This window comes from Mobula birostris, chromosome 5 (genome assembly GCF_030028105.1).
Source record: "Mobula birostris isolate sMobBir1 chromosome 5, sMobBir1.hap1, whole genome shotgun sequence".
Classification (NCBI taxonomy): Eukaryota; Metazoa; Chordata; class Chondrichthyes; order Myliobatiformes; family Myliobatidae; genus Mobula; species Mobula birostris.
Genome location: NC_092374.1, coordinates 184445492 through 184674650, shown reverse-complemented (window position 1 = coordinate 184674650; position 229159 = coordinate 184445492). Strand labels below are relative to the sequence as shown.

At 44.2% G+C, this 229159-nt stretch overlaps 2 protein-coding genes, 1 long non-coding RNA gene and 1 other non-coding gene across 17 annotated transcripts in view; 1 reads left to right on the top strand and 3 right to left on the bottom strand.

Moving 5' to 3' along the window:
• Positions 1-9481: 9481 nt before the first annotated feature.
• On the bottom strand, positions 9482-65564 carry LOC140198122 (uncharacterized). 9 transcript variants are annotated; one of them, XM_072259061.1, is made up of 13 exons: positions 65050-65559; positions 63143-63173; positions 54202-54522; positions 53679-53791; positions 50698-51030; positions 35062-35322; positions 31607-31723; positions 24126-24233; positions 22846-22944; positions 22671-22751; positions 15349-15447; positions 12979-13013; positions 9482-11639 (listed from the first exon to the last, which is right to left on the bottom strand). In XM_072259061.1, the coding sequence occupies exons 4-13, from the start codon at positions 53728-53730 to the stop codon at positions 11565-11567; spliced, it is 1260 nt and encodes a 419-aa protein (XP_072115162.1). In that variant the 5' UTR covers positions 53731-53791; positions 54202-54522; positions 63143-63173; positions 65050-65559; the 3' UTR covers positions 9482-11564. The 9 variants fall into 9 exon arrangements, with proteins under 9 accessions (XP_072115162.1, XP_072115158.1, XP_072115164.1 ...); XM_072259062.1 differs by lacking the exon at positions 63143-63173 and adding an exon at positions 13981-14094 and having other exon boundaries at positions 11602-11639; positions 65050-65564; XM_072259057.1 differs by lacking the exon at positions 63143-63173.
• On the bottom strand, positions 21389-21552 carry LOC140198517 (U1 spliceosomal RNA). The gene has a single exon (XR_011886185.1). It is a non-coding gene; the product is annotated as a U1 spliceosomal RNA (small nuclear RNA).
• On the top strand, positions 64423-192139 carry LOC140198120 (uncharacterized). 6 transcript variants are annotated; one of them, XM_072259053.1, is made up of 13 exons: positions 64423-65209; positions 139218-139272; positions 147323-147384; positions 149694-149810; positions 151177-151329; positions 162625-162951; positions 172144-172401; positions 175004-175120; positions 177386-177490; positions 184062-184187; positions 184273-184368; positions 186013-186111; positions 189822-190126. In XM_072259053.1, the coding sequence occupies exons 5-13, from the start codon at positions 151275-151277 to the stop codon at positions 189995-189997; spliced, it is 1359 nt and encodes a 452-aa protein (XP_072115154.1). In that variant the 5' UTR covers positions 64423-65209; positions 139218-139272; positions 147323-147384; positions 149694-149810; positions 151177-151274; the 3' UTR covers positions 189998-190126. The 6 variants fall into 6 exon arrangements, with proteins under 6 accessions (XP_072115154.1, XP_072115156.1, XP_072115153.1 ...); XM_072259055.1 differs by lacking the exon at positions 149694-149810; XM_072259052.1 differs by lacking the exons at positions 64423-65209; positions 139218-139272 and adding an exon at positions 146294-146380.
• A 36631-nt stretch (positions 192140-228770) lies between these two features.
• The window catches only part of LOC140197393 (uncharacterized), a 3476-nt gene continuing 3087 nt past the window's right edge, over positions 228771-229159 (bottom strand). The window contains exon 4 of the long non-coding RNA XR_011885945.1: positions 228771-229159. This exon is cut by the window's right edge and continues 983 nt beyond it. This is a non-coding gene — a long non-coding RNA (uncharacterized lncRNA).

Sequence of the window (229159 nt, the reverse complement as noted above, 5' to 3'; positions counted from 1 at the left end):
TTTGTCAGGGGCTTTTTCCCAGGGCTGAAATGGTTAACATGAGGGGGCATAGTTTTAAGGTGTTTGGAAATAGGTACCAAGGGGATGACGGGGTTAAGTTTTTCACACAGAGAGTGGTGGTTGTGTGGAATGCACTGCCGGTGGCGGTGGTGCAAGTGGATACAATAGGGTCTTTTACGAGCCACTTAGATAGGTACATGGAGCTTAGAAAAATAGTGGGCTATGCGCTAGGGAAATTCTAGGGAGTGTCTAGAGTAGGTTACATGGTCGCACAACATTGTGGGCTGAAGGGCCTGTAATGTGCTGTAGATTTCGATGTTCTGTGTCACAATGTACTACCTTGAGATTCATTTCCTTCCGGGTATTCACAGTAGATACAAAGAAACACAATAGAATCAATGAGAAACAAAGATGGGCAACTTTATGGTACACTCACTGTTGGAAACATCTGATTTCCCTTTTGTGATGACCATGTCAATTCTGCTTATTTTCCAACAAAATAATATTGTGTACATAATGTATCCCAACATTTTTCCAAATACTGATGTCAAGTTCACAAGTCAGGACTTCCTTACTTTCTATCTCTCTTAAATAGGTCATGTTTGTTTCTATCCAGTCTGCAGGAGCCTTTCTGGAATATGTAATATCTTGAAGATGATACCCAGTGTATGTACATATATATAAAATATCAACTCCTTGGGTTTTAATAATTTCCTGCACCAAACTCCTCTGTGTCCTTCAGTAGTGGTGGGTCCTTTCGAGGTTGGACATTTCTGTACCTTATATGTACCATAAAATACATCCTCCAACCACTTTCCTGACTTCTGTGACAGCATCCGGAAACAAAATATCCAGGCCAGAATAATGACAATCCCTGCCTTATTCTGAGCTGAGGTACAGGCTCACATCTCCCCCAGGTTGTGAATTCCCTGCAGAGAAGCTGAGAGGAGACCAAGCTGGTTCATCACCGTCGCTTTTATCTGTTTCTGGTTTGTGTTGGTGCTCTCCATGTCAGACTGGTTTAAGTGAATGGCTGGTGGTCAACATGGACTCGGTGTCATCAAACATAGAACAGTGGCGCACAGGAACAGGCCCTTCAGCCCACCATATTTGTGCTAACCATGATACCAATCCAAATTAATTTTACTTGTCTGCCAGTGGCCCATATACCTCTATTCTCTGCCTGTCCAATGCTTGTTTATTATTGTTGAATATACCAAGATGTGTTACACATGTGTGTATAATTTACACCTCTAAGTTCATGTTGAAGTATGTTTGTCATGTCTGTACTGTGGATGTATAACTCTGATAATAAACTTAAAGGTCAAGATGGGGTCAGTGAACTATGATTCCTTGGGTGACGTCTTTCAGTTAGTCCACAAGACTGTTTATTTCACTTCTTGTACATCTTCCTTTATCTTTAATGTGTTTCTGGAACAGTTAGAGTCTGTGATTTACAGTTTGGAGATCGGTTGAATGCTCTACCACTCTGCTGTCTCCAAGAACATACCAAGAGACGAGTGAGGTCAGCCTCATGGTGAAGTTTTGAGACGAGGTGAGTCCATGATAGACCCCATTTCCCCAATTAAAGCATTGAGAACGATTGGGACATCAAAGCGAATGCAGAAAGTCAGCAAGTGATCAGCGCCTTTTGCTGCTGCCAAATAAAGTGTCTGTGGGTGACCGCCAGTCGCTTGTTTCTGCCGGATAAGGTGTCCATGGTGATGCTCTTGTTGCTGTAACACAATTTCATTTGGGGTGATTTGTAAGGTTTTTTTGTGTGGGGGAGGTGATGTTTTTCTTTGAATAACTTCCATGGTTTGCGTTGTTTCATGACTATCTGGAGAAGACAGATCTGAGAGTTGATAATAAATGAACCTTTGAAGCATCTGTAAACATCTTTTATCTCCATTACTCACCACACCCCATCCCGCACATCACCCGTGTCTCTTCCCTCCAACACACACACATAAAATAAAACATTGTGGAAGTGCCCGAACTAGACCACACACAATGCCTGCGACTCCATTCTGTGCTGGGACTCTTGATTAAACCTGTGCCATTGTCCATATGTCCTGCAACAGGCACACAACACAGGATCAGCAGCAGAAAACAGCAAAACTCCTGCCATGTAACAGGACAAGAGGTTTCCCTTCAACTGGGGTGAAATTTGCAGAGCCTTCGGCTCCCTGGACATGAAGCACACTGCCTGCTGCTGACCACGGCCATCTATGCACAGAAACATTGTCGGAGACCCAGGTTTAACATCCCATAGCACTCAGCTCCGTGTCACAGCGAATGGAACAGAAAACATGGCGGGGTCCTATCTTGGTGGGAAGCCCAGCATGTGCCATGGGTACGGTCTTAGTTTTAATCAGGCAGGTGACGGGTCAGTCTCAGTGTGAAGCAGAGCACGTGACTGGTTCCGCTTCAGTGGGGAACTGAATACTTACATGGAGTTAGTTTCAGTGTGGAACTTTACATGGGGTTGGCTTGTTTCTCAGCATGGAACTGAGCACAGGGAGAGTTTTTTAGATACCACTTTTTTTCACGTATACAAACATGAAGAGCCTGGATTCTCATCCATCGCTGTAGGGGCTAGATGGAGTTATTCAACAAGTCAGATTCAGATTCACTTCTTTATCACGTATACATGAAAGCACACTGAAATGCATCATTTGCATTAATAGCCAACAACCTAAGGATGTGCTAGGGGAAACCCACAATTTGCTACACATTCCAATGCCAACATAGCATTCCCACAATCATTGTTCCCTCTAAGGTGTGCAGGTGTGCACACACATCTTTTGCTACCCACACACAAAGGAATTTAAACTGCACAAAAGGTGGTCACCCTAAATCATTGGCATGTTAAGTATATTTCACGATTATACACAATTACATTTCCTTTTCTAGTTTCTGATGTGGACAGTGTTGACAGTGTGGAGTTTGCAATGATTTGCAGATTTTAGAACTGGCTTATTCATACTGTTTTATTGAAGAAATTATTCAGTGTGCACATGTCACTGGACAAAAAATATTGCACAGCACAAGATTTTTGCGCACAATGGTCATTACAAATTACAGGGAACATTGCCCACAATATTCAGCAAGAGAACGTATGAGTGGGCCAGTGTCAGAGTGGGGAGTTGAGGCTTTGGCAAAAGGCAGAGGTTCCAAATTTTTTTTTTTTGTTATTTATTCTTTCATTACTTCTTATTGCACATTTAGAGCAGTGGGGATGCCAGGCAGCATTATGGAATGCTTCTTTACAGGATGTGGGAAGGTACGGAATCCTCCAGTATCCCTGATGACTTCATCTGCAAGAAGTCTTCCAGCTGCAGCTGCTGACAGTTTTAAGGAGTTGGAGGTGGAACTGGATGAAATCTGGATCATTTGGGAATCTGAGGCACACTTTCCTCTAGGATGCACAGCAGCACAGTGACTGAAATGCTCCCATGAACACAGCCTTTGTTGCCACACAGCTGAAATAAAGACGGAAGAGAAAAAGTTTACAAAATATGAAATATTTTCTTTCTTGTACTATATCGCGTTTTATTAATTTCATTTCAATTAATAAATAGTATGTAATCTTTCAATTTTCATTCTAAATATTCATAGTATACATATTACAAAAACTGTGCAGTTTTCAGGCCACGTAAAAAAAATTTCCTTTTTAGAGCAATGCTTGGTCTGAACAGCTGTAAAAAGAAAAATTAGAGGGACCATTGCTGAGGGATTGATAGATGGGACAAACGGGGAGGTATATACTGCCAAGGTGCAGGACACAGGTAACTGGGTGACACATCAGGAGGGAGAAAGGGGACAGGCAGTACCCCAATGGCCGTTCCTTCACCTATGGGAATACCACTTTGGATACTATTGGGAGTTAAATGTTAAGTTAAAGGACAGGACCTCCATGGATGTGATCGCAGGATTGCTACTCATGCCATTTGCTAAAGAGGCCAGAAATAGGAAGATCATACAGTTTAACACATGGCTGAGGAGTTGGTGCAGTAGGGAGGGCTTCAGGTTTTTGGATCATTGGACTGTCTTCTAGAGAAGGTTGGACCTGAACAGAAGGGATGGTTTGCACCTGAAGTGGAGGGGACCAATTTCCCAGCGGGAAGGTTTGCTTCTGCTGCACAGTGGGGAGTTTAAAGTAGAGCTTCAGAGAATGGGAACCACAGTGACAGAACAGACAGTGGAGTGGTTGTGGAGAAAGATATTAAGCCTACATACAAAGTCAGGAATCAAACGGTTGAGTGTGGTGAGACAAATGTTCTGAATTGTGTTTATTTCGATACAAGGGGTATTGTAGGAAAGGCAGGTGAGCTTAGGGCATGACTCGGCATGTGGAATTATGACATTGTAGCCATTCGTGAGACTTGGTTGTAGGAGGGGCAGGACTGGTAGCTCAATGTTCCGGGGAGACGTAATTTTAGATATGATAGGGAGGAGGGGTTAAAAGAGGAAGGGTGGCATGACTTGTCACAGAAAATGTCATGGCAGTGCTCTGTCAGAACAGACTGGTGAGCTCATTTTGTGTGGAAATGTCATCGAGATATGGGGAGATTTTAAATGGATTTTTTGCATCTGCATTTACTCGGGAGATGGACACAGATAGTATCTGAGGCCCTCCAGTGGCCACTGTCAACCATGGATATTGCATCCCAGCTGTCTACTTGGTACGCAAGGTGGTGTGATATGGAGAGCAAGCCCATTCTCCACGGAGCAGATGAGTCCAAAGGAAAGACAGAGACCCATACAGTTTGGTACCAGTGGCATCGCAGGAGATGCCATTCAGCGTGGAACTCAATGCAGGACTGCCTTAGGGACTCCAGCTCCGGACCTTTCTATGAAGTTTACTCTTGAAGCCTTCCCCATGAGTGGGTATAGCAACAAAGAAGCAAGGATTTGAGATCAATGTTTTCCTCAGTGAGCTGCCAACCACAGCTGACTGCCCCATCTGCCTGAAGCAACTAGTTTTAAGACACCAGTAACCTGCCTTTGCTCCTTCTCCTGTCAGTAGAACCAGTTCTGCTGGGCTTAGTAGCTAAGCCACGCATGAAGGCCAACAGCTGGACTTGTTTCAGAGGCTATTTAATGAATAGGTATCCAGGGCATTGATGCTGCGTCGGACCTGTGCAGGCTAGTGCAGAAATTGCAGAGATATTTAAAACATCTTCATCTACGGTTGGAGTGCTGGGGGATTGGAGTATGACTGATGTTTGTTTGTTTAAGAAAGACTCCAAGAATAAGTCAGGAAATTATAGGCTGGTGAATCTAGCATCAGTATTGGGAAAGTATTTGGAAGGTACAAGGGGTGATTGATAAGTTTATGGCCTAAGGCAGAAGGAGATGAGTTATACAGCTCTCGTTACATGCACATGCAGTTCAACTCTTTGAGTGATTATGCAGAAAGATTGAAGTGAATAACTTTTGTGGTGTTTCTATTTCAGATAATTGAAAATTCAAGTAAGCACTGTCTGAGAAAATGGACCTTAGGCCACGAACTTATCAATCACCCCTCGTATTTCGAAGGGCAGGATAGGAGTATAAGTATTTGTATAGATAAAGGACTGATAGGAAATAGTCACCATGGCTTTGTGCATGGTAGTAATGTCTAACTAATCACATGGCTTTGTGCATGGCAGTCATGTCTAACCAATCACATGGCTTTGTGCATGGCAGTCATGTCTAACCAATCACATGGCTTTGTGCATGGTAGTCATGTCTAACCAATCACAGAGCTTTTTGAGAAAGATACCAGAAAAATTGATGAAGAGAATGTTGTCTACATGGACTTTAGTAAGGCATTTGACGAGGTCCTAAATGGGCGTTGGTCAAGAAAGGTTCAGTCGCTTGGCATTTGTGATAAGGTAGTATATTGGATTAGTCATTGGCTTTGCAGGAGAAGCTAAGAGAATGGTTGGATGATGGTTGCCTTTGACTGTGACTAGTGGAGTGCCACAGGGATTGGAGCTGGGTCCATCATTGTTTGTCATCTATATCAACAATCTGGCTAATAATGTGGTAAACTGGATCAGCAAATTTGCATATGACACCAAGATTAGGGTATAGTGGACAGCAAGGAAGATTATCAAAACTTGCAGCAGGATCTGGACCAGTTGGAAAATAGGCTGAAAAATAGGAGATAGAATATAATGGAGACAAATGTGAGGTGTTGCACTTTGGGAAGACTGACCAGGGTAGGTCTTATATGGTGAGCAGGAGGGCACTGAGGAATGCAATAGAAAAGAGGGATCTATGAATATGGGTCCATAATACCTTGAAAGTGGTGTTACAGGCAGATAGGCTCATAAATAAAGCTTTTGGCACATTGGCCTTCATAAGTCAATGTATTGAGTACAGAAGATGGGATGTTATGTTGAAATTGTATAAGACATTGGTGAGGCTTAATTTGAAGTATTGTGTGCAATTTTGGTTACCTCCCTACAGGAAAGATAGAGCATAGAAATCTACAGTAAATTACAGGCCCTTCGGCCCACAATGTTGTGCCAACTATGTAATAAGATTGAAAGAGTACAGAGAAAATTTACAAGGATGTCGCTAGGACTTGAGGACCTGAGTAATAGGAAAAGGTTGAATAGGTTAGGACTTTAGATCGGGTAAATGCAAGCAGGCTTCTTCCACTTAGACTACAGCTAGAAGTCATAGGTTAAGGGTGAAAGGTGAAATGTTTAAGGCGAACAGGAGGGGGAGCTTCTGCACTCAAGAGGATGGTGAGAGTGTAGAACGAGCTGCCAGCACAAGTGGTGGATGTGGTTTTGATTTCAACATTTAAGAAAGATTTGGATAGGTACATAGAAAGGCCATGATCCGAGAGCAGGTCGATGGGACGAGGCAGATTCATGGTCTTGCATGGACTGAATGGGCTGAAGGGCCGGTTTCGGTGCTGTAATGTTCTATGACTAACACAAGCAACAACAGAACAACAGCAACAAAACAAACCAACAACAGCAAATTAAGCTCCTTTCTTCCCTCAGTGATACAGATCAGATGAGGCTCCAGTTTCCTGTGGCTCAATGGGCAGCACACTCATCTCTCAGTCAGAGCGTCGTGAATTTGAGACCCAGTCCAGAGATTTATTTATTTAGTGACACAGCACGGAACAGGCCTTTCCAGCCTCGCTGACCCAGAAACCACTGACAACTCCAATTTAAACCTGACCTGATCACAGGAGAATTTACAATGACCAGTTAACCTATCCGTATGTCTTTGTACTGTGGGAGGAAACTGGAGCACCCGGGGAAAACCCAGGTATTCCACAGGCTCTTTACAGATGATGCCGGAATTGACTTCTGAACTCCCACGTCCCAACCTGTAATAACGTTACTGTGAGCACGAAGTCCAGGTTGTGGCTCTGTTGATCTTTCAAGTTGATGACTCAGAAGAAAATAGGAGCAGGAGTCGGCCCTTCAGCCCATCTACCCTGCCCCGGCGTTCAGTATGATTGGTGTATCTCAGGTCTCCGCTTCTTTGACAGTTTTACATCGCCATAAATTCTCTGATCTTTCAAAAAAATTAACTACTTCCTCCTTGAATACCCCCAGTGATCGAGTCTCCATAACCCTCTTGGGTAGTGAATTCCAGTGACTCACCATCCTCTCCAAGAAGAAACCCCTAACACCTCCGATGGTTGATTTATTTATTGAGATACCGCGTGGAGTAGACCCTTCTGGCCCTCCGAGACGCGCCGCCCAGCAATCCCATGATTTAATTCCAGCGCAATCACAGCACAATTTACAATGACCAATTAACCTACCAACCAGTATGTCTTTGGACTGTGGGAGAAAATTAGAGCATTTAGAGGACACCCACACGGTCATGGGGAGAACATACAAACTCTTTACAGACAGGGTCAGGAATTGAACCCTGGTCACTGGCACAGTAGAAAGTTGTGCTAACCACTACATTACCATACCATTTCCTTACAACTATCCCCTTCATTCAGAGTGAAAATTTTTACACAAAGCATGTAAAAAGTTTTTCACTTTTTTTTCTTATTGTATATGTATTGTTATGAATAAAACTTGTTTCTGAAATAAAAGATCACTGTGTGTCTTATTAAGGCGCTCCCATTGGTGGAAACATCTCACCATTACCCTGCTGTACATCCTTGGACCATAGGACCTAGAGAAGAATTAGGCCATTCCGCCCATCAAGCCTGCTCCACCATTCGATCATTTTCCCTCTCAAATGAATCCTCCTGCCGTCCTCCCCTCCCCCGCCTCCCTGCAACCTTTGATGTCCTTACTGAACAAGAGCCTATCAACCTCCGCTTTAAATATAACCGACGACTTGGCCTCTTCACGATGAATTCCACAGATTTGCCTCCCTCTGGCTAAAGAAATTAGGAAATAAAAAAATTAGGATCCTATACAAGATCACCCTACATTCTTCTAAACACCAAACAACACAGATCCAATTTACTTAGACATTTATGGTAGGACAACACTCTCATCCTAGGAAGTAGTCTTGTGAATATCTTCTACCTCATTCTAACACAAGTATATCTTTTTTTTTAAATAATGGAGGCACCATACTCTAGGTGTTGTCTCTCTAACATTCTCTAATATGATGTAAGTACTGCCTCAGTGAAGAGATGGGAGATTCAAACTTTAACCCTGTATGAACTCCACCAAAGCAGGTAAAGAATGGACATGAGCAGGATGTTTCCATCAGTGGGAGAGTTAAGGATCTGAAGGCACAGGCCCAGAATAAAGGGACACCCCTTTAAAACTGAGACCAGGAGGAAGATCTTCAGCCAGAAGGCAGTGAATCTGTGGAATTCATTGTCACGGAGGAGTCCATCAAACTTTAGATATCTGTATGTCTGCTCCCCTATCTCCTCCCGTTCCCACTTACTTCCTTACAACCTATTCCCTCTCCAATTCAGTCAACTCCCCTCCCAAACTTCCTACCAATCAGCTCATCGAGATCGTGGACCCAGCAAAGATTCAGCTGCTGAAGTATGTGCGGAAGAAAAGGGCCGATCGATATTTTGAGTCATGAACCTGCTTCAGTCCTGGTGATTTTCTGCTCCAGATTATAGTATCACTTGTGTCTCCTGGATCTGGCACCATGACATCACCTTGTCAACCTGACTGAAGAATTATCACACACACAAAAGCAAGATACTTATTCAAATTAAATTATACAGGGATGAAATGTCTAATGCCACAAGGTGTGCATTGAAGGTGAGAGGGGGTATGTTCAAGGGGGATGTGAGGGTAAGTGTTTTGCTCAAAGAGTGGTGGATTCTTGGAATGTGCTGCCTGGGATGGTGGTAGAGGCATATATGTTAAAGGCTTTTAAGAGACGTTTGGATAGGCAGATGGATGTAAGGAAGATGGAGAGATATGGACATTGTGTAGTTAGGAGGAGTTAGTTGTTGAATCTCTGTTTAATTTCTTATGCTAAGAGTTCTTCCAGGAGTTAAGATTGGCGAGCAGTCTGAATTCCAAAGGTTTAATTTATTTTAAAGTACAAATAAACATACAGATAAAAACAAACTAAATAAAGAGCTGAGAAACAATGCTGAGAGGGGAATTAACGCTAAGGGGTGTAAGACAAAGGAAGAAAGATATAAAAGAAATGGTACTTCTGAACAATCTATCATTTAAAAATAAGTGTAAGGTTTTTTTCTTTTATGTTACTGCTAAGGCTAATGAAAGTGGCTTCTTTGTTATGTTAGAATAAAATGGCTTCTTTGTTATGTTAACTGCTGAGAAAGTGCTTCTCTTTCACAGCTTGTTTGGGTTATATTATTGATAAGAGGTAAAATGAACCAACTGGCATAGATGTTATTCTTTCTTGTGTGTCTATAAGCTATTGTTTTTTGTGGGCTTTGAGGCCGAAGACGCGATAGCCTGTCTGAATGGTGCGACGTGGTTTAATGTGCTGGATCTGAGGAATGGATGTTGCCAGATCCTGATGAGTGAGGCCGACAAGGAGAAGACGGCCGTTATAGGTCCCCTAGGCTTCCTACAATCTGTTCTGGATCGATATCTTGAGTTTCTGCTGATCCTTTCGGAGGTTGGTCATTGTTTCATCTCTCTGGATTAATTCATCAGTAAATGACCACAGTTTCAGATCGGAATTACGTTTCCCCATCTCCACTTTGATGAGCATGAAATCCAATTCTTCAATGGCTGTCCAGGGCTCCGCCACTTGCCTCACATCATAGTCCCCCAAGGTGAATCCAGACCCTAGGATCCTTCTGATCTGAAAAGATGCCACAGGGCATATCCGGAGCCCCTGCAACCTTCCCGCGGGGCATGGGGAAGACCATGGGGGATGTGGAGGTGTTTGGAGTTTTGGCATAAGTGGATGATTGCCTTGGGGGACTATGATGTGATGTGTGTGCCGGAAAAATTATTAGTCTTCATCTGTGCTTTAACGGCAAATCAAAGATTTTGAAAATAATTCAGAAAAGGTCCCCACGACGTTTAGATTAGATTAGATTATGAGGACACGCAGTACTGTTTTATTGTCACTTAGTACTGCATGCATTAAGAAATGATACAATGTTCCTCTGTTATCATACCACAGAAACACAAGACAAACCAAGACTAAAAAAAACTGACAAAAACCACATAATTATATAGTTACAACAGTGCAAAGCAATACCGTAATTTGATGAAGAACAGACCACAAGCACGGTAAAAAAAAGTCTCAAAGTCTCTCGAAAGTCCCATCATCTCACGCAGACGGTAGAAGGAAGAAAAAAACTTCCCCCTGCCATGAACTTACAGCGCCGCAAACTTGCCGATGCAGCACCCTGGAAGCACCCGACCCACAGCCAACTCTTGAGTCCGTCTGAAAACTTCAAGCCTCCAACCAGCCCTCCGACACCGAGCACCATTTCTTCCGAGCGCTTCGACCCAAGCCCCGGCAACAGGCAATAGGAAAAGCTGAGGATTTGGGGCCTTCCCCTCCGGAGATTCTTGATCGCACAGTAGCGGCGGCAGCGAAGCGGGGATTTCAGAAGTTTCTCCAGATGTTCCTCCGTGCTTCTCACATCTGTCTCCATCAAATCAGGATTGTGCACGGTACCTACGTAACAAATACCGATATCATTCTGGAGCGGCCACGCACGCTGCGTCACGCTACCACCTTCTCCTCTCCTCGTGATGTTAAAGTCTTGGCTAGGTTCAGAGATTGAACATAGAATCTTCTCTAAATTTAAACATGACATCACATCATGTAATCATTGGGCGTGAATAGGAGGGGCCGCATCTTTCCATTTAAGCAAGAGCGTCCTTCTGACCATCAGAGACATAGAAGCCAAAATGTGCAATCAGATGACTACAAAATAACATCCTTTCCTCCAACAATACCAAATAAAGCATCAAAGGATTAGGCTTAAACTTTAACAAGTGTCAAGAAAGTTTGAAATACTTCTTTCCAATATTTTCCAAGACTCGGACATGTCCAAAACATATAACGTTGAGCATTTCAAGCTTGAGTCAATAGCAGGAAGACAGAGAATGTGACCGTCTCAGTAGGATCAGCAGGCGAAGACTGTTGTGTCCATTCTAAACAATCTGAGCATTCTTGGATTCAGCTTCATGACTTGATTCAGCTTTCAGATCACGCATTTCCCCAATCAGCTGGAATAGACAAATTGTAATTGTTACCATAAGACCGTAAGACATAGGGGCAAAATAAAGCCTCCATTCATTATCCCTCTCAACCCCATTCTCCTGCCTTCTCCTCATAACCTTTGATACCCTTACTAATCTAGAACCTATCAACTTCTGCTTTAAATTTACCCAACTGTCTGCAGCAATGAATACCACAGATTCCCTACCCTTAGACTAAAGAAATCCCTCCTCTTCTCTGTTCTAAAGGGACATCCTTGTATTATGATACTGTGCCCCCTGGTCTTATTTTCTCTCACTGGAGAAACATCCTCTCCACATCCACTCTATCTTTGTCTTTTAACATTCTATAACTTTCAACAAGACCCCCCTCAATCTTCTAAGCTCCAGCGAGTACAAGTCAAGAGCCATCAAATGCTCTTCAGTTGTTAACCCTTTCATTTCCGGGATTATTCTTTTAAACCTCCTCTGGACCCTTTCCACTGTCAGCACATCCTTTCTCAGATGAGGGGCCCAAAACTCTTCACCCAATATTCCAAATGTGGTCCGACCAATGCCTCTTAAAGCCTCAGAGTTACAATCTTATTTTTATATTCTCGTCCTCTCGAAATGAATGCTATCATTGCATTTACCTCCTCACCACCCACTCAACCTGAAAGTTATCCATAGGAACTCCTGCACAAGGACTCCCGAGTGCTTTTGCATCTTCTATTTTTGAATTTTCCACCCATTTAGAAAATAGTCTACATCTGTATTTCTTCCGCCAAAGTGCATGACCATACACTTCCCAAGGCTGTGTCCCTTCTTTGCCCACTCTCCCAATCTGTCCAAGTCCTCTGCAGACACCCTGCTTCCTCAATACTACCTGCTCCTCTATCCCAATATTGTCCTCAGTGAGGGGGCAGATTACCTGATGATGACCCTTCAGACTCAAACCATGGTGACACAGACCACAGAGGCAGCAAGTTGGACTGAACAAATGATGCAAAAGGAGGACCCCAAACCAGCCACACTCTGCAACTCCAGACTGAGGGGGTAGGGGTGGGGCTGGGGTTTGGTAAGGATAATAAATGTCCATAATTTACGTGGAGAATATGCCTGGACATGGAGGCAATGTAATAGGAAGAGAAATTATGATTATGTAAGTTCCAACCACATCTTGCACAATTGCCGAAAATGGCCCCAAAGTTGTCCTCTGGGTGCAACAGTGTGTAGGAGACAGCAAGAGGATTTTATGGGCAGTGTGAACATGTGAGAGTAAGAGAGGGAGAGGGTATCAGTGAATTTATCCAGCCATACTTGGAACCCAACACTATAAAGCAGGAGAAATTATTATTATAAAAATTACCTGTTTATTGTCACCTGCCTGTGCCTTGTTTTGACCTATAATTAACAAAATATCCTTTATAAATTTTAAATAAACAATATTGTCAGATTATTTACACTTTAATTCCAGCCTCAATAAAATAATGTTTAACTCCTGTTTGCTCTTATTTCAGTCTATTTTGGTGGAGCTTCTCCTCATGGCTGGGTTTGAACACTGAGTGCTGATGAGACCCCTGGATTACAGACTGGGGAAGGTCCCAGGACAGATAGCAGGAAAAGTTAAACTATCACTGGAAGAGCCATGTTACCCACAGTAACTGCCCGAGGTGTCTCCCACAGAGCAAATCAGGAAATTCTGCTCCCTAGTACTGTGATTTTTACTGATTGGATCCCCTGTGCTCGGAGGGCATGGAATCAGGATATAGGCTCCCGACCTGCACTGGGAGCTGCCTTCGCCTTACTGATCTTCGGAAACCGAGGCTTTCCGCAGGTCTGTTATCTCATTCCCACTTACTGTCATTCCCTGGATCTGCACTGCCGGCAGATCTGCAACAATCAGTCCTTCCACACATGATCCACAATGTCCCAAACGTTTAAAATGAACAGACAGAGAAATGGGTATGGATTCTTAACATTACCCATCCTATATCCTACTCTCCCTCCACCTCTCTCCCATTTCCCACACCTCTCTTCTCCTTCCTCAATCTCTCACCTTCCCAGCCTTCTACCCACCCCTTCCCTCTCTCCACATCTGCCCTCCAGTCTTCCCTCACCACTCTCCGTGACACCGTGACAACCTGGAATTCAAAATGTTCAGTGTGATTCCACTGAGCAAATTCACAGAGTATCGAATGAAAGAAACCGAGAGACATGCTGTATGTGCTGGAAATCCAAAGTAACCACCTTCCCTCTCCACATATGCTGTCTGACCCACTGAGTAAGTATATGCAGTACTTTCTGATTTGAAGCAGCTAACCTTCGCCCCAACCCTGACAGCCATACAGTGTGTTTTCTAATGACTCACTTTATTATTTTTGTATTTGCATAGTTTGTCTTCGTTTGCACATTAGCTGGTTGTCCATCTCTGTATGTAGTTTTTCATTGACTCTGTTGTATTTGTTTGTTTTACAGAGAATACCTGCAAGAAAATGAAACTGAAGGTCGTATATGGTGACCTGTACATACTTTGATAAGAATTGGCTTTGTACTGTGAGTTTTTTAAACTCTTGAGTGAGCTGGAGGCTCCTACACCAGGGATCTTAGGGTGCATCTCCCAGCCGGGGAGTCCAGGGCAGTTTCAGCTCCGTCATGGGTTCCACCTGGAGACTAGCGACAACAGTGAGCTACCTAATGCGTTCCACCATGGGCCTGGTGACGTGAGGCAGAGGGTAGTGGTGTAAGGATATTTTCCTGTTCAGGTTTTGGTGACTACACATGTATATCTGTGTTGTGGCATCTCTGTGTGGAAGATACCAAGGCCTGAGCAGATGTACAACAAAGCTGAAGGACAGCTTCTATCCCTGCTGTCATCAGACTATTGAATGGTTCCCTAGTACAATATGATTCTTGACCTCATAATCCACTTTGTTTTGACCGTGCACCTTACAGTCTACCTGCGCTGCAGTTTCTCTGAAACTGATGCACTTTACTCTGCATTCTGCTATTGTTCTACCCCAATCCACTGTGGCCCAAAAGATCATTGGCGACCCAAGAAACTCCAACCTCAAACTGTTCCAGCTGCTACCATCCGGGAAACGTACCGACGTTAAAGCCAGTACCAACAGGCTCCGGGACAGCTTCTTCCACCAGGCCATCAGACTGGTTAATTGATGCTGATACAATTGCATTTCTATGCTATATTGACTGTCCTGTTGTACATATTATTTATTACAAATTAATATAAATTGCACATTTAGACAGAGACCTAATGTAAAGATTTTTACTGCTCATGCATGTGAATGATGCAAGAAATAAAGTTAATTAATGATAATAACATGATCTGAATGAAAAGTCTGCAGGGCAGGTTTTTCACTCTCAGTACATGCGACAACAATAAACCGATTGCTATTCCAGCAGAACCCCACAGATCTGGGTGAAAGTACTTCCTGAATGAAAGGGAATGCCAGAAAGGAGGTAGAGAGGGGTGGAAATGAGTGAGCAAGTGAGAAACAGAGAGCCAGAGAGAATGGAGAGAGACAGACAGTGAGACTGAGCAAGAGAGACAGAGTAAAGAAGAGAGAGACAGACGGAGAAACGTGTTGGAGATTTCACCATGACTCTTTCCCTTTCAGAAGCTGAAGTGTCGGTGAGAAACTGCGGTAAGTTTTCACCGTGACTGAGATCCTTAGACTGTGATCAAACCGTTGAAAGCTTTGGTGCATTTGATACTCACAGTAACACATCAGTAAGTACACGGAGTGGATCACTGCAATCGCAACTGTTGATTTCAGGAACGTGCCCCAGGTCAGAGTGCGGCTGTGACAACCTTTATCTGAAAGTGCAGAAGAGTGGGTTCACTGAGTGGGTTCATGCCAAGTATCCCCAAAGGAACTCCCAATTTTAACATCAGCTTTAATACCACGAAATATACAAATATACTACAGAACTAAAGTTAGCAGAAGGAAATATACACAATTAACATGCACAGAAAACCCAGTTGGAAATCAATATGTTAACATTTGTAACGCATTAATTGTGTGCATGGAAAAAAATAATGATGAAGGAGAGATATGGGTAGGGAGGTGGCTGCAGGGGAGGGAGGAGGGCAGAGGAGCAGGGGAAACTGGGAGAGAAGGAATCGGAAAAAAGGAGAGCAAGTGGGATGTGCAGGTGGGGAAGGGTACAGAGGACAAAGGGATACTGGGGAAGGAGTTGGGGATTGTTTGGGGCAGAGAGTGGGACATGGAGCACGGGGAGAGGTGGAGTTTTGGGGTCAAGGAAAGGTGAGAGACAAGCGAGAAGAGGGAGAGAGAGAGATGGGCTGAGGGTTTGACTGAAAGGGTGAGGGGAAAGGAAATTGGGCCGGGGCAGTGATGCAGTGAGGAGGAGGAGACACAGAGCAGAGAGAGAACAGGAAATGGATTTGAGGGAGAAAGGGAAACCTAAAGGGGTATGGGCAGAGCAGGAGAGAGATGGGGATGAGTGTGGCAGTGGGTGAATCTGGCACAGGGGCCAATAATTATCATTATCTCTCTCTCTCTCTCTCTCTCTCTCTCTCTCTCTCTCATATTTCCACCTCATCCCCCTTCCCTTCCTCCCACCATCTACAGTTCTCTCTTCTTTATGTCTGGACCAGGCCAGAGACAGAGCACTCCACCGTCAAACCAAACCTGCATCCATCACTTCCTTAGTGATGAGGCTAACCAAGCTGGTGGGTCCAGATTCATGTTGTGCCAGACCGTAAGAGATACGAGTGTAACTAGGCCATCTGGCCCACCGATCAGGAAGTTAAGGCACATCCAGCAGGATCTGCAGAAAGTTGGCAAACTGGATCCAGCATTGGCTTGGTAACAGGAGGCAGGAGACGCTGGTGGAAAGACATTCTTCTGATTGGAAGACTGTGACAAGTGGTGCACACAGGAATGTATTTGAGATACTGGGCTTTATCAATATAGATAGAGAGTACAGGAAAAGGGACACTTAATGAGCATTTAGGAAACACTGGCTTGACTACAACTGGGCGATGGGTGCAGATTTCAGCAATGATGGCAGGGCTTTGGGAGGGGAGCAGTTGGCATTCAGTAAAATGACTGCGGGGCGAGATTGGTTATGTTAGTAAAGTGGTGAAGGTGAGGTTGCTTTCCTCAGAGCAGAGGAGATTGCAGGGGTACTTAGATCAGGATTGGTGTCAGCCTTTGGTGAATCAGCATTCATGTATTAAATGGTTGAGTACAGCAGTTGTATAAAACGCTGGTGAAGCCTACCTAATTTGGAGTATTGTGTGCAGTTCCGGTCACCTACCCATAAGAGGGACTGAAAGAGTGCCAAGAAAATTTACAAGTACATTGCCGGGACTTGTGGGCCCGAGTTATAGGTTAGGACTTTCTTCCCTGCAGTGTAGGAGAGTGAGGGGAGATTCGACAGAGGTACACAAAATAATGAGGGAGAGTGAAGTTCAAGCTGGAGGTCACAGGTTAAGGGTGAGAGGTGAAATGTTTAAAGGGAACCTGAGGAGGAACATCTTCAGTCAGAGGGTGGTGAGGGAGTGGGAGGAGCTACCAGAGGAAGTGATGGGTGCACGTTCAGTTTCAACATTTACGAGAAGTTTGAGTAAGAACATGGATATGATCGAGGTGCAGGTTGATGAGGCAGAATAACAGTTTAGCAGGGACTAGACAGGCTGAACAGCCTGTTCCTGTACTGCAGTGTTCTGTGATCCCAGAGGAAATGAAGAAAAAGTGTTCTATTGCCTTTACCTAAGTCGGGAGATCGTAGCATTGGATGTGATCTAATTGGAGGCAGATTAATTCCTGGGATGAGAGTATTGTCCTGTCAGGAGGGGCTAAATCATGTGTGTCTGGCAGAATGGTTCTCTGCCTGGCCTCAGCAAGCACCAACACCTCATTTGGCTGGTAGTGCAAGGAGTCTCTCCCTATCGGATCCTGTCTGCACTGTTGGATTCTCATTCCAATCCCTCAGGATTGTGATGAGGGTGAGGCAATCACCCATCTCTGTGTGGGCTGTGCTTTTGCAAAGAAGTTCTGGAAAAGGATGCTAGGTTGAACCCTGTCAAAGTTAAGTGAGCTTGATAGTTAGCCTGACCTCAGTGGTTGGAAAGATGTTGGAGTCAATTGTTAAGGATGATGTTATGGAGTACTTGGTGGCACAGGACAAGATAGGACAAAATCAGCAAGGTTTCCTTAAGGGGAAATCTTGCCTGATAGACCTGTTGGAATTCTTTGAGGAGGTTACAAGCAGGATAGATAAAGGGGATGCACTGGATGTTGTATATTAAGACTTTAAGAAAGCCTTTGACAAGGTGCCACACATGAGGCTGCTTACCAAGTTAAGAGCTCATGGTATTACAGGAAAGTTACTGGCATGGTTAGAGTGTTGGCTGATTGGTAGGAGGCAGGAAGTGGGAAGAAAAGATGCTTTTTTGGTTGGCTGCCAGTGATGATGAGTGGTGTTCCGCAAGGGTCAATGTTGGGATCGCTTCTTTTTATGCTGTATATCAATGATTTAAATGATGGCTTTGTTGCCAAGCTTGCAGATGATACGAAGATTGGTGGAGGGGCAGGTAGTGTTGAGGAAACAGGTAGGCTGCAGAAGGACTTAGATCAGGAGAATGGGCGAGAAAGTGACAAATGAAATACAATGTTGGAAAATGCATGGTCATTCACTTTGGTAGTAGAAATAAATGTGCAGATTTAAAAATCAGAGATGCAAAGGGACTTGGGAGTCTTTGTGCAGGACACCCTAAAGGTAAACTTGCAGGTAGGGTCTGTGGTGAGGAAGGTAAATGCAATGTTAGCATTCATTTCAAGAGATCTAGAATACAAGAGCAGCGATGTGATGCTGAGGCTTTATAAGGCACTGGTGAGGCCTCACCTTGAGTTTTGTGAACAGTTTTGGGCTCCTTATTTCAGAAAAGATGAGCTGGCATTTGGAGAGGGTTCGGAGGAGGTTCACAAGGATGATTCTGGGAATGAAAGGGTTACATACGAAGAATGTTTGATAGCTCTGGGTCTGTACTAGCTGGAATTTAGAAGGTTGAAGGGGGATCTCACTGAAACCTTTGTTGAAAGGCCTAAAGAGAGTAGATGCGGAAAGCATGTTTCCAATGGTGGGGGAGTCTAGGTCGAGAGGACACAGACTCTGGATAAAGGGGTGTCCATTTACAGAGATGTGGAGAAATTTCTTTTGCCAGAGGACAGTAGATTTGTGGAATTTGTTACCACGGGCAGCTGTAGAGGCCAGGTCATTGGGTGTACAGTATTTAAGGTGGGGCTTGATAGGTTCTTGATTGGACACGGCATCAAATGTTACAGGGAGAAGGCCGGGGATTGAGGCTGAGGAAGGGAAAAAAGGACCTGCCATGATTGAATGGCAGAGCAGACTCGATGCGCCAAATGGCCTAATTCTGCTCCTATGTCTTATTGTCTTATTGAGAAAGTAAGGAAGCATGGGATCCAAGTGGACATTGCTTTGTGGATCCAGAACTGACTTGCCCACAGAAGGCAAAGAGTGTTTGTAGACGAATCATATTCTGCATGGAGGTTGGTGACCAGTGATGTGCCTCAGGGATCTGTTCTAGGACCTCTACTCTTTGTGATTTTTATAAATGACCTGGATGAGGAAGTGGAGGGATGGGTTAGTAAATTTGCTGATGTCACAAAGGTTGGGGGTGTTGTGGATAGTGTGCATGGCTGTCAGAGGTTACAACGGGACATTGATAGGATGCAAAACTGGGCAGAGAAGTGGCAGATGGAGTTCAACCCAAATAGGTGTGAGGTGTAAACAGGAGAAAATCTGCATATGCTAGAAATTCAAGTACACAACACTAAATTGCTGGTGGAATTTAGTATTCGAGATGAAGTCACATTCAGGTTGGAGGAACAACACCTTATATTCTGTCTAGGTAGCCTCCAACCTGATGGCATGAACATTGATTTCTCTAACTTCTGTTAATCCCCCTCCTCCCCTTTTTACCTCAGGCCTTCCGTCCTATGATACTCCCCCTTCTCCAGCCTTGTATCCCTTTTCCCAATTAACTTCCCAGCTCTTAGCTTCATCCCTCCCCCTCCTGTCTTCTCCTATCATTTCGGGTCTCCCCCTCCCCCTCCCACTTTCAAATCTCTTACTAGCTGTTTTCCGTTAGTCCTGATGAAGCGTCTCGACCCAAAACGTTAACTGTACTTCTTCTTCTTGTAGTTCCAACAGCAATTTAGTGTTGTGTAAGCATGAGGTGATTCATTTTGGTAGGTCAAATATGATGGCAGAATATAGTATTAATGGTAAGACTCTTGGCAGTGTGGAGGATCAGAGGGATCTTGGGGTCCGAGTCCATAAGACACTCAAAGCTGATACGCAGGTTGACTCTGTGGTGCCGAGAGGTAACGTTGCAGCTATATGGGACCCTGGTCAGACCCCACTTGGAGTACTGTGCTCAATTCTGGTCGCCTCACTACAGGAAGGACAAGGAAACCATAGAAAAGGTGCAGAGGAGATTTATAAGGATGCTGCCTAGATTGGGGAGCATGCCTTATGAGAACAGGTTGAGTGAACTCGGCCTTTTTTCCTTGGAGCGACGGAGGATGAGAGGTGACCTGATAGAAGTGTACAAGATGATGAGAGGCATTGATCATGTGGATAGTCAGAGGCTTTTTCCCCCAGGGCTGAAATGGCTAGCATGAGGGGGCATAGTTTTAAGATGCTTGGAAGTAGGTACAGAGGAAAAGTCAGGGGTAAGCTTTTTACTTAGAGAATGGTGAGTGTGTGGAATGGGCTGCCAGCGGCAGTGGTGGAGGGGGGAACGATAGGGCCTTTAGGAGACTCCTGGATAGATACATGGAGTTTAGAAAAATAGAAGACTATGGGTAAGCCTAGGTAGTTCTAAGGTCAGGGCATGTTTAGCACAGCTTTGTGGGCTGAAGGGCCTGTATTGTGCTTTAGGTTTTCTACGTTTCTATGATACATTCTTAATTAGGCACTGTGTTAAAGGTCACAGGGAGAAGGCTGGAGAATGAGGTTGCAAGGGAGAAGTTATCATCATCATCATGGTGCATGTCATATGATGTGTATGATGATGGGCTTCCATTAATACCTGCCTCACACTGATGTTTTTTATTCTTTTCTCCATTCATCACCATAATTGTTCTTGGGAAATTTTTCTAGAGAAGTGGTTTGCCATTGCCTTCTGCTGGTTGGTGGAAAAGACAGAGGAATCCAGCCAAGATTTTAAAAAAATAATAATAATCTAGTGCTTTCCCAGCCTATATGACAAATAAACTTGTTTCAGGCCTCCAGCCAGCTTCTGAGATTGCCTGCCTGGTATCAGTGGTTGCAAAACCAGGACTTGTGATACGGAGTCCTGCTGAAGGGGCTTGGCCCAAAACATTGACTGTACTCTTTTCCATAGATGCTGCCTGGTCTGCTGAGTTCCCCCAGCATTTTGTGTGCATTGCTTGTGATATGCACAGCTGCTGCCAAGGCTCAACGGGCTGAATGGCCTAAATCTTGCTCTGATGGTCTTTGTAACCTTGATCAGGGTGGAGGTTGGGAAGGCTAAGCGGGTGCCATACCTTGCCCAAGCGTGCAAGCAGGCTAGCAGAGGGAATTATACCTCCGATGGGCCAAATGGCCTATTACGCTCTTACCTGTAGCGGCGGCAGCGTAAATTCGGGAACGAGTACAACTAACCGACACTGAAGCACAACTTCTTAAAACAGCAGTAAAAATCAAAGCAATAATACTGTTTTTACATTGATCATCCGGGGAAAGCGCGAACGCAGTCCCCCACGACCACAAATTATACAGTCCAGTATCCCGCATTTGGGGATATCGCAGGCGTCAGCACACCCGAAGTGCAATGGGATAGCCTCGTCCTGGAACCTCGGCCCTCCTGATCACCAGCGGTTCCCTGTCAGGTAAGTATGTTCTAATACCCTCCCGCACAGTGAGCCAGCCACACACACCACGCCTTAACATCAATACGAGTCACAATTGCAAACCGTACTTTGTTTCATCTTAACCACAGATGGCCGAGAAGGACAATATAGCTTCACATTTTGCCTTTCCTCTCTTTCTTAACCAGTGTTATTTTTCAACATTTCTCGTCTTCATTACGCTCTTATCTGCATATCTTCCTAAAATGGAAGTCGCCTCGCCGTTCCAAAGCTGCCCGCCAGATGGCGGGGTCCCATTCACAATAGCTAACACAGGGTATTCTGCAGAGGCTGAAAAGCTGAGCGGCGCACACAAAATGCTGGAGGAACTCAGCTGATCTAACATCTATGCACGGGAATAAACAGTGGACATTTCGGCCCGGGACCCCTCAGAAATCCTGCATGTAGTCCCCTCCGTAGATAATGGCCGGCTGGCCGAGTTCCAACAGCTCCCGTCCGCTCGCAGCCTCTGCAGCCCCACCATGTCCTGTTTGGCTGGAGGCCAGTGGCATCTCTCATTCCGAGCTCAGCTCACACAGAGCCAGGGTTTAGGAGGGCATCCTCTAAGCAAGGCCTTGGGGAGTGTGCGTCTGAACTCTCTTGTGAAGACAGCCTGTTGAAGTTTCATTCAGGAAATGGACTATTTTATACTTGCTGTTCTGGGATCCATGCATAGTTACACCCAGAACTGACATTTTTTTTAAAAAACTTCCAAGATGATTCTATTACAGCTAAAACTGGGGCCTTAAATCTCAGTAAAATCTGATTTGACTGTGGCAGAGGAGAAGGGAGGGATAAAGTGATGAATCAACTAGCAATTCCCAAGTCATTCACCTTGCTCTTGGACTGGGAGCCTGTGACTGATGGCCTGCTGCAGGGATTGGGGATGGGGTCCCAACTCTTCAATCCAAATCTATGACTCGGTATGAGGGGATCTCTGAGCCCGGTGGTGAACTAAAGCTCGCAGTCCACGCGGGGACAAATAATATGCAGAGAACTGGTAGGTCAAAGAACACCCACCGGATCCCTATTTCCCGCATTACCCCAAATACTCAGAAGTGAATGCCATGGTTTCCATCAGTAGGAATGGTAATGAGGGTGAACTTACTCAACTGGTGAAACTTTTCCTTCAGGATGTAATTGGATAAACAGATCACAAGAAATCCACTCATCGGTACAGCCACGGAAACTGTCAAGAACAGACGGTGCAGTGACTTAGAGGATTTTGTTTCATTGCTGACACTTTTTTTTTGTTTTAGCACAATAAATAATCTGCTGCTTACCACAACGTTCCAGGCCGCTGTTAATCTTTGCCAGTGCAGGCATGGACAACAGTAGCAGAGACGCAGAGAATAAAACAATTATTGTTATAGTGACAATACCTGGAGAGAGATGTAACAACTGTTAGGCGGGAGATCTCATGGTACTTAACAGAATAAGATACAGGAAGGACAAGATGACCTCCCGAACTAACTTGTTATGACCTTGCACCTTATTGTCTACCTTCTCTTCTTGTGGCATTTTATTCTGCATTCTGTTTTTTTTAACCTTGTTCTGCTCAATGCGTAATGATCTGATTTGTGTGAACAGATTCAGGGCAGGCTTTGCTTTTCACCGTCCCTCAGCTTGTGATTCATTCCTATGTTCCCTTCGCTTTTCCCTGAAGAACATTTGAGCCACTCACCATAAACAGCTTTCCTGCTCTTATGTTTTGCTCACCCACCTTCTCCAACTCACTCCTAATCCAGTTATTTACCAGGCCCTGATTTTTCCTGAAACTCTCTTCACCAATCCATCATTTCAATCAACCAAAATCAACCTAACTCCGAAGAAGGATCTCAGCCTGACATATCGTCTCTTTTTCCTTTCCATCAGCAGTTCCTGAGCTGCTGAGTTCCTCCAGCATTTTGTGTGCGCTACTCTGGATTTCCCGTAACTGCAGAATTGGCTCACTAAGTTGCCCACCATTTCCTGGCCCTTGTGATAACAGTGTCAACCCTTTCGGATGGGGCAGGAGTCCGGATGGAACCCTTCCCTCCCCCCCCCCCAGGTTCCACATGCACTGTTCTGTATCCCGTGAAGTGGAGCCTCGTTTTCTAAAACCCATCCTTCTGTCACGTATCCCTCACCATTCCCGGTAAAGTAAACCAACCGGATCTCCATTCCCTCTAGTTCCATTGGATGCCCATTATCCATGTCTGCTCCAAATCCACAGCAATCCTGTTCCACCCCGCCTCATTTCTTGAAGCGCACCCTCCCCAGATCTTTGATTACCACGTTTCCTCTAAACCAGGAGTTCCCAATCTTTTTGATGCCGTGGACCCCTACCATTAACCGAGAGGTCAGTGGAGCCCAGGTTGGGAACCCCTGCCCTAAATCTACCAGATTTCAGATCACCTCATTCCCTCTAAAATCACTGGATCCCTATTTCCCACATTTCCTTCACACTCACTGGGGCCCTGATCTCTGTCTTTCATCTAAGCCCACCAGCCCCCTCCCTTGAACTTCCATACACCCATCAGGAACCCATTGTCGTGTTTCTCATCAAGAGCCATGCACCTACCTTTAACAATACACCAGGAAATGAGCGCCAACTGAATGGCAACGAGAGACGGAGTGTGCCAGGAAGTCATCCACAGTAAGAAGAGATATAGTTTCCCTTGAAATTCTGCTGAGGAATGAACACATGAATTAAATCTGCAGGGCTCTTCCCCATAACAGGTCTACAGGACGCATGGCAGGTACAGTTCAGGTGATCCAGTGCTGATCGGGCTGGGGGTGAGGCTGTGTTCCCACCCGATTCAGAAATGTTTGGACACTGGACCACTGATCAGGAGCAAGTCACACTCCACAGAGAGTCCAGAGCGTTGGCCCAAGGTGGGGAGGAACGTGGAAATCCTCTACAATAGTGCCAAAATACTCAGTGCCCACTGTCCAATGTAAAATCAGCTCTACTTTCAGGAGCTCACAACCTGACCTTTAAAGAATTATTAGACATAGGAGCAGAATTAGGCCATTTGGCCTATCGGGTCTGTACTTCTATTCATCCATGCCTGATTTATTTTGCCTCTCAGCCCCATTCTCCTGCCTTTGATCCCCTTACTAATCAAGAACCCATCAGCCTCTGCTTTAATTATACCCAACAACTTGGCCTCTAGCGCTATCTGTGGCAACGAATTCCACAGATTCACCACACTCTGGCTAAAGATATTCCTCCTCAGCTCTGTTCTAAAGGGATGACCCTCTACTCTGAGGCTGAGCCTGCTGATGCTAGACTGCCCCACCATGGGAAGCATCCTCTCCATGTCCACTCTATCTAGGCCTTTCAATAATCGATAGGTTTCAGTAAGATTTTCCCTCCACCATTCTTCCAAACCCCAGTGAGTACAGGCCCAGAGCCATCAAATGCTCCTCATACATTAACCCTTTCATTCAGGAGGTCATTCTGCTGTACCTCCTCTGGAGCCTTTCTGATGCCAGTACAACTGCTCTGCTAGCAGAGCACCGTGGTAGTGGAATGGTTAGCAAGACACTATTAAAGTTGGAGTTCAGAGTTCAATTCTGATGACATCCGTAATGAGTCTGCAAGTCTTCCCCATGGAATGTGAGGGTTTTCTCTGGGTGCTCCAGAGTCACCTCACAGTCCAGACATACTGGTTAGCAGGTTAATTGGTTATTGTAAATTGATAAGGCTAGGGTGAAACCTTGTGTCGCTGGACAGTGTGGCTTGAAGGGCCAGAAGGACTTATTCTGTGCTGAATCTCTAAATAAATAACATCCTTTCTCAGTTTAGGGCCTAAAACTGCTGACAAGTGCTTGAAAACCAATACCTTATAGAGCCTTAGAAATCCACCTCTGCTTTTATATTCTAGATCTCTCACAATGAATGCTAACATTTCACTTGCCTTCCTTACTAAGAGGATATCTCATTTGAGAGCGGCTGACAATTACACTGAGCCTAGTCTGCAGTACTTGGTAATTGAAATCTGTCTGAAATCTGGGATTACAACATCACCGTGCTGATGAGAATCATTTATTTTATTGGAGATACAGAGTGGAATGGTGCTTCCAGCCCTCTGAGCCGTGCCGCCAGCAACCCGCAATTTACCCTTTGAAACGTGCCAACAGTGACCCGAAATTTACCCTTTGAAACTTGCCAACAGCGACCTGCAGTTTAGCCCTAGCCTAGTCACAGGACAATTTGCAATGACCCATTAACCTAACCCGTACATCTTTGGGAAACAGGAGCACCCAGAGGAAATCCACACATTCCATGGGAAGCACGTACAACCTCCTTAAAGAGGACGCCAGAAGTGAACTCTGAACACAGACTCCTTGATCTGTAATAGCATCACAATAACCACTACCTTACTGAGGCACCCAAATATTGGGTATATTCAGGTACTGTGTACAAGCCTCTGGGGATACAGATTGAACAGTCCAAATCACTCGGGCCAAAGTCAAATGTAGAGGATGGGAGATGATGTCTGAGCCCATATGGTAGATTGTCAACAGGTAAGGGATGCAGATCCTTCACCAGATCTCGTTCCTCATTCATTTCTCCCTCTAACTGCTGTCCACCTTTCATTCTCCTTGGGACTGTGTGGCTAAGTACAGCTCCAACACCATATACAGGTCTGCTGATGACACCACTGTTGTGGGGCCAAATCAAATGTGATGGTGGATCAGCATACAGGAGGGATACTGAAAATCTGGCTGAGCGGAGTCAAAACAACATCTCACTCAATGTCGGCAAGACGAAGGGACTGATTGTGTACATCAGGAGAGGGAAACCAGGGGCCCATGAGTCAGCACTCATCAGAGGATCAGAGGTGGAGACGGACAATAACTTTAAATTCCTGGGTGTAACTATCTCAGAGGATCTGTCCTGCACACATCATATAAATGTAATTGCAAAGAAAGCACGACAGTGCCTCTACTTCCTTAGGAACCTGCGAAGATTTGGCATGTCACCAAAAACATTGGCAAACTTCTATAGACGCGAGGCTGCATTTTGCCTGGTATGGGCACACAAGTGCCTTTGAGCAGAATATCAGCCCAATACATCATGGGTAAAACCCTCCCAACCATTGAGCCCATTGTTGGCTAAAGAAACTACAGTCTACAATCAGTGGATTTGATGAAACAAGAACAGAGGCACGAGAGAGGAGATTGCCCAGGTGGATTGGAGGAGGATACTGTCAGGGGTGATGGCAGAGCAGAGGTGGCTGAAGTTTCTGGGATTAGCTCACAAGGCACGAGATAGATATGTCCTGCGGAAGAAATCCTCAAATGGCAGGGGTAGCAACCGTGTCTGACAAGGGAAGTCAAGGACTGTATAAAAGCCAAGGAAAGGCCATGTAAGGTAGAAAAAGTGAATGGCAAGTTGGATGGCTGGGAAGCTTTTAAAATCCAACAATAGACAACTAAAAAAGCTGCAAGAAGGGAAAAGATGCAATATAAAGGCAATATGAAGCAGGATACTATTTTTTTTCAGTTATATAAAGAGTAAAATGGAGGTGAGAGTTGATATTGGACCACTGAAAAATTATGTTGGTGAGGTAGTAATTGGGGATAAAGAAATGGCAAATGAACTTAATGGGTACTTTGCATCCGCCTTCACTGTGGAAGACACGAGCAGTGTGCCAGAGGTCCGTGAGTGTCAGGGAGCAGGAGTGAGTGCCATCACTATTACAAAGGAAAAAGGGCTAAGCAGACTCAAAGATCTTAATGTGAGAGGATGCTGAAGAGATAACAGATGCGTTGGTCATGATCTTTCAAGAATCACTTGATTCTGGTATGGTCCTGGAGGTCTGAAAATTGCAAATGTCACTCCATTCTTTAAGAAGGGAGGAAGGCAAAAGAAAGGTCAGTTAGCCTAACTGCAGTGGTTGGGAAAGTGTTGGAGTCTATTGTTTCGGGGTACGTGGAAACTGATAGTAAAATAAGTCAAAGTCAGCATGGTTTCTGTGAAGGGAAATCTTGCCTGACAACTCAATTGGAATTCTTCGAGGAGATAACAAGCAGGGTGAACAAAGGGGAGGCAGTGGATGTAACTTACTTGGATTTTCAGAAGACATTCAATAAGGTGCCACACATGGGGCTGCTTAACAAGATAAAATCCTATGGTGTTCCAGGAAAGATACTGGCATGGATAGAGGAATAACTGACAGGCAGGAGACAGTGAGTGGCAATAAAGATGACCTTTTCTGGTTCGCTGCCAGTGACTAGTGGTGTTCCTCAGGAGTTAGTATTGGGACCACTACCTTTCACATTGTTTGTTAATGATCTGGGTAATGGAATTGGTGGCTTTGTGGCAAAGTTTGTGGATGATATGAAGGTAGGTGAAGGGGTAGGTAGTGCTGGGGAAGCAATGCGATTGCAGCAGGACTTAGACAAATTGGAAGAATGGGCAAAAATGTGACAGGTGGAATACAGTGTTGGGAAATGTACGAGGGAATTCATTTTGGTAAGGTAACAATAGTGGGACTATTATCTAAACAGGGAGAATGTTCAAACATCAGAGGTGCAGAGGGACTTAGGAGTCCTTGTGTAAGACTCCCAGAACATTAATTTACAGTTTGAGCCTGTGGTAAATACAGCAAATGCAATGGTGGCATTTATTCCAAGGGGAATAGAATAATAAGGAGATAATGCTGAGGCTTTAGAAGACATCAGTTAGGCCGCACTTGGAGTATTGTCAACAGTCTTTGGCCCCATATCTTAGAAAGGATGTGTTGTCATTGGGGAGAGTCCAGAGGAGGTTCATGAGGATGATTCTGGGAATGAAGGGGTTAACCTGAGGAGCGTTTGGCAGCCTTGGGCCTGTACTCACTGGAATTTGGAAGAATGCGGGGAGATCTCATTGAAACCTACTGACTGTTGAAAGGACTAGATAGGGTGGATGTGGAGAGGATATTTCCTATGTTTGGGCTATCCAGAATTAGAGGGCACAGCCTCAGAACTGAGGGGCGACCTTTCAGAACAGAGGTAAGGAGGAATTTTTTTTTTATTCAGAGAGCAGTGAATCTGTGGAATGTTCTAACTCAGACCACGGTGCAGGCCAAGTCCATGGGTGTATTTAAGACGGAAGTTGATAGTTTCCTGATCGGTCAGGGCATCAAAGGATATGGCGGGAAGCCAGTTGTATTGTGTTGAGTAGGATCCAGGGTGAGCCATGATGGAATGGTGGAGCAGTGTCGATGGGCTGAATGGCCTAATTCTGCTCCTACATCTTATGGTTTTATGGTCTTATGGACAGGAGATGCAGACAAACCAATTGTCTTTGTTCCCTCCTCCACCACCCACCCGCAATTTGTGGACCCTGAACTTCAAGATAATCTAATCAGAGCAATTGAATGTGGACACAAGGAGCTTCAGGTAATGACCTGCTAAACCTGAGACCATTCTCAGATGAGTAGCTACTTATTTTGTAAGATGCCAGACCTACCAAAGAAGCTATCTGTAATCTCGTTTAGACTGACTGGGTTGCCTCATTTAACTGGACCAGTCAGAGTGTAAAGACACAAAGGCACAAGGCTGGGGTAGGCAGAACCATGAAACAATGTTGTCTGTAGCCCTGAACTAGAACTATTAAAAAGGTGACCCAGGTAGGACAGGTGACATTGAGCCAATGAGATGGAGATCCACCAGTTCAACTGATAAGGAACACTATAAGGGTCAGGAGCTCCAAATATGCGGGCGATAACTCTCCAGCAACCCGAGACCAACCATCACCGATGAGGAGAACCCCATGGACATGTGGAGATCAGAACCAGGAGGAATGCCAGGCCAGCGTAGGCTCCTTTCCTCAGTAATCATGTTCTCTTCATTAACTGTTCATGGAGGGTGTGGTATTCTAGTGGGGTGCATACAGCTAGTTAGTTTGTGAACCCCCATGCTTTTGTTAGTTGAGACATTAAAAGTTACTTGTTGGTAAATACGGATTCTCAGTGCCTCACTGAATGTTATTACAAGGGATGATCCTTGTAACAACATCTGCATGAAGCGTTGCTGTAGAAAAGCAGTATTCATCTTCAGAGATCCTCACCATCCAGGCCATTCTCTTTCCTCGCTGCTGCCATCAGGTAGGTGGTACAGGTGGCTCAGGACTCACACCACCAGGTTCAAGAGCAGTTACTACTTCTCAACCATCAAGTTCATGAACAAAAGAGGGTAAGAATACTCATTCTATTTCTTGTGTTCCCACAGCCAATGACTCTTGTTATTTCATGCTCTCGTTGTTGCCGTTTATTTATATACATTTGCATTTGTACAATTTGTTGTTTATTGATCCTGTTTACAGTTACTGTTCTATAGATTTGATGAGTATGCCCACAGGTAAAACATCTCACGGCTGTACGTGGTGACATGCGTGTTCTCTGAGAATAACTTTTACTTTGAACTTTGAATGGTGCTGAATTGCCTCCACTTTTTACTCTTCAATTCCTCGAAACTCCACTCCTTTTATTGCCCAACACCTCCTCCAAAATAAGCAACAGGGTGGTTAAGAAAGGTGGATGGTGCGTTGCCTTTGTTGGAAGGGGGTAGGAGTTCAAGAGGTGTGAGATAACAGAGCAGCTCTATAAAACACTTGTTAGACCACACTTGGAAATTGTGTTCAGTTCTCGTCATCTCATTATAGGAGGGATATGGAAGCTTTAGAGAGGATTCAGAGGAGATTTACCAGGATGTCGTTTGGATTTGGGGACACATCATAAGAGTAAGCTAGGGCTTCTTTCTTCGGATGACAGGAGACTTGGCAGAAGTGTATAAGATGATAAGAGGGGTAGACAGAGTGGACAACAAACACCTTTTTTCCTAGGGTGGCACTGCCTAATATGAGAGGACATACTTTTAATGTGATTGACATGGTAGTCGAGCAGTTAGCGTGATACCCATTACTGTGCCAGTGACTCAGTCTGTACGGAGTTTGTATGTTCTCCCCATGGTTGCCTGGGTGTCCTTCGGATGCTCCAGCTGCCTCTCACATTCCAAAGGCCTAGGGGTTAACTGGCCACATGTGTGTAATTGGGTGGCACGGGATTATTGAGCTGGAAGGGTTACTCTGTTGTTTCTCTACATAAAGATTGGAAGAAAGTATGGTTGGGATGCCAGAGGTAGTTAGTTAGTTTTTCTTTTACACAGAGTGGTGAGTGCATGAAACACACTGCCAGAGATGGTGGTGGAGGCAGTTACATTAAAAATGGAGGGTTGTGCAGGAGGGAAGAGTTAGATTGATCTAGGGGTAGGTTAAAAAGTCGGTACAACATCTTGTGCTGAAGGGTTTGTACTGTGCTGTGTTGTTCTATGTTCTACTCTTCCTCACCGCAAGTACAAATTCAGCTCTGCAGTTCCTGCTTTGAGTACTAATTCACACCCTCTTCAGGTGTGATGATCCCCATTGAAACCATTACCACCCTCTAACATGGCTGCTCCCCATGGTAAACCTCAACTATGTTCCCTGGGACCCAAAATGAGCAAGTCGAAAAATCTCATTGCAGTTCCAGCAAACTGACTGAAGACCCTGCTTCCTGTCTGGGTCAATGTTGCTCCATTTTGCCAATGATTTTACGATGGTTATGTCCCCTTCTACTTTCCAGTCTGTTAGCATCGCCCTTTCTGCCTAACCTCCACATACTGAGCTTTGATCACGAGCAAACTTCACAACAGCACAGGAAGGTAGAGCAGTTAAAAGACACAATACCAAAAGATATAGGAAAAGAATTAAACCAATTGGCCCATTGAGTCTGCTCCAAGTTCCCTGCATGGCTGATTCATTATCCCTGTTAACCCCATTCTCTTCCACTCTGCCGTAACCGTAATAATCAATAGCCTATCAGCCTCCACTTTAAAAATACCTAATGACTTGGCCTCCATAGCCATCTGTGGCAATGGATTCCACAGGGACAAGGGAGAAGGTGAGGCTGAATTGTCCATTTGCCAAATCATTTGCTTTTCCTATAAGGTTGACATCAATAAGCCAAACCTTACAGAGGTACTACGAGTTTACATTTTAAACTGGATTTGAACATTGCCACATACCTTGCACCGAGATGTGCTCAAATACTAGGAACGCAGCTGACCCAAGAACATTCACTCCAAAGAAAACCAGGCCTGCAGTCCCAAGCATAATGACCATAATCTGTTCTGGGGGAATACCTGCAAGTTAAAAAAATAAGTCTTAACACATGCATTTAAAAACTTAATTAATTAAACAAGACCACAGTCTGCATCTATGGAAAAGAGTAAACAGTTGACTTTTTGGGCACTCCTTCCTCTGCTAGCCTGCAGGTCACCCTGGGCAAGGTGTAGCACTTGCTTAGCCCCCATTCAGGGTCACGTGAAACCATGGGGGCAGGTGGTGGGTGATCTTATGAGCAGCTAGTGGATGTCACAAGTCCTAGTTATGCGACCACTAACACCGGGCAAGAGATCTCTGGAGAGTATTGATAACAGCTGGGGTCACCAGTCCTGTAAAGACACTGCCCAGAAGAAGGCGATTGAAAACCACTTCTGCAGAAAAAATTGCCAAGAGCGATCATGGTCATGGAAAGACCACGATCACCCACATCGTACGACACACCACATAACGAACAAATGAAATTACCAATATTCTGATTAATTACAAAAACAAGAAAATCTGTAGATGCTGGAAATCTAAAGTTCTACTCTCTTCAGGCCTTTCATGTCAGGTTGGTTTCAATGAGAACTCCCCTCATTCTTCTGAACTCTATCAAGAAGAGGCCCAGAAACATCAAATGCTTTCTCCAGAAACTCAACTTCATCCAGAAATATGGTTGAAGTGAACACAATAGACAAAATATCTCAAGAAAGCAGCATCCATCATTAGGGACCTTCACCATCCAGGACATGATCCCTTGTCATTACTTCCTTTGGGTAGGAGATATAGAAGCCTGAAGTCCCTCACTTGATGTTTTGGGAACAGTTTCTTCTCCTCCACCACCAGATCTCTGAAGGTCCATGAACCCATGAACACTACCATCGCTACTCCTCCCTCACAATATTTAGTTATTTATTTATTGTAACTTGGAGTTTTTTTTTAATGTCTTGCACTGTACTGCTGCCACAATACAACAAAACTCACAACATACGTCAGTGTTCAGAGACCGGATTCTGATCTTGTTGGCAGTGGAGGAGGGAGCAAGGTTTGATGGAGCACCATTCAAGAACCATGGTCAGCATGGACAAGATGGGCAGAAGGACAGAAGCGTGTAGCAGCCAGAGAGATTCAGGGTTCAAGAGAATAATCTGCTTCCCGTTAAGAACCCTAGAGCAAAGGGTCCTAGTGAAGGTCGGTCGGGCTGACACCTGGTCACCCTCAGGTGAAGAACAGAATCGAGATCCTGCGGACTCTCCCATGGTCACCACTCCACTGTGAGCTCTCAGGAAGACAGGACAAGCAGATGGGGATGTTTGGGACCTGATATCTTATGGAAAAGACCTATTTGATGAATTACAAATCTAAATACACTCTCTGATAAAGGCAATAAGTAATCAATATTTGGGAATATTTGAAGAAATGTATAAAATGGTGCCCTATGAGTTGCCCAGCAGCGATAACCTTGGAGGTGAACTACTGGGAATACTCTGAGTCAGGGAGTCAGAGAAACACTCACCTAGGTTCACCAAGAGTGGGTAATATCAGAGTATAGCTTGTGGGCTTTGAAAGCACACTAAGGAGTTATGAAAATAAAGATAAGCAGAGAAATTCTGTAGATGATGGAAATCCATAGTAACACACTCAAGATGCTGGAGGAACTGAGCAGATTCGACAGAGGGGAGAAAGCAGTTGTTGTTGCGGAGTGAGACCCTTCCTCAGCACTGGAATGGAAGGGGCAGAAGCTAGAATCACCGCCTGGTAAGGCAGGGGATGGTTGGGTAGGCACCGCACAGGATCGGAATAAGCTGCAGAAAACAGTCAGCTCCATCGGGCACACTAGCCTCCCCAGCATCCAGGACGTCTTCAATGCCTCAGAAAGGCGGCACCATTATTAAGGATCCCCATCACCCAGGTCATGCCTTGTTTTCATTGCTACCATCAGGAAGGAGGTACAGAAGCCTAAAGGCACACACTCAATGACTCAGGAACAGCTTCTTCCTCCCGGCCATCCAATTTCTGAATGGACATTGAACTGATGAATACTACCTCACTACCTTTTTCCCCTCTCTTTTTGCACCATTTACTATGAACATCGGAGGACATCACGTTTACTCTCAAAATGTCAGTCACAAGTCAAACTCACCATAAATAGTTACTGTAATTTACAGTTTTTTTATGTATTGCAATGTACTGCTGCCGTAAAACAACAAGTTTCATGACACATGGGAGTGATATGAAACCTGATTTTGATTCTCACAAGACAGTGGGGGGAGAAAGAAGAATAAGAAGGGAGAGGAAGAAATAATGGGAAGTTGGAGAAATAAATGTTCATACCCTCAGGTTGCAGACTACTTGGACATAATTTGAGGTGTTGCTCCTTCAGTCTCATCACGCCAGTAGAGGAGGCCATGGACAGACATGTCAGAATGGGAATGGGAAGTCAAATTGAAGTGGGTGGTCACCAAGGGATCCTGCCTTTTACAGCAGACAGAGCATAGGTCTTTCATAATATAGACAAAACTTGTGAAACTAAAGGGTTAACAAGTCTTACCTGAAACCATGAAGTGAAACTTCCAGTTATAAGTAATTCTGGTCTCCTACCCTCAGGAAAGATAATATTAAGATTGAAAGAGTACAGAGAAAATTTACAAAGCTGTGTCATTTCTTGAAACCCTGAGTTATAGAAAAAGACTGAATAGCTTAGGACATTATTCCCCAGAGCACAAGAGAATGAGGGGGGATTTGATAGGGGTATACAAAATTTTGAGGGATATCAATCGGATAAATGCAAGGAGGCTTTTTCCCTGAGATTGGGTGAGATTAGAACTGGAGCTCATGGGATAAGGGTGAAAGGTGAAATGTTTAAGGAGAGCTTGAGTGGGAACTTCTTCACACAGCGGGTGGAGAGAGTGTGGAACAGGCTGCTGATGGAATTGGTGAATGGAGGGCAAGGGTTGATTTCAAAATGTAAGAGAAGTTTGGGTAAGTGGATGGCTATAGTCCAGGTTCAGGTCAATGGGTCTTGGCAGAATAAGTTTGCATGAACAGAACGGGCTGTGCTGTAGTGCTTAATGACTCTGATAAAGAAGATGAATTGTTAGACCTTGTCACAGCTGGTGTACTATTCTCAGGTGTTGCATTGACCAAAAGAACCTCTAATGGCCTAGGAGGCAGGGTATGCCCAGACTGATCTTTACGCTCCCCAAAGGACTGCCTTTGGTTAACAGTTGTTCCCCAATGACATCCCAGCCAAAGGAAGGCACCTTTCCTCCTTCACTCTGTCAATGCTTTCAATTTAAACTCCAGTTCTGCCTTGCAATGGCTGGGTGCCAATGTCATGTTTACTCTGAAAATGTCAGTCACAAGTCAAACTCACCATAAACAGTCAGGGTGTAATTTATCTGGACAGAGCTGACAGGATTCATTGCAATACAGGTGTACATTCCACAGTCAGCACTCGAGGCCCCTGGGATGATGAGGACACTGTTCCCATTCACTAGCTGGTGACGTGGGCCGATCCCCCCTCCATCTTTCCGCCACTGATACCAATGAGGATATCCACTGATGGTACAGTTGAGCTGGATGGGATCACCCAGGGAGCTGGAGTTACTCCGCAATGAAACTGCTGACAGCTTATCTAATGGGAAAAAATACAGACAAGTCAGTTAAAATGTCTCAATGTTTATCAGTAATTTCGGGCAGATGGGGCTTATCAGCCACGGCTGGCAACTCAACTAGGAGAACGAAAACTCTGATCTCAAACTTCAGCCACCTTGCGGCTATACCCACTCACGGGGAAGGCTTCAGGAGTAAACCCAGATGAAAAATCTGGAGCCAGAGTCCCTAAGGCGGCGGGTTCAATGCTGACTGGCAACTCTGTGATGTCGCTGGTGCCAACTGTATCGGTCTCCGCTCTTCCATATCGTACTGGCCTGGCTTGCATGTCATGCAGATAGCCGCCACACAACATCCATGGTTGACCCCGACAAATACATGAGTAATGAAATCTCACCATTTGACTCTGCAGTGAAGAAAGTACTCTAACAATGATCAATACACTGGGCTGGGTAGAGCGGCTGAGGGATGGGTGGGGACAGGATGGCTGACTCATAGAAAACAGAAGCAGTAATGAGGAAGAGCAGGCAGGGACAGCAAGGGAAACACGAAAGGGCTGGTAGGTTCAGCGTCTACTTTAAATGCAAGGGCCCTCACGAGTAAGATGGATGGGCTGAGAGTATGTTTCAGCATATGGGATTCTGATATTATTGCAATCGTGGGAACACAGTTGCAATTCCCACTGCTGCCTGTAAGGAGTTTGTACGTTCTCCCTGTGACCGTGTGGGTCTCCTCCAGGTGCTCCGGTTTCCTCCCACTGTTCAAAGATGTACCAACCGGTTGGTTAACTGGTCATTGTAAACTGTCCCGTGATTGGAGGTTGCTAGGCGGCACGGCTCAAAGGGCTGGGAAGGGACAGTTCTGCGCTGTATCTGAGGGATTGGTACAGGGGGCAGGTTTTCAGATTTCTGGATCACTGGGATATCTTTGGGGAAATGTATGACTTATCCAAAAAGGACAGGTTACACCTGAACCTGAGGGGGACCTATGCCCTTGTAGAACTGTTGGGGATAATTTGGCAGGGGAATGGGAACTAGAGTGATAGAGCTGTTGGTATACAAGTATTTTATTTATTTATTGAAATACAGCTTGGAATAGGGCCTTACGGTTTTCGAATCATGCTGCCCAAAAAACCCAATTTTAATCCTAGCCTAATCATGGGACAATTGACAATGACAAATTAACCTGCCAAGCGGTACATCTTTGGACTGTGGGAGGAAACTGGAGCACCCAGTGGAAACCTACAGGTCACAGGAAGAACATACAAACTCCTTACACAGAGTAGCAGGAATTGAAGCAAGGTCACCTGACGCAGTCTAGTGGACTGGGAGGAAGGACAAGCAGATGATAAGTCAAAATTTCAGTCAGTGGGATGAGTTGAAGTTTAACAAAGGGGCAAAATCAAAAAGGACTGAAGGTGTTATATTTGAATACGCACTGTATACGGAACATGGCAGATGATCTTGTAGCCCAGTTAGAGATTGGCAGGATTGATGGTGTAGGCATCACTGAGTTATGGTGTGGAAGAAGATCACAGTTGGGCATTTAATACCTAAGGATGCACATTGCATCAAAAGGACAGGCAGGAAGGCAAAGGGGGCAGGGTGGTTCTTTTGATAAAAAATGAAATCAAATCCTTAGAAAGTGACATAAAACTGAAAAATGTAGAATCTTTGTGCATAGTCTTAAGAAGTGTTGGCGTGTGGCCAAGTGGTTAAGGTGTTCGTCTAGTGATCTGAAGGTCTCTAGTTCGAGACATGGCTGAGGCAGCATGTTGTGTCCTTGAGAAAGTCATTTAACCACACATTGCTCTGCGATGACACCGGTGCCAAGCTGTATGGGTCCTAATGCCCTTCTCTTGGACAACATCAGTGGCGTGGAGAGGGGAGTCTTGCAGCATGGGCAACTGCTGGTCTTCCATACAACCTTGCCCCGGTAACGTCCCAAGGCACAACTCCATGATCTTATGAGACTAACGGATGCCTATATCAGTTAAGAAACTGCAAGGGCAAAAAGAACCTGTGGGAGTTATATTCAGGTCTCTGAACAGTAGCCAGAATGCAGGAAACAAATTACAATGAGAGATAGAAAAGGCATGCAAAAAGGCTGATGTGGAGGATTTCATTATGCAGGAAGATTTGGAAAATCAGGTTGGTGCTAGATCCTAAGAGAGGGAATTTATCAAAAGTCTATGAGATGGTTTTTCAGGGCAGCTTGTGGTTGTACCCACTAGGGGAAAGGCAATGCTGATTGGGTGTTGTGCAATGAACCAGATTTGATTAGGGACCTTAAGGTAAAGGAACCTTTAGGAAGTAGTGATCATAATGTAATATAATTCACCCTGTAGTTTGAGTTGGAGAAGGTAAAGTTAGATATATCAGTTTTACAGTGGCGTAATTCGAATGACAGCAGCACAACAGTGGCTGCAATTTTGAGGGCAATCCAGAAGGCGCAGGATAGATACACCCTAAAGATGAAGAATTATTCTAGTGGGAGGATGAGGCAACCATGGCAGACAACGGATGTCAAAGACAGCATAAACACAAAAGAAAGGGCATATAACATATTAAAATTAGTGTGAAGTTAGAGTATTGGGAAGCTTTTCATATCCAACAGAAGGCAACTAAAAAAACAGAAAAGATGAAATATTAAGGTAAGCTAGCCAATAATTTAAAAGAGGGTACCATTTTTTTCCTGGATATATAAAGAGTAAAAGAGAGGCTAGAGTGGATATCAGGCCACTGGAAAATGATTCTGGTGAGGTAGTAATGGGGAAGAAAGAAATTGTGAACAAACTTAATAAATATTTTGCATCGGCCTTCGCTTTTGTAGACATGAACAGTATGACAGAAATTTGAGAGTGTCACAGAGTTGAGTGAGTAAAATTGTTATTATGAAGGAGATGATCCTTGGGAAGCTGAAAGGTCTGAAGGTAGAGAAGTCATCTGGACCAGATGGTGTACATCACAGGGTAGAGGTAGCTGAAGAGATTTTGAAGGCACTAGTATCGATCTTTCAAGAATCAGTAAATTCTGGAATGGTTCCAGAGACTGGAAAATTGCAAATGTCACTCCACTCTTCAAGGAGGGAAGGATGCAGAAGAACGGTAATTATAGGACAGTTGCCCTGACTTCAGTGGTTGGAAAGATGTTGGATACCATCGTTAAGGATGTGGTTTCAGGGTATGTGGAGGCGCATGATTAGTAGGCCAAAGTCAGCACGGGTTTTTTTAAGGGGAATCTTGTGTGACAAAACCGTTGGGAGTTTTTTAAGGAATTAACAGGCAGGAGAGTCAGTCGATGTTGTTTATTTGATTTTCAGAAGGCCTTTGATGAACTGCTGCATATGGGCTGCGTAACAAGATAAGAGCCCATAGTATTTCAGGAAAGATACGAGCATAGATAGAAGATTGGTTGACTAGCAGGAGCTAAAGAATGGGAATAAAGAGGGTCTACCCTTGTTGGTTGCTGGTTTCATTTCATGTTATATGTCAATGGTTTGGATGATGGAATTGATGGCTTTATTGCCAGATTTGCAGATGATACAAAGCTAGGCAGGTAGTGTTGAAGAAGCAGGGATTCTGCAGTAGGACTTAGACAGATTGGGAGAATGGGTAAAGAAGTGGCAGATAGAATATAGTGCAGAGAAGGATGTGGTCATGCATTTTTGTAGAAGAAATAAAGGGATGGTCAATTTTCTAAATGGAGAAAAACATTCAGAAATCAGAGGTGCAAAAGGATATAGGAGTCCTTATGCAGGATTCCCTAAAGGTTGACTTGTAGGTTGAGTCAGTAGTAAGGAAAGGAAGAGCAATGTTAACACTCATTTTCACTGGATTGGAATACGAGGGCAAGGATGCAAACCTGAGGCTTTATAAGTCATTGTTAAGACAGTTCTTTGAGTACTGTGAACAGTTTTGGGCCCCTTATTTAAGAAAAGATGTGCTAGCATTGGAGAGGGTCCAGAAGAGGATCATGAGAATGAAGGGGGAATGTTTAATAGCTCTGGGCCTGTAATTGCTGGAGTTTAGAAGAATGTAGGGGAATCTCATTTAAACCTATTGAATCTTGAAAGGCTTGGATAGAGTAGATGTAGGGAGGAGGTTTCCTAGAGTGGGTGATTCTAGGACCAGAGGGTGCAGCTTGAAAATAGAGGGATGTCCATTTAGAAAAGAGATGCAGAGGAATGTCTTTAACCAGAGGGCAGTGAATCTGTGGAATTCATTTGCACAAATATCTGTAGGCTATATTTAAAGCAGAAGTTGACAGGCTTTTGATTAATTATGGCTAATTAGTGAAAGGGCACAGGGGGAAGGCAGGAGAATGGAGTTGAGAGGATTAATAAATCAGCCATGGTGGAATGGGAGAGCCGATTCAAGGGCCGAATGGCCTAATTCTGCTCCTCTGTCTTATGATCTTATGGCCATTAAGGACATCTTCAAGGGATGGTGCATCAGGAAGACAACATCCATCAATAAGGATATTACCATTAAGGAGAAGGTACAGGGTCCTGAAGGTCCACACTAAATGATTCAGAAACAACTATTTCCTTCCTCCCCCTTTCCCTCTCATAATCAAATTTCTAACTGGTCCATGAACACTTTATGACATATATTATAACCCATTATAACTTTACTTTGCACTGTTTATTTATTGTTAAAATCTATAGTAATTTATGCCTTTGTTCTTTACTGCTACCATAGAACAACAAATTTTCCATCATAAGTCAGTGACAGCAAGTCCGATTCGGACTCTGGTGATTAGGGAATGCCAGGCCGGGTGGTTTGATGGTACACAGAAACATAGAAAATAGGTGCAGGAGTAGGCCATTCGGCCCTTCAAGCCTGCAGCGCCATTCAGTATGATCATGGCTGATCATCCAACTCAGAACCCTGTACCTGCCTTCCCTCCATACCCCCAATCCCTTTAGTCACAAGGGCCATATCTAACTCCCTCTTAAATATAGCCAATGAACTGGCCTCAACTGTTTCCTGTGGCAGAGAATTCCACAGATTCACCACTCTCTGTGTCAAGAAGTTTTTCCTAATCTCGGTCCTAAAAGGCTTCCTCTTTATCCTCAAACTGTGACCCCTCGTTCTGGACTTCCCCAACATCGGGAACAATCTTCCTGCATCTAGCCTGTCCAATCCCTTTAGGATTTTATACGTTTCAGTAAGATCCCCCCTCAATCTTCTAAATTCCAATGAGTATAAGCGTAGTCGATCCAGTCTTTCATCATATGAAAGTCCTGCCTCCCAGGAATCAATCTGGTGAACCTTCTATGTACTCCCTCTTCCCTCAGATTAGGGGACCAAAACTGCAAACAATACTCCAGGTGTGGTCTCACCAAGGCCTTGCACAACTGCAGTAGTACCTCCCTGCTCCTGTACTCAAATCCTCTTGCTATGAACGCCAGCATACCATTCGCCTTTTTCACCTCCTGCTGTACCTGCATGCCCACTTTCAATGACTGGTGTATAATGACACCCAGGTCTTGTTGCACCTCCCCTTTTCATAATCGGCCACCATTTAGATAATAATCTGTTTTCCTGTTCTTGCCACCGAAGTGGATAATCTCACATTTATCCACATTAAATTGCATCTGCCATGAAGTTGCCCACTCACCTAACCTATTCAAGTCACCATGCATCCTCTTAGCATCCTCCTCACAGCTAACACTGCCGCCCAGCTTCGTGTCATCCGCAAACTTGGAGATGCTGCATTTAATTCCCTCATCTAAGTCATTAATATATATCGTAAACAACTGGGGTCCCAGCACCGAGCCTTGCGGTACCCCACTAGTCACTGCCTGCCATTCTGAAAAGGTCCCATTTATTCCTACTCTTTGCTTCCTGTCTGCCAACCAATTCTCTATCCACATCAATACCTTAGCCCCAATACCGTGTGCTTTAAGTTTGCACACTAATCTCCTGTGTGGGACCTTGTCAAAAGCCTTTTGAAGATCCAAATATACCACATCCACTCGTTCTCCCCTATCCACTCTACTAGTTACATCCTCAAAAAATTCTATGAGATTCGTCAGACATGATTTTCCTTTCACAAATCCATGCTGACTTTGTCCGATGATTTCACCACTTCCCAAATGTGCTGTTATCACATCTTTGATAACTGACTCTAGCATTTTCCCCACCACCGATGTTAGGCTAACCCGTCTATAATTCCCCGGTTTCTCTCCCCCTCCTTTTTTAAAAAGTGGGGTTACATTAGCCACCCTCCAATCCTCAGGAACTAGTCCAGAATCTAAAGAGTTTTGAAAAATTACCACTAATGCATCCACTATTTCTTGGGCTACTTCCTTAAGCACTCTGGGATGCAGACCATCTGGCCCTGGGGATTTATCTGCCTTTAATCCTTTCAATTTACCTAACACCACTTCCCTACTAACATGTATTTCCCTCAGTTCCTCCATCTCACTGGACCCTCTGTCCCCTGCTATTCCAGGAAGATTATTTATGTCCTCCTTAGTGAAGACAGAACCAAAGTAGTTATTCAATTGGTCTGCCATGTCCTTGCTCCCCATAATCAATTCACCTGTTTCTGTCTGTAGGGGACCTACATTTGTCTTAACCAATCTTTTTCTTTTCACATATCTATAAAAGCTTTTACAGTCAGTTTTTATGTTCCCTGCCAGTTTTCTCTCAATCATTTTTCCATTTCCTAATTAAGCCCTTTCTCCTCTTCTGCTGGACTCTGAATTTCTCCCAGTCCTCAGGTGAGCCACTTTTTCTGGCTAATTTGTATGCTTCTTTGGAATTGATACTATCCCTAATTTCCCTTGTCAGCCACGGGTGCACTACCTTCCTTGATTTATTCTTTTGCCAAACTGGGATGAACAATTGTTGTAGATTATCCATGTAAGCTTTAAATGCTTGCCATTGCATATCCACCGTCAACCCTTTAAGTGTCATTTGCCAGTCTATCATAGCTAATTCACGTCTCATACCTTCAAAGTTACCCTTTATTAAGTTCAGAACCTTTGTTTCTGAATTAACTATGTCACTCTCCATCTTAATGAAGAATTTCACTATATTATGGTCACTCTTACCCAAGGGGCCTCTCACGACAAGATTGCTAATTAACCCTTCTTCATTGCTCAATACCCAGTCTAGAATAGCCTGCTCTCTAGTTGGCTCCTTGACATGTTGGTTCAAAAAACCATCCCGCACACATTCCAAGAAATTCCAAGAAATGTTGCAGGTTACAAGAATGTGCAGATGTGTCAGAGGGGGTGTTGCACTGCTGATCAGAAAGAGTGTTTAAGACACGTGCAGCACTGTAATGTGGCATCCCTGAGGGAGCCTATGGCATATCCTCCCTTGGGGATGATGAAGGATATCCCAGAGGGATCGGGCAATGCAGTTGTCTGAATCGAATTTAGGATTGAGAAAAGAGCAGCTACCTAATTCTTTTGCGTTGCATTTTCAGCCGGTGGCCTCCCTTGATATTTGACTCAAAGTCATCAGAAGATTACAGGTTTGAGTAATGCCATGATCATTTTGTCACCTGATGTTTCGGTTCTCACTCTCTTCACCACAGAGGTCTAATCTGAATCAGATGCACGCATTTATATGCACTGGTTTCAAACAGGATCACACACTGCGCAACTCGGTCACTGTGTCCTCACTTTGATCAACATACTGTATGCTGTGGGCTTCTCAGTAGTCAGTGGGAATTAGAAGAGCAGATCATGAAAGGATGTAAATGCAGAAGGAATTGGAATTAGAATTAGAATCAGGTTATGGGTTTGAGGGGGAAAATAAATCAGCCATGGTAAAACAGCAGAGCAACTGATGGGGCGAATGACCTACCTAATTCTGCCCCTATGTCTTATGGTTTCATGATTGAATGGTGAAGCAGACTTGATGAGCTGAATGGTCTAGTTCTGCTCCTACGTCTTATGGTCTTACTATCAGCCAAAAGACATTGACCGTATGTAGGATTTTAACTTTCCCAGCATTGACTGGGATTGCCTTAGTGGAATAGTCTAAGATAGGGTAGAATTTGTAAAAGATTTATGTATGGTTTTTCGTGGATTCTACTGTACTTATTTACTTTTCCTGTAAATGCCTGCAAGAAAATAAATCTCAAGGTCGTACATGGTACTTTGTTAATACTTTGCTTTACTTTATTGTCGCCAAACAATTGATACCAGAGGGTACAATCATCACAGTGATATTTGATTATGCGCTTCGTGCTCCCTGGATTACAAATCGATAGTGAATATTAAAAATTTAGATTATAAATCATAAATAGAAAACAGAAAAGAGGAAAGTAAGGTAGTGCAAAAAAACTGAGAGGCAGGTCCGGATATTTGGAGGGTACGGCCCAGATCCAGGTCAGGATCCATTCAGCAGTCTTATCACAGTTGGAAAGAAGCTGTTCCCAAATCTGGCCGTACGAGTCTTCATGCTCCTGAGCCTTATCCCAGAGGGAAGAGGGACGAAAAGTTTGTTGGCTGGGTGGGTCGTGTCCTTGATTATCCTGGCAGCACTGCTCCGACAGCGTGCGGTGTAAAGTGAGTCCAAGGACAGAAGATTGGTTTGCGTGATGTGCTGGGCTGTGTTCACGATCTCCTGCAGCCTCTTCCGGTCTTAGACAGGACAACTTCCATACCAGGTTGTGATGCACCCTAGAAGAACACTTTCTCGGTGCATCTATAAAAATTAGTGAGGGTTTTAGGGGACAGGCCAAATTTCCTTAGCTTTCTCAGGAAGTAAAGGCACTGGTGGGCCTTCTTGGCAGTGAACTCTGCTTGGTTGGACGAAGTCAGGTCATTTGTGATATTGACCCCAACGAACTTAAAGCTTTTGACCTGTTCCACTTGCGCACCACCGATGTAAATTGGGTCGTGCGGTCCGCTGCCCCTTCTGAAGTCAACAACCAATTCCTTCATCTTGCTGATGTTGAGGGATAGGTTATTGTCCTCGCACCATGCCACCAGATTCTTAATTTCCTCTCTGTACTCAAACTCATCATTACCCGAGGTACGGCCTACAATTGTTAATATAGCAAGCTTACTTTGAACTTCATAGAGGTCTTTGAAGCAGTGTGTAGAGAGTTCTGCTAAAGAGGGTCTGTACTTGACTTTTCAAAGGGAACAAGGATGGGGAAGTGGTAGAACCATCTGTGAAGGAAATCTTTGGGAACACCGTAGTTCGGTGAATTCATGGGAAAAGATAAAGTTGGTCCTCTCGAGTTAGGGTGAAAAACTTGGAGAAGGGGGATTTCAATAGTGTAAGGAGAGGTGCTGGGACATTTCCAGTCAATGTTTCTGACCAAGATCCTTCATCAATTACTCTGGATTTCCAGCATCCGCAGAATCTCTTGTGTTTCAAAACATGACTGTTTTGAAATCGCTGCAATGATTAATCTGTAGAAGTGGCTTTTGGAGCATGAGAACAATATTGTCCACAAGATGTTGAAATGCTCTGCTCTCTGTAAAACATGACCAGGTCTTTCATCCCCAGTTGGAACAATGGAGCAACTTGGAGAGGTAACTTGAAAAAATTTACCCTGACACCGCAGCAGTGCCCCACCCAGCCAGATCATCACACGGGGTGTCCGTGTCTTGGCATTCATTGCAAGAGGATTAGAATAGAAAAGCAAGGATGTAATTGCTTTGATGCTGAGGCATTGCAATAATTAAAGTGGAGGTTGTTAGGTTCTCGATTAGTAAGGCCCTCAAAGTTTATGGGGAGAAATAAGGAGAATGGGGCTCTGAGGGATAAGAAATTAGCTGTGATAGAATGACAGAGCAGACTCGATGGGCAAAATGGCATAATTCTGCTCTTATGTCTATGGTCCTATGGCCTTTGAATGAATTAACTTTTAAGGAATTTTTGCACGTACTAATTTCACACTAGGATTAAACAATTATGTTTCCTGAAAGTTAATAATTTCACTGATTTCATTCTGACTTATTAACACATGATACCATTGAAACTCTAGCACATCAGAGCATCATAAGTTATCACAGATCTCACTAACGTTTTCAAAACTTGTCAGTTGCACCCAGCTGGCTCAGTATACAGAAGCAAGATTACACTGACTTTCCCTTAACTCATCATCATTATGTATGACGTGGGCAATCATGGCCTTCCAACAATCATAATTGTTTTTGGCAATTTTTTTTTCTACGGAAGTGGCTCGCCATTGCCTTCTTCTGAGCAGTGTCTTTACAGGATGAGTGACCCCAGCCATGATCAATACTCTTCAGACATCGTCTGCCTGGACTCAGTGGACGTGATGTATACCCGCTGCTCATACGACCATCGACCACCTGCTCTCGTGGCTTCATGTGATCCTGATCCCGGGTGGGCGGTGCACGAAGCGAGTGCCACACCTTGCCCAAAGGTGACCTGCAGGCTAGCAGAGGGAAGAAGTGCCCTTACCCCTCTTTGGGTAGAAACGCATCCCCACCCTGCCACCCCCGAAACTTGAATGGTTACTTCTAAAATCTATCTACTGGTCATAATAGATTGGTAATAAGCTGTGGTGGGCTGGTTATCTCAAGAAAACACAACTCTCCCAGAGGGAATGTGTGGAAAAGACGTTTGATTATTGTGGGAATTTGAATATTGTGTTCCATTCTGGTCACTTTCTTATAGGACAGCTCTGGGTGCAGAGGAGATTTGCCAGATGCTGCCTGCATTAGAGAACATGTCTTAGAGGACTTTTCTCTTGGGAGTGAAGGAGGATGTGTGGTGACTTGATAAGAGCCGTGTAAGATGATAACAGGCATAAACAGAAAGGACAGCCAGAGATATTTTTCCCAGGGTGGAAATTGCTTATATAAAGGGGGGTATAATATGAGGGGGGTGTTTGGAGGAAAGTTAGCAGATGCCAGAGGTAGGATTTTTTTTTACACAAAGTGGTAGCTGAGTGGAACATGAAGACAGGGGTGGCAGTAGAGGCTGATATATTAGGGACAGTGAAAGAGACTATTAAATAAACACTCGGATGAATGAAGAATGGAGGTCTATGTCAGGGGGAAGGGTCAGCTTGATACTAGAGTAGGTTAAAGTGCCAGCAGAACATTCTGAGCCAAAGGACCTTTACAATGTTCTGTAAACAATGCAATACTAACAAAATTAAGTAAGTATTGTGTAGTTCTGCAAAATGAGTCCCTGCAGCAAAAGGGGAAATTGCAACATTGAAAATCCCCCATTGACTGACAACACATCAGTGGGTAAAAATGTCAATCAACAGAGCAAGGCAAAATAACTCGCATCAGAAACTATGTTATCGACTCAAGCAACACACGTAAAAGTTGCTGGTGAACGCAGCAGACCAGGCATCATCTCTAGGAAGAGGTACAGTCGACGTTTTGGGCCGAGACCCTTCAACTCAGTCTGATTTCAACGCAGGCACTTGAAGACGCTGAACAACATTCAGGACAAAGAAGTGCACTTAATCAGCAGCCCAGCTTCACCCTGGACATTCACGGCATCCACCACCAGTGCACAGGGGCTACAGTGTGCACTGTCTAAAAATAATGCATTATCCTTCATCCCAGCTAACCCAGCAACACCTCCCAAAACATATTCAGGCTGTATGTATGGCTCTCATCATTTTATAAACTTAGATCAGCCTCTCATTCACATTCTCGAGAGCAAACAGTCCATATTTGTCCAGCCTTCCCTTATAGGTCAAGCCTTCTAACCCAGGCAGCATTCTGGTAAACATTTTCTACACTGGCTCTAACATACCACAACTTCCTGCAATAGATGAACAGAATTACACAAGTAAAGTTATTTTTGTGAAGAGATTTCCTGATTCTCACGCTCAGTGCCCTAACCAATGAAAGCAAGCATGCAGTATGTCTCCTTTATCACCCTGTCTAATTATGTGGCCACTCTTAGGGACCTGTCATCCCTCAGTACAACACAAGTAAACTTCATAGGATTTTAAAGTAAAATACACACAGTAGGCACTTTATTAGGGTCAGGAGTTGAACCCAGTGTGGCCTTCTGCTGCTGTAGGCCATCTGCTTCAAGGTTCAAGGCATTCTGCATTCAGAGATGCTCTTCTGCAAACCACTGTTGGAACATGTAGTTACTTGTGTTACTGCTGTTTCTAGTCAGCTTATAACCACATAACCATACAACAATTACAGCACAGAAACGTGCCGAACACTTACTCCCACCTAGCTCGAACCAGTCTGGCCATTCTCCCCAGTCCTCTCTCAAGAACAAGATGTTTGCACCCACAGAACTGCTGCCTACCGGATTTTATTTATTGGGGGGTTTTTTGCACCACTCTCTGTAAACTCTAGAGACTTTTGTTTATGAAAATCCCAGGAGATCATCAATTTCTGAACTACTCTAACTGCCTCATCTGGCAACTACAATCATTCCACGGTCAAGGTCTCTCAGATCATATTTCTTCCTCATTCTGATGTTTGGACTCAACAACCTCTTGACCATGTCTGCATGCTTTTATGCTTTGAGTTGCTGTGATATGATTGGCTAATTAGATATTTGCATTAACGAGCAAGCGTACAGGTGGCAACAGTGGCAACAGAGTGTATGCTAATAACTTATGAAAAACTTAGTCTAGTTCACAAACTCGTGCCCCCATTTGTGGCAGCCCTAACTTTCCATTAAAACCAGAAGGCAATGTCAACTTGTGACTCAACCCAAGTCCTAGATTTCCTTGTACCTATTGCTAAACAAAATACTGCTAATGTTGGAAATCAGAAATAAAACTGAAAGAGCTGGAAATATCCAGCAGATTAAACAACACCCATGGAGAGAGAAAGAGAGCTAGAATTTCAGCTCCACGAGGGGATAACCTGAAACATTAACACAGGTGCCCCTCCCCATTGAAGCTACTTTTTGTAAAAGGTCTCAGCCCAAAACGTCGATGGTTATTTCCTCTCCTTACATGCTACCTGACCTACTGAGTTCCTCCAGCATTTTGCGTGCGTTACTTTGGATTTCTAGCATCTGCAGAATCTCTTGTGTTTTGGATAAATCATGCTTTTTCCCTGTGACATTTGTGACCTGGCCCATGAAGCTGCTGCAAGTAAACATTTCATGGCTTCCGTATCTAGAGAGGTCAGACACAACATCCGTGGTCGACCCCAACCAACGGAGCCCTAGTCAGGGACAAAAATCACTGCTTTTTGAACACAAGCACACACAATTGATGCTATTCAAAAATTGTTCATTCTAAGCATGGTGTAGTGTCTAACAGCTACACGTGTGCACACATCTAATGCCAGTTAGAAACTGTTCGACCACAGTCTCCTGTCCCAATTAAACAGCATAGTGCCCCAAATCAATGATGGGAATCTCGGCTACTTTCTCAGTTAGTTTTTGTTCTTTAGGAGTTGTCTCAAAGAAGCAGCTATCCCAATTACCGATGGCCCAATTATCCGAAATCCACAATATATATTATCATGATGAATAAATTCTATTTTTGAAATTAAAAAAAGTTATAATAACTCACACAACCTGTGTTCTTGGGAAGCCACATGGAGAATTGGTTTGGACCATAAGACATTGGAGCCGAATTAAGCCATTCAGCCCATCAAGTCTGTTCCACCATGCCATCATGGCTGATTTACTTCTCCTCCTCAACCCCATTCTCCTGCCATCTCCCCACAACAATAGACAATAGACAATAGGTGCAGGAGTAGGCCATTTGGCCCTTTGAGCCAGCACCGCCATTCACTGTGATCATGGCTGATCATCCACAATCAGTGCCCTTTTCCTGCCTTCTCCCCATACCCCTTCACTCTGCTATCTTTAAGAGCTCTATCTAACTCTTTTTTGAAAGAATCCAGTGAATTGGCCTCCACTGCCTTCTGAGGCATAGCATTCCACAGAAACACAACCCTCTGTGTGAAAAAGTTTTTCCTCAACTCAGTTCTAAATTGTCTACCCCTTTTTCTTAAACTGTGGCCTCTGGTTCTGGACTTCCCCAACATCAGGAATATGTTTCCTGCCTCTAGCGTGTCCAATCCCTTAATAATCTTATATGTTTCAATCAGATCCCCTATCATCCTTCTAAATTCCAGTGTATACAACCCCAAACGCTCCAATCTTTCAACATATGACAGTCCCGCCATCCCGGGAATTAACCTCGTGAACCTACGCTGCACTCCCTCAATAGGTAGAATGTCCTTCCTCAAATTTGGAGACCAAAACGGTACACAATATTCCAGGTGTAGTCTCACCAGGGCCCTGAACAACTGCAGAAGGACTCTTTGCTCCTATACTCAATTCCCCTTGTTATGAAGGCCAACATGCCATTAGCTTTCTTCACTGCTTGCTGTACCTGCATGCTTACTTTCAGTGACTGATGAACAAGGACACCTAGATCTCATTGTGCTTCCCCTTTTCCTAACTTGACACCATTCAGTTAGTAATCTACCTTCCTGTTCTTGCCACCAAAGTGGATAACCTCACATTTATCCACATTAAACCGCATCTGCCCACTCACCCAACCTGTCCAAGTCACCCTGCATTCTCATAACATCCTCCTCACATTTCACACTGCCACCCAGCTTTGTGTCATCTGCAAATTTGCTAATGTTACTTTTAATCCCTTCATCTAAATCATTAATGTATATTGTAAATAGCTGCGGTCCCAGCACCGAGCCTTGCAGTACCCCACAAGTCACTGCCTGCCATTCTGAAAAGGACCCATTAATCCCTACTCTTCATTTCCTGTCTGCCAACCAATTTTCTATCCATGTCAGTACCCTAACCCCAATACCATTTGCTCTAATCTTGGACACTAACCTCCTATGTGGGACCTTATCAAAGGCTTTCTGAAAGTTCAGGTACACTACATCCACTGGCTTTCCCATGTCCATTTTCATAGCTACATTCTCAAAGAATTCCAGAAGATTAGTCAAGCATGATTTCCCTTTCGTAAATCCATGCTGACTCGGACCTATCCTGCCACTGCCATCCAAATATGCCGCTATTACACCTTTTATAATTGATTCCAGCATCTTCCCCACCACTGGTCAGACTAACTGGTCTATAATTGCCTGTTTTCTCTTTCCCTCCTTTCTTAAAAAGTGAAATAATATTAGCTACCCTCCAATCCGCAGGAACTGATCCTGAGTCTATAGAACATTGGAAAATGATTACCAATACATCCATGATTTCTAGAGCCACCTCCTTAAGTACCCTGGGATGCAGACCATCAGGCCCTGGTGATTTATCAACCTTCAGTCCCATCAGTATACCCAAAACCAGTTTGTGCCTGATGCGAATTTCCAAAGGGATTTCCCTTTGGGAGATTCCACAGCTGCTGCTTTTGCAGTAATTATTTGTTTAAACCACTAAAGACGTCACCACCAAAACATGAATGTCTGTAAAAGCAATGCATTGTTGCTGTAAACAGTTCAGCGAACATACCTACTACTCTCATCCAAACCGTCCACACCGCAACTCTTCGCAGGTTGGTGAAGAGCTGATAAAGACCTTCATCTTCATGTGTTATGTTATGAATGGCAAATGACCCATTAAACGCGGAGAAGATGATGCGCCCGCTGTAATTTTGAATCAAGGCAGGCTCCTCGCTACTCTTGTGAAACTGCAGAATCGGCTTCATCAATTGTTCCTTCGTATCGTTCCTGCTGCTGGCCTTCTTCCATTGGAACACCCTAATCGGGCTCCTTTGATCCACATTCACACCAGGAAACCAAACCGAGTCCCCAGGTGCTGAGACAAGCTCGATCTTTTCCTCCCCTGTATACAACATTAAGGACAAAAGTTAAACCCAGGTGATCCTGCAGATGCTGGAAATTCAGAGCAACATGCAAGAGATTTACACGAGGACAATAGTTAACTCTGCCACCTCAGGCAAGTGTCTTGTGTTGTTCTGTGCACCAAGGGCAGGCCTCCCTCACACAAAACACCACCGTCCCCCTTGTAATTACACAGCTAAAGAACCCATTACTCTACCTCACTGTATCTTTTCTCTTGCACAATTGATGTACACTGAGTGGCCACTTTATTAGGTATACCTACTTGTTAATGCAAATATCTAATCAGCCAATTATATAGCAGCAGCTCAAGGTATAAAAGCATGCAGGCATGGTCAAAAGGGTTCAGTTGTTGTTCAGAGCAAACATCAAAATGGAGAAAAAATGCAAACTAAGTGGCTTTGGCCATGGAATGATGGTTGGTGCCAGATGGGGTAGTTTGAGTATCTCAGAAACTGCTGATCTCCTAAGATTTTCATGTACAATAGTCTCTGGAGTTTACAGAGAATAGTACGACAAACAAAAAAAAAAATGGGTGAGCACAAGTTCTGCGGGCAAAAGTGCTTTCTTAATGAATGACCACATTGATTCAAACTGACAAGAAGGCAAAAATAATTCAAATAACCACATCTTACAATAGTGGTGTGTAGAAGATCATCTCTGATGTCACAACACATCAAACCTTAAAGTGGATGGGCTACGTCAGCAGAAGACCACACACAGACACTCACTGGCCACTTTAATAGAGCAGGTACTAATAATGTGGCCACTGGGTGTATTATTTTACGTCTTCGCACTGTACTGCCGTCACTAAACGACAAATTTCATGTCATTTAAGTCAGTGATAATAAGACTGATCCTGAAGAATGTGGAAAGAGTTACTGGTTGCAGTTTGAGCAGGGTACAATGTATACTTGCACCCTTTGCATTGCCTCGGGTTACATTGTTGCCAGGGTTATCACACCTCATTCCAGGCTGCAGGAGAATGCACTGAAGGACTGACTGAAGCTCTGTGCAAACAACCCAAAAGCTCTTTGTGGGGAAAGACTGCAGTCTAAGATCCTACCGTCACTAGTCACTGAGGGGACAGGGGACCATCGTCATACCATTTGAAAGTCTACTGCTTGAAGAGGAAATAGGAGTCACAGAAAGTACCTTGTGGTTGTGTAGCTGGTATTGGCTTGATAGTACAATGAATTTCTTGATTTATTTGTTTTTGAAGTTTCAAAATATTATCTGTAAAAAAATGTCCGGAGAAGGATCCAATAGTTCTTTTCTCATTTCATTCCCAGCAGCTGTGTCAATGAAGGAATCTTATCTACAGGGCCCTTCCCAGGGGCACACACTGAGACAGACATCAGGCGCTGGTGGATGATCATTAACGTGACTTGTGACTCTGCCTGTGACTTGTTCATCTTTCATCAGCACAAGCTATCTGTGAAGGCATATTCCAAGCTGCAGGAGGATGTGCTGAGGATTGCACTGTAGCTGAGCGTAGCCAATGCAAAGGCTCAGTTGGGAAGGACCGCAGACCAGGGCTCTGCACCACTGATCACTGAGCGACTGGGTCCTGTGTAAGAGCCTCTCGGGCAATTCATTGGTCCATTGTTTATGTGGCACTGACACTTCATAAGGGAATGTTACTGGACTGATAGTGGAGTGAACTCTTCACAACTGGGCCTGTACTCACTGGAGTTTAGAAGAACGAACGGGGGATCTCGTTGAAACCTATCAAATACAGAAAGGCCTAGATAGAGTGGATATGGAGAGGACGTTTCCTATAATGGGGGACACGCCTCAGAATAGTAGGATGTCCCCTCAGGACAGCGATGAGGAGGAATTTATTTAGCCAGAGGGTGGTGAACCTGTGGAATTCATTACCGCAGACATCTGTGAAGGTCAAGTCATTGGATATATTTTAAAGCTCATAACTAGCATCAAAGGTTACCGGGAGAAGGTGGAAGGATAGGCTTCGGAGGGATAATAAATCAGCCATGATTGAATGGCAGAGCAGACCCTGATGCAGCTCCTACATGTTATGGAACCATGTTCTCAATACTACTTTTATTTAGAGAGTTTGCCTTCTTTTGCATATTGGTTGTTTGTCAGTCTGTGTTTGTTTATGTATGATTTTTCATAAAATTCCATTCCAGTTCTTTTTTCCTGTAACAGCCTGCAAGAAAATAAATCTTCTTTTCACACATACTTTTTTAAATTTAAATTGAATGTAGCAATTGTGCATCATGAACAAAGTAAGGTTTTGGGGTTAAAAAAGGGCAGGGGATTTGGAAAATCCCAGTGCAGAGCAGCTTACAAAATTCCCTACTGATCACCACTATCGACGTGACTCTCTCTGCAGTGTAAATATCTGAACATTTATCACATCAAGCACCTTCAGGAGCTTGTATGATTCAATAAGATCACCCCTTGATCTTCTAAACTCCAAGTTGTCTAGTCTCTTTTAACAACCCTATCATCCCATGAATCAGCCTCATGCATCTCCTTTGGGCTGCCTTCAGTCTTAATCTGAATGGCCTGGTTCTGTGCTGTCTCTGTCCATGACTGCTGGCCTAACATTCAGCAGGAAGCAACAGTACCATCAAGTTTCAAGCGCTCATCACCATTACTCACACGTGATCTTTGTAGAGGCAGCCCACACCAGCAGTAGAAAAGCACTGTTCATGTCTGTGAACTGCCGTCAGGCGAGGCACAACCAACCTCGTAGACCTGCTGTGCTCTGGACACTGTGGGCAGAATCACGAGAGAGAGGATATGAGAGGCAATGGTGGACCAGGCTTCAGCAGCAGAAACGGGGGAGCTGAGGAAGGCTGGCCTGCAGCAATGTAGTAGGAGATGGTGAAGGATGGTAGGGCTTGCGGACGCACGCACAGCTGTGGATCTAGCAGGATGTGTCAGAATATATGAAAAGGATGCAGGTATGCAGGCTTGTTATTTGGATAATTATTATTGTCAGATTAGCCGACATACAGCGAAAACCTGTGATGGTGCACCACTAGACAGATCATTCCATACACAAGTACACTGAGGTCGTACAAACAGAGAACAGAATCCAGAATAACAGAAAAAGTGCAGTGCGGGTAGACAATAAGGTTCAAGGGACACGATAAGGTAAATTGTGAGGGCAGGAGATTACCTCTATAGTACAAGACGTCCTTTGAGGAGCTTTATCACAGCAGGATAGAAGCTTCCTTTGATCCTGGTGGGGCACCTTCTCATGCGTTTGTATGTTCTGCCCGATGGGAGTGGACGAAGACAGAGTGACCGAGATGTACGTGGTGATGTCGGCTCATGGTCATGTGGTTCAGTTGCTCTTCAGACCAAACCATCAGCACAGTGTGGTGAAGAAATGTGATCCAAGTGACTTTGACCATGGAGTGACTGATGGTGCCAGACGGGGTGGCTTGAGTATCTCAAAAACCGCTGATCCCTCTGAGATTTTCACGCAGAACAGTCTCTAGAGTCAAAAAAGAATGGTGCAATAAACAAAAGCCATCCAATGAGCAGCTGCTCTGTGGGTAAACATGCCTTGTTAATGAGAGTGGTGAGAGGAGAATGGTCGGACAGGTATAAGCAGACAGTAATTCAAATAACCACGCGTAATGACAGTGCTGTACAGAACACACAACCTGTCGAACCTTGCAGAAGATAGGCTACAGCACAAGTCCACAACCATATACTAAGTGGACACTTCATTAGGTACAGTAGGAGCCTAATAAAGTGGCACTGAGTACCAGTAATCCCATCTGTTTGTAGTCATACGCTGATGAATGATGGCTGGCTAAACTAATCCTATCCGCATGTATATGATCTATATTTCTTCATTCCCTACCTATTCATGTGCCTGTCCAAGTGTCTCTAATCGTTGCTACCCTATCTGCTTCTGTCACCTCCCCTAGCAGCCCATTCAAGGCTAAATTTACAACCTAAATGTGTGCACCAGATAACTTTTCTCTTATACAAAGTGACTTTGATTAATGGCCAGGGTGGCAGAACCTTCTGACCTTCAGACTGGGGCCAGAGGAGCACTGCAGCCAGCTCTGTGGGCAGGTGAGGCCTCGGTTTTAAGTCTCCTCTGGAGAGTAACTGACAGTGCTGCACTCCCGCTGCCCTGAAAAGTAACGGTCACGTCTTGGTTTGTCAAACTGGAACCTGTGGTCACTGCAGGAATTTTTACTTACTGAGCACACACACACCCCACACAGATAACGAAAGTAAGTTTTATTTGTCACATAAGGTGAAAATTATGCTGTGGACAGCCTACCAGTGTTGCCACACTTATGGAGCCAGTTTAGCATGTCAACTGCTCACAGACAGACACACACACATACACACACACACACACACACACACACCCCCAAACATAAAAACAGACACACAAAAACACGACACACGCGGGCACAGAAATGCTCACATCCATACAGACATGAATACGCACAAACTCACACACAAGTGCACACACCCAGATACACAAACGCATAAACACAGATGCATACACAAACATGTGCACGCACAACACACAGAAGTGCAAACACAAAAATGCACCTGCAAAGCCACACACACACACACACAGAATGCACATACATCCATACATAAATAGAGACACATCCCCATACAAAATCAAAAACAAAGACACAAACTCACAAACACAAACTAAAACAGAGATGCAAACCCACAAATTAAAACACAAACACACACGTATGCAAGATTGAACAATCTGTCACACTGACACCTAAGCACCGAAGTAAGGTACAATTTTAAGACCAGCACCCTTTTTGGACTTTTCCTGCCACTTGTACAATTCAGTTATTGGTTTACTGTTTCCTTGGTGAACGAGGAAGTTGCAGCTACACATAAAACAGGATGTTTACTGTATGTGTATAAGTGTTTGAAAGAGACACCATAAATTCAGTTTATTCTAAAGTGTAACTTCATAAATAGAGTCATAAATTGTGATAGCAAGGAGGTTCCTCTAAACTTAAACACATCAACCACTCACCCACTCAATTCTCAACACTACATCGCAGGAACAATGTTACTACTTTGAAGATAGTGCAGGAGAGAGACTGGAAAAGATCCTACCTGGACTGAGGTTCAGCAATTGTGTATGGGTGCAGCACAATGGGAGATCTTACAGAAGAGGAGAGTAGGCAAAGAATGAAAGTGAAACTTTGTTTCGTTCGGTTAGATGTGGCAATCCACAGAAATAAGTCACTGACATGGCTCTATACACGCCAATTTTCCAACCTGTGAGATAATCCCTTTACACAGCTCTTCCCAGATTTAAAATAAGTTCCGTCCATTTGATTGCTCAAATGCCCTTTTAAAAAGTTGTAAGATGATGAATATTGTGGTCTGAATGGGTTCATCGCTTCTCTCTTCCTCCAGCTCTCAATTTCCTGTAACATTCACTCCACTACTGGGGAGGAATCAGTCAGGCAGGGATACTCTCAAACAACAAAATGGTCTATCAACCCAAGGGCCACATGAATGGCAAGGGTGCTATGGTCAAAAAAAAATGTTAACTTGTTTCAATGCATTGAAACAGGTCAATAGAATAACTAAATGGCATTAAAATTGCAGAGAGTTGACCACAATGTTCTTCATTGTGATGTATATATACTTTTTATAAATAAGGTTTTATTTTGAAATAAAATAAATAGTCTCTCCACAGATGCCTCCTGATATACTGTATTGCTCAAATGATTTGCCTATTACTCCAGAATATCACACATCTTGGAAGGTACTCACTTATTGTTATTTACATAATGTGTCTTCTTTTGCACTTCAGTTGTTTGCCAGACTTTATATACAGTTTCTCATAAATTCTATTGCATTCCTTTATTTTCCCATAAATGCCTACAAGAAAATGAATCTCAGGGTTGTATATGGTGACATATACTTTGATAATAAATTTACATCGACTTTGAGGTAGCAAACTGACTTGAACGTGGACTCCCTTAGAGGCATTCAAAGAGACTGAGTAAGCCTCAGCCTTCCAGATCCTTCAAATTCTGCCAGAGGGAGTGATTGAAGCAGGTGACAACGTCACCTCCTTGCTGACACACCTCAAGAATGCATGCTTAGTCCACTGCTCTACTCTCGTTACACCCATGACTGTGGGGCCAGGCACAGCTCAAATGCTGTTCATAAATTTGCTGATGTTACCACTGTTGACAGAACTGCAGATAGTGACAAGATGATGTACAGGAGTTAGACCAGCTGGTTGAGTGCTTTTGCAACATCAAACTTGCACTCAACGCCAATAAGACCAAAGAATTGATTGTGAACTTCAGGAAGCGGAAATTGGGAGAACACCAACTTCTCAATGAGGAGTCAGTTCCTGGTTGTTAATCTTAGAGGATCTATCCCAACATATTGATGTAATCAAGAAGGTATGCCAGCAGCTATACTTCATTAGGCGTTTAAGGGGAGTCAGTATCTCAAAGAATTCAGCAAATTTCTACAGATGTGTTCTAACTGGATTTGAAGCCTCCAATGCACAGGATTGAAAGGGTGGAGGTTTAGCCAGCTTCATCACGGGGATGAGCTCCACACTATCAAGAACATTGTCAAAAGGTGACATACATCTTTAAAGACCCCCATGACCCAGGACATGCTCTCTTCCTATTGCTACCATCAGGGAGGAGATACAGCAACCCAAAGACAGACACACACACTCAATATTTCAGGAACAGCTTCTTCCCTTCCACCATCAGATTTCTTAAAGGACAATGAACACTATTATAATATATATAATTTATAGTTATTATGTATTGCAATGTACTGCTGATACAAAACAACAAATTTTACTACATATGCCAGTGATATTAAACCTGATTCTGATTCCCATTCTGATTCATGAAGGGAAAATCCATCATATTGTCACAATATGAGTCTTGAGGCTTGGAGCCGCCGGGGCCAGGACTTGAGGCTCGGAGCCTCAAGAACCAAGACCCCAGCCACGTCCTGTCCTGTAGCCATGTCATGTCCTTGCCTGGTTCTGGGGTCTGAGCCCAAGGCAAGACCCAGGTTCTGGGTCCTTGTCCAGTCTCTGGCTTGGACTCCAAGCACAGGCTCCCAGTTTATAGTTGCTTGTCCGGGTTCCCTGTCTAGTCCATGCCCTGGCCCTAGTCTGCGTTCTTGTCCCTGCTTCTTGTCTGTATCCTCTCATGTCCCTACTCTAGTCAAGTCAAGTCCTGTTCCTAGTACTTCAGTGTCAGTGTCTCACATTTGGGTCCATTACCAGCACCCCCATTGTGACAGCACAAACCAGCCACTCATACATAACCCCAAGGCTGCTTATATTCCAAGTTTCAAGATGGGAATCAGGTGCCTATGATTAACTCAATCAAAACAAGGGACAGCTGGAAGACCTGGAGTCCTGAGTCCACGGACCGGACTGTGAACCGGAATGTGGACTTTACGGACTGGACCATGACACATATGGGACTCCCACCAACCAGGCATACCCTCTTCTCAGTATTACCTTCAGGGAGGAGGTACAGAAGCCTGAAGGTAGTAATGAGGTGAGGGGGCCAATAGACAATAGGTGCAGGAGTAGGCCATTCAGCCCTTCGAGCCAGTACTGCCATTCACTGTGATCATGGCTGATCATCCACAATCAGTACCATGCCCTTAGGAACTGCTTTTTCAACTACACCACCACCTTTCTAAATGGTCTACGAACACATGAACACTACCTCGTCATTCCTATTTTGCACAATTTATTTATTTTATTTCTTATTGTAATACTTTATTTGGGCTGGCCGGTGGTGTAGTGGTACCTGCACTGGACTTTGAGGGGGATCGTCCCAAGTTCAAACCTGGCCAGGTCCCAACGTGGGCAACAGCAGTATCTCAACAGAAGAAGGGCCTGGCAACCTACTTCAATATCTTGCCACAGATCCCTATGGACAACTACACTATCCACAGGGCCACCAGACATCAACAGCAATCAAGCATAACAGTTGAGTAATCTTTTGTATCTTTCACTGCAGCTGCGAAACAACAAATTTCACAATGTCCTACAGTACTCAATGTACTTATGATGTGTTTAGATATGGCATGCAAATAAAGGTTTTCACTGCATCTTGGCAGATACAATGTTCACCCATCCACATCCTTGACCTGTACAGTACTGTGCAAATGCCTGAGGCGTATATAAAGGGGGCAAGGAGAGAGGAATCATGGTTGGGAAAAGGAGAAGAGAGAGAAGCGAGTGCGAAGCACTGGAGAGACATTTTGTAATGATCAACGAACTGAATGTTTGGAATCAAATGACCTTGCCTGGTGCCTCGGAGCTGGGTGCATCTACACCCACGCCTAACTCACCCTGCCCCAGCACTCCTCTATCTCCCCTCCCACAGCGCTCCATCCTCGCCATTCCCAACATCCTTTTTCTCCTGCCAGATTTACAAACTCGCTCTCCGCTCCATGTTGACAAATACTGCACTGCTCAAAAGGTTGTAGGCACCCTAGCTATGTGCATGTGTGCCCCAGACTTTTGCACAGTACTGTATTCTGTCACAACCCAGCTACATCCACAGGCATGCATGGGCCCATAACCCGGGGCTTCCCTCGCCATCTCCAGTCACACTGCTGCAGTCCATTCTCCCACAGTCCCCCCTTCTCTCCTGCCCCCCACCATAACTACCTCACAGACTCATGGCTATGTTCTTTCTTTTCAAATCTTTTTATGGTTATACTATACAGAAAAATTAACATGAGTACATTGAAGTAACAACAAGTGGTGTTAGGTAAATTGAAGAGATTAAAGGCAGGTAAATCCCCAGGGCCAGATGGTCTGCATCCCAGAGTGCTTAAGGAAGTAGCTCAAGAAATAATGGATGCATTAGTGATAATTTTTCAAAACTCTTTAGATTCTGGACTAGTTCCTGAGGATTGGAGGGTGGCTAATGTAACCCCGCTTTTTAAAAAAGGAGGGAGAGAGAAACCGGGGAATTATAGACGGGTTACCCTAACATCGGTGGTGGGGAAAATGCTAGAGTCAGTTCTCAAAGATGTGATAACAACACATTTGGAAAGTGGTGAAATCATCGGACAAAGTCAGCATGGATTTGTGAAAGGAAAATCATGTCTGACAAATCTCATAGAATTTTTTGGGGATGTAACTAGTAGAGTGGATAGGGGAGACCGAGTGGATGTGGTATATTTGGATTTTCAAAAGGCTTTTGACAAGGTCCCACACAGGAGATTAGTGTGCAAACTTAAAGCACACGGTATTGGGGGTAAGGTATTGATTTGGATAGAGAATTGGTTGGCAGACAGGAAGCAAAGAGTGGGAATAAACGGAACCTTTTCAGAATGGCAGGCAGTGACTAGTGGGGTACCGCAAGGCTCAGTGCTGGGACCCCAGTTGTTTACAATATATATTAATGACTTAGACGAGGGAATTAAATGCAGTATTTCCAAGTTTGCGGATGACACGAAGCTGGGCGGCAGTGTTAGCTGTGAGGAGGGTGCTAAGAAGATGCATGGTGACTTGGATAGGTTGGGTGAGTGGGCAAATTCATGGCAGATGCAATTTAATGTGGATAAATGTGAGGTTATCACTTTGGTGGCAAGAACAGGAAAACAGATTATTATCTGAATGGTGGCCGATTAGGAAAAGGGGAGGTGCAACGAGACCTGGGTGTCATTATACACCAGTCATTGAAAGTGAGCATGCAGGTACAGCAGGCGGTGAAAAAGGCGAATGGTACGCTGGCATTCATAGCAAGAGGATTTGAGTACAGGAGCAAGGAGGTTCTACTGCATTTGTACAAGGCCTTGGTGAGACCACACCTGGAGTTTTGGAGTGTGCAGTTTTGGTCCCCTAATCTGAGGAAAGACATTCTTGCCATAAAGCGAGTACAAAGAAGGTTCACCAGATTGATTCCTGGGATGGCAGGACTTTCATATGATGAAAGACTGGATCGACTAGGCTTATACTTGCTGGAATTTAAAAGATTGAGGGGGGATCTGATTGAAACATATAAAATTCTAAAGGGATTGGACAGGCTAGATGCAGGAAGATTGTTCCCGATGTTGGGGAAGTCCAGAACGTGGGGTCACTGTTTAAGGATAAAGGGGAAGCCTTTTAGGACCGAGATGAGGAAAAACTACTTCACACAGAGAGTGGTGATTCTGTGGAATTCTCTGCCACAGGAAGCAGTTGAGGCCAGTTCATTGGCTATATTTAAGAGGGAGTTAGATATGGCCCTTGTGGCTAAAGGGATTGGGAGTGTGGAGAGAAGGCAGGTACAGGGTTCTGAGTTGGAAGATCAGTCATGATCATACTGAATGGCGGTGCAGACTCGAAGGGCTGAATGGCCTACTCTTGCACCTATTTTCTATGTTTCTATGTTTCTATTTATCACACACTAATCTAAAGATGGAAGCAGAAGGTGAAATGCATCATTTGCATCAACTACCAAAGGCATTTAAGAATGAGCCGTGCAGCCCGCGGTTGTTGCCACACTTCTGCCAACAACAAAGCACGGCCACAGCTCACCAACCCCCACCCATACATCTTTGGAATGTCTGTTGGTGGGGGCAAACCACAGCACCCTGAGGAAACCCACGTGGTCACGGGGAGAACACTGACTGTTGACTGCTAGCGTTGTAAATTATGTCGCTCTTTTCCAGGAAATCGAAAGAAAGAGTGCGGACTTCGAAAACAGGAAATAATCAAAGCAAGCAGCAGAAGCCACAGTCTCCACCCAGAGGAAATCAAAGTTATTTTTGTGCCAGTGAGAAAGCTGAGTATGATTGTTCGCCCAGTGCGAAGTCAATATCAAGTTTATTCTCATACACAGAAGTACATGTATGCACAGCTGTCATGAAAACTGACTGAGCAGCGTCACAGGCTTGCAGCATCACACAAATCGTATTTTGTGGGCAAGGGGTAGAATGTTGGAGGATTTGATCGGACTATAGGAAGATGAACTGAGATTGGTGTACATAGGTGGTTAGCGGTCAGCACTAATACATGGAGCCAAAGAGCTTGTTCCGTGCAGAAGGGTATATCTCCAAAATGACAAGTCGCTTTTACAAGTTTTACTGATTTACCTCAGAATGGTACAGTACAACACAGAACAATACAGTCAAGGTGTTGTGCTTTGTCACATGGTGTGAGCAGAATTATCTGCAGTTTAATGTGAAAAAGACTAAGGAGCTGGTGGTAGACCTGAGGAGAGCTAAGGCACTGGTGACCCATTTCCATCCAGGGGGTCAGTGTGGACATGGTGGAGGATTACAAATACCTGGGGATACGAATTGACAATAAACTGGACTGGTCAAAGAACACTGAGGCTGTCTACAAGAAGGGTCAGAGCCGTCTCTATTTCCTGAGGAGACTGAGGTCCTTTAACATCTGTCAGACAATGCTGAGGATGTTCTACGAGTCAGTGGTGGCCAGTGCTATCATGTTTGCTGTTGTGTGCTGGGGCAGCAGGCTGAGGGTAGCAGACACCAACAGAATCAACAAACTCGTTCGTAAGGCCAGTGATGTTGTGGGGATGGAACTGGACTCTCTGACGGTGGTATCTGAAAAGAGGATGCTGTCCAAGTTGCATGCCATCTTGGTCAATGTCTCCCATCCACTACATAATGTACTGGTTGGGCACAGGAGTACATTCAGCCAGAGACTCATTCCACCGAGATGCAGCACAGAGCATCATAGGAAGTCATTCCTGCCTGTGGCCATCAAACTTTACAACTCCTCCCTTGGAGGGTCAGACACCCTGAGCCGATAGGCTGGTCCTGGACTTATTTCATAATTTACTGGCATCATTTACATATTACTATTTAACTATTTATGGTTCTATTATTATTTATTATTTATGGTGCAACTGTAACCAATTTCCCCCTGGGATCAATAAAGTATGACTATGACTACTATTAATACTAATAAAACTAGCAGTAAAAGTATTTCAATTAAAGTAACTTAACTAATTAAACTTAAGCAAGTTGATTATTGACTGCAGGAGGAAGAAGCCGGAGGTCCATGAGCCCGTCCTCATTAGGGGATCAGGGGTGGAGAGGGTCAGTAACTTTCAATTCCTTGCCATTACCATATCAGGGGATCCAACATGAGACCAGTATCTAAGTGCAATCACAAAGAAGGTATGATACTTTCTTAGAAGTTTCAGCAAGTCATCTAAAACTTTGTCATAATGCTACCGATGCACAGTGGTGAATATTCTGGCTGGTTGTATCGTGGCCTGGTGTGGAAACAGCAATGTCCAGCAAAGGGAAATTCAACATGAAATGGTGGATGCAGTCCAGTCCGTCACAGGCAAAAGCACTCCACACTGTTGGGCATGCGTATGAGGAGCACTACCACGAGGGAGCAGCATCCACCACCCAGGACCTCAACCAACTAGACCATGCTCCCTTCTCACTACCACAATCGGACAAGAGCTAGAGCGGCCTTTGGTCCCACACCGCCAGGTTCAGGAACAGTTATTACCCAACTACCATCAGGCGCCTGAACCAGTGTGGATGACTTCACTCGCCTCTGACACATTCCACAACCTACAGAGTCACTCTCAAGGACTCTGCACTCATTATTTTTCTTTGCACAGTTTGTCTTATTTTGCACTTTGGTTGTTTGTCAGTCTTTGTTTATGTATAGTTTTTCATAAATTATATTGTATTTCTTTATTTTCCTGTAAATGCCCGTAAGAAAAATAAATCTAAAGGTAGTATATGGTGACATATTGGTAACTTGATAATAAATTTTCTTTGAACTGAAAACCTGTGCACATATGTGATCTGATCTGCTAGGAGGTCGTCGTAGATCTCTACTAAACCCATTTGTCTCTCTTTTTTAAAACCTTGTGAATGAAGGTTTCAGCGAATCGGATGTGACAGGTCGGCAGCTCACATGAATTGCACCCCAAATTGCCAGCCTCGCTAGTCCGCTTGTAACCTGAACCGGAACCGACAGCTGTCTGTAACAAAACAGAAACTGGCTGAGAAAAGACGCAACTTTACAGCATGGATCCCGTCGCATCTCCTTGGGGCCCTCACCACCACTCGATTCATGAAGTGCACAGAACTCGCACGGCAGTCTCGGGGGCGGGTGATCGATCTATGCATCCGCCATCCGGGTGTTGGTGGTAGGGTTAAATTCCAGTACGGGCAGGTGGAATCTGCCTTACTTTAATCTGCCGCTGTGCAACCCGTTTTCGCCAGAGCATTGCCCACTTAATTCATACGTTTCTGCTTTTGGCAGAGATCTTTACAGAAATTGATTCCCCAGGGGAGATGGTAAACCAAACTGAGTCATTCTACAAACAACATCTCTCTACCCGCAGGGAACTCAGGAGAAATCGTATTGAAAAAAAAAAAAAAATATATATATATATATATATATATTCACACCACTTTTATTTAAATATTTTAAACAAAACGTTACCGAGTTCGCCCAAAGTGCACCCACACTCACCCCACACCCATGTCAAAAGAGATCTATTTACACTATTTCCACCAGATTATTTGCAAATATTTTCATCGGAGGGCAATTAAAACATTATCCTCCTTATTGAGGGCGCACCGCAGCCGGTCGCACCGCCATCCCCCGAGGCAAGTGGACACGGATGGGAGGGGGCCGAACGCGGAGAATAGCTTGGATGGGGCCGAAGAGCTTGAGTCCGTGTTGTATTGAGACCATTCGGCCCCTCGGGTCTGCTCCTGCATACTCCGTGACACCGTGAGCTCCCTCTCGATGAAGTCCCGGGCACGGGCCAGTGAAGGACCACCTTGGCCAGGACCGGGAGCAAACAGTCCGGGAGGTTCTCCTTCACGAACAGACTCACCTTCCTTCCGCACCGGGAGCCCAAAGATCACGAGAGGGCTGAACTACAACCAAGGCATGGGGCACACAGAAACTTGTGTCTGCGCCTGTACGAGATACACCACCCGTAACACTTCACAACAGCATTCCAGGACGGGGAATAGCTGCTGACGGACTTACCGGCGGCAAGCGTGAGATAGTGCCGTGGGAGCAGAAATGAGTGGCGAGAACTGGGCGTCCTGACCAATAAAAAGTTTTCTTCGATGCTGTCCTCAGCTTTCGCGTTTGTGTGAAACGTGTCCCGTGCTGGGAACTCTGTGGCGCTCGGAGGAAATGCACGGTAGGATGTTTAAATCCCAATAAATACAGTTAGCAGCTGTCGTTTGTTGTACTACGTTGTGAAGTATCTGGGATTTCCCACAACGTTCTTATGTCTGAGAGGCTGCAGTCTGCGCACAACACTGATGTAGGGGGGCAGGGCTTCCGATTCCAGGATCACTGGGGCCTCTTCTGGGGAAGCACGACCCCTACAAAAAGCACGGACCCAAAGGGATCCAGTATCCGAACAGGCAGGTTTCATAGAGCTTTTACAGAGGATTTTAACTAATTTGGCAGGGGGATTGGAACCGGAGTGATAGGGCTGAGGAAGAGGAAAACAGAAATAGATCATAGCATGCAACAGAGATGATAGAAAGGACAGGCAGGAGATGAGGCATGAATTACTTGGCAATAGATGCGTGGTGCAGTTAAAACAGAAAGCAACAAATACTGAACAAAGTGTTATATCTGAATACACGCACAAGAAATAAAATGGACGATCTTGAAATTCAGCTACAGATTGGCAACTATGACGTTGTGGCCATCTCTGAAACTTGGCTAAAGGATGGCTGCCATTGGGAGCTGAATGTCCAAGGATATACGGTGTATCGGAAAGATAGGTTAGTAGGCAGGGGTTGGTGTGGCCCTGTGTATAAGAAATAATATAAAATCATTAGAAAGGGATGACATAGGATTGGAAGGTGTAGAGTCTTTATGGATTGAGTTAAGAAACGGCAAGGGTAAAAGGACTCTAATGGCAGTTGTATACGGGGCTCCAAACAGCAGCCAGGATGTGGATAACAAATTACAGCAGGAGATAGAAAAGGCATGTCAGAAGGACAATGTCATGATGATAGTTGAGGATTTTAACATGAAAGTGGATGGGAAACCTAGGTCAGTACTAGACCTCAAGAGAAAATTTGTAGAATGTCTAAGAGATTGCATTTTAGAACAGCTTGTTGTTGAGCCCACTAGGGGATCAGATGTGTTGGATTGAGTGTTGTGCAATGATCCAGAGGGCTGATAAGAGAGCTTAAGAGAATATAAGAGCAGAGATGTGATGTTGAGGCTCAAAAAGGCACTCATGGGACCACACTTAGAGTATTGTGTGCAGATTTGGGTTCGTTATTTTAGAAAGGATATACTGACATTAGAGGGGGTTCAGAGAAGATTCACGAGAATGATTCCAGGAATGAAAGGGTTACCTTATAAAGAATGTCTGGCAACTTTTGGGGTGTATTCTCTGGAGTTCAGGAGAATGAGGTGGAATCTCATACAAACAATCCGAATGTTAAAAGACCTGAACAGATTAGATATGGCAAAGTTATTTCCCATGGTAGGGGATTCTATGACAAGAGGCCACAACTTCAGGGTTGAAGGATGTCCATTTAGAACACAGATGTGGAGAAATTACTTTAATCAGAGAATGGTAAATCTGTGGAACTTGTTGCCACCAGCGGTTGTGGAGGCCAAGTCATTGGGTGCATTTAAGGCAGAGATAAATAGGTTCTTGATTAGCCAGGGCATCAAAGGGTATGGGGTGAAAGAGGGGAAGTGGGGGATGACCGGAAGAATTGGATCAGCCCAAGAGTGAATAGTGGAGCAGACTCGATGGGCTGAATGGCCTACTTCTGCTCCTATAACCTATGGTCTTATAACACATGCACAAAATGCTGGAGCACCTTCAGAGCAAAATACACAGTCAACGTCTCTAGCGAAGATCCTTCATCGGGACTTTCCTCTCCATTATGTGTCTCCATACATTTGCATTTGCTTACTTACATCCAGAGATGCTGCCTGACTTGAGTTTCTCCAACACTTTTAGCATCTGCAGAATCCCTTGTGTACTAGATGCAATAATTTGTCTTTCTACTTTCGAATCGTAGAAAAACACAGCACAGGACAAATTGCATCACGTCTTAAACTGCCAGTCATTTTCATTGTATCTCTGTATCTTCACCATGATAGAAGTCGTCTTTTTTTTTTGACTCAGCTTGGAAGCAAACCACAACACATCTCCAACACCCACTCATTCTCATTATATTTATGTGAGAGAACAGGTTGGCAATGCTAACCTTGCCTTTTTGCCCAGATAGTCACTCCTCCTCGTTCTGTCCCTGGTCTAGTTTCCCCAGTTGTTCACACTCTTTACCCTCTTGTTGAGTAGTTCTTGGGAGTTCACCAAGCAGTAAAACAATTGATAGCTTGGCTAATCAAAACAATCTGTTCAGTTCCCCAGCAGCTTACCCACATCTGACAGCGAGGTGTGACAACGTCTGGTTTTGCCGCCATGTGTTAATGAGGCCAGAAATAGAGAGATTATACGGTTTAACACATGTCTAAGGAGTTGGTGTAGGAGGGAGGGCATCAGATTTTTGGATCATTGGAGTCATTCCAGGGAAGGTGGAACACCTACAGAAGAGAAGGTTTGCAGCTGACTTGGAAGGGACTAATATCTTAGCTGGAAGCTTTGCTCGTGCTGCACGGGGGTGGTTAGACTAGATTTGCAGGGGTGGGGACAAATGTGATATTTATGGAGTATAAGAAATGCAAGCGAACATTTAAGAAAGAAATGAGAAGGCATGAGGTTGCCCCAGCAGACAAGATGAGGAAGTATCCTAAGGAACTCTACAGATATCTTCAGAGCAAAAGGATTGCAAGGGACAAAATTGCTCCTCTGGAAGATCAGAATAGTAATCCATGTGTGGAGCCAAAAGAGATCAAGGAGATCCTAAATGGATTCTTTGCATCTGTATTTAATCTGGGGACAGACACAGAGTCTACAGAGGAGAGGCAAAGCAGCATCAACTTCATGGACCCTGTACAGATTAAAGAGGAGGAGATCAAAATAAGAGACAATCTGCAGGTGCTGGAAATCCAAGCAACATGCACAAACTGCTGGAGGAGCACCTATGGAACAAAAGTACAGTCGACATCTTGGCCTGAAGTGTTGACTGTAGTTTTTTCCATAGAGGCTACCTGGCCTGCTGAGTTCCTCCACTATCTTGTATGTGAAAGGGGAGGAGGTGTTTGATATCTTCAGGAAATTAGGATGGAAATAGCCCCCAAGACCTGACAAGGTGTTCCCTCAGACCTTGTGGGATGCAAGTGGAGAAATAGCAGGGGCCCTAGCAGAGATATTTAAATCACCCTTAGCGACAGGTAATGTACCAGAGAATTGGAGGAAAGCCAATTTGTTGTTCTTCTGTTTCAGAAAGGCTTTAAAATTAACCAGGAAATTATAGGCCAGTGAGCCTATTGGAAAATATTTTTAGGGACAGGATATATCAGTATTTGGACTGATTTAAAATAGTCAGCATGGCTTTATGCATGGTAGGCTACGTCTAACTAATCTTATCGAGTTTTTCAATGAAGTTACTGGGAAAGTTGATGAAGGCAAGGCGGTGAATGTTGTCTGCGTGGCATTTGTGAAGTATATATACGACCTGATAGAAGTGTGTAAGATGATAAAAGGCATTGATCATCGATGGCTGGAGGCTTTTTCTTGGTGCTGAAATGGCTAACATGAGGGGACATAGTTTTAAGGTGCTTGGAAGCAGGTACAGAGGGGGTGTCAGGGGTACTATTTTTACACAGATAGTGGTGGGTGCATGGAATGCACTGCCGGTGGCAGTGGTAGAGGCCGATACAATCTGGTCTTTTAAAAGACTCTCAGATCGGTTATATGGCGCTTAGAAAAATAGAGGGCCATGGTGGAGAGTAATTCTCAGCAATTTCTGGAGTAGGTTACATGGTCGGCACAACATTATGCGCCGAAGGGCCTGTAATGTGCTGTAGATTTCTACTTTCTATGTTCTAAAGCCCAGCACTGCACCAGCAAAAGTAACTTTCATTGTTTTTAGGATGGTAGTGAACTTAAAATAGTGAACATGAAGGGGATATCCAATAGATTAGGCAATTCAGATAATGTGGAACCATTTACTAAGTTTAAGGTGCAAGGAACGTGGATCTTGTAGGCTACAGCCAGTTCTGTTGAGGTCCATCCCTTTCACAATGATGAAACCTGATGGTTCAGATCTTACTCCAGTACCACAGGAAACCTAAACACTACTACGCTGCTGTTCATGAGCTACTCCTTAACCTGTCTCATTACACAACTCCAGAGATTACAATCCTTCTATTTATATTTGTTGTGTTTTTTATTATTGTGTCCTGTATCTAATTGAGTTTTTATTTTTGCTGCATTGGATCCAAAGTAACAATTATTTCATTTTTTTCTACACTTGTGTACTGGAAATGACATTATACAATCTCGAGTCTTTGAGATTGCACCACACGATCAGAGTCCAGGGCAGAAATGTCAAATACTAGAGGACATAGCCGTAAGGTAGGAGGGGGGAAAGTTTAAGGGAGATGTGCAGGTCAGGATTTTCTATATATAGAGTGTGGTAGGTGCCTGCCAGGGAAGGGGAGAGAAGCAGAGACAACAGCAACATTCAAGACAATGTTAGACAGGTTTATAAACAGGCAGGGGAAGGAAGGACTTGAATCATCAGTAAGGACGATGGGATGAACTTAGGTTGGCATTATGGTCAGCATAGGGATTGTGGAGTGAAGGGTCTGTCCCTGTGCTCTGCTGTTCTATGTTATATGTTCTATGTTCCATTTGCATGTTCAATGTTCCATGTAATGTATTCCATGTTTCTCTAGAACTCCTGAAGGACCAGAATCAAGAGTATTCAATACGATCATGGCCTCACTTCCCACATTGTTTGCAAATACTCTGATCTCTTTAGCATTAAGAAATATAAACCCCCCCCCCCCCCCCCCCCGGCTGACCACCCTCACTCTCCGCTACCAAATACAGTGACCACTGCTTGGTCACCAGTGCTATCTGCGATAGAGAACTGTGCAGGCTCACCGCCTGAAGAAGATTCTCCCGATGCTTGTTCCAAATGACGTTCTCCAAATCCTGAGACTGCTGGAGTGGAATTTATGAGTCTGATTTCAGCAAGGCTGATCTTCAGTTTTGTGGTGAAACTGGTGAACCAGGGGTTAACTTCAAAAGTGCAGGGTGGTTTTCAATATCATGTGCAGATGATTCTGATAAAGTGGAAATTGTGCCGGAAAGGGCGAGTAACTACATTCATTTATTGGCTTGTTTGTTTACGTGTATGAAACTTCCTTTGGGGACATGCTTGGTGTGACACAGCAGGGCCAATGATTCGGGTTCAGTTTTGCCGTACTCTGTATGGAGTTTGTACGCTCTCCCTATGTCCACACGGGTTTCTCCACGTGCTCTGGTTTACTCTCACCTCCCAAGACGTACACATTAGTGGGCTAATTAGTCACACGGGTATAAATGTGCAGTTGGTGCTTATTGGTTTTGAAGGGCCTCTTCTGCAGTACCTCTAAATCTCAAGATACCCAGTACCAATGACAAGTTCAAGTTTATTGTCATTCAACCGTACATATGTCTACTGCCAAATGACACAACATTCCTCTGGACCTAGGTACACAACACAGTACATACTATGTAACTCATACACATGAAGTAATGTTACCACGAATAAATTAACAAATGACAAGGTGCATATATGGTACAAGTAAAAAAGTAAACAGCGTAATACGACTGGCACTTCATACATGATGAGATCTGGGCAGTGGCAGGAAGTTCAATGGTTTACAACCTGGAGGAAGAAACTGTTTCCTATTCTAACAGTTCTTCTCCTAAGGCTACTTTTGAATTTCTAAACTGTGATCACTGCTGTCATGGTGTGTGCTGTCAGTCTACTGAACCCAGATGAGGAGGAGTGAAAGACTCCCCTGCAGGGACAGAAACAGGAATGTATTCATAGGAATTCCGAAAAAAAACGTCAGTGGTTTCTCTGAGCAACACCGCGAGATGAATCCTTCTCGAAACATAAGGACCCTGTATCAAATGCTAACTGGGAGTCCATTCTCAGAGTACGCTGAAAACCCATGCTAGTCCAAATAATCTTGACAAGATTAAACAGAAAGCACAAGGGCTTAATGATTCTACACAGAACGATGAACAAATACAGGGGCACAGCTCTGCAGGGATCATGACCAGAAGACTATAAGATATTAGGGCAGAATTAGGCCATTTTACCCATTGAGTCTGCTCCACCATTTCAACATGGCTGATCCAATTTTCCTCTCAGCCCCAATCTCCTGCCTTCTCCCTGTATCTCTTCATGCCCTGACCAATCAAGAATCTATCCATCTCTGCCTTAAATGTGCATAAGGACTTGACCTCCACAGCTGCCTGTAGCAAAGAATTCCACAGATTCACCACTCCCTGGCTAAAGAAATTCCTCCTCATCTCTGTTCTAAGAGGATGCCCCTCTATTCTGAGACTGTGTTCACTGGTCTTGGACTCTCCCACCATAGGAAACATTCTCTTCACATCCACTCTATCAAGGGCTTTCACCATTTGATGTGTTTGATTGAGGTCACCCCTCATTCTTCTGAATTCTAGTGGGAAGCCATTTAATCCTGGGTTCATTTTTGTGACTTCCGTTCAACCATCTCCAGTTTCAACACATACTTTCTAAGATAAGGGGCCCAAAACCGCTCACAATACTCCAAGAGACACCTCACCAGTGCTTTATAAAGTCTCAACATTACATCCTTGCTTTTATATTCTCATCCTCTTGAGATGAATGCTAATATTGCATTTGCACTCCTCACCACAGACTGAACATGCAAATTAACTTTTAGGGAATCTTGCACAAGGACTCCCAAGTCCCCTTACACCTCAGCTTTTCGTATTTTCTCTCTATTTAGAAAACAGACAACTAATTCATCTACCAAAGCTCATGTTCAAACACTTCCCATCGCTGTTTTCCATTTGCCATTACTTTGCCCATTCTCCTAATCTGTGTTTGTCCTTCAGTAGCCTTTCAACTTCCTCAAAACTACCTACCCCTCCACCTAATTTTATCTCATCTGTAAACTTTGCAACAAAGCCATCAATTCCATCATCCAAATCATTGACATATAAAGTAAAAAGAATCGATCCCAACACAGATCTCTGTGGAACACTAGTCACCGGCAGTCAGCCAGAAAAGGCTCCCTTACTCTGCCTCCTGCCAATCAGCCACTGCTTTATCCATGCAAGAATCTTTCCTGTATTACCATGGGATTGTAGCTTGTTAAACGGCCTTATGTGTGGCACCTTGCCAAAGGCATTCTGAAAATCCAAGTACACAGCATCAACTGATTCTCCTTTGTTTATCCTGCTTGTTATTTCTTAGAATAGAATAGAATAGAATATCTTTATTGTCATTGTTGTGGAGCAATGAAACACAGTTTAGCAGCTCAACGTTTTGCAGCATGACAAAGAATATATACATAAAATAATCTCTAAAACCTCAGGAGTGCAGTCCAAAATTAATAATATATGGATGGAGGGGTAGGACTATTGTACACCTGCCATTCCTGGAAGTGTGATGCATTTAGCTGCTGCCGTCTTAGGAGGGGGGCAGGAGAAGGGAAGGGGGTGTTATACATTTCACTGCTTGTGGGTAGAAGCTGTTAAGGAGTCTCTTTGTTTTCATCCTTAATGCTCTGTATCTCTTCCCAGAAGATAGAGGGGAAAACAGGTGATGTCCAGGATGAGTAGGGTCCTTTGAAATACAAGTAGCCTTCTTTTGAAGTCTGCCAGTATAAATGTCTCTGAGGGAGGGTAATGTTGTGCCAATAACCCGCTCTGCTACCCTCACCACCCGCTGCAAGTCCTTCCTGTTCTGTTCCGTGCAGCTGGCAAACCACACTGCATAGCAATACGTCAGGAGGCTCTCTATAGTTGTCCGATAGAAGTTGATCAGCAGCTGATGAGGGAGGAGAGCGTGCTTTAGCTTCCTTAGGAAGTAGAGCCTCTGTTGGGCCTTCCCCACCTGATAAGAGATATGGGCAGTCCAGGTGAGGTCAGCCGAGATGTGGACGCCAAGGAACTTGAAACTCTTTACTCTGTCCACCTCTTTCCCGTATATGTGCAGAGCAGAGTGCTCGACGCGTTTTGATTTCCTGAAGTCTACCATCAGCTCCTTGGTTTTTGTGATGTTCAAGTCCAGGTTATTATGACAACACCATTCTGTCAAATGCTGTACCTCCTCCCTATAGGCTGTCTCATCACAGTCTGATATGATACCTATTAGGGTGGTATCGTCAGCAAATTTGACAATGGTGTTGGTGGAGTGAATGGTAGAGCAGTCATGGGTGAAAAGAGAATAGAGGATGGGGCTGAGAACACACCCCTGTGGTGTACCGGTGTTCAGGATGAGAGTAGATGATGTGTGTTCTCCCATCCTGACACTTTGGGGTCTGTTACTCAGAAAATCCAGTATCCATGAGCACAGTGAACTGCCAAGGCCCAGGTTGCTCAATTTCTGCACCAGTTTATAGGGGATGACTGTATTAAAAGCTGAGCTGTAGTCCACAAACAGCATTCTTACATAGGTGTTATCCTGATCCAGGTTTGTAAGGGCTGTGTGGAGAGCTGTGACGACTGCATCCTCTGTCGATCTGTTTGCACGATACACAAACTGGTATTTATCAAGGTCAGCAGGTATGGCAGACTTAATATAAGACAGTATGAGTCTCTCAAAACATTTCATGATGATAGGAGTTAGGGCAACTGGGTGATAGTCATTAGGGCTGTTCACTGTACTTTTCTTTGGAATGAGTATTATTGTGGCGACTTAAGGCAGGTGGGGACTACAGACTGTAGTAGCGAGAGATTGAAGATGGTAGTAAATACTCCCGCTAGTTGATCTGCACAGTCCTTAAGAATCCTTCCGGTGACTCCATTTGGGCCAGCTGCTTTCCTCACATTGACTCCGCGCAGGGCAGATCTGACCTGGTGTTGGTGTAATTGTATAGGGTCATCCTTCTCTATTTGTGCTGACTGGATGCCAACTTCTCCACTCTGACTGTCAAAGCGAGAAAAGAACTGGTTCAGAGTGTCTGGCAGTGTCCTATCTGAGGAGTTTGTGACTGTCTAGCTGTCCTTGCAGCCAGTAAGAGTCTTTATCTCCTGCCACATACATCTGGAGTTGTTATTGATAAAGTGCTCCTCCATACGCTGTTTATATCTGCGCTTGGCCTTTCTGATGCCGCTTTTCAGAGCTCTTCTTGCCTGCCCATAGGCCTGTAGATCCCCAGATTTAAAAGCAGCATCCCGTGTTCTGAGCAAGATCCTCACCATGCTATTAAACCAAGGTTTTTGGTTGGGGAACAGCTTAACAGACTTTGTGTCCATGACATTCTCAGCACAAAAGTTTATATATGAAAGAACAGCTGATGTGTGCCCTTCCAGATCTCCCCCTTCATCAAAAACTTCCCAGTCTGTGTTATCGAAGCAGTCTTGTAGGGCAGAGGTAGCCTCCTTAGTCCATACTTTGACTGTCTTCATATATGGTCTTTGTCTACAGCTGAGTGGTTTATATGCCGGGGTCAGGGACAGAGTCAGATGGTCTGAGAGCCCCAAATGTGGCTGAGGGCTGGGTTTATATACATAAGAAATAAGGAATATTGCAGTGGACTTGATCCAAGGTGTTCTTTTCTCTTGTCGGGAAGTTCACATACTGATGGAATTTAGGTAAAACAGACTTCAAGTTGGTATGATTGAAGTCCCCAGCTGCTATAACAATGCTGTCTGGTTGTGCTGATAGACACTGGCTAATGGAGTGATGTAACTTCTCCATAGCTAGCTTAGCATTAACCTGCGGTGGTATGTAAACAGCTGCTATAACAACCGATGTAAACTCTCTCGGCAAGTAAAAAGGTCTGCACTGCAACATCAGGTATTCAGTGTCCGGGGAACAGTGAGTATCTATAACTGTAACTTCTGTACACCAACTGTTATGTATATAAATACAAAGTTCCCCTCCTCGGATCTTGCCGGAGTGACTAGTCCTGTCTGCCCTGAAAATGGCGCGGCCCGCCAACTTGAAACCCGCATCCGGAATATACCAGTCGAGCCACGTCTCCGTTATTATCATCGCACAATGATTCAAACTGTGCAAAGTAATCCGCAGTCGCAGCTCATCCATCTTATTATTTAGTGACTGGGTGTTGGTGGGAAAAAGGCTTGGGATGGCCGGTTTATAGAGGTTAGCTTTTAGCCTAGCCTGTAGGCCTCCTCTCTTACCCCTTTTCTGCCTCCTGTGTCGCCACCGTCTGCGCCATCTCAGTGGGGGGGGGATATTGATTCCTTCGCTCGTGGGGTAGCGCCGTATCTCCGGAGGAATAAAGCTCCAGCAGTTAAAGTCAGGAGCGCAGTAATCCGCCATCGCTAGAATCTCGGCCCTACTGCAATGTACATGTGCTACTACACAAATAAAAACACATAGAAATCCTATGAAAATAAAATAGCTGCCAAAACTCGAAGAGCGCTGGGCCGCTGCATCTAGGCGCGCCGCCATCTTCCCGCCTTCTTCATAGCATTCCAACAGATTTGTCAGGCTAGATTTTCCTTTGAGGAAACCATGCTGACTATGACCTATTTTATCATGTGCCTCTAAGTACTCCGAGACTTCATCCTTAAAAATTGACTCCAACATCTTTCCAACCACCGAGGTCAGGTTTAACTGGCCTATAGTTTCCTTTCTTCTACCTGTAAGGGGTTTCTTCTTTTCTGTTACTGCAAAGGCTAACAAAATGGCTTCTTTGTTATGTTATAATAAAAATGGCTTTTCTGTAATAATAACTGCGATGTAAAGAGTTCTCTCTCTCTCTGTTTGTTTGGGTTATATTATTGATAAGAGAAAGAACGAACCAATTGGGCGATGCTGTAAGCTGGGTGATGGGACGGACCCCGACTGGGAGTCCAAGGCCCAGGGTTTTCGGGAGGAGACGGAGACAGACTCGTGTGCAGCGTCTGGTTGACCACCGTGGTTGATCCCAGGTGGCGGGTCGAGGAGGTCGGAGGGGATCGGATGGTGGAAAGAAGGCTCCGTTACTTGAGCTCCAACTGTTGTGTACAAAGTGGTTGAACTTTGATAAGTTTGGCAACTTTCACTTTCCTTTTCTATTTTATCTCTATTAATTACATAGTTCCAGTAAAATCTATAAAGTGTAATCATTTAATTGCATATGGTGTATCATCAGTTATCACATCACACAGCAGCTACACAAACTTGTTTACCCAGTTTGGCGGGGCCGAAGGCTGCTCCCCCTAGACGAAAGTGAGCTGAGCGAGCCTGAGGCTTACCAGGGGGCTACACTTGGGGGCTTGTCCGGGATTTGATCCAGTGGGGTGCTGTGTGATTGCCCAGTTTAAATCAGCACTGCTTTCTCTCTGTGGGATTGCGGTTAGTAATGTGTGTCTCTGTGGGATTGCCAGTTGTTACTGCATGCGTGTTGGGTGGGGTGGCTGTTGGTACCTCGGAGGACTTTGTTCGAGTTCAGACTAACTCTGACGAGTAGGTGGTGGGACTGCTAGTGTCTATTGGTGCCCCAGGTGAGGCGGGGCCATGTGCTGTCCATACTGTTAGGAGAGACAGGAAAGAGTGGTCTGATTCGGAGGTAGTGTCTGCGAATAAATGTTCCAGCTATGGCAGGCTCCGCCTGGTTTCTGGGATATTGTCCACCCCTAAAGGGGTGGAGGCATACGAGACGTAGGCGGAGCGGATCTCTCAGTTGTCAGATGAATGGCAGTGCTTGGTTGAGGGAGAGCAACAGGGATTGGTTGAAAGTTTGAGTAGGCGGGCTGGTGACGGTGTTAGAGCTGTCAGGTTCAGTTACCCCGTAGTGACAGCTGTCAGTTATCTGAAAGCGGGGGAAGCGCATCTGGTTCGACTGGAAGTAAAATGCAGTACCTGGGGGGCTTTCCATACCTGTGTCAGGAGATTGGGGAAAAGCTTTCAGTGTATCTTCTCTGGCTAGGGGGGGCAGCTAAATTGCTTGCAGTGCCAGGGGGATCATTTAAGGGGATCAGCCCCTCCCTCAGTTGTTCAGCTGATCAGAGAGGTGTCGGGAGACTTAGTGGAGGCCTAGTGGGGGAACGCCCTGGGGTCCCTGGGGGAGCACGTTCCCAGCAATGTACCAAGGAACTTCCGAAAGGAAAAGACCCTATTCCTGAAGGCTTATACGGGTCATGCTCCAGTGTGTTGTTACAGATAGATGGAAGCTATGATAAAACCATCCTCCACATCGGGGCGCAGGCCAAGTTGTTGTACAGTTCATTTTACAAACAGTTTCTGAAACATTTGCCCTTGACAACATTAAGGGCACTGGAGATTTTGGATACCAGTGCCAGTGATTATCCAGAAGACAATTATTGGTCAGTGAAACTGAAGTTCATGGGGGCATTGTCTGTGCACCCAGAGATTTGAGCTGCTTGTGAGGATGTGTGTAACAGCTTTGGGCCGGTACCGAATTTAAACGAGATCCGATTGTGGTACAGCCTGGGGGAAGTATTTAAGGGTGAGACCCTCTTAGTAAACGCTCCGTAATACCACGAGGGAGGGGAGTTGTCCGCTGAAGACACCTTGGTGAGATAGAGGTCATGGTGACTGGACCCTGTAGCCGTGGAAGACGTAGGCAGCATGTGTGTGGATTATAGGACTCTGAACAGGCGCACTGTCATTGACAAGAATACGGCCCTGAGAATACAGACCAAGAATACGCTATGGTCTGTTTGTGTGGTGCGACGTAGTTTAATGTGCTGGATCTGAGGAATAGATGTTGCCAGATCCCGATGAGTGAGGCCAACAAGGAGAAGACGGCCGTTATAGGTCCCCTGGGATCCTTCCGATCTGAAAAGATGCCACAGGGCATATCTGGAGCCCCTGAAGACCGTGGGGGATGTGGAGATGTTTGCAGTTTTGGCGTATGTGGATGATCGCCTAGGCTTTGGATTCGCCTTGGGGGACGATGATGTGAGGCGAGTGCCGGAATCCCGGACAACCATCGAAGAATTGGAGTTCATGCTCGTCAAAGTGGAGATGGGGAAACGGAATTCTGAGCCGAAACTGCGGTCATTTACTGAAGAATTAATCCTGAGACGAAACCATGACCAACCTTCGAAAGGATCAGCAGAAACTCAAGAAACCGATCCAGAACAGATTGGAAGAAGCTGGTGGTGTAATTGCGTCCCAGATGGAGATGGACATGAAGCGTGGGTCAGAACTGCTGAGACTGGGGCGAGAGTTGGAGGAGTCAGAGAAGAAGCTGTTGTCTCGAATACAGGAGGCTGAAGAGGCTGCAGAGGCAGCCCAGGCTAAGTGCTTCAGTTTGGAGAAAATCAAACAGCAGCTACCGATCGAGGAAATGAGGAAGAATACGGATTGGAAGGATGATTGTGCTGGAATTGTGGGACATGCTGCCTTTTGCTGACATCCCCTTGATTGAGGAAGAGACTTTTGGCCCTTCTCCCACTGAGTCAGGTGTAATGGGGAGGGCTAGCTGTGGGCAGCCTGGGTTACAGCAGTACCCTGAAGGAAAAGAAGTGGGGCCCTGGACACGGGACATAGGGCTCCAAGTTGCAGTGGGGGCACGAGTGAGAGATTGAGAGAGGAGTTGGCAAGCAGACCCAAAGTATCCCTAGTAGTGCCTGAGCGTGAAGGGTTTAGGTGAAGGGGTACGGAAGTCTCGGAGGATTAGGAAACTCCCAGATAGATTGGCCTATGTAGTGCCTGAGGAACAGGGCGTAAGGTCCACTGTTTGGTGAGCAATGTCACTGTTTGTACCTGGATTGGGTTTTTGTGTCTGCAGGAAGGGTTGGCGAATTATTTAGAAGTCATGAGGACATGACTTTATTTGGTGGGGGGAGAGTGTAAGGGGTTTCTTCTTTTATGTTACTGCAAAGGCTAATGAAATGGCTTCTTTGTTATGTTACAATAAAAATGGCTTTTCTGTAATAATAATTGTGATGTAAGGAGTTCTCTCTCTCTCTGCTTGTTTGGGTTATATTATTAATAAGAGAAGGAATGAACTAATTGGGGTAGATGTTATTCTTTCTTGTGTGTCTGTAAGCTATTGTTTTTTGCGGGCTTTGGGTCAGAAGGCGGATGGAGACAGAGACGGGAGACGCGATGCTGTAAGCTGAGCAACCGAATGGACCCCGAGCGGGACTCCGAGGCCCAGGGTCTTCAGCGAGGAGAGGAGACAGACTCGTGTGGAATGTCTGGGCGACCACCGTGGTTGGTCCCAGGCGACGGGTCGAGGAGGTCGGAGGGGATTGAAAGAAGGCTCCGTTACTTGAGCTCCAACTGTCGTGCATGAAGTGGTTGAACTTTGATAAATTTGGCAACTTTCACTTTCCTTTTCTATTTTATCTCTATTAATTACGTAATTCCAGTAAGATCTATAAAGTGTAATCATTTAATCGCATATAGTGTATTGTCGGGGTGGGGTACAGCACACAACATCCACACAAAATTGATTATCCAGTTTGGCGGGGCCAAAGGCTGCTCTCCCTAGACGAAAGTGAGCTGAGCAAGCCTGAGGCTTACCTTTCTCCCTTCTTGAAGAGTGGAGTAACTTTGGCAATTTTCCAGTCTTCCAGAATCTAGAGATTCTTGAAAGATCATTACTAATGCCTCCACCTTCTCTTCAGCCACCTCTTTCAGAACCCTAAGGTGTACTCCAACTAGTCCAGGTGACATATCTACCTTCAGGTCTTTCAGTTTTCCAAGAATCTTCTCTCTGGTTATGGCAACTTCACACACTTCATGACCCCTGATAGCTGGATCTTCTACCATACTGCTAATGTCTTCCACAGGGAAGGCTGATGCAAAATACTTATTCAGGTCATTTTCCAGGGGTCTAATATGCACTCTTGTCTCTCTCTCACACTTTATGTATCTGAAGAAACTTTTTGGTATCCTCTTTAATAATACTGGCTAGGGTAATTTTGAAATCCATCTTTACTTGCTTGATGACTTTTTTAGTTGCCTTCTGTTGGTTTTGAAAATCTTCCCAGTCCTCTAACTTCCCCCCAATTTTTTCTCTATTAGTACATAGCATGGGTAGCAATCCTGAGATCACAACCCTGGAGGCCTGGCCTTTAACATAGCACCTATCTCCCTGAACTCTCTATGCAGAACCTTGTCACTTGTCCTACCCTTGTCATTAGTCCCCACATGGACCACAACTTCTGATTGTTCACCCTCCCACTTAACGACGCTGAGATATCCTGGACACTGGCACCCAGCTGGCAACATACCATATGGGAACCTCATTCTTGCCCACAGAACCTCCTGTCCATTTCCCTAACTAACAAATCCCCTATCACCACCATGTGACTTTTCTCCCCTCTTCCCTTCTGAGACACAGAGCCAGACTCAGTTCTAGAGACCCAACCACTGTGACTTTCCTCAGTTAAGTCAACAACCCCCCTCCCCCAACAGTATCCAAAGAGATATACCCATTGCTGAGTGGGATAGCCACAGGGGTACTCTGCACTGGCTCCTTAACCCCTTTCCCCTTCCTGACTGTCACCTAGTTTCCTGTGCTCTGCACCTGGGGAGTAACTACCTCCCTATGTATCCTATCTATCACCCCCTCAGTCTACTGAATGAACCAGAGTTCATCCAGTTCCAGCTCCAACTCCTTAATGTGAATTGTTTGCAGCTGCACCCTGGATACATTTCTCGCAGTTGTAGACATCAAGGACACTGGCGGTCTCCCTGCCCTTCCGCATCCTACAAGAGGAGCATTCTGCTATCTTATCTGGCATCTCTACTGTCCTAGCTGCTCAGATATAAAGAAGGGAAGAGGGCAGAAACTTAATTTTGACCTTTTCTTTCCTTTGCTTTCTCTGACTGAAGCCTCAAAGAGCTAAAGCCTCAAGATCACCACTCCGATTTATTGACTCAGACGACGGCTGATGCACTTGTTCCTGCTGTCCTTTAATTGCTAATCAATTCCTAAATGCTAATTGGTCACAAAGCTCTTCTTCACTGTAACGACTCACTGCTGGCTTTTCTACTCTGAGTGAAATCCCTTCCTCTCAAAATTTCTGATGTCCAGATTGGTCGCTGGTCAAAGCTCGTTTTCACTGTAATGACCCGCTGCTGACTTTTCTGCTTAGTAGTATCAGTTCTCTAAGGTTGGCGCCTGACTGTCCAGAGAGCCTTGGGGAACTCGAGACAGGACTGGTAAACTCTAGACAGACCTGATGCTCTCGAGACAGGGCTGGTAAGCTTGGGAACATTGGCCATGGAAAGCCCAGAACAACTCGACAGCCTAGAACATGGACTTGAGAAGCTCAGAATGTGATCTTGAGAAACTCGGAATGTAGCCTCAGGACAAGCACTGAGAAAAGAAGACACCTTCACCTCCAGCTAACCAATGACCAAGGCTCTGTGGAACGTCTGCTGTGTCCACTTAAGGCAGGGTTCTACTCTCAGTGTATATGCTTTCTTTCTTTCTTTCTTTCTTTATTAATCTTTTTATTGATTTACAAAGAGCATATATACAAACAAGAGCAGAATTATCTCAAGTATATATATCAATAACAATATAAACAGAAAGTGAAATAGGCATTATCAAAATCATACATAGTATTAAGTGAATATATAATATATAACAAAAATGAAAGACAACTAATTCTCCTCTTATCAATTCATACAGAGAGAAAAAAAACTTTACACTTTTAATATGAGAAGAGAGGAAAAAACCACTACACTATAAGAAAAAAAGGAAAAAAAAGGGGACTGGGCAGTCCATTCTGACTTTCTGATCAAATCTAAAACTTCGAAAAGAAATAATTGGAGGAGTAATAAATCAAATCAAATGAAAATATTGAATAAAAGGTCACCAGATTTGCTCAAATGTAAAGGATATATCAAATGTCCGACTTCTTATTTCCTCTAAACTTAAACAGGACATAATAGGGGAAAGCCAAAATAAGCCAGTAGGTGGATTAGAATCCTTCCACTTCAATAAAATGGGTCTCCTAGCTAATACAGTTGGAAACAATATGTGCTGATAAACAACTGAACCAATGTGTGAAGGAAGGACAGACTCCCAGAGGCAGAGACAAGAGTTTATTCATAGGAATTCCAACAGAACGTCGGTGGCTTCACTGAACGACACTGCAAGATGAATCATTCTTGAAACACAAGGACCCTGCAATAAGCGTTAATTACAGAAAAGAGGAAGCCCATCTCATCTAAATAAACTTAACAAGATTAAACAGGAAGTATAAAGGTTCAATGACTCTAGATGAAACAACAGTTAATAAAGAAAGGTACAGAGGCCCATGGGGCTTAAGACAGCTGCAGTCAGCAGCCTGTAATTTCCCTTTGAAAGATGCATTTTTGAACGAACCATAGAACGTGTTGCTGTTATGATCTTCTGGGGGATTTGACGAACTCGACTCTTGAGACTGCAGGTACATCCAGGGTCACTATCGCTGTGGGTGGGTGCTGTGACAAGGCCTGATTGTAGGAAGTAAAGTAAGAAGTAAGTTTATTATCACCTCCTTTTAGACTGTTTGAGAGAATTTATTTTTTATTCTTTCGTACTTCTCTTCTAATATTTGTATATCTGTGCACTTGTAATGCTAGTGGAATCAATAAAGTATCTATGTACATATTTGTTACAATATAAAACCCTGAGCTTCATTTCCTTACACTCATACACAGTAAATCCAAGAAACGCAATAGAATCAATGAAAGACCACACCCAACACAATGGACAAAAAGCAATGTGAAAAAAAAGATGGCAAACCGTGCAAATACAAAAGAATAATAATCAATAAATAAATAATAAGTATAGAGAATATAAGATGAACAGTCCTTGAAAGTGAGTCCATAGGATATAGGAACAGCTCAGTGATTGCGCAAGTGAAGTTGAATGGAGTTATCCCCTCTAGTTCAAGACCCGGATGGTTGAGGGTTAATAACTATTCCTGAACCTGCTGGTGTGGGTCTTGAGGCTTCTGTACATTCTTCCTGATGGCAGCAGGAAGAAGGGAACATGGCCTGGGCTGTGGGGAACCTTCATGATGGATGCTGCTTTCCTAGGATGTGGTTCATGTAGATGTGCTCAGTTGTGGGAGGGCTTTACCTGTGATGGACTGGGCCTTACCCACTACTCTTTTTCTAGGGTGCTCCACTCAAGGGCATTGCTGTTTCCATGCCAGGCCGTGAACCAGCCAGTCAATGTACTCCCTACCACACATCTGTAGGAGTTTGCCAGTTTTAAATGTCATGCAGAATTTTTGCGATCTGCTAAGGAAGTACAGGTCCTACCAAGCTCTTTTCGGAATAGCATCTCTGTGCCAGGCCCAGGACTGATAATCTGAAATGCTAAGACATAGGAACTTAAGGTTGCTGATTCCACGATGAGCTTCGGATCATGGACATCTGGTTTCCTCCTCCTGAAGTCAATAATCAGCTCCTTGGTCTTGCTGACACTGAGTATTTTGGCAACCACTCACTCAAGAAGATCCGGTAGTCGGCTCCATTATTCCGTACTGATTAAACCATCGAGCAAGGTTAAAATCATCGAAGATGAGAGCAGAGAACGAACAGGTGGGTGTTCGGCGCTGTCTCCCTGTGTCTTGCTACTACCATCAGACAGGAGGTGCAGGAGTTTTGGGTCCGGTGCTGCCAGGTTCGGGAGCAGCTCTCGCCCTGCAGCCTTCGGGCTTCACTCACATCCGTGCTGAACGGGCGCTGCAGCTCCGCCCTCACTTTCAGGGACTCAGCAATTCACGTTTCATGAGTTTTTAAACTTCGAACTAACGCTATGATACCTCCCGCTTGATGGTAAGGGGCCAAAGAGATTGTTGGGTGGATGTGAGGGATTGCTGGCAATGCGTGTACAGAGCTCCTGATATATATCCATGAGCATGGAAGAGAGACCCCAGTGATCCGCTCAGCAGTCCTCGCAATCCTATTCAGGGACTTGCATTGAGATGAGTTGCAGTTCCCATACCAGACAATGATGCAGCTGGTTCGGGCTCCCTTCATGGTGCTCCTGTAAAGATTGGTTAAAATTGAATGGTGGGGGATACTCACACAATAGACAATAGACAATAGGTGCAGGTATAGGCCATTTGGCCCTTCGAGCCAGCACCACCATTCACTGTGATCATGGCTGATCATCCACAATCAGTATCCAGTTCCTGCCTTATCCCTATAATCTTTGATTCCGCTATCTTTAAGAGCTCTATCCATCTCTTTGTTGAAAGCATCCAGAGACTTGGCCTCCACTGCCTTCTGGGGCAGAGCATTCCACCTATCCACCACTCCCTGGGTGAAAAAGCTTTTCCTCAACTCCATTCTAAATGGTCTACCCCTAATTCTTAAACTGTGGCCTCTGATATTGGACTCATCCATCAGCAGGAACATGCTTCCTGCCTCCAGCGTGTCCAATCCCTTAATAATCTTATATGTTTCAACCAGATCGCCTTTCATCCTTCTAAATTCCAGTGTATACAAGCCCAATCGCTCCAATCTTTCAACATATGACAGTCCTGCCATCCCGGGAATTAACCTCGTGAACCTACGCTGCACCCCCTCAATAGAAAGAATGTCCTTCCTCAAATTCGGAGACCAAAACTACACACAATACTCCAGGTGTGGTCTCACTAGGGCCCTGTACAGCTGCAGAAGGACCTCTTTGCTCCTATACTCAATTCCCCTTGTTATGAAGGCCAGCATGCCATTAGCTTTCTTCACTGCCTGCTGTACCTGCATGCTTGCCTTCAGTGACTGATGTACAAGAACAACTAGATCTCATTGTACTTCCCCTTTTCCTAACTTGACTCCATTTAGGTAATAATCTGCCTTCCTGTTCTTACCACCAAAGTGGATAACCTCACATTTATCCACATTAAACTGCATCTGCCATGCATCCGCCCACTCACCCAGCCTGTCCAAGTCATCCTGCATTCTCATTACATCCTCCTCACATTTCACACTGCCACCCAGCTTTGTTTCATCTGCAAATTTACTAATGTTACTTTTAATCCCTTCATCTAAATCATTAATGTATATTGTAAACAGCTGCGGTCCCAGCACTGAACCCTGCAGTACCCCACTGGTCACTGCCTGCCATTCCGAAAGGGACCCGTTAATCGTTATTCCTTGTTTCCTGTCAGCAAGCCAATTTTCAATCCATGTCAGTACTCTGCCCCCAATACCATGTGCCCTAATTTTGCCCACTAATCTCCTGTGTGGGACTTTATCAAAGGCTTTCTGAAAGTCCATAGTTACATCCTCAAAAAATTCCAGAAGATTAGTCAAGCATGATTTCCCCTTCGTAAATCCATGCTGACTCGGACCTATCCTGTTACTGCCATCCAAATGTGTCGTAATTTCATCCTTTATAATTGACTCCAGCATCTTTCCCACCACTGACGTCAGGCTAACCGGTCTATAATTCGCTGTTTTCTCTCTCCCTCCTTTCTTGAAAAGTGGGACGACATTAGCCACCCTCCAATGCACAGGAACTAATACTGCATCTATAGAATATTGGAAAATGATTACCAATGCGTTCACGATTTCTAAAGCTACCTCCTTAAGTACCCTGAGATGCAGACCATCAGGTCCTGGGGACTCATCAGCCTTCAGCCCCAACAGTGTATCCAAAACCATCTAATATAAATTTCCTTCAGTTCATCCATTTCCCTAGGTCCTTTGACCACTATTATATCTGGGAGATTGTTTGTGTCTTCCCTAGTGAAGACAGATCCAAAGTACCTGTTCAACTCATCTGCCATTTCCTTGTTCCCCATAATAAATTCACCGGCTTCTGTCTTCAAGGGCCCAATTTTGGTCTTAACTATTTTTTTCCTTTTCACATACCTAAAGAAGCTTTTACTATCCTCCTTTATATTCTTGGCTAGTTTACCTTCGTACCTCTTTTTTTCTGCATGTATTACCTTTATAGTTATCTTCTGTTGCCCTTTAAGTCACACTGTAATCTCCTCAGGAGGTGGAGATATTGCTGTGTTTTTTTTGACCAAAGAGGTGGTGTTGCGGGTCTGGATGAGACTGTCGGTTATGTGCTTTCCCAGAACAAAAATTATATATAACTTAAAGGTGCATGAAATATTAGGAAAATCAGTGGAACGATATTAGTGAAGGTAGAGCTAGAGAGATGTAGAGAGAGGGAAAGAAAGTAAAAGAGAGAGAGAGAAAGAAATAGTCTGAGACAGTGTTAGGGTTTTTCAGGTCAGTTCAAGAACCTGACGGCAGTGGGGAAGGGAGTCAACAATTTTTTAAGTTTACGTAAATGTCGGTCTGGCAGTTTGTGGTTTCACAGGTATTTACCGCACTTAGACCATTCTGTTTGATTCTCTGATGTCAGCAAAAGGGCAGGGAGAAGCATTCAGTTACATGAGTGAAAATGCGAAGCATGTGCAACAAAGCTATTGGGGTAAAAAATCTCCAAAGCAGGCCCTCCAGCCTAACTTATCCCTGTTAACCATGGTACCCACCAAGGTAGTCTCATTGCTCTTTTTTGCCCCGATCTCTGCAAATCCCTCTAATCCATGTACTTTGTCATTTAACCACATCTTCTGGAAGCTCCATAAGACGATAACATAGAGGGGCAGAATTAGACCATTTGGCCCATCGAGACTGCTCCGCCATTTCATCATGGCTGATCCAATATTCTTCTCAGCCCCAAACTCCTGCCTTCTCCCTGTAGCAACTCACGCCCTAACCAATCAAGAATCTATCAACCTCTGCCTTAAATATACATAAATACGGCCTCCACACATGATTGTGCAAAGAATTCCACAGATTCACCACTCTCTGGCTGAAGAAGTTCCTCCTCATCATTCTAAGAAGATGTCCCTCTATTCTGAGGCTGCGTCTTCTGGTCTTAGACTCTCTCATCATAGGAAACATCCTTTCCACATCCACTCGATCAGGGCTTTTCACCATTTGATCAGTTTCAATGAAGTCACTCCTCATTCTTCTGAATTCTAGTGAATACAGGCCCAGAGCCATCAAACGCTCTTCATATGACAAGCCATTCAATCCTGGTATCATTTTCGTAAATCTCCTTTGAGCCCTCTCCAGTTTCAGCACATCCTTTTTAAGATAAGGGGCTCAAAACTGCTCAGAATACTCCAAGTGAGGCCTCACCAGTGCTTTCTGAAGTTTCAGCATTACATCCTTGCTTTTATATTCTAGTCCTCTTGAAATGAATGTTAACATTGCATTTGCCTTCCTCACCACAGTCTTAACCTGCAAATTAACCTTTAGGGAATCCTGCACAAGGACTCCCAAGTCCCTTTGCACCTCAGTGTTCTGTATTTTCATTTTTTCAACCCTTTCATTTTTTTCTACCAAAGTGCATGACCACACTGTATTCCATCTGCCATTTCTTTGCCCATTCTCCTATTCTAAGTCCTTCTGTAGCCTCTCTACTTCCTCAAAGCTACCTGCCCTTCCACCCATCTTCATATCGTCTGCAAACTTTGCAACAAAACCATCAATTCCACCATCAATATCATTGACATATAATGTAAAGAGAATCGGTCCCAACACTGACCCCTGTGGAACACCACCGGTCACTGGCAGCCAACCAGAAAAGGCTCCCTTTGTTCCCCACTCTTTGCCTCCTGCCAATTTCTTATCCATGCAAGAAATTTTTCTGTAATACCATGGGCTCATTGTTTGTTAAGCAGCCTCACATTTGGCAACTTGTCAAAGGTCTTCTGAAAATCCAAGTACACAACACCGACCAATTATCCTTTGTCTTTCTGCTTGTTATTTCTTCAAAGCATTCCAACAAATTTGACAGGAAAGATTTTCCCTTGAGGAAACCATGCTGACTATGCCTATATTATCATCTACCTCCAAGTACCCTGAGATCTCATCCTTAAAAATTGACTCCAACATCTTCCCAACCACTAAGGTCAGACTAACTGGCCTATAGTTTCTTTGGTTCTGCCTCCCTCCCTTCTTGAAGAGTGTAGTGACATTTGCAATTTTCCAGTATTCTGGAACCATTCCAGAATCTAGTAATTTTTGAAAGATCATTAATAATGCTGCCACAATCTCTTTAGCCACCTCTTTCAGAACACTGGGGTGTACACCATCTGGTCCAGGTGGACTTATCTACCTTCAGGTCTTTCAGTTTCCCAAGAACATTCTCTCTATGGCAACTTTACACACTTCATGACCCCTGACACCTGGCTCTTGCACCATACTTCATCGTCTTCATCAACTTTGCCTCCAACTTCCAACCTCCCCTTAAATTTACCTGGTCTATTTCCGACACCTCCCTCCTCTTTCTCAATCTCTCTGTCTCTCTCTCTGGAGAGAGCTTATCTACTTATGTCTGTTATAAACCTGTGGACTCTCACAGCTACCTAGACTATATCTCTTCCCACCCTGTTACTTGTAAAAACACCATCTCCTTCTCTTAATTCCTCCATTTCTATCACATCTGCTCTCAGGATGAGGCTTTTCATTCCAGAATGAAGGTGTCTTCCTTCTTCAAAGAAAGGGGCTTTCCTTCCTCCACCACCAAAACTGCCCTCAACCACATCTCTTCCATTTCGCGCTTATCAGCCCTCATCCGATCCTCCTGCCATTCCACCCAGGATAGGGTTCCTCTTAACTTCACCTACCACCCTGCCAGCCTCCATATCCCACACATAATTCTCTGTAACTTCCTCCATTTCCAATGGGATCCCACCACCAAGCACATCTTCTCCTCCCCTCCCTCAACTTTCTGCTTTCCGCAGGGATTGCACGCTATGTGACTCCTTGTCCATTCATCCCTCCCCACTGATCTCCCTCCTGTTACTTATCCTTGTAGCAGAACAAGTGCTACACCTGCCCCTGGACCTCCTCCCTCACTACCATTCAGCGCCCCAACCAGTCCTTCCAGGTGAGGCGACACTTCACCTGTGAGTCTGTTGGTGTCACCTACTGTATCCAGTGCTCCTGATGTGGCTTCCTGTATATCGGTGAGACCTGACGTAGATTGGGAGACCGCTTCGCCGAGCACCTACTCTCCATCCACCAGAAAAAGCAGGATCTCTGAGTGGCCACTCATTTTAATTACACTTACTATTCCCATTCTGACATATCAATCCATGGCCTTATCCACTGTCCACACCCAGGTTGGAGGAACAACACCTTATCTTCTGTTTGGGTAGTCTCCAACCTGATGGCATAAACATCGATTTCTCAAACTTCTGATAATGCCACCCCCACTTCACCACTTCCCATTCCCCTTTCCCTCTCTTGCCTTATCTCCTTACCCGCTCATCACTTCCCTCTGGTGATCCATACCCTTTTCTTTCTTTCATGGCCTTATGTCCTCTCCTATTAGAGTCCCCCTTCTCCAGCCCTGTATCACTTTCACCAATCAACTTACACAGCTCTTTACTTCACCCCTGCCCCCTTACAGTTTCTTCCTCCCCTCCCACAACCTTCAAACTCTGACTCGTCATCTTTTTTTCTCCAGTCCTGAGGAAGGGTCTCAGTCCAAAAAGTCTTCAGTACTCCTTTCCATAGATGCTGCCTAGCCTGCTGAGTTCCTCCAGCATTTTGTGTGTGCTACTGCTTTATCCATGCTAGATACTGTCCTGTAATTCCATGGGGTTGCAGCTTGTTAAGCAGCCTCATGTGTGCCACCTCAACAAAGGCCATCTGAAAACACAGGTACACAGCAATGCAAGAGAACAATTATGAATTAAATCCGGAGGGCTAAAGGAAGGCATGAGGTTGCCCTAGCAGACAAGGTGAAGGAGAATCCCTAAGGGATTCTACAGATATGTTAACAGACATCCCACCTCTCCCAGAAGTTCTGGGGGTCTCCCACATTTTAATAGTGGCTCCCTGATGCCCGCAAATTATATACAATATCACAGAAATCAATTTTTTGAGAGTGAGAGAGCGAGAGCGCACCATGGCAGAGTGTTCCAAAAAATATAAAACGTACGTCACCCCAGACTACACTAAAATGTACCCCTGCCTAATAGGGGTCAAAAATAAAGACAGTGTTGCTCGCTGGGCTGTTTGCAACAGTGACTTTTCTATTGCCCATTGTGGGTTAAAATGTAAAAGACATGTTGAGGTGAGCTTAACAGATGTCATTCATTCATTAGCATAGCTAACGTTATTTAAACTAGCTGACTAGCTGCTCAGGAGCTACTCTATTGCAGACATCCACCCTCTCCCGGAAGTTCCGGGAGTCTCCCGCAAATTGATGGTGCTACCTCCCTGAAATGAGTTTTTGCAGGGTGGGAAGTCTGTGTTAAGAGCAAAAGGATAGCAAGAACAAAATTGGTACTCTAGAAGGCCAAAATGATAATCTATGCGTAGAGGCAGAAGTGATGGGGGAACCCTACGTCAATCTTTTGCATCTGTATTTATTTGAGACATGGACATGGAGTCTATCGAAGTGAGCCAAAGCACCTGTAAGGTCATAGACTCTATGCAGATTATAGAGGAATAAGTGTTTGCTCTTTTGAGGGAAATTAGGGTGGATAAACCTGACAAACTGTTCCCTCTGACCCTGTGGAAGACGTGCAGAAATTGCAGGGGCCCTAGCAGAGATACTTAAATCATCCTTAGTGACAACTGAAGTACCTAGTTGTCACTTGGGAGGATTTAAATATCTCTGATAGTGCCCCTGCAATTTCTGCACTTGTCTGCGTAGGGTCTATGACCTTACTGCTACTTTGCCCAATCAACTTCCCAGACCCATTCCCAGCTCAAAAAAGAATGGCAACACAATCATCAACCTTGAATCCTCCCTCTGCCCACATAAAACACAACAAGAACGTCGACTCTCAGAGAAGTTGATGAAGGCAAGGCAGTGGATGTTGTCTACATGGACTTTAGCAAGGCATTTGACAGGGTCCCATATGGGAGGTTAGTCAGGACTGTTTAGTTGACTGGCATTCAAGGTGAGGTAGTAATTAGGATTGGACATTGGCTTTGTGGGAAAAACCTGAGAGTGGTAGTAGATGATTGCCTCTCTGATTGGAGGCCTGTGACTAGTGGAGCACCACAGGGATTTTTGCTGGCTCCATTGTTGTTTCCCATCTGGATGATCATGTGGTTAACTAGATCAGCAAATTTGCGGATGACATCAAAATTGGGGACGTAGTGGAGAGCGTGGAAGACTATTAGAGCTTGCAGTTGGATCCGGATCAGTTGAAAAAATTGGCTGAAAAAATGGCAGATTGAATTGAATGCAGACAAGTGCAAGGTTGGCACTTCAGTCAGACCAACCAGGGTAGGTCTTACACAGTAAACAGTAGGGCACTGAGGAGTGCTGGAGAACAAAGGGATTTGGGAATGCAGGTCCATAATTCATTGAAAGTGGCATCTCAGTTAGATAAGGTCGTAAAAAAGCTTTCGGCACATTGGCCTCCATACATCAAAGTATTAAATACAGGAGATGGGATGTTATATTGAAGTTGTATAAGACATTGGTGAGGCCTGATTTGGAGTATTGTTCGCAGTTTTGTCACCTACCTTCAGGAATGATGTAAATAAGGTTGAAAGAGTACAGAGAAAATTTGCAAGCATGTTGCCTGGTCTGGAGGACCTGTGTGATCAGGAAAGACTGAATAGGTTAAGACTTTATTCTTTGGAACGTAGAAGACTGAGGGGAGATTTGATGGAGATGTACAAAATTTTGAGGAGTATAGGTAGGGTAAGTGCAAGCAGGCTTTTTCCACTGAGGTTGGGTGGGACTATAACTAGAGGTCATGGGTTAAGGGTGAAGGGTGAAAAGTTTAAGGAGAACACGAGGGGAACTTCCTCACTAAGAGGGCTGTGAGAGTGTGAAATGAGCTGCCAGTGCAAGTGATGCATGCAAACTTGATTTCAACGCTGAAGAGACGTTTAGATAGGTAGGTGGAAGGCAGGGGTGTGGAGTTGCTATTGTCCCGGTGCAGGTGGATGGGAATAGGCAGTTCAAATGGTTTGGTACAGACTAGATGGGCCAAAGGGCATCTACTATACTTTTCTATGATTCTGTAACTCTAGTTTTTAAGTTCCTCTATGCTGGGCAAAAAAGTATCTGTTTCACCTTGTTAATGCCCCTGAAGATTTTATACAGCACTAAATCTTACATTTCAAGAAACAAAATGCAATCCTGTCAAACTCTCCCTATAACTCAGAATGTAACTACACATGTCATAAATGCATCTTCTGTGGTCAAGTGTTTATAGATATCCACGTGAAAGAATCACGCCCAAGCAAGGATGTAGAGACATCGACTCATAGAGTACTACAGCACAGAGAAAGGCCCATCAACCCATCTCGTCTGTGCTGAACTGATCTTCTGCTTCGTCCCAATGACTTGCGCCTCAACAATAGCCCATTCATCCATGTACTTTTTCAAACTTCTCTTGAACTTTACAACTGAAACCTGCATCCACCACTTCTGCTGGCAGCTCACTCCACACTTACACAACCCTCTCAGTGGATAAGTTATTCCTCAGTATTCCTTTAAATATTTCCTCTTTCACACTGAATCTGCTATCACTAGTTTTAAAGATAAAAAAGGCTGCATGCATTCACCCTATCTATAACTCTATCCATAATCTTTGTGTCATCAGCAAACCTACTAACCCATCTTTCTACTTCTTCATCCAGGTCACTTATAAAAGTCACAAAGAGGAAGGGTCCCAGAACAGATCCCTGTGGAACACTACTGGTCACAGATCTCCATGCAGAATATGAACTATTTACAACCACCCTTTGCCTTCTGTGGGCAACCCAATTCTGGATCCACAAAGCAAGGTCTCCTTGGATTCCATGCCTCATTATTTTCTGAATGAGACTTGCATGGGGAGCCTTATCAAATGCCCTAATGAAATCCATATACATTAAATCCACTGCTCTACCTTCATCAATGTGTTTTGTTACATCCTCAAAGAATTCATTTAGGATCATAAGACATGGCCTGCCCTTGACAAAGCCATGCTAACTATCCCTAATCAGATTACTCTCTCCAAATGTTCATAAATCCTGCCTCCAAAGATCTTCTCTACCAACTTGAGCACCACTGAAGTAAGACCCACTGGTCTATAATTTCCTGGGTTACCTCTCCTCCCTTTCTTGAACAAGGGAACAACATTTGCAAACTTCCAATCCTTTGGTACTTCTCCAGTCCCTATTGATGAGGCAAAGATGATCGCCAGAGGCTCAGCAATCTCCTCCCTTGCTGCCTACAATAGTCTGGGGTATATCTTGTCTGGTCCCGGCGACTTATCTAACGTAATACCTTTCAACAGCTCCAACTCATCCTCTTTCTTAATGTCTATATGCTCAAGCATTTCACTCCAGTATAAGTCATCCCCACAGTTGCCAAGGTCTTTTTCCCTGGTGAATACTGAAGCAATGTATTCATTAAGTACCTCTGCTACCTCCTCCGACTCCATGCACACATTGCCACTATCGCACCTGATTGGTCCTATTCTTACACGGCTCATCCTCTTGATCTTCACAGACTTGTAGAATGCCTTGGGGTTTTCCCTAATCCCGCTCGCTAAGGCCTTCTCATGGCCCCTTCTAGCTCTCCTAATTTCATTCTTGAGCTCCTTCCTGGCACCCTTGTAATTTGCTAGAGATCTAACAGTATCTAGTTTCTTGAACCTTTCGTAAGCTTTCCTTTTCTTCTTAACTAGATTTTCTACATCATCGAAACGACGACAAAACAGAAGAAAAAACCCGAAAGAATGAATGACGGGAAAACATTAGAACCCCATAGCCACCTCCCCCTCCCACAAACAAGGAACAGCAAAGCATCAACACCCACCCCCATCCAGCGGATGGCATCAGACCCACCTAGCACGCAAGCAATTGCAAAGCCCCCAAAGGGACCATGTTCTGGAGTCCATCAACAGTCTGACATTCGACAGGCTCCCTCTATCTGACACGCAAGGGAGAGAGAAACATCACTCCTTCCACAGTGAGATGGGAGACCAACAGCTCGCTGTTTTCTTGTTACAGTCTGCAGCATTACCTCTATTTCGAGAAGGGAGAAGTGAGAAGTGAAAAGTGAGAACAGAGAAGGGGAGAAAGGGAGGCGTGAGGAGTGAGAAAGGAGAAGTGAGAAGGGAGAAGGGGAGAAAGGGAGGAGTGAGGAGTGAGAAGGGAGAAGGGGAGAAAGGGAGAAGTGAGGAGTGAGAAGTGAGAAGGGAGAAGGGGAGAAAGGGAGAAGTGAGGAGTGAGAAGTGAGAAGGGAGAAGGAGAGGAAGGGAGAAAGAGCCAGGAGCAGAACAGATGCAAAAGGGAGTAGATGAACATTTTGGTTCACATCATCAAGTTTGGCCGAAGGGCCTGTTTTCGTGCTGTTTGACTCTGACTCCTTCAAATTTGGGACAAAACCAGCAGGTGGCGGTGTTACCCCATGCTGCCTTTGTCCTCATAATACACACAAAATGCTGGAGGAACTCAGCAGGTCAGGCAACAGACGATGTTTCAGGCAGAGGCCCGAACAGGACTGGAAAAAATAGATTAGAAGAAGGTGGGGGAGGAGAGGAAGAAGTTCTAGGTAGTAGGTGATGGGTGAAACCGGGAGAGGAGGACGGGTGAAATAAAGAGCTGGGAAGTTGATTGGTGAAAGAGATGAAGGGCTGGAGAAGGGGGAATCTGATAAGTGAGGCCAGAAGGCCATTGAAGAAGGGGAAGGAGGAGGAGCACCAGGGGGAGGTGGTGGGCAGGTAAAGAAAGGAACCGTATCCCTGTGGGATGATAGGGGATGGGGTGAGTGCAGAGATATGTGAAATGGAAGAGATGCGGGTGAGGGCAGTGTTGATGGTGGAGGAAAGAAAGCCCCTTTCTTGAAAGAAGGAGGACATCTAATTAATTCTGGAATGGTAAGTCTCATCATGACAGCAGATGTGGCAGAGGTGGAGAAATTGAGAGAAGGGTGTGACAGGTCACAAGTCACAGGGTAGGAAGAGGTATAGTCCAGGTAGCTGTGAGAATCAATGCGTTTATGAAAGATATCAGTGGCTAAGCTGTCTCTAGAGATAAAGGCAGAGAGATTGAGAAAAGAGAGGGAGGTGTTGGAAATGGACTAGGGTGGAAGTTAGAAGCAAAGTTGATTAAGTCCATGAACTCAGCATGCGTGCAATTTTCTTCAAAAGTGTTGCTTCCTTAGAAATTTTTTGTTTATGATAGACCGCTTGAAGCAGGAGGGAAATATAATTTCAGACTACCTGTATCATGTAGGAATTTGGAGAAACAAAAAATCAACTTTAATTGAATCTGTTACCTAATGGTGCTGATGCTTTGCAAAAGTTCAACTAAACTAGAATGTTTTTGTTGATGATTTTTATTTGTACTGGCTACCTGAGGCTTCTCCCTTAAGTGTCCTACAATAATTGATGAGAGCATTGATGGATTCCAGATGCCCTGATACCATTTCTCCATGACTGCAATGTCCTGGTGAAACTTTTCACCATGTTTGTCACAGGCAGCACCAAGATTTGTAGGGAAGAAGTCTAAATGGGAATGTAGAAAATGAATCTTCAGTGACATGTTGTACTTCATGGTTCTGTATGCTTGAAGCATGTTGTCAACCAGCTGCACGTAGCTTAATCAACACACATAAAAGTTGCTGGTGAACGCAGCAGGCCAGGCAGCATCTCTAGGAAGAGGTGCAGTCGACGTTTCAGGCTGCGCCTCGGCCTGAAACGTCGACTGCACCTCTTCCTAGAGATGCTGCCTGGCCTGCTGCGTTCACCAGCAACTTTTATGTGTGTTGCTTGAATTTCCAGCATCTGCAGAATTCCTGTTGCTGTGCACATAGATTAATGCTCTGTAGTTGCCAAGGAACCTTTCAACAACATCCTTGAATACCTTCCATGCGATTTTCCCCAGTCCCACTAGTTTCTTCGTATTGCCTGTCACTAATGACCTGCTTGATTTGTGGACCAGCTGAAATGCCTTCCTTAACCTTGGCATCAGTTATTTTAACTTGAATTATCTGACTCAAAATCTGTGTTAGAAAATGAGGACAAATGTAAGTTAACATAGACTAGAATTGATATAAAATATTATTTCTCAGAAGCACGCTGAGTTATCAGATGAGGCCTACTTGGCGTAAAGGGATCAAAATCTGTGTTAGTATCAGTGTCATTTTCCATTCCTGGCTCATACATCATGACATCTTCATCTGCCTCCTCTAGACTCCATGTCTCTAGTGGCTTTGGCATTGGAAGACTATCATCATGTGTTACAAGTCTCATGGCTGAAGGGAGATTGCGGTGTTCAATGAATTTCTTCTTTTTAGCAGAGAAACCAGACACACTGGTTGGACAGAAGTAGCTCTTGCCATACCATTGGGACAGCGAACGGCATTGACTCCTGAGTAGCTATGAGCCAAGAGCTAAGATCAACAGCACATGTTACGCAATGAATATGAGGAACCCAGGCTTTGTCTTGGTCACCAATTTTACTTTAAAGTAGAGCTGGTGGGCCTTCTTAATAAGAGGAGTCATGCTCAGTCTTTGAGATTTAAGTGTATACTCAACACATATGTAACAAGAAGTTTTGCATCTTTTGCAACATTGGTGAGATGTTTTGCTATTATTACTCCTGAAAATACAATTACTTTATTATAATCAGTACACACAATGTGCGATACATGTAGAGCAAGTGCGTCAATGTGATTGCAGATTGATATACATGTAAACCCAATGCATAGATGTCAGTACCTCCAGTTGAAATCTGTCTTTTTGTGTGTTTTCCCTCTAGCCGTCATTCTGTGGTTTTGCATTGCCATGGGCTCTTGTTTGTTTTCATGCCCCATGTGCTCCTGACCCGCTCCTGCTCTACTCCGGACCCTGTATTACTGAGTACTCCGTCTCTCACCTGTTTCTCATTATTACCTGTTTTGCTGCCACTTCTGTCTCATTGTGCTCCACCTATCATCTGCCTCTCTGTTTATTGCTCAGTGTATTTCAGTCCTGTGTTTTCACCTGTTTGTTGCCAGATTGTGCTAGTGAGTTTTCCTGAGCCAGCGTTTGTATCTGAACTCTGTCCATCCGATATTGACTCTGCCTGTTTCCTGATTCTGTTTTTTTTTAAATTTCTCTGGAATTTTTGATCTCTGCCTGAACTTTGACGCCAGCTTGTTGCTCCTCTGGATTTGCTACTCAGTAAATATCACGGTGCGCACAGTATTTAGTCTGCAATTGGGTCCCTGCTTCAGCGTTCTGATAATAGAACAACAAGTGACTGATATCTTTGTAGCCTTTTTAAAACACTGCCTAAGCATGCATAGGGTGTGTCTGGACAAAAGAGAAATCTTCTCAACTTACTTTGTGGGCAACATTTCAATTGACCTGAATAATGAATTGAAATAACAAATACAGGCAATTTTAAAAAAATGGTGTGTGATAGGGAAATTTCATGGCGATTTTCATCCTTAGCAGCCCAAAATCCACAAGATACACCCAAAAGTATTCAGGAAGAAAAATCTTTGTTTTCCAGTGTATATTGGAAGTCCTAGATAGAGTGAAGCACCCTTCTGCTCCAGGAGACTGAGAGCAGCATGATGCCCAATTAATGTCAGCTCTGGGAAACGGGGAGCTGCACGAGCCACCAGCCCCCAGCTCTGGGAGTCGGGGAGTAACCTGCATCTGGCAGACCACAGCCCAGAGAGGACGGGGTGCTGGTCAGGCAGTGCAGGAAACAGAAGACCTGTTGAGCAACACCCCCTGATCACACCATCATACGTGGGGGAGGATTATCCTCAGTCCCTGAGCCCACAAAAGATGCAACAGTTCACAAAAACTGTGGGAATGGTGGTCTTGTCTCCCTTTCTCTTCACCATTTACACCTCGGACTTCAACTACTACACAGAGTCTTGTCATCTTCAGAAGTCTTTGGATGACTCTGCCATAGTTGGATGCATCAGCAAGGGAGATGAGGCTGAGTATAGGGCTACGGTAGGAAACTTTGTCATATGGTGTGAGCAGAATTATCTACAGCTTTATGTGAAAAAGACTAAGGAGCTGGTGGTAGACCTGAGGAGAGCTAAGGTACCGGTGACCTCTGTTTCCATCCAGGGGGTCAGCGTGGACATGGTGGAGGATTACAAATACCTGGGGATACAAATTGACAATAAATTGGACTGGTCTAAGAACACTGAGGCTGTCTACAAGAAGGGTCAGAGCCGTCTCTATTTCCTGAGGAGACTGAGGTCCTTTAACATCTGCCGGATGATGCTGAAGATGTTCTACTAGTCTGTGGTGGTCAGTGCTATCATGTTTGCTGTTGTGTGCTGGGGCAGCAGGCTGAGGGCAGCAGACACCAACAGAATCAACAAACTCATTCGTAAGGCCAGTGATGTTGTGGGGATGGAACTGGACTCTCTCACGGTGGTGTCTGAAAAGAGGATGCTGTCTAAGTTGCATGCCATCTTGGTCAATGTCTCCCATTCACTACATAATGTGCTGGATGGGCACAGGAGTACATTCAGCTAGAGACTCATTCCTCCGAGATGCAGCACAGAGCATCATAGGAAGTCATTCCTGTCTGCGGCCATCAAACTTTACAACTCCTCCCTTGGAGGGTCAGACACCCTGAGCCGATAGGCTGGTCCTGGACTTATTTCATAATTTACTGGCATAATTTACATATTACTATTTAACTACTTATGGTTCTATTACTATTTATTATTTATGGTGCAACTGTAACGAAAACCATTTTCCCCTGGGATCAATAAAGTATGACTCTGACTATGACTCAGGCTGACTGACCGGTTAAGAAATGTGCCTCAACAACAAATGATGGATTTAAATCTGGCATCTTTGAATGTGCGCAGTGTAAAGCAAACTGGCCGACGTGTCAGTGCCTTACATTACCTGGCCAAGGTCAATGCTGATGTGACCTTCTTACGGGAGTGTGGGTTACCACATCTCTGCCACGCCTGGAGATGGTCGCGATGGTGGCCCCATGGTTTGCCTGTGTGGTCGGGGTGGGGGGGTGGGCAATCATTGTCCCACTTCCGGTCTGGGGATTCTGCTGTGGAGAGGCAACTTCTCATCACTCAAATTAAAGAGGTTGGGGAGATGGGATGCCTCCTGGCGGCGGATGTAAAATACAGAAACGCTCCGCTCCAGCTTATCAATGCGTACGCCTTCCCCGTGCAGAGCGAGCGTCTGGCCGTCCTCCAGCAGCTCCTGCCACTAATGGTAACGTCTTGTCCTTTAACTTGGCGCCTAACTCCCTAAACTCACCTTTCAGGACCTCCTCACTCTTCCTACCAATGTCATTGGTCCCTATATGGACCACGACATCCGGCTGCTCACCCTCCCTCTTGAGAATACTGAGAACTCGATCAGAGATATCGTGGACCCTGCCACCAGGGAGGTAACAGCCCATCCGGGATTCTCAATCTCTTCCACAGAAACTCTTATGTGTCCTCCTAACTATCAAATCCCCTATCACTGCTGCTCTCCTCTTTTCCCTCCTTCCCTTCTGAGCTGAGGGTCCAGTCTCGGTACCAGAGACGCAACCACTACAACTTGTCTCTGGTAGGTCGTCCCCACCAATAGTATCCAAAACGGTGTACTTATTATTTGATACAGAGAGTGCCCTGGAAGTTTACATTGGGAGTTCGCACTGTATTCCCAATGTGGATATAAAGCTCTCAAAGCTATCTGAAATGCTCCTTGTGTTAAACACCTTGGAGTTCCCATTAGTTTAGCTGATGTTATACTTTTTCAATAAGGCTTTGAGAAATCCTCTGATCCTATCCTCTGTACAGCTGGCAATCTCAAACCATCATTACTTTTTGCTTTCTTAACACCTTGCCCTCAAACTTTTCCCACCCCTGCTTACAATCTCCAGTATTTCCATTCCTCCAGTACGCACCATTTCCACAGTTCCTTATGTAAGGGGGTTTCGATTTTTATGTTACTGCGAAGGCTAATTAAAATGGCGTCTTTGTTATGTTAATCTGGGGATTGCGGCTTTGTTGTGTTAAACGTTGAGAAAGTTTGCGCTAGCAGGTTGTTGTGGGTTATTTGCTGGTGATTGCTGTATGCGTGGTGGGTGAGGTCTTTGTCCGGGTTCAGACTAGCATTGATGAGTTGGAGGTGCAGTAGGGGCTGTCCATGCGGTTGGGAGAGAGAGGAAAGAGTGGTCTGATTTGGAGGTAGAGTCTGCGAATAAATGTTGTAGCTCTGGCAGGCTCTGCCTGGCACTGGGGATAGTGTCCACCCCAAGAGGGGCGGAGTCGTGCGAGACGTGGGCGGAGCGGATCTCTCAGTTGTTAAGTGAGTGGCAACGCTCGGTTGAGGGAGAGCGACAGGGATTGGTTGAAAGTTTGAGTAGGCGGGCTGGTGACGGTGTTAGAGCTGTCAGGTTCACTTACACTGTAGTGACAGCTGTCAGTTATTTGAAAGGGGGCGGGGCAGTTTTCAGTGTGTCTTCTCTGGCTAGGAGGGCGGTTAAATTGCTTGCAGTGCCAGGGGGATCATTTCAGGGGATCAGCCCCTCCTTCAGTTGTTCGGCTGATCAGAGAGGTGTCGGGAAACTTAGTGGAGGCCAGTGGGGGAACGGCTTGGGTTCTCTGAGGAAGCACGTTTCCAGCAATGTACCGATGAACTTCCAAAAGAAAAAGACCCTATTCCTGAAGGCTTAGAGGGACCATGCCCCAGGATGTCGCTATGGATAGAGGGAAGCGATGCTAAAGCTATCCTCGACCCCGGGGCACAGATCAAGTTGTTGTACAGTTCGTTTTACAACCGGTGTCTGAAGCATTTACCCTTGACAACCGCAAGGGCACCGGAGACTTTGGGTACTAGTGGCAGTAGTTATCCAGAAGACGATGATTGGTTAATGACCCTGGAGTTCATGGAGGCATTTTCTGGGCACCCAGCGTGTCGAGTTGCTTCTGAGGACGAGGTGCTGTGAGTCTGCTAACGGGGTCGGATCCCAAGAGACGGAGACGGACTCGTGTGGAGCGTCTGGTCGACCACCGTTGTTGGTCCCAGGCGGCCGGTCGAGGTGGTCCGAGGGGGTCGCAGGGTGAAGAAGAAGATCCTTGAGCTCCAACGGTTTTTGTGCACGAAGTGATTGAACTTTGATAAGTGTGGCGCCTTTTATTTTCCTTTTATATTTTATTCTCTTTTAATTATATAGTTCCAGTAATATCTATAAACTGTAAATCATTTAATTGCATCTGGTGTATTGTCTGTTATTTGGGCGGGGTGGGGTACCTCACACAGCATCCACACAAACGAATTATCCAGTTTGGCGGGGCTGGGGCTGTTTCCCTAGACGACAGCGAGCCGAGCGACCCTGAGGGTGGCCAGAGGGGCTACACTTACAACACAGAACAAGGCCATTTAGCCCGTCATCTATGCCAGCTCACAGAGGAATCCCATTCCCCACCACATTTCCTATTAGCTATTCTGGCATTTCTCTCTATATTACCATCCAAACTGCACTGCAGACTATTTACACTCTTCACTAACCTACCAGTCTCATGTTGTTGGGACGTTGGAGGAAACCAGAGTACCCAGAGAAAATCCACACTGTCACAGGGCAAATGTGCAAACTTGAGATAATGCCAGAGCTCAGGATTCAAGCTAGATTACTGGAGCTGTGAGACTGAGTGCCAATGTGCTGCATCCTGAGTATCCTATAGTACATCCACCAGCATTCCGCCTCTTCCAGCACACCCCCACCCATTGTCAGAGACTCAGCATACAATTGTGTTGAATATGGATCTCAAATACTCCAAATGTACTCAATTTATGAGGATCAGAAATTACCTGAAACCCGCTAAAGGAGACGTATAAAGACATTGGTTAAGGAGTGTGATAAAACCCAGAGTCAAGACAAATGAAGTTTATTGTCATTTCCACAAGTGTGGTGAGGTACTGATGTGATGGAAGACTTGCTTGCATCAACATTATGGACATGTAGGTTCAGAGATCACACAGCTTAAATTACACCAGACAGTGAAGAAATAAAGATGTTGGTGGAAAACAAAACTACAAATCCATGGTTGTGCAAGATCTTTCTTTGCTGAGGTTGTGCAGATTGGTTCAAGGACCTGATGGTTGTAGGAAAGTAGCTCTTCCTGTGGAACTTCAGACTTCTGAACCTCTCGTCTGACGATAGGAATGGGACCCTTGTGGTGGGGTCCTTGATGGTTGCCTTGAATTGCCCAATTACACAATTCCTGATAACACTTACTCACATTCCCATAGCACTCCTAATAACTGGTTCTGGATAAACATATACCCACATTCCCATTACAATCTTAGAAACACATCCTTCCTGTGCTCTGGATTGTAGCTCCAATTTCATACCTGATCTCAGCTCCATCTTCCCATCCTTGTATTCTGAGGCTGTGCCCTCTTAAGGCTACCCCACCATTGGAAATATCTTCACTACATCTTCTCCATCTAGACTTTTCAATATTCAATACATTTCAATGCACCTTCCCCCCCCCCCATTTTTCTAAACAGCACAAACCCACAGCTGTCAAACACTCCTCAAATGCTAACCCTTTTCATTCCTGAGGTCATTCTTGTTGACCTCCTTTAGTGCCTCTCCAAGACCAACATATCCTTCCTTAGATAAGGGGCCCAAAACTGTTCACCGTATTCCAAGTTTTGTCCAACCAATCTGTTATTAATTCTCAGAATTATTTCCTTGTATTTATATTCTAGTCCTCTCAATATGTACGCTAATGTTGCATTTATCTTGCTTACCACTGACTGAACCTGCAAGTTAATTTTGAGGGTATCCTCCACTAGGTTTGCACCTTTCATTTTTGAATTTGATCCCTGTTTAGAAAATTATCTACATCATTATTCTTTCTGCCAAAGTGTGTAACTATACACTTCCCTGCACTGTATTCGACCTGCCACTTCCTTGTTCAGTGTCCTAATCTGTCAGTCCTTTTGCAGACTCCCTACTTCCTCAGCTGCACATTTAACCACATCTGCATGTTTTTACACATTGAGTTGCTGTCTCATGTTTGGCTGATCAGATATTTGCACGACCAAGCAGGTTTACCGGATAAGGTGGCTAAGACAAAGGTATAGAGTTCCAAAAAGGGAAAGAATGAACCTTGTGAAGATAAGAGCCATGTGGAAAAAGGCAGCAAAATTAATGAAATTTTGAGTTCTATTTTGATTCTCGGACACAGAATCAGTACAGTCATTGTCAGAATCAAGTTTATTAAGACATAAAATTTGTTGTTTCACAACAAAGACATAACATTTCTATAAATTACAAAATAAATAAAAAGTGCAAAAATGAAGTAAAAATAAGGCAGAGTTCACGTGTTCATGAACTGTTTCTAAATATGTTGGTGGAGGGAAGAATCTGTAACTAAATCATTGAGTGTGGGTCTTCAGCATGAAGAGGGCATGCCCCAAATGTTGTGGGCACTTGGTGATCAACGCCCAAAGGGGTCCAATATCCTCGTGGGCAGGTATAATAGAGCTGTTAGGGAGGGTTTACTCTGATTTGGCATGGGAATGGGAGTGATAGGGCTGAAGAAGAAAAACAGAAATAAATCAAAGATAGTGGGCAACAGAGATGATAGAAAGGACAGGCAGGAGATGAGGCATAATCACAGCCAGTGGAATGAGTTATGGGGCAACAGAGGTGTGGTGCAATTAAAACAGAAAGCAACAAATACTGGACTGAAAGTGTTATATTTGAATGCACACAGAATAAGAAATAAAATAGATGATCTTGAAATTCAGCTACAGATTGGCAAGTATGACGTTGTGGCCATCTCTGAAACTTGGCTAAAGGATGGCTGCCATTGGGAGCTGAATGTCCACGGGATATACAGCATATTGGAAAGATAGGTTAGTTGGCAGAGGGGGTGATGTGGCCCTGCGTATAAGAAATAATATTAAATCATTAGAAAGGGATGACATAGGATTGGAAGGTGTAGTGCCTCTATGGATTGAGTTAAGAAATGACAAGGTTAAAAGGACCCTAATGGCAGTCGTACACAGGCCTCCAGATAGCAGCCGGGATGTGGATTACAATTTACAGCAGGAGACAGAAAAGGCATGTCAGAAGGGCAATGTCATGATGATCATTGGGGATTTTAACATGAAAGTGGATTTGGAAAACTAGGCCAGTATTGCACCTCAAGAGAGAGGATTTGTAGAATGTCTAAGGGATGGCTTTTTAGAACAGCTTGTTTTTGAGCCCACTAAGGGATCGGCTGTGCTGGATTCGGTGTTGTGCAATGATCCAGAGGTGATAAGAGAGCTTAATGTTAAGGAACCCTTAGGGAACAGTGCTCACAATATGATCGAGTTTACTTTGAAATTTGAGAAGGTGAAACTAAATTCTAATGTCAGTATTTCAGTGGAATAAAGGAAATGACAATGGCATGAGAGAGGAACTGGCCAAAGTTCACTGGAAAGGGACGCTAGCAGGAAGAACAGCAGAACAGCAATGACTGGAGTTTCTGTGAAAAATGAGAGAAGTGCAAGACAACTATATCACACAAGACCACAAGACAAAGGAGCAGAAGTACGCCATTTGGCCCATCGAGTCTGCTCCGCAGCTCCCCCATGAGCTAAACTATTCACCCAACTAGTTCCAATTTCTGGCTTTTCCCCCATATCCTTTGATACCCTGACTAATTAGATACCTGTCAACCTCCTCCTTAAACACCCTCAATGGTCGGGCCTCCACAGCTGTATGTGGCAACAAATTCCACAAATCCACGACCCTCTGGCTAAAAAAAATTCTCCTCATCTCTCTTTTAACTGGGTACCCTCTAATTCTAAGACAATGGCCTCTTGTCCTGGACTCACCCACCAAGGGAAACAACCTTTCCAAATCTACAGGAAGAGGTGCAGTCGACGTTTCAGGCCGAGACCCTTCGTCAGGACCCTTCGTCCTGATGAAGGGTCTCGGCCTGAAACGTCGACTGCACCTCTTCCTACAGATGCTGCCTGGCCTGCTGCGTTCACCAGCAACTTTGATGTGTGTTGCTTGAATTTCCAGCATCTGCAGAATTCCTGTTGTTTCCAAATCTACTCTGTCCAACCCTTTCAACATTCGAAATGTTTCTATGAGATCCCCTCTCGTTCTTCTATACTCTAATGAATACAGTCCAAATAAGAAGAAATTTTCAAATGGAAGGACACTACCGTGGCTGAGAAGTGAAGTCAGAGCCAAAGTAAAAGCAAAAGAGAGTGCATACAAGGAAGCCAAAGCTAGTGGGAAGATAGAAGATTGGGAAGCTTTTAATAACTTGCCAAAGGAAACTAAGAAGTTCTTTGGAAAGAAAAGATGAATTATGAAAGGAAGCTGGCATCTAATATGAAAGAAGATACTAAAAGCTTTTTTTATGTATATAAAGTGTAAAAGAGAGTCGAGGGTTAGATATAGAACCAATAGAAATGATGCTGGAGGTGTTGTAATGAGGTGCACAGAGATGGCAGAGAACTGAATGCATATTTTGCATCAGTCTTCACCATGGAAGACATCTGCAGTATACCGGACATTCAGGGGTGTCAGAGAAGTGAAGTATGTGCAGTAAAAATTATGACTGAGAAGGTGTTCAGGAAGCTTAATGGTCTGAGGGTGGACCTGATGGAATGCACCCTTGGGTTCTGAAGGAAGTAGCTGGAGAGATTGCGGAGACATTAACAATGATCTTTTAAGAAGCTATAGATTCTCTCATTGTACCTGATGACAGGAAAATTGCAAATGTTACTCAGCTATTTAAGAAGCGTGGGAGGCAGCAGAAAGGAAACTGCAGTCTTTTAGCCTGACATCAGTGGTTGGGAAGTTGTTGGAATCAATTGTTAGGGGTGAGATCACGGAGTACCTGGAGGCACAAGACAAGATAGGCCAAAGCCAGCATGGTTTCCTGAAAGTAAAATCCTGCCTGACAAACCTGCTGCAATTCTTTGAGGAAATTACAAGTAGGATAGACAAAGAAGATGCAGTAGACGTGGTGTACTTGGAATTTCAGAAAACCTTTGACAAGGTGCTGCACATGAGGCTACTTAGTAAGATAAGAACCAATGGAATTATAGGGAAGTTATTAGCATGGGTGGAGCATTGGCCGGTCAGCAGAAAACAGTGGGAATAAAAGGATCCTATTCTGGCTGGCTGCCAGTTACCAGTGCAGTTCCACAGAGGTCAGTGTTGGGACCACTACTTTTTACGAAGTATGTCAATGATTTGGACTATAGAATTAATTGATTTATGACTAAATTTGCTGATGATGCAAAGATTGGTGGAGGAGTGGGTAGTGTTGAGGAAACAGAGAGCCTGCAGAGAGACTTAGATAGTTTATGGGAATGGGCAAAGAAGTGGCAAACAGAAACATAGAAAACCTACAGCACAATACAGTCCCTTCAGCCCACAAAGTTGTACTGAACATGTCCCTACCTTGGAAATTACTAGGCTTACCTATAGCCCTCTATTTTTCTAAGCTTCATGTACCTATCCAGAAGGCCCTTAAAATACCCTATCGTATCCACCTCCACCACCGTTGCCAGCAGCCTATTCCACGCACTCACCACTCTTTACGTAAAAAACTTACCCCTGACATCTCCTTTGTACCTACGCCCCAGCACCTTAAACCTGTATCCTCTTGTGGCAACCATTTCAGCCCTGGGAAAAAGCCTCTGACTATCCACATGATCAATGCCTCTCAACGTCCTATACACCTCTATCAGGTCACCTCTCATTCTCCATTGCTCCAAGGAGAAAAGGCTGAGTTCACTCAACAGGCGGAAATGAAATACCATGTTAGAAAGTGTATGGTCATGCACTTTGGTGGAAGAAATAAAAGGGCAGACTATCATTTGGATGGGGAGAGAATTCAAAATGCAGAGATGCAAAGAGACTTGGGAGTCCTTGTGCAAGATACCCTAAAGGTTAACCTCCAGATTGAGTCAGTTGTGAAGAACACGAATGCAATGTTGGCATTCATTTCTAGAGGTACAGAATATAAGAGCATGGATGTGATGTTGAGGCTCTATAAGGAACTCGTGAGACCACACGGAGTATTGTGTGCAGTTTTGGGCTCCTTACTTTAGAAAGGATATACAGATGTTGGAGAGGGTTCAGAGAAGATTCATGAGAATGATTCCAGGAATGAGAGGGTTACTGTATGAGGAACATCTGTCAGCTCTTGCGGTGTATTCCCTGGAGTTCGGGAGAATGAGGAGGGATCTCATAGAAACATTTCGAATGTTAAAAGGCCTGAACAGATTAGGTATGGCAAAGTTATTTCCCATGGTAGAGGATTCTAGGACAAGAGGGTACAATTTCAGAATTGAAGGACATCCTTTAGAACTGAGATACAGAGAAATTACTCTAGTCAGAGGATGGTAAATCTGTGGAATTTGTTGCCACGAGCGGCTGTGGAGGCCAAGTCATTAGGTGTATTTAAGGCAGAGATGGATAGGTTCTTGATTAGCCAGGGCATCAAGGAGTATGGGGAGAAAGCAGGGAATTGGGGATGACTGGAAGAACTGGATCAGCCCATGATTGAATGGCAGAGCAGACTCGATGGGCTGAATGGCCTACTTCTGCTCCTATATCTTATGGTCTTATAGACATATTGAGGATCTGTAGGTCCTTGTAAGCTCATCTGTGCAACAAAAAGGATACAGACACAACAACCTCCCAGAACTCCCTGTCATCTATCATGCAAGTGTTAGACGACAGTGAGCGGTAGAGATTTGACCAGCCACTGACCCTGGAGGAGCTGACTGGCTCCATCCATTCCTTTGACACAAGTAAAGCTCCCAGAGGCAATGGCTTACCAGCCGAGCTGTCTACTGGAAGTGTATGCTTCTATCTGGCAGAATGTCAGACTCCATGAGGAAGGGCATCATTACCGTTATCTACAAGCTGGAGGAGAAAAGGCATGACATCAAGAATTGGAGACCTACTTCACTCTTCAATGTGGACTATAAGATCCCATCCAAGGCCTTCACCAACAGGGTCAAATCTGTTCTGGGACAGGTAATTCACCTGGCCTAAGCCTGTACTGTATCTGGCAGGAAGATCTCTGATAGACTTGTGCTGCTGAGGGATGTCATTGCATACTTGCAGGACAAGGGAATGGATGTCCTCCTGGTCAGTTTAGACCAGGAAAAAGCCTTTGATAGGATATCACACATGTTTGTGATGGACATACTCTCCGAAAACGGGATTTGGAGAAGGAATCAGGAATTGGATCCATCTGCTCTATATGACACCTGTGTAGAACAGAACAAATCAATGGGTGGGAAACAGATAACTTCCCCTTCAAGTCTGGAGTCGGGCAGGGTTGCCCTCTCTCCTGTCTTGTTTATGTGCTGTACAGACCCCTTTGAGGAAGCCATCAGCAAGGATGAGAGCATAACGACATTGATGCGGCCAGGACAGAGCCAAGTGAAAACCTCCAAGTCTCTGGATGAAGTCACGGTCTTCTGCTCTGATCCAAGCTCAGCTCACAGTTTGATCGGCATCTCTACCTGTTTTAAGTTGGCATCAGGGGTCAGGGCTCACCGCATGAAGGAGGAGTCCATGCTCTTTGGCAACTGGCTCGACTGATCCAGTGACCCATTCACCATTATGTGAAGGTGCTGGGGATCTGGTTTGAGGGGCCAAGGGATGCAACAAGAATCGGCTGGAATGGACTATAAAGGTGAAGCAGAAATTAGGACTGTGGGGAGGGTGCCTCCTATTGATAACTGGGAAGAACCTAGTCATCTGGTGTGAGGTGCTCTCAGGGCTGATGTACTCGGCACAGGTATGGTTCATCCCCTGTTCCTCCAGCTTAGAAATCACCAGAGTTGTCTTTGAGTTCATCTGGGGTCCAACATGGAGTGGGTCAGACAGGTCATGATGCACAAGTTAATGGGGGCAGAAACGTCCCTGATGTTGCCCTCATCCTGATGACCACCTTTGTGTGTGGCTACATCAGGCTGTGCGTGCAACCTAAATACGTAGGCAGTAAGTACCAGTATGTGCCAATGTTCTACCTGTTCCCAGTGTTGCAAAGGATTGGACCGTTCCCATTGCCACTCAACGTCCCCGTCAGCTGGACAGTGCCACACCATCTGACCTTCATAAAAGAAGTTCTTCCAGTCCAACACCTTTGACCACAAGGCCATCAGGCAGTGGTCAGCACGGAACGTCCTGCAGACACTGCAGGAGAAGTACTCGATGGGCACAGTGAGGTAGTTCCCCAAGCAGACTGTCCAGACCAGCTGGCAGAATGCCTCATCGTCAGGCCTCACCTACAGGCACCATGACCTCACCTGGCTGGCGGTAAGAAGGGATCTCCGAATCAGATCCTCCCTGCATGCCCGGAGCATCATCCCCACAACCTGCTGCCCGCCGGATAAGTGTACTGGGGAAGAGACAGTAGCTCACCTCTTTGCAGACTGTGTGTTTGCGAAGAAGGTGTGGAGGAAGGTGAAAGAGCCAGTGTCACATTTCCTCTCAGCTGTGCGACAGATGACTCTCTGATCTACGGGCTGTTCCCAGTGACACACACGGAGCCAAACACCACGAGCTGCTGGCAGATCATCAACTCAGTGAAAGACTTTCTTTGGTCTGCCAGCACATCGTGATTTCCCTGGGGGAATGCTGCTGACTGGCACATTTCAGGCTGCAGGGGGTATGTGCAGAGGAAACACTGAAGCTTGGTGCAGCCATTGCAGCAGCTTGGTGGGGCAGGACCACGGTGTAGGGTTCTTCTCCTACGGGAGAGGGTGGACTGAGACCAAGTGGGGGATGAATCTCTTCAAATATTGTAGTTTTTAATATAAAACCCAGAGTGCAAATTGAGTGGCAGCAGCATTAGTGCTGTATGGAAAGCAGAGACCTGTACAGGTCTGTAAAGAATGAAAAGGAATGAAACTGTTTATTATTGTAAATAACTTAAGTTCATTTTTTTTTAAAAAAATGTGATGACTCTAGGTCTGGATTGCTGGACTGTAGAAGAGCAAAGGCAGATCTCATTGAAACTTTTTGAATGTTGAAAGGCCTAGATAGAGTTGACGTGGAGAGGATGTTTCCAATAGTGGAGGAGTCTAGGACAGGAGGGTGCAGCTTCAGAATAGAAGGGTGTCCCTTTAGGTTATGGGGTGAAGGCTAGAGAATGGGGTGGAGTGGGATGGTAGGGGAGTCATGGTGGAATGGGAGAGCAGTCTCGATGGGTCAAATGGCCTCATCCTGATCGTATGCCTTATGGTCTTATGTACATACCCGCTGATCTAATATGTTCAGAGATTGCTAAAGCCAGTAACTACCGCCCAACTCCACACCCAGTAAGGGTCCCAGTACCAAGTTATCAATACCCAAGTGCACTGTAGGAGTTCTAGTTACCGGCACCCATCCTGGTCCAAGTTGAGAGGGTAGCTCAAATGGCCCGGGTGTGAGGTTGTATCGCTCTGGGCACTGAGCTGATCTGAAGAGCCTGAGAGCATCTTCCGGCTGAGTGATGGAATCTGCACCCAGAGTGAGTTGCTAGGTGGCGTGGTCTAAGCCCCGAGCCCTTTGCTGCAGCTGCGTCCTAGTGTAAGGTACAGTGCGCTGTTTAGACAATTTAAATCCTGGCTCAGATCGGAGGCAAGAGCCGATTCCGCTCGCTCTCTGTGATCTTCACTCCCCTCTCCATGGCGCCGAGGCTATGATGACTGCCCTAGCCACTGTGCCCTGTGCCCACTAACATGATGAACTGGTAAGTAAGTCTTTGGGCCTACTCCGGGCTGCTCCAGGGTTCGGACCTGAGGACTCAATTTTGGTTCAGTATGCTGTTGTTGTTCGCTTCAATTGTATCTTTTTTCTTTCTTTTGTGCAGCAAGTGTTGGCCTTTTATTTTTTATTTTTATTCTATTTTTCTTTAATTGGGTTATTTCGGGTTTCTTGCTTTGTGGCTACCTGCGAGCAAGCAAACTTCAAGGTTGTATAATTTATACATTCTTTGATAATAAATGAATCTTGAATCTTGTAAACCGGGTGAAGTTAGCTCCTCTGGACCACATAATCTGCCCTTCACTCACCAGACTGTACTACTGACCAGTTAGATTCTTCACGGTGGAGCATTGACCTTTCTTCCAGCACTCTCAGATTTTTCAGATAGGAGTTTAAAAGAATGAGGGGTGGATCTCATTAAAACTTATCAAACATGGAAAGGCCTAGACAGGATGGATATGGAGAGGATGTTTCCTGTAGTGGGGGAGTCTAGAACTAGGGGGCACAGTCTCAGAATAGGACGTCTCTTTTGAACAGAGATGAGGAGGAATTTGTTTAGCCGGAGAGTAGTGAATCTGTGAAATTCATTGCCACAGATGGCTGTGGAGACCAAGTCATTGGGTATATTTAAACCAGAGTTTGATAGATTCTTGGTTAGTAAGGGCATCACAGGTCATGGGGAGAAGGCAGGAGAATGGGGTTGAGAGGGATAATGAATCAGGTATGATGGAATGGTAGAGCAGACCCGATGGGCCAAATGGCCTAATTCTGCTCCTATGTCATGGGCTCAGCTTCCTATTAATTATCTCCCCACTCACCTTAAACATATTGAATATCCTCTAATTTGTGATACCCCAACCCTGGGAAAAAGGATTGTGTGCATTTGTTATGATTTTATTGACACGTTTAAGATCACCTCTCAGTTTCCTATGCTCCAAGGAAAAGAGTGCCCTGACAGCCTCTGCTGTGACTGAATAGACCAAGCCATAACTGTGAGCTAAAGACTCTTTATTCAATTTTGTAGATCTTCAGTCCTGCTTCTGACACAAAATTTTGTACTTTTTAAACATAATAAATGATTAAGTGTCCAGGATAAAGAATTGGACAGGAGAAATCAATGCAGACACAATCCACCCAGCAAACTGACTTTTCCAAAAGCTCCCATCCGGAAAGCACTCTAGTGCTATTATAACATAAACATCATGCCATCTTGAAAGTTTCTTCCCCTGGCAGTTAAACAAGATTAAAGATTTCCATTCTTCAGTACTCAAGTGTAAAGGAGATCAAAATGATTGTTACTTGAGGTCTGATATAGCATTAAAAAACTCACAATATGCATAAAGAACACAAAGAAACAAAAACACAACATGAATATAAAAGCAATTCTACAAAACACAGTGTACACTGAACAAAGCAACTCACAGAGAATGCTGGAGCAACTCGGTAAGTCAGGCAGCATCTATGGAAAAGAGTAAACACAAAATACTCTGCAGATGCTGGGGTCAAAGCAACACTCACAACCGCTGGAGGAACTCAGCAGGTCAGGCAGCATCCATGGAAAAGATCGGTCGATGTTTCGGGCCGGAACCCTTCGGTAGGACTGTAGGGGTCGCCCGACCTGCTGAGTTCCTCCAGCGGTTGTGAGTGTTGCTATGGAAAAGAGTAAACAGTTGATGTTTTGGGCTGAGACCCTTCATCTGGACCTGGTGACTGAGGACCTGGCATTTTGATGAAGGGTCTCGGCCTGAAACGTCGACTGTTTACACTTTTCCACAGATGCTACCTGGCCTGCTGAGTTCGTGTGTGTGTGTGTGTGTGTGTGTGTGTGTGTGTGTGTGTGTGTGTGTGTGTGTGTGTGTGTGTGTGTGTGTGTGTGTGTGTGTGCTGCTATTGATTTCCAGCATCTGCAGATTTTCTCACACGTGTTAAATACATAGACTGATTCTATATATGCAAAGTGACACCAGGTGATGTGTATATAGTTGTACTGTGGTGAGGTGGGGTGCATTGCTGATCAATCTGATGGCTTGGGGGAAGTAATGGATACTACGGAGCCTCTTCTCTGATGGGAGTGGGACAAACAATTTTTTGAGCAGGATGGGTGAGAGGCTTCATGATATAAGCAGCTGCACAGGTAGACTCTGTGGTTAAGAAGATGTACAGTGTATTGGCCTTCATCAATCATGGAATTAAATTTCGGAGCTGAGAGGTAATGTTGCAGCTATGTAGGACGTTGGTCAGACCCCACTTGGAGTACTGTGCTCAGTTCTTGTCGCCTCACTACAGGAAGGATGTGGAAGCCATAGAAAGGGTGCAGAGGAGATTTAAGTGGATGTTGCCTGGATTAGGGAGCATACCTTATGAGAATAGGTTGAGTGAACTCGGCCTTTTCTCCTTGCAGTGATGGAGGATGAGATGTGACCTGATAGAGGTGTATAAGATGATGAGAGGCATTGAGTTTTTTTCTTTCTTTTTCAATATTTTTATTATTAATTTCTACATAAAGAATATGGAGTACAAGAAGTATATATTATACTGTGTGTCAAGAAAGATAAAGTAATACCAATACATATTTGAATCACTCTTGCAATCTTATTGCTCTATATCATGTAAATTAAATTAAATCATAATATTGAAATATGGTTATTTTATTATTATACAGAAAAAAATCTAAACCCACTACCAAGATCGAAGCTACTTGGTAAAGAAAGAAAGAAGGAAAAAAAATCCTTATCATATAGTGAAATAAGTTATTAGCCAACATCTGCACTTTAACAACAAATCAAAGATTTTGAAAATATTTCAAAAATTGTCCCTACAATGTATGAAAGTCTTGGCTAGATTCAGAAATTGAACAACGAATCTTTTCTAAATTTAAACATGATATAACACCATTGAGCGTGAGTAGGCGGAACGACATCCCTCCATTTAAGCAAGGATCTCTTAGCTATAAGGGAAATAAAAGCCAAAATGAGCAAATCAGATGTCTCCAGAGTAATAGATTTTTCTCCAACAATACCATATAAAGCAGTCAAAGGGTTAGGCTTAAAATGTACTTTGAAAAGTACAGAGAAAGCTTGAAATATTTCCTTCCAGTATTTCCCAAAACTTGGACATGTCCAAAACATATGAATTAGTGAAGCTTCTCCATTATTACATCTATCACAAAAGGGAAATACAAACGTTTGTATATCCGAATAAAAACAAAATAGCTTATCCTTGTTCACGTGGGCCCTATGGACCACTTTAAATTGTAAGAGGGAGTGGCGGGCACATAACGATAAAGTGTTAATCAATTTAAAAATTTCATTCCAAGTTCCCTCAGAAATTGAAGTCTGTAAATTTTGTTCCCAAAGATTTTTAATTTTGACTAAAGGAGTATTTCTCATGCCCAGCAACATACCGTAAATATTAGATATTGAACTATTATGAAAAGGTTTCAAATTAAAAATTACATCTAATAAGTTCTTATTGGGACTTTTAGGAAATGTATATAATTGAGATCGCAGAAAGTCTCTAATTTGTAGATATTGAAAAAAGTGGGTTTTTGGTAAGCTATACTTTAGCTGACAATTGCTCAAGTGAAAAGAGACTTCCTCCATCAAACAAATCCTGGAAGCATTTAATACCCAATCTATCCCATTCTTTAAAAACTAGATCAGTCATAGAGGGTTTAAAAAAAAATTAGAAAAAGTGGGACTAGAAAGAGAAAATCTCAATAAACCAAAATATTTTCTAAATTGATGGAGGCAGACGTGACAGCATGGAGGAACATCTGGTGAAACTTCTGAAATGCCTGTTTCGTTGCCACCGCTACTGTGTGATCCGAAATCTCCGGAGGGGAAGGCCCCGAATCCTCGGCTTTGCTTGTTGCTCGGTGGCCGGGGGCAGGGTCAAAGCACTTGGCAGAGATGGTGCTCGGTGCCCGGTGTCGGGGGGCTGGTCGGAGGCTCAAAGTTTTCGGATGGACTCAGAGTCGGACTGTGGTTGGGTGCTTCCAGGATGCTGCATCAGCAAGTTTGTGGCACTGGAAGCTCAAGGCAGGGAGAGTTTCTCCCTTCTACCATCGGGACTTTGAGATTCTTATCAAATTAGATTACGAAGACACGTAGTCCCATTTATTTTCATTTGGTAATGCATGCATTAAGAAATGATACATTATTTCCTCCGATGTGATATCACAAAACACAGGACAAACCAAGACTGACAAAACCACATAATTACAACATATATTTACAACAGTGCACAATACCATAACTTGATGAAGAAAGTCCGTGAGCACAGTAAGGTTCAAAGTTTCTCAAATGTCCCACATCTCATGCAGACGCGACAGGGAAGAAAAGCTCTCCCTGCCATGCTGACCACAATCCGACTCTGAGTCATCCGAAAACTTCGAGCTCTGATCGGCTCTCCGACACCGAGTACTGAGCGCCATCTCTGTCCGAGTGATTCGACCTCTTTCTCGGTCGCCAAAAGCAGGCAAGGCCGGGGATTTTGAGGCCTACCCTCCGAAAGATTCCCGACCACACAGTAACGATGGCAGCAAACAGGCGTTTCAGAAATTTCTCCAGGTGTTCCTCTGTGGTTTCACGTCCATTCTCCATCAAATCAGAATTGTCCACGGCCCCTATTTAACAGATACAATATAAATTACGGTATTGCTTTGCACTGTTGTAACTCCATGCTATAATTATGTGGTTTTTGTCAGTTTTAGTTTTGGTCTGTCTTGTGTTTCTGTGATATTATACTGGAGGAACATTGTATCATTTTTAATGCATGCATTTCTAAATGACAATAAACGAGGACTGAGTGTCCTCATAATCTAATAATCTAATAAAATTGTACCCAGATCCTCAAAGTATATTTAACTACCAAATTGTCAGTTAGTTTACTTAAAGATAAAGGAAGTGAGGATCCAAGAAGAGAAATGATAGAAAATTTATTAACAGAGTTAGCTTCTAAAGAGACCCATACCGGACAGTCCTCATGGTTGATATAATATGACCAAAAAGTAAAGTTTCATCTATTGACTGCCCAATAAAACCTAAAATTGGGTAAAGGTAAACTTCCATTATTTTTAGCTTTTTGAAGGTGAACTTTATTTAATCGAGAATGTTTATTTTTCCATATTTAAGAACAGTGGTCCCAACCATTGGGCCGCAGACCGGTACCGCACCGCAAAGCATGTGCTACCAGGCCGCAGGCCGCGAGGAAACAATGATTTGGCGATATGAAATGATATGAGTCAGCTGCACCTTTTGTCATTCCCTGTCACATCCACTGTTGAACTTCAATGCACATGAGGTCATCAGTGACTCAAGACGCAAATGACCCAAGACGTGAAAAGGAATGGGTCCGTGACCCATTTGTGAATGTTTCTGGTGAATCTTCCATGTCAGAGCCTTAAAAAGATCAACTCCTCGAGCTTGCAAATGACAACGGGCTGAAAAGTATGTTTGACATAACATCTCTGCCGGTATTCTGGATCAAAAGTCAAGTCTGAATATCCTGAGATAGCCACGAAGGCACTGAAAATGTTGCTTCCACTTCCAACATCATATCGCTGCGAAGCGGAGTTTTCTGCAATGAATGCAATGAAAACTAAGTTGCGAAATAGACTGGACATAAGGAACCCCCTTCGAGTATCGCTGTCTCCCGTCATCCCTCGATAGGACCGTCTTGTTGCAGGAAAACAAGCCCAGGGCTACCACTGATTCAGCGATATTAGTGTGTTGCAATGATTTTATATGTTCATACGAGGAAAATATACGCTGTGTGTTTAATATCCAAACATTACTTTAGATGTTTTGATGCTATTGACTTATAAGTGACTTATAATTCAGTGGTCCCCAACCTCCGGGCCGCGAAGAATGCAGTGGTACAGCGGTGGCCAGAACGCACCCGGCACATCTTTAAGAAAAAAGCTGAAATAAAAAAGCTGATTGAATAGGTTCCACGTGGCACGTATATGTCGGCCCAGATCAGAGGCAATTTTTGATTGCGTTGCTTCTGATCTGCGCTGACAAAGATGTGCTGGGTGTGTTCCAACCACCGCTGTACTGCTGCATTCTTCCCGGCAATATATTGGTCTGTGGCCTGGAGGTTTGGGACCACTGTTATAATTGACTTATCACTACATACATGCGAGGAAAATATGCGATGTGTGTTTAATATTAAATTCATTAGATAAACCCCATTAGAAACGAAATTGAGTGTATTAGCCACTGATAAGTGACTTATAGTTGACTTATCACCTATATTCCGGTTGTGATTAACACCACCCCGCCGCCACCCCCCACCCCCCCCCCCCGCCGTCAGCTGGTCCGCAAGAATATTGTCAATATTAAACCAGTCCGCGGTGCAAAAAATGTTGGGGACCCCTGTGTAAGAAGATAGAATAGAATCAAGAGAATCAAAAAAAGACTTAGGAATGAAAACCAGTAAGGCCTGGAAAACATATATAAATTTAGGTAAGATATTCATTTTAATAGAATTAATTTGGCCAACCAACAATTTTTAAAGGAAGGTTAGTATTAATTGATACCAAATTATTCAAAGGAAAAAGTTCACTCTTATGTAAATTCGGCTTATATCCTGAAAATTGAGTAAAACAAGAGAGCAAGGAAAGCACAGGAGGTAACAAAGTCTCAACATTAGAAATAAGGAGTAATAGGTCATCAGCATAGAGCAAAACTTTGTGGGTAGTACCTCTTCTTAAGATACCAGTAATATCATTAGATTCTCGAAAAGCAATGGCTAAGGGTTCTAAAGCCAGATCAGAGAGCAAAGGGCTCAGGGGACAACCTTGTCTAGTTCCACATTGAAGTTGAAATGGTTTGGGATTCTGGAAATTAGTAAGAACCCGAGCAGAGGGAGATAGAAAAAGTAATTTAATCCATTGAATGAAATTGGGCCCAAAATTAAATTTTTCTAAGGTTCTAAATAAATAATTCCATTCAACCCGATCGAAAGCTGTCTCAGCGGTCTAAGGATATCTCCTTAGAAGGAGAATAATTAACATTTAATAAATAATGAATATTAAAGTGGGAATATCGATTTTTAATAAATCCAGTCTGAGCATCAGAAATGATAGATGGTAAAATATTTTCAATCCTACGAGCCAGAACTTTGGATAGGATTTTAGTATCAACATTAAGTAAGGAGATTGGTCTATATGAAGAACATTCAATTGGGTTCTTATTCTTCTTAAGAATAAGCAAAATAGAAGTTTCATAAAAAGATTGTGGCAACCTACCCAACTTAAAGGAATCCGAAAAGACTGAACATAAATGAGGTATGAGCAGTGAGGAAAAAGCCTTATGAAATTCTCCAGAAAATCCATCAGGACCCGGAGCCTTCCCCAAGTGTAATGAACGTACAGCCTTGGCAACTTCCTCATAAGAAATAGGTTGATCCAACTGTTTTCGGTTATCAACAGAAAGTGTAGGAATGTTTAATTGGTCTAAAAAATCATTCATTGCAGTAATATCTTTATGAGGGTTGGAACTATAAAGGTTAGAATAAAATTTTCTCAAGATATCATTAATTTCTAAATAACACACATCAAAGTTGCTGGTGAATGCAGCAGGCCAGGCAGCAGCTCTAGGAAGAGGTACAGTCGACGTTTTGGGCCGAGACCCTTTGTCAGGACTAATTGAAGGAAGAGCTAGTAAGAGATTTGAAAGTGGGAGGGGGGAGGGGGAGATCCAAAATGATAGGAGAAGACGGGATGGGGAGGGATGGAGCCAAGAGCTGGACAGGTGATAGGCAAAAGGGATATGAGAGGATCATGGGACAGGAGGCCCACGGAGAAGGAAAAGGGGGAGGGGGGGAAAACCCAGAGAATGGGCAAGGGGTATAGTCAGAGGGACAGGGGAGAAAAAGGAGAGAGAGAGAAAGAATGTGTGTATATAAATAAATAACAGATGGGGTACAGGGGGAGGCGGGGCATTAGCGGAAGTTAGAGAAGTCAATGTTCATGCCATCAGGTTGGAGGCTACCCAGACGGAATATAAGGTGTTGTTCCTCCAACCTGAGTGTGGCTTCATCTTTACAGTAGAGGAGGCCATGGATAGACATATCAGAATGGGAATGGGATGTGGAATTAAAATGTGTGGCCACTGGGAGATCCTGCTTTCTCTATTAATTATTACAGTTTCAAAATGAAAAAATGAAAAATACCTATACTAAGCCTTATTGATAGAGAAAAACCTCCAGAAAAATAAGTATAATATAAAATAATAAAAAATCTTTCAAAATTCAAAACACATGAACACACAAGCTGTTAGCTCATTAGAATTTATTCTCTAAATAAAGCATTAAAGGATTCTAAAAGAGAGTTAGCTGCAAAGGTTTACCAAAAGTAAAAGAAGCAATTATTATGTAGAAAGATACTGAACAGTTAATCTTCTGATTTTAAAAATTCTTGAGCCTTTTCACTGGAATGGAACCATTCCTTAGGGCCATCTCTCAGTATAATTCTGAGCCGAGCAGGATAACGAAGAGAAGGCTTGAAACCTTTGTTAAAAAGTTCTGATGTAACCTTTTTGAACTTAGCACATTCATTCATGATCTTGGGTGAGAAATCCTCAATGATTCTAATCTTCTGCCCATTATAATCAATCATTCCTCTTCGACAGGGTTCACAAATTAGAAGTTCCTTTGTTTGAAATTCATGAAAACAGATTATTACTGATCTGGGTCTTGCTCCTGGAGCTGGTCTAGGCACAGGCAATCTATGAGCTCGGTCACTCATAGGTAAAGACGTTAAAGTTTTAAGAAATAATTGTGCCAAAAAGCTTGCAAAGAATTCTAAAGGCTTATCACCTTCCGTTGACTCTTCAAGGCCCAGAATTCGTAGGTTATTTCTTCTGCTTCTATTTTCTAAATTGATAATCTTCTGTCTTAATTTTTCATTAGACTTGGATTGTTTTTCACAAAACTTTTGCAGGTCATCAATTCTCACATCCAAAATTGTCAGAGTTGCTTCATTCTCTTCTATTTGTTTATCATGTTCAATTAAGGTTTTTTAAATAGAATCCAATCTTGTATCTATTTTTTATAATTTCAGAGCTGAGTTGCTGGAACTCCTCAGAAGATTCTTTTCTGTGTTTTCGAAGCAATTCCATAATAGATTCCAAAGTTGCGAGAGGCTGTTCTTCTTTTATAGTACCTTTGGCACCCCTTGTAGCCATAGTAAAACAAAATCACATTTAAAAGTAAGGTTTCAGAGCAGGTTGGAAACAGTAAGGTAAGTAAAACAGGAGCCACTGTAGAAAGCTGCTAATCCATCAACGAGGTCAGTAGGAATCTCCATGAGAGGCATTGATCATGTGGATAGTCAGAGACTTTTTCCCAGGGCTAAAATGATTGCCACAAGAAGACACAGGTTTAAGGTGCTGGGGAGCAGGTACAGAGGAGATGTTAGGGGTAGGTTTTTTACTCAGAGAGTGGTGAGTGCGTGGAATGGGCTGCCAGCAATGGTGGTGGAGGCTGATACGATAGGGTCTTTTAAGAAACTTTTGGATAGGTACATGGAGCTTAGAAAAATAGAGGGCTGTAGGTAACCCCACCAAGCGGTTAGGGTGTTGGGCTCACGATCTGAAGGTCATGGGTTCAAGTCTCGGCCAAGGCAGCATGTTGTGTCTTTGAGCAAGGCACTTAACCACACACTGCTCCAGTCCACCCAGCTGAAAATGGGTACCGGCAAATGCTGGTGGTTAACCTCACGATAGACTGGCATGCTATATGGGGGGGGGCGCTTGGGAGTCTCATACTCTCAGTCGCTTCACGCCACAGAAACCAGCATAAGCACTGGCCTGATGGGCCACAAGGCTCAGGACAGACTTTAAATAAGTAAGCCTAGTAATCTCTAAGGTAGGGACATGTTCGGCACAATTTAGTGGGCCAAAGGGCCTGTATTGTGCTGTAGGTTTTCTATGTTTCTATGTCTCAGGCACCCTGGTGATATATGTGTACCTAAGTCTTTTGCATAGTACTGTACATGTTGAATTCTCCAATCAGCTAAACCCCTTTTGTATATTTAAACGCTCGTGACATGTCCAAGAGCTTCTGAGCACAAAGTCCAGAGATAAGAAAGACTGCAGATGCTGGAAATATGGAGCAAAGTGCAAAGTTCTGGAACAGCTCAGCAAATCAGGCAGCGTCGATAGCTTCCCGAATGTGCAGCTAGCCAGAATATTAAATGGCAGAAACAGACCTGTGCTGAACAGTGTACTGTGTTGTGCATCTCGGTCCTGAGGAACGTTGTTTCATTTAGCAGTATACATGTATACAGTTGAAATGACAATAAACTTGAACTTAATGTCACATAACTCATCCTGAGGAATTCAATGATTACCAACCTACAGGAACATTCATCTAATCTCTTCCCCTGGTACAGATTTGGAATGTCCCACGTCAACAATGGGCTTCAGTAATTTTGAAGTATCAGTTAGAGTTAAATTTTCTCCAGTGTTCTAATTTAATTAATATTTGATATCCATAATTCATGACACCTGAAAAATGACTATCACCCTCTCCCTACAAAACAACAAATTTCACAATGTATTTCAGTGATAATAGAGCTGATTCTGATTCCAAACCTCAGTCCCTCAGCTCCTGGCAACATTCTTGTAAATCTGTTACACGCTCTTCCCAGTGGAATAGACTCAAGAAATTCTGTTGATGCTGGAAATCCAGAGTAACACACATAACATTCTGGAGGAACTCAGCAGGTCAGGACGCATCTATGGAAAGGAATAAAGATTTCAACATTTGAGGCTGAGACCCTTCATCAGGACAGAATCAGGACTCCCCGTTGAATGGCATCTGTCTTATAGCAAGGTGGTGAAACCTGCTCGGATCAAAACACAACTGAACCAAGTGTGGCATCAGCACTGAGTAGTACTGCTGCAAATCATACCGAGTGTATGTTCATGGTCTTCTGCTGCTGTAGCCCATCCACTTCAAGGTTAAACGTTGTGTGCATTCAGACATGCTCTTCTGCACATCACTGTTGTGCCACACAGTTTTTGAGTTACTGTTGCCATCCTGTCAGCTTGTACATGTCTGGCCATTCTTTTCTAACCTCTCTCATTAATAAACTGCAGCTCACTGCATAATGATCTGCAGCTCACTAGATTTTTTTTTTTGGGTGGGGAGTGGTTTTGCACCATTCTCTGTAAACTCTAGAGACCATTTCCTGTTTCCTGGTAACTGTTTACCCATGTTGTGAGCTACGTGCATTTTCAATTATATTTTATTAACTTATTTGTGGTAATATTTTGTTTTAGGTGTGATATGTGTGATATATGTTTTGTGGGCGCACCGTGATCTGGGGACAACATTGCTTTATTTGGTTGTATATATGTACAGGCAGATGACAATAAACTAGTGCTTGAACTTGTTGTGAGTGAAAATCACAGAAGATCAGCAATTTCTGAGATACTCAAACCACTCCATCAACATCATTTCATGGTCAATGTCACTGAGATCACGTTTCTTCCCCGTTCTGATGTCTGGTCTTGACCATGTCTGCAAGCTTCTATGCATTGGCCGATTAGGTATTTGCATTAACAAGCAGGTGTACGGGTATACCTAATAAAGTGGTAATAAAGTGCAGATTGTGTTGAGCATAACTCTCATCCACAGGTGACCACTTGCATGCCTATGACCTTCTTGTTACACAACTTGAGTGAGAACCGAGCTTCTCTAAGGAACCCCTCTGACAGTTAACATTAACTGGAATCCCCATTTTCACCATGGCAGTTATTACTGGAATTGCAGGAGAGGCTTGCAAATGCTTTAGAAATGCAGAAGTGAGGGGAAATTGACTCTGATTTTCAAAGCTCCTCAGTTGTTCCAGACTTCCTTATACTTGTGTGTGTAATCTTGCCCTTTTTGACGTGTTTAATTTCTGACATGTTTCTTCTTCCTACCTGATTTGCTGCTTTGAGATTCTTCATATACATAGCTGATCTCCATTCCTGGCCAATGAAATCACCTCTCTTAATGATTTTAATGGCTGCTACAAGAAAGCAGAATCCATCATCAAAAGTTGTCTCCATCCAGGCAATGCAATCATCTCACTGCTTCCATTGCGAAGGAGGTACAATAGCTTTAGATCCCACCCCACCAGCTTCAGGAACAGTTATTACACTCCAACCATCAGTTATTTGTTACCAATATTATCCTTTTGTAATTGTACACTTTATCTTTGAATGGGCAGCTTGGTACACCCATTTTTGTCTGTAGTTTATTATTGATTCTATTGTGTTTCTTTATATCTACCGTGAATGCCAGCAAGAAAATAAATTACAGGATAGTATTTGGTGACAGGTACATATTTTGAGAATTGATTTACTTCGACCTTTGAACCTTGATTTCCTGCCAAAGTTACCAGAGGAGAATCCTCACGAAAAAACTTCAATACAGTTACCAAATCACAATCACTACAATGGAAAGAGGTTTTCCTTGGAGGGGAACAGGAATCCAGCGCTTAGAGTCCTGGGAGTGAATTGGAATTTCCAAGCATTTTACTTAACTTTAGTTGAACTAAAGTATAAAAATATCTGAATTTAAGTAAGTGGACATGAAATGGTGATCAGCTGTGATCTATTGGAATGCTGACAAACTTATCAGGATCCAGTGATCCTAGCTGACCACCTACATTATCTTTCAGAAAAATTACGAGCATCTCAGTTTTCTCCATTCTTAATTTTTTATTGGATTCTTCTAAAAGATTTTGCTTGAATCAATTTGGTTATTGCTGAAGTGATACAGTACGTGCTGATTTGCCAAGTGTCTGTATGACAAGAAAAGTGATAGTCCTAGTTTACAGTGTAATCTGAGGAAAACTGAGGTTCAAGATTATCATAGACTTCGTCATGCACACATTCTCTGTAAACTCTTGAGCACAGGTTCCCAGCCTGGTGTCCACAGTTAATTATAAGGCTCCAGGGCATAACAAGTGTAGGGGAGACTGCTGTAGAGACTGTTGTGCGTGGAATTCTCAGGTGCTGTGTCCCACTCGTCCTGCACTCTCATCCTCATCGACTTCAGCCTCAGTCAGAGAGAATCAATGGAGTTGATCATAAGGCCTCTGGGCTGCACACTCCACACCGAACCTCACTGAACTCCCTCCGAGACAGCAAAGTACTAGATCACTCCATTGGCCCAAAACACACCATCATAATGTAGATCACAGTTTCCAATCGCACACAGATTAGTAGCATAATCATATCTGAAGGAAGGAGAAGTAAATGAAGTAGCTTTGTGAACTGTCGGCAGGACAGTTGTTTGCTGCGCTATCTTGCCTAGGTAGATTGCCTAGTCGTACTGTCCAACTTGTTGCCTAGTGGCACAGTACGATTCAAGATGAGCTCAAGCATATGTCAACATTAATTCAGTGAGCATATTAGGAGTGTGCATTTGTGGTCTTTTGCTGCCGTAGTCCAAACAATTCAAGATTCGACATGTGGAACATCAGAGATTCTCTTCTATGAACCACAGTTGTAATGCATGATTATTGGAGTTACTGTCACCTTCTTGTCAAGTTGAACCAGTCTGGCCATTCTCCTTTCTCACGAACAACGCATCTTCACCAGAAAACTGCCGCTAACTAGATGATTTTTATATTTTGCAACATATATTCCTGTGAATTTTAAAGACAGCTGTGAGTGAAAATCCCCTTAGATCAGCAGTTTCTGAAATACTCAAACAACCATATCTGGCAATGACAATCAGCCCATGGTCAAAGTCAGCTAAATCTCGGTTCCTCCCCATTCTGATGTTTGGGCTGAACAACAACTGAACCTTGAACATGCCTACATGCTTTTATACCTCGAGTTGCTGCCTCATGATTGGCTGATTAGATATTTACATTAACGGGCAGGTATACGGGTGTACCCAGTAACGTGGCCACTGAGAGTACAGATTGCTCTCACACCTCTCATCCACATGTGACCAATTGCCTGCCTTTGGCCTTCTTGCTTCTCAGCTGGAGTGGAAACCAAGCTTCACTAGGGCACTTTATAGAGATGCTGAGATTTAACTTTAATCAGAGTCCCCATTTTCACCATGGCAGTAATTGCTGGAAGTGCAGGAAAGGTTTGCAAATGCACAGAGACAGATGCGATGACAGATAGTTTTTCTGTTTGAAACAAATTTGATGTACATTTATTATAGAAGTACGTATACGCAATTTAACTCTGAGATTTGCTCTGCCACAGGCAGCCATGAGTTGGAAAAAAACCATGGAACCCGTTCAAGAAAACATCAAACACACAAAAAAAAACTAAATTGTACAAATGACAAAAAGCAAGCATCACACCAGGAGCCCAGTAACTTTTAGTTTATTTCAGTTCAGCGCCATGTCACTATGTCTGGTCCGGTCCATGAAGTCTGCATTCCGGTTCACGGTCCGGTCCATCAACCCTTGCTCCAGGTTTTCTGGTCTACCCTGTTTCTGTTCCTGTTGAGCACTAATTGAGGCAGCTGGTTCTCATTGGGGCTGGCTGCATAAATACCTCCAGAGAGCAGGGCGTGGCTGCTGGATTGTTCTTGTCCTTAATCCTTGTATCCCTTCCCCTGCCTTCTGTTTCTTCACCTGAAGCCTTGCCTTGTCTTGCTGGTAAGTCTCACCTCGCCTGAAGTTCTTGTCTCCCCTTGCATTGCCTGAAGCCTTGCCTTGTCTTGCTGGTAACTCTCACCTCGTCTCACCTGAAGTCTTGTCCTGGAGCCACCCTGTACCTAGCTCCCTTCCTGTCCATTGCCTCCGCCAGGTAAGTCAGGCCGTCTTGCCGTTACCCTGCATTTGGCTCTAATCCTTCCTGTCCCTTGCCTCCGTTGGGTAAGTCAGGCCATCTTGCCATTACCGTACAGTTGGTTCTGTCCCTTCCTGTCCCTTGCCTCCATCGGGTAAGCCAGGCCGTATTGCCGTTACCCTGCTGTTGGTTCTGTCCCTTCCTGTCTCTTGCCTCCGTCGGATGGAGATCCGCGCCCTGCCCAGGAGTACCGCGCCCTGCTCAGTAGGAGCTTCAAGACCCCATGCCTTGAGCCTCACTTCAAGCCAAGCTTCAAGACCCCAAGCCACAAACCTGCAGTCTCAAGCCTTGCCTCAAGTCTCAAGACTCCAGCCTCATCCTGCCTGCCAGCCAAATCATGTCCTTGCCTAGTTCTGGGGTCTGAGCCAGAGGCAAGACCTGAGTTCTGGGTCCTTGTCCAGTCTCTGGCTCGGAGTCCAAGCCCTGGCTCCTAGCTTTCTTGTCCAGTCCTGTTCCGGGTTACTGGTTTTCATGTCCATGTCCTAGCCCTCGCCCTGTATCCTAGTCCTGTCCGTAGTACTTCAGTGTCTGTGTCTTGTACTTGGGTCCATTTCCAGCCACCCCCTTATAACACACTAGCCAATATAGGCCACTGGGCTATTCTTCACCCAAGTGCCTGAGTCCACATTGACCACCCTGATCAAACTGCTCAAAACCAGCAAAAATAAGAGTAACTAGAATTCATGCACCAGGAACCTCAAGGTGCCCCAAAATGAGTCTACAGCCTCGCCTATCAATCCTGGTATGAGGACACTAAGACTCCTGCACTTTCCTCTCACAGCAGCTATTGGAAGGGAGAGGAAGACTGGTCAAAAGCAGGCACACGGCACCAAGCAGCCACCCGTCCCCGTCAACTTCAACCTTGCTCAACGCCTCAATCAGAGAGAAGCAATGGAGTTGATTATGGGCTCACCCCCTATCTCCAGGCTTCCACTCTGCACACTCTGCACCAAACCTCAGAAATAGTAAAGCCCAAAACATACTGTCATAACGTACATCACAGGTTCCAATTGCTCACAGCTTGATTGCACAATTGTATTTGGAAGAAGAAGAAAAAGAAATAGCTTTGTGAACTTTCAGCTGGATATCACCATTGTTCGCTGGCACTAAATTGCCTTGTTATGTTACCTGGTCTTTCTGTCCCAACTTGTTGCATATTTGCACAGCGCGTTTCAAGATGAGGCCAAGCATAAGTCACCATAAACTGTGTGGGAACTTTATTCGGTGCCTCCTGTATAGAATAAAGTGGCCACCGAGTATATATTTATGGATCGCTGTTGAGCATAGCTCTCATCCACATGCTCCCAGTGGCACACATTTTAATTCATAGTCATAGTCATACTTTATTGATCCCGGGGGAAATTGGTTTTCATTACAGTTGCATCATAAATAATTAAATAGTAATAAAACCATATATAATTAAATACTAATATGTAAATTATGCCAGGAAATAAGTCCAGAACCAGCCTATTGGCTCAGGGTGTCTGACCCTCCAGGGGAGGAGTTGTAAAGTTTGACGGCCACAGGCAGGAATGACTTCCTATGACGCTCAGTGTTGCATCTCGGTGGAATGAGTCTCTGGCTGAATGTACTCCTGTGCCCAACCAGTACATTATGTAGTGGATGGGAGACATTGTCCAAGATGGCATGCAATGCCCCATTCCCAATCTGATATGTCTGTCCATGGCCTCCTCTACTGTCAAGATGAAGCCACACTCAAGTTGGAGGAACAACACCTTAAATTCCGTCTGGGTAGCCTCCGACCTGTTGGCATGAATATTGACTTCTCTAACTTCTGTTAATGCCCTTCCTCCCCTTCTTACCCCATCCTTATTTATTTATTTGTTTGTTTGTTTGTTTGTTTTTTCCTTCTCTCTCTCTCTCTCTCTCTCTCTCTCTCTCTCACAATAACTCCTTGCCTGCTCTCCATCTTCCTCAGGTGCTCCCCTCCCCCTTTCTTTCTCCCTGGGCCTCCTGTCCCATGATCCTCTCCCTTCTCCAGCCTTGTATCCCTTTTGCCAATCAACTTTCCAGCTCTTAGCTTCATCCCTCCACTCCTGTCTTCTCCTATCATTTCGGATCTCTCCCTCCTCCTCCCACTCCCACTTTCAAATCTCTTACTACTTTTTCTTTCAGTTAGTCCTGACGAAGGGTCTCGGCCTGAAACGTCAACTATGCTTCTTCCTATGGATGCTGTCTGGCCTGCTGCATTCCACCAGCATTTTGTGTGTGTTGCTTGAATTTCCAGCAGCTGCAAATTTCCTGGTGTTTGTGTTGCTTCTGTTAAATACTGACTTGAAGGGGGAAGTCACTTCTCTGCTGCTACAAGAAAGCAGAGTCCATCATCGAAGGCCCCACCATCCAGGCAATGCAATCATCTCATTCCTGCTATCAGGAAGGAGCTACAATAGCTTTAGATCCCACACCACCAGCTACACTTCAACCATCAGGCTCCTGAACCAGTGTGGACCTCACTCACCTCAACTCTGAATTGTTCCATAAACCATGTACTCACTAACAATGAGCCTACAACTTCAGTTCTCAATATTATTTAATATTTATGTATTTGTTACCATCATTATCCTTTTGTAATTGCACATGTTATCCTTGAATGAACATTGGTTTTCTGTCCGTCTCTGTTTGTCTGTGGTTTATCGTTGATTCTATTGTGTTTCTTTGTATCTACCGTGAATCCCCACAAGAAAGGGAATCTCAGGGTATTATATGGAGACATACATGTATTTTGAGAATTGATGTACTTTGAACCTCGATCTCCTACCACAGTTACCAGAGGAGAATCCTCATGAAATTTCAGTTCAATTACCAAGTCACGACCACTACAATGGGAAGTTCTACTTGGAGGAGAACAGAAATCCAGCACCTAGAGCTCTGGGAGTGAATTGGAATTTCCAAGAATTTTACTTAACTTTAGTTGAACTAAAGTATAAAAATATCTGAATTTAAGTAAGTCGACTTGAAATGGTGAACAGCTATGATATATTGGAATGCTGATAAACGATAAACTTATCAGGATCCAGTGATCCTATCTAACAACCTATATTATCTTTCAGAAAAAGTTATAAGCATCTCTGTTTTCTTCTTTCCTCATTTGCTTTTTACTGGATTCATTTAAAAGATTTTGCCTGAATCAGTTTGGTCATTTCTCAAGTGATACAGTACGTGATGTTTTGCCATGACAAGAAAAGTAATAGGAAACATAGTCATAGTCATACTTTATTGATCTCCGGGGAAATTGGTTTTCATTACTGTTGCACCATAAATAAAAAATAGCAATAGAATTATGTCCTGATTTACAATATAATCTGAGCAAACCTGAGGTTCAAGATTATCTTTGCCTTTGTCATGCACATGCAGGATATAAGTAAACCGGCAATTAGTTTTGCTTTTTGGCGCAAAGCCAAAATCAACTTCGAAGTACATTTATTATCAAAGAATGTATACAGAATAAAACACTGGGATACACCCTTTCACAGGCAGCCACAAAACAAAGAAACACCATGAAAGTTGTTCAAGAAACCATCAAAAACTCAACTCACACAAAACAATGTGCAACTAGCAGAAAGCAAGTCAACAACACATAGAATATCAAGCACCACACCAGGAGTATTCAGTTTATTTCAGTTCAGTGCCGCACCAGTAGCCAATGCAGGCTGCAGATCCATTCTTCACCGAAGTGCCTGAGTCCACATAGATCACCCTGATCAAACTGCTCAAAACCAGCAAAAAAAGAGTAACCAGAATCCAGAAAAACATGCACCAGGAACCTCAAAGACCCCAAAATGAGTCCACAGCTTTGCCGATCGATCCTGGTAACGTGGACACCAAGAGTCCTGCACTTTCCTCTCACAGCAGCTATTGGAAGGGAGAGGAAGACTGGTCAAAAGCAGGCACACGGCACCAAGCAGCCACCCGTCCCCGTCAACTTCAACCTTGCTCAACGCCTCAATCAGAGAGAAGCAATGGAGTTGATTATGGGCTCGCACCCCGTCTCCAGGCTTCCAGGCTGCAGACTCCACACCAAACCTCTGCGAACCCCTCGGAGACAGCAAAGCGCCAGGCAACACAATCAGCCCAAAACACACGCTCATAGTGTACGTCACAGGTTCCAATTGCCCACAGCTTGATCGTACAATCGTATTCAGAAGAAGAAGAAAATGAAAGTAGTAGAACTTTCAGCAGGACATCACCATTGTTCACTGACACTAAATTGCCTTGTTATGTTACCTGATCTTTCTGTCCCAACTTGTTGCCTACTTGCACAGCGCGTTTCAAGATGAAGCCAAGCATAATCACCATAAACTGTGTGGGAACTTTATTTGGTGCCTGCTGTATAGAATAAAGTGGCCACTGAGTATTGTGACGCCAAACCAAGTTATCAGACGATTGATGCCACGCGACAGTGATAGTAGGAATGCGATGAGGTGGAGGATGAGGAGGAGATGCGTGGCTGAGGGATTGGAGCAGGAGGGAGGGATTCAAGTTTTTGGATCATTGGGACCTCTTTTGGCGCAGGCGTGACCTGTACAAAAAGGACGGGTTACACTTGAATCCTAGGGGGACCAATATCCTGGCAGGGAGATTAGCGAGGGCTACTGAGGTGACCTTAAACTAGAATGGTTGGGGGGTGGGAATCAAATTAAAGAGGCTAGGCGAGAGGAGGTTAGTTCACAACAGGGGGATGGGAACCAGTGCAGAGAGACAGGGGGGTGTAAAGTGAGGGTAGAAACAAAAAGTAGTAAGGTGAAAAGTAAAAGTGGCAGGCCGACAAATCCAGGGCAAGCATCAAAAAGGGCCACTTTTCAACATAATTGTATAAGGGCTAAGAGAGTTGTAAAAGAGCACCTGAAGGCTTTGTGTGTCAATGCAAGGAGCATTCATAACAAGGTGGATGAATTGAAAGTGCAGATTGTTATTAATGACTATGACATAGTTGGGATCACAGAGACATGGCTCCAGGGTGACCAAGGATGGGAGCTCAACATTCAGGGATATTCAATATTCAGGAGGGATAGACATGAAAGAAAAGGAGGTGGGGTGGCGTTGCCGGTTAAAGATGAGATTAGCGCAATAGAAAGGAAGGACATAAGCCGGGAAGATGTGAAATCAATATGGGTAGAGCTGCATAACACTAAGGGGCAGAAAACGCTGGTGGGAGTTGTGTACAGGCCACCTAACAGTAGTAGTGAGGTCGGAGATGGTATTAAACAGGAAATTAGAAATGTGTGCAATAAAGGAACAGCAGTTATAATGGGTGACTTCAATCCACATGTAGATTGGGTGAACCAAATTGGTAAAGGTGCTGAGGAAGAGGATTTCTTGGAATGTATGCGGGATGGTTTTTTGAACCAACATGTCGAGGAACCAACTAGAGAGCAGGCTATTCTAGACTGGGTTTTGAGCAATGAGGAAGGGTTAATTAGCAATCTTGTCGTGAGAGGCCCCTTGAGTAAGAGTGACCATAATATGGTGGAATTCTTCATTAAGATGGAGAGTGACATAGTTAATTCAGAAACAAAGGTTCTGACCTTAAAGAGGGGTAACTTTGAAGGTATGAGTCGTGATTTAGCAAAAATAGACTGGCAAATGACACTTAAAGGATTGACGGTGGATATGCAATGGCAAGCATTTAAAGATTACATGGATGAACTACAACAATTGTTCATCCCAGTTTGGCAAAAGAATAAATCAAGGAAGGTAGTGCACCTGTGGCTGACAAGAGAAATTAGGGATAGTATCAATTCCAAAGAAGAAGCATACAAATTAGCCAGAAAAAGTGGCTCACCTGAGGACTGGGAGAAATTCAGAGTTCAGCAGAGGAGGACAAAGGGCTTAATTAGGAAGGGGAAAAAAGATAATGAGAGAAAACTGGCAGGGAACATAAAAACTGACTGTAAAAGCTTTTATAGATATGTAAAAAGGAAAAGACTGGTAAAGACAAATGTAGGTCCCCTACAGACAGAAACAGGTGAATTGATTATGGGGAGCAAGGACATGGCAGACCAATTGAATAATTACTTTGGTTTTGTCTTCACTAAGGAGGACATAAATAATCTTCCAGAAATAGTAGGGGACAGAGGGTCCAGTGAGATGGAGGAACTGAGCGAAATACATGTTAGTAGGGAAGTGGTGTTAGGTAAATTGAAGGGATTAAAGGCAGATAAATCCCCAGGGCCAGATGGTCTGCATCCCAGAGTGCTTAAGGAAGTAGCCCAAGAAATAGTGGATGCATTAGTGATAATTTTTCAAAACTCGTTAGATTCTGGACTAGTTCCTGAGGATTGGAGGGTGGCTAATGTAACCCCACTTTTTAAAAAAGGAAGGAGAGAGAAACCGGGGAATTATAGACCGGTTAGCCTAACGTCGGTGGTGGGGAAACTGCTGGAGTCAGTTATCAAAGATGTGATAACTGCACATTTGGAAAGCGGTGAAATCATCGGACAAAGTCAGCATGGATTTGTGAAAGGAAAATGATGTCTGACGAATCTCATAGAATTTTTTGAGGATGTAACTAGTAGAGTGGATAGGGGAGAACCAGTGGATGTGGTATATTTGGATTTTCAAAAGGCTTTTGACAAGGTCCCACACAGGAGATTAGTGTGCAAACTTGAAGCACACAGTATTGGGGGTAAGGTATTGATGTGGATAGAGAATTGGTTAGCAGACAGGAAGCAAAGAGTGGGAATAAATGGGACCTTTTCAGAATGGCAGGCAGTGACTAGTGGGGTACCGCAAGGCTCAGTGCTGGGACCCCAGTTGTTTACAATATATATTAATGACTTGGATGAGGGAATTAAATGCAGCATCTCCAAGTTTGCGGATGACACGAAGCTGGGTGGCCGTGATAGCTGTGAGGAGGATGCTAAGAGCATGCAGGGTGACTTGGATAGGTTGGGTGAGTGGGCAAATTCATGGCAGATGCAATTTAATGTGGATAAATGTGAGATTATCCACTTTGGTGGCAAAAATAGGAAAACAGATTATTATCTGAATGGTGGCCAATTAGGAAAAGGGGAGGTGGAACAAGATCTGGGTGTCATTATACACCAGTCATTGAAATTGGGCATGCAGGTACAGCAGGCGGTGAAAAAGGTGAATGGTATGCTGGCATTTATAGCGAGAGGATTCGAGTACAGGAGCAGGGAGGTACTACTGCAGTTGTACAAGGCCTTGGTGAGACCACACCTGGAGTATTGTGTGCAGTTTTGGTCCCCTAATCTGAGAAAAGATATCCTTGCCATAGAGGGAGTACAAAGAAGGTTCACCAGATTGATTCCTGGGATGGCAGGACTTTCATATGAAGAAAGACTGGATGAACTAGGCTTGTACTCATTGGAATTTAGAAGATTGAGGGGGGATCTTATTGAAACGTATAAAATCCTAAAGGGATTGGACAGGCTAGATGCAGGAAGATTGTTCCCGATGTTGGGGAAGTCCAGAACGAGGGGTCATAGTTTGAGGATAAGGGGGAAGCCTTTTAGGACTGAGATTAGGAAAAACTTCTTCACACAGAGAGTGGTGAATCTGTGGAATTCTCTGCCACAGGAAACAGTTGAGGCCAGTTCATTGGCTATATTTAAGAGGGAGTTAGATATGGCCCTTGTGGCGACGGGGGTCAGGGGGTATGGACGGAAGGCTGGTGCAGGGTTCTGAGTTGGATGATCAGCCATGATCATAATAAATGGCGGTGCAGGCTCGAAGGGCCGAATGGCCTACTCTTGCAGCTATTTTCTATGTTTCTATGATGCTAATGAGAGAGATAAGGGAGACAATGGAGAAACGTTCAAAATGTTAATAAGAGAGGAGAGAGGGATTAATGGAAAAGAAACACAATTCAGAATATTGACAGACCAGTTGCTTTGAACCTGAACTGTTTGAAGTTTGATGGACAGGCGATACCCCAGCAGGGGGATAAAAAGAACAGGTTCGCTAAGGCACGGGACACCACGAGATCACGAGATAACGAGACCCTGGAAGAGCAGTGTGCCCCCACAAGTTGGTGCGAGTTTGGAGGTCCAGTTCGTGGGAACCAACCGTAGACTCACAGGGTGTAAAGGTATGATCGGTGGGAACCTGGTGTGTGTGTCTGCCCTTGCCTGGGTGCCGGGTTCACCGCGGAAGAACGGTCGTGTCCGGAATGGAGGGGTCACATCGGTAACCACAGCGTGATAGAAGACATCAAAGGGTCTGCCGGAAACCAACTGCGAAGACATCCAAAAGGTTTGCCTGAAACTAAATTTCATTTCTCTCTCTCCAATGGCACAACAGCGATCACTGCGAACTGCACTAAGCTGAACTGAACTCTGCGTCACTTAAGACCGATCATTTTACTCCTAGACTGCGATAGAGCTTGGTTGATTCCTAGCTCTGTGTACATGTGTGTTTTATCATTGCTAACCTGTTGCATTTATATCCTTATGATTAGAGTACTGTGTTACTTATTTCTTTAATAAAACTTTATTAGTTCCTAGTAATCCAGACTCCAACGAGTGGTCCATTTCTGCTGGATTGGCAACCCAGTTACGGGGTACGTAATAAATGGGACCTTTTCAGAATGGCAGGCAGTGACTAGTGGGGTACCGCAAGGCTCAGTGCTGGGACCCCAGTTGTTTACAATATATATTAATGACTTAGATGAGGGAATTAAATGCAGCATCTCCAAGTTTGCGGATGACACGAAGCTGGGCGGCAGTGTTAGCTGTGAGGAGGATGCTAAGAGGATGCAGGGCAACTTGGACAGGTTGGGTGAGTGGGCAAATTCATGGCAGATGCAATTTAATGTGGATAAGTGTGAGGTTCTCCACTTTGGTGGCAAAAACAGGAAAACACATTATTATCTGAATGGTGGCCGATTAGGAAATGGGGAGGTGCAACGAGACCTGGGTGTCATTGTACACCAGTCATTGAAAATGGGCATGCAGGTACAGCAGGCAGTGAAAAAGGCGAATGGTATGCTGGCATTCATAGCAAGAGAATTCGAGTACAAGAGCAGGGAGGTACCACTGCAGTTGTACAAGGCCTTGGTGTGACCACACCTGGAGGATTGTGTGCAGTTTTGGTCCCCTAATTTGAGGAAAGACATCCTTGCAATAGAGGGAGTACAAAGAAGGTTCACCAGATTGATTCCTGGGATGGCAGGACTTTCATATGTTGAAAGACTGGATCGACTAGGCTTATACTCGTTGGAATTTAGAAGATTGAGGGGTATCTTACTGAGACATATAAAATCCTAAAGGGATTGGACAGGCTAGATGCAGGAAGATTGTTCCCGATGTTGGGGAAGTCCAGAACAAGGGGTCACAGTTTGAGGATAAAGGGGAAGCCTTTTAGGACCGAGATTAGGAAAAAATTCTTCACACAGAGAGTGGTGAATCTGTGGAATTCTCTGCCACAGGAAACAGTTGAGGCCAGTTCATTGGCTATATTTAAGAGGGAGTAAGATATGGCCCTTTTGGCTAAAGGGATCAAGGGGTATGGAGGGAAGGCTGGTACAGGGTTCTGAGTTGGATGATCCGCCATGATCATACTGAATGGCGGTGCAGGCTTGAAGGGCCGAATGGCCCACTCCTGCACATATTTTCTATGTTTCTATATGTGGGCGCTCGTCTGGGATTTTGAATGCCAAATTTGGGACTGGGTAAATTGATTGGGTTAAAATTCCTGAAAGAAAGAAAGGGCAAACAGCAGAAACAGAGATTGAGGAATTTCTAAAGGCACCAACCTTGGAGGCATCAGAGGATGCCAGGAAATCAGAATTGGCGACTGTTGCCAAACGGTTGAATCTTTTTAAGGGGAAGTTGACAATGAGGAGAGTGGAGATGCACAGAGCTATCACTGAGCATTATGTATCTAAAGGTGTGTTTCCTCAAGGGGAGCTGGAGGTGGTATCTATAGGCAAACCTGGTGGAGAGGTGGCGCAGCTGCAGATGGAAAAATTGAGACTGGAGCACGAGTTCCGGCTAAGGCAGCTAGAACAAGAAGAGAGGCAGTTGGAATGACAAGAGAGAGAGAAGCAGAAGGAAAGGGAATTTGAGCTGGAGAAGTTAAGGATGATGCTAGCGCAGGGCCCCATGCCGAACCAAGGTGGAGGGGTTCAGGGCAACCCAAGAGGTTAGGCTGGTTGCCCCATTTGAGGAGGCCGATGTTGATCAGTACTTTCTACATTTTGAAAAAGTCGCTGCAAGTCAGGACTGGCCGAGGGATAAGTGGGCTGTTTTGCTTCAGAGTATACTTAAAGGGAAAGCGCAGCAAGCTTACTCAGCATTGTCCGCAGAAGATGCCCAGAGGTATGATGTGGTGAAAGAGGCTATACTCAGGATTTGTGATTTGGTCCCAGAGGCATACCGGCAGAGGTTCCGGAATGTGAGGAAATAGTGGGGCCGCACGTATTTAGAGTTTGCCCGTGAGATGCAGATGTATTGTGAGCATTGGTGTACCTCGAAAGGGGTCAATGGGGATTATGACAGACTGCTGCAGCTCATACTGATTGAGCAGTTTAAAGGTTGTGTCCCTGAAGGTATGAGGCCCTATCTAGATGAGAAAGAGGCAGAAACTTTAGCCGCAACTGCTAAGTTAGCGGATGAGTATGCATTAACACACAAAGCGAAGTATACCCCGTGTAAAAGTTACCAGAAGGGTACTCGAGAGGGCGGAGAGAGTGCGCCGGAAAAGCCAGAAAGTAAGCCGGGGACTAGTGAGAAGGATGAGGAAGACAGGAAGCAGTTTGGTAGGAAGTCTCCTGGGGTCGTATGCTATAATTGTGGGAAAGATGGTCACTTTGCGTCCAGGTGCTTTGCCCCAAAGAAGGAGACGGGGAAAGAAAAAACGACAACTCCGACTGGCTGTATTGAGCTGGCAAGCAAACTGCTAGGGGAGAAGAGGTCTGATAGAGTTCAGGAAGGGCGCGAGAAGTTTATTTCGGCTGGATTGGTGTCGGTGAAGGAGAGATCAAACCCTGTTCCAGTACGGATCTGGAGAGACACTGGAGCTTGTCAGTCACTGATCTTAAGGAGTGTTTTAGACTTTAGTTTAGAGACCGAGACTGGGGAGGTCAGTGTGATAAAAGGCATTGGGAAAGGGACTGAAGCAGTACTTTTGCACCAGATACACCTAAAAAGCGACTTGGTCTCCGGACTGGTCACGATAGGGGTGAGGCCCGAATTACCGATGGAAGACGTGGAGGTCTCACTCGGCAATGACCTCGCCGGCGGAGAGGTGTACCCAGCAGTAAAACTGACAAGCCAGCCTGCCAGGATTGAGGCCCCGCCCATGGACTCACATGTTTATCCCATTTGCGCAGTGACTCAGCGCATGTCCAGAAAGGCTGCCAAAGCGAATGTAGATTTACCTGAGACGTTTTTACCAGCCTTGTACCAGGAGGGGTTAGAAAGTGGGAAGAAGGAGCATAGTAGAGCGGAAGGAAGTGAGGGAGTTGAGGTAGACTTATCATTAGAAAGGAAGGAATTTATACAGGCACAGGAATGAGACAAGGAGCCAAAGGTTTTGACGGAGACAGCTCTCTCCGAAGCAGAATTAAAAAGGGAGCCAGTGGGCTATTATGTGAAGGAGGGAGTACTAATGAGGAAATGGAGACCAAGTACTGTGCCCGCAGATGAGGAATGGGGGGTGGTGCACCAGGTGGAAGTGCTGAAAATTTATAGGGGCGAGATTTTTAACTTGCCCCACAAGATACCCCTCGGTGGACATTTTGGGGTGAGGAAGACAGTCGATAGAATTATGAAAGAGTTTTAATGGCCGAGCATGAGGGAGGATATTATTGAGTATTGTAGACGTGAGCCGACACAGTTACAGTCTATTGATATGTTAACAGTTTGCCACGATAAGCGAGCAGACCTAGTCGGTGTTATCATGAAAATGAATGAGGCTAGGGTGCCATCCGATAAGGGGAAAACCCATTTTGAAGAGATAAGTATGGTGCCGATCAGATGGGAGAACTCTATTGTTTTGGCCAACTTTGCTGATAAGGTCCCTCCCTTAACCCCTGAACAGAGCGAGCCGCTGAGAAAGCTAATTAACCGGCACGCAGATGTATGTCCGGATGTTCCGAGGCGAGGCAAGGGGACGGTACATGGTGTTGTTGTCACATCAGGTCAGCCTAGTAAGCAACACCCCTATAGGATGATTAATTCAGTGACATAAGGGCTAAAGAACGCAGAAGCGTATATTGACGATTTAGTGGTCTGGAGTGACACATGGGAGGAGCACATTGTGGCAGTAGAGGAACTGTTTAAACGGCTGTTTGAAGCCAGCCTGACAGTGAACCTCGCAAAAAGTGAATTTGGCCACGGAAAGATCACTTATCTGGGATTTGTGGTAGGACAGGGGCAGCTGGCACCGATACAGGCTAAGGTGCGGGCTATCTTGGGGATGGTGGGGTACTATCAGAAGTTTTGCAAAAACTTTGCGGATATTACACTCCCTCTTACTAAGCTCTTGCCAAAGAATGCAAAGTTTGTGTGGGATGACCTTTGTTATATTTGTCCAGCACAGAAACCACTGATAATTTACACTGATCACAACTCATTAGTGTTTCTGGCCACTATGAAGGATAAAAACCAAAGGTTACTAAGTTGGAGCCTGGTCTTACAGGAATTTGATATTAAAATAAAACATATAAAAGGAACGGACAATGTGATTGCTGACTGTCTGTCAAGGTGTTGAAAACTTAAAGTTCTCTGTATTAGCCGAATATCTGATGACCCTGTATATTAGTGTGTATCTAATAATGTATTCATGCCCATAATTTTTACCCCGATAAAAATCCTTTGAAGGGTAGGGGTGTGACACCAATCCAAGTTATCAGACGATTGATGCTAATGAGAGAGATAAGGGAGATAATGGAGAAATGTTCAAAATGTTAATGAAAGAGGAGAGAGATTAATGGAAAAGAAACATAATTCAGAATATTGACAGACCGGCTGCTTCGAACCTGAGCTGTTTGAAGATTGATGGACAGGCGATACCCCAGCAGGGGGATAAAAAGAACAGGTTCACTGAGGCACGGGACACCACGAGATCACGAGATAACGAGACCCTGGAAGAGTGGTGTGCCCCCACAAGTTGGTGAGAGTTTGGAGGTCCGGTTTGCGGGAATTGACCATAGACTCACAGGGTGTAAAGGTACGATCAGTGGGAACCTGGTGTGTGTGTCCGCCCTTGCCTGGGTGCCGGGTTCACCATGGAAGAACGATTGTATCCGGAATGGAGGGGTCACAGTCGGTGACCACAGCGGGATAGAAGACATCAAAGTGTCTGCCCGAAACCAACTGCGAAGACATCCAAAAGGTCTGCCTGAAACTAAATCACATCTCTCTCTCTCTCTCTCTCTCCCCCCAACGGCACAACAGCGATCACTGCGAACTGTACTAAGCTGAACTGAACTCTGCGTTACTTAAGACTGATCATTTTACCCCTAGACTGCGACAGAGCTTGGTTTGATTCCTATTACCCTAGTTCTGTGTACATGTGTGTATTATCTTTGCTAACCCGTTGCATTTATATCCTTACGATAAGACTACTGTGTTACTTATTTCTTTAATAAAACTTTTTTATTTCCTAGTAATCCAGACTCCAACGAGTGGTCCATTCCTGCTTGTTTGGCAACCCAGTTACAGGTATGTAACAGTATATATTTACGGATCGCTGTTGAGCATAGCTCTCATCCACATGCTACCATTTACAAGCCTTTGGCCTTCTTGTTATATAGCTTGAGCTTCTCTAGGACAATTTGTAGCCCCTTTGACATTTAACATTAGCTGGAGTCCCCATTTTCACCATGGTGGTCATTACTGGAAATGCAGGAAAGGTTTGCAAATAGTTTAGAACAGGCAGGAGAAGTGAGGGGAAATTGACTTCGATTTTCAAAGCACCTCAGCTGTTCCAGTCTTCCTGATCCCTGTGTGTGTAAACTTGCCCTGTTTGATGTGATTCAATGATCTCTTCTGATCTTCATTTTTGGCCAATGAAATCACTTTTCTGCTGCTACAAGAAAACAGAATCCTTCATTGAAGATCCCCACTGAACAGATAGGAACAGCAGGGCTCACACAGCTAACGGTATGAGCTAACGGTTTAAAAAGTTAATCTGTTTGGCGAGGTAAGTGGGTGAGTAGACTTATTTTTCCTCTTTCATTCCTGTAGAATTAGATAGCATGCCTGCAGGGTTAGTACTTTGTTCAAGGTGTCAGATGTGGGAATCCTGGGAGAACTCCAGCTTCCCTGATGGCCACGTCTGCGCCAGGTGCACCGAGATGTGGCTCCTCAGAGGCCGTGTTAGGGATCTGGAGCTGCAGCTTGATGACCTACTGCTTATCAGGGAAAGTGAAGAGGTGATAGACAGGAGCTACAGGGAGGTAGTCATCCTTACGCTACAAGGGTCAGAAAACTAGGTCACTGTCAAGAGAGGGAAGGGAAATGCCCGGATAGTGGAGAGCACACCTGTGGCTGTCCCCCTCAGCAACAAATATCTTGTTCTGGATGCTGTTGAAGGGGGTGACCTGACAGGGGACGCCCACGGTGACCGGGTCTCTGGCACTGAGCCTGGCGCTGTTGTGCAGGAGAGAAGAAGGGAGAAGAGGAATACGGTAGTCATAGGGGATTCCATAGTCAGGGGAACGGACAGGAGATTCTGTGAGCCTGATAGAGATACCCGCATGGTGTGTTGCCTCCCAGGTGCCAGGGTATGGGATGTCTCGGATCAGGTCCTGAATAATCTGAAGGGGGAGGGTGAGCAGCCAGTTGTCTTGGTACATGTTGGTATAAATGACATAGATAGGACAAAGGAGGAGGTCCTGAAGAGAGATTTCCTGGAGTTAGGAAGGAAGCTGAGAAGCAGGACCTCCAGGGTAGTAATCTTGGGATTGCTACCTGTGCCACATGCTAGCGAGGGCAAGAATAGATGGATCAGGCAGATAAATGCGTGGCTGAGAGACCGGTGTAGGGAGCAGGGCTTCAGATTCTTGGATAATTAGGATCTTTTCTGGGGGAAGTATGACCTGTTCAAAAAGGACAGGTTACACCTGAACCCGAAGGGGACCAATATCCTGGCGGGAAGGTTTAATAGAGCTGTTAGGGAGGGTTTAAACTAATTTGACAGGGGGATGGGAACTAGAATGACAGAGCGGAGGAAGGGGAAAACAGAAATAAATCTAAGATAGTGAGCAGTAAAGATGTCAGGAAAGACAGGCAGGTGATGGGGCAAATTTGTAGCCATTGGGATGAGTTGCAGTGCAATAAAGTTGCAGTGAAATCAAAGCGAAAAGTACCAAATACTGGACTTAAGGTGTTGTACTTAAATGCACGCAGCATAAGGAATAAGGTGGATGATCTTGTCGTACAGCTACAGATTGGCAGGTATGATATTGTGGCCATCACTGAGACCTGGCTAAAGGATGCCTGTCTCTGGGAGCTGAATGTCCAAGGATACATGGTGTATCAGAAGGATAGGAAGGTAGGCAGAGGGGGAGGCGTGCCTTTATTGGTAAGAAATGATATTAAATCATTAGAAAGTGGTGATATAGGATCGGAAGGTGCAGAATCTTTATGGGTTGAGCTAAGAAATCGCAGGGGTAAAAGGACCCTGATGACAGTTATATACAGGTCTCCAAACAGCTGCAGGGATGTGGACTACAAATTACAACAGCAAATAGAAAAGGCTTGTCAGAAGGGCAGTGTTATGATAATTGTGGGGGATTTTAACATGCGAGTGGATTGGGAAAATCAGGTCGGCACTGGATCTCAAGAGAGAGAATTTGTAGAATGTCTGCGAGATGGCTTTCTAGAACAGCTTGTTGTTGAGCCCACTAGGGGATCGGCTGTACTGGATTGGGTATTGTGTAATGAACCGGAGTTGATTAGAGAGATTGAGGTGAAGGAACCCTTAGGAGACAGTGATCATAACATGATTGAGTTCACTGTGAAATTTGAAAAAGAGAAGCCGAAATCTGATGTATCAGTATTTCGGTGGAGTAAAGGAAATTATAGTGTCATGAGAGAGGAACTGGTCAAAGTTGACTGGAAAGGGACACTGGTGGGAAGGACGGCAGAGCAGCAGTGGCTGGAGTTTATGCGAGAAGTGAGGAAGGTGCAAGACAGGTATGTTCCAAAAAAGAAGAAATTTTCAAATGGAAAAAGGATGCAACGTGGCTGACAAGAGAAGTCAAAGCCAAAGTTAAAGCAAAGGAGAGGGCATACAAGGAAACAGAAATTAGTGGGAAGACAGAGGACTGGGAAGCTTTTAGAAGCTTACAAATGGAAACCAAGAAGGTCATTAAGAGGGAAAAGATTAACTATGAAAGGAAGCGAGCAAATAATATCAAAGAGGATACTAAAAGCTTTTTCAAGTGTATAAAGAATAAAAGGCAGGTGAGAGTAGATATAGGACCAATAGAAAATGATGCTGGAGAAATTGTAATGGGAAATAGGGAGATAAGGAGATGGCGGAGGAACTGAACGAGTATTTTGCATCAGTCTTCACCGAGGAAGACATCGGCAGTATACCGGACACCCAAGGGTGGCAGGGAAGAGAAGTGTGTGCAGTCACAATTACGACAGAGAAAGTACTCAGGAAGCTGAATAGTCTAAAGGTAGATAAATCTCCTGGACCAGATGGAATGCACCCTCGTGTTCTGAAGGAAGTAGCCGTGGAGATTGCGGAGGCATTAGCGATGATCTTTCAAAACTCGATAGATTCTGGCATGGTTCCAGAGGACTGGAAGATTGCAAATGTCACTCCGCTATTTAAGAAGGGGGGCAAAGAAGCAAAAGGGAAATTATAGACCTGTTAGCTTGACGTTGGTGGTTGGGAAGTTGTTGGAGTCGATTGACAAGGATGAGGTTACAGAGTACCTGGAGGCATATGACAAGATATGCAGAACTCAGCCTGGATTCCTTAAAGGAAAATCCTGCCTGACAAATCTATTACAATTTTTTGAGGAAATTACAAGTAGGCTAGACAAGAGAGATGCAGTGGATGTTGTATATTTGGATTTCAGAAGGCCTTTGACAAGGTGCCAAACATGAGGCTACTTTACAAGATAAGAGCCCATGGAATTACAGGAAAGTTACATACATGGATAGAGCGTTGGCTAATTGGCAGGAAACAGAGAGTGGGAATAAAGGGATCCTATTCTGGTTGGCTGCCGGTTACCAGTGGTGTTCCACAGGGGTCCTTGTTGGGGCCACTTCTTTTTACATTGTACATCAATGATTTGGATTATGGAATAGATGGCTTTGTGGCTAAGTTTGCTGATGATACAAAGATAGGTGGAGGGGCCGATAGTGCTGAGGGAACAGACGGTCTACAGAGAGACTTGGATAGATTGGAAGAATGGGCAAAGAAGAGGCAAATGAAGTACAATGTTGGAAAGTGTATGGTTATGCACTTTGATAGAAGTAATAAATGGGCAGACTATTATTTAAATGGAGAAAGAATTCAAAGTTCTGTGATGCAACGGGACTTGGGAGTCCTCGTACAGGATACTCTTAAGGTTAACCTCCAGGTTGAGTTGGTGGTGAAGAAGGCGAATACAATGTTGGCATTCATTTCTAGAGGAGTAGAATATAGGAGCAGGGATGTGATGCTGAGGCTGTATAAGGCATTGGTGAGACCTCATCTGGAGTACTGTGGGTAGTTTTGGTCTCCTTATTTAAGAAAGGATGTGCTGATGTTGTAGAGGGTACAGAGAAGATTCACTAGAATGATTCCGGGAATGAGAGGGTTTACATATGAGGAACGTTTGTCTGCACTTGGACTGTATTCCCTGGAGTCTGGAAGAATCAGGGGAGACCTCATAGAAACATTTTGAATGTTGAAAGGCATGGACAGAGTGGATGTGGCAAAGTTGTTTCCCATGATGGGGGAGTCTAGTACGAGAGGGCATGACTTAAGGATTGCAGGGCGCCCATTCAGAACAGAGATGCAAAGAAATTATTTTAGCCAGAGGGTGGTGAATCTATGGATTTTGTTGCCACGGGCGGCAGTGGAGGCCAAGTCATTGGGTGTATTTAAGGCAGAGATTGATAGGTATCTGAGTAGCCAGGGCATCAAAGGTTATGGTGAGAAGGCTGGGGAGTGGAACAAAATGGGAGAATGGATCAGCTCATGATAAAATGGCGGAGCAGACTCGATGGTCTGAATGGCTGACTTCTGCTCCTTTGTCTTATGCTCTTATGGTCTCATACAGGCATTGCAATCATTTCACTTCTGCCTTCAGGAAGGAGGTACAATAGCTTTAGATCCCACGCCAACCAGCTTCAGGAACAATTATTACACTCCAACCATCAGGCTCCTGAACCAATGTGGACAACTTCACTCACTTCAATTCTGGACTGTTCCATATCCCATGTACTCACTCACAATGACTCTACAACTTCAGTTCTCAATATTAGTTAATATTTATGCATTTGTTACCATCATTATCTTTTTGTAATTGCACACGTTATCTTTGAATGAACATGGGTTATGTGTCTGTCTTTGTCTGTGGTTTTTCATTGATTCTATTGTGTTTCTTTGCACCTACTGTGAATCCCCGCAAGAAAGGGAATCTCGGGGTAGTATGTAGTGATATCCACATATTTTGAGAATTGATGTACTTTGACCTTTGAACCTTGATCTTCTACCACAGTTACCAGAGGAGAATCCTCATGAAATTGCAGTTCAATTACCAAATCACAACTGCTACAATGGGAAGAAGTTTTGCTCAGAGGGGAAGAGCAATCCGGGTCCTGGGAGTGAATTGGAATTTCCAAGAATTTTACTTAACTTTAGTTGAACTAAACTATAAAAATATCTGAATTTAAGTAAGTTCAAATTGAAATGGTGATCAGTTTTGATCTATTGGAATGCTGACAAACATGATCATCTTATCAAGATACAATGATCCTATCTAACCACCTACGTTACCTTTCTGAAAGATTACAAGCATCTCAATTTTCTTCTTTCCTCAATATTTTTTTAAATTGGATTCTTTTAAAAGATTTTGCTTAAATCAGTTTGGTCATTGCTGACATGATACAGTACATGATGTTTTCCCAGCATGTGTCTGTATAGCAAGAAAAGTGATAGGAAACTATGTCCTGATTTACAATGTAAGGCTGAGGAATCCTGAGGTTCAAGGTTATTGTTGCTTTCATCATAAACACAGAAATAACCTGGTAATTAGTTTTGCTTTTCGAAACAAAGTCAAAATCAACTGCAAAGTACATTCATTATCAAAGAATGTATACGGAATACAACTCTGGGATTCACCTTTCCACAGGCAGCTACGAAACAAAGAAAAAAACACGGGGAAGCCGTTCAAGGAAGACCATCAAAAACTCAACTTCAAGCCGTTCAAGAAACCATCAAAAACTCAACTCACTCAAAACAATGTGCAACTCGCAGAAAGCAAGTGAACACACATAGAATATCAAGCACCACACCAGGAGTCCAGGAGTATTCAGTTTATTTCGGTTCAGCAGAGCGCCATTAGCCAATGTAGGCTTCAGCGCTATTCTTCACCGAAGTGCCCCAGTCTGCATCGATCACCCCGATCAAACCACTCAAAAACAGCAAAAATAAAAGAGTAACCGGAATCCAGGGACACATGCACCATGAACCTCAAAGTCCCTAAAATGAGTCCACAGCTCGCCAATCAATCCTGGTAATGTGGATCCCAAACATCAAGATAGTTTTGTGCCTCTGAAGGAGACACACTTTACAAGAACTGTGGGTGTGTCTGTCTCCATTAATTCCCTTGTTTCTACTTTTTTTTCAAACAATGAAGGGGTTGCAGAAACTGGAATTAGAAAGACAAGGTCAAACTGCTTAAGGAACTCGATGGGTCAGGCAGCTCACCTGTGAGGGGGGAAATGGACAGTGGATGTTTTCAAATCGAGACGCTTAATCTGGAGAAAGATAGAGCGGAAACAGCCAGTGTAAAGAGAGATGGAGGAAGCGCTGGTGGGTGATAGGCAGATGGAGAAGGGAGTGTGGAAATAACACCAAAAGCTGGGAGGTGATTGGTGGAGTAGAGCCTTGGCTGCAGATGCTAGCATCTGATAGGAGAGGAAGGTGGAGCACGGAACCAAGTGAGAGAGGTGAGGAGGGCTGGTGGGAGCAATGAATGGAAGGGGGCACAGTTGGTGGGTGGTGCCGGTGGTGGGTACATGGAGTGGATGGAGGTTTTAGCGACAGGTGGGAGGCAAATTCAGTGTTTATACCATTGGGTTGTAGACTCTCCAGGCAGAATATGATGTGATGCTCCTCTAGTTTGTGTTTGGGCTCACCCTAGTAATGGAGTCGGACAGATCGGCGTGGGAACGCGGAGGAATATTTACGTTACTAGCAATTGGGAATTCCGGAAGGCCATGAAAGACAGATTGCAGGTGCTCAGCGAAGCAGTCACCTAGTCTGGCCAATGTAGAGGACATATCGGCATCTCCGAATTAAGTCGATCAAGTTGAAGGAGGTGCACGTGAAACCCCGACTAAGCCGGAAGGGCTAGTGACCTACCAGGACGGAGGGGAAGGGGAGAAGTGGAGGAGCAGGTGTTGTGCCTCCTCGCGGACGGGTGAGCGGATATGAGAGAATGTTCGTTGCGGAAAGCAGAAACGGATGGAGAGGTTGGTGGGAGGTGGGATCTCATTGAAACCGGTAGAAGTTGTGCTGAATGATGGAGAGGTTGGTGGGGTGAAAGATAACTCCGAGGGACTGGTCTGTCTCTGTTCTGCCCGCGGAGTGAGGGTAGGAAATGGATTAGATGTGGGGAAGGGATTCGGCAACAATGTTTTGTAAGGGGTGGGGCGGACTAACCTTTCCATTTAAGGTAAAAGTCTCCAGACCATCGGTGGCGAGGATTGAACTGCTTCTACTTCTGCTTTTTCCCGCGCAAGCACTGCCGGACGGCTGTTATAACGCGTAGTCGGTGGGAGTTAAATTGTAAAAGAAGCTTTTTTGACTAGATCCCCTAAATCGATTTGATTGAGTCTATCTTTAAAAATATTAATGTCAGAAATACTGCGCAGGTCTGGCGGCAGAATATTCTACTCTATTGTTGATCTTGGGTAGTAGCAAATCTTATTGAATGAAGGAATTTCCAATCGGGAGGAGCTTACTTACGTATGACCAATTCCACCAGGTTGTTCTCAAATTGACACACTTATCTCGCAGCCTCGCAGGATCACAGCGCTAGATGGCAGTCAGGACTTCAAATGAACTTCGTACCAATAGGCTCAAGAACGGCTCATTAAAACCGTTTGAATGGTTGGTTCCCTAGTCTGATAAATTGGTGTGGGCTCTATCCACTACGTAACTGTGGAGGCGGGAGGAGGAGACAGCGGTGCTGCACTTGTCTTCATTAATAGAGGTGTGGCGGAATCTGGAAAGAGCCCAGTTGTGATCATGGTGAAAATAGGGCGCGATTCTACTCTTACAGCAGTATATTTAAAATGAATGGATATTAACCACGGCGGGGCGCACGATGTCGCATCTCAGGATGTGCAGCCCCTGACTGCTGCTGTGACTCAGCTGAACGGTTCATTTAGAGTTGGACCATGCAATCGGTCAGAGCTTCAGTATCGTTCAGTGGAGGGACTGCTATGTAATTTTGGGAGGGCTGCACTCCGTTCAAAAGTCATTCCGAAAGCGTGGGACATAACTAAAGTTATTTCACTCTGGTTCTTGCAGAGTTCCGGCAGCTGCAGCAAATCAGTCTGAAGAGTGCGAACTGCATCGTCCGTAAAGCAAAGGTAAAGTCATTTAGTTCTTGCTGAAAGCGATCTCTCTTTTACGTAAACACGAGGAATTCTGTAGATGCCGGAAATTCAAGCAACGCACATCAAAAATGCTGGTGAACACAGCAGGCCAGGCAGCATCTCTAGAAAGAAGTACGGTCGACGTTTCGGGCCGAGACCCTTGGACGGCGTCCTGACGAAGGGTCTCGGCCCGAAACGTCGTCTGTACCTCTTCCTAGAGATGCTGACTGGCCTGCTGCTTTCACCAACAACGTTGATGTGTGTTGCTTTCTTTTACGTTTTCAGTACAGATGAAGTGTCTCTTCCCCGCCCCCACCCCCGCCTCCCGAAACATCATCCTTCCACCCCTTCACAGATCCTGCGTGGCCCGCTAGTATCCCACCCCGTGCAAGAAAAATCCCGCTAACGCTAAGAATCTGACTTCCGGGAATCTTGACTCTGCGGGATCGGGTGCTCGAATTTTATGCTATACAGGGTGTGTCATCTGAAACATCAATTCATTCGTTATCGACAAGTTTAAAATCATTAGAGATAAGTGTCCCCGTTAAATAGAGTACAGCACAGGGTCCTCGGCCCACCTTGTCCTGCTGACCATGATGTCTTCTGCCCGCACATGATCCAGTTTTTCCATACCCAACATATTCATGTATCTATCTACAAACATCTTGTAATCTTTTACAGTGTCTGTATTGTACATAATCAGAAAACGCACGGTACTAACTGTCCATCCTCAAAGACCTCCACCATCCACTTCTTTGCTGCAGCCATCGGGTGGGAGGTTCAGGAGCATTAAGTCACACATCCCCAGCTTCAGGAAGAGTTATTACCATTCAACCATCAGGCTCCTGAACCAGCGTGAATAACTTCACTCACCTCCACACTGAACTGATTCCGCAACCTTTGGACTCACTTTCTAGGACTCTGCAACTCATATTTATTTACACAGATGCTGCCTTTTGCTCAATTGTTGTCTTTCAGTCTTTTGGTATACTTTTTCATTGATTCTATTGTATTTCTATTGTGTTCGGCCGTAGATGCCCGAAGGAAAATGACTATCAGAGTACATAAAGTGACATACACTGTACATACTCTGATAACAATTTACTTTCAACTTTGAAGACTAACAGACCAATAGGCAAACACTGTCCAAAAAGACTTCTCCTTGAATACTCACCGAATATCCTATTATTCACGATTCATTCATATGTATGTACCTAAAATGTCAGAGTAGATGAGTGATAGTTGGGCAGGTACTTGCCAGGAAAGGTTCAGAAGGTTATGCGCCAAACACTGTCAAATGGGACTAACTGGTTGGGCTAAAGAGACTTTCAGCACTGTATGACTCTATATTCTCGGTATTAACATTTCATAAACATAGAACATAGAAATCTACAGCACATTACAGGCCCTTCAGCCCACAATGTTGTGTTGACCATGTAACCTACTCTAGAAACTGCCTAGAATTTCCCTAATGCATAGCCCTCTGTTTTTCTGAGCTCTATGTACCTACCTAAGAGGCTCTTAACAGTCTCTATTGTATCCACTTCCACCACTGCCACTGATAGTGCATTCCACACACCTACCAACCTCTGTGTGAAAAACTTACCCCTGACATCCCCTCAGTACTTATTTCCAAGCACCTTAAAACTATGCCCTCTTGTGTTAGCCATTTCAGCCCTGGGAAAAAGCCTCTGACTATCCACATGGTCAATGCCCCTCATCATCTTATACACCTCTATCAGGTTATCTCTCATCCTCCATCACATCAAGGACGCTCAACCTATTCTCATAAGGTACACACTCCAATCCAGGCAACATCCTCGTAAATCTCCTCTACACTCTCTCTATAGTATCCACATCCTTCCTGTAGTGAGGTGACCAGAACAGAATACAGTACTCCAAGTGGGGTCTGACCAAGGTCTTATATAGCTTTAACATTACCTCATGGCTCCTGAACTCAGTACCATGGTTGATGAAGGCCAACACACCATATGCTTTCTTAACAACACTGTCAACCTGCGCAGCAGCTTTGAGTGTCTTTTGGACATGGACCCCAAGATTTCTCAGATCCTCCACACTACGAAGAGTCTTACCATTAATATTATATTCTGCCTTCAAATTTGACCTACTAAAATGAACTTCACACATATCTGGTTGAAGTCCGTCTGCCACGTCCCAGTCCAGTTCTGCACCCTATCAATGTCCCGCTGTAATCTCTGACAATAGTCCAGACTATCCACAAAACTGCCAACCTTTGTGCCATCAGCAAACTTACTAGCCCACCCTTCTACTTCTTCATCCAGGTCATTTATAAAAATCACAAAGAGGAAGGTCACAGAACAGATCCCTGCAGAACACCACTGGTCGCTGATCTCCGTGCAGAATACGAACCATCTACAACCACCCTTTGCTTTCCATGGGTAAGCCAATTCTGGATCCACAAAGCAAGGTCTCCTTGGATCTCATGCCTCCTTACTTTCTGAAGGAGCTTTGCATGGGGAAGCTTATCAAATGCCTTATTGAAATCCATATACACTACGTCCACTGCTCTACCTTCATCAATGTGTTTAGTTACATCCTCAAAGAATACAGTCAGGCTTGTAACACATGACCTGCCCTTGACAAGCTATACTGACTATCCCTAATCAGATTCTATCACTCCAAATGTTCATAAATCCTGCCTGTCAGAATCTTCTCCAACAACTTGTTCACCACAGAAGTTACACTCAGTGGTCTATAATTTCCTGGGTTATCTCTACTCCCTTTCTTATACAAGGGAACAACATTTGCAACCCTCCAATCCTCTGGTACTTCTCCGGTCCCTGTTGATGATCCAATGCAGTCGTTGATGTAGTGTAAGAATAGTGCAGGGCGTCCCATGCTGAACTCATCAATTTCATCCACTTTGCCTCCAACTTCCACCCTGTCCTCAAATTTAGCTGGTCCATTTTGGACACTTCCTTTCCTTATCTCGATCTCACTGTCTCAATCTCTGGAGACAACTTATCCACCAATATCCATTATAAACCAACGGATTCTCACAGCTACCTGGACTATACCTCGTCCCACCTGCTACTTGTAAAAATGCCATCCTCTTCTCTCAATTCCTCCGTCTCTGGCGCATCTGCTCTCAGGAAGAAATTTTTCATTCTAGAGTGAAGGAGATGTCCTCCTTTTTCAAAGAAAGGGGCTTCCCTTCCTCTATCATCAACGCTGCCCTCAACTGCATCCTTTCCATTTCACGCATGTCTGCTCTTACCCCATCCTCCCACTACCCTACCAGAGATAGGGTTCCTTTTGATTTCACCTACCACCCTACCAGCCATCTGTCCAGCACATCATTATCCAAAACTTCTGCCACCCCCAACTGGATCCCACCAACAAACACATCTTTCTCTCCCCCCACTTTCTGCTTTCCGCAGGGATTGCTCTCTACGCGACTCCCTTGTCCATTTGTCCCTCCCCACTGATCTCCCTCCTGGCACTTATCCTTGCAGGCAGAAGAAGTTCTACCCCTGCCCCTACACCTCCTCCCTCGCTACCAAACAGCCCTTCCAGGTGAGGAGACACTTGACCTGTGACTATGTGTAATTATTAATAGCATATACAGTTACATTCATATAGCTGGCTGTGGGATCTTGCTGTGCAAAAGTTGCTTGCCAAATTCCTTGCAGTACTGTGGTAGCTCTGCTTCCAGAACACCTTTATTGGATGTTACATGCTCTAGAGATTCTGAGCTGTGAGATCTATTAAATACAAGGTTCTTTCACTCCTATCTCTCCATAGTTGTCAATGCATTAACTTCTAAACCCCTGCAAAAAGAGGAAGTGTTGTGCAGTGGCTGACCCTTCAGAAAATAACAACTGCTGTAACCAGTGGGAAACATGTACTGTTTTATTCGTTTGATCATCTTGGTGAATTGTATCACTTCAATACAGGGTAAGTTGCGGTTTTTCTGTGGAACTATCCAAATATCACTAAAATATTGTTTTCTTCACCAGTTCAGCACATTTTTTTAAATGGGTGTCTAGAATGCTCTGTCTGAAGTGGTGGTTGAGGCAGTTACGATAGAGGTATTTAGATTTTTTTGGAAAGGCGCATGAATGTGCACAGAACAGAGAGATATGGACCATGTGCAGACTGAATGGATTAGGTTTCATTAGCATAGTTAGTTAGGAAAACATTGTGGGTCTGTTTTGTTGTATGTTAACCATACAATTTTGAAAAGTTTCAAGCTTTTAGCAGCTTGCAATCGATTTCATTTTCATTTAAAAAATCTTTTTATTGATATATAATCTTCTAGAGCTATAAAGTACAGAAGTTCAACAAATTAGTATATATATAATTAATAAAGCTGAAGGAAAAAACTTATATATGTTAATGAAAAAAAAAATTTTATTAGAAGGAAAAGAAGGGAAAAAGAGAACCCCAACTAACTTAAAAAAAAAAACCCACTAACCACAAAACAAAGAAAAAGAGGGAAGAGAAAACATTAGGAACCAATTCCCGGAGCAATACGTCTTACAATCATTTATATATAAAAGAAGGAAAAGAAAACAACAACCACCAAATCACATATATATATAACATAAAATTGGAAGGAAACCATGTAAATTAATTCAAATTAAATGATACTATTTAGCAAAAGAGCCTCACCTTCTCTCAAAATCAAATCAGGGATTAAAAGTTCTACTTCTAATTTTTTCCAAACTAAGACATAACATTACTTGGGAAAACCATTGAATTAGTGTAGGAGCAGAGATATCTTTCCACTTCAATAAAATAGCCCTTCTTGCCAACAATGTAACAAATGCAATTCCATGTTGGTTTGAAAATGAAATACTCTGAATATGATGTGGAACTATTCCAAATAGAACAGTCAATGTATTAGGTTGTAAATTAATTTTCAGAGCTTTAGAAATTGTAGAAAATAAGGATTTCCAAAAAGATTTCAATGAGGGACATGACCAGAACATATGTGACAAAGTAGCTACTTCATTTTTGCACCTATCACAATAATTATCTATATTATGAAATATTTTGGATAGCCTCTCCTTTGTTAAATAATAATGGTGAACAATTTTAAACTGAATTAAACATTGATTGGCACATATTGAAGAAGAACTAACCATTTTCAGAACTTGCAACCAATCTTCATTAACAAAAATCATAATTAAGTTTTCTCTCCCAATCTTATTTAATCTTTAGTGAGAGGTTATCTTTCTGCAGTAAAAAGAAATTATAAATTCTACCATTGGAGCCTCTCACTAAGGGATTCATATTCAAAATAGTGTCCAACAAATCAGATTCTTGCATATATGGAAACGTAGAAACATTTTTTTGTAAAAAATGTCTAACCTGAAAATATTGCAAGAAATGTGTATGAGAGAGAGAATATTTTCTAATGATGCCTTTGGTTTCAGTTCCACAACTCTTAATTTTAAACAATTTAAACTTTCTAGTCCTGTATTTCGAAATTTGCTATTTAAACCTTCAATTATTAATCCTATTTTTCTTTTATGGAGAAATAAGGGGATTCGTTCTTTTGCAGATTTATTTAGTGATGGTCGATCGTTGTCTTTTGAAGAGTTAATTAGCAATCGATTTAGAGAAGAACAGGCTGGTGGCGCCTGCATAACATAAGTGCTGTTGAGGCAGTGGCGTGAGTCACCACTGTGCTCTTGTGGGCTGTATACATTGTCACTGCACTATACCAGCAAAGAGTATTCAGGGAGGTTATGAGGAAGAGCACTGTTTGTGAACTATTGTACACAATAGTGATAAACAGCCCAACACGTCACTGGCAACAGCCTTCCAGCTATCATACTAAAAGGTGCTGGAAAAAGGCCATGAAGGATCCCACCCACCCTCTTTATGATCTTGGGGGGGGGAGTTGTCCCACTCCCATCAGGGAAGAGGTTACACAGCATCCACACCAGGACAAGTAGACACAAAATCAGTCACCTACCGCAAGCCAACGAGCTGATCAGGACTTGCACCCATTAACCCAGCCCTCCTATCACCTAAAATCACTTTATGTACATCCAATCAGTCTGTGTGTAAAACTTGTACATTGTGGTTTAGAGGATTGCTTTTATATTCACATTTATTGTGATTTTCTTGTATTAATTATTTTAATGCTGCGTCAGATGCCGAGTTCTCCTTGCACTTGTGCACTAAAGAATGACAATAAACAAACTTTGCAAGTACATGCTTGTTCATGGTTTAAGATCTCAAGAAATAAGCATTGATTCCTTCCACTGGTGATCAGCTCAGAAAGCCCTTGCAGCCTTGGCAGCGCAGGGTGACGGTGGGGCACTGCGTGAGTTATAGGCACTGGAGATGGATTGTGAGGATGGGAGGTGAGTTTCAGTTTGACACTGCCTCAGATATTTGACAGACAGAGAGATGGACAGCATTGGGATAGATCCTTAGTGCAGTTGAGTTCCTGCTAATCATCAGCCACCAACTTACACTAATGCTATGTCAATCCCATTTTTTAATATTCTCTCGACACTTGCATTAAGGTCTCCCCAGTTCACCCACACACTTGGGGCAGTTTACCTCCTCCTGCACATCTTTGTACTGTGGGAGGGAACCAGAGCTGATGCTTCCTGCTAGAACAAGTGGAGTGAGGATCGATGCTTTGTTGCTGCTTGTGCGTGGGGGGTGGGGGGGGGATGGGTGCTTTGGGTTCTAACTTTTTTTTATTTCTGACATTCATTCTTTGGGGTGTTCTGTTTTGTGGAGGCTTGCAAAGAGTAAGAATTTCAGGTTATTTACTGTATGTACAATCTCTGATATTAAGTGGAACCATTGAACCACTGAAACTGAGAGGATCCCAAACACGAGGAAATCTGCAGATACTGGAAATTGTGGGCAACCCAGACAAAATGCTGGAGGAATCCTGCAGGCCAGCCAGCATCTATAGAAATGAGTAAACCCTGGTGCCACGTGTTTGACTCAGATAAAAGGAATGAGATATAATGAACCTAGGTGAGATCGTTTTGTGCTTTTAAGACTGAATTGTCAAAGGTCTGAGTAAATTTGTTATCAAAGTATCTGCATGTTATTACATAGAAACCTGAGTTTCATTTTCTTGTGGGCATACTCAATAAATCCATAGAATAATAACCATAACAGAATCACTGAAAGACCACACCTACTTGGGCATTCACCCAGTGTGCAGAAGACACGCTGCACAAATACAAAAAGAAAGAAATATTAATAATAAATAAATAAATAAGCAACAAATATTGAGAACATGAGATGGAGGGTCCTTGAAAGTGAGTCCATAGGTTGTGGGAACATTTCAGTGATGGGGCAAGTTAAGCTGAGTGAAGATATCCCCTTTGGTTCAAGAGCCCGATGGTTGAGGGTTTCCTGAACCGGTGGTGTGAGCTCTGAGGCCCCTGTACCTTTGTCCTGATGGCAGCATCGAGCAGACAGCGTGTCCTGGGTAATCAGGCATCCCTGATGATGGATACTGCTTTCCTGTGACAGTGTTTCATGTCGATATGTTCAATGGTGGGAAGGGCTTTCCCTGTGTTGGACCGGGTCATATCCACTACTAGTCAGGACCTAATAAGACGTTATGCTCGCAGTGCAAAATAGGGGTTAAATTTTGTGTTGGTGCCCCTGCTGCAGTGTGTTACACAGGTCCCTGACCCCACACAGGCGAGTCTTGCAGGGAGTGAAGAACGGGCTTTCCAGAATATCTCCAGCATTCCGGTATCTTCGATAAAACGGAGAAACTGAAAAACAGTTAAACAGATATAAGCAAAGTCAAAGTACATTTACTATTAAAGTACATACTTTGTACATCACTGTGTATTACCTTGACATTCATCATCTTGCAGGAAAATAAAGAAATATAATAGAATTTATGAAAACTATACATAGACAAAGACGGACAGTCAATGTGAAAAGAAGAGAAAATGTGTAAATATAAGTAAATGAATAGGCAGATAATAAAGGTATAAGTGAGCAAGCAAATAAGAAATAAATGGGCAAATAAATAGGTAGATAGATAGATAAATAAAACTGAGAACATGAGCAGCACAGTTCTTGTCAGACTGTGGATTGTGGAATCAGTTCGGAATTGAAGTGAATGAAGTTATCTATATTAGTTCAGCCACCTGATGATTATAGGATAAAAACTGTTCCCAAAACTGATGATGACTCCTGTACTTCCTGCCTGATGGTAGTAGTGAAAAGAGTGTGTGGTCTGAATGAGGGGGTCACCTCACCTTGGATACTCTGACCAGTTTACAGGGTGGTCTGGATCTGGGCAGAAAGTACCTCCTTGGCATTGCAGGATTGGATTGAAAGCACAGATTGGAGCATATTCAGGGAGGGGGCTACTTGCAATCTTCATGTCAACATTAATGAATATTCCGGAATGGTGGCCTGCTGCAATGGAAAATGCATGGAGGACATTACTATGATTAAATGTTATACTGCCAGGGCAAATGGGAAACCGTAGCTGACTGCAGAAGTTTGTGCACAGCTTAAGGCTCGGGTTACTGCCTTCAGATCGGAATGTCCCTAAGGTCAGCAGGAAGGCAAGGCTTGAGTACACACAGAAAATTCACAGATAACTCTGTGAAACAAGGGACACGTGGCACATGTGGCAAGGTATTCAAGTCATAACTGATTACAAGTCAATGACAGCAATGCGTCCCTTCCTGATGGGCTGAATGCACTACTTGAGTATATTGAATGATGTGACGTTGCAGAAAGCTTCCTCTCCCCTTGAGCAACAGGTACCCTGTCTGGCTGCAGCCAAGTTAAGAAGGACCCTAGCCAGGGTAAACCCACACAAAGTTGCAGCAGAGAGAAAAAGTACCTGGCCGGGTGCTGAGGGACTCTGTGGATCAGCTAACAGAGATCTTAACGGACATCTTTAATATCTGTCTGAAACAGTCCATTGATCTTGTTGGCTTCAGGGCAGCCGCCATCATTCCGGTGCCCAAGAAAGCAACGGTACCTGGGCTAAACAATTACTGCCCATTGGCACTGACTTCAACAATCATGAAGTGCTTTAAATGGCTGGTAATTGATCATACAAAATGCACCTTCCAGCTACGTTGGACCCTTTCCCGCTCACCCACTGCTCAAACTGGTGCACTGATGACGCCATAGACTTGCACACCACCCCCTCACTCTTTTACTGTCCCAACTAGATAGTGATGCCTCATACGCCAGAATGCTGTCCATCAATTTCAGCTTGGTGTTTATCACTATCATCCCTCTGGGTCTGGTGGGTAAACTATCCTCGTTGGGACTCAACACCCCTCTCTGTAACTGGAACTTGGTCTTCTTGATGGAAAGGCTCCAGTCAGTCCGAATTGACAGCAACATCTAAAGCTTCACCATGTTGAGCACTGGTACTCCCCAGGGCTGTGTACTCGGTCTGCTGTTGACTCACGACTGCATGGCCAGATCCAGTTCTATCCACATCATCAAGTTCACTGATGATACAACAGTGGTTGGCCTCATCAACAACAATGATGAACTGGCATGCAGAGAGGAGGTTGAGAGGCGTGGCAATTGGTGTGGGAACAACAATCTGAGTCTCAACATTGACAAGAAAAAAAGAGATAAGATGGTGGACTTCAGGAAGGCACAGGCTGACCACTCTCCATTGCACATCAATACACTTTGCCATGGAGAGAGTCAAGAGCACAAAGTTCCTTGGTGTGCAAACAATGGATGTTCTCTTTCAATATTTTTATTAGTTTCTATATAGAAGAATACAGAGTACAAGAAAGTGTAAATAAAAGGTCAAAAACGATAAGGAAAAAACTACCAATTACATTGTATCTATTCATAATAACAATCTTATTACCCTGTATTCATGTAGGTTAGTCAATATTTATACTGAAATATACTAGTTTATTACAAAAAAGAGTCTAACCCCTACCAAGACTGAGGCTGTTTATTAAGGGAAAAAAAGGCAAAATACCTTCTCGTATAATAAAAATTAATAATAGCCAACATCTAAATTTAAACAACAAATTGAGGGTTTTGAAAGTTTTGAAAATAATTCAGAAAGGGTCCCCACAATGTTTGAAAGTCTTGACGAGATTCAGAAATTGAACAACGAATCTTCCGTAAAGCTAAGCATGACATAATGTCGCATAACCATTGAGCATGAGTAGGAAGAAAAACATCAATCCATTTAAACAAAAGTGCCCTCCTAGCTATAAGAGAGCTAAAGGCCAAAATATATAAATCAGATGTCTTCAGCTTGATACATTGTCCTGCAATAATACCGAATTAGGATTAGGCTTAAAATTGACTTTGAAAAGTAAAGAAAAAGTTTAAAAAACTTTCTTCCAATATTTTTCAAGACATGGACAAGTCCAAAACATATGAATTAATGAAACTTCTCCATTATTACATCTGTCACAGGAGGGAGATATATCTGAACAAAAACAAGATAGCTTATCTTTAGTCATATGGGCTCTGTGTACCACCTTAAATTGTATGAGCGAATGGCGAGCACATAGCGATTAAGTATTAACCAGCTTAAAAATCTCATTCCAAGTTTCCTCAGATATTGATGTCTATAAATCTTGTTCTCAGAGATTCTTAATTTTGTCTAAAGGAACATTCCTCGTCTCCAGTAACGTACCATAAATATTAGATATTGAACCTTTATGAAAAGGTGTCAAATTAAAAAAATTACATCTGGTAAGTTCTTATCTGAGCTTACAGAAAATGTGCATAATTGAGATCTTAGAAAGTCTCTGATTTGTAGATTTCTAAAAAAGAGAGTTCTGAGTAAGCTATATTTAGCTGACAATTGCTCAGATGAAAAAAGATTTCCTCCAACAAACAGATCATACCCAACATTTAATACCCAACCTGTCCCATTCTTTAAAAACTGAATCAGTCACGGAGGGTTTAAAAAACATTAGAATAAATGGGACTAGAAAGGAAAAATCTCAATGAACGAAAATGTTTTCTAAATTGTATCCGGATCCTCAGAGTATGTTTAGCTACTAAATTATCATTTAGTTTACTTACAAATAAAGGAAGTGAGGATCCAAGAAGAGAGAAAATAGAAAATTTATTAACAGAGTTAGCTTCTAAAGAAACCCATACTGAACAATCTACACGATTAATATAATATAGTGTTACACCCAAATAAGTAAATTGATTCCTTACAATTTTAAAAGGGAGTTTAGTATTAGTTAATACCAAGTTATTTAAAGGAATTAATTCACTCTTATGTAGGTTCAATTAATATCCTAAAAACTGGCTAAAACGGGAGAGTAAAGAAAGTACGCAAGGTAACGAGGTCTCAACATTAGAGATAAAAAGCGATATATCATCAGCATAAAGCGAGATTTTGTGTGTGATTCCTCTCAAAATATCACAGATATCATTAGATTCTTGAAAAGCAATGGCAAGTGGTTCTAAAGCTAGATCAAAAATCAAAAGACTCAATGGACATCCTTGTCGAGTTCTGCGGTGAAGTTTAAATGGTTTGGAATTTTGAAAATTACTAAGAACCTGAGCAGAAGGAGATAAATAAAGTAATTTAATCCATTGAATAAAATCCGGTCCAAAATTAAATTTTCTAAGGTTTTAAATAAATAATTCCATTCAACCTGATCGAAGGTCTTCTCAGCATCTAAGGATATCACACATTCTGATATCTCCTGAGAAGGAGAGTAAATAACATTTAATACACGGCGTATATTAAAATGTAAAAATCGGTTTTTAATAAATCCGGTCTGATCAGAAATAATAGAAGGTAAAATATTTTCAATCCTACGAGCCAGATCTTTAGAAAGAATTTTAGTATCAACATTGAGTAATGAAATTGGCCCATATGAAGAGCATTCAGTTAGGTCCTCCTTTTTTAGAATAAGCGAAATAGAAGCTTCATAAAAAGACTGAAGCAAACTACCCAATTTGAAAGAATCCAAAAAGACTAAGTGTAACTGCTGTATAATTAAGGAAGAAAAAATCTTATAAAATTCTCCAGAAAGTCCATCTGGACCCGGAGCCTTCCCCAAGTGTAATGAACATATAGCCTTTGCGATGTCCTCATAAGAAAGGGTTGATCCATCTGTTTCCAATTATCTGCAGAAAGTACAGGGATATTTAACTGATCTAGAAAATTATTCATTACAGTATTACCTTTAGGGGAATCAGAACTATAAAGTTTAGAATAGAATTCTCTAAAGGTATCACTTATTTCAGAGTAATCAGTTGTTCTATCACCATTAGTTTTGCAAATTTCTTCAATTTGTTGTTTAACTACGGAAGTTTTTAATTGGTTGGCCAATACTTTGCCTGATTTATCTCCGTGAGTGTAAAATTGAGTTTTATCTTTAAGGAGTTGAGTTTCAATTGGATATGTTAACAGAAGATCATATTTAATTTTAATTTCAACAGGCCTTTTATATAAAACAGGATCTGGAGCTATAGGATATTTTTGATCTAATTGTTTCAATTGATTGGCTAATTCAATTCTTTCTTTATTAGCTTTACTTCTTAACACTCACAGTATAAGAAATAATTTGTCCTCAAATATAGGCCTTGAAAGTATCCCATACAATAAGATTAGAAGTCTCTTCCTTTTTACTCTCTTCAAAAAACAAAATAATATGCTTCTCTAGAAATTTAAAAAATTCCTTATCAGATAACAAAGTTGTATTAAAATGCCAAAATCTGTTGGTTTGAAGAAGACCAAGGAGTTTTAAAGATAGAAATATAGGAGCATGATCTGAAACAGCAATCTCTTCATATTCACAGGCACGAACTAAGGAAATCATTTGACTATCAATTAAAAAAAATCTGTCCTGGAATATGTATGATGAACATGGGAAAAATACGAATACTCCCTATCTAAAGGATATAAAAAACACCAAACATCAACTGTACCACACTTCAATAAAAAGAATTGAATAAACAAAGCTGATTTATTAAGAGATGCTGGTCTAGAATATGATTGGTCTAAAATTGGGTCTAGCCAACAGTTAAAATCTCCTCCCATCACCAAAGAATAAAGATTCAGATCTGGTTAAAAACGAAAAAAGATGCTCAAAAAATCCTGGATCATTTACATTTGGGGCATACACATTCGCAAATACTATTAATTTATTATCTAGTTTTCCTGAAACTATAACAAAATGTCCATTAGTATCAGACACTGCTTTATGTTGGACAAAGGAAAATGTAATATCTATAAGAATCAAAACTCCTCCTAGATTTGGCCTGAAAAGAAGAGTGAAAACAAAGTCCATTTCAACGGCGAAAATCCATCCCTCCCCCTCCTGTCTTCTCCTATCATTTTGGATCTCCCCCTCCCCCTCCCTCTTTCAAATCTCATACTAGCTCTTCCTTCAGTTAGTCCTGACGAAGGGTCTCGGCCTGAAACATCAACTGTAGCTCTTCCTAGAGATGCTGCCTGGCCTGCTGCTTTCACCAGCAACTTTGATGTGTGTTGCTTCCCCAGATATGTTGTGTCACTGTCAGTCAACCAGAATAAGCAGAATCAGCCCCCTTTGTTCACACTCTTTTCCTCCTGCCAGTCAGCCAATCTTCTATCCATACCTTTCCTGTAATGCTATAGGTTCTTAACTTGTTAAGCAGCCTCCGTAGCAACTTGTCAAAGGCCTTCTGAAAATCCACGCAAACTACATCCATTAACTCTCCGTTGTCTATTTTGCCTGTAATTTCCTCAAAGAATTCCAACAGATTCTTCAGGCACAATTTCCCCTTAGGAAAATCCTGCTGACTTTGCCTTATTTTGCCATGTGCCTTCAAGCATCTCAAAACATCATCCTTAATAATAGAATCCAATGTCTTCCCAACCACTGAGGTCAGACTAGCTGGCCTATAATTTCCTTTCTTCTGCTTCCCTCCCTTCTTAAAGTGTGGAGGAATATTTGCAATTTTCCAGTCCTCTGGATTCATTCCTGAATCTATTGATTCTCAAAAAGATCATTCTTAATGCCTCCACAATCATTTCAGCTACAACTTTCAGAACCTTGTGGCGTAGTCAATCTGGTCCAGGTGACTCTGAGACCAAACACTGCTGATCCAATCCTTCTATCATATGAGGAATCACAATTCCATGCAAACACCATAACTATGGCCCTGTGCTCCAGACATCATCCCGGTGAATCTCCTCTGCACTATCTCTATTGCTACCACATCCTCCCTGCAGTCTACTATCTAGATCAGTACACAGTACTCCAAGTGTTTTGCTTTCCTGTGGCAAGGAGCTTTCTTCTCACTGTGGCCATGAGGAAGGAGGTACAGGAATCTGAGGTCCCACATCACCAGGTTCAGGAACAGTTATTACCCCACAACTATTGGAGTCCTGAACCAGAATGGATAATGAATAAACTCTTCCCGAGCATCCAGCCAGGTACAATTATTGATTATAACCAAATTTTTGATGACAAACTCTGCCATCTTCATCAAGGATAACTTCATGTACCTCAACACTGATTTGATTTATCAACCTATGGACTCTCTTTCAAGGACTCTAAAACTAATGTTGTCAATATTTATTTATTTTTATTATTTTGCTTTTTTTTCCTTTCTGTATTTGACCAATGTGTCCTTTGCACATTGTTTGTGGGCAGCTTTTCACTGATTCTATTGTGTTTCTTTGTATTTCCTGTGAATGCCCACAGGAAACAAATCTCAGGGCAGTGTATGCTGACATATACTCTTTATACTTTGATAATAAGTTTGCTTTGAACTTTGAAGCTTTGCAGAAAGTGCAGAAAAGGTTTACCAGGATGCTGCCTGGTTTAGAGGGCATGTGCTATCATGGGAGATTGGATAAACTTGTATTTCCTGGAACAGTGATGGCTGGGGGGCGGAAGGGGTGATCTGATATTGGTTTATAAGATTATGAGAGGCATGGGTAAGCTAGACAGGGAGTACTTGCCTCATAGAGTTGAAATATCTAATACCAGAGGGCATGCATTGAAGGTGAGAGGGGTGAGCTTTTTACTCAGAGTACACTAAATGGTATGGTGGTAGAGGCAGATGCATCAGAGGCTTTTAGGAGACTTTTGGATAGGCACATGGATGTCAGGAAGATGGAGGGATGTGGACAGGAGGGATGAGTGTCGAGGTGTTTTTGATTTGCTCTTCAGCTGGTTTGGCAGAACACTGTGGGCTGAATGCCCTGTTCCTGTGCTCTACTGTTTTATGTTCTGAGAGTAGTCTCACCAATGTATTTGTATTTGACAGGGGCAAATGTAACACGTAATGCTTCACCAGGCAGTTCGGTGACATTTCCTGGAATGGATGAGAAAGAAATGAGAATTACTCAAGTTATGCATTGGGAAAAAGTGCCAGAACACCCCGGGAAAGTGACCTCCATGGATCCATTTCTCCAGTTTCATGTGGGAGCAAAGGAACCTGCCTTAATAAAAAAATACTTGGGACGCATCGACTTTTCCCCATCCAATGGATCACTTGTATTCAGGAATCTGACTTACGCAGATGCTGGTTGTTATAGACTTTCCATCAATCTACGAACAAGTACTATTCACTATGTTTGCTTGAATATAATAGGTATGTTTAAAATAAACTTGTTTTTATCTCCACATCCTGCTGTAGTTTAAAAGGTTAAGCCTTCAGAGCACAATAGTGGAATTTCCCAAAACGCATTCCTGATCAGATCCCAAAGAGGAACTGCTGCCCATGGAATGGTTTAGAGGAATATGGGCCAAACATGGGCACATGGGACAGCTTAGATGGGCAACTTGGTCAGCATTGCTGAGGTGTGCTGAAGGGCTTGTTTCCCTGATGCAAAACTCTGCAACTTTGACTTTATGAACATTTATCAGGTATCGATGTCCACATCGAAAAAAGATGAACCCATATCTCTCCTTCACCCAGTGTCACGTTAGAACTTGATGTGATGTGCAAAGCAAATGCACTTCAACCTGAACGCTACAGAAAGTAATGTATAACATAGAAACATAGAAACATAGAAAATAGGTGCAGGAGTAGGCCATTCGGCCCTTCAAGCCTGCACCGCCATTTATTATGATCATGGCTGATCATCCAACTCAGAACCCCGCCCCAGCCTTCCCTCCATACCCCCTGATCCCCGTAGCCACAAGGGCCATATCTAACTCCCTCTTAAATATAGCCAATGAACTGGCCTCAACTGTTTCCCGTGGCAGAGAATTCCACAGATTCACCACTCTCTGTGTGAAGAAGTTTTTCCTAATCTCGGTCCTAAAAGGCTTCCCCTTTATCCTCAAACTGTGACCCCTCGTTCTGGACTTCCCCAACATCAGGAACAATCTTCCTGCATCTAGCCTGTCCAATCCCTTTAGGATTTTATACGTTTCAATCAGATCCCCCCTCAATCTTCTAAATTCCAACGAGTACAAGCCCAGTTCATCCAGTCTTTCTTCATATGAAAGTCCTGCCATCCCAGGAATCAATCTGGTGAACCTTCTTTGTACTCCCTCTATGGCAAGGATGTCTTTCCTCAGATTAGGGGACCAAAACTGCACACAATACTCCAGGTGTGGTCTCACCAAGGCCTTGTACAACTGCAGTAGTACCTCCCTGCCCCTGTACTCGAATCCTCTCGCTATAAATGCCAGCATACCATTCGCCTTTTTCACCGCCTGCTGTACCTGCATGCCCACTTTCAATGACTGGTGTATAATGACACCCAGGTCTCGTTGCACCTCCCCTTTTCCTAATCGGCCACCATTCAGATAATAATCTGTTTTCCTATTTTTGCCACCAAAGTGGATAACTTCACATTTATCCACATCAAATTGCATCTGCCATGAATTTGCCCACTCACCCAACCTATCCAAGTCACTCTGCATCCTCTTAGCATCCTCCTCACAGCTAACACTGCCACCCAGCTTCGTGTCATCCGCAAACTTGGAGATGCTGCATTTAATTCCCTCATCCAAGTCATTAATATATATTGTAAACAACTGGGGTCCCAGCACTGAGCCTTGCGGTACCCCACTAGTCACCGCCTGCCATTCTGAAAAGGTCCCATTTATTCCCACTCTTTGCTTCCTGTCTGCTAACCAATTCTCCATCCATATCAATACCTTACCCCCAATACCGTGTGCTTTAAGTTTGCACACTAATCTCCTGTGTGGGACCTTGTCAAAAGCCTTTTGAAAATCCAAATCTACCACATCCACTGGTTCTCCCCTATCCACTCTACTAGTTACATCCTCAAAAAATTCTATGAGAGTCGTCAGACATGATTTTCCTTTCACAAATCCATGCTGACTTTGTCCGATGATTTCACCGCTTTCCAAATGTGCTGTTATCACATCTTTGATAACTGACTCCAGCAGTTTCCCCACCACCGACGTTAGGCTAATCGGTCTATAATTCCCGGTTTCTCTCTCCCTCCTTTTTTAAAAAGTGGGGTTACATTAGCCACCCTCCAATCCTCAGGAACTAGTCCAGAATCTAACGAGTTTTGAAAAATTATCACTAATGCATCCACTATTTCTTGGGCTACTTCCTTAAGCACTCTAGGATGCAGACCATCTGGCCCTGGGATTTATCTGCCTTCAATCCCTTCAATTTACCTAACACCACTTCCCTACTAACATGTATTTCGCTCAGTTCCTCCATCTCACTGGACCCTCTGTCCCCTACTATTTCTGGAAGATCATTTATGTCCTCCTTAGTGAAGACAGAACCAAAGTAATTATTCAATTGGTCTGCCATGTCCTTGCTCCCCATAATCAATTCACCTGTTTCTGTCTGTAGGGGACCTACATTTGTCTTTACCAGTCTTTTCCTTTTTACATATTTATAAAAGCTTTTACAGTCAGTTTTTTTGTTCCCTGCCAGTTTTCTCTCATAATCTTTTTTCCCCTTCCTAATTAAGCCCTTTGTCCTCCTCTGCTGAACTCTGAATTTCTCCCAGTCCTCAGGTGAGCCACTTTCTCTGGCTAATTTGTATGCTTCTTCTTTGGAATTGATACTATCCCTAATTTCCCTTGTCAGCCACGGGTGCACTACCTTCCTTGATTTATTCTTTTGCCAAACTGGGATGAACAATTGTTTTAGTTCATCCATGCAACCTTTAAATGCTTGCCATTGCATATCCACCATCAATCCTTTAAGTGTCATTTGCCAGTCTATCTTAGCTAATTCACGTCTCATACCTTCAAAGTTACCCCTCTTTAAGTTCAGAACCTTTGTTTCTGAATTAACTATGTCACTCTCATAATGTGCTTTCCATTTTTTAAATCTATATTGGCCTCTATGTGTGTTGTGGATAACCACTTCACTTGAGCATTTGCTACCATTGCATTGGGTATCTTGAATTCTAGCCACACCCCATTCTTGTTTTCCCATGCTTACATGAACACCTGAAGGGATGGATTAAAGAATGGATGTGATGTCCCTGACACTTGTTCCCCTGATCATTGGCAGATGTCCTCACTGTCACCACTGCCGGCAGCCTCTAACCACAGTGATTCACAAGTAGCTCCCAATCTCTGATCAGAACCAGCAGCCAACTCAACCTGTTATAGAGACATAGAGTACGACAGCCCAGAAATCATCCTTTGTCCCACCTGGTCCATGTCGACCTGATGCTCTGCCTGGTTCTGTCTACCTCCACCCAGACCATCCATGTACCTATCAGAACTTCTCTTAAATGTTACAACTGAGCCTGTATACACCACTTCTGCTGGCAGCTTGTTCCACATTCACGGCACCCTCCGAGAGAAGAAGTTCTCTGTCAGGTTCCCCTTAAATAAGACCATAAGAGATGAGCAGAATTAGTCTATCTGACCCATCGGGCCTGCTCTGCCATTCCATCATGGCTGATTCATTTCACCTTTCACCCTTAACATATGACCTCCGGTTCTAGTCTCACCCAACCTGAGGAGGAGAAAGCCTGCACACATACACTTTGTCTATAACTCTCATATTGTATACCTCTATAAAATCCCCCCTTGTTCTCCAGGGAGTGAAGTCCTATCCTATTCAATCTTCCCCTAAAACTCAGGTGCTCAAGTCCCAGTAAATTTAGTCTGGCTGTATCCCATGCTCTCTTCACAAACTCATGATAACATCTGAAGGAGAAATTGAAGAATCAGTGTGACATCGGTGATGCTTGTACCCCACGTCCCATTCCACCGCTCTCTGAGATCATGGCAGATGTGTGACCGAACCCCACGTCCCCACTGCAGGCAGCCTCTAACCACAGAGATTCACAAGTGGCTCTCAGTCTCTGATCAGAAGCAGCAACTGACTCAATCTGTTGTGCAGAAGAGCACTACGAATTTCTGCCGAGTTTTCAGCTGGGGCAGACTCAATGGGCTGAATAGCCTAATTCTGCTTCTATGTCCAATGGAATCGCTTCATTATCTTCTAATTTTTAGGTTATGTCAAGTCCAAAAGAGTATTTGATAAATCTAGAGATCTGCTGGTTCCTGGTCAGTAGTTACAGGCATTAGTCTGATTTCAGTCACTGCACATTGATTCCACACTAAATCAATCTCTGATTTAAATGGGCAGTTTCCCTCTTTAAAATATACTGAGCATGTTTTTACTGGCCCCTTTATTAAAGTGGTAGAAGAATTGTTGTTGATCAAGATAGATCAGAAGACCCAGCAGCTCATTGTTAGGCTGTGGAACCCATTTTACTTCCTTGAGGTTCTGTTTCTTTTACCTGTTCCATAAAGATTCAAAGTACGTTTATTACCAAAGTGTGTATAAATTATACAATTTTGAGATTCATCTCCTTACAGGTAGCCAAAAGACAAGAAACCTGAAAGAACCCATTTAAAAAAGACTAATAAACACTCAAATGTGCAGAGCAATGGCATTCAGAATGAAAGTCAGTCCACAGGCACAGCCTCAGCCTCGGTTCGTAACACAGGAGAGCAAAACGGAGCTTGTAGACATGAAGCGAAGAGCTGCCAGAGCAGATCACAGCCTGAGCACCGGCTTGACCCTTGCCTCCAGTCCTGACACCCTGCCTTTTCAATCCATCCAGCCTGGCGTTTAAATTGCCCAAACGCTGGGCCGTCCCTTGCTCTAGGACCTGGGCCTTATTGCTTCAGTATGCTCCGGGCCTGGGCCTGGACCTGGACCAGTCCAGCATGTTCTGGCCTGGCACTTCCAACCTCGCTTTCGGTTTAGGTGGATAGGCTCCAAAACTCCTCTGCTCCTCCCGTTACATGTTGGGGAAAGGTGACAAGTCAACAGGTCACTGATCCCAAACCACATACTAAATGCTGGAGGAACTCAGCAGGTCAGACAGCATTTACAGCAAGGAATAGAGAGTTATCGTTTTGGGCCGAGACCCTCCATCAGCACTCTCTGTGAACACATGGTCAAAGAGTTGGAAATAAGCAGAGATCGGGGGGGGGGGGGGACAGTGAGAGAGTGTCTCACTGAATTCCCCTCAAAGGGAGGATTTGAACTTCTTCAGGGTAGTCATACCTCGAAGAGGTTTTGCAGAGATTCTGCAGGAGTTGGAAATCCAGTGCAAGACCTGCAAAATGCTGGAGGAAAGGAATAAGTAGTCCATGTTTACTATGTTTAGGGCCAAGACATGAGGACCCTTCATATTCCTGAGAGATTGATGGTAAATTCCTCAGTTATCACAATACAATCAGTCTTAAAAAATGAGCATATTGAGATCAAAATCCTTAGGATGTTCGTCAACATATAAAGCATATTGCAAGCACATGTTTTGACAAAAGACTGATGAATTCAATAAAGAATTCAATAACTGCACCAACTGGTTAGGCAGGACCAGAACTGGGGATTATTATGGAGGTGGGGAAGGGTGTGGAATTTCACACTAGAGTCAGGATCAAATATGTCATGGAGGCAAGGTCTGTATCACAGTCTTGTTCCAAACATAGAGAAAAAAATAATTGCAGATTGACGTAGGTAGTATATTCTGCAAAAGAGTGACTAATGTCACCTAGAACATTCTAAGGATTTAAGCTGTCTATTTAAATCAGACTGATTTTTTAAAAAAACAAAGTTCAAAGTAAATTTTATTATTGAAGTATAAATGTCACCTAATACTACCTTGTGATTCATTTTTTTGCAAGAATTCATTGTAGACAGTAAAACAAGTACATAGAATCAATGAAAAAAATTACACACAAAGACTGACAAATTGTTCAAATACAGAAAGAAACTAGTAGTAGTAGTAATAATAATAATACAAGGTTATGTAAATACACAGAACTGAAAATAAGAGTTGTCGAGTCCTCAATGTAATATCAGGTTAATGGCTACAATTATTGACTGCAGACTGATATGAATACCAATTTCAGTCTGTTATAAGTAATTGCTGCATGTTATCAAATACTGCTTTTAATATATTGTCAGTGGATCAAATTGATTCAATAATCAGGACCACAAAGGTAGAAATCTCGTGATTACTGTCTGTGCCGCGCGACAGAGAGAATAGGAATAGAATGAGGTGGAGGATAAATGCGTGACTGAGGGATGGGAGCAGGGGGTAGGGATTCAGATTTCTGGATCATTGGGACCTCTTTTGGGACAGGTGTGACCTGTTCAAAAAGGATGTTTTCCACTTGAATCCCAGGGGGACCAATATCCTGGCGGGAAGGATTGCTAAGGCTACTGGGGAGAGTTTAAACTAGAATTGTTGGGGGGTGGGAACCGAACTGAAGAAACTGGGGAAGAAGAGCTTGGCTCACAAATAGAGAAAGCTTGTAGACAGTGCAAGAGGGAGGATAGGCAGGTGATAGAGAAGGGTTGCGCTCAGATCGAAGGTTTGAGATGTGTCTATTTTAATGCAAGGAGTGTTGTGAACAACGTGCTGGGTTTTTGGTGTTTCAGAAAGGACAGGGAGGGAGGCAAAAGAGGTGGGGATGTGACACTGTTTATTAGAGATAGTGTCACAGCTGCAGAAAAGGTGGATGCCATGGAGGGATTGTCTATGGAGTCTCTGTGGGTGGAGGTTAGGAACAGGAAGGGTTCAATAACTTTACTGGGTGATTTTTATACACCGCCCAATAGTAACAGAGATATCGAGGAGCAGATAAGGAAACAGATCCTGGAAAGATATAATAATAACAGAGTTGTCATGATGGGAGAATTTAATTTCCCAAATATCGTTTGGCATCTCCCTGGAGCAAGGGGTTTAGATGGGGTGGAGTTTGTTAGATGTGCTCAGGAAGGTTTCTTGACACAATATGTAGACAAGTCTACAAGAGGAGAGGCTGTACTTGATTTCATATTGGGAAATGAACCTGGTCAGTTGTCAGATCTCCCAGTGGGAGAGCATTTTGGAGATAGTGATCATAATTCTATCTCCTTTACAATAGCATTGGAGAGAGATAGGATCAGACAAGTTAGAAAAGCATTTAATTGGAGTAAGGGGAATTATGAGGCTATCAGGCAGGAAATTGGAGGCTTAAATTAGAAACAGATGTTCTTAGGGAAAAGTACGGATGAAATGTGGTAAATATTCAGGGGATATTTGTGTGGAGTTCTGCGTAGGTACGTTCCAATGAGACAGGGAAGTTACGGTAGGGTACAAGAACCGTGGTGTGCAAAGGCTGTAATAAATCTAGTCAAGAAGAAAAAAAAAGCTTACAAAATGTTCAGAGAGCTAGGTAATGTTAGAGATCTAGAAGATTATAAGGCTAATAGGAAGGAGCTTAAGAAGGAAATTAGGAGAGCCAGAAGGGGCCATGAGAAGGCCTTGGCAGGCTGGAATAAGGAAAACCCCAAGGAATTCCACAAATATATGAAGAGTAAAAGGATAAAATGTGAAAGAATAGGACCTATGAAATGTGACAGTGGGAAAGTGTGTATGGAACTGGAAGAAATAGCAGAGGTACTTAATGAATACATTACTTCAGTATTCACTATGGAAAAGGATCTTGGTGATTGTAGTGATGACTTGCAGCAGACAGAAACGCTTGAGCATGTAGATATTAAGAAAGGGGATGTGCTGGAGCGTTTGGAAAGCATCAAATTAGATAAGTCACCGGATAGGATGAGATGTACCCCAGGCTACTGTGGGAGGCGAGGAAGGAGATTGCTGAGCCTCTGGTGATGATCTTTGCATCATCAATGGGGACGGGAGAGGTTCCCGAGGATTGGGGGGGGGGGGGTTGCAGACGTTGTTCCTTTGTTCAAGAAAGGGAGTAGAGATAGTCCAGGAAATTATAGACCAGTGAGCCTTACCTCAGTGGTTGGTAAATTGATGGAGAAGATCCTGAGAGACAGGATTTATGAAGATTTGGAGAGATATAATATGATTAGGAGTAGTCAGCATGACTTTGTTAAGGGCAGGTCATGCCTTACGAGCTTGACTGATTTTTTTGAAGGTGTGACTAATCACATTGATGAAGGAAGAGCAGTAGATGTAGTGTATATGGATTTCAGCAAGGCATTTGATAAGGTACCCCATGCAAGGCTTATTGAGAAAGTAAGGGGGTATGGGATGCAAGGGAACATTGCTTTGTGGATCCAGAACTGGCTTGCCCACAGAAGGCAAAGAGTGGGTCTAGGCGGGTCATATTCTGCATGGAGGTCAGTCACCAGTGAAGTGCCTCAGGGATCTGTTCTGGGACCCTTACTCTTCGTGATTTTTATAAATAACTTGGATGAGGAAGTGGAGGGATGGATTAGTAAGTTTGCTGATGGCACAAAGGTTAGAGGTGTTGTGGATAGTGTGGAGGGCTGTCAGAGGTTACAGCGGGACACAGATAGAATGCAAAACTGGGCTGAGAAGTGGCAGATGGAGTTGAACCCTGATAAGTGTGAAGTGGTTCATTTTGGTAGGTCAAATATGAATATAGTATTAATGGTAAGGCTCTTGGCAGTGTGGAGGATCAGAGGGATCTTGGGTCCAAGTCCATAGGATACTCAAAGCAGCTGCACAGGTAGACTCTCTGGTTAAGAAGGCATATGGTGTATTGGCCTTTATCAATCGTGGAATTGAATTTAGAAGCCGAGAGGTAATGTTGCAGCTATATAGGACCCTAGTCAGACCCCACTTGGAGTACTGTGCTCAGTTCTGGTTGCCTCACTACAGGAAGAATGTGAAAGCCATAGAAGGGTGCAGAGGAGATTTAAAAGGATGTTGCCTGGATTGGGGAGCATGCCTTATGAGAACAGGTTGAGTGAACTCGGCCTTTTCTCCTTGGAGCGATGGAAGATGAGAGGTGACCTGATAGGGCTGTATAAGATGATGAGAGGCATTGATCGTGTGGATAGTCAGAGGCTTTTTCCCAGGGCTGAAATGGTTGCCACAAGAGGACACAGGTTTAAGGTGCTGGGGTGTAGGTACAGAGGAGATGTCAGGGGTAAGTGTTTTACTCAGAGAGTGGTGAGTGCATTGAATGGGCTGCTGGCAACGGTGGTGGAGGGGGATATGATAAAGTCTTTTAAGGGACTTTAAAATAGGTACATGGCACTTAGTAAAATAGAGGGCTTTAGTAAGCCTAGTAACTTCTAAGGTAGGGATATGTTTGGCACAACTCCGTGGGCCGAAGTGCCTGTATTGTGCTGTAGGTTTTTTGTTTCTATATTTCTATGTTTCTAGTATGAAAATGGTGGAAATACTCAGCAGGCCAAGAAATATGAAGTTACCTTTCGAGTTGACTTTGTGTTGGATCTGAGACATTTCTCCTTCCACGGCAGCTGACAGACTCATTGGTTTATCACACACTGGTCTCTTTGTCATAGTGAGAGAGCTCATTGCTAACATTGCATCTCATTAATCAGTAGTTTCTCCTTTAGATGAACTGTCCAAACCTTCCATCTGGATCAACAGCAGCTCTCTGCATTCCCCCATCCAGCTCAGCTGTAATGTCGATGGAGATTCTCTGAGCTACCAATGGTGGAAAGATGGAAGGGAGGTCTCCCAGGATCAGCTGATGGACGGTAACAAAAGCCTTGTTATCCGGAGTGCTTCCAGAAGTGACTGTGGAACTTACACCTGCAATGTCACCAACCCAATCAACTCTGTCCAGGCAAACTACTTGCTAACGATTCACGGTAAGCTTGTTTATTTATGACATCACGAGGGTACAGTTCATTATCATCTGCTGTTGGTGGGCTTTTGAACACAGTCTGTGCAAATCCATAGTGGAGCAGAGAGAGAGAGTAAAGATTAATCTGAAGTGTTTTAAATATAAATTGTAATCAGTCTGATAAAGGGGAACAGTGCATCACAACATAAAGCAGACCTGACATCTCCTTTTACCATTTCAATGTTCTGTCAAGGAGGTTGACTCCAGGTTAGGGAACTGCACAGACAGAGTCAGAATTGGCTTTACTGTCTCTGTCCCGTAAGATGTGAAATACAGATGTAGAACATTATAACACAGTCCAGGTCCTTCAGCCCACAATGTTGCGTTGCTCCAATCCTTTAACCTTCTCCAAGATTAATCTAACTCCTCCCTCCCACATAGACTTCCATTTTTCTGTCATCGAAGTGTCCCTTATGTATCTGCCTCTACCACGAACTCTGGCAGCAGGTTCCATGCACTTCCAGCTCTCTGTGTTTAAAATAGAACAGCTTCTGACATTCTCCTTGTATTCTCCCAGTACCTTAAAGTTAAGCTCCCCTGTACGAGCTATTTCCACCCTGGGAAAATGTCTGGCTCTCCAGTCGACCTCTGCCCCTCATCCCTCTGTACACCTCTGTCACGTCACCGTTCAGCCTCCTTCTCTCCCAAGAGAGAAGCCGTGGCTCATTCAGCCTGTTGAGCAGGTTCAGTTTGTTTGGTTTGTGGTAGCTATGTGTTGTTATGTCTGGTAGCTGAACTTTGCAAAGGCATAAAATTACCTCGCATGGCGGTGGATATTGGTAGCTCGGGTTGAGGTGTCTGACGTTGTGGTGTTCACCAAGTTCCACAATTAGCTTGCACACATTTCCTCAACAGTCAAGGTGACATCCTCAGTGCGTAGTTGTTGGTGTCTCTCTCTGGGAGTGCTCACATTTGTACAGCAACCTGCCCCTCGGTCCTGATTAGCTACTCCCTTCAGATGCCCTTTGAATTTTATTGGTTCACGTTTTTTTGGCTCTTAGAGGTTCGCCTAGTTCAATATGTTTGTTTACGGAGTTATCAGGAGAGAACCAAGCTTCTAAATATTGTCCTGCCTGCTTTGTGTTTGTCTGCACCAGAACCTTCACGGTTCCCCAGTTAAAGTGGTGTCCTTCTTGGTCTTCATGTACCGAGATCAGCGACAGTGAATCATGTCTCCGTACTGCCAGTGGTTGTTCCCGTAAACAAGTTGAGAGTTCCTGTCAAGAACTACGTCGGCCAGACAGGATGTAAACCATCCATGAGGACTGGGATCGGAACTGGTTTATTACTGTCACGTGTGCTGAGATAAGGTGAATAGCTCATCTTGCGTACTGCTCTCACAGATCATTCATTACACAGTACATTGAGATAATACAGGGTAAAGCAATAACGAAATGCAGAAAAAAGCGTAACCATTCCAGCGAAGTAAAAATATCCCAGTGCAAGATCATAACAATATAGATTGTGAATTAAAGAGTCCATCTTACTGTACTAGGGAACCATTCAATTGTGTTATAATAACAGGGTAGAAGCTGTCTTGGAGCTTGGTGGTATGTGCTTTCAGGCTTTTGTATCTTCTACCTGACTGGTACCCTTCCTAATCTCTCCTTCCTGAAGTCCACAACAAATTCCTTGGTTTTGCTAATGTTGAGTGCGAGGTTGTTTTCCTGACACAGGCCGTTGATGCAGAGAGACTGCAGAGTGTATCACCCTTAAAGAAGCACTGCAGTTACTTACCCAGGCGACCCACACAGCCCCTCATCAACCCTGACCTCTGCCACCAAGGGAAGTCAGTGTATCGGACACCACTACCAATAGGTTCTCCTCCAGGTTGCAGCCAATCCTGACTTGGAAATCTAATCCCAAGAAAAGGCTGGGGAAAGCTTGCATCATTTTCTCTGGAGAGTGAGGGGAGACCTGTTTATAAGATCATGTGAGGCAAAGATGGAGCAGCGAGTTATCTTTTCCCAGGGTCAAAATCTCAAATACTAGATGACATGCAGGGGAGGGGTTTTTTCTAAATACAGCCTGGAATACACTGCCGGAGGTGGTGGCAGAGGCAGATACGATAAGTGTGTTCTTTTTGAAACTCTTAGATAGGCAAATGTATTGTATTGAGAATTGAAGGATATGGACATTATGCAGGTAGAAGGAATTAGTTTAGTTAGGTGTTATAGTATATGATAGTTTAATTAGTTCAACAAAACATTAAGTTCTGAAGGGCCTGTCCCTGTGTTGTACTGTTCTATGTTCTATCTTGCCCTTCGGTGCTTCTTGACCGATGTCTTGGCACTGTGGGCACAGAACACTGCAGTGTTTCACCATGGCAGATCACCGCCATATTCTAAAAGGTAATCGGGAGGGGAGGGGGAATGAATTCTTGCCAGGTATATGCTCAGATCTCAAATAAGCAGAAACAGAAGGTGTAACCTTCATGTCCTATGTTGGCTTGACCTAATAGGTGGAACATTGAGGGACTTCAACCAAGCAAACAGGTCGTTGCAATGATTGGTCATTTGCTCTGAGAATCCCTTTGCTATTCTAATGTGGAACCTTTCTGTTGGCAGGTCTTCCTCTGGTGGAGACTATCATTGTGGCCACATCAATTATCGGAATAATATTTTCTGCTGCGGCATTTCTTGGTTTGCTGCTACTGTGTTGCTTTAGGAGAGAAATGAGAAGAGGTGGGTGTCAAATCTCTGCTCTTATAAACCCATGGCTACCCAGTTAAATTAATCTGACTAATTTGAAAACTTTAGTGTGATGGTGGGAATTTTATTGCATTCCCAAAGCCCTGTTTTTAAGTAACTATAGTATATTTTCCTATTGTTGCAAAGTGTACTTCATCTCACAACTTAGTTACGTTTCTGCTCAGTTCAACTTCTCTCCTAATGAAAGTGTCATGGGTGAAATATCTTCATAAGTTGAGTCTGAATTCACTTGTTAAAAAAGTTAGAAATCTACAGATGCTGGCAATCTGAAATTAAAACAAAAGTCCTTGAGACATTCAGATTCAGACTAACACACAAAACAATGGAGGAACTCAGTGAGTCAGACAGTGTCTTTGGAGGACAATGGACAGTCAAGATTTCGGGTGAGCCAGACTGTGAAGGGTCTTGACCGAAAACATCGACTGTTTGTTTTCTTCCATGGATGCTGCCTGAACTTCAGAGCTCCTCCAGCTTTGGGCTTGTTGCTCCAGGTGCTAGCATCTGCTCTCTCCCGTGTCTCAGATCCAGATTAGTTTATCTTCTGCAATACGGTGGCAATGAAATAACTCGATTGCGTGAAGCTACGGGTAATAATGTCTGTAGTAATAAATATATTGACAAGTGTAAAACAGCAGAATAGTAATGTAATCTGAGGTAGTGGTGCCAAAGTGACTACTGTGGAATACCAAGACTGGAAGAATTAAGAGATTTGGGAATGCGACAGCACCACCAGGAAGGGGATGTGGAAAAAGGTCAGACAGCATCTGTATAGAGAGGGGCAGAGTGAATGTTTTGGATCCTGACCTCTCTGTCAGATCACAGAAAAGTTGGTACACAGGCATATTTTAAAGGGGGAGGGGGCTGAAGAGAACAAGGAGGAAGTTGACAGAAAAATGGATCCCACCACAGTTAGCTGAGGGAGGGTGGTGAAGGCACGTCAATGGCAACCTCTCTCAGTCAATACCCACCTCTGTCTTCGTTCTATTACAGCTAAAATGCATGTTCTATGTTCAAGTCTTATTTATTGTCATGGTGAGAGACAGCTACAATGAAAAAGTGGTGTCAGCATCACAGGCACCTAGATACAGAATATAACGAATACAGCAATTGTACAAGGCAGTGAAGAAGGAGAGGGGAGGAAAGTCTGTGCGAAAACAAGACCTTGAATGCAAAACAAAAGACACAGTCAGGGAAAAGTCCATGGTAGTGCAGGACGTGCTCTGAGGTGTTCCATTGCCGAGGTAGGGCAAGGCTTGGAGTTGTGCAGGTCGTTTCAAGAACCCGATGATTGTAGGGAAGTAACTGTTCTTGAATGTGCTGTTGTGGGACTTCGGGCTCCCGTTCCATTCCGGAGATGTGTGGAATTCTGGCTGCACCCTTTGGTGGATTTATAAGATCCTATCCAGCAGGTAGCGAAGGGATTAAGTCCAGAGTCTGGAAACATCAGATATGTGTCAGTGTGGCCTCTGGCTTCAGATAGAGTGCCAAAATAATTCCCAAGCAACAGAGTAAGATGTAACAGTGGACAATTCCAGAGATCCTGACACTGCCAGGGATGTGCACAAGTCGGATCTGGGGGCCTTATTGACCAGGTGGCAGGGATGGGTTTAATAAAGTGTACCAGACTTCCAGCTCTTCACATACACTGGGTGTTCCACCTTTGGCTTCCCTGGTGCTGCATATGGGAATGATGGCACAGACCTCCAGTGCTCTCTGCCATCTTTCGCTGAGGAGGTTGTGCTGTTCTATACCATATGGTCAATATTACCTGCTGCCTGACCCACAAAGAGCAGCACTGTTACCCGGGAACTATCCACTGCAGAATGCACTAGAGTCTAATACGGCACAGAAATAGGCCCTTGTGCCCAACTCAGTTATGTTAATTGAGTTAGTTACTTCAGCGAGTCCAGTTTGGCCCATATCCCTCTAAACCTTTCTTGTCCAAACACACGCCTCTTACACACCGTAAATGTGCTCACCTCTACCACTTCCTCTGGCAGTTTGTTCAATATGCCTTCCACACACTGCAGGGAAAAGTCACTACTCCCTTTAAGTCTTTCCCGCCCAGCTTAAATATATGCCTTTTAGTTTCAGGCACCCCTAGCTTGGGAAAAAGATAGAGACCATTCACTTTGTCTCCTACATTTCAGGGTTAAACAATCTGCAGCCTACCCAGGCTCCTACAGTGGTGTACAGAGGGTTCCAAGTGTCTTAACGTTTGTCTTCATTTCTCCACAGGTTCACTGAGGCAGCCCAAATACTTGTTTTTGCTCCTGTTTATCTGTAACACTCTGTCTCTTGTTGTTATCTCCATTGCCCTCATTTCCTGGATTGCAATAAAAGGTATGTGCAAAAATAATATTTGTTATTGACGTGGACCTGATCTGCTCAGGCGAGGAGGGATGGAGAAGGCTGTGTACCCTCTCCATCACAGAGTGTATTGTTTGTCTCTAGAGTTATGGGAGATGAAAAATAGGATAGACAGCTGGAATAATTTTTCCTGGGTTGGAAATGTCAAATACTACAGGTCATAGCTTAAAGGAAGGAAGCAAAAGTTTAAGAGAAATGTAGGGTGCACAAATATATTTTAACACAGTGGTAGGGTACTGGAATGGGCTTCCAGAGGTGGTGGTAGAAGAAGGTGTGATAGTGTGTAACACATTGATTTACAAAGCTGGTGATCACTGACAGGAGTTCAGTCCCCACCACTGCCTGAGAGGAAATTGTGCATTCTTCCCTTAAGACCATAAGGTAGAGGAGCAGAATTAGGCCATTCGGCCCATCATGTCTGCTCCACCATTTCATCATGGCTGATCCAATTTTCTTCTCAGCCCCATTCCCTCCCTTCTCCCTGTATCCCTTCGTGCCCTGACCAATCAAGAATCTATCAACCTCTGCCTTAAGTATACATATAGACTTGGCCTCCACAGCAGCTTGTGGCAAAGAATTCCACAAATTCACTGCTCTCTGGCTAAAGAAATTCTTCCTCATCTCTGTGGGTTTCCTCTGTGTGTTCTGGTTTCCTCCCATGTTCCAAAGATGTACAGTTTAGGTTTGTAAATTGTGGGCATGCAGATGTGTGTCTGCCCAACACAATCGTCACCGATTTAATTTGACCCAAGCAGTTTATGTTTCGACGTTCAATGTACGTGTTCCAAATAAAATGAATATTTCATCTTTAGTGACATTCAAGAGACTTCTTGATGCAGGGAATGGAGGGACATGACTTGTGTGCAGGCAGAAGAGATTAGTTTAATTTGGGATTGTTTGTGGGAGGAAGGGCCTGATCCTGTGCTGTACTGGTCTACGTTCGTACATTCTATGTTCATTAGCACCTGTGGCCCCACCACGCTTGGCCCGGTGCTGGTTTACCTGCTGGATGTCACCAGAGTGACGGCAAAGCCCTGGTTGTGGTCCCAACCTGCTGGCACAAGGCAGGTTGCACCTCGTCATTTGATTTCATCCTAACACCATGCACCATGACACTGTCATTGCCCAAGAGGGTGTCAGCACACAGAATGTGGTATCCCTCAAATGGCACACTTGTGATTAGACAGCAATGTCTTTGCAATGTCAGCACCTGCCTAAAGAGGGATAAATGTCAGTAAGTCCTTACCCAGCGTGGGGAACTTGACTGTCAAGGGAAACACCCAGGCTGTTCAGTATCCTGACATTCCCTGTCCAATGTCAGTTGCCAGGTGAGTGTCCTGATATTCCCTGTCCATTCGTCAATCGCCAGGTCAGTGTCCTGGCATTCCCTGTCTATTCGTCAATCACCAGGTCACTCGTCTGAGTGCTGCTGGTGCCATGTAACCCAGTACTACCTGTTGCATGGTCGGGTGGTCGGCGACTAAACCAGCTCCCCCATCAGGCTTTCCTGGTGAGGAGGGTGGCTAGACACCCTGCAGGATGAAAAACAAGACCTGTCAAAGGGCGGATGAACCCTCTCGTAGGGTTAACGGCCGTCTAGCAAACACGTACCATGAAGCGTGGAAAGGGCATCCCTTCCATCGAAGCTTGGTCTGGCTTTTCAATGCAACAGAACTTCCCCCAGCCGTCTTGGACCCTACCATGCTGCTGGATCCGGGAGGGGATATCGAGAGGGTGGGTCTGGACCTGTGCAACCCCCTACTCACCTGAAATCCATTCACACACATGCTGTTCCTTTCTGAGGAGTGGGGTAACACCCCACTAACTGACTGAAAGGAACTATCATCATCCTATGGGATGGATAGCCAGAGGATTCCCTGTTGAATGTCAGTTGCCAGGCCTGTATCCTGATATTCCTTGTCCAATGCCATTGTCATCGGGTCTGAGATGACAGATGCTGGAAATTGAGAGCAACGCACACAAAGTGCTGAAGGAACTCAGCAGGTCAGGAGGGGAAAAAACAGAATCGAAAAAGTGTTCCGTTCCGAGACAGTCATTTCCCTCCATAGGTGCTGCCCGAACTGCTGAGCTCCTCCAGCATTTTGTTGTGTTGCAAAAGTTTTGGTACAACTGTTAAAAATACTTGTTAGTACAGAGGACTGTGTTTCTGGAGTCCAAACATGAGGAAGAAGCACAAAATAAGTTACCGAAATGATGATTTCAAATGATCAGAAACTACACGGGTAATAGTCATGGTAAAGAGATTTTCTTAACTTTCGAGGTATTTGACCAGTTCTTAGTACATAGAACCATGTGATACAGGAGCAGAATTAGACCATTCACCCCATTGATTCCATCATGGCTGACTTATTATCCCACTCCACCTCATTCTCATGCATATTCCCCATATCCTTTGAGGCCCTTATTAATCAAGAACATATCAACCTCTGCATTAAATACACCCAATGACTTGGCCTTCACAGTCATTTGAGGAAATGAAGTCCACACATTCGCCACTTTCTGGCTGAAGAAATCCCTCCTGATCTCTGTTCTAAAGGGACGTTCTTCTATTCTGAGGCTGTGACCTCTGCTCTTGGGCTCCCCACAAAAGGAAACATCCTCTACAAATCCACTCTCTCACCCTTTCAATATTCAACAGGTTTCAATGAGACCCCCCCCCATTCTTCTAAACTCTAGTGAGTAGAGGCCCAGTCCAATCAAACACTTTTCATAGATTAACGCTCTGTTCACTCTGATCGAACTGGATTTTATACGTATTTACTCATTTTTTGGGATGTGGGCACTGCTGAAAGTTCCAACATTTATTAGCCTATGATTGAGAGGATGGTTTTGAGGAATTTTCTTACACTGCTTAAATAAGGTACAACATTAAGCTTGTCACCTCAACCCCACCCTATCAGTAGTGTTCCTTTTATCCTATCCACCTCTTTCCCACTTTCTCTACAACTTCAACACTAACTTCATCACTGTTCTGACCACTCTGAAACATTTTGAATCTCTTTCAGAAATATCACCCACCCTGCTAAATGTTTTCACTTTTTTATTTTATATTTACACCATCTGTGGTCCTTCTTTTAAAATTTCCCTCCGCCGCATCACTGAGAAAAATACAAGTTCATAATGTAGGAAGTGATATTTTGGTGGTGGGGGAGGAAGAGGCAGCAAGTTCAATGTCATTCGCACTCACTCCATCTTCTCACCGGCTTAACAGTGACAAAGTTGCTCTCGTCCTCACCTACCGTCCAATGAGACTCCGCATCCAACACATGGTTCTCTGCAACCTCCAAATAGATCCTACCACTAAACACATCTTTATCACCCTCTCACTTTCTGCTTTCCACAGGGATTGCTCCCTCCATGATTTCCTTGTCCATTCATCCCTCCCCACTAATCTCCCTCTCGGCATTTATGCTGTTTTGGACAGATGGAGCATAGATGCTCAGTGAAGCGGTCTCCCAATCAATGTCAGGTCTCTCCAATATACAGGAGACCACAACGAGAGCACTGAACACAGTAAATGACCCAAGCAGACTCACAGGTGAAGTGTCACCTCACCTGGACGGGCTATTTGGGGCCCTGAATGGCAGTGAGGGAGGAGGGAGATGGGGAGATGAAAGCAGAAAGTGAGGGAGAGGGAAAGATGTGCTTGGTGGTGGGATCCCCTCCCCCACCCCATTGGAGATGCAGATGGGTGGGGGGGGGGAGGGAAAGATGGTCGTGTACGCTCCGTCCAGGAGAACAAGCTGGACCTCCCAGTAGTCACCCATTTTAATTCCACCAATCATTCCCATTTCGATATGTCCATCCATGGCCTCCTCCACTGTGGTAATGAAGCCACACTTAGGATGTAAGACCACAAAATATAGGAGAAAAATAGGCCATTCAGCCCATAGGGTCTGCTCCGCCATTCAATCATAGGCTGATCCAGTTCTTCTAGTCATCCCCACTCCCCTGCATTCTCCCCAAACCCTTTGATGCCCTGGCTGTTCAAGAACCTATCTATCTCTGCCTTAAATACACCTAATGACTTGGCCTCCACAGCCACTCATGGCAACAAATTCCACAGATTTACCACCCTCTGACTACAGTAATTTCTCTGCATCTCAGTTCTAGCAGGATGCCCTTCAATCCTGAAGTTGTGCCCTCTTGTCCTAGAATCTCCTACCATGGGAAATAACTTCACCATATGAAATCTGTTCAGGCCTCTTAACATTTGGAATTTTTCCATGAGATTCCCCCTCATTCTCCTGAACTCCAGAGAATACAGCCCAAGAGCTGCCAGACATTCCTCATATGGTAACCCTTTCATTCCTGGAATCATTCTCGTGAATCTTCTCTGAACCCTCTCCAATGTCAGTATATCCTTTCTAAAATAAGGAGCCCAAAACTGCACACAATACTCCCAAGTGTGGTCTCACTAGTGCCTTATAGATCCTCAACATCATGTCCCTGGTTGGAGGGACAGCACCTTGTATTCTGTTTTGGTAGCCTCCAACCTGATGGCATGAACATCGATTTATCAAACTTCCAGTAATGCCCTCCCCTGCACTCCTTCACCATTTCCCTCAACACCTTATCTTCTTTTCCACCCATTGTCTCCCTCTGGTGTTTCACCCAGCTTTTCTTTCTTCCATGGCCTTCTACCTCTTTCACCTATCAACTTCTAAGCTGTTTACTTTATCCCTTCCTCTCCAGGTTTCACCTATCACCTGATGTTTCTCTCTCCCTCTACCCACCTTTTAAATCTACTCCTCAGCTTTTTTTCCTCTAGTCCTGCAGAAGGGTTTTAGTCTGAAACGTCAACTGTACTCTTTTCCATAGGTGCTGCCTGGCTTGCTGAGTTCTTCCAGCATTTTGTGTGTGTTGCTTGGATTTCCCAGCATCTGCAGATTTTCTCTTGTTCTCAGATCCCAGAGCTGTGAATTACAGATTCCCGTGTCCTGGTGAATGACTCACAAATGTATCTGTGATTAGGAAAGTCACTAAACTGTTTTGCTGCTTGCAGAACTGAACACAGAAACAGGGAGATTTTTTAAGGACTATAGAGGAAACATCTGAACCACAATGAGATTTCAAAATTCGAAGTAAATTTATTATCAAAGTTACCATATACCACCCTGTGATTCATTCTCTTGTAGGCATTCAGATTACATAAAAAAAGAACATAAAAGAATCAGTGAAAAGTTACACACAAAGACAAACACCAATGTGCAGTACAGAAAGAAAAAACAAAATAAATACATAATAAATTTACTCTAGTTTTGCGCAGTTTTCATCTTATTTAAGAAACAGTGGAAATACACTACAAGCCGTTCAAGGAAGGTTTGCTAAGCTGAAACCTGCACTGGAAACCTGCCTTTGGAGCATGGGTTTGCACTTGCTGTAGCTTAAAAGAATGAGAGAAAACTAGATTTAAACATGAAGACCCTGAGATATATTGAGAGTGTGGGTATGGAAATGATATTTCCCCACTGAAGAATGTAGACAGGGCTTAGTGATTAAAATAAAGTGTTAGCTATTTGAAACTAGAAGGTGAACAGTTTTTCTCTCTTCCTCAAGGCACAATAGACATAGTGTTTGAGCGTTTTTAAGGCAGTGGCTGGGAGTGTTTGCTTGAGCACAACATTGGAAGATTACTGGGGATGGACATGAATGCAGAAAAGCCTAAAAAAAGCTAGTGTATATAGCCCAGTCCATCACAGTAAAAGTCTTCTCCACCACTCACCACATCTACAGCGAGTGCTGCCACAAGAAAGCAGCATCTATCATCAAGGACCCCCCACTATCCAGGCCACGCTCTCTTCTCATTGCTGCCATCAGGAAGTAGGTACAGGAACGTTAGGTCCCACACAACCAGGTTCAGGAACCAACTATCCTTGAAACTCTTCTGGATCCTCTTCAATGCCAGCTCATCTTTCCTTAGATAAGGGGCCCAGAGCTACTGACAATACTCCAAGTGCTGTCTGCCCAAAGCCTCAGCATTACATTCCTACGTCACTATTACATCCTTACTTCCCATTACATCATGGAAACTATTGGAATGGTTTGCTAGCACGTATTTCTATTAGTCCAGACAGGCAGAGTCTAAACAAAATGATGCCAACATTTTCGAATGGACAGAGGTAAAATAGAGATGATCGAAATATCACTGGATGGAAGATCAGCCATTCGTGTTCAATGGATTTTGGTGGATACTTTAATAAAGTTATGAAGGGATGGGGGAACATGTGTGTGAATGGAGTCAGGTCCGGCTTAGAGCTGTACTTAAATGGCCTGCTTGCATTTGTTTGTGTTTTTTGAAGGTCCCGCACCACTTTCGAAAGGAACTGGAACAAAATTGCCCCAGTGTCAGGCACGACTGGAGATGATGTTCCAAAGGTGCATTTAATGTCAGAGAAATGTATACGATATACATCCTGAAATACCTTTTGTTCACAAAAGCATGACGTATATAAACTATGAATGGTAATCGTACATTATGTTCATTTAACATCTCTTCATTTATTGTGGGTGATAACTCTAGGAGCTAGCTCTGCACCTATGGCAGCCCTATTCATTGTGGTTGCCCTGCTGCCTTTGAATGTGTGCCTGACCATCACCATTTGGAATCTGGGCTGCCAGTGTATCAGAAAGTTCTTAGACTGCACAGGTAAATAGAAGATGATTTATCAGAAAAATATCCCATTGTGAATGTTGAAACTGTCCTAATCCAATCCACCGTCTACACTTACCAGGTTTACGAGCTTCAATTGACTTCGGTTGCATCGTGAGTTCCATCCTTGTGATCGCTATTTCCATCGTCATCCTTGCTGAGGAGATTCAGCAAAGCAGTGAGTTTACCAACAACCCCTCAATGCCTTTTGCTTTAATTCTATGGATTGTGTTCAGCTTTGTGAAGTCTCCACTGTAAACAGCTGAGTGACAGAGGATACGAAAGGCTATCGTCCTGGTCCAGGCTGACTGAGACTTGGGGAGAATTTAAGTGATCTCATTTATCTATTTAATCCCTCTCATTTATCTATTTAATTAGATTGAGGAGGGCAAGGCCACTGATTAGGACTGAAAGAGGAGAGTAACAAAAAGAACTCTGTGTCTAATTAAAAGAGATAAAGGCAGATATTGCTTATCAGGCCTAGGAATGGGGATTCGGTCAGTTGATTATAATGGTTATTGTCAGTAGCAAGTGGATTACAAGTTGATAGTCATAAACACAAGAGATTCTGCAAACCGGAAGTCTTACGCACACACATAAAATGCTGGAGAAGCTCGGAAATTCAGGCAGCATCGATGGAGGGAAATAAACAGTTGACGTTTCAATCCAAAAGCCTTCACTATGATTGGGAAGGAAGGGCCAGAAGGAGAGGAGGGTGGGGAAAAAGTATAAGCTGGCAGGTGTGTCCAGCTGAGGGGGCAGGTGGAGGAGATGGGATTAAGTAAGAAGCTGAGAGGTGATATTTCAAAGTTCAAAGTAAATTTATTATCAGAGTACATGTATGTCACCACATACAACCCTGTGATTTATTTTCTGTGGGCATACTCAATAAATACAATAAGCATAATCAATAATCAATGAAAGACTGCACCAACAGGGCAGACAACCAGTATGCAAAAGGCAACAACTGTAGTGATACAAAATGCAAGAAAAATAAATAAATATATAACAAGAACATTAGATGAAGAGTCATGGAAAGTGAGGCCATAAATTGTGGGAGCATTTCAGTGATGGGGCCATGATGTTGAGTGTGGACTCTGCTTCAGGAGCCTGATGATTGAGGGGTAATAACTGTTCCTGAACCTGGAGGCGTGAGTCCTGAGGCTCCTCTACCACCTTCTTCCTGAGAAGGAAGCATAACCAGGATGGTGGGGTCCTGATGATGGATGCTGCTTTGGGGAGGGCTTTACACATGATGGACTGGAAGGTCTGAAGATGAAGAAATATGATAGGAGAGGACAGTGGACGATGGAAGAAAGAGAAGGGGGGGCACACCATTGGGAGGTGATGGGCTGGTAAGAAGGAGTTAGAAGGCAACCAGAATGGGGAATGGAGAACTAGAGAAAGGGAGGATGGTGTCAGACATACAGTAAATGTAGGAACAGCTCTTCAGCTGCTTGGTTCAAGATGAGGATCTCCCCTCAGGTTACACAGATGTGCAACATAAAACAGGCCCTTCGGCCCACTAGGTCCGGGCTGACCTTTTGCCCATCTACGCTCATCCCATTTGCCTGCGGATGTTCAGGGGATCTTTCGGGCCAAGTGCAAAGCTCCCTGAAAGTGGTTGCACACGTTGATAAAGATGGTAGGGAAGGTATATGATGTGCTCACTTTTATTAGTCAAGGACCTAAGTCTGGAGTCAGGACGATGGGTACGTCAATACACTTGACAATAATAAACAATAATAATAATAATACTGTTAAATTTCACATGCTGAGTTTCTCATTGTGATTTTGCACAATTCAATTTTCACTTTTTCAGATCAAGGCTGTCATGTGTCATATCTAACCTGGAGCACTGTGGCCCCATTGATCATAGTTGCTGCGATAATCTTCTTTTCATTTTTAATAGTATGGAAGAGTAAGTATTGAAGAGCTAAGCGTATTTGATACAGAGAGTATGTTGCTGTGTAACAGGTTGCCACTAGGTCTAGCTCCAGCAGTATTTAGTTAGAAATGACTCAGTTCTGTTCCTTCATATCACAGATTACCATTGTTTACACTGAGGGCCAAATGCCTGGTGTTATGTGTGGGACGGGTTGTTATTCGGTGCAACAACGGAATGGAGTGGTATCTCAGGTAGACCTATTACAGCTGGGATATGATTTGAGATATTCCATCGGGCTGATTTATTATCCCCCTCAATCCCATTAGAGGTAAAAAAAAAAGTACAGCACAGAAACAGGCCCTTTGCCCCATTTGGTCCATGCTGGACCATTTAACCTGCTGACTCCATCGAACTGCACCTGGACTGTAGACCTCCATATCCCTACCACCCATGTACTGATCCAAACTTCTTTTAAATGTTGAAATCGAGTCTGTATGCATCACTTGTGCCAACAGGTCGTTCCACACTCTCACAACCCTCTGAGTGAAGAAGTTTCCCCTTATGTTCCCCTTAAACTTTTTACCTTTCACCCTAACCACGACCTTTGGTTGTAGTCCTGCCCAACCTTCTTGCATTTACCTTAACTACACCCCTCATAATTTTGTATACTTCAATCAAATATCCTCTTAATCTTCTTTGTTCCAAGGAATAATATCCTAACCTATTCAATCTTCCCTTATAACTCACATCCTCCAGACCCGGTAACATCCTTGTAAAGTTTCTCTGAATTCTTTCAAACTTGTTTACATCTTTCCTGTAGGTAGGTGTCCAAAACGGCCACAATACTTGAAATTAGGGTCTCATCAGCTTCAACCTAACATTCCATCTTCTGTACTCAGTACTTTGATTTACGCAGGACAATGTGCCAAAATCTTTCTTTATGACCCTGTTTCACCACTTTCAATGAATTATGGACCAGTATTCCCAATTCCCTTTGCTCTACAACACTTCAGCTGTCTGCCATTTACTGTGTAAGACCTACCATAGTTGGTCCAACCAAAGTACAACACCTTGCACTTGTCTGCATTAAATTCCATATTCCATTCTCCTGCCCTCTCCCCATAACCTTTGACACCTTGACTAATCAGGAATCTATCAGTCTCTACTTTAAATATTCTCGGGCTTGGCCTCCACAGCTGTCTGTGGTAATGAATTCCACAAATTCACTACTGTCTGCCTCTCTGTTCTAAATGGAAGTCCCTCTATTCCAAGGTTGAGTTTACTGGTTCTAGACTTGCCCACCATTTGAAACATCCTTTCCATGTCCACTTTGTCTGCATCTTTAAATATTTACACAAACAACAGGAATTCTGCAGATGCTGGAAATTCAAGCAACACACATCAAAGTTGCTGGTGAACACCTGGAAATTCAAGCAACACACATCAAAGTTGCGGGTCTCGGCCTGAAACGTTGACTGTATCTCTTCCTAGAGATGCTGCCTGGCCTGCTGCGATCACCAGCATCTTTAAATACTTGATAGGTTTCAGTGAGGTTCTTCTCAATGAAGAATGAGTGGAGATCTAACTTGTAGGAGACTACAAGACAGAGGCGGGATCGATTCATTGGGCAGCAACTCCCAGATGTATGTTGATGAATAACCATTCTGGGATCTCTTGGTCATTGATGATCAAGAAATTCCAGTGCCCAACCTGTAGTGGATTTGGGAATAATTTGCTAGTACAGTGGATTTTGTTTAATTCCTACACCTTGGGAGCACTATATTTTGGTCCAATTAAGCGGCCGTTCCAATTAGCCAAAGTTGCATGGAAATAGTTTAAAAGATACAAAAAGACCAACTACCATTTAAAGTGAGTATCTAGTTATGTATTAAATGGAATACAGAACAAATCAGAATACTATCAATATTACTACAGTACAATTAAAACTATGCATTAGTTTCTAATAGTTATCAACAGAGGAATTCATCCAGTGTACGCTGCTGTGTTCTTTTGATTGATTGTAAATGAACAAAATGAGCACAGATAGCTAATACAGATAATGCACTGCTTTCATTGTGTGCAATTGTAGATTTTGGTACTCCAGTTACCTCTGCCAGTGATGATGAATGGCATTAGGCAGATACCTTTTAATCTGGTCCAGCAGGGTAATTATTTTTTTCGGCTAGTGTCAAGTATTGTCATGGCATTTTGGCAAGTGTCTGGATTTTTTTAAAAGTGAAAAATGAAAAACAAAATGATCAAAAATCACTGTTTTTTGAATCGGGATCCATCGGCCCAAATGGATAACGTGACACAAGCGCACACAACCGACTCTGTTTAAAAACTGTTCGCTCTAATGTAGTCTTGTGTCTGATGGCCACACAACTGCACGGGACTGCAGCTAGTCAGAAACTGTTTGGCAAGGCTCCTGTCCAATTCAGTGGCATAGTGTCCCAAACAAATGAAGGGTATACCGGCTATTTTCTCGATTAGATTTTGTTTTCTAAGAGGTGTCCCAAATAAGAGGCTGCCCTGATTCCCTAATGGCCCAGTTAACCAGAATCCACTGTATATATTTTCCTTTTCACTGCTTTCCCATTCCCAGTTGTGAAAGGAAAATTCAGGACCATCTTAGAACCGTCGGGTTCTTGAACTGACTTGTATGAACCTAACCCTACCGCAGAAACAGAATGCTACGGACCACATTTTGCACGACCATGAACTCATTTCTGAACATGTCTTTGTTGTTTACACTAAGGTCTTGTTTTTGCAGGGACTTCTCTCTCTCTCTCTCTCTCTCTCTCTCTCTCTCTCTCTCTCTCTCGCTCTCTCTGTCTCTCTGTCTCTCTCTCTCTCTCTCTTTCTCTCTCTCTCTCTCTCTGTCTCTCTCTCTCTCTCTCTGTCTCTCTCTATCTCTGTTCACTCTTGTACAATTAATTATCTACATTCTGTGTGTTTGTTTGTGTGTGCCTGCGAATAATGTTTTCATTGTACCTGTACCTCAGTGTACTTGAGCAGATGACAGTAAACTTGACCTCATTACAGTCACTGACAGGAGGGGATGAGTGGTGGAAGTTCATGTACGGAATTCTGAGAGCTTCAATAGGAGGACAGGAGGGATGTAGAGTTCTGGGAGCAGGACATTAAGTAAACAGAAGCACATATTCCATCTGCAGCACATCCTGGGGCAAGTGTAAGTTTGTGTGATGGGGCCAGTGGTGTGATTGTCTGTGCCTCACCCATGGTATCAGGGACCCCAGGTATTAAATGCTTATTAATTCTAACTGTTTGAAAATTTTAAACCATGGATGCATAAAATAATTCCCAGAAACCCACAGGATGTGAGTTTTTTTTTTTCTCCTGAGAGAGTTTCGTGCACAGAGGCCAGAAATGTAATGCAAAGAGAGATCTTCAGGCTACCCACTGTTTGGGTGGGAGATGGTATCCTGACGACTGCTGTCCAATCCCAGGAGGTTCCATCCATCCACTGTCACAGATTCCGAATGAAAAACAAATTCTCCTCGAAATCCTGTGCAGCACCTGGCAGGTGAAGAGATTTTCACTGTCAGGACCTGCAACTTCCTCACGCCTGTTAGCTAGAAATACCATCAGCTTTGACTTTTCAAATAACAATGGAGGACACTTGCCAATGGACTAAAGCACAACAATAAATTAGAGGCAGTTATAAAAAGTTCAATGGAATAAATGACTAAAGGACTAAGAGACATTTTATTTCATTTTAGGAGGTAGCAGTTCAAGCAGTGAACCCAACGATCAAGAAGTACCACCGGTAATTAATCCTTTAGTTCAATGTTGTAGGTTTTTTTTAAAAATTGAAGATCTAATGCTGGTTTATTATGAATTTAGAATGTCGATGGTAGACAGAACAAATCCAGAGTGCACTTTCAGGCTGGGCTAATAATCTTACAGACACATACCAGGGGGAATATTGGATTCTGTTTATAACATCATGCACCACACCTACAAACGTAAAAGATTCTGTAGATGCTGGAAATATGGAGCAACACAGTAAAATGCTGGAGGAATTTAGCAGGTCAAAGAGCATCCATGCAATGGAATGAACAATTAACTTTATGGGCCAAAATTCCTTCATCAGCACTGGAAAGGAAGGGGGAATAAGAAGATGGGAAGGGGGAGAGAAAATCCAAGCTGGTAGGTGATAGGTGAAGCCAGGTAAGGAGAAAAGTTGGCGATGGAGGGGTCGCGAAGTAAGAAGCTGGGTGGTGATCGATGGAAGAGGTAAAGGGGTGAAGAAAAAGGAGTTTGAAAGGAGAGGAGACTGGACCATGGGAGAAAGGAAAGGAGAACACACCTACTGTATTTGCATTACACCAATGCATGTCTGGTGCTGATGCCACTGCACTACTGGCTGGCACTTATCCCAGGGTTAGGGAGTCAAAAATTACAGGGCATAGGTATGTTCGAGGAGAGAGGTTTAATAGGGAGCCAAGAAGCTATTTCTTCACTCAGAGGGTGGTCCATTTATGAAATATGCTGCCAACGAGAATGGATAAGGAAGGTACATTAACAACTTTTAAAAGACACAGAGATATACTGCACATGGATAGATTTGTAGGGATACATGTCAAATTCTGGCAAGTGGAACTAGCTGACTAGTTTGAGTGGGCGTCTTGCTTGGCCTTGACTAGTTGGTCCACAGGGCTTGTTTCTGTGCTTTGTGACTCTCTGATGCTCCATTTCACTGCGCATATTTTCCTGTCTATCTGATTCTGTCTAAGTACTGATTATTTCTGTGGGTATATTGTTATTGCATATTACAAATGAATTGTATTAATTTCAGGAAACGATAAGAATGAATCAGCTACCTCAAGGGCCATCTGAGAATGGAGGTGATCAATGATATTTATTTGCTGTCTTCCAATAACCTCCATCAATCGCACAGCCACGCATGTCATGATGCATGCTGGCAATGTCGGAACCCAAGTCGTGGAGGGAAACCAGACGCCAATGGTGACCAGATTTTGTTCACAATAATTCCAACAGAGCATCAGAGGCTCGGCTGAGTGACCCCATGAGACACAACACAACATTCTCAAAACTAGAACCCTGCCATTAGTGCCAATTGGGCATCTGCTTCAATAATACGAGTGACATGCAATCCCTGAACCTGTCAAAACAAACTTGACAAGTTTAAACAGAAAACACTAGGGCACCACGTTACAAAGAGCAAGTCACTTGAGAAAAAAAACACAAGGAAAACTAAATGATTAACGACTCTTGTTGAACAATTACCAAATTCCGTTGTCCTAAAAACCTCAGAGCCATACGCTCTCTAGTTCCCGGCACAGGCCCAAAGAGCTTGTTACAACGCATTGGCTAGAGGAACCCAGCATGTTAAGCTGCATTGGCAGAAATGGTGATGGTTTTGGGTCTTTCTTAAACATCCCATGGTATTTCACAACACTACCCCCACCAGAGCCAAAATACTTGAAATCAGATGTACACACTATTTTGTATCTCTTGCACATTTACAGCTGAGAACACTTTCTGCAACTATGGTTAGTGTGACACTATTGCAATGGCAGTGATCCGGGTTCAATTCCCACCTCTAAGGTGCCTGTACAGACTTCCCGTGACTGCATGGTTTTCCTCTAGGTACTTTGGTTCCTTCCCACTTTCCAAAGGTACTTGGGTTGGTGGGTTATTTGGTCCCATGGAGCTAATACGGCTCATTAGAAAGATGGCGGACTCTTTGCACCATCGTCTTCTGGTAACAAGGTGATGCATTCAGATGCAGCAGCCTGTTCGGTGATGAACAAAGGTGCTTTTGTCTTTTTTTAAAATGTCTTCTTTACGATTGTGAGACAATGCTGGAATTAAGAACTTCACATACTACATGTCTATCCCATCAGCAAGCAGCTCACCAGTGGTGAAGTGTACCTGGTGCAGATCGTTTTACTGCCTATTACAGGAAGCATTCAGAGCTGGTGTGCGAAAGACATCGGCAGTCTGTCAGTCAGCGATTGTCTTAGGTGTTTCTTTTGAATTGGTTATGTAAAATGCTGCAAGCCTGCTTTCCTCGTGCATTGGTGGGGCGGTGGGGGGGGTGGGTGGGCTTTGGGGGGAGATGTGCACTATATATGCTTTTGAAATGTGTATTACTGTCGGTACCGTTTGTTGAAACTTGGCCCAGGAAGAAAGCTATTTCATTTAGGTATTCACGTACGATTGAATGATAGATGATCTTGAACTTGAATGTGAAGTACCTCTGACTGTGCTGTTGCACATTGATATAGCTGACCATGAATTATTTTAGATTAGAATGTGTGCTATCATGAGTCAAAGCGTCACAGTAGTACTAAGTACGAACAGCTGAGATTAACTTGAATTTAGATAATATTACGTTTTGCAGTATTGTTATCAATATGAACTGTGAGATGATACCTTTGGTCAGACATTTATCTTCTCGATTACCCAAAAGGTTTGCTGCTAAAAATTTTAGTTACTATCCAGCCAAAACTTTGGGACATCTGCAATCCTGGTGGTGTCAGAACCTCTCCCATGAATGGGAATTTCATTTGAAAACTGAAGTGGGAAGAGAAGCAGCATTAACTAGACAGATATTCTGTGCAAAAAAAAGGTAATTAACATATGGAAATCCTGATTGGATCATAGAGACAAGAGAAATCAGTAAACAATTCTGATATGTCTGTCCTTGGTCCCTTCCACTACCATGATGAGGCCTAACTCAGGATGGAGAAGCAAATCATTCTGTCTAGGTAACCTCCAATCTGATAGCACGAACATTGATTTCTCCATCACCCAGTCACTGCTCCCCCACAGCCTACGCTCTTTTTCCATTCCCCATTCTGGTTATCCCCTCAGCCCTTTCTCCACACCTGTCCTTCACCTCCCTCTGGTTCTCCTCCTCCTTCCCCCTCTCCATGGTCCACTTCTCATTTCTCACCTTCTCTCTTTGTTCCCACCCCCCCACCCACCTTCTCTCTCACCTTATCAACTGCCAGCTTGTACTCCTTTTCCTTCCTGCTTCTTATTCTGGCTTCTGTCCCTTTCCTTCCAGTTCTGATGAAGGGCCTTGGCCCAAATTGTCAGCTGTTTATTCTCCTCCATAGATGCTGCCTGACCTGCTGAGTTCCTCCGGCGTTTTGTGTGTGTTGCAGTGGATTTCCGGCATCTGCAAAATCTCTGGTGTTTGTGTATCATTATTAAAAACTCACTTATGTTATTGAGCCATAACCTCTGGTTATCAACGAGGTCAGCCAATGCAAGTAAAATGATTTCTCGAGTTTAAGGGCACATGGGTGCTTTCACAGGTCTTGGAGGACTGGGAAGCCTCCCTGACATTGTGTGGAATCTTCCAATTCATACATCATTCCATTCCCTCCTCACTGGAAGAGACATGATATGGAACCTGTTATTCATGCAACACTCCATTCCCTCCTCACTGGAGGAGATGCACATTCATAACACTGAATACCTCACTACTTTGCCAGAAAATTCTGAGCCAATAATTGTTCCCACATCAAAACTGGCTTTGTGGAACACCCCACAACATTATCACCCACTAGACGTACCTGATATCAACGGTTCAATAGTTCCATTTAATATCAGAGAATGTATACAGTATGCATCCTGAAATTCTTACTCTTTGCAGACGTCCACAAAATGGCAGGAAAAAAAAATCCAAAAAATGAATGACAGAAAATCGTTACATCTCCAAATCCCCCATTTCCTCCTCCCACACACAAGTAGCAGCAAAGCATTAACCCTCCCCTGAAATAAAAGCAGAGACTGGTAAAATCTCCCTATGGGTCAGGCAGCATCTGTGGAGGGAGAAACAGGCAATGCCAATGGCATGAGCTCTGAGTTTTTTTTTAAAATGCAGAGAATCTGACTGATCTTGTACATTTCCCAACTTACTCTGAAGCCAGTCAGAATTAGATTTGATCCACAATGGCTCAGGTTTTACTGATGCATTGAACGGGTTTTTGAATGTTTGAACACTTCCAATTGGTTCCTCAACTTCTATACAAACAGTATTAAATGTCATTAAATTAGTTGATAGAGCTGGATTACATAGCGGCTCAACTACATTACCTAAGTAGTAGGGCTTATCGACACTTCCACTTACTAATTCTCCGCTCCAGACTCCCAACCCTACTTTATATCCTCTCGTCACTTTATGTAAAGACACTCCTGTGCCTAGAAACACAGCCAGTCTAGGTATAATAAGCTAGCTTATGTTTTTATATTTATTGTGTGTTTTTATTATTGTGTTCTTTATCTTATTGTTTTTTGTACTGTATTGGATCTGGAGTAACAATAATTCTGATCACCTTAACATTTCTGTACTGGAAGTGACAAAACAGTCTTGAATCTTGAACTATTAACACACACACACACAATGCTGGAAGAACTCAGCAAGTCAGGCAGCATCTATGGAAAAGAATAAAGAGTAGGCATTTTGGGCTGAGACCCTTCATCAGGACTCGAAAGAAATAGGGGAGATTCTAGAATAAGATGGTAGGAGGAGGGGAAGGAGTACAAGGTGAGACGGGGTAAAGCCATGTTTGGGGGGGAAACGTGGTTGTGTGGAGAAGGGCGGGGGTGTGAAGTGAAAAGCTGGAAGGTGATAGGTGGAAAAGGTCAAGGGCTGAAGAACAAGGAATCTGATAGGAGAGGAGAGTGGACCATTGGAGGAAGGGAAGGAGATGGAGCAGGGGGAAGAGATGGTCAGGTGAGAAGAGGAGCTGTGAGAGGGAAGCCAAAATGGGAATGGAAGATGAGAAAAGGTGGGGGGAGGGGGGGAAGAAATTACCAGAGTTTGAGAAATCAATGTTCATGTTGTCAAGTTGAAGGCTATGCAGGCAGAATATGAGGTGTTGCTCCTCCAAACTCAGAGAGGCACAGATGACACTCCGACCCCAGGACGGGCAGCCTCTGGGCTTCCGACCTCTAGGCCATGGTCCCAGACTTGCATACATTGAGCCTTTGAACCTCCAAACTTGCTGAGCTCAGAGTCTATAATCATTGTATCTCATAACTGTATATTCTGCTCTGGTTCCCTCACACATTCCGAAGGTGGGTTGAAACCAAATATCAAGTGCCCTTTTGTCTGCCAGAAATTTATTGGCCCTCCAGCACAGCGAGATGTCTGTGGAGGGAATGCTGCAGAAGTATGTATTGAGGGATACAATGAAATTCAACACAGACAATGAGCAGAGGCTCTATGGGGAAAGATTCTGCTGCCACCAGACATTGAGGTGCTGAGTCCTGTATAGCAGCTGTTCATACACTTGAAGGGCATTTTATGTGACCGCTGTGAATAGTGGATTTTGGAGAAAGCTGTGCCCTTGTTATGAAGTGCATTTTTCTCAAAAATTCTAAGTTTAGCAGTTATTGCATTATACTTTTTTTAATACTTTGTAAATAAAACATTTCACATGTCAATATTATTAATTGTGATTTTTTAGTGGGCGGTCAGTGATGCAGAGTACAGAAACAGGCTCTTCGGCCCACCAAGCCCATGCTGACCCATTTACACGAATCCCTGTTAATTCCCTCCAAATTCTACCTCTCACCCACACACCTGAGGGCAATTCTGTAGCAGGCCAATTAACCCGCCAGCCCACATGATCTTTGGTGGGGTGTGGGAGGAAACCAAAACAGCCGGGGGCTGGGGGGGGGGGGGTGAGGGGAACAATGTGGTCACAGGGAGCGCGTGCAAACTCCATACACAGACAGCACGTGGAGATCGAACCCAGGTCTATGGTGTGAGGTAGAGGGGTGATCAGCAGCACAACTGTGCTGCCTCACTTTAAAATACATTTTAACTTTGTAAATATCTGTTCCTGCAAAATGGCATGGTTGCCTGTGGGCGTGCAATGTTGGTGCCAGAATATGTGGTGACACTTGCATGCTTCACCTAGCTCATCCTTTGGTACGTTGGTTGTTAACGCGAATAACACATTTCACTCTATGATATAAATACTGCAAGTCTGAATCTAAATCTGTGATGGTCTGGGCTGTATCCACCACTTTCTGTGTAGTGACATAGATATGGTAAAATAAATAAATGTAAGCAGATGGAGCTGAGTGTGGGAGAGGAGTGGGAGGACAGCTCCAAGGTTAGCTAAAGCCCAAATACGACAGAAGAATAGATCCACGAGACTGAAGGATGAAATTGTAGGGGTGTATAAAATAATCAGAGGCAGAGATTTTGTAGCTTCCGAAACACTCAGGCCAACAAACACTTATTTATGGTCTTATTTCCTTTATCTGTTTTAGATGTTTTAATGCAGAAAGAAGGTATCAAAATAAAAACAACAAAATTAACTTTTTAAAAGAAAATAATGCACAGTTCCTGCCGTTACAATCTCAGTTTAACTTCGTACCACACACTTGTGTATCAACAAGTTACGTATGCAGTATGAAATTAAATAAAACATAATATACAAAACCAATATGGTAGTGGCAATTCTAAAAAAAAATACAAACAACATTAGAATCCCACCAACCCTGTACCCACAGTACGTGTGCTTGCAACACTGTGTGTCCGACAAAGTAATCAGCAGCACTGGGGCTCCACAGGGGACTGTCTTGTCTCCCTTTCTCTTCACCATTTACACCTCGGACTTCAACTACTGCACAGAGTCTTGTCATCTTCAGAAGTTTTCGGATGACTCTGCCATAGTTGGATGCATCAGCAAGGGAGATGAGGCTGAGTACAGGGCTACGGTAGGAAACTTTATCACATGGTGTGAGCAGAATTATCTGCAGTTTAATGTGAAAAAGACTAAGGAGCTGGTGGTAGACCTGAGGAGAGCTAAGGTACCAGTGACCCCTATTTCCATCCAGGGGGTCAGTGTGGACATGGTGGAAAATTACAAATACCTGGGGATATGAATTGACAATAAACTGGACTGATCAAAGAACACTGAGTCTGTCTACAAGAAGGGCCAGAGCCGTCTCTATTTCCTGAGAAGACTGAGGTCCTTTAACATCTGCCGGACAATGCTGATGTTGTTCTACCAGTCTGTGGTGGCCAGTGCTATCATGTTTACTGTTGTGTGCTGGGGCAGCAGGCTGAGGGTGGCAGACACCAACAGAATCAACAAACTCATTCGTAACGCCAGTGATGTTGTGGGGATGGAACTGGACTCTCTGACGGTGGCGTCTGAAAAGAGGATGTAGTCCAAGTTGCATGCCATCTTGTTCAATGTTTCCCATCCACTACATAATGGACACAGGAATACATTCAGCCAGAGACTTATCCCACCAAGATGCAGCACTGAGTGTCATAGGAAGTCATTCCTGCCTGTGGCCATCAAACTTTACAACTCCTCCCTTGGAGGGTCAGACATCCTGAGCCAATAGGCTGGTCCTGGACTTATTTCATAATTTACTGGCATAACTTACATATTACTATTTAACTATTTATGGTTCTATTACTAGTTATTATTTATGGAGCAACTGTAACGGAAACCAATTTCCCTCGGGATCAATAAAATATGACTATGACTATTTGTACACAACATCAAGAATATGAATAAATAATCTCATCTTAACTCATCTCATCTCATCATAATTAAATAATACATCTCTAAGATGTATACTCAGTTTGGCATACATGTGTTTAACTTCCAAACACATATAGGCTAGACCCTGAAACGAATTCTCCTAGCGCAGGATACTAGGTCAATAAGGAACTTGGCACCACCATGCTATCCAGCACCGACACCTTACTCGTGAAAATCTTTCCTCACCAGACAGCCAGTGTTCCTGAGGAAAAAAATCAGCTCCCAGTACTGGATGTTCATCCTTCTAGAACATTGTACCTCTTGTTTCTACTCCACAAGTAGATAATGATGTCACCATTTTCTCTTAAAGACACAGGCAGCTATTTTAGCATTACCAGGGTGCATACAGAAGTGCACTTTAACATTAAAAAACAGTCAGAGAAATGGTTACATTCTCCCCTGCATACAGGTAAGCATCCTCGATTACTCGCTCACTGCAAAGGTATTTTTAACCTCTTTAACTGCTTCTCTGAATGGAGCTGAACCTGGACGAGCCAGTATCTGTGACACTGCTGCAGGACCACTGGAGGCCACGTCTAGGACTGACCTTGGTTCGTGATGTGGGTTCGAGTGCTGTCCAGCGTTTACTCCTGCGGGGTACTACAACAGGAGGACCACCAACATCGGACCCTGTATCATCAGTCACAGGCACTACAGTCTCAGTTCCAGACATTTTTACAGTTCCAGAAGATATGCTGTCAAGGCTGGAGTCAAGATTCTGTACACCCTGTTCTGACACATCTTCCACCAATATCACATCATTCTCCAAATCCTCAGGATCTGATTCATGTCCCAGGGACATGAGTTTATCGTCTCCTTTGAGGAGCTGGGGTGGGAAGGGTCTCTCAGGGCCTGATGTCTACCCTGTTCACCCTCTTGATAGACCCTCCCTCCAAAGGTTCCACAGTGTATGTGCTGTCTATTACCTACACCAGCCCGTAGACAGTTGAATTCCAAACATCCTGCACCTTATTACAGCATAATGGCCTGTTCCTGAGGTAAACCAGTGCCTTTACATCAATCTTGGGACAATGAATTTTATCCTCCTATAAGACAATGCATTCTGCAGCCTTCTGTTCAGAGTATTCTTTCACTCTGGCATGGGCATCACTCAGTTGTTTCTGGTCTATGGCTAACCAGCCATATTTCTTGTTTACAGACTGTTCTCACCCCAGCAGAGCATCCACTGGCAAGTGGGGATCAACACCGAACAGTCGGTAATAAGGGGAATATCTGGTGGTGGTGTGAGGCGTCACATTATACACATACACTGACTCGGGTAGACGCTCTGGCCACCTGCGTTTCTTTTCTGGAGACAACGTACGTAACAAATCATGCATCGTCCTGTTGAAACACTCACATTGAGTGTTGCCAGTAGGATGATGGGGTGTAGTACAGCTTTTCTTTACCACGTACAGTTTGCAGAGCTCAGCTATGACCTCACTTTCAAAGTTATGGCCCTGGTCAGAATGCAACCTCTCAGGAACACCGTACTTCATAAACCATTCCCTCAACAGCAGCTTTGTTGTGGTATCGGCCTTTTGATCCTGAGCTGGGAATGCTTGGGTGAATTTTGTAAAAATGTCTGTGACTACTAAGACAGTCTCACGCCCACCAGCTGTCGGTTCAAGCACAGTGAAATCTACAGCAACAACTTTGAGCAGCCTAGAAGCAAGAAATGATTTCAAGGTAGTGGGGGACAGATCTTAGGGTGTGGCATTTATAGAACATAGAATAGTAAAGCACAGTACAGGCCCTTTGGCCCACAATGTTGTGCTGACCCTCAAACTCTGCCTCCCAGATAAGCCCCCACCTTAAATTCCTCTATATGCCTGTCTAGTAATCTCTTAAACTTCACTAGTGTATCTGCCTCCACCACTGACTCAGGCAGTGCATTCCACGCACCAACCACTCTCTGAGTAAAAAACCTTCCTCTGATATCCCCCTTGAACTTCACACCCTTTACCTTAAAGCCATATCCTCTTGTATTGAGTAATGGTGCCTTGGGGAAGAGGCGCTGGCTATCCACTCTATCTATTCCTCTTATTATCTTGTACACCTCTATCATGTCTCCTCTCATCCTCCTTCTCTCCAAAGAGTAAAGCCCTAGCTCCCTTAATCTCTGATCATAATGCATACTCTCTAAACCAGGTAGCATACTGGTAAACCTCCTCTGTACCCTTTCCAATGCTTCCACATCCTTCCTATAGTGAGGCGATCAGAACTGGTCACAGTACTCCAGGTGTGGCCTAACCAGAGTTTTATAGAGCTGCATCATTACATCGCGACTCTTAAACTCTATCCCTCGACTTATGAAAGCTAACACCCCATAAGCTTTCTTAACTACCCTATCTACCTGTGAGTCAACTTTCAGGGATCTGTGGACATGTACCCCGAGATCCCTCTGCTCCTCCACACTGCCAAGTATCCTGCCATTTACTTTGTACTCTGCCTTGGAGTTTGTCCTTCCAAAGTGTACCACCTCACACTTCTCCGGGTTGAACTCCATCTGCCACTTCTCAGCCCACTTCTGCATCCTATCAATGTCTCTCTGCAATCTTTGACAATCCTCTACACTATCTACAACACCACCAACCTTTGTGTCATCTGCAAACTTGCCTACCCACCCTTCTACCCCGACATCCAAGTTGTTAATAAAAATCATGAAAAGTAGAGGTCCCAGAACAGATCCTTGAGGGACACCACAAGTCATAATCCTCCAATCTGAATGTACTCCCTCCACCACCACCCTCTGCCTTCTGCAGGCAAGCCAATTCTGAATCCACCTGGCCAAACTTCCCTGGATCCCATGCCTTCTGACTTTCTGAATAAGCCTACCATGTGGAACCTTGTCAAATGCCTTACTAAAATCCATATAGATCACATCCACTGCACTACCCTCATCTATCTGCCTGATCACCTCCTCAAAGAACTCTATCAGGCTTGTTAGACATGATCTGCCCTTCACAAAGCCATGCTGACTGTCCCTGATCAGACCATGGTTTTCTAAATGCCTATAGATCCTATCTCTAAGAATCTTTTCCAACAGCTTTCCTACCACAGATGTAAGGCTCACTGGTCTATAATTACCTGGACTATCCCTACTACCTTTTTTGAACAAGGGGACAACATTCGCCTCCCTCCAATCCTCCAGTACCATTCCCGTGGACAACGAGGATATAAAGATCCTAGCCAGAGGCTCAGCAATCTCTTCCCTCGCCTCGTGGAGCAGCCTGGGGAATATTCCATCAGGCCCTGGGGACTTATCCGTCCCAATGTATTTATCAACTCCAACACCTCCTCTCCCTTAATATCAACATGCTCCAGAGCATCAACCTCACTTATATTGTCCTCATCATCATCAAGTTCCCTCTCATTGGTGAATACCGAAGAGAAGTATTCATTGAGGATCTCGCTCACTTCCACAGCCTCCAGGCACACCTTCTCACCTTTATCTCTAATTGGTCCTACCTTCACTCCTGTTATCCTTTTTTCTTCACATAATTGAAGAATGCCCTAGGGTTTTCCTTTACCCTACTCACCAAGGCCTTCTCATGCCCCTTTCTTGCTCTTCTCAGCCCCTTCTTAAGCTCCTTTCTTGCTTCCCTATATTCCTCAATAGACACACAAAATGCTGGAGGAACTCAGCAGGCCAGGCAGCATCTAGGAAAAGGGTACAGTCGACATTCTGGGCTGAAATCCTCCAGCATTTTGTGTGTGTTGCTCAGCTTCTCAACAAGTGCGGAGTACACTCTATGCCTTGATGGCCCATAGAGTCATGTACATACCCAAACACTTTACTCCTCAAGCTGGTAGGCAGCAGAAGCTGATAACACTCCCCGTGCTTCTCATCCTCAACTACACGATACAGTAACCTCTTACGCTCCCTGATACCGTCCCAGTACTTTTTCAGAGACAAAACAGGTTTAGGCACAGCTTTATGTTCCCTGCCATTCTTTTTTCTTTTCTGGTCCCATAAGTTTCTGAAGACACTTAACACAGGGTCTTGCTGCTGAAACCTGTGCAAGTCTCCATCAGAATAACCCGAGAGGGTTGGGGTGTTTCCTTGCATCAGACCACTTACTTCGCTAGTACCAGCTTTAAGAGCTTGAATTTGTTTAACCTTACAGCTTTTAAGACCAGCGGTAACCAGTGCCGGGTCAAGAACAGTGCTGCGATTGATCAGACTGGAGATCGCCACAGACCTGTCAAACTCAGCATCTGCTGAGATAGGCTCAAAATGGCTGCCACAGTATTGCTCCAACCTGGATGATACTGAACATCAAAGGCAAACACTGACAGCTGTGAGATCCATCGCTGCTCAATTGCTCCCAACTTGCCAGTTTTCAAGTTCGGATAACGGATTATTGTCAGTAATTACAGTGAATTTGGAACCAGTAAGTAACCATGAAACTTCTTCACTATAGTCCACCTAAGTCAAGCAGCTTTAGTTTCATGATGCTATAATCCCTATCATCCTTTTCAGCATTTCTCAGTCATCGGCTTGCATATGCAACAATCCTCTTTGGTTCTTCCTGTTGCTGGTACAAAACAGCTCCTAGTCCATGACTGCTTGCATCAGACTCCACTATGAAAGGTTGTGTGAGATTGGCAAAGCTGAAGATGGGTGAACTGGTCAGTTTCTCTTTCAGCAAGTCAAAGGCAGTTTGACATTCTTCTGTCCAAGACTGTTTTAACAGCTGGCTCGTTTTACTAGGACTCCCCATATTAAGATGCAAATTCACTACATCATGCAGTTGTCATGGTCCGGTCCGTGAAGTCCACATTCTGGTTCATGGTCCGGTCCACTGATCTGTATTCTGGGTTTTCCTGATTTCCCCGGTTCCTTTGGGTGGTTTAACTGAGGCACCTGATTCTCGTTTTGGGCTGTCACATAAATAACTCTCAAACCAAGGATTCCCGGTTGAACTGTTCCCTTCCCCTCCCATCTAAATCCCTGACTGTTTATCTCATAGTCATAGTCATACTTTATTGATCGCGAGGGAAATTGGTTTTCGTTACAGTTGCTCCATAAATAATTAAATAGTAATAAAACCATAAATAGTTAAATAGTAACACACATCAAAGTTGCTGGTGAATGCAGCAGGCCAGGCAGCATCTCTAGGAAGAGGTACAGTCGACGTTTCAGGCCGAGATCCTTCATCAGGATATAGTAATATGTAAACATTAATATGTAAATTATGCCAGGAAATAAATCCAGGACCAGCCTATCGGCTCAGGGTGTCTGACCCTCCAAGGGAGGAGTTGTAAAGTTTGATGGCCACAGGCAGGAATGACTTCCTATGACGCTTTGTGTTGCATCTCGGAGGAATGAGTCTCTGGCTGAATGTACTCCTGTGCCCACCCAGTACATTATGTAGTGGATGGGAGACATTGTCCAAGATGGCATGCAACTTGGACAGCATCCTCTTTTCAGACACCACGGTCAGAGAGTCCAGTTCCATCCCCACAACATCACTGGCCTTACGAATGAGTTTGTTGATTCTGTTGGTGTCTGCCACCCTCAGCCTGCTGCCCCAGCACACAACAGTAAACATGATAGCACTGGCCACCACAGACTCGTAGAACATCCCAGCATCATCCGTCAGATTTTAAAGGACCTCAGTCTCCTCAGGAAATAGAGACGGCTCTGACCCTTCTTGTAGTCAGCCTCAGTGTTCTCTGACCAGTCCAGTTTATTGGCAATTCGTATCCCCAGGTATTTGTAATCCTCCACCATGTCCACACTGACCCCCTGGATGGAAACAGGGGTCACCGGTGCCTTAGCTCTCCTCAGGTCTACCACCAGCTCCTTAGTCTTCACATTAAGCTGCAGATAATTCTGCTCACACCATGTGATAAAGTTTCCTACCGTAGCCCTGTACTCAGCCTCGTCTCCCTTGTTGATGCATCCAACTATAGCAGAGTCATCCGAAAACTTCTGAAGATGACAAGACTCTGTGCAGTAGTTGAAGTCCGAGGTGTAAATGGTGAAGAGAAAGGGACACAAGACAGTCCCCTGTGGAGCCCCAGTGCTGCTGATCACTCTGTCGGACACACAGTGTTGCAAGCACACGTACTGTGGTCTGCCAGTCAGGTAATCAAGAATCCATGACACCAGGAAAGCATCCACCTGCATCGCTGTCAGCTTCTCCCCCAGCAGAGCAGGGCGGATGGTGTTGAACACACTGGAGAAGTCAAAAAACATGACCCTCACAGTGCTCGCTATCTTGTCCAGGTGGGCGTAGACACGGTTCAGCAGGTAGACGATGGCATCCTCAACTCCTCGTCGGGGCTGGTAGGCGAACTGGAGGGGATCTAAGTGTGGCCTGACCATAGGCCAGAGCAGCTCCAGAACAAGTCTGTCCAGGGTCTTCATGATGTGGGAGGTCAATCCCACCGGTCTGTAGTCATTGAGGCCGCTGGGGCACGGCGTCTTCGGCACAGGGACGAGGCAGGACATCTTCCACAGCACAGGAACCCTCCGGAGCGTCAGGCTCATTTTGAATACATGATGAAGTACTCCACATAGCTGATGGGCACAGGTTTTGAGCACCCTGGTACTGACACCATCCGGTCCTGCAGCCTTGCTTGGGTTGAGACGTTTCAGCTGTCTTCTCACCTGTTCAGCTGTGAAGCCCACCGTGGTGGTTTCGTGTGGGGAAGGGGTATAGTCATGAGAGCAGGGTGGGGGACTGTGAGGAGGGGTAGGAGTAGAGAGTGTAATATGTGTTGGTTGGGGACCAACAACAGATGACTCATGGGCAGGGGTCACAATGTCAAATCTGTTAAAGAACAGGTTAAGTAACTGCCCAACAGTTACTTCAGCACTAACCTTCGTCTGTAATCTTTGTCTGCTACCTTCGCCTGCAACCTCGCCTGTATTGCCGTCAAGTTCACTGCCGAAGTGAGATTGGAGCCCTGCCACGCCAAGATAAGGAACTACCTACCGTTGAGTTTGGAACTATCTCTTTGTGTCCCCATGTTTAGTGTCTGTGTCAAAGTAGAGTCCCAGTCCTAGGTCCTGTTCCCAAGGAGGGGTCCTGACTCTATGTAAAGTCCTGTTCCCAAGGAGGGGTCGTGGCTCTGTGTTCTGTGTTCCTGTGTTCCAAGTTCCAGGCGCCGTGTTCCAGTCCCATCCAAGTCAAGGCTTCGTGTTCTCGTCCAGTCCAGGAGTACCTCGCCCAGATTCCTCATCTTGTGCTGGATCGTCTCCATCCAAATCCTCAACAGTTTACCTCGGCAATTTACCTCAGCAGTTCCCTCAGCAAGCATCCCGGCCCTGCATCCAAGAAAGGGTCCCGGCCCTACGAGTGCATCCCGGCCCTGCATCCTAGAAAGGATCCCAGCCCTGCACTCCAAGGAGGAGTCCCGGCTCCGTATCCAAGAGCTGAGCCAAACCTAGTCCAAGAGCCACATCCTGCCCTGGAGTACCTCGTCCAGTCCACGTCCAAGGCTCTGTGCGTCCAGTTCAAGTCCAAGGCTCTGTGTTCCTGTGTTCCAAGACCAAGTTCAGGCACCGTGTTCCAGCCCGGTCCAAATCTGAGCTTTGTGTCCTCATCTAGTTCTGGTTCCTCGCCCAGCCCAGGAGTTCCTCGCCCAGCCCGATGCTGGAGATTCTTCATCCTGTGCTGGAGATTCCTCATCCTGTGCTGGAGTACCTTGTCCTGTCCTGTAGCCATGTCCTGTCCTTGCCAAGATCCTAGTCCCGAGTCCCAGCCTAGGCCTGGGTTCCGGTTCCGAGTCACAACCAAGACCCAGGTTCCAGGCCCTTGTCCAGGCTTTGTTCTGGAGTTCCGTGTTCCTAGTCCAGGCTCCTCGTTCCAAGTTCTCCGTCCGGGTCCCATGTTTCTCATCCAAGTCCTAGCCCAGGACCTGAATCCTAGTCTCATCCAGGGCCTGTGTCAATGTCCAGCATTGTTTCTTCCTTACTCACCTTGTTATCTTGAGAAACCTAGTCCTGTTCCTAGTACTTCAGTATCTGTGTCTGGCATTTGGGTCTGCCATCAACGCCCACCTTATGACACCAGTGGATCTGCAATCTTTGAGAATCCCTAAATGAACCGTCTATAATGACCACAAAAGCCAAGAAATGATCTTAAGTCTTTGACTGTAGATGATACTGGCCTCTGCTGAACAGCTGAGACCTACCCGGGATTTGTGCCTATCCTATTGGCTGATATCTGATGTCCCAAGAACTTGACATCTGACTCCAGAAAATGATATTTTTCCAAATTTCACCTTCAGAGCAGTCTCCTTGAGGAACTGAAGCGCAGTGTCAAGCCTCTCCAAGTGTCCCTGGAAGGTTTGAGAGTACACCAGAATATCATCCAGGTGCACAAGCATAATTTGGAAGACTAAATCATTCATAGTTACCTGCCTGAGTCTTTGAAAAGTCGTCAGCCCATTGCAGACCCCAAATGTCATGTGAAAATATTCATATGGACCAACCGGGTTGGAGAAAGCAGCCTTATGCCAATCACGCTCCTCTACTACCACTTGGTGTTAACCACTCACAAGGTCTATTCTCGAGAAAAACTGAATTCTCCACAGAGCATCAAGACTCTCATCAATACGGGGGACGGGGAATGTGACCTATTTGGTCTTGAGATTCAATCTCGGATAATCTACTCACAGTCTTGTGCTACCAACAGCCTTCCGGACCAGCACCACAGGGGAGACACACGCACGGTCGCTCTCCTGAATCACACCCTTCTTTCAACTGTGCACTTTCACTTCACTGTAATGACTGGGCGGAACGTGACGGTGTGGCTGTGAAACGGGCTCGTCAACAATTAACTGAATTTCATGCTTCACCTTGTCAGTGTCCCCAAGGTCTTCATCTTCAACAGCGAAGATATCCAGGTACTTATCCAGTAATGCTCTTAGCTGTGTTTGTTGTTCTTCACTACCCCAATGTCGAGCTTGTCTAGAATTGACTTTAACTTGTGGTTACTACCCTCCTCCTTTACACCAACAGTCACTTGTTCAATGCCAGCTGAGATCCGCTGAAATCTTACAGCACGTTGCTGATCACTATCTATACACTCTTACTTTGACAGTATACCCAGCCGGGTCCTGGGTGAGAGCCATACATCCTCTTGAGAGAGGTTGAAAACCTGTACTGGTACTGTATGACTACGAGAGTCAACGAGCATGGTGATAACTACTAGACCACCCGGTAGAGGGGTGTTGTGGATCAAGTAACATCTTATGGTCACAACTAACATCTCCAGTAGGCTTCCTAGTCACAATGGTAACTACAGATTCAGCAGGCATGTGCTCAGTATCGTTTCCTGATACTCGGACTATGGCTTTCTTTTCAGTAGTTCACATCTGCACTTTCTGGAAATCATCTCTCCAGCCAGAATCCAACTTTCCTTCTAGAGTCGTGTCAAATCCTGTGTAGAAATGTTGTCGACATTGGCTTATAATGTTCATGCCTACAATGCATGGGACGGGTTGTTCAGTGTTAACAGGATCCCTGATGACTAGAAAGCCAAAACTGCGTATCTTCGTGCCCATCACTTGAACCTCCAGCTCTAGATACCCAAGGTAAGGAATATCAAGACTGTCAGTGGCTGTTAACCTAATCCAGCCAGCAGAGGACAACATATCCTCATCCTCTCCATTCAAGTGTTCTCGAAAGAACTGCTCAGTCATGGTGTTCGCTGGACTACCTGTGTCTTACAGACAATGGATAGTGACACCTGATATCTGAAGCTCAATGACAGTACATGGTCCTCTGGCACGTTGCAGCGACTGGTCACGGGACGTCTGTACATTATCTATGAGGTTGTCCCGAATTGCCTGACTCACAACAGCCTGAGGGCTGGAAGATGCCGGCTCTACGTCCCTCGTACTTCACTTCTGTGGGCAATTCTTGTCCACATCCCCCCACCTGACACGCGAAACATATTGGTTGCCCATCCTCTGTGAATCTCGGCTGCAACTTGGGTCGACTGCTAATAACATATGTAACACCTTTCTGTACAGTAAGATCTTTCACTGCTTGAGTCAACTCACCAGTGGCTTTGCCCTGCTCTGCAACTACTTTAAGGGCATCGTCTAGAGTGACAAACTTGGATTCCTGAGCTTCAGGAGGTGAGCACTGTGCCTGGCTACTGCCACACTTTGCATTTCCTGAGGACTCTGAAAAACCACAGATGAGCCTCCTGATGAGCCATTTCTATCACTGAGGACGCAGGGTTGTTCCACACTTATCTGTGGAGCTCCCCGTCTATAAATTGATCTCTGATTGGCCACAGCATCAGGGAAACACTCCAGTAACAAGTTAAGGGCTCATGTGAAAACTCTCTTGTGTCTTCACTCTAACACGAGAAAATCCGCAAATGCTGGAAATTCAAGCAACACATGCAAAATGCTGGTGGACGCAGCAGGCCAGGCAGCATGTATAGGAAGAAGTACAGTCAACGTTTTGGATCGAGACCCTTCGTCACGATCTCGACCCGAAGCTTTAACTGTACTTCTTCCTATAGTTGCTGCCTGGCCTGCTGCGTTCCACCAGCATTTTGTGTGTATTGCTTGTGTCTTCACTCTCACGCTTTTGCGACTATAGCAGCTATACAACAGCTGGGGCACATTATGCTTGTCACTAAAAGCTTCCCTGAGATAGGTGAACAAGTGATCAGCTTTGTCTTCCTTACTATCACTGTGCATATATACTTCTTCTAGCGCTGCACCAATAAGCAGTGATGTAACAAATTAACTGACACTGGTCAGACCGATTTCTAGCACGGAGCACACAATTGACTTCTTCAATAAAGTCATCAACAGACCTCTCATTATTCTCAATATCATCTGTCAATGGAGAGAAGTCTCTTTCCTTTGGAACATATACACAGGACCTTTTGCTTAATGTATCAACAGGTGCCATGGCTTCTCATACCTACCACGTATCTCTCTAATTTGTTCACTCACACAACAGGTTCAGTTTGTTCATCCTCAGAATGTAACGTTATGAAAACTCAAGTCCTTAAAAAGTCACCTGGAAAAGGGGTTGCTGATGTCTCCTACAGAAAACACAAGGACTTCACTGGCAGTTTCTCTGGATCACCGTCACAGTTCTACGTCCTGGCGTCAGTCCTTGATGTCCCAACCCGGTCTCCAGGCTCTACCGCAGTCTTTGTGCGATCACAGGCTCTCCTTCCGTCCCACTAGAATGGCTGTCCCATATTACGTATTGTATATTGTACTGCACACAAAAATCAAAAACCCTCTAAACTGGCTTGGAACTGCTCCACTCCTGGTACCAATTTTTCTAGCTTGGTAAAAATACACTCTCAGGACAAAAAATACTTTTTCTCGTCTTTAATTCCTTTGTTTTAATGCAGAACGAGGGTATCAAAATAAAACCAACAAAATAAATTTTAAAAACACAGTTCCTGCTGTTACAATCTCAGCTTAATCTCACTCCACACATTTGTGTATCAACCAGTTATGTACTGTATGCAGTATGAAAATCAATAAAACAAAATATACAGAACCAATGCGGAAGTGGCAATTCTAAAAAAACAATGCAAAATTAAAATCCCACCAACCCTGTACCTTATACATAACATCAAACAAATAAATGAATACATCTCATCTCAACTAAGATGTATGCTCACTTTGGCACACACATGGTTAACTCCCAAACAGGCTAGACCCTGAAACAACAAGTTCTCCTTGTACATGCTTCTTGGCCAATAAGGAACACTATTCAGTGCAGATATCTTACTCGTGAAAATCTTTCCTCAATTGTCTCCTTGGGGAGAAAGCATTGGATGTTCATCCTTCCAGAACATTTGACTCTTGTTTCTACTGCACATGTGCACAATGACATCACCGATTTCTCTTCGAGCACAGGCAGCTATTTTACCGTTACTAGGGTACTATAGTACCGTTACTAAGTGCACTTTTAACAATAAAAATAATATTCAACGGTCACTCGGTTGCATAGATAAGATGAGAAGGTGCAGCACATAGTATTTTTCCCATGTAAAATGAATGAAGAATTAGAGGGCATAGATTTAAGGTGAGAGGGTTAGAGATTCAAAAGGAAACTGAGTGGCAACTTCTTCACGCAGAGGATGGCGCATAGACGGGATGAGCGGCTAGAGGAAGGGGTAGAGATGAACAGAGTACCTTAACCATTTTTAAAAGACACTCCATCAGATCTACGGATAGGCAAAGTTTGGAGGGAAGTGGGCCATGCACAGGAAAATGGGTCCAGCTTATACAGACATCTTGGTCAACATGGAAGAGTTGGCCAAAGAGCTCTGTGGGCTCTATGTTGCTCTATGACTTAATGGCAGGTGATAGGTGGAACTAGATAGGGGAGAGATGATGGGCAGATGGAATAGAAACATAGAAAAAATAGAAAATCTACAGCACAATACAGGCCCTTCAGCCCAGAATGCTGTACCAAACATGGATGTACTTTAGAAATTACGTAAGGGTTACCCATAGCCCTCTATTTTTCTAAGCTCCATGTACCTATCTAGGAGTCTCTTAAAAGACTTTATTGTATCCGCCTTTACCACCGTCACAGGCAGCCCATTCCATGCACTCACCACCCTCTGCATAAAAAACTTAGCTCTGACACCTGCTCTGCACCTGCTTCCAAGCACCTTAAAACTGTGTCCTCTCCTGTTAGCCATTTCAGACCTGGGAAAAAGCCTCTGACTATCCACACAATCAATGCCTCTCATCATCTTATACACGTCTATCAGGTCACCTCTCATCCTCCGTCGCTCCAAGGACAAAAGGCCGAGTTCACTCAGCCTCTCTTGAGTCAGTATGGGTGGAAGTCAGGAACAGGAAGGGAGCAGTTACTCTATTGCGGGTATTCTATAGGCCCCCTTGTAGCAGCAGAGATACCAAGGAGCAGATTGGGAGGCAGATTTTGGAAAGGTGCAAAAATAACAGGGTTGTTATCATGGGTGACTTTAACTTCCCTAATATTGATTGGCACCTGATTAGTTCCAAGGGTTTAGATGGGGCAGAGTTTGTTAAGTGTGTCCAGGACGGATTCCTGTCACAGTATGTGGACAGGCTGACTAAGGGGAATGCCATACTAGATCTAGTACCAGGTAACAAACTGGGTCAAGTCACAGATCTCTCAGTGGGTGAGCATCTGGGGGACAGTGCCCACCGCTCCCTGGCCTTTAGCATTATCATGGAAAAGGATAGAATCAGAGAGGACAGGAAAATTTTTAATTGGGGAAGGGCAAATTATGAGGCTATAAGGCTAGAACTTGCGGGTGTGAATTGGCTTTGTGAAGGGCAGATCGTGTCTAACAAGCCTGATAGAGGCATATAGATGAGGGTAGTGTAGTGGATGTGATCTATATGGATTTTAGTAAGGCATTTGACAAGGTTCCACATGGTAGGCTTATTCAGAAAGTCAGAAGGCATGGGATCCAGGGAAGTTTGGCCAGGTGGAATCAGAATTGGCTTGCCTGCAGAAGGCAGAGGGTGGTGGTGGAGGGAGTACATTCAGATTGGAGGATTGTGACTAGTGGTGTCCCACAAGGATCTGTTCTGAGACCTCTACTTTTCGTGATTTTTATTAACGACCTGGATGTGGGGGTAGAAGGGTGGGTTGGCAAGTTTGCAGACGACTCAAAGGTTGGTGGTGTTGTAGATAGTGTAGAAGATTGTTGAAGATTGCAGAGAGACATTGATAGGATGCAGAAGTGGGTTGAGAAGTGGCAGATGGAGTTCAACTTGGAGAAGTGTGAGGTGGTACGCTTTGGAAGGACAAACTCCAAGGCAGAGTACAAAGTAAATGGCAGGATACTTGGTAGTGTGGAGGAGCAGAGGGATCTGGGGGTACATGTCCACAGATCACTGAAAGTTGCCTCACAGGTGGATAGGGTAGTTAAGAAAGTTTATGGGGTCTTAGCTTTCATAGATTGAGGGACAGAGTTTAAGAGTTGCGATGTAATGATGCGGCTCTATAAAACTCTGGTTAGGTCACACTTGGAGTATTGTGTCTATTTCTGGTCGACTCACTATAGGGAGGATGTGGAAGCATTAGAAAGGGTACAGAGGAGATTTACCAGGATGCTGCCTGGTTTAGAAAGTATGCATTATGACCAGAGATTAAGGGAGCTAGGGCTTTACTCTTTGGAGAGAAGGAGGATGAGAGGAGGCATGATAGAGGTGTACAAGATAATAAGAGGAATAGATAGAGTGGATAGCCAGCGCCTCTCCCCCAGGGCACCACTGCAGAATACAAGAGGACATGGCTTTACGGTAAGGGGTGGGAAGTTCAAGGGGGATATTAGAGGAAGGTTTTTTACTCAGAGAGTGGTTGGTGCGTGGAATGCACTGCCCGAGTCAGTGGTGGAGGCAGATACATTAGTGAAGTTTAAGAGACTACTAGACAAGTATATGGAGGAATTTAAGGTGAGGTTTATATAGGAAGCAGGGTTTGAGGGTTGGCACAACATTGTGGGCCGAAGAGCCTGTAATGTGCTGTATTTTTCTATGTTCAATGTTGTATTCTCATAAGGCATGCTTGCCAAATCAGGCAACATCCTTGTAAATCTTTTCTGCACCCTTTCTATAGATTCCACATCCTTCCTGTAGTGAGGTGGCCGGAACTGAGCACAGTACTCCAAGTGGGGTCTGAACAGGGTCCTATATAGCTGCAACACTACCTCTCAGCTCTTAAACTCCACCCCATCTAAACCCCTCGCTCAATGGAGATGCCAATCAATATTGGGGAAATTAAAATCCCGCATCACGACAACCCTGTTATTATTGCACTGTTCCAGAATCTGTCTCCCTATCTGTTCCTTGATGTCCTTGTAACTATAAAAAACACCCAGTATATTTATTGACCCCTTCCTGTTTCTAACTTCCACCCACAGAGACTCAGTAAGACAATCTCTCCATGACTTCCTCCTTTTCTGCAGCCCTGACACTATCTCTGATCAGCAGTGCCACGCCCAACCTCTTTTGCCTCCCTCCTTGTCCTTTCTGAAACATCTAAAGCCTGGCACTCTAAGTAACCATTCCTGCCCCTGAGCCATCCAAGTTTCTGTAATGGCTCCGTCATAGCTCCAAGTACTGAGCTACGCTCTAAGTTCATCTTCTTTGTTCATGATGCTTCTTGCATTAAAATAGACACTTCTCAATCCGTCACTCTGAGCGTATCCCTTCCCTATCACCTGCCTATCCTCCCTCACACACTGCTTTCTCTGTATGTGAGCCAACTGCCCCTTCCTCCGTTTCTTCAGTTCGGTTCCCACCACCCAGCAATTCTAGTTTTAACTCTCCCCAAAAGCCTTAGCAAACCTCCCTGCCAGGATATAGAGGCAGGTCCCCCTCAGATTCAAGTGCAACCCATCCTTTTAGTACAGCTCATGCCTGCACCAAAAGAGGTCTCTATGATCGAGAAGTCTGAATCCCTGCCCCCTGCTCCAATCCCTCAGCCATGCATTTATCCTCCACCTCATTCTATTCCTATACTCTCTGTTGCAGTAATCCTGAGATTACTACCTTTGAGGTTCTGCTTCTCAGCTTCCTTCCTAACTCCCTGTCTGTTTTCAGGACCTCCTCCCTTTTCCTACCTATGTCGTTGGTACCAATATGTGCCATGACCTCTGGCTGTTCACCTTCTCACTTCAGGACATGGTGGATGCGATCAGAAACATCCCAGACCCTAGCACCTGGGAGGTAAACTACCATCTGAGTTTCTTTCCTGCGTCCACAGAATAGACGGGGGAGGGGACAGGGAAGACCATAGACCATAAAACATAACAGCAGGATTAGGCTGTCTGAGCCATCAAGTTTGCTGCTCCGGTGATACAAAGGCAAAGGAGACCCAATGGAGAACTATGTGAATACTTATATCACATTGCCTCCACCACCTACTTCCATCGGCCTTCTTTTTCCCCTTAACTCATTCTACCAATTACCTACCAGCCACTATATCACCCCTCCGGCTCGCTTCTATATACTGACCACCTCCCCTCCGCACTCTCAGTCCTGATTCAAGGTCTGGATCCAAAACTTTGACCATCGCTCTGTCTCCACGGATGCTGTCTGACCCACTGAATTCCTCCAGCAGATTGCATTTTGCTTCAGGTTCCATCACCTGCCATCTCTCAGTTCTCCATCTGAGGCGGGGAGATGGCATTAATCCACATCTCCCATCAGGGCCCACGTCCCCACCCACTGCCAAATACCCAGCCCATGTCACTGCCCTCTTGACGTGTTCTTTAGGTTCAAGTCCGACCTAGTCTGGAACCTGGGACAGTATGTCCAGCAGTGGTCCATAATCCCTCAGGATGCTTCATTACCAACACAATAAAAAGTCCTGGAAGCAGGTACCGCCAGGCTCAGAGACAGCATCCATCCCACTGCTATGAACCTGTTGAACGGCCCTCTTGTATGATCTCCTGACCTCACAATCTGTCTGCCTTGCACCTTCTTGCCTGCAGCTGCAATGCACTTTATTCTAAAGGATAGAACATTAACTTCATTTGTCACGTGTACATCGAAACAAACAGTGAAATGCAAGAAATCAAATCAGTGAGGATTGTGCTGGGGGAAGCCTGCAAATGCCACCATGCTTCATGTGTCTCGCATTGCAGGCCCACCATTCACTCAGCCTAACTTGAAGGTCTTGGGAATGTGGAAGGAGATCGGAGTACCCAAAGGAAACCCACGTGGTCATGGGGAAGAGTATCCAAATTCCTTACTCTGTTATTACTTTTCCCCTTTAGCACCATTGTGAACTACTACTACTACTACGTCGACTCAGGCCTAGGCACGATGACGGACTCTCTACTTCTCCCTCTCCCTCATCAGTGTGTTCGGTTCATCTACATTAGCCACGCTGCTGTCTTCTAGGAGCCTGTTGACCATAGTCTTGGGAGGGCGCCCAGGGTTCATCCTCCTGTGCTTGGGCTCCCATATGATGACTAGGCTGGCAGGTAGCTCGGGGTGGCGTAGACAGTGCCCCACTAGTTACAGTCTTCTCGCCTCGATTTTAGTGGTGAGCATCGGTAGGTTGTTATAGAGCTCGACGTTCGATATGTGCATCATGTTTGTCATATTCGTCATTGTGAACTGGTGTAGTGGAATGATCTGCACAGATGGGAAGCAAAGCAAAGAATATCACTTGCCTTGGTACACGTATCAAAAATAAAATGATTTACCAATTTAAATCCTCCAGCATTCGTCTTGTATATGCCCATGTCCCATGATTCCTCCACAACAAATACTCCCTGAATTTGCTTTTCCCACAGTGACCTGGGACCCTTCCTTTCTACTTGTAGGGACGTTCTCTCCAGCACTGATGTTTTTCTGCTACTCCATTCCCAGTCGATCAGTAACTATCACCAACCAAGATTGTCTCCCCCCTCCCCCCCAATGATCCCATCTTCCCAGCAGCTAAACCACCCCCAGTTCGGTGGTGTTGCTCCCAGCCGCTGTCACCCCTCTCCCTTCCCCCAGGATATTCTCCCAATGGCGAGTATCCCCTTCTCTGTGCAAAGCTGCCAATGTGTTGATCCACAACCCACCAGCAGTGATTCCTTCTGCCAGCATTCTTCCAGTGACATCCCCGTTGATTTTCCTAGCAGCCTCTCTCCAATACTGACAACTTTCAAGACCTCATGAACAAGCTTTAAGACCTTGGTTTCAATACCTCCTTGTGCAATTGGATCCATTATTTAAAAGTTGCTAGTGAACGCAGCAGGCCAGGCAGCATCTCTAGGAAGAGGTACAGTCAAAGTTTCAGGCCAAGACCCTTTGTCAGGACTAACTGAAAGAAGAGCTAGTAAGAGATTGGAAAGTGGGAGGGGGAGGGGGAGATCTGAAATGATAGGAGAAGACAGGAGGGGGAGGGATGGAGCCAGGAGCTGGACAGTTGATTGGCAAAAGGGATATGAGCGGATCATGGGACAGGAGGCCTAGGGAGAAAGAAAAGGGGGAGGGGGGAAAAAAGCCCGGAGGATGGGCAAGGGGTATAGTGACAGGGACACTATATTCTATATAGTGGGGCACTATATCCCCCTTCTGTCTTCTCCTATCATTTTGGATCTCTCCCTCCCCTCCCACTTTCAAATCTCTTACTAGCTCTTCTTTCAGTTAGTCCTGACGAAGGGTCTCGGCCCGAAACGTCGACTGTACCTCTTCCTAGAGATGCTGCCTGACCTGCTACGTTCAGCAGCAACTTTTATGTGTGTTGCTTGAAATTCCAGCATCTGCAGATTTCCTCGTGTTTGGATCCACGATTTTCTCACTTTCAGACACCAGTCAGTTTGGATTGGCAAGGATATCTCCTTTATAGTCTCCGTCAGTACCACAAGGCTGTGTGCTTAGCCCACTTGTCTACTCAAATTATACTTATGACTGTGTGGCTAAGCACAGCTCCAATGCCATATTCAAGTTTGCTGATGACACCACTGACGTAGGCCAAATGAAAGGTGATGATCAATCAGGATTAGATTATGAAGACACGCAGTCCTCTTTTGTGGTCTTTTAGTAATGTATGCATTAAGAAATGATACAATATTCCTCCGGTGTGATATCACAAAACACAGGACAGACCAAGACTGAAAAACCAACAAAACCACATAATTATAACATATAGTTACAACACTGCAACAACACCATAACTTAGAAACCATAGAAACCATAGAAAAACTACAGCACAGAAACAGGCGTTTTGGCCCTTCTTGGCTGTGCCGAACTATTTTCTACCTCGTCCCGCTGACCTGCACACGGACCATATCCCTCCATATACCTCTCATCCATGTATCTGTCCAACTTATTCTTAAATGTTAAAAAAGAACCCGCATTTACACCTCATCTGGCAGCTCATTCCATACTCCCACCACTCTCTGTGTGAAGAAGTCCCCCTTAATGTTCCTTTTCAACTTTTCCCCCCTCACCCTTAACCCATATCCTCTGGTTTTTTTTTCTCCCCTTGCCTCAGTGGAAAAAGCCTGCTTGCATTCACTCTATCTATACCCATCATAATTTTATATACCCCTATCAAATCTCCCCTGATTCTTCTATGTTCCAGGGAATAAAGTCCTAACCTATTCAAACTTTCTCTGTAACTGAGTTTCTCAAGTCCCGGCAACATCCTTGTAAATCTTCTTTGCACTCTTTCAACCTTATTAATATCCTTCCTGTAATTTGGTGCCCCAAACTGAACACAATACTCCAGATTCGGCCTCACCAATGCCTTATACAACCTCATCATAACATTCCAGCTCTTATACTCAATACTTTGATTAATAAAGGCCAATGTACCAAAAGCTTTCTTTACGAACCTATCTACCTGTGATGCCACCTTTACGGAATTTTTTATCTGTATTCCCACATTCCTTTGTTCTACTGCACTCCTCAGTCCCTTACCATTTACCCTATATGTTCTACCTTGTTTGTCCTTCCAAAGTGCAATACCTCACACTTGTCCGTATTAAACTCCATCTGCCATTTTTCAGCCCATTTTTCCAGCTGGTCCAAGTCCCTCTGCAGGCTCTGAAAACCTTCCTCACTGTCTACTTCACCTCCAATCTTTGTATCATCAGCAAATTTGCCGATCCAATTTACCACATTATCGACCAGATCATTGATATAGATGACAAATAACAATGGACCCAGCACTGATCCCTGTGGCACACCACTAGCCACAGGCCTCCACTCTGAGAAGCAATTCTCTACCACCACTCTCTGGCTTCTTCCATTGAGCCAATGTCTAATCCAATTTACCACTCCATGTATACCTAGCAACTGAATTTTCCTAACTAACCTCCCATGTGGGACCTTGTCAAAGGCCTTACTGAAGTCCATGTAGACAACATCCACTGCCTTCCCTTCATGCTCTTTCCTGGTAACCTCCTCTAAAAACTCCAGTAGATTGGTCAAACATGACCTACCACGCACAAAGCCATGTTGACTCTCCCTAATAAGTCCCTGCCTATCCAAATGCTTGTAGATTCTGTCTCTCAGTACTCCCTCCAATAACTTACCCACTACCGACGTCAAACTTACCAGCCTATAATTTCCCAGATTACTTTTTGATCCTTTTTTAAACAACGGAACAACATGAGCCACTCTCCAATCCTCCGGCACCTCACCCATAGACATTTTAAATATATCTGCCAGGGCCCCTGCAATTTCAACACTAGTCTCCTTCAAGGTCCGAGGGAATACCCTGTCAGGTCCTGGGGATTTATCCACTTTAATTTGCCTCAAGATAGCAAGCACCTCCTACTTTTCAATCTGTACAGTTTCCATGATCTCACTACTTGTTTCCCTTAATTCCATAGACTTCATGCCAGTTTCCTTAGTAAATACAGACGCAAAAAACCCATTTAAGATCTCCCCCATTTCTTTTGGTTCTGCACATAGCCGACCACTCTGATCTTCAAGAGGACCAATTTTATCCCTTACAATCCTTTTACTCTTAATATACCTGTAAAAGCTCTTTGGACTATCCTTCACTTTGATTGCCAAGGCATCCTCATGTCTTCTTTTAGCCCTCCTGATTTCTTTAAGTATTTTCTTGCACTTTTTAATACTCCTCAAGCACCTTATTTACTCCCTGTTTCCTATATATATCATACAACTCTCTCTTCTTCTTTATCAGAGTTGCAATATCCCTTGAGGACCAAGGTTCCTTATTCCTATTCACTTTACCTTTAATCCTGACAGGAACATACAAGCTCTGCACTCTCAAAATTTCTCCTTTGAAGGCTTCACACTTACCGATCACATCTTTGCCAGAGAACAACCTGTCCCAATCCACGCTTTTTAGATCCTTTCTCATTTCTTCAAATTTGGCCTTCTTCCAGTTCAGAACCTCAACCCTAGGACCAGATCTATCCTTGGCCATGATCAAGTTGAAACTAATGGTGTTATGATCACTGGAACCAAAGTGCTCTCCTACACACACTTCCGTCACTTGTCCTAACTCGTTTCCTAACAGGAGATCCAATATTGCATCCCCTCTAGTTGGTACCTCTATATATTGATTTAGAAAACTTTCCTGAACACATTTTACAATCTCTAACCCATCTAGACTCCTAACAGTATGGGAGTCCCAATCAATGTATGGAAAATTAAAATCCCCTACCACCGCAACTTTGTGTTTCCTGCAGTTGCCTGCTATCTCTCTGCAGATTTGCTCCTGCAATTCTCATTGACTATTGGGTGGTCTATAATACAACCCCAATAATGTGGCCATACCTTTCCTATTTCTCAGCTCCACCCATAAGGACTCAGTAGACAAGCCCTCTAATCTGTCCTGCCTGAGCCCTGCTGTAACATTTTCCCTGACAAGCAATGCTATCCCCCCACCTTTCATTCCTCTGCCTCGATCACATCTGAAACATCAGAACCCTGGAATATTAAGCTGCTAGTCCTGCCCCTCCTGTAGCCAAGTTTCACTAATTGCTATAACGTCATAATTCCACTTGTCAATCCACACCCTCAACTCGTCCGCCTTCCCCGCAATACTCCTAGCATGGAAATATATACGCCTCAGAAGATTTTTACCACCACTCATAACCTTTCTATTTGTGGCTTTGCTTGAACTTTTAACATTATTTATTTTCACCCCAGCCACACTGTCAGCTCTGGCACTCTGGTTCCCATCCCCCTGCAAATCTAGTTTAAAACCTCCCCAATAGCACTAACAAACCTCCCTGAAAGGATATTGGTCCCCTTGTAGTTCAAGTGTAACCCGTCTCTCTTGTACAGGTCCCACCTGCCCCAGAAGAGGTCCCAATGATCCTGAAATCTGAAACCCTGCCCCCTACACCAGTTCCTCAGCCACTTGTTCCTCCTCCAGAGCATCCTATTCCTACCCTCACTGGCACGTAGCACAGGTAGCAATCCTGAGATTACCACCCTTGAGGTCCTGCTTTTCAACTTCCTACCAAGCTCTCTATACTCACTCTCCAGGACCTCCTCACTCTTCCTTGCTATGTCATTGGTACCGATGTGCACCACGACATCTGGCTGATCACCCTCCCACTTCAGAATGTCATGCAATCGATCAGAGACATCCTTGACCCTGGCACCTGGGAGGCAACAAACCATCCTGGATTCTCTGTCACGACCACAGAACCTCCTATCTGTACCTCTAACAATGGAGTCTCCTATCACTACTGCTCTCCTCTTTTTCCACTCTCTCTTCTACACTGCAGAACCAGACTCAGTGCTGGAGATCTGGCTGCTGCATCTTGTCCCAGGTAAGTCATCCCCCCCAACAGTATCCAATGCAGTATACTTGTTGTTGAGGGGAATGTCCACAGGGGAACCCTTCTCTGCCTGCCCTTTCCTCTTCCCTCGTCTGACAGTGACCCAATTTCCTGTGCTCTGCTCCTTTGTAGCTCTCTGTAGCTACTATCTATAATTTCCTCATTCTCCCAAACGATCCGGAGGTCATCCAGCTCCTGCTCCAGTTCCCTAAAGGGGTTTGTTAGGAGCTGCAGCTGGATGCACTTCTTGTGGGTGTCGTTGTCAGGGACACCGGAGGGCTCCCTGACTTCCCACATCCTGCAAGAGGAGCATTCCAACATCCTGCCTGGCATTCTCTGTACTCTTAAACAGTCTGGACAAAAACCTTACCGGAACCTACCCTGGCCTCTACCTGTTCTCGCCAGAACCTGTTGAGCCAAAGCCATCCCACTCTGACTCAGTCCACTCTGACGATGGCCGCTACAACGATGGCCGCTGTATATGGTGGTCTGCTTTTAAACCTTGGCGCGTTATGTCAAGCGCCTGTGCAGTGCAGACCATTCTCCCCGAGCGGTGTTAAAAAAAGACTTTTTCTACGATATTTCTTCACACCCTTCTTCTCAGCTGCTTACTTCGACTGAAACAAGAACCGTTGAAAATTCCTCTTTTTAAACCTTGGTGCGCAACTTGGTAAAGAAGTCCATGAGCACAGTAAAAAGTTCAAAGTCTCTCAAAATGTCCCACATCTCACGCAGACGGGAGAAGGAAGGAAAAACTTTCCCTGCCATGCCCGACCACGGTCCAACTCTGGGTCATCCGAAAACTTCGAGCCTCCGATCAGCTCTCCAACACCGGGTACTGAGCACCATCTCTGTCCGAACGATTCGACCTCAATCTCGGTCGCCAACAGCAGGCAAAGCCGGGGATTTTGAGGCCTTCCCTCCGGAAGATTCCCAACCACACAGTAACAACAGCAGCGAACTGGCGTTTCAGAAATTTCTCCAGATGTTCCTCTGTGCTTTCACGTCCGTCTCCATCAAATCAGAATTGTCCACTGCTCCTATTTAATGGATACGATATCGTTTTTCACTGGAGGGCTGTGCACACGCGGCGTGCTGCTCTCTCTCCTCCCGTGGTTATAGAAGGGAGATTGAAAATCTGACTGAGAAGTGCCACCACAGCAACCTCTCACTCAATGTCAGCAAGACCAAGAAGATGATTATTGACTTCAGGAGGAGGAAACCAGAGGCCTTGACCGTGTGTGTTACTCGGGTGCTCGGGCTCCCTTTCCCTATCTGAAGACGTATGGATTAGCATCCATAGGTCCATAGGAATCACCAGCATACGACCTTTAAAGGTAAGCTTTATTGATCACATCCACACCGAAATGTACAATGGAATTTGCTGTTGGCATCAATGACCAGAACAGTCCAAGATGTACTGAGGGCAGCCCACGGGTCACCATGATTCTGGAAGCAACATTGGAGGCATCCATTATTAAGGACCCCCATCACCCTCTTCTCAGTGCTACCATCTGGGAGGAGTTACAGGGGCCTGAAGGCACACACTCAACAATTCAGGAAAAGCTTTCTTGCCTCTGCCATCAGATTTCTGAATGGACTTTGAACCCATGGATGCTAATTCACTACTTTTTCTTTTGTTTCTCTATTTGCGCTAGTTATCTAATATAGCTTTTCTTGAAGATATATGCGCTTCTTACTGTAATTTAGTTTCTACTACTATGTATTGTAATGTACCGCTGCCGCATAACAATAAATTACTCAACATATGGTGGTAATATTAAACTTGATCCTGATTCTGATTCTGACATCGCGCTTGGGGTCACTGCATCTGAACCCTGTGGAAAGATGCGCAAGAATGTTTAGGATTGGTTGTGTTCCAGAAGTTGCTCGGAGCTCCACATTACAGTACTGCATTCTCTCCTTTTCCATTCCCCATTCTAACCTTCCTCTTTTCCTCACCTGCCCATCACCTCTTTCTGGTGCCCCTCCTCCTTGCCGTTCTCCCAATGATCCACTCTCCTCTCCTCTCAGATTCTTTCTTTAGCCCTTCACCTTTTCCACCTATCACCTCCAGCTTCTCATTTTATACCCCCTCCCCTACCCTCCTACCTTCCCCCTTCACCTATCAGCTGCCGGTTTCTACTCCCTCCCCTCCACCCACCTTCTTATTCTGATTGCTTCCCCCTTCCCTTTCCGGGGTCCTGGCCCAAAACATCAACTCCTTATTCCTCTCCGTGCATGCTGCCTGACCTGATGAGTTCCTCCAGTGTTTTGTGTGATAAGCTGCTGTTGAGCAACAAAAGAGATTCAGTTTCATCTTCACACCACAGACACAAGAGATTCTGCAGACGCTGAAAATCCAGATTAACACACTCAAAGTCCTTGAGGAACTCAGCAGATCCTCGCCAGCATCTATGGAGAGGAAGAAACAGTTGACGTTTTGGGCTGAGGAGTCTCTCCATAGACACTGCCTGACCTCATGTGTTCGCCAGCATTTTGTGTGTGATAAGACCATAAAGCCACGAGAACAGAATGATTGGCCAGATCAGTGTGTGGCTGAGAAATTGGTGCAGGGTGCAGGGCCTCATATTTGTTGATAAGACCACAAGACATAGAAACAGAATTAGGCCATCTGATTCACTGGGTCTGCTCCACCATTCGATCATAGCTGATCATTTTTTCCCTATCTCCTCAACCCCAGTTCCCGGCCTTCTCCCCGAAAACTTTGATGCCATGTCCAATCAACAAGCTATCAATCTCTGCCTTAAAGAGGCGGAGGACGAGCTTGCTTGCAGTTAGTCTTTACAATGTCTCCTGAGACGGTGATGTGGCTCTCATGTGAGATGTGGCAGTCGTGGGGGAACTCCCCTCTCCCGCAGAGTCACATCTGCCAGAAGTGCATACAGCTGGGCGACCTGGAAAACCGTGTAAGGAATCTGGAGCAGCAGCTGGATGACCTTCGACTCATAAGGGAGAATGAGGCAGTCATAGATGAGAGCTACAGGGAGGTAGTCACACCTAGGCTGTCGGAAGCAGGTCGTTGGGTGACAGTCAGAGGGGGGAAAGCGAAGGTGAGCAGACAGGTAGTGCAGAGCACCCCTGTAACCATTCCCCTGAATAATAAGTTTACCGTCCTGGATACTGTTGGCGGGGATGACCGACCAGGTGTGAGCCACGGTGGCAGGGCCTCCCGCACTGAGTCTGACCCGGTGGTGCAGAAGGATGGGATGGAGAAGAGGAGAGCTGTCATCATTGGAGACTCTATAGTCAGGGGAGCAGACAGGAGATTTCGTGGACGTGAGAAGGACACCCGCATGGTTTGTTGCCTCCCGGGTGCCAGGGTCCGGGATGTCTCTGACCGGGTGCACAACATCCTGGTACGAGAGGAAAAGCAACCAGAAGTCATGATACATGTTGGGACCAATGACATAGGCAGGAAGAGGGATGAGGTCCTGAAGTGTGAGTTCGGGAAATAGGCAGAAGGCTGAAGAACAGGACCTCAAGGGTGGCGTTCTCAGGATTGCTGCCAGTGCTATGTGACAGTGATGGCAAGAATTAGAGGAGATGGCAGTCGAATGCGTGGCTGAGGAGTTGGTGTAGGGAGCAGGGTTTTAGATTTTTGGATCATTGGGATCTCTTCTGGGGAAGGTGGGACCTGTACAGATTGGATGGGTTGCACCTGAACTCGAGGGGGAGCAATATCCTTGCAGGTATGTTTGCTGGCATGGTTCGGGAGGGATTAAACTAATTTGCAAGGGGGATGGGACCCAGAGTGATAGAGCAGTGAAAGAAGTGCATGGATTAAGACAGATCTAAAATATAGAGAGGCTTTGAGGAAAGAGAAGCAAAATAAATGGTTTAAAGGTAGTAAGGTAGAAGGGCTGAAGGGTGTGTACCTCAATGCAAGAAGCATCAGGAACAAAGGTTATAAACTGACAGCTTGGATACATACATGGAATTATGATGTAATGGCCATTACAGAGACGTGGCTGGCACCAGGGCAGGAATGGATTCTCAATATTCCTGGATTTCAGTGCTTTAAAAGGGATGGTGGGGGGGAAGTGGAGGAGGGGTGGTATTACTGGCCAGAAATACTATTACAACTACAGAAAGGGTGGGTAATGTAGCAGGATCCTCTTTTGAGTCAGTATGGGTGGAAGTCAGGAACAGGAAGGGAGCAGTTACTCTATTGGGGGTATTCTATAGGCCCCCTGGTAGCAGCAGAGATACAGAGGAGCAGATTGAGAGGCAGATTTTGGAAAGGTGCAAAAATAACAGGGTTGTTATCATGGGTGACTTTAACTTCCCGAATATTGATTGGCACCTGATTAGTTCCAAGGGTTTTGACAGGGCAGAGTTTGTTAAGTGTGTCCAGGACGGATTCCTGTCACAGTATGTGGACAGGCTGACTAAGGGGAATGCCATACCAGATCTAGTACTAGGTAACGAACCGGGTCAGGTCACAGATCTCTCAGTGGGTGAGCATCTGGGGGACAGTGCCCACCGCTCCCTGGCCTTTAGCATTATTATGGAAAAGGATAGAATCAGAGAGGACAGGAAACTTTTTAATTGGGGAAGGGCAAATTATGAGGCTATCAAGCTAGAACTTGCGGGTGTGAATTGGGATGATGTTTTTGCAGGGAAATGTACTATGGATATGTGGTCGATGTTGAGGGATCTCTTGCAGGATGTTAGGGATAAATTTGTCCCGGTGAGGAAGATAAAGAATGGTAGGGTGAAGGAACCATGGGTGACAAGTGAGGTGGAAAATCTAGTCAGGAGGAAGAACGCAGCATACATGAGGTTTAGGAAGCAAGGATCAGATGGGTCTATTGAGGAATACAGGGAAGCAAGAAAGGAGCTTAAATAGGAGCTGAGATGAGCAAGAAGAGGGCATGAGAAGGCCTTGGCGAGTAGGGTAAAGGAAAATCCCAAGGTATTCTTCAATTACGTGAAGAACAAAAGGATGACAGGAGTGAAGGTAGGACCCATTAGAGATAAAGGTGGGAAGATGTGCATGGAGGCTGTGGAACTGAGCGAGGTCCTCAATGAATGATTCTCTTTGGTATTCACCAGTGAGAGGAAACTTGATGATGGTCAGGACAATATGAGTGAGGTTGATGTTCTGGAGCACGTTGATATTAAGGGAGAGGAGGTGTTGGAGTTGTTAAAATACATTAGGACGGATAAGTCCCTGGGGTCTGACGGAACATTCCGCAGGCTGCTCCATGAGGCGAGGGAAGAGATTGCTGAGCCTCTGGCTAGGATCTTTACGTCCTCGTTGTCCATGGGAATGGTACCGGAGGATTGGAGGGAGGCGAATGTTGTCCCCTTGTTCAAAAAAGGTAGTAGGGATAGTCCGGGTAAGTATAGACCAGTGAGCCTTACATCTGTGGTGGGAAGGTTGTTGGAAAAGATTCTTAGAGATAGGATCTATGGGCATTTAGAGAATCATCGTCTGATCAGGGACAGTCAGCATGGCTTTGTGAAGGGCAGATCATGTCTAACAAGCCTGATAGAGTTCTTTGAGGAGGTGACCAGGCATATAGATGAGGGTAGTGCAGTGGATGTGATCTATATGGATTTTAGTAAAGCATTTGATAAGTTTCCACACGGTTGGCTTATTCAGAAAGTCAGAAGGAATGGGATCCAGGGAAGTTTGGCCAGGTGGATTCAGAATTGGCTTGCCTGCAGAAGGCAGAGGGTGGTGGTGGAGGGAGTACAGTCAGATTGGAGGATTGTGACCAGTGGTGTCCCACAAGAGTCTGTTCTGGGACCTCTACTTTTCGTGATTTTTAATAAATGGCCTGGATGTGGGGGTAGAAGGCTGTGTTGGCAAGTTTGCAGACGACACAAAGGTTGGTGGTGTTGTAGATAGTGTAGAGGATTGTCAAAGATTGCACAGAGACATTGATAGGATGCAGAAGTGGGCTGAGAAGTGGAAGATGGAGTTCAATCCGGAGAAGTGTGAGGTGGTACACTTTGGAAGGACAAACAATATGGCAGATTACAAAGTAAATGGCAGGATACTTGGTAGTGTGGAGGAGCAGAGGGATCTGGGGGTACATGTCCACAGATCCCTGAAAGTTGCCTCACAGATAGATAGGGCAGTTAAGAAAGCTTATAGGGTGTTAGCTTTCATAAGTCGAGGGATAGTGTTTAAGAATTGCGAGTAATGATGCAGCTCTATAAATGCAAACAAGAGGAATTCTGCAGATGCTGGAAATTCAAGCAACACACATCAAAGTTGCTGGTGAACGCAGCACGTCAGGCGGAATCTCTAGGAAGAGGTACAGTCGATGTTTCAGGCCAAGACCCTTCGTCAGGACTAACTGAAGAAAGAGCTAGTAAGAGATTTTAAGGTGGGAGGGGGAGATCCTATATGATAGGAGAAGACAGGAGGGGGAGGGATGGAGCCAAGAGCTGGACAGATGATTGGCAAAAGGGATATGAGAAGATCATGGGACAGGAGGCCCAGGGAGAAGGAAAAGGGGGAGGGGCAGGAAAACCCAGAGGATGGGCAAGGGGTATAGTCAGAGGGACAGAGGGAGAAAAAGGAGAGAGAGAGAAAGAATGTGTGAACATTGAACATGTGTGAACATTGAACATCTCACTCTCCTTTTTCTCCCTCTGACTATACCCCTTGCCCATCCTCTGGGTTTCTCCCCCCCCTTTGTCTTTCTCCCTGGACCTCCTGTCCCATGATCCTCTCATATCCCTTTTGCCAATCACCCGTCCAGCTCTTGGCTCCATCCCTCCCCCTCCTGTCTTCTCCTATCATTTTGGATCTCCTCCTCCCCCTCTTGAATCTCTTACTAGCTCTTCCTTCAGTTAGTCCTGACGAAGGGTCTCGGCCTGAAACGTCGACTGTACCTCTTCCTAGAGATGCTGCCTGACCTGCTGCATTCACCAACAACTTTGATGTGTGCAGCTCTATAAATCTCTGGTTAGGCCACACTTGGAGTACTGTGTCCAGTTCTGGTCGCCTCACTATAGGAATGATGTGGAAGCATTGGAAAGGGTACGGAGGAGATTTATCAGGATGCTGCCTGGTTTAGATAGTATGCATTATGATCAGAGATTAAGAGAGCTAGGGTTTTACTCTTTGGAGAGAAGGAGGATGAGAGGAGACACGATAGAGGTGTACAAGATAAGTAAGAGGAACAGATAGAGTGGATAGCCAGCACCTCTTCCCCAGGGAACCACTGCTCAATACAAGAGGACATGGCTTTAAGTTAAGTGGTGGGAAGTTCAAAGGGGTTATTAGAGGAAGGTTTTTTACTCAGAGAGTGGCTGGTGCGTGGAATGCACTGCCTGAGTCAGTGGTGGAGGCAGATACACTCATGAAGTTTAAGATACTGCTAGACAGGTATAAGGAGGAATTTAAGGTGGGGGGTTATATGGGATGCAGGATTTGAGGGTCGGCACAACATTGTGGGCCGAAGGGCCTGTAATGTGCTGTACTATTCTATTCTTAAGTACACCCAACGAGCTGGCCTCCACAGCTGTTTGTGGCAACAAATTCCACAAATTTACCACCTTTTGGTAAATAAATTTCTCCATATCTCTGTTTTGAAAGGGCACCCCTCTATTCTGAGGCTGTGCCCTCTTGCCTTAGACTCTCCCAACATGGGAAACATCCTTTCCACATCTACTCGGTCTAGACCTTTCAAAATTAGAAAGGTTTCAACGAGATCCCCCCTCATCTTTCTGAATTCCAGCAAGTACAGACCCAGACCCATCAAACATTCCTGTAGGATAACCCTTTCATTTCTGGAATCATCCTTATGAATCTCCTCTGGACGCACTCCAATGCCAGCACATCTTTTTGAAGATGATGGGCCCTAAACTGTTTATAAACCTCAGCATCACATCCTTGCTCTTGAAATGAATGCTAACATGGCATTTGCCTTCCTCACCACCGACTAGACCTGCAAGTTAACCTTCAGGATGTTTTGCACAAGGACTCCCAAGTCCCTCTGCATCTCTGACTCCTGATTTTTTTTCCCCCATTTTGAAAATAATCAGCACATTTATTTCTACTACTTTTCCAACATTGTATTTCATTTGCCACTTTCTTGCCCATTCTCCTAATCTGGCTAAGTCCTTCTGCATCCTACCTGCTTCCACAACACTACCAGCCCCTCCACCAATCTTCGTATCATCTACAAACCTGGCAACAAAGCCATCTATTCCATCATCTTAATCATTTATATACAGCATAAAAACAAGTGGTCCCAACACCAACCTCTGTAGAACACCACTAGTCACTGGCAGCCAACCAGAAAAGGATCCTTTCATTCCCAGTTGCTGCTTCCTACCAATCAGCCAATTGGGATCTCTTCATGGAGATGAATAAATTGTATAAAAAGGTTAAGTTATACCTAATTTGAGAAGGAAAAGTTTCCTAGTGGGCAGTTTTGCCAGATTTTTTTGAGAGGGTTTAAACTAATTTGGTGGAGGGATGGGGAACTGGAGTGATAAGGTAGTTGGTACATAAGTAGATGCTGCTTGTGGTGAAACTGTGAGGAAGGATAGGCAGTTGATAGGAGAAATTACAGTCAGTGAGATGGGTTAAACTAAAGAGTGTGATCCCTTTGAGAGATGAGGAGAAAGGTTGCATGCACTGGCTGGACTCTTACCAAAACTGCCTTTCCTCAATCCCAGTGCTCCAGAGAAGTTACACTGAAGCTGACAATCAGCAGCTTGTCAGCAGGAGTGGAAAATCAATTTACCCAAACAGAGACTAAAGGGGCTACTGGGCAGGGTGGGGGTGCACAAAACCAAGTAAACAAGAGTGCAGAAAGGTCACATGCCATTTGATGTCTTTACCAGGAGAGGAAACTGGATGCAAGTCACAGAACAATTGTTGATAATTTTTTTTTATTACCACAGACTACTGTCACAGATACATTGCAATGCTTGTCTAGTATATTGTTTCATTATACAGAACGATTCTTTATACAATACATTGAGATAGAACAAAGTTATGAGGAGGAAACGATTAGTCCACTAATAGTTCAATACGTGGAAATGCAGAGGATTTGGTGATAAATGTCTGCTGTCTGCCCTTTTGGTGTACGTTCTGTACATATCAAAGCAAAAGGCAGTTTGAAACTGGCTTAAGAATGTTTTTTTTTTGCTGTGAGTACAAGGAAATGAATTTCAAGGTAACATACGTACTTCAGTAATACATTTACTTTGAGTTTGTATTTAACATAGTTGTATACCAGCGAACAAAGAGGCTGGCATCTG

What these genes read in the sequence shown, in the direction of transcription:
- LOC140198122 (XM_072259062.1), bottom strand. Translation starts at nt 53,730, where the DNA reads ATGAACAGTGCTTTTCTACTGCTGGTGTGGGCTGCCTCTACAAAGATC. An exon ending in TGAGCACATCTCGGTGCAAG is followed by an intron (nt 24,234 to 31,606) that starts GTATGTGGCAAT and finishes TTCATTCCTCAG; the next exon opens with CAGAATTTCAAGGGAAACTA. An exon ending in GGAAAAGTTTCACCAGTTGA is followed by an intron (nt 15,448 to 22,670) that starts GTAAGTTCACCC and finishes CTGCACTTTCAG; the next exon opens with ATAAAGGTTGTCACAGCCGC.
- LOC140198120 (XM_072259055.1), top strand. Translation starts at nt 151,275, where the DNA reads ATGTACTGTTTTATTCGTTTGATCATCTTGGTGAATTGTATCACTTCA. An exon ending in TAGGAGAGAAATGAGAAGAG is followed by an intron (nt 175,121 to 177,385) that starts GTGGGTGTCAAA and finishes ATTTCTCCACAG; the next exon opens with GTTCACTGAGGCAGCCCAAA. An exon ending in TGAGGAGATTCAGCAAAGCA is followed by an intron (nt 184,369 to 186,012) that starts GTGAGTTTACCA and finishes TCACTTTTTCAG; the next exon opens with ATCAAGGCTGTCATGTGTCA.